The sequence below is a fragment of the Macaca mulatta genome, chromosome 2, assembly GCF_049350105.2.
Source record: "Macaca mulatta isolate MMU2019108-1 chromosome 2, T2T-MMU8v2.0, whole genome shotgun sequence".
In the NCBI taxonomy this organism is placed as follows: Eukaryota; Metazoa; Chordata; class Mammalia; order Primates; family Cercopithecidae; genus Macaca; species Macaca mulatta.
The window spans coordinates 100,968,379-101,256,736 of record NC_133407.1 but is presented as its reverse complement, the minus strand read 5'-3'; the positions used below and the strand labels follow the sequence as shown (position 1 = coordinate 101,256,736).

Below are 288,358 nucleotides of genomic sequence, written 5' to 3'. Positions count from 1 at the left end.
AACCTGTTTCTTTATTAATGATGCTTTCTGCAGAGTTAGATTAAGCACTGATTAAAGGCAGATGCTTCCAAAGTATAAATGTAAGTACCCTCTCAGTCACTTCTCCGGTTACAGGGTTTCCTACACAATTCTTTAGAATCACTTTGGCTCTCTTCCTATTTGCCTTCCTCCACACTCTCCACCCAGCTTCCAAGCCGCTCCTCCCAGAAGGGCTCCAGACAGCTGCCAGGAGCAGGAGCTCGAACTCTGCTGAGAGACTTGCTCTGGGGAGAGCTTCAAGAAGTATCGCTGGGATTGCTGTCTGGAGCCACCTTACCAAGAAGTCAGGTAAGTCCTCTGGGCTGGGTGCAGGCCTGTTCTGTTCTTTCAAGTCTGGGACCTGCCACCTGGAACTTGGTTGTTTTTCTCATCAGGATAGAGTACAGGACTTTTGTGATTATTTCCTGATCGAATTAGAAGCAGAGAGCGGGTATGAGATATATGGCTCAGCTGGTGGAGCCCATCGGGTTGTTTTTCCTGCTGTCAAATGCACTGAGAGGTCATGGGCTCACAGGGACAGGAGATGGCCAACTGGCCTAATAGGTGCTGGCAACCCTGGACTTTGTGTCAGCAATTGGACCTTGCTAGAAAAGGTCATCTCAAATCTTGTCTCCATCTGAGGCGATGGTAAAAATCCTCCAAATATTTTATGAATTCTCCGTGGCCAATTTATTTAATCAGAAATTGACATGCATGATTTCTTTACTGCAGAGCTAGCAAACTAATCTTGGGATTAACTTTGAATTGAGATCAATTTCATTAAACTCTGATCATGTTCGTTTGCTGTCTGATTTTCTTATGGGATCTATGAAAAGGGAAAGAGAGAAATTTTTTTGGTAACTATGTTAATAAATATGGATTATGTGTCACCAAAATTAAGAGCTTGTTCATGTTACACCTAAAATGAATGAGGAGGCTTTCTATAGGGCATGTCTACCATTAAGCTGTCTGAATTGGGTGGTGGGTGAGAGTGTCATGGTGGGGCCAGTGGAATTCCTGTAGGACTGACATGTGAATGAGGAGGTGGCAGCGGGCTGAGGTCCTGGGAGGCCATGTCACACATAGTGAGGCTGCCATAGATGCAGACCAGCCCAGTTAGAAGCTTGTGAGGCTTTCTCCTCTTGCCTCCTTTCTCCTATCTCCTTGGGGATATCTTAGTTTTAAGTATGAAGAACTAGGCACGTAGGTGGAATTGCATGGTGGCTAAGAGTACAAGGCCTGCAATGGGATTGTTTCAGCTTGAGATTTTCCAGCACTTATTTATGTGATCATAGGCAAGTTTTCTCAATTTCTGTAAGACCTAATGTCTTCTGCAAAATGGGGATGATGTAATCATGCCCACCTTGTAGATCTGGGGAAATTCTGAAAGATAATCCATTTAAAGCATTTGCCCCTTTGTTTAGCCCATAATTAATAGCTCTTATTAACCTCAGTGTGGACCTCTGGCATTCCAGATTGTGTGGACCACATCTATGCTGAAATGTTCCAGGTGAGCAGTTGCAAACGTCTTGCGATTTCCCTTACTGGTTAGGATAAAATATGAGAATCAGGGCGTCAGTTTGCTCTTTGCTAAAAGAGAAAGCTAGAAACATCAGGCAAGGAAGGTATAAGGTTAAAGACTCTGACCTTAAAGAGAAGGCCATAAATAATCCACCTTAATTCTAGATGAACATTTCTTTCAGAAATCCCCAAGAATAATATTTATCTCATAAAATTGTTTTGAGGGTTAAATGAGATAATGTATGTTAGCTAACACACCCCAAATTTCACCTGGAACAGCATAGACACTGAAATGGTAGCTTTCTTTATGAAAATGTTCTTGTTATAGGGTTTAGTGAAAAAGTCACCATTTAAAATTGTTATACAGGACAATGACAGTCATGTGAAATATATGGACAAAAAGACTACTGCAAAGAGATACACCAAAATGTTAAAACTTGCATGTATTAGATGGCTATGGCTTGTGAGTAATAATTTCCTTTTCTTGATTTCTAAATTGTATTTCGTGAATGACTCTATCAGCCAGAGCCCCAGCAGGAAACAGCACGTTCAAATTGGACATTGTGAGGATATTTTATTAAAGGGACTTTTTACAAAGGTGTGGGCAGAGTACCGTAACAGAAGCAGGTGATGGTGCATTTCTCAGGTTGGTGAGAGTGAGGTGCCATTACACCCCACAGCAGAAGAGGCCAGAGAAGGGAAGTATGAGTCCTGTAGATGGGCACCTCACAGCGTTGTGGCCCATGGCCACCATCAGGGGAAAGCTGGGGGAGAAATCCCTGCCCTCGCTTTCCTATCATATTCTGGGTCACTTGCTGGATGCCTCTCACCAACCAAACCCAGCCATAAGCCAGAGTGTGAGAGATCCCATGGGGGGCTACATGTGGGTCAGCTTTGCATCACTGAGCAGGGTGGGGAAGGATGGAGAGTGAGCTGGAGGGCACAGTGAGGCTACATGACTTTTATAACTACAGGCGAATTCATAAATAAGAGCCAGGAGCCGGTGTGCAACCCTCAGTGTTTTCACACTACGTTGCCTGTTGTCCAGGTCACCTCCCTCTCTCCTCCCAGCTAAATGACTTCTGATTCCTCATCACCATGCCCCACTCAGGGCTCCCACAGTCCCAGACAATTGCCTCTGGTGCAGCCGTACACATGGCTGGTTTCATCCTCCGTCATTTCTTCACCTGGTCCCCACAGATTGGAAGACCCTGGAAGGCTGGTGTTTTACATCCCTTTGCATCCCCAGTGCCCACCACATGAATGAATGAACCACGGGAGGTCAGGTCTAAATACTTCTTTTTTTTTTTTTTTTTTTTTTTTTTTTTGAGACAGAGTCTCGCTCTGTCGCCCAGGCTGGAATGCAGTGGCGGGATCTCAGCTCACTGCAAGCTCCGCCTCCCGAGTTTACGCCATTCTCCTGCCTCAGCCTCCCGAGTAGTTGGGATTACAGGCGCCCGCCACCTCGCCCGGCTAGTTTTTTGTATTTTTTAGTAGAGACGGGTTTCACTGTGTTAGCCAGGATGGTCTCGATCTCCTGACCTCGTGATTCGTCCGTCTCGGCCTCCCAAAGTGCTGGGATTAGGGTCTAAATACTTCTATAAAGCTTGCAGCTTTGGAAAGTGAGGTCTTAGTCTTCTCTCCTAGGTGAGTGTTTGCTTTCTGTCTATTCGGCGGGAGTAGGCCAGGCCTCAAGAAGAGCGGTTGCAGAGTTCCCTGTGACAGGCAGCCCTGGCCACCCTGCAAGACAGGCCCCTTGGCTCATCAAGGTCTTGCAGGGGCTCCTCACTGCTCTCCCAGGCTCTGTCATTCCCCACATCAAGTGGTAACCTACGTGTAGCCGGCCTCCCAGTTTAAGACTGCATGCAAGTTGAGATTCTGCTTGTTTCCTTCATGGCCCAAGGGGATTGGGAGTCTGTCGTTGTGCTTGATATCTCGTCTCTGTAGTTTGAATCAGAAGACTTTTTGATCCCCTGAAGGGTTTTCACAATCCTTTTGCAACCTATAAAAGTAACACAAGCACATAATTCAAATAGCTTAGAAGGAAAAAATGTTGAGAAGGATATAACGTGAAAAGTAAAATGTCTCCACTTTCACCTCTATGCTCAGTCCCACTTCTAACCATTTTAGTTTTTAATTCTGGTCATTGTCTCTCTTTCTTTATTTAACTTTTTTTTTTTTTTTTTTTTTTTTTTGAGACGGAGTCTCGCTGTGTCTCCCAGGCTGGAGTGCAGTGGCGTGATCTCGGCTCACTGCAAGCTCCGCCTCCCGGGTTCACGCCATTCTCCCGCCTCAGCCTCCCAAGTAGCTGAGACTACAGGCGTCCGCCACCACGCCCGGCTAGTTTTTTGTATTTTTAGTAGAGACGGGGTTTCACCATGTTAGCCAGGATAGTCTCGATCTCCTGACCTCGTGATCCACCCGCCTCGGCCTCCCAAAGTGCTGGGATTACAGGCTTGAGCCACCACGCCCGGCCTATTTAATTTTTTTAAAGTTTTATTTTATTTTTTTCTTTAGACTACTATGCCCAGGGACTATTTTATTTTCAACTGACAAAATAATCATCGTATATATTTGTGGAGGGTCTCTCTAACTTTAAATTAGCTTATACTGCTATTTCTTGATTTATCAAGTTTGAGTAGAAGTTTTTGAATTGTCCCTATAGGAGTTGGGGAATTTAGCTTATTGTTGGTAATTATTCTGGGCTCCCCATGATTCTTCCAGTTTTTGTTATTTGTATTTAAAATTTGGTTTTGTACTTATCTTTTTTTTTTTTTTTTTTGAGACAGAGTTTCACTCTTTTTGCCCAGGCTGGAGTGCAATGGCGCTATCTCGGCTCACCGCAACGTCTGCCTCCTGCGTTCAAGTGATTCTCCTGCCTCAGCCTCCCGAGTAGCTGGGATTACAGGCATGCACCACCATACCTGGCTAACTTTGTATTTTTAGTAGAGACGGGGTTTCTCCATGTTGGTCAGGCTGGTCTTGAACTCCCGACCTCAGGTGATCCACCCGCCTCGGCCTCCCAAAGTGCTGGGATTATAGGCGTGAGCTACCGCACCCGGCCGGTTTTGTACTTATCTGTGTAATTTTAAGGAATAAGCTTATTTTTGTATGGCTTGACCAACCTTTCATAGAGTGCCTTGACTCTCTAAATGTTTAAGATAAGAAAATTGGTATCCTTAATCTTCCCTTCACTTTTTCTCTCCAACTTCAGCTTGCAGTAAAATTTTATAACATTTATAGCATTTGTATTCTACTCTATAATTGTATTAATTCTGCTTTATCTTTATGATGATTGTGAAAATTAAAAACTAATAGATAACCTGAATTATATAATAATTTTGTAGTTACTATTCTCCAAAAGCAAGAACTGTACTATATTTGGACCCGTAATAAAGGTAAAAGGATGGACTCTGGTGTTACTGACTGTCTGCTGCACATTCAATGTCAAGGTCAAATGAATGCTCTCATTTTTCCTATTATACTGAAGGATGGTCCTTACTAAGGTTCCTGTCAAAATGGCAGGGTATAAGGGCTCAAATCATTTAGTTGGCTTTATCTGTAAACTATGACTTTTGAAGTATGTCTTATTTTGATGGAATTTCTCATTGCCTTTCTTTTAACATGTGGAAAAATCATTTTCTTAAACATATTCTTTGTTACTTAAAATTTTCTTTATAGTTTAAAGATTTTTCCCAGGATTCTCTGACTTTTCTATGCAGTTGGAGCAATTGCTTGTTCTTCTTCTTCTTCCTCTTCTTCTTCTTTTTTTTTTGAGACAGTCTCCCTCTGTCACCCAGGCTGGAGTGCAATGGCACAATCTTGGCTCATGGAAACCTCCACCTCCAGGGTTCAAGTGATTCTGCTGCCTCAGCCTCCTGAGTAGCTGGGATTACAGGCACACACTACCACACCCGGCTAATTTTTGTATTTTTAGTAAAGATGGGGTTTCACCATGTTGGCCAGGCTGGTCTCGAACTCCTGACCTCTTGATCTGTCCTCCTCGGCCTCCCAAAGTGCTGGGATTACAGGCGTGAGCCACCATGCCTGGCCAAGATCCCCAACTTACAGCTTTTTTTTTTTTTTTTAAATTAACTTTAAGTTCTGGGATACATGTGCAGAACGTGCAGGTTTGTTACATAGGTATACATGTGCCATGGTGGTTGAGCAATTACTTCTTAAGCCTATTGATGTGTGGTTGACCGGAAATATTTTATTGCACTCTTGGATTAAGGACACAATGTCTTGGATTCCATGCATCCTGTTTTCTGAATTCTCTTTTCATTGTTTGAAAGCATATACTCAAGTAACTTTTTTTTTGTAAAGAGTCATTCAATATCCGAAAATTTTACCTTCAAATTTGTTAGCAGGACTTGGAAAATAATTGCACCTACCTAATTTAATTCTTTGATCAATTTTCTAGTAACGCAATCTATTTTCTGTACAGAAAACTTTCAGAATTAAGTATTTCTGTACAAATTTCACCGTAAAGATTTGAGTCATTTCAAATATTACCAATTACAGCTCATGATTTTCTATTAATTTATCTATTTTATCTATTTTGTGGATGCAGCCTTGATTTTCACAGTCTAATTTTCTTGAGTTTACTTATTAAAGAATACTTGATTCTTCCATTAATTTTTTTTTTTTAGTAAATAAGGAAATTTTACTGCATACTACATGTGATTTTGTCAGACTTAATTTGAGTTGATGATTTTTATTCAGTTTTCCTTTTCCCGGGTCAATTTTTGCAGTTTTCAATGTTACTTTCTTTTTTTTGAGACAGAGTCTCATTCTGTGGCCCAAACTCAAGGGCAGTAGCGTGATCTCAGTTCACTGCAACCCCTACCTCCTGGTTCAAGTGATTCTGGTGCCTCAGCCTCCGGAGTAGGTGGGATTACAGGCACACGCCACTACACCCAACTAATTTTTGCATTTTTAGTAGAGATGGGGTTTCACCATGTTGGCCAGGCTGGTCTCGAACTCCTGGTCTCAAGCAATCTGTCTGACTTGGCATCTCAGTGTTGGGATTACAGGTGTAAGCCATTGCACCTGGCCTCAATGTTACTTTTTTCTTTTTTTCTTTCCTTTTTTTTTTTTTTTTTTTTTGAGACACAGTCTGACTGGGTTACCCAGGCTAAAGTGCAGTGGCATGACCTTGGCTCGCTGCAACCTCCGCCTCCTGGATTCAACCGATTCTCTTGCTCAGCCTCCTGAGTGGCTAGAATTACAGGCACACGCCACCGTGCCCAGCCAATTTTGGTATTTTTAGTAGAAACAGGATTTCACCATGTTGGCCAGGCTGGTCTCAAACTCCTGACCTCAGGCGATCCACTCGCCTTGGCCTCCCAAAGTGCTAGGATTACAGGCATGAGCCACCACGCCTGGCTAATGTTACTTTTAAGATGTGGTTCTTCAGGTGTGTGTGTGTGTGTGTGTGTGTGTGTGTGTGTGTGTTTTATCATCTATAACAAATTTTAATGTGTGCACTTTCAGGGGCTGTCAGTTTTATTTTGTGTTATTTATTTTTAGCAAGTTTCTCTTTCTTAAGAACCCAGGCAAAATATCTTCCAGGGTCAAAATGGCAGGGCGATAGTGTCCGGTTGCTTCTTTAATCGCCACATTAGAATGGCAGCACCCGCCACTGGACTCCTTGCTGTAACTGAGCATAGGGTCCAGGTTTTGCCATCCAGGGTCTTTCACAGAGCATCTGTTTTATAGGATTGACTAGCATCCATATGGTGTTCACTGCAAAAGACTTATGCTCTGAATAAAATTTATTTCTTGAGCTCTAGAATCAAATGCAGCAGAGTCTCATTATATGCCCACTTCATTCATACAAATTCAATTATACATGTTCATGAGGAGGGAGGAATTTAAATAGTGTGGGAAATTCAATCATCCAGACCTATCAGTAATGAACTTGACTCTGGATGAGTGTGAGATAGAATGTGATGAATCTACAGTCCTACATTCAGTTTCAGCTGATATATGGCTCTCACAGTATTATCATTGCTTGCCCTAATCATGCTTGATCTAATCATACTTGATTACTATGATAAGTAATTATCATACTTGCCCTTCAAGTATATTAATCATAGTATACTTGACGGGTCGTACATTGCTTTTATCACGGCCCTGAAACACAATCCAACTACTTTGTTTGGGGCTAACCTGAAGAAAGAGTGCCTGGTTCTGGCCCTGGAAGAAAAGCTGGTTGTATTGAACTCATTTAAGTAGTGAGTTGGGATGCCTCTTTAGTATGCTGCCTTCCTGAGGGAGTTTCAAGAGAAATTTTGACTACTTTTCTTTGCTTTCACACTGTTTTCAGAGCCTGGCATGCGTGAACTGTGATTTCCCTATATTTGAGAGCCTTTTAGTTCTCTCCACTTGCAGGTGCCTCAGGCAGCTTCAGCTTCATGTGTTGTAAATCAAATTTATTCCCTCGCAGCACCCTCCTTTTCTTGCACTTTCTGTCTCAGTGTGTGACCATGCTGTCCTCCAAGCTGCCCAAGCCAGGAATCTTGGTAAGGACCATCCCTCAAGTCTCTCTTCCCATTAATCACGTGTCAAGGCTATTTATTAACTCTCAAATCCGTCCATGTCATTGGATCATCCCCTGTGGTTTGATTTGCTGCAACAGTTTCCAAGCTCACTTCTCTGATTTTAGCCTCCCCTTTATCCTCCCATCTCAGGCCTTTTCAATCCCCAACAGTTAGAGGGACTTTTTTTTTTAACTTGTATTTTAAGTTCAGGGGTACACATGCAGGTTTGTTACACAGGTAAACTTGTGTCACGGAGGTTTGTGGTAGATTATTTCATCACCCAGATATTAAGCCTAGTATCCATTACTTATTTTTCCTGATCCTTTCCTTCCACCCTCCACCTTCCCATAGGCCTCAGTGTGTGTTGTCCCCCTCTATGTGTCCATGAGTTCCTATCATTTAGCTCCCACTTATAAGTGAGAACATGTGGTATTTGGTTTTCTGTTCCTGAGTTAGTTTGCTAAGGGCCTTCCAGCTCCATCCATATCCCTGCAATTCCCAATAGAGTGGCTTTTCTTTTTCTTTCTTTCTTTCTTTTTTTTTTTTTAAAAAAAACCAAATCTGATAGCGTTTCTCCTCTATAATAATAATAATAGTAATGAAAAGCCAAATCTTCAGTAATTCCCCATTATCCTCAGGGGAAGTCCATGATCTTTATCAAAGATTATAGGCCTGCCCACTCTCTCCCTCTGCTGAGTAAAGCCCTATTAGCCGTTCCACTCCATGAAATCCCCATTCCTGGCAAACAGAACCAGTTGCTGGACATCATGTTCTTTCTCAGCTGAGGGTTCCTGTACACACTATTTGCTCTCCCTGCAGCATCCTAATGCCCCCTTTTTCTCTTGTCCTAAGTCTTACATCTCCTTCAGGTCTCAATTTAGACATTAAAGCTTTGGACAACAATCCCTGATTCCCTGATGAGATGCCTATCCTATGTTGAGATACCTGTCCTATGCATAGACATAACCCCGCTACTTCTCCCTGTAGTAGCATTTGTTCTATTTTAATTTCCTGTCTTTGTCTTTTCTACTACTCCAGGACAGTGTAACTGTTGGACTAGGGACTGTGTTTCTTCACCATTAGTGCCTGGCACCATGCCTACATAGACACAGGGCACATAATTGTTGAACGAACAAATTGGTGATATGTTGGGTTTCTTACTATAATTTCCTGGAGTGGGTGTAAGAGTCAGCCCTAGATTAGCATTCAGTAAATAAGAAAGAAAGAGGATGCCTGGCATGGGGAATATAGGCATTCAACCTGAACACTACTGCTTCTTTTCAGTGTTTAGCTTGAACCTTAGGGCTGTAGAGAAAGTCCTCAAAGGAGCGATTATCCTGTGGTAGAGTAACCCTATTAACAAACCCTTTCCACTTTCTTAGGGTCAGAGTCCTAGAAGTGAGAGGGCTGGCACGGGGTCGCAGTTCATGCCTACGTTTATGGCTCTTTTGTTCCCGTTTTATCACATTGTAAGAACTTTACTGACTGGATGTGAGAAAAGACCCATGCACTTACAGCTTTGCTTTTGCAGCCCATACCTATGGCCCAGTCAATCCCCTATTCCTTTTCCTCTTGTTTGGGCCATGGTGGCCACTTGCTGCTACTTGTAGGTCCCATTTCAGCAGTTCAGCCAGCTCAGCCTTATTGTCTTGCTTAATGTCTGGGTTTCAGTTTTAGAGACGGGGCTTCTTCTGCTCACTTGTTCCTGAACTCAACTTTCCATCTCTTGCCAGGTCCTCCAGGAATGATGCCCTGCTTTGGTTTTGTCTATGCCAAAAGTTTCTGCTATACCCACAGTGGTGGTCATCTCTTCTGATCTTCACAGCCAATCAGCTCGCAAGGCCCCTGACCTCAGCTCAGCTCTTGTAGATCCTTATGACATCATCCTTTAAGAGTGGAGTCCTAGGGCAGGCTGTTTTATTCCTGCCTCCTGAGGCCTTTCTGAGGATCTGTGGCTTATCTCTGTCCTGAGGGTGAAGATGGATGACAGATGCTACCCAGTAATCTTTCCAGATGAGCGGAATTTCCGCCCCTTCACTTCTGACTCTCTGGCTGCAATTGAGAAGCGGATTGCCATCCAAAAGGAGAAAGATAAGTCTAAAGACAAGACAGGAGAAGTACCCCATCTTCGGCCTCAGCTTGACCTAAAGGCCTCCAGGAAGTTGCCCAATCTCTATGGCGACATTCCTCGTGAGCTCATAGGAAAGCCCCTGGAAGACCTAGACCCATTCTACAGAAATCATAAGGTACTTCATGAGGAGGTGGGGGTGTTCTAACCATGTAGTTATAACTGGTGTTATGGGTTCTCCAAACACCACTCTTGGAGTTTACAGCAGGCAGGCTGTGCCTCTTCTTTGCTGTCATCCCCTGGCATTGCCTTGCTAGTCCTGAAAACCCTTTTCAGTCCTCATTTTTTCTCTGCAATGCATGTATTAGAGGAGATGATGAGGATGAGGGACTGCAGAAGGATAAAAGGAAAACAGAGAAAACACAAAATGAAGTCTGGAAAGAGGACTGGACTAGTAGTCCCAGAAGTTAAGTACAGGCCATTTCAAGTGATTGGCTTTATGACTCTGGGCAAGTCACTTTACAAATCTTCACTTTGAAAATCTGTGTAACAGAAATAATGCCTGATGTTCCTACCTTAAAGCATAGACATGCTGGGAAAGCACTTTATCACTGTAATGCATTACACTGATACAAAGGATTAATATCATGGTCCAGAAATGCTCATTTTAGTGACAAGATTGTACCTTAAAAACTCTTGGATAATAGGCTTTCTAGGCTATTAAATGAGACTGATAGGGTTCAAACCAACACTTGATGCATAGTAGGAGCTCAGTAAATGAAACTTAAGAAAATGATAACCAAGTGGGCACATGCAGATTGTGTGTAAACTCAATGCAAATATGTGAAAGCCTTGCTATTTTATCTGCCTGGATGCAGTTCTTGCAGGGAAAGTCTAGTAAAGGTTTCTTGAAGGGGCTCCTGAGTGAGGAAATGTAAACTTTTAGCTCCCACATGACTGTTTTAGAGCCTGAGGCTGTGAGCACACTTGTCCCTTTCAGGAAAGTCTCAGAAGATTTTGCCATCATCACTTCGCAGTGTGATCCAGCAGAGGTTGGAAACACCACCTTGCCATACTGAGGTTAGAGGCCTAGGAGGCTGGGAGCTTTGGGGAAGCCCAAGAAAATATGGGATGCTGAGAGCATCTTTGGCTGGCATCCATAAGAAACTGATCTTTCAAAGAAAGATTGCCTGATTTGCATGTCCTTCAATTGGGACAGACTTAGGGTCATCAGGCCAAATGAGGACCACATGTACAGAGGAAAGCAGAGTATAAGTAGGAAGGACAAGCAAGGGGAAAGAAGTGAAGGAGCAAAAACACTCCAATATTTCTCCTTTTTCTGATGCCCCAAGATTCCAGGGTCTTCTTGGAGGTGTAGCTGTTGGAGGTGAGTTAACTGTAGAGGTCTCCTTCTGCCTCAATGCTGGAGAAGAGACCCATGAGTCAGGCAGCAGTTTGGTGTGCAGCTGACAGTCCTGGGAGAACAGGACTATTCCAGCCTGAGTGGTAATTCTAGGACCACCACTTCTCAGCCTGGGTCCTCCCTTTAAATCAGAAGACATGATATCTGTTTAGAGCTCTGCACACCCATGATCTCACATGACCAGTGCCCTCAGCAGTCATGTGAGGTATGTGTGATCATGATTAGCACTCTGCCTCACAGATGAGGAAACCAGAGCCCAGCTGGGAAAGCGGCTTAAGCCAGGTCAAGCAGCCAGTGAGTGGTGGAGCTAGGATGCAAACCCAAGGGTGCTTTTTATCGTCACAGGCTACTTCTCTTTAGAAGCCCCATTTTGAAGAGCAACAGGGGAAAGAAGTAGAGAAATGTCAGCAAGCAGGCAGGAGGAGCTAGTACCTATCATTTTAATCATTAAAACCCTGGCACATAGAGTTAAATACACCATTAGTTAAAGTATTTAAAGCAGTAAGAAGAGGCATCAATAAAACGTCAAAATCAAAGGGCACAGGAGAGCCATATTGTACCACTTATTAATGTGGGGTAACTTACCTCAAAGAGAGGTTTGTTTCTGCCCTAAAATTGTCTGTCTGTTCAAAGGAAAGGCACAGAATTTCCAAAGCAGGTCTTGGGGTCCTGGCTCATATTTAAAAAAAAAAAAAACCCTGTGGCTCATTTCATTATTATGGGGGCAAAGAAAAATATCCTAGCACAGTTTTCTCTGCAGCCAGATGACCATCAGACCAGTCAATCCCAGCAACTCATTAAAGGAAGGTTGATGGTTGGCAGTGGCTAACGTTCTGGCACCTGAGCCAAGGTAGCACTCACAGTGCTGACATTGGGCCTGGGTGCCGAGGTCTGTTTTTCTTGCCTGAGAACATGCTGTATTACATGGCCAAGTAGTACTTTTTTGCAAATCTGAAAGGAGTCACGAGTTGGAGAGAAATGAATGACTTACTTTCTGAAGGCTTTTGTAACTGACAGCCATGGGGACAGATATGGGGACAGCTAGATAACAGTTAAATGGAAAGAGGGAGGTCTGGAGGTGGATGTTAGAAGCCTGTTAGTGACAGGTTGTTGTCCAGGGGCTGCTTCATTCCCAGTGCCCAGGGAGTCATGCTAGGAGAAAATGGGCAGAGGTTCAGTGTTCTTCAGTGGGACTCCATTGGACACCTTGGGGGGGCATAGTGTACCACTGGCAACTCTGTCCTGTTTGGCATCCCTGAGTCTTCCCAATAAAGGCCAGTAGAGCCCACAGTCATTACAGCAGACAACCAAAAATACCCACACACATTTCCAAATGCCTTCTGTAGGGGCAATGCCCACCTCTCCTGCTGGTTAAGGACCATGGGCAGATTTGCCCCTATGTACATAGAGGTAAAGAAAGAGCAAATCCAGGAAACTTGGTGACTTTTTTCTTGAAGATCATCAAGGTTAGAATTGACTGCTTATTTCACACAGTGCTTCTCAGGCCTGAGGTAGCAAACATGCACCCTTTAGGTCACTTACTATTCTAAGATTCTTTACAAAGTTTTCATTAATAATCAAAATAATTTAAAATAATCTGCTGAATCTAAATGTCCAAGCTCAATTTCTGTCTCTTCAAGTTCTCTCCTAGTCCCTTTCCCCATTGATACATACCATGGAGTACAATATTAAGGATTTTGTTTTCCCCAGTTATTACTCTATACTCCTAATTTTGGTATTTTCAAGTGCCACGTTTTCCATCTCTGATTCCTCTGGAGTATCCCATTGGATAAATATTCCACAACCCAACAGTTACATTATAATTTTCTCTGAATGAATTCATGATAAATATTGCTTTGTCACTGCATTTAATTCCTGTTGTGTATGTGTGTGTTTTCTTGTTTTGTTTTGTTTTGCAGACATTTATGGTGTTAAACAAAAAGAGGACAATCTACCGCTTCAGTGCCAAGCGTGCCTTGTTCATTTTTGGGCCTTTCAATTCAATCAGAAGTTTAGCCATTAGAGTCTCAGTCCATTCATATCCTTTCATTGCACCTTTTACTAAGTCCAGATTATTTGAAAAGCACACGTGCCCCACGATGTTCATGTTATTGAATGGAAGCAAATAACTAATTCTTTCTACAAATACTGGCTGAATGCCTACTGCTCAGGCAGGGACTGTGCTGGATGTGAGCAAGACGTCATCTCCTTCTCTGGGGTGCTATGACCTCAGAAGGGCATGGACTAAAAGGCAGGCAATTTCTTTAGTGAGATTGGTAGTGTGAAAGTTCAGTGTTCTTCAGTGGGACTCCATTGGACACCTTGGGAGGGGTGTAGCAGGGAGGGGCACTGCTCTGCTTTAGAGGCATCAAGGATGGCTTCTTAGAGGAAGGCACATCTAAGCTGACACGTAAAGAGTTCTAAGCTGGCAACCTGTGCACCATATTGAGTTGATAATGTGTTGTGTTGGACCTACACAGTACTTAAAACTTTAAAAAACACTTTGTAATGTGAATACTCCAGATTTCCAGCTTTTCTTGAAAGATGGAAACTGGCAAGGGTAGGTTCACATTTCTGTTAATACCTGGCAAAAATCGGTAGAGTAAGAAATTGCTGCCTCTTTGGAGGGGGCATGTAAGCTCTGTCTCATCACCTCTGCACCCCTCTTGTGGCTGAACACCAGCCCATTTTACCCATTTATATGCCTTTTCAGGCTCTTAAAACTTAGGGTTTGCAATGTCAGTCTTAAAGCGTAAAGGCAGGTAGGAATTATGAAGCATTTCTGATGTATGCAAGGGTTGGGGGAGACACTAGGAAGTTTTAGACAGGGGAATGAGAAAAAGATATGGGTTGATAGATTTAGTAAAATGTTGAGGAGAATGGCAATGAATAACTATTTGGGTTTGGTTCCCTAGAAGCAGAACCTGATGTGGGCATTCTTATTTAAGTGATTTAACAGAGGAGTGCTTTCTGGAGAAGGAGAAAGGGAAGCAGAACGGGGGGAAACAAAGAGCCAAGCAAGGATATGGTCTCAGCTGAGTCAGCTTCATCCTGATCCCACGAGGAACTCTGGAGCATGAATTGCACCACAGAATTGTCCCACTTTGAAGCAAGGGCCTGTGTCAGTCAGACATGTGGAAGGGGGTGCGTAGCTCTCCAAGTGAGAAGGCTGCCATTCAGCAGGGGACAATTCTCCACAGGAGGGGACAGTTGTGAGTTGTTCTCAGTCAATACTCACAGTCAGAAGATAGATGCACCTGCAGAAAAGGGGACCAGCAGGGGTACTCCCAGTCTTACCCAATACCTAATGGCTCATGCCATCCTACAACATATCTGCCTTAATGGATGCTGGCCACATTGTTCAGCATGTTCATAATCGGCACTGTTATCATCAACTGCGTGTTCATGGCTAGAGGGCCTGCTGAAAACAGCAACAGCAACGATACTGACATCGCAGAGTAAGTATTTTTCCTTCACTCACCTATCCTAAGTTTTTAAACAACTATACCTAAGACAGTTAATGATTACACTGGAGGGAAAGAAAAAGTCGCTGATAATTCTAACACACATGTTGGCAGAATCAGTTTTATTTTTGTCCTTTGTTTTTTTACAATTTGTAATAAACAGCACACATATGTTCACATTTTAAGTGGTTTTCTTTGTGTTTACATAAGTTTTATAGGTGTCCATTTTGATGGTTATATAATATTTCATAGGTGAATAAACCATAATGTACTCAACCACTCTAGCATTTTAGTAGATTATAACATTGTCATAAAAATTTTTGAAGGGGAACATCACACACCGGGGCCTATCATGGGGAGGGCGGAGGGGGGAGGGATTGCATTGGGAGTTATACCTGATGTAAATGACGAGTTGATGGGTGCTGACGAGTTGATGGGTGCAGCACAGCAACATGGCACAAGTATACATATGTAACAAACCTGCACGTTATGCACATGTACCCTAGAACTTAAAGTATAATAATAAAAAATAATTAAAAAAAAAAAAAGAATAGCAGGTCCTAAAGATGAATTGTAGCTCAGCACTCTTATCAGGATCAATAAATAGAGACTTTCAAGATAATTCAATACAGTGAGTTGCTGTTGAAATAAAAAAAAAATTTTTTTTTGCATAAAGCTACATTTATGTATTTATTTATTCTTTGTTTTTGTTTGTAAAAAATTTTTATGCCAATTCACTCTGCCAAAAATAAAGCTATTCTTTTTTAATTTTAATTTTTTAAAAAATTTTTTGAGACAGGGTTTCGCTGTTGTTGCCCAGGCTGGAGTGCAATGGTGCTATCTCAGCTCACTGCAACATCTGCCTCCCAGGTTCAAGCGATTCTCCGACCTCACCCTCCCAAGTAGCTGGGATTACAGGCGCCTGCCTCCACACCCAGCTAATTCTTTTGTATTTTTAGTAGAGACAGGATTTCACCATATTGGCCAGGCTGGCCTCAAACTCCTACCTCAGGTGATCTGCTCACCTCAACCTTGCAAAGTGTTGGGATTACAGATGTGAGCCACTGCACCCAACCCTATTCTTAAATTATTATTTTCTTGAGATATTCTCTTAGAAATGGATTTTCTAGATAAAAAGGTACATTTTAATGCTTTTAATAATATATATAGACAAAATATTTTCCAAAAAGTTTGTATCAATTTTCTCTGCCATCAGCAGTGTATTTTAATAACCAATTATATATCACATTCTTGCTAGCATTAAATTTTTTCCTCTCTAATTTATGGAGTTAAAATATTTGCATTTCTTTAATTTCCAGATGAGTTAGACTTAAGAAAATTTTAATTGACACATAATAATTGTACACATTTATAGGGTACATGTGATATTTTGATACGTGCATACACTGTGTAATGATCGCTCACAGGGTAATTGGGATATCAATCCCAATTGGACATTAATTATTTCCTTGTATTGGAAACATTTCAAATCTTCTGTTCTAGCTATTTTGATATATGCAATAAATTATTGTTAACTAAATAGTCACCCTACTGTCCTATTGAGTACTAGAATTTATTCCTTTTATCTGTTTTTTGTACTCATTAATCAACTTCTTTTCATTACCCACCTCTTGCCCAATCTTTCCCCATCTCTGGTAACCACCATTCCACTCTCTACCTCCATGTGATCCACTTTTTCAGTTCCCATATGTGAATGACAATATGAAATATTTGATTTAGACTCTTTTGATGTTTTCGTTTCTGAATTGTGTTTCCATCTTTGTTTCTGTATCATTTTTATTTTCTAATCAGTTTGAATGAGTTCTCTGTATAACTGAAATGTTAATTTTTTTATCATTTGTATTGGCTTTTCAGACATGTAAATTAGTTTTTTAACTTAGAAGTTCTATATTTGTATAAATATTTTCTTATCAAAATTCCAGTTTTTCTAGTTTAACATATTTGCTGCTTTAATCTTTCAGGAACATATTGAATGCAAATTGAATAAATGAGACCATTTTTTCTAACTCCTATTTAATTATGCAATATAAACCACTGCAATCAATATATAGAACATTTCAATTACCCCCCAAAATGTCTCATGCCTCTTTGCAGTTTATCCCCAACCCCCACTCCCAACCCCAGGCAAACATTGATCTCATTTCTGTCATTCGAGACTTGTTTTGCCTTTTTAAAGAATTTCACATACTTTTCATATGGTATGTATGATACCATATTTTTGTATCTGGTTTCTTTCATTTAGCATAATGCTTTGAGATGCATCCATGTTGTTGTGTATATTTCTACATTTTTTCTTGTTTTTGTTGCTGAGTTGGATTCCATTGAATGGGTATACCACATTTTGTTTTCCCATTTATCTATTGCTGCACATTTGTGCTGTTGTCAGTTTAGGGCTATTATGAATAAAGTTGCTGCGAACATTTCTGTATAAAAATCTTTTGTGGATATATTTTTGCGTTTCTCTGGGATAAATACCTAGGTGTGTAATTGCTGGGCCCTGTGGTAAGTATATATGTAACTTTCTAAGAAACTGCTAAACCTTTTTCAAATTGACAGCATAATTTTACATTCATACCAGCAATATATGAAAGTCTCAAAGTCTTTATTAATTTTTTCACTCAATTTGCTTTGATTTTAATTTGCTGTTCTATTTCTAGCTTCTTAAGTTGGAAGTTTAAATAGTTGGTTTTAGATTTTTCTTCTTATACAATTGTATAAAGCTATACATTTCTGTCCAAGAACTGCTTTAGCTGCATTCCACAGATGTCAATACACTGTGTTTTCATTACCTTTTGGTTCAAAATATTCCCTACATTTTCTCATGATTTATTCTTTGTCCCATATGTCATTTAGAAGTGTGTTTTTTAATATTTCCAAATATTTTATGCTTTTCTAGTTATTTTCTGGTTGTCTGATTATTATCTAACTTCAGTTCAGTTATGGTCAGAGAATATACTCTGTAAAATTTCAATCTTTTGAAATAAAGAGAAACATCTTTTATAGTCTGTCTTGGGAAATGTTTCACATGCACTTGGAAAGAATGTGGATTCTGCCACATTCTTAAATACTCCTTAAAACGTCAGTTAAGTTAAGGTGGTTGATAGTGTCATTTAGATCTTTTGTACCTGTACTGAGTTTTACCTAGCATTTTTGTGACTTACTGAAAGAGAGGCTTGAAATCTCTATCTATTATTGTGGATTTGTCTATTCTTTCTCTCTTTTTGTCAAATTTGGCTTTGTGTATTTTGAAGCACTATTATCAGGTACATACATATTTATGATTATTATTATCCTCTGGATGTATTCATTCTTTTATTATTATGGAATGTCTTATTTGTCTCTAGTAATACTCATTTAAATATTTGTTTTGTCTAATATTAATATAGCTACTCCAGCTTTCTTATGCTCTTTGTTTGCATGGTATATCTTTTTCCATCCTTTTACTCTCAACCTTTTTGTGTCTTTGTATTTGTAGCATATATCTTGTAAACAACATATAGTTGGTTTTTGCTTTTTATGCAGTCTATCAATCCAGTTGCAGACTCTTGATGGACTAAAGTTCATTTACATTTAATATAGTTATATAATTGAATTTTGCTCTGCTATTTTTCTATTGGTTTTCTATTTATCTCATCTTTTTTTTTGTCATTGTTGTTATTCCTTTGCTACTCCATTATTTCCCCATTCCTGTTTCCTTTTGTGTTAATCAAGTATATTTAGTATTTCATTTTAATCCTCTATTGGCCTTTTAGCTTTACTTACTTGCATTTTTTAGTGGTTTCTTCAGAGATTAAATTAGGCATTTTTAAATGGGCAAAATAGAGTTAATGTTGAATTCCTTCAAGTAAAACAGAAACCATGCCACAGTTCAGTCCTGTTTGTTTTTTGTCATATATTTATATTAATGTACACAATAAACCCAACAATACGGTTTATCATTTTTGCTTTAAATGGGCACATGCCTTTTAAAGACATTTTTTTTTTCCTGTAGATCCAAGTTATCTTTTGGTATTATTTCTTTTTAGCCTGAACAACTTCCTTTAATATTTCTTGTGGTTCAGTTCTGTTGGCAACACATTCTCAGTTTATATTGATCTGAAAATGTCCTTATTTCATACTCATTTTTGAAGTAGAGTTTCATTGTATATAGATTTAGTGCTTGACAATTTGTTTTTCTAGCACTTTAAGTATGTCCTTTCCATGTTTTCTGCCCCTGTTGCTTAGCTCTCTCTTGCTTGCTTCCAGGATTTACTCCCTAAATTTCCAGCTGCTCTGCCAGCTCTGAACTCCACCCTCAGCCACCTTAAATCTTCAAGACTGCAGCTGTTTGCTAGTGTTGGGGTGGGAGTGGGGAAGTTGGAAAACACTCTCAGACCAAAACGTTAAACATTTTTATAATTCTTATGCATTGCAGGTACCTTCTTTTAAGAGGAACATCTGCCCCAGTTTCTGCCTCCTTTTGTTCATCTTGCAGGTCCTTCAAATAGTTGTCCTTATATATATATATTTCCAGTTTAATACTCATTATCTGTGGGAGGGTTTGCCCAACCACTTCATGTCTTCATCACAATTGAAGCAGGCATTAATGGTCTCTTAATTTTGCTTATTATTTTTTTCTTTTCCTGTATTAAATTTAACAAACTTTCCTCTATGCCTGTGGATTTTGATTTATAGTTAGAAATACTTTCTCTAGCCTTAAGTTATAAAAGGATTCTCTCATATTTTCTTATAGTGCTTTTATAGTTTCCTTTTTTAAAAATTTAAATCCTTGAATAATTTGGAATTCATTCAAGGGTAGAGTGTCATAAATAGATCTGACTTCATATTTCCATCCCAGATGTCTATCCATTTGTCCCAACACCATTTGTTAAATAGTCCACATCCTATCCTCTAATGTGAAATGTTACTTAGGTATTCAGATCTATTTCTGGACTTTCTTTTCTCTTCCATTGGTCTTCATTTTCATATGCCAGAACCACACTTTTTAACTATCAAGATTGTCTAATATTGTAATGTTCAGGAGTGCTAGAGGTTCCTTTTGAGAATTTTTATGGTTCTTGTTGGTTTATTTTTTCATGTAAATTTTATAGTCAACTTGGCTGGTTTTACTGACATGATGAAAGGATTTATAAATGAACCTGGAGGAAATTGACATCTTTATGAGGTTGGAATTCATTGAGAACATGACATATTTTTCATTTGTTAAAATCTTCTTTTGTGTTCCTCTAATTGCTTTAAAACTTTCTTCATACAGATCTTCCACAATTCTTGCTAAATTTGTGAATTTTACTGTTTTTTGTTGCCATTATGAATGTGGTCTTTTCTTTCATTATACCTTGTAACTAGTTGCCTTGTTATATAAAACTATATGTATATATATGTATGTACATCAGTATTATATTTTATATATATATACAATTTTGTGTTATCTTTGATAAAATTTGTTGTCAGCATTTGTTTACTCTCTTGATGACTCGTATGGCTCCCCATCTTTCCCATGTATTGAAATTTTTTTTGTTTGTTTGTTTTGAGATGGAGTTTTGCTCTTGTCACCCAGGCTGGAGTGCAATGGTGCGATCTCGGCTCACCGCAACCTTCTCCTCCCGGGTTCAAGCAATTCTCCTGACTCAGCCTCCGGAGTAGCTGGGATTACAGACATGCACTGCCATGTCTGGCTAATTTTTGTATTTTTAGTAGAGACGGGGTTTTGCCATGTTGCCCAGGTCTTGAACTCCAGGACTCAGGTGATCCGCCTGCCTCAGCCTCCCAAAGTGCTGCGATTACAGGTGTGAGCCACGGCACCTGGCCTTAAATTCTATTTTAAAATATAATATTTTTGGCCGGGCACCGTGGCTCACCATCTATAATCCCAGCGCTTTGGGAGGCCGAGGCAGGCAGATAACCTGAGGTTGGGAGTTCGAGACCAGCCTGACCAACATGGAGAAACCCTATCTCTACTAAAAATACAAAACTAGCCGGCCGTGGTGGCACATGCCTGTAATCCCAGCTACTCGGGAGGCTGAGGCAGGAGAATCACTTGAACCCGGGAGGCAGAGGTTGCGGAGAGCTGAATTTGTGCCATTGAGCTCCAGCCTGGGCAACAAGAGTGAAACTCCATCTCAAAAAATATATATATATATGTGTGTGTGTGTGTGTGTGTGTATAATATTTTTCCCTCTACCTTCTTTTATTTTCTTCCTTATACATTCAATAGGACATAACGTATTCTAAAATATGAATTTGAATGTTTAGTACATGTATTTTCCTTCTTGTTGTAAATAATAAAAATGTTTATGGGACAATGCTTGGGGTACAGGTTTGTCTCTGTCTTATAGGTTTTAATATGTGGCATTTCAATTTTTAATATCTTCTAAATGTCTTTTGTATTCTTATTTTCTCTTCCTCTTTGGTTCAGTTTCTTGCAGATTCTTCTTTAAGGATGTTTGTAGTAACATTTGTGGTATCTGACTTGGCAAGTTGCAAGTATTGTACTACATCTCTCACATTAGTTAATGTTTGGTTCAGTTTCTTGTAGATTCTTCTTTAAGGATGTTTGTAGTAACATTTGTGGTATCTGACTTGGCAAGTTGCAAGTATTGTACTACATCTCCCACATTAGTTACGCTTGAGCTGTACATTTCCTTTCAGATCCTCTAGTAATTCAAAGAGACTCACTCAGGTTCAGGCAAATATAAGAAGCTTCTTGTGAATGGAATGGCTTAGCTAATATTTCTAAAATGACTGGAGCAATGACTTACTGTTTCTAAGGCTTGAGGGACTTGGGCACACAGGCAAAAAATCACTCCTGCTAGAGGTATGACGGTGAAAGCTGACTAGCAGCTGTTTGTGCCTCTGGTGGGGAGTAGGACTGGGGACTTCCAGACCTTGCAGGCACTTATTAGGGAATACAACATCATCAGGAAAGGGGCTACGTGAGCAAGGTTGGATGCTCCAGGGAAAGATGGACTAATGACCCTGAGAGGCTTTCCTCCCAGAATCTGGGTGATGCTCATTCTCGTCATGCTTCTTTAGAACATGTTTTTATTTTCACATGTTTTCACAGATTTTAAACGGGAATTTGGGAAGGCAGTCTCCAGTCACTTCCACCCTACTTTTTTTCCTGGAAGTGTTCTCTAAATCATATTCACATCTATTCTCATTTACTTGGCTCTAGTGGTTTCTGGGACACTGGTTAGAGGTCAGACTTTGAAAACTGCCCTTTCTTTGACTTTAAGTTCTGATTTGGTCTATTTGTCTCTGGAGAACTCTTCTCTCTCCTAGGTGGTGTCTTTGTAGGGACCATCTGTCTCTGTTGCTGGGTGGAACCTGGAACCTGGTTAAGTCTGGCCGGCGGAGGGTCTATGCCTTGAGGAGGGCACAGGTAGCACCAGGAATAGATGCCATCCTGGCAGTGTCCCTGGGAAATGTGGTCTCCCCTTTGGAGATTTGGCTGTTGCATGAGGTGCTAACTTGAGTGCAGGTGCTGCTACTCGTTACTTACTGCAGCTTCCCTAGAAGCCTTTGTGATCAGGAGGGTAGGACCTATGGAGGAGACAGATCAGGAGAGTGCATTGTTTCCACAGCAGCAGTTTGCCCTGCCTAGCCTTTGTGGTGAGATGCAAGGAGACTTCTTTCTCTATTGGGGAAGGTAATTTGCTCTGAGGCCATTTTCACTATTAAAATACCCATAAGGCAGGGAGGAAAACCCCTTTTTAGGCCATAGAGAAGCAGAGAGGAAGGAAGCAAGGGTGGGGAAAGCTGCTGCTCTCCCCTGGCAGTTCTGAACAGTGGATACATGAATGTGGGGTGGAAGGAGGCTGTTAAAAATGTCTTCATACAAAGAGGCATGTAATTTCCTCCTGGTGGGCATGGCTTTATTCCGTATCAGATGTCATTTTGATCTGCCTGTCCCATCATTGGTCAGGCTTCCTCTGGAAAAGAGAGAATGATGGAAGTAAGAGGTGGGAGGCTAGAATGTCAGGCCGAAATAGCAGCGATGGTCTGCTGTCTCATTTGCTTGAGATCTGTATGAAGACTTGAAAAATCCCACAAATATGCAATTACAGATTTTTAGAAAAGCACCTATAACTTTATAATTTAAAGTTGATATTAAAATATATTGCCTTTTTAAACTCTTTTAATGCCTGTTTACATGAGGACATTTTTAACAGCCTCCTGCAACCCTACATTCACACACACATAGTTTAGGACAGACATTATTTAATCTGATATGCTCATTTGTCACACAAAAGGTGAGCAGCTCAGAAAAAGCCTGAAGCAAGGAGGAGCTCTTGCCTGTAGCAGCCTCATGACCATTTCTGCTCTTGGACTTGGCTACTTTGAGGTTTTTCAAGTCCTCAAGGCCTTTGTTCTTTAGTTTTCAGGGCTACTACGGCTGGATAGTTTACCAGAAAAGATCCACTTCTTCTACTTTTAACGGTCAAGTTGTTTAACTGAATTGCTTGTTTCTGTCCCAAGTGAGCGTGTCTATGTGTTTGCGCTTGCAGACCCAGTATTTTTGCAGCTTGGGATTATAACAAAAGATACAAGTTTTTTTTTTTTTGAGGCAGAAGAGAAAAAGGTAAATAAATTAGAGAATTGTCTTAGCCAATTTTATGTTGTGATAACAGAATACCACAGACTGGATAATTTGTAAAGAATACAGATGTATTTCTTACAGTTCTGGAGGCTGGGAAGTCCAAGATCAAAGGGTCTGCATCTGGTGAGGGTCTTCTTGCTGCATCATCCCATGGCAGAAGGCAGAAGGGCAAAAATGTGCACATGAGAGAGCAAGGGCAAAGAGGCCTGAACTCACCTTTTATCAGGAAAACATTCCTGAGATATTGGCATTAATACCTCACAAAGGCAGTATCTTCATGGCTTAATTACCTCCTAAGGGTCCCCCCTCTTAATACCATGATAATGCCAGTTAAATTTCAACATGACTTTTGGAGGGAACATTCAAACCATAGCAAGGATAGCATATGATGGAAGATTCAGGGAAGAAAAAGGAAGGGCCAGTTTTTATTAAAATTGTGATAAAATACATATCACATAAAAGATACCATCTTAACTATTTTAAGTTCAGTGGAATTAAGTATACTCACAGTGTTACACAACATTATCATTATTCATCTCCAGAACACTTTTCATCTTGCAAAACCGAAACTCTATATCCATGAAATACCAACTCCCCATTTCAGTCTTCCCCTCAGCCCCTGCCTCATAAAAGTGGATCACACAGTATTTGTCTTTTTATGACTGAATTGTTTCACCTTGCATAATGACTTCAAGGTTTATACATGTTGTAGAATGTGACAAAATTTTCTTCCTTTTTAAAGCTGATTAATATTCCATCACATGTAAATACCACATTTTACTCTGAACTGACAGGTTGTTTGACTGAATTACTTGTTTCAGTCCCAAACGTGTGTGTGTGTGTGTGTGTGTGTGTGTGTGTGTGCGTGTGTGTGTACAGACCCAGTATTTTTGACAGCATAGGAATATAAAAAAAGATATAAACTATTTTTTTTTAGAGATTGTCTACTTATCTGGCAAATGGCATTTGGGTTGCTTCCACCTCTTGGCTGTTGTGAATAGTGCTGCTATGAACATGGGTAGGCAAATATGTCCTTGAGAACCTGCTTTCAATTCTTTTATACATATACCTAGAAGTGGCTTTGTTGGATCATATGGCAGGTCTATTGTTAATTTTTGAGGAGTCTTCATACTGTTTTCCATAGGGATTGCACCATTTTACAATCTCATCAACAGTGCACAAGTGTTCCAATTTCTCCACATCTTCATCAACATTTGTTATTTTAGGTTTTTTTAAAAAATAGTAGCCATCCTAATGGGTGTGAGGTCATCTCTTTGTGGTTTTGATTTGCATTTTTCTAATGATAAGTGATGTTGAGCATCTTTTCATAGCTCATTGGCCATTTATATTTCATCTTTGGAGAAATATCTACTCAAATCCTTTGGTCATTTTTTAATTAGGTCATTTAATTTTTTATTATTGAGTTGTAGGAGTTCTATTTTATTTCATTTTATTTTATTGTAAGTTCTGGGATACATGCACAGAACATGCAGGTTTGTTACATAGCTGTATGTGTGCCATGGTGGTTTGCTGCTCCATCAACCCATTATCTAGGTTTTAAGCCCCACATGCATTAGGTATTTGTCCTAATCCTCCCACTCCCCTTGCCCCCCACCCCACAACAGGCCCCAGTGTGTGTTGTTCCCCTCCCTGTGTCCATGTGTTCTTACTGTTCAACTCGCACTTACGAGTGAGTGAGAACATGCAGTGTTTGGTTTTCTGTTGTAGGAGTTACTTACATATTCTGGATGTTAACCCCGTGTTAGATATATGACTTCCAAATTTTTCTTCTATGAGTTTTATGTTTTTCAGATCTTACATTTAGGACTTTAATCCATATTGAGTTAATTTTTTATATAGTGTAAGTAAAGATTCTAACTTCATTTTTTCAAGTGGAGATTTAGTTTTCCCATTACCATTTGTTGAAAAGACTGTCCTTTTCCAAGGACATTGCCAAGACTATTCCATAGTCTTGTCACCCTTGTGGAAAATAATTTGGCCATATATGCAAAAGTTTACTTCTGGGCTCTCTATTCTATTCCATTGGTCTATATGTGTCTTTATGCTAGTACCACCTTGATATGCTTTGTCTGTGTCCCACCCAAATCTCATCTTGAATTGTAGTTCCCACAATCCCAACATGTGGTGGGAGGGCCCTGGTGGGAGATAATTGAGTCATGGAGATGGTTTCCCCCATGCTGTTCTGGTAATAGTAAGTTCTCATGAGATCTGATGGTTTCATTAGGGGCTTTCCCCTTCGCTTCACTCTCATTCTTCTCCTTCCTGCTGCCATATGAAGAAGGACATGTTTGCTTCCCCTTCTACCATAATGGTAATTTTTCTGAGGCCTTCTCCAGCCATGCTGAACTGAACTGTGAATCAATTAAATCTATTTCCATGATAAATTACCAGTCTCAGGTATGTCTTTGTTAGCAGTGTGAGAATGGACTGATACACACCTATTTTGATTACTGTAGCTTTGTAATAAATGTCAATATCAGGAAGTATGAGACCTCACAATTTGTTTTTTTTTTTTTTAAGATTGTTTTGGCTATTTGGGGTCACTTGAAATTCCATCTGAATTTTAGAATGGATTTATATATTTTTGTAAAAAATGTCATTGGGAGTGTGATAAGGATTGCACTGAATCTGTAGATCACCCTGGGTAGTACGACATCTTAATAATATTAAACCTTTCAATCCCTGAACACAGGTATGAAAAAATTCAGCTATTTGCTTGTCATTTACTCTCTTCATTGTCCTGTTACCATTGTCTCCTTCTGTACATCAGAGTGACAGCTCTAGAATGGTGGTGACAAACTACAACCTCCAGTACTTGGGCCTCATGTTACCTGAAACTATTCTCAAGAATATGGACATAAAGCTGGGTCTTGAAATGTAGTTTCACAATTTATCTCTAGGCCTGTTTCTCTGAAACTCTAAATACCAGAACTTGCTTAAAAAGCTTGCGTTTTTGAACTCTGGTTTGCTGAAGACCAGAATGTTAAATGTCACATTGAAATGGAAAAAAAAAATCAAGGCCAGTAAGATAGAAGGGCTCTTTACTTTTCATATTGTTCATCATGTTTCTTCCTGTTGTAAATGGTTTGCTTTTTAGGTGTGTCTTCACTGGGATTTATATTTTTGAAGCTTTGATTAAAATATTGGCAAGAGGTTTCATTCTGGATGAGTTTTCTTTCCTTCGAGATCCATGGAACTGGCTGGACTCCATTGTCATTGGAATAGCGTAAGAATGTTAAAGATGTTTTTGAAGAGACTTGGGTGGGAAAGAAGCCCCTTTGCTTCCATCAGAGCTCTGTGTGGATTCATTTGAGTGGCTGAGTATGCCCTAGTAATGCCTAGAGCTCTGAGTGCTGTGTTGGTTGGCCCTGAACAGCACATGCAGCCAATTGACCAGATGCCTCCACACACAAACCCATTTCTAGGTCAACACTCAAGTTCTTGTTCCTTCAGCCATTTACTCACCAAAACTGGCCTGTTATGGGCCAGGCTTTATGCAAGATACAGAGTGTGCCAATGAAATACAAAAAAAAAAAAAAAAAAAGACATGTTTTTCTATCTTATGAAGCTCACAGTCCAGAGGGGAAGAGTGACAATTAATGACCCTTAAAATATAGTATGATGAGTACCAGGATAGGGGCTGTACATGTATTAAGCTGTCAGAGGATATAGGAAGAACAAAGCAAAGCAGTCTAAAAAATCTTTGACTACTACAAGGTTCCAAAGAGCTTTACTCCTGTTTACTTCTAGAAGTTCTGTAGTTTTGGCTTTTATGTTTCAGTCCATGGTCCATTTTGAGTTAATTATTATGTATGGTATAAGGTGTAAGGTGAAGGTTGAGGCTCTTCCTGCAGGAAAGACACTGATTTGGAATCTGAATGATGAAATGGAGTAAGCAAAAGAAAAAACGAGAAATGCAATGACACATTGCCAGCACAACAATAGTAAACCTAGCATCATTTAATCTGTACCAGGCATTATGTTAAGCACTTTGCATATTTTTTCCTATTTAATATTCACAAAAGCACTTGGAGGTAGGTGCTAGTAATTTCAGTTTGATATTTGAAGTTCAAAGGTTGTGTGCTCTTAGTTATTGAAAGGTGGTGAAGCACAGTGGTTTAGAGTGTGACTCTGGAGCTACACTGCCTGGCTGCACATTCAGGCTTGACCATGTAGTGGCTGGAGACTTTAGTGAAGTGCCTTGGGGCATGGAACTTGTCAGCCACTCAGTAAATATTTGAGAGGACTTCTATTATTCATTAGCCACAACTACATGGACTATTTCAAGGAGTCTTCATCTGTGTCCACATATGAAGGTAAACTGAGAACAGCCTCCTCTGCAGTTCATATCAAGAACAGTGGTATGCCAGATCCTAAGATAAAGGTGAGGCTGGAAAGGTGAGGCTGTCGATTTCACCTCGGAAGTTACAAGCCCCAGGCTGAGCTTACTTGTGGCTTTTGTGGAGATGTGCAGTGCAGCTGCAGGACTGAGCAAGCCCATGCTTTCCTTGTGCTTTCTCTTGTAGGATTGTGTCATGTATTCCAGGAATCACCATCAAACTGTTGTCCCTGCGTACCTTCCGTGTGTTCAGAGCTTTAAAAGCAATTTCAGTAGTTTCACGTAAGTCACTCTCACTTTCCACACTGGCTCCTATCTAGAAAGAATGTTAATTTGTATTTAAATTTTTTCAAAATGTCATCATGTAAACCAAAAACAAACAAACCCTGCTTTACAAATTTATCTGATGGCCCAACTGATAATTATTGAGCACCTAATATGTCCAGGCACTGTGCTAACTGCCTGAGATCTAGTAGTAAGCAAATGGATACAGACTCATGGAGTTTTACCTTCTAGGGTAGGGGGTGGGGACACAGACACGAAACAACAACTATAATAAATAAGTACATTATGTAGCATGTGAGCAAGTGCTATGTGCCAGGGAAAATATAAAGAAAAAGTAGACACCATAGAGGCTATGGGAAGTCACAGGGTATAGGGGAAGCAGGTTGCAGTTTTAAACAGAGTGATCAGGATAGTTGTCATTGAGGTGAGACGTGGCAGAGATTTGAAGATGGCAAGGGAGTGACACAAGCAGATATATGGGAAAGAGTATTCGGAGCAGGGGAAACAGCCAGCACAGAGGTTGAGTAGGAAGGATGAAGATGGGACTGGAGGGGAGACAGTGAGGGGCCAGGTAGAGGTGAGATCATAGAAGTGAAGGGGGGCCGGATGCAGTCACTCACGCCAGTAATCCTAGCACTTTGGGAGGCCAAGGCGGAGAGATAACTTGAGGCCAGGAGTTTGAGACCAGCCTGGCCAATATGGTAAAGCCTTCTCTCTACAAAAATACAAAAATTAAGGCCAGGCGCAGTGGCTCACGCCTGTAATCCCAACACTTTGGAAGGCTGAGGCAGGTGGATCACCTGAGGTTGGGAGTTTGGTACCAGCCTGATCAACATGGATAAACCCCATCTCTACTAAAAATACAAAAGTAACCAGGTGTAGTGGTGCATGCCTGTAATCCCAGCTACTTAGGAGGCTGAGGCGGGAGAATCACTTGAACCTGGGAGAGGGAGGTTGCGGTGAGCCTAGATTGCCCCATTGCACTCTGGCCTGGGGAACAAGAGCAAGACTCCGTCTCAGAAAAAAAAAAAAAAAATTAGTCAGGTGTGGTGGTGGGTACATTTAATCCCAGCTACTCGAGAGGCTGAGGCAGGAGAATTGCTTGAACCTGGGACGAAGAGGCTGCAGTGAGCTGAGATTGTGCCATTGCACTGCAGCCTAAGGTAAAAAAAAAAAAAAAAAAAAAAAAAAAAAGAACAAGAAGAAGAACTGAAGGGGAGTTTTGTAGGCACAGGGAGGATCTAGGCTTCACTCTGAAGAAATGAGAGCTGTGGTGTGGAGAATGGAATGTAGGGGAGAAGATGGGAGAAGCAGGAAGACCTCCTACTACAGGAAGCATGGTGGACTAAAGATCCCGGCTTCCACCTCTCTGGATTCCCTACTGCATCCATCCACATGCCAAGATCATGCCTGCCCTGCACAGTGTGTGTGGGTTCTAGTGCTGGCCTATTCCTGAAGTATATGGGATTCTTCTAATAGGAAACTTTGGCTCAGGGACTCTCCAGTGACCTGGCTGAGACTCCGACAGCTGAACTGCAGTCTGAGGTTCTTCCTATCCAGTCCTCCTCCCTTGTCTCTCTCTCGGACGTCAAACCTGAGCTGCAGTCTGAAGTCTCTCCCTGCCACTCCTGCTCCCCGCACTCATCTTTCACAGGCATCCTCCCAACCCCCACAAATCTCTTGCACATCTGATCTCAGAATATCTGCTCCTCAAAACCCAAACTGACACAAGAGACCGTAATCGAAGCAAGGGATGGCGGTGCTCTCTGATCAGGTAGTGGTAGTGGAGTTGGTAGACACTGGTCTGATTCTGTGTCAATCTGAAGGTAGAAACAATAGCATTTCCTGACTGATAAATTGTATACATGGTGTGAGCAAAAGAGAGGAGTCAAAAATGACTTTTATGTCTGATGTCACTGATTGAGACAGAGAAGGCTGTGAGAGGAGCAGGCCTTGGGGTCAGATTACAAGCTAGCTTTGAACATGTTGTGTTTGAGATGGCTGTGAGACCACCAAGGGAAAGGATTCAGTAAGCAATTAGGTGTATATGAGTCTGGGATCCCAGGGATGAGTCAGAGCTGGAGATACCATTTCAGGCATCAAGGGTCTATAGATGATATTTAAAGCCATGAGATCTGAAGAGATCACCAAGGAAATGAGCATTGATGGAGAATAGAAGAGGACCAAGGCCTGAGCCCCAGGGCATTGAAACATGAAAGGGAGAAGAGGAGAAAACAGGGAATGAGATGAGCAGCAGGCACCTGTGAAGTAGGAGGGAAACCAAAGGTGGTCTTCTGGAAACCAGGTGAGGAAGGCACTTTAGCCCTTCGGATCAGGATGAAGCCAAGGTTGGGTGTGAATATGAATTTCAGTTTATGAAAAATAAGGTTATTATACACACCTTTTTTCTCTCCTCCCCCTTTCCTCCCTTTTGTTTACTAAAACAAACAAACAAAACAGTTTGTTATCTTCCCTCTCTAGACTCCTTTCCCCCCACCTTCCCCCCTTCCCTTCTTTTCTGTTCTATCAGTGGCTTTGGCAAACTATAAAAAGACATGGGAACTATTTAGTTGTGCTGATGATATAGACATAAACTATACCATATGGCCCCAATACCTAAACTCCAGGCAATTAGAGTCCTTTCAAACAGAAGCAGTAGGTTATTTTTTGAAACTTCATGAAAGCAACTGAATAGTGATAAAGAAACTGGTAGTCAGAGGACACTTTATGTATAATTTATGTCTTTTCCTTCTCCTCCTTCTCCTTCTCCTTCTCCTTCTTCTTCATTTCAAGTAGGGCTTTGTTTTCCCAGGTAGATTTAGGAGCTTTCTGCATGAGCTGAGCCCCTTTTATTTTCACGTAAGTAAATACACATTCTGGCAGTCATTTAGCAGCTTTCGTGTCCCCTTCATTATCTCCACACAGGTGAATATGGTCTCTATTTTGGTCCATGAAATGCACTGAGATGCCTGGATGCTTTTTGGAAGTAAGGGTGCAAGGTACAATCTTTTATGAGACTATGAAAAAATGATCCAGGAATCACAATCATCACTCATCCACATTTCTTGCTTTGGAGAAGCCTCTTGTTATAGGTTAAAATCTGCCTTGGGTGATGCTGTAGTAACCTCTAGTTTACCTTCAATTGGTGATATAGTAAGTGTCCCAGCTTAGCCTCCAGGTTCCTGCTATCTGGTGTCATACTTTGTGGGAAGCTCATCCACTGAGGGCTTGGCCTCCCACTGTATGCTGCCATGGGCTCTCACCTCTACACTGATGAAATGAAATTTTGTCACTTAGTGTCATTCCATGCATTGCAATCACATCTGAGAGTTTATCTCTCCAGCTATCTTGAGAGCAAAGCCCATGACTCAGTGGATTGCTGAAGTTGACTCCTTCTTTTTCCAGCTCTGTTCCGTGACATCATGTTGGTAGCTTGAAATCTAGCATGGTAGTGAGTGGGGATCAGGATCTAGACCACAGAATTCAGAAAACAAGGAAACCTATACATGCCATAGATCAGGGCTCTCCTGCCTCCCGCTTGAAGAGCCAGTTTTAAACATCTACTAGCCTGCCACAAGATTATTTATTTTGTAACTTTGGCAGCTTAACAGTGTGCCATGGACATAGTAGGTGCTTAATAAATACTTCTTGAATGAATGAATAAATGAAAAGAAAACACCCTATTCTAACTGGTAATCTGAGTTTTCCCTCCCAGGATATCCTTATAATTTGGGTTTAGACAAAACTCCTTCTTCATCCCCTATACCCCACAATTTAGCTGTGTTTCATGGTACTCATGTACTTTGACAGTAGACAGTATCTACTAAATGTTAAATACAGGTCTTTCTCATTCTCTAGTGTGGCCCCAGCTTAGGTGGTGTCTTTGCAACTGTCCTCAACCTATGCCTTCTTGAGTCCGTGTGGCATGTTTCTACTCAAAGCCTCCTTGCTTGCTCCTCATAGCAGCACTGAGGCAGGCATAGGGCAGCAATAGAGAGATTGAGTCTCAAACTTGTTGACTACTTTGAAGACACTCAGCTTCCAAGGCACAGAGTTGGAGCGCACACTAAAGGTATCAGAATCATAGGCTAGGCTGGAGTCCAGTTCCAGCCCGCAATTTGACAGTTTCCGAGACCTCAGTTGCTCCTTCCTTGGCCTTTGTGAGTGTCTGGCTCAGGGGGATGGGCTTCTCCCCATGCCTGTCCTCTTTCTCAGGTCTGAAGGTCATCGTGGGGGCCTTGCTGCGCTCTGTGAAGAAGCTGGTCAATGTGATTATCCTCACCTTCTTTTGCCTCAGCATCTTTGCCCTGGTAGGTCAGCAGCTCTTCATGGGAAGCCTGAACCTGAAATGCATCTCGAGGGACTGTAAAAATATCAGTAACCTGGAAGCTTATGGTAAATACTCAACCTTTCACTCCTTAGTTTTTGCATGGTTAACTTTTCCTTATCCTCACTTGTCCTGCCTTCACACCTCCCTTACAGAGTCTCTTAGGAGCAAGGGAGGACTTCATCCATCCAGGGTGTTCCTGTGGGCAGATGTATTTCCTAGAGAATTGCCTTATTCTTTGGGTTGCCATGGAGAAGGAAAGTCTTGAAACTACATCCACAAGAGCAATTCTATGCTGTCCCATCCCTTTGCCATTTAGATCTCTGCTCACTTCTTTGTAATGATTTGCGGAAGTTTTCAGAATACTTGGATTTGGCCAACGATAATCAACAGCTTCCCAGCCCCGCTCCTCAAGTATTTCTTCAATGACTCTTTTTTTTTTTTTTTTTTTTTTTTAAGATGGAGTCTAGCTCTGTCACCAGGCTGGAGTGCAGTGGCACGATCTCACCTCACTGCAACCTCTGCCTCCCAGGTTCAAGTGATTCTCCTGCCTCAGCCTCTCGAGTAGCTGGGATTACAGGCCTGTGCCTCCACACCCAGCTAATTTTTGTATTTTTAGTAGAGATGGGGCTTCACCATGTTGGCCAGGATGATCTCTATCTCCTGACCTCGTGATCTGCCCACCTCAGCCTCCTAAAGCTCTGGGATTACAGGTGTGAGTCACCATGCCTGGCTAACAACACTTCTTTCAATGCCCACCCTCTCTATGCTGAGGTTGACCCTACACCTACTCCATCTACACTCTCTTGAGGTCTGTCACAGGATGGGTCTCTGTCCAGCTTCCCCCAGGGAGGATTTTCGGTTCAGTATTATTTACTGAGAGGCAAAGTGGTGGTGGTGATGTCACTGCTTCCTTCTCCAACTTCTCCTTCCTTCTTCTTTTCCCTCCCTTTTTCTTGCTCCTTCTAGAGGCCCCAGTTTCTCTCTGGACACACCCCCTTTAATCATTTTAGAAGATGTAGAAACATCCATTTTCAAGCATAGTCTGCATACTTACTATTCTCTTTCCTTTCGATTTTTTTTTTCAAATCTGAATTTATGATTTTTTCCTCTCTCAGACCATTGCTTTGAAAAGAAAGAAAATTCGACTGAATTCAAAATGTGTGGCATCTGGATGGTTAAGAGGTAAGAGGTTTATAATCTTCATTTTCATCCCAAGAAGAGTACCTCTAGACCTTTTAGAATGGTGTGGCAAATAGTCTTTATCTAATGACTGGTGGACACAGTGATGATAGTTCTCATATAATTATTTCATGTGTCTAAACAGGTTTAGACTTGTGTTATTAAATTAAAAAAACATTTCCTGGTGTTTAAGGCAGCTTTCCTCCCTAGTTATGTTAAATTGGAAGCTTGTAAGAAACCTACTGAAACAGTGATATTTCAACTTTATGGAGTAGGTATTCAAGACTTTCAAAGCTGAGAAGGGATGTTATGACTGAGAGCCCTGTGAAGCCCTTGTTTCCTGTTCAGTGGCATTCTCCTGCTGCAAGAGTATCTGAACATGCTTCTTCTCTTTGTTGACCTGTTGACAACTATTGCCTCTAATTACAAACACAGTTGAACATACATCCATGCACACTTGCCCCAACAGCTACTGGCCCTCTGGTCCTATGGGGAAACTCTTTTTCCTTTCAGGATAGCAGTGCTTTCTGTGGTGAAAGATTCAATTCAGTGAAGATTTATTGAGTGTATTTCAAATTAAGATAATATGCAAGGTACTCTGATGAAACAGATGACATTCATTCCTAAATTACAAATAGATAAAAGAATCTACAGAGTGTCAAGCCCTGAGTTAGCCTCAAAGAATGCAATTATGAACAAGGCAGCTCCACGCTTTTGGAATTGATGTCTTCTAGGGAAGACAGATGCACAGAAAATGCAGTTATATGTTGCATAATGACATTTAGGTTGATAATGGATGACACATGATACTGTCCCTATAGAATTATGATACTGTATTTTTACAGTGCCTTTTCTGTGTTTAGATACACAAATTCCTACCATTGTATTACAGTTGCTTACAGTATTCAGTCCAGTAACACACTGTACAGGTTTGTAGCCTAGGAACAATAGGCTATGCCACTTAGTCTAGGTGTATAGTAGGCTATACCATCTAGGCTTGTGTGTACACTCTATGGTGTTTACACAACAAAATTGCCTAACTACACATTTCTCAGAATGTGTTCCTGCTGTTAAGCAATGCATGACTACTAGAAAGTGTGATGAGTGTTATAAGGGTGATGTGCAGGTACTGAGAGGTATGATGGGGGTGTGACCTTGTCTGGAGAATTAGGGAAGGCTTCTCTCCATTTGCAAGACACAATAGGCTTTAATCTAATATGAGACTTACTGAGTTTTCTAGAATGATTCTCAACAGAACGCACTGCATTGAACTTGCTGAGGATCATTCTAGAAAGAAAAACTGTCTTCCACGAAACTGGTCCCTGTTGCCAGAAACGTTCCCAACATTTTGGCACCAGGGACCGATTTCATGGAAGATAATTTTTTCATGGGCAGGAAGCGGTGGTGGTTTTGGGATGAAACTGTTCTACCTCAGATCATCAGGCATTAGTTAGATTCTCATAAGGAGCATGCAACCTAGATCCCTCACATGCACAGTTCACAACAGGGTTCACACTCTTACGAGAATCTAATGCTCACCACTGATGTGACAGGAGGTGGAGCTCAGGCGGTAATGCTCACTCGCCCGCTGCTCACTTGCTGTACAGCCCAGTTCCTAACAGGCCATGAACCAGTACTGGTCTGGGGCCCGGAGTTGGGGACCCCTGTCTTAAAGGGAGCCCAACAGCTGCTGCGTATAGCACTTCTTTTACCCCTCACACAGGCAGACAGGTGTGGTTACCACAGGCAAAATCCAAGGTGGGGTGTATAACCTAGTCATGCAGAAGCAGCAGCCTTGTTTCCAACTAGTCCTTTTTTTTCCCCCAAGTCTTTTGCCTCCAAAGTCTCTTATTACAATACTATACTGCTATCAAAGGTCCAAAAAAACTATTTTAGCTGTTGAAAACTCAAACAACACCATGCACAAAATGAATCAAGTGTGATATGTATATGACAATAGAGAGTGGTGGGGAAAGTAGAGAGGCAGAGGACACATGCCATGCTTAACAGCAGTCAAACTTGAGGGTTTTTTTTTATTTCAATAGGTTTTGGGGGAACAGGTGGTACTTGGTTACATGAATAAGTTCTTTAGTGGTGATTTCTGAGATTTTGGTGCATGAACTGGTCTTTTTAGCTTTTATTTTAAGTTCAGGGCTACATGTGCAGGTTTGTTATATAGGTAAATTTGTGTACAGATTATTTCATCACCCAGGTATTAAATCTAGTACCCATTAGTTATTTTTCCTGATTCTCTTCCTTCTTTCAACCTCCACCATCCAGTAGGTCTCAGTATCTATCGTTCCCCACTGTGTGTCCATGTGTTCTCACCATTTATCTCCCATTTACAAGTAAGAACATGTAGTATTTGGTTTTTCTGTTCCTGCATTAGTTTGTTAAGGTTGATGGCCTCCAGCACATCCAGGTTCTCGCAAAGTAATAGAACTCTTTCTTTTTATGGCTGCATAGTATTTCACGGCATACATGTACCACATTACCTTTATCCAGTCTGTCACTGATGAGCATTCAGGTTGCCTCCATGTCTTTGCTATTGTGAGTAGTGTGGCAATGAACACTCACGTGCATATGTCTTTACAATATAATGGTTTATATTCCTTTGGGTATATACCCAGTAATGGGCTTGCCGGGTCAAATGGTAGTTCTGTTTTTAGGTCTTTGAGGAATTGCCACAGTTTTCCACAATGGTTGAGCTAATTTGCACTCCCAACAACAGTGGATAAATGTTCCTTTTTCTCCGCATCCATGCCAGCATATGTTATTTTTTGACTTTTTAATGTAGCCATTCTGACTGGTGTGAGATGGTATCTCATTGTGGTTTTGATTTGTATTTCTCTAATGATCAACGGTGTACAACTGATCTTTATAGGGCTCTTGTCTCTAAGTTTATATGCCAGGCACATCTCTCTCAGTCTAGGTACAATATAAATGCTCCAGAGTTTTATGGTAAACCAACTCCTAGTACACAGCATTCCACACTGATCACAACATGCTCGCTTCTGAGGAAATGGCACTCTGAGAAGGCAGGTCTGTGATGATCTTCCCAGGCAGGCTTTGGTCTGTTCAGGGCCCAGACTAGTCTTCACCCTCCGGTCACTGCTTCCTCCCCGGCTGACTAATTCATAGTGACTACAACTCAGATCTGAAGTCTAAGTAGGAGGTTCCAGTAGATAAAGAGAAAGAGTGAACAATTCCAGACAGTAGGCACAGCAAAGGTGAGCATAAGGTCTTGGAGCACAAGAGCATGTAGGGAATGATAAGAAGCCCAGCAGCTTTTTGGGCAGACAGGCAAGAGAGCAGGCAGGAACAGAGACAAGGGCCAACCATGAAGGACCTGATAGCTCATCAGTGCCAACGATTTTGGTCTTGATCACAAAGGAAGCAGGAGACATGGAAAGGTTTTAGGGCAGGCAGATGACCTGGGCAGATTAGACATATTTTAAATGCCACCATGGCTTCTGTGTAGAGAATGGATGCATAGAATAGATGAGGAAGCCAATTACAAGACTGTGGTAGAAAGAATAAGGAAATGGGCTAAATGCCCCACTTGAAAGGCACACAGTAGAAAGCTGGATAAAAAAGCAAGACCCAATGGTATGCTGTCTTCAAAAGACTCATCTTACATGTAATGACACCCATAGGCTCAAAATAAAAGAAATGGAGGAAAATATACCAAGCAAATGGAAATCAGATAAAAAGCAGGAGTTGCAATCTTAATTTCAGACAAAACAGACTTTAAACCAACAAAGATAAAAAAAATAGATAAAGAAGGGCATTACAAAATGGTAAAAGGTTCAATTCAACAAGAAGACTTAACTAATCGAAAGGTATATGCACCCAGGACAGGAGCACCTAGATTCATAAGGCAAGTTCTTAGAGACCTACAAAGAGGCTTAGACTCCCACACGAGAATAGTGGGAGACTTCAACACAGCACTGACAGTATTAGACAGATCACTGGGGCAGAAAATTAACAAAGATATTCAGGACCTGAATTCAACATTGGACCTCTACAGAATCTCCACCCCAAAACAACAGAATATACATTCTTCTCATCACCATATGGCACATACTCTAAAACTGACCACATAATGGAACATAAAACAAGCCTCAGCAAATGCAAAAGAACCAAAATCATACCAAACACACTCTCAGACCACAGCACAATAAAAATAGAAGAAAAAACTAAAATAATCACTCAAAACCATGCAATTACATGGAAATTAAACAACATGCCTCTGAATGACTTTTGAGTAAATAATCAAATTAAAGCAGAAATCAAGAAGTTTTTTGGAACTAATGAGAACAAAGATACAATGCCAGAATCTCTGGGACACAGCTGAGGCAGTGTTAAGAGAAAATTCATAGCACTAAATGCCCACATCAAAAACTTAGAAATAACTTAACAGTGTCACATCACAATGGAAAGAGTTAGATAAGCAAGAGCAAAGCTAGCAGAAGACAAAAAATAAGGAAATCCAAATAAACACAATTAGAAATGACAAAGGGGATGTTACCACTGACCCCACATAAATAAAAATAACCATCAAAAACTACTATAAACACCTCTAAGCACATAAACTAAGAATACCTGGACACAAACACCCTGCCAAGAATGAACCAGGAAGAAACTGATTCCCTGAATAGACCAATAACAAGCTCCAAAACTGAATCTATAGTAAATAGCCTACCAACCAAAAAACTCCCAAGACCAGGTGGATCCATACCCGAATTCTACTAGATGTAGAAAGAAGAGCAGGTACCATTCCTACAGAAACTATTCCAAAAATTGAGGAGCAGGGACTCCTCCCCAAATCATTCAATGAGACCAGCATCATCCTGATACCAAAACTTGGCAGAGGCACAACAAAAAAAGAAAACCTTAGGTCAATATCCTTGATGAACATTGATGCAAAAATCCTCAACAAAATACTTGCAAACCTAATCCAGCAGCACATTAAAAAGCTAATCCACCACAATCAAGTAGGCTTCATCCTTGGGATGCATAGTTATTTCAACATACGCAAATCAATAAATGTGATTCATCAGAACTAAAATCAAAAAACACATGATTATTTCAATAGTTGCAGAAAAGGCTTTTGATAAATTCAACATCCCTTCACGTTCAAAACTCTCAAAACACTAGATATTGAAGGAACGTACCTCAAAATAATAAGAGCCATCTATGACAAACCCACAGCCAACATCATACTGAATGGGGAAAAGCTGGAAGCATTCTCCTTGAAAAGTAGTACAAGACAGGATACCCTCTCTCACCACTCCTACTCAACATAGTATTGGGAGTCCTGGACAGAGTAATCAGGAAGAAAAGGAAAATGAAGGACATCCAAATAGGAAAAGAAGAAGTCAAACTATCCCTATTTGCAGGTAACATGACTCTATATCCAGAAAACCCCATAGTCTCAGCTCAAAAGCTCCTTCAGCTGATAAACAACTCCAGCAAAGTTTCAAGATACAAAATCAATGTACAAAAATCACTAACATTCCTGTATACCAACAGCCAAGCCGAGAGCCAAATCAGGAATGCAATCCTATTCATGATTGTGACAAAAGAATAAAATACATAGGAATACAGCCAACAGGGAGGTGAAAGATCTCTACAGTGAGAATTACTAAACACTGCTCAAAGAAATTAAAAATGACACAAACAAATGGAAAAACATCTCATGCTCATGGATAGGAAGAATCAATATCATTAAAATGGGCATACTGCCTAAAGCAATTTACAGATTCAATGCTATTCCTATCAAATTACCAATGACATTCTTGACAGAATTTTAAAAATGCTATTTTAAAATTTATATGGAATCAAGAAAGAGCCCAAATACCCAAGGCAATCCTAAGTAAAAAGTACAAAGCTGGAGCATCACATTTCCCAATTTCAAAATATACAACACGGCTACAGTAACCAAAACAGCATGGTACTGATACAAAAACAGTCATATACATCAATGTACAGAATAGAGAGCCCAGAAATAAGGCTGCACACCTACAACCACCTGATCTTGAACAAAGCTGACAAAACAAGCAATGGGGAAAACACCCTATTCAATAAACGGTGCTGGAATAACTGGCTAGCTATATGCAAAAGATTGAAACTGGACTCCTTTCTTACACCATATACAAAAAATCAACTCAAGATGGATTAAAGACTTAAATGTAAATCCCCAAACTATAAAAACTCTGGAAGACAACCTAGGCAATACCATTCTGGATATAGAAATGGGCAAAGATTTCATGATGAAGATGCCAAAAGCAATCAGATGCCAAAATTTGACAAATGGGATCTAACTAAACTTAAGAGCTTCTGCACAGAAAAACAAAAACAAAGAACTATTAGCAGAGTAAACAGATAACCTACAGAATGGGAGAAAATATTTGCAAACTATGCATCTGTTAAAGGTCTGATATTCAGCATCTATAAGGAACTTAAACAAATTTACAATAAGAAAACAACGCCATTGAAAAGTGGGCAAAGGACATGAATAGACCTTTTTTTTTTTTAAGAAGACTTACATGCAGCCAATAAGCATATGAAAAAAAGCTCCACATCACTCACCATTAGACAAATGCAAATCAAAACCAAAATAAGATACTATTTCACACCAGTCAGAATGGCTATCATTAGAAAGTCAAAAAATAACAGATGATGGCAATGTTGTGGAGAAAAGGGAACACATACACTGGTAGTAGAAGTATAAATTAGTTCAACCATTGTGGAAAGCGGTGTGGCAATTCCTCAAAGACCTAAAACAGAACTACTGTTTCTGGATTCATCCCAGCAATCGCATTACTGGGTAGGTACCCAGAGGAATATAAATCATTCTACTGTAAAGACACACACACGTGCATGTTCATTGCAGCACTATTCACAATAGCAAAGACATGGAAGCAACCTGAATGCCCATCAGTGACAAACTGGATAAAGAAAATGTGGTACACATACACCATGGAATACTATGCAGCCATAAAAAAGCGCGAGATTATGTCTTTTGCTGGAACATGGATGGAGTTAGAGGCCATTAGCCTTAGCAAACTAAAGCAGGAAACAGAAAACCAAATACTGCATGTTCTCACTTGTAAGTGGGAGCTAAATGATGAGAACTCATGGACATAGAGAAGAACAACAGCTACTGCAGCCGACTTGAGGATGAAGGGTAGGAGCAGCAAGAAGACCAGAAAAAATAACTGTTGGGTATTAGGCTTAGTACCTGGGTGATGAAATAATCTGTACAACAAACCCCTGTGACATGAGTTTACCTATATAACTAACCTGCACATGTACCCCAGAACCTAAAATAGTAGGTAAAAATAAATAAATAGAAAAAATTGTGGAGATTGAAGAGGGGGTGTTGGTGTGTATTTGTGTGTACAAAGCCATGTGTAAGAGAGTGGTGGGAAGCACAAAGGAGAGAAAACTGTTACAAATGTTTCTCATATCGGTGTGAGTGAGTGATAACGTCATTAGCTGAGATAGGGATGCTGGCAGAGAGGCTGAATCACCTGTATAAGTTGATGAGAAGGTGCCCCCAGAGAGGAGCAGATTGAAAAAAACAGGCTTATATTTTGAATGGTGACCAAGAAATGAGGGAGATTAAATACGATAGGTCCATCCTCAACAGACTCCTAGAAGTTAGAGGGCACTGGGACTTCACAGAATTTCCTCCAGGTCTGGTGAGAAAGAGGGCACAATGGATGCCCTCCTCCTCAGTCACCCTAAAGCAAAACTTACCACTCACAAAGTCCCACTCTGCCCACCAGGCAAATTCCAATCAGCTTGTCAGGTCCTCTGATTAAAACACATGAACAGCTCAGGCTCACCAGGCATCTGAAAAAAATCTTGGGTAAAAAGGAGGCCAAGATAAAGCCATAGAAAATGTGGCCATGAACAAAACAAAGGAACCAGAAAGGGCTCCGAAAACTTTGAATAGTGTCCTTGGTGAAATTAAAAGAGATAATACATACATAAAACAAAAAGCAGCTTGTTGTGAAAAAACAAAAACAAAAAGACAAGAAACTTATTAGAAATTAAACATTATTATACAAAAATCAACATTAGAACTAAAAGATGAAGTTGACAAAATAGCCTCCAAAGTAGGAAAAAGACAGAGAACAGAAAATCTGAGAGTAAATGTCAATCCAAAAGTTCCAATTTTTGACTAAGGGAATTCTAGAACGAGAGCACTGATTAAACTAAAGGGAGGAAATTAGTGAAGAAATGATGCAGAGAATTTACCTGGGACTAAAGATGCAAGTCCCTCAGTGCTCCAGAAAGTACCCAACACAGTGAATGAGAAAGGATCATGCCGAGGACATTATCATGGCATTTCAGAACTTTCTGGAAAAAGATTTTAAAACTAAAGGGCAAAAGAAGGTCACCCACAACGGAACAAAAATCAAACTGGCGTAAGAATTCTTTTTTTTTTTTTTTTTTTTTTGAGACGGAGTCTCGCTCTGTCGCCCAGGCTGGAATGCAGTGGCCGGATCTCAGCTCACTGCAAGCTCCGCCTCCCGGGTTTACGCCATTCTCCTGCCTCAGCCTCCCGAGTAGCTGGGACTACAGGCGCCCTCCACCTCGCCCAGCTAGTTTTTTTTGTTTTGTTTTGTATTTTTTTTAGTAGAGACCGGGTTTCACCGTGTTAGCCAGGATGGTCTCGATCTCCTGACCTCGTGATCCGTCCGTCTCGGCCTCCCAAAGTGCTGGGATTACAGGCTTGAGCCACCGCGCCCGGCCAAGAATTCTTAATAGCAACACAGGATAATAGCTGAGCAGCGCTTTCATATTGCTAAGGAAAAATTTGCAACTCAGAATTCTATTTCTGGCCAAACTACCAATTGATTGTGAAAATGGAATAAATATATATTCATATATGCAAAGATTACACAGTCTTCTTAAGAAGCTAATTGAGAGGTGCTCCAGAAGAATGAGGGAGTAAAACATGAAAAAGCAACATGAAAAAGCCAAGAAAAAATGTCTACCATAGCAAGAAGTTAATCAACACGAACTACAATTGATAAATCAAATATCAGTGTAAGCACTATTTAGACATACAGAGGTAGAAGAGTTAACAGTGGTTGAATTTGGGGTATATAAATGACAGTTAAAGAATGATACAATTGATTTCATTATAAACTTTTTGGTGCATGTAATTTTTAAGCCATGTGCATGTATTACTTTGATTAAAATACTATTCATAAAAAAACTAAGAAATATATACCCTTAGTACATTTTATAGATACACTCAATAATGTGTGTTTTGGTAATATGGGAAAAGACCTATATTCAAAGATATTCATTGCCCAAATGTTTGTAAGAATGAAGGACTGTCAATTACTGAAACCTAAATATTCATCATTAGCAGAGCAGTTAAATCATAGAACTATAGACATGAAAAGAAATAAGATATCTCCCTGTATGGTGATATGAAAAGAGCTGTAAACTATATTGTTCCACTAAAAAAAGCAAGATGCAGGAGAGTGTGCAAAGCATGTTTCCATTTTTGTGTATTATAAAAGTTGTGTATAGATATAGATGTGCTGTACAGCCATAGCAAACTTCTGGAAATTTACAAAAGTACCTGTTAACTATTGCCTCTAGGAAGTGGGATCAGGAGACAGGGAAGAGAGGAAGACTTAATATTCATTGTATGTGCTTTTTTACTGTTCATTGTTCACGTGTTACTGTACTCAATTTTTCAATGAAAAACTATCTTATATGAATTTATTGATCAGTTCATTAGCAAAAGAGTCTTGTCAGACAGGGCAATGACCACTTTACAAATACTGCCTCTAGGGCTCCTGGTGTGAGCCCATCAGAAAAACCAGTGTTGTTGGAAGGAAAGGGAAGCTTGGCTGTGGCATATATAATTATTTCTCTGTTTCTTTCCAATATCTAGTTCCTGTTCCAAACAATATGAATGTAACCACACCAAAAGTAATCCTGACTATAATTATACGAATTTTGACAACTTTGGCTGGTCTTTTCTTGCCATGTTCCGGCTTATGACCCAAGATTCCTGGGAGAAGCTTTATCAACAGGTTATCTATTTATAGTCTCTCTTTTTCCTCTCTCCCTCCATCCTTTTCCTTCCCCCTCTATCTATCACTTATCTGTTTATCTACCATTTATTTATAACTACCATTCATCCCCCACTTTTATCATCTGTCTCATATTTAACAGTCGTACTGTTAAATTCTGCCTTACTAATTCTGTTATAAACTTCAAGAAAATTGGCCGGGCACGCTGACTCAATGCCTGTAATCCCAGCACTTTGGGAAGTTGAGGCTTGAGGTCAGGAGTTCAAGACCAGCCTGGCCAATATGGTGAAACCTCATCTCTACTAAAAATGCAAAAATTAGCAGGGCGGGGTGGCAAGTGCCTGTAATCCCTGCTATTCAGAAAGCTGAGGCAGGAGAATCACTTGAACCTAGGAGGTGGAGTTTGCAGTGAGCCGAGATCATACTACTATACTCCAGCCTGGGTGATAGAGTGCAATTCCGTCTCAAAAAAAAAAAAAAAAAAAAAAAAAAAAAAAAGAAACTTCAAGAAAAATTTAAATGCAATATTTGGAAGAAGACTCCAAAAAACCCCTCCTCTTCCTAGAAATATTAGTCCCCTCCAGATTCCCTACTGCCTGAAGTTTTGCCACTAGCACTCTCTCTCTTGCCACTTTTATTTTTAAAATGCAGATACTCTTGAGAGAGTTATAGATAGTAAAGTCACTGAAACTTCCATATGAAGGTGTGGATAGTATCTCCCCACTGAGAGACAGGGCATCAGGAATTCCTGGGATATTAGGGAAGCTATGGATGATTCTGTGGTCAACTGAGCCCACCAGTGCTGGGGAAGATCAATTTTCTGCTACTGTGTGATCCTTGCTTGAGGTGATGGTCACCCTCCTGTGGAAGAAGGTTTGAGATGCAAGAACATGCTCTGTCCTTTGCAGACCCTGCGTACTGCTGGACTCTACTCAGTCTTCTTCTTCATTGTGGTCATTTTCCTGGGCTCCTTCTACCTGATTAACTTAACCCTGGCTGTTGTTACCATGGCATATGAGGAGCAGAACAAGAATGTAGCTGCAGAGATAGAGGCCAAGGAAAAGATGTTTCAGGAAGCCCAGCAGCTGTTAAAGGAGGAAAAGGAGGTAGGGACATGGGGTCAGACAGTGGGATCTGGTTTGGGGAGGGGAAGAGGTCCCCAGAGGCAATGTGACCTGAGACTCAAGGCTGCCACCCTTGGCCTGGTCTCAGCAGTTTCTCTCCTGGTGCTTTTCTGAGAATATAAGTCCCTTGCAGAATGACTGTGCAGCTATCTTTCACAAAATTGTCCAGGCACCAGGCCCTTGAAAACGGGGAACTCTTGGCCTTGATGCTTTTTGACCTTCTGAAGCCTAAGCCTTCTAAGACATGCCCCAAATTACTGACTAGACGATACAACATAAGTTTATGTAAATCCAGACTGTGATCCAGGCTTTCTTGTGGAAATCTGGAGATGTTTGTGTTCGGGGTCTTTGCTTGAAGTGGACTCTAGAACAATGATCACCTCTCCCTGTTTGAAATCCTTGTCATATTTATAGGCCATTCTAATAGTTTCCGTGGAATCTTTAGATTCTTCCAGCTCAAGTCTAGGATTTTCAGGACAGGGACCATGTTTTATACTTGCACCGATCCTCTCTAAGATTTGTCAGAAGGATGCCCATCATAAGTGCTTAACGTCTGCATTATCAGGCATAAGTATTTATTGAGTGCCTAGCACATACTGGACACTGTGGTAAGGGGCAGTGACACAGAGATATGAAAGAGTCAATGCTGCTTTTGGTGGCTGCAATTTCTGTGCAAAAACAGGACATGTTTCCCCAGATAAATAATAACAGAGCTAGCATAGTCCAGATAGATGATGAGCAATTTAAATGTTTCAGAGCTACCAGAAGAGAGATTTTCACCACTCTAAGGTCGGGGTCATTTGCAATGTTTCATGAGGAGGTGTAATCTATTCTTTAATTGCTTTTGTTCAATTTGAAGGCTCTGGTTGCCATGGGAATTGACAGAAGTTCACTTACTTCCCTCGAAACATCATATTTTACCCCCCAAAAGAGAAAGCTCTTTGGTAATAAGAAAAGGAAGTCCTTCTTTTTGAGAGAGTCTGGGAAAGGCCAGCCTCCAGGGTCAGATTCTGATGAAGATTCCCAAAAAAAGGTAAGTCTTATCCAGTGCATTAGTGATACCATAGTGCTGTCCCGGGGACAGGTCTAATTGCCAATCACATTGAAATAATTCATTTATTCATTTACTCATTTATTCATTCATCCATTTGCACATACTTTCATGCATCCATGTGTCTTTTCAATTATCCATTTATTTGTAAACATCAATTTAGAGTGTTTACAGTGTGTACTATCTTCTTGGCACTGGGATAGCTACTAGGGATACATGATTTATACTCCACAGAGTGTACGGCTAATGATGAAGACATACTGATAAGAAGGCAGTTACGAGTCAATGTGATGACTGATGTGCTGATCACTGTGGGAGAACAGAGGAGGAACTATGTGTCAGTGTGGGCACCCTTGGAAGCAAACCCAAAGACATTACAGTGCAAGTAGATTATTTGGGAAGTGATCCTAGGAAGCACTGGGAAAGGAGGGAAGAAACGCTATATGGAATGGAAGGTAACCAGTGAAGATGCATTATCAAGCCAGTTACCACTGAAGCCAGGTAGTTGGAGTTTAATCCTTTTGAAGTAAGGGCATCAGAGTGTGTAATATATATATGTGTGTGTGTGTGTGTGTGTGTGTGTGTGTGTGTGTGTTGGTATATATACCAACTTTCGTCCATCATAGATTAAAGATTGCTGAAGACTGAAGACAATAATTTCCCTCTAATTTCCTACTTGCCGTGCACTAAAGAAGCGGGGATTTGAGTCATCAGAGAAAGTCCTCAAGTAAGGACATATGGGTGGGAAAACCAAGAGCATCCAGAATTCATGGGGCCTGGGGGAAAAGCAGTAGATAAGAAAAGGGTCCCCAGAAGATGCAGGGATGTTGACTGGATGTATCAGTTGAAAGGATGAATTCACCAGCAAAAGGAAAAAGAAAGCATTACCTGCAGAGAGAACAGAATGTGCAAAAGCCTAGAAGCGAAGGCAAGCAGGAGAACATGACCCATTAGAAAATTTGCAAGTGCGTGTGTGTGTGTGCATGCGTGCTCATGTGTGCACATGTGTGATGAGGCTGGGGGACAGTGGGTGGCACGAGGCTATAGTGATCAGTTGGGGGAACACAAAAGAGTTTACCCTTTGCAAAGAGGGCAAGGGGTAAAGAGCATTGAAAGGTTTATATAAGAAAGAGATATGACTGGATTTATGAAATCTTGGATGCATTGAAGACAGGGGATTGGAGGAGGGCAAGACTGGAGGCAACCAGTTAAGAGGTTGTTGCGGTAACCAAATAAGAGGTACCTGTGGCTTAAACCAAGGTTAGGGAAGTGAGGATGAAGAGCAATTAACAGACGACTGTGATCTGCAGAAGATGAAATTTAGCAGTTCAGTTGATGGACAGCGTGGGGATAAGGCCTGGTTTCTGACATGATTAGCTAACTTGATGGAGGGTAATTTATGGAGACAGGAAAGGTACACATTTTGGGAGTGGAAAGATAGCTCGTTCAGTTTTGAATGTGCCAATTTTGAGATGCTTATAGGACCTCCAAGCAGGGATGTTGATTAGGCAGCGTGATGTGCAGAAATGAAGCTGGCAGGGGTGGTTGGGGGGCGGCGGGGAGGGATGGGCCGCAGAAAAAGTTATTCTTATCATTAAGGTGGGGGATGTTCAGACATATTTTAATTGTCCAGAGAAAAGTCAGAAGAGAGGAAGATGCTAAAGATATAGGTAAAGATGGCAAGAGCCACTTTCCTGAGATAGAGGGAGATGCAGTAGGTAGAAGGTGGATATGTATGCCTGATAATGCAGTGGGGAAAAGGAATCGAGGGGCCTTTGCAGAAGTAGGTAGAAGGATCCCATCCACTGCTATGATCAGTTCTCTGCTGTAGTAATAGAGAGAGAGCTCATAGAAAGACTATCTAGATTGACTTATCACAAAAGGATAGTTCCCTCTGGGGCCCTGGTCAGTCAGAACCCTTGGAAAATAAGCCATTAGGAAAACCCAAATTTTCTGGATAACTGGAGGTTTGCATTCTTTAATTCCAGTAACTTTAGAATGGAGGTGGATGTGAGACAGTCAGCTAACCCTTGGGCACAGCTTGAGAGTGTGCTTGAGGTTTGGGATATAGATTTTGTGATATTTAGTGGGATTGTTCTTTTTAGTTACTGATCGTTTTAAAAATCAGTGTAGGCAGTTGTTCACTTCACAACTGGAGCCAGCACTTCACAATCTGACTCCAGTCCACCTTTCTAAATTTATACTCCACTTCTGCCCCTTGAAACATTGTTTTCAAATTGGATTCTATATTGCTTTCACACCCTGAACCATTGCTTACTAGTTTTTGTAAAATTTTGTTTGCTCTTTGTTGGAAGTGAATAAAACACAGAGAAAGTAAAATCTCTGTAGATAGGACCCTAGAAATGTGCATGCATAGGAAATATGAATGATCAAACCAGATTTCTCTTATCTGTTAAAAATGAAATAAGAAAACTGAATATTTGGCATGCTGTAAAACAAGGTGAGTAGACCTATAGAAAATGTTGAGCACTTTTGTTATATGTAGCATTGGAACAAAGTAGTTAAGTTTTGAGGAGAGGCAGCCCCTGTCTTTAGAAGGTGCGCCATGCCTTCTCTTACAGCCACAGCTCCTAGAGCAAACCAAACGACTGTCCCAGAATCTATCACTGGACCACTTTGACGAGCATAGAGATCCTCTCCAAAGGCAGAGAGCACTGAGTGCTGTCAGCATCCTCACCATCACCATGAAGGGTAAGTTCCACCTTCCAATCCAAGGGAAAGCCTACTTCAATGACGTCCTTCCATTCTTCTTCTTCCCAATCCCCTAGAAGCCCTCTGCAAAGGAGGCTGTTTTGGAACCAACCCACTCTACTGTCCTGCAAAGAGTGACTTTCTTTGCTTCTTTGGAGCAAGTAAACAAAGTGACTCACAAGAAACAGACCTTTCTTGAGGGCCCACTCTAAACTGGCACTTGGATAGTGGTGGAAGCTGGCTAGACTTGGGATGGGACTTCAGACCAAATGCGTAAACAGGGCCTCACAACCAGGCCAGGGAGTCATAAGAGATCCAAGTGACAACAATAGTCAGTCAAAGAACAGAAGACCTTGGAGTCTCCAGAAGGTGGCAGTTGTTATTGAAGTTAGAGTCAGAAACCCCACTTGGGCAATTGAAGACCTGTGTAGATAGGCTGGAACCATCTGATGGACCAGATTAACAGCAGGTAACAGGACCCCACTCCAGAGGTTGGTGTTCAGGAGCAGAATCAAGTCCCTGAAAGGGGAGTGGGTGTCAAATAGGTCCTCTAGCACTTTTAAGCCTACTGCATCATTTCCTTTGCCCTGCATGTGTCCCTGCAGTGGTGCCAGGGAAATCAGTGGTGTCAGGGAAATCAGGGGTGGTCTGAACTCAACTAGTGGATAGAGCCCCTTTTACTGTTTCAGTGCTTACAGATGCCCCTTCCCTTGAGCCCTGGTTGCTCCTTTTGCCTCTGTTATAGCTGACCTTATGGTCTGTCTTGAGTGGACATAACTTGGGCCTGTATCTCTCTCTCTCTTGGATTCACAACCAGCCAATATTGACTTCCACATCTATATATCTAACAGCAAAGCCCAGTTCCTGGATGCTCAGTAAGAGTGTAAATATTTGATGGATTTGACTGTGCCACATGCTAGTTGTATGTGGAATATTGTCTCTTCTGCATTATGATTGGTGGAAAAACCTTTCTGGCTACACAAATCAAAGTCTTTCACAACTGATCATGTATCAGGAGGCCCTGGGGAAGAGGGAGGAAGGAATGCAGTCAGGCAAAGGGCATCTGGATTGCTTCAGAGCTAACTCCTCAACCTCTCGCTCATTCTCCTCCAGAACAAGAAAAATCACAAGAGCCTTGTCTCCCTTGCGGGGAAAACCTGGCATCCAAATACCTCGTGTGGAACTGCTGCCCCCCGTGGCTGTGCATTAAGAAGGTCCTGAGAACTGTGATGACTGATCCATTTACTGAGCTGGCCATCACCATCTGCATCATCATCAACACTGTCTTCTTGGCCATGGAGCATCACAAGATGGAGGCCAGTTTTGAGAAGATGTTGAATACAGGGAATTTGGTAACATTATGCTTTTTAAAAATAAAAAACAAATTCCAAACTTTAAAGTATAACTCTTCAAAGTCTAAACATTTTGTGAATGACCTAACCTAACCTAGGTTTTTGGTCCCCTTCAGTGGAGTATAGGGAAAAGATGGCTGTTGCGGTTTTACTTTTACCCAGTTCATTTCAGAAATTGTCCATGTGTCCTGAGTTGGCCCTCTGGTATGTTCAGGTATCTCTTTAGTCATTCAGTGGTAAGCCAGATGCAAGCAGACATCCGAAAAGGTCAGCTCTCTGAGATAATCAAGAAAATGTTAACCATATCCAGAGAACCATGGTAATGACTGCTGTGGTCCCAGTGATATTCATGCCATCATTTGTCACAAAATAATGTGACTACCATTACTAGGTGTTATTCTCCCTGGAAAGATGGATCAGGGCCTGGCAGCTGTGGGAGGTTCACTTTTCTGGGAGGGGTTGTTTAGGGGGTGGTCAGGGTGAGGTGGGGTGAATTTCTAGACTTGAGCCTGCTTCAATATGTTTCTCATTGGATAGATCTAGTCCCAGTTAAATTGGGAAAACTAAGGGGAGCAGACTTTTCAAGGACTGTTCACTTCAGTTTATGGTTCTTGTGGAGGGCATTTTTCTCAAAGAAAAGTTAGTCCCTCGAATATCAGAAACAATAAGTAATTGCCCACCAGATGATCTACCCTAATTAGCTGATGGGTTAATGAGCTAAAAACCTTACCAGAATATCTAGCCTTTTCTTCTTAAACTTTTGTTTTATTTTTCTAATTTAAAAAATAATAAATGCTGTTTTATTTTTTAAAAATAAAGAAAAATATAAATAAGGGAAATAGAATAAACTCATGTCCCATGTACCTACTGACAAAGATGATCATTTTTAGCATTGCAGAATATTTCCAAGCAATATGTAAGCATGTGTGTATGTATGTATTTTTATTTAGTTTTTTTCTCCTTTTTTGGTATATTTTTTGTTTGTGATGTCTTTTTACATGTCTTTAAAAAAATTGTTTTACATTGTTAAGAACCCACTGCGGCCAGGCACAGTGGCTCACGCCTGTTATCCCAGCACTTTGGGAGGCTGAGGCGGGCGGATCATGAGGTCAGGAGATCAAGACCATCCTGGCTAACATGGTGAAACCCCATCTCTACTAAAAATACAAAAAATTAGCCGGGCGTGGCGGTGGGCACCTGTAGTCCCAACTACTTGGGAGGCTGAGGCAGGAAAATGGCATGAACCCAGGAGGCGGATCTTGCAGTGAGCCGAGATCCTGCCACTGCACTCCAGCCTGGGTGACAGAGCAAGATTCCATCTCAAAAAAACAAAAAACAAAAAACAAAAAACAAAAAACAACCCACTACACCTATTGAATTATTGAATCAGGAGTTCATTCACAGAGCACTTTTATGCATCAAGTTTATGATGGTGTGGAACTAGAGGCAGGTCCTGTCATCCTCAGCTCCACATCCCTCCACAAGGAGCAGCAATACAGTGGAACTGTAGTATAAAACCAGGGTGGTTCTCCTCACAGGCAGTCTGCACATAACACATAAATTCCTTTCTCCATGCTGCCTTTGGGAATAAATGCCTTGTGGGTGTGAATGGGTTAGACTAGATTCTATGGTGCTTGACAAACCTAACACATAGTTCCTTTTCACAGATCAGGGTCTCCTGGCCATGTATTCAGCTATCCTCTGCTGAGGCATCCCAGAAATAAGCTGAAATTGTTTCAGTTGAAGGCAGAAAGCTGTGTCCACAGGGGTATGGTCAGCAGACTCCACCTTTCAGCACCTCCTGGTAGAATGGAGTTACTGAATAAGTTCTAGAGAATACTCAAAAATCCAGTCATCTCAGTGGACAGGGCTTCCCAATTGCGGAGGTGATTGTTTTCATCTGCTGGTCCAAATTTAGAAAACGAGAAATACCCCCGTCTCAGATTTCCCACTGACTAGACATCCTGAGTGTGGAGGTGAAGCTACATTTTGCAGTTGGAAACTGAGTGATTGACATTCTTCTTCATTTCCTCCAGAGCAGGAGGAGCCACAGGACCACAGGGACATTGTTGTTTTTCAAGTACACAAGCAACAGCTGCACCCTAGCTCCTAAAAACTGGCAGGAAATATGTAGAACCATATACATAGCTTGTGTTTCCATTCCATGTGCCTACTCCCTGGATATACAATACCAAAATGGCAGCCACACTATGTATTGCTCCCATGGTAGTAGTGGTGGTGAGAAGCCTTGGAGTCCTGAGTTCCAAGGAACATATCAAAACTTCCCTCCTCTGATATATGGGCCAGGATTAAGTCACTCTGTGGAGTTCTGCAGGACTGGACTAGAAAATTAACTCTCTAGGATAGAGATTGCTCTAATCGGAGGGATATACTGAATGCCAAGAAGACATAAAGAAAAATTGGATTGAATTGACAACACTAATGGTCCCAAGGTATCTGGGGATGCTGTAGAGCTTGATGCCTAAAGCCTAAAGAAGATACAAGAAGGAGGAGTGAGTCAAAAGAGGTGGGGATGACTACACAATTATCTAGGACAGGCATCACTGAATGCTTTTAGATACTGGTGGTGACATTGAGCAGGAGTAGATAGCAGTATTTAAAGGGGGAATATGAAAATAAACTTGAATTTTCTTTGTAACTCTTGATTTATTTTTATTTTTCTACCCTGTATTTATCTTTGCTATCCTTTTGTCTTTAACTTGTGCCATTTTATTTTAGGCATTTTAAAAAATAAATAGGAAATCATTGAATCATTTATAAAAACAGATAATCCATTATTTTTAATAATCGAATTTAGTCATTTATAGGTTCCCCCAGAATTGTAGTAGACAGTTTTATAAAAATCTTTGTAAAGACTTTAATCCTTTGAATATTACCTTATTATTTTTATATTCTTGCTTTTTTCATTTCTATTTATTTGTGTTTGTATGTGATAAGACTGTGCTATTTGCTGTGAAGAAATGATTTGGTTTATTTTCTGCAAAGATATGGAAGACAGATTTAGTTTTTAATTGGCTACTACATTCAACATTTTTACAAATTTCTTAAGCCTTATTTATCTGATTATTGAAGACAAAGACAAAACTGTTTTGCCCATGGAAAATACAAAGTTCAGTACTTTTTGTAATTCCTGCCTCTCCTTTTTATTATTTGATATTTTGTTCTGGAAGTGTGAGCCCTGCATTCTGAATGAGTTTTTAGGATTGTATTCTAAATCACTAATTCTTCTTTCAACCATAACCATAACCAATCTAAGGCTTATCCCATATATTGAGTTGCTCAAAGACAGTTTTTTTGTCCCTGGAAGTGTTTTCTAATTCTATGATCTGTGCCCCTTTTTTGTTTTTATTTTTAATTTTTTTGATCAAGGTGTTGAAATTAGGTGGTCAGGTGAACTCCTCCTGGATTCTAGTTTATGGGGGATAGTTACCCTTAGTTTTCAGGGCTAGTGTATACATTCCTTCTCTCCCTATTTTAATTGTTTTAATTGGTATTCTAAAGAGAATTCATAGGAGAAATTGCCTGACACTTTCTGTCACCCTGCCATCTACCAGTAATACCATTTTGCTTTATCTTCAACAGAATGAGGAGTAATATTCATTTTCCATTCTGGTGTCTTTGAGCTTGGTTACATTGCTCTGGGCACCATGGAGAGGGATGGAGAGAGGAGCAAAGTCACAGTGAGGTTCATGCTACAACAGTAAATGTTTCTATTGCATGAACTTTAGGGTATAGTGTATCAATCATTAGAATACTTTTCATTTCTTTGTAACCTCTGTACTTCCCTTGGGCCATTCTTAAAAGTGTGTCTCTGCAGCTTCCTTCTCTCATTCTTCTTTGTCCCACTCTAGGTTTTCGCTAGCATTTTTATAGCAGAAATGTGCCTAAAAATCATTGCTCTCGATCCCTACCACTACTTTCGCCGAGGCTGGAACATTTTTGACAGCATTGTTGCTCTTCTGAGTTTTGCAGATGTAATGAACATCTTTCAAAAGAGAAGCTGGCCATTCTTGCGTTCCTTCAGAGTGGTAAGGCACTTTCTTATTTTACTGCATAAACGTAGCCGACTAAGTGGAAAAAAAAAGCCTTGAGAGAATTCAATGGTTATCTTGGACTAAACTTTAATTTATCTTACTTTAACCCCAGAACCAAAACTGCACTCCTCTTCCTGCACAGATCTTTGATAGCCCTGCAAGTCCCTGGGGGTCTTTGCTTAACTGAACCCTTATACCCTCAGCCCCTTCCTGCCAGAGATGACCCTTTAGGCAACTGGGTACAAAATTGTGTCTCCCAGTGTGGGGACTCTGCTCCTTGCTCTGTGCACAACTCTTCCAACACTCTTTTTTCCCATGGAGCTCTGAGGCAATAAATAAATAAGGGAAAATATTCCTATCTCTCCGGTCATATTGGGCTCACCGAGGGGGGGTGAAGACTGTAGAATGCATGGGAGGAATGCAGGGGAGCTGACGGCAGGTGCTATCTCACAAGTTTCCTTCTCACTGCTGCCAGTGCCACATTCCTGTTCTGTAGTCTTTGCCCTCTATGCAGTTTGGAAGCATTCTGGAAACCTTTACAGAGGGCCTAATATAAACTGACATGAGGGAAGGAACAAAGATGAGGAAATCACTGTCTTTCAGAAGTTCGCAGCACAGGAGTGATACAAGACTGGGCTACATGCACAGTACAGTGTGACAGAGTCCAGGAAAGGTATAGACAGAGGACTACAGATAAATCCAATCTGAGAGGGGAAACTAGAAAACCTCCAACGTGGGATTTCGTCCCCTTTCAAAGATATTTACCTTTTCTTTTTTAGATAGGATTTCTAAGCCTATAGAGTAAGATACTTAATTCAGTTACCTAAGTGTACATTTTATTTTACTTTATTTTATTTTATTTTATTTTATTTTATTTTATTTTATTTTACTTTTTTGAGACGGAGTCTCGCTCTGACTCCCAGGCTGGAGTGCAGTGGCCGGATCTCAGCTCACTGCAAGCTCCGCCTCCCGGGTCCACGCCATTCTCCTGCCTCAGCCTCCCGAGTAGGTGGGACTACAGGCGCCCGCCACCTCGCCCGGCTAGTTTTTTTTTTTATTTTTATTTTTTTAGTAGAGACGGGGTTTCACCGTGTTCGCCAGGATGGTCTCGATCTGACCTCGTGATCCACCCGTCTCGGCCTCCCAAAGTGCTGGGATTACAGGCTTGAGTCACCGCGCCCGGCCATTTTATATTTTTTATACTTGGGATATAGTAAGAGGTTACACTGCTCAAAGTCAAGTGTTATTAAGCTTTTCTACTAATGTTTTATTAGCACTCAGGTAAGCAAAATTGCGTTTGCTTTATCATTGTTTAGGCTTATTACAGCCAGGCTCTAATGCACGGAAGTCTGTGGCATTGTCTCTGTATGAGAATGGAACCACAGTTTCTTCCTGGGATGCTCCTAGCTCCCCTTTGAGCAGACAATGACCGTCCTCTTCAAGCAGAAGCCTTACTGACCTGCAATATTTCCATCCCCAAATAGGGGATGTGCTTAACAAAATTGTACTTTGGAGTAAAACCGTCAGTTTACATCAAAAGTTAATATAAGAAACAACCTATAAAACAAGTTGCTATGTTTTCTCTAATGTTTGCTATAAAGTCTGTGAAGATCTAGGATAAAATTTATCTTTGGAAAAAGTATACAAGTCTTGAATAGCTGGTTGCCTTTTCTCTCCTGACTACAAATGTCATATTACTGTAATCATTCTTATGAGGCTTAGATTCAAACTCGTGGCCTGAATTATATAATGCAGAAGTTAGCAAACTTTCTCTGTAAAGGGCCAGATGGTAAATGTTTTCAGCCTTACAGGCTATGTGGTCTGTGTTGCAACCGTTAAGCTTTGCCATTGTAGCATAAAAGAAGCCATAGACGGCCGGGCGCGGTGGCTCAAGCCTGTAATCCCAGCACTTTGGGAGGCCGAGACGGGCGGATCACGAGGTCAGGAGATTGAGACCATCCTGGCTAACACGGTGAAACCCCGTCTCTACTAAAAAATACAAAAAATTAGCCGGGCGAGGTGGCGGGCGCCTGTAGTCCCAGCTACTTGGGAGGCTGAGGCAGGAGAATGGCGTGAACCCGGGAGGCGGAGCTTGCAGTGAGCCGAGATCGCACCACTGCACTCCAGCCTGGGGCACAGAGCAAGACTCTGTCTCAAAAAAAAAAAAAGAAGCCATAGACTTTCAAAAACCAATGAGCATGGCTATGTTCCAATAAACTTTATGGATACTGAAACTTGAACTTCACATGATTTTAATGCATCCTGAAATATCCTTTTGATTATTGTCATTTTCTTTTTTGAGACAGAGTTTGGCTCTGTCGCCCAAGCTGTAGTGCAGTGGCGTGATCTCAGCTCACTGCAACCTCCACCTCCCAAGCTCAAGCCATCCTCCCTCCTCAGCCTCCCGAGTAGCTGGGACTACAGATGCATGCCACCACACCTGGCTAATTTTTGTATTTTTTGTAGACATGGTGTTTCACCATGTTGCCCAGGCTGTTCTTGAACTCTCTGGTGCTCAAGTGATCACCCACCTCAACCTCCCAAAGTGATTATAGGTGTGAGCCACTGTGCCTGGCCTGATCATTTTTCAATCATTTAAATGTGGAAAAGTATTCTTGTCTCTGAGGTCATACAAAAATAGGCAATGGACTGGATTTGGCTCTCAGACCAGAGTTTGCTGACACTTGGTATATTATATAGAATTCCAAAACATTCATTTTATATAACAATTATGTAGCTCAGTTACCATGCTGATCCCAAAGTTCTTATGATTAAAAAACTGAGACAAAATATTTCTCTGTGTATGTGTGTGTGTGTGTGTGTGTGTGTGTGTGTGTGTGTGTGATGGAGTCTTGCTCAGTCTCCAGACTGGAATGCAACGGTGCAATCTCGGCTCACTGCAACCTCTGACTCCCAGGTTCAAGCGATTCCCCTGCCTCAGCCTCCCGAGTAGCTGGGACTACAGGCATGCACCACCATATCCGGCTATTTTTTTTGTATTTTAGTAGAGACGAGATTTCGCCATGTTGGCCAGGATGGTCTCAATCTCCTGACCTTGTGATCCACCTGCCTTGGCCTCCCAAAGTGCTGGGATTACAGGTGTGAACCACTGTGTCCAGCCAATATTTCCATTTTCAAATAAGAAAGTAGATACAGGTGAGCATTAGATTACGACAGAGAGTTGATGGCTATGTTCAGGATGGATTTAACTTTGAGAAGAGTTTTGGATGTCATAAGTTTGGGTATATGTCATTTGCTTTATAGATGAACAGATGGAATTTGTCCTTAACTGACTTTTCTTCCATTTTTGTTTGTTGTCTTTTTCTACAGCTCAGGGTCTTCAAGTTAGCCAAATCCTGGCCAACTTTGAACACACTAATTAAGATAATCGGCAACTCTGTCGGAGCCCTTGGAAGCCTGACTGTGGTCCTGGTCATTGTGATCTTTATTTTCTCAGTAGTTGGCATGCAGCTTTTTGGCCATAGCTTCAGTTCTCAAAAGAGTGCAAAACTCTGTAACCCGACAGGCCCGACAGTCTCATGTTTACGGCACTGGCACATGGGGGATTTCTGGCACTCCTTCCTAGTGGTGTTCCGCATCCTCTGCGGGGAATGGATCGAAAATATGTGGGAATGTATGCAGGAAGCGAATGCATCGTCATCATTGTGTGTTATTGTCTTCATATTGATCACGGTGATAGGAAAACTTGTGGTATGTTTCTTAGATTTTTTTTCAAAAAAATAAAAGACCCTACATGCCTCTCAAATGCATTACTTCATTTGCAAAACTTTACTAGTAAAAATTATTATTCTCAATATAATGCCAAATAAATATTTAAAATATTCATTCAAATTTTGCTTGAAAAAAGTATGATAAGCATGAAAAAAAACCTATTTGACACATACTACTCATTTGACTGATGCCCCAAAATTTATTTTATTCCCGATGATTCTTCTACGACAATAGTATTCTCTTCCCCAGTGATTGGCTGAAGTAGGAGTTTGTGAGTTTATATGGTCAATAGGATGTAAAGAGATGTCCACTGGAGAAACTTGGGAACAATCTTTTGTTCTTAAGAAATATATGTTTAAAAAAATGATCCTTTTACTTCCTCTGGACTTTTTAATGACTGTGACCCCTGGAAAAGCCAGATCATGAGCTTGGAACTGTGGTGGAATTGCCCACAGGAATTTGGATCTGACATCCAGGACTGCTGTGCAATCCTCTCCTGTTTGCACAAATTGAGAGACGGTGTACTTTGTGCAGTTTCCTTAGGTCCTGTTCCCCTAACTTCAATGAGGTAACGGTGCCTAGCCAGAGGGGTTTGAACCAAACCTGCAAGCATTATGCAACCATGAGAAGAGCCAGCCTAAAACAAAGCCAATACTGAGGCAGGTAGAGTGAAAAGAGAGAACAAACCTGTATTTGTGTCATAATTCGCCCCCTGTTCTATTTTCAAACTTCTTGTTATGCTAGAGTTTTTTGTTATATAAGCTGGCTTGAGTGTGTTACTTGCAGCTGGAAGCATAGATATTTATGAGGAGGCTAATTAAGTGCACTTCATTGCCTTACTGCACAAGATCTTCAGGATCAAGTTGGGGCTATAGTGCAATATAATTAACTCTCTACACATGATAGCTTTATCCTAAGTACCTAATAAATGGTGTACCTAGACAGTAAGTGATACATACAAAAGCTCAGAAGAACAGGGCATCACCAGTGGGAGTGGGAGGAGAGCACTGAGAAAGGATTTGTGGAAGATTACAGAACTTGAAAAGACCACTTACAAGGTAAGGAGAACTTAGACAGATAGAGGAGAGCTTAAGCAAAGATCCAGAGATGGGAATTCTCACAGTGCAGCTGAGGAACTGTGACTAGACCCATTCACACCCACCGGGCACTTCTCTCCAAAGGCTGTCTATTGCTGAGTTGAAGAGAGCCACAAACAAAGGAATTTGAGGAGGTAAAGACGATGAATTAGAGGGTGTGTAATTATGAGCAAAGAACCCAGGAAGAAGCTATTGGGATTACATGAATTTGAAGTGATATGTGGTTCAACAGAAGAGTTGCATATTTGGTCCAACCCCGTTGGCTTGGCCTCAATACATTACTAAGGTTAGGGCAACAGGACCTAAAGAAACTGTAAAGTACATCATCTCACAAATATGCAAATAAGAAAGGACTGTACATTGGGCTTGAATATCAGATTCATCTCCTTGTGGGAAATTCCAGGAAAAATCAAAGCTCACTATCCAGCTGTTCCTCAAGAAACGTACACTCTTAATTTTGCCATATGGTTATCCCATTCTGCTTTACCTTGGTGAGGGTCTACTCATCCATGTTCTTTATATGTAGGGAAAGTGGACTTGGCTATTTGTACCCTCTAATTTCAACTTTTATTCTGTCTTACTGTTTCCATTTCTTTCTCAATCTTTTATTTATTGGATAGATGAACTTTCTTAGGAGACAGTGGGACATAAAACTCTCATTTGATTCTGTTTTTAGTCTTGGGAAAAAGTTGTCCTGGAAACCTACTATATCTTTTCCTTTGCTAAACTTTCCTTTCTTCTTGCTACCCACCCCATTCCCAGGTGCTCAACCTCTTCATTGCCTTACTGCTCAATTCCTTTAGCAATGAGGAAAGAAATGGAAACTTAGAAGGACAGGCCAGGAAAACTAAAGTCCAGTTAGCACTGGATCGATTCCGCCGGGCTTTTTGTTTTGTGAGACACACTCTTGAGCATTTCTGTCACAAGTGGTGCAGGAAGCAAAAGTTACCGAAGCAAAAAGAGGTGACAGGAGGCTGTGCTGCACAAAGCAAAGATATCATTCCCCTGGTCACAGAGATGAAAAGGGGCTCAGAGACCCAGGAGGAGCTTGGTATACTAACCTCTGTACCAAAGACCTTGGGCATCAGGCATGACCGGACTTGGTTGGCGCCACTTGCAGAGGAGGAAGATGATGCTGAATTTTCTGGTGAAGATAATGCACAGCCCATCACACAACCTGAGGCAGAACAACAGGTATGAAGGTTCACACATTCACACATAGACTTAAAGGTCATACAAAGCTGGAGTTACCACAGGGCACTGGTTGCCTGCCCTTTTCTAGGCACTATGCAAGGATAATAAGGGTACAAAATGTGGCTGCCCTTTGATACCCATGTGCACATCTCAGGACAGGTTCTTTATTGTGGTCCTGCAAGTGTGGCACAGATAGGAGGCGTCAGAAGAGTTCAGAGGGGAACAAAATCAGAATGGGCTGGGATGACAGGGGGAGTTCCTTTGGTTGAACTCTACAAGAAATGTAGAATTTGGATTGGCTGAAAAGTGAGGAGAAGGGATTTGGGAAGTAAACTGAATCTCATGTTTTGTTTGTTGGTTGGTTTGTCTTTTTTTTAAAAAAAGGCAGTGCTGGGAACAACCTCAGTTTCTGCAGAGACCAATCTTGTGGGTGAGGAGTGGTGGGAGATGGGGGCTGTCAGGGAGTGTGAGGGCAATGGATACTGTATGAGTCTGTTCAGGCTGCTATAACAAAATATCATAGACTGGGTAACTTCTAAGCAACAGAAATTTATTTCTTGCAGCTCTGAAGCCTGGGAAGTTTCAGATCAAGGCAGCGACAGATTTGATGTCTGGGGAGGGCCCATTTACTGACTCATAGACAGCACCTTCTCGCTGTGCTCATATAATGGAGGAGTGAACAACTTCCCCTGGGCCTATTTTATGAGCACATTAATAGAAGTCCACACATCTTAATGCTATCATCTTGGGGGTTAGGATTTCAGTATACGAAAATTGTGAGGAGTGGGCAGAAACATTCCAACCTTAAAAAATACATAAAATAAACAAGGGACTTGTTTTGGATGCAGCAGGGGCTGTGTACTTGTTTCCTACCATGGTTGTGACATACTGCATTCCCACCAGCAACCTATGGGCATTCCATTGGCTCTGCATCCTGGCCAGTGTTTTTGTTGTCAGCCTTTTAAATTTTAACCATTCTAGTGGTTTTGTAGTGGTATCTAACTGTGGTTTTAATTCTAATTTCACCAACAAATAATGATATTGTATTGCTTTTTATTTACGTTTTGGTCATTTGTATACTTCATTGGTGAAGTGTCTATTGCCCATTTTTATTAAGGGATTTGTCTTCCCATTATCGAATTGTAAGGCAACTTTCCCCACCCTTTTTGGCACCAGGGACCAATTTCATAGAAGACAATTTTTCCATGGATCAGGGTGGAGGGAGAATGGTTTTGGGACGATTCAAGTGCATTACATTTATTGTGCACTTTATTTCTATTATTATTACATTGTAATATACAATGAAATAATTATACAACTCACCATAATGTAGAATCCGTGGGAGCTTGTTTTCCAGCAATTAGATAGTCCCATCTGGGGGTGATGGCAGACAGTGACAGATCATCAGCCATTAGATTCTCATATGGAGCATGCAACCTAGATCCCTTCCATGTGTAGTTCACAGTAGGGTTCATGCTCCTATAAGAATCTAATGCCACCACTGATCTGATGGGAGGCGAAGGTCAGGTAGTAATGCGAGCGATGGGGAGTGGCTGTAAATACAGATGAAGCTTTGCTCACAGCCCAAGACAAGTACTGGTCTCTGGCCTAGGGGTTGGGGACCCCTGTTGTAAAGAATAATTGTGTATTCTGAACACAAGTCCTTTTTCTGACATGTATATTTCACATATTTCCTACCAGTCTGTGGCTTGCATTTATTTTCTTAAGGGTATTTTTCAATGAGTATAAAGTTTTAATTTTGATAATATATGATTTAACAAAATTTCTCCTATGGTTCATGTGTTTTGTTTTCATTCTAAGAAATCTTTGCATAACCTAAACTCACAGAGGTTTTCTCGCATGTTTTCTTTTAGAGTTTTATAGGTTTAACTCTCAGGTTCAAGTCCATGATCCATTTCAATTTAATGTTTGTGTATGGTGTGAGTTGAGGTATTGTTTTTCCTCAACTCACACCATACACAAACATTAAATTGAATTTTAGCCATATATTGAAAAGACTTATATTTAGTCTTTTGTATCCAGTGATTTCAGCCATATATTGAAAAGACTACTCTTTCTCCATTGAATTAACTTGGTATCTTTGTAAAAAAAAAAAAAAAAGCAATTGACCATATATGCATAGGTCTATTTCTGAAATATTACTTCTGTTTCATTGATTTATATATGTGTCTTTATATGAATACCACACTGTCTTGATTGCTGTAGATTTATATTAGATTTTGAAAGCAAGGTGTGTAACTTTGTTCTTTATTAAATTTGTTTTGTGTAGGTTCTTTGCATTTTTGTATGCATTTTAGAATCAACTTATCAAATTTTCACAAAAAAATTGCTGGAATTTTGTTTGGGACTGCATTGAATATATGGATCATTTTGTAGATAATTGGCATCTTACCAAAAATGAGTGTCCTGATTCATGAACATGTCTACCTCTCTACTTATTTAGATGTTCTTTAATTTCTCTTAGCAATGTTTTATGATTTTCATTGTACAAGTCTTGACATATTTTGTTAAATTTGTACTGAAGTAGTTAATGTTTTTCATACTATTGTAAATGTAATTTTAAGATATTTTAATTTCCATATGTTTATAGCTAGTATAATGAAATTGTCTTTTGTCTATTGACCTTGTATCTTCAAACCTTGGAAAACTGACTTATTAATTCTAAATCATTTTGTGTAAATTGAGTAGAATTTTCTGTTTATACAGTTTTTTTTTTTACCTGAAGAGAAAAACCGTTTTACTTCTTCTTTAAAAAAAATCTATATATTTTTTCTTCCTTTATTATACTGGCTAGGATCTATAGTATAATCTTTAACAGGATTGGTGAGACAGGATATATTCCCTAGCTCTTAATCTTAGATAGAAAGCATAATCTTTCACTATTAAACAAGATTTTAGTTGAGGAAGTTCCTTTTATTCCTAGTTGTTGAGAGTTTTATTTTTAATTACAAAAATATGTTGAATTTCTGAAATGCATTTTTTGCATGTATTAAGATGATCATTGTGTTTTTTTCTTATTTATTTTGAATGTTAAATCACCTATGCATTCCTTAGATTATCCCTACTTGGTTACAGCATATTATCCTTTATATGTATCTAGATTCAATTTGCTAATATTTTGTTAAGCATTTTGCAGGCAGAGTTTCTCCTTTGTAATGTGTTTGGCTTTACAAAAATTAACATGGGCCTCATTAAATGAGTTGAGAAGTCTTCCTCCTTTTCTATTTCTGAGACACTGTGTGTATAACTGGTATTATTTCTTCTATTAATGTTTGATAGAATTTACCAAATATTCATTAAAGTGGGCATAAGTTGTCTTTTTTGGAATTTTTAAATTATGAATTCAATTTCTTTAATAAATATAGGACTATTCCAGCTTTCTACTTTTTTTGTTCCAATTTGGTTAATATGTATGTTTTAAAAATTAGATAAAGGAATTTATGGGTATAAAGTTGTTTATAGTATTTTCTTATTCTTTTAGTGTTTGTAGAATTTTTATAGTGTCTGTAGATTTCTAGTAGTGTCTGTAGTGATGTTTTTCCTCATGCATATTGATAATTTTTATCTTCCTTTCTATTCAATATAGTTAGAAGTTTATCAACTTCATTGATATTTTCAAAGAATCAGCTTTTGGTTTTATTTTTCCTTATTGTTTTTACATGTTTTTATTTTATAGATAGATTCTCTTTTTCTTATTTTTTTTCTTCCTTTTGCTTAGTATGGGTTTAATTTGCTCTTCTTTGTCTGGATTATTAGAGTGTACACTTAAACTAGGGTCTGGCAAACTACAACCTATGGGCCATTTCTGGCTCACCCCTTGTTTTCTTTTTTAAATAAAGATTTATTGACTCACAGCCACGCTAAATTGTTTACCTATTATCTCTGCTGCTTTAATGCCACAACAACAGAGTTAAATAGTCACAACAGAGACTTCATGGCCTGCAAAACCTAAGATATTTGCTAGTGGGCTCTTTAAGGGTAAAGTTTTTCAACCCCTGGCTTAGATTATTGATTTAAGTCTTTTTTTCTTTATTATTGCAAACATTTAAAACTACAAATTTCTCTTTAAGCACTGCTTTAGCTGCATTCTACTAATTTTGCGACGCTGTATTTTCCTCTTAACTTGTTTAAAAATATATTCTAATTTCTCTTGTGATTTCTGCTTTTGCTCATCAATTATTTATGAGTGTTGTTCAATTTTCAAATAATTAAAGATTCTCCTGATATACTTGTTATTCATTAAAGTTTTATTTTTTTTTTGTGGCCAAATAATGTATTTTATATGCTTTAAACCTTTTAAAATTTCTTGAGATATGTTTTATGATTTTTTTGTTTTTTATGTTCCAGCATATAGTCTGACTTGGTGAATGTTCAATATGCAATTGAAAGGAGTATGCACTTTAAAAGAATGATTGGGTGAAGTGCTGTATTTGTGTCAATTAGATCAAGTTGGTTGTTAGTGTTGTTCAAGTCTTCTATGTCCTTATTGATTTCCTCTTACCTTCAAATATTAGGACACCAGTGTTGCAATTTTTAACTGTAGTTGTGAATTTGTTTGTTTCTAATTTTAGTTTCATTAAGTTTTTTACTTCATGTATTTTGAAGCTCTGTTATAAGGAGAACACATACCTAGGATTGTTAGGTGTTTCCTTTATCCTTATTAAATGTTCCTTTTCATCTCTGATAACATTCTTTATTCTGGAGCCTACTTTGTCTGATATTAATATATCCACTCCAACTTTCTTATGTTTAGTATTTGTATGGTATCGTTTTTCTTCTTTTATTTTAATCTATGGGTGTTTTTATATTTAAAATGCATTTTGTATACACATCATATTGTTAAATCTTGCTTTTCTCTTGCAGGTAATCTTTTTATTTTAGAATAATTTTAGGTTTACATGAATATTGTATAGTAGAGAGAGTTCCCGTATACTCCACATCCAGTTTCCCTCTCATTAACATTTTACATTGGTATGGTACATTTTTTACAATTAATGAACCAAGATGAATAATTGTTAACTAAAGTCCCTAGTTGATTTATATTTCCTTAGTTTGTATCTAGCACACAGTTTTCCTACCCCAGGAGTCTACTCAGGATACCACATTACATTTAGTTGTCGTATCTTCTTAGGCTTCCTCAGTTTTTCAGACATTCCCTGTTTGTGATGACTTTGATATTTTAAAGTGACATTGGTCAGGTGTGTTGTAGAATGTACCCCAATTTGGATTTGCTCTAATTTTTCTCATAGATTGAGATTACAGGTTGTAGAGAGAAATACCACAGAGACAAAATGCTCTTCTCATCATATCATATCAAAAGTGCATGCTATTACTATTTATATTAACCTTGATCACTTGGCTGAGGTAGTGTTTGTCAGTCTCATCCTCTGTAAACTTACTCTTCTTTACCCCTTTTTCCTCACCATACTCTTTGAAAAGTAGTCACTATGTTTAGCACACACGTAATGAATGAAGAGAAATTTTATTTTCTTATCCAGTCTGATAATTGCTGCCTTTTAATTTGAATGCCTGGGTCATTTACATTTAATGTAATTCTTGATACATTTGAATTTAACTATTATTTGTTCCCTTACCTCACTTTTCCCTGCCTTATTTTGGATTGAGTATTTTTTCAGTATACTATTTTATCTCCCTTACTGGTTTATTCTGTAGAAACAGATACCAATGTGTGGAGTTTCTCCACACCAAGCAACACTCCAACACTCTGGACACTAACTGAATGTACAACAGTTCAACTCAATTCTTGTTTTGTTCTGGATCTTGGAGAAGAAGCATTCAGTCTGTAACCATTTAAATGTAGTGTTGAATATGCCCTTTAGCAAGTTACAGAAATTCCACTCCATTTGTAGTTTGCTGAGTGTTTTTATTACAGTGTTTTCTTTTGTCAAGTGCTTTCTCTAGATGTATTTAGATGATAATGCTTTTGTCCTTATTTCTATTCACTTTTCAGATGTTAAATCAACTTTTTATTCCCAGAATAAATCCCGCTTGGTCATGGCATATAATCATTTTTATATATTGTTGGGAATTCAGTTTGCTAGTGTTTTGTTAAGAATTTTTTCTTCTATATTTATAAGAGATATTGGTTTATAGTTTATTTTTCTTGTGATGTCATTGTCTAGTATTTATATCAGGGTAACACTGGCCTCAAATATTGCCCAAATGAGTTAAGTGTTCCTTCTTCTATCTTTTTCAAGTCTTAGTGAAAATTTGGTATTAATTTTTCTTTAAATGTTTAGTAGAATTGACCAGTAAGGCATTTGGGTCTGGGCTTTTCTTTGTGGGAATTTTGGTTTTCAAATATAACTTATTTTTTAGAGCAGTTAAAAATTGAGCAGAAGGTACAGAAATTTCCTACATACACCTTCACCCTACATATGAATAGCATCCCCCATTATCAACATTTCCCCCCAGAGTGGTACATTTGTCATAATTGACAAACCTACTTTGACATGTAATTATCACCCAAAGTCCATAGTTTACATCAGGGTTTAGTTTTGGTATTGTACAGTGTGTAGTTTTAGACAAACATATAATAAATATATCCACCATTATAGTATTATACAGAGTGGTTTTACTGCTCCAGAAATCCTCTGTGCTCCTCCTATTTATCTCTTCAACTCCCAACCTCTGGCAAACGCTGTCCTTTTTATTGTCTCCATAGTTTTGTCTTTTCCAGAACATGATATTATTGGAATCATATAGTATATAGTCTTTTCAGATTGGCTTTGTTCACTTAGGATTATGCATTTATGTTTCCCCTGTGTCTGTGCATTGCTTGATAATTCATTTCTTTTTGTTGCCCTTGTACTTTTTCCTATTTTTGTTTTCCACTTCTTTTCTGCATTTTGTGGTTTAAATCAAACATTTCATATGGTTCCATTTTCTCTTCTTTCTCAGTATATCAGTTTTACTTTTTCTTTTTACTTTTTTTAGTGGTTGTCCTAGAATTTTCAATATATATTTTCAACTGATCCAAGTCCACTTACAAATAACATTACTTCATGGGTAGTGTGCATAGCTTATAATAATAAAATAATCCCAGTTCCTCCCTTACATTCTTTGTATAATTGCAGTCATTTATTTTATTTATTCATTAGTAAAATAACATATTTGAAATATATATTTAAATACATTGTTGTTATTATTATTTTGAACAAAGTGTTCTCTGTTAGATAAATTAAGAATAAGAAAAATAAATGTGTTTGTCAGGTGCAGTGGCTCACACCTATAATCCCAGCACTCTGGGAGGCCAAGGCAGGTGAATCACCTGAGGTCAGGAGTTTGAGACCAGCCTGGCCAACATTGTGAAACCCCGTCTCTACTAAAAGTACAAAAACTAGTCAGGCATGGTGGCAGGTGCCTGTAATCCCAACTACTCAGGAGGCTGAGGCATAAGAATCTCTTGAACCCAGGAGGTGGAGGTTGCAGTGAGCTGAGATTGCTCCATTGCACTCCAGCCTGGGTGACAAGAGTAAAACTCCATCTCAAAAAAAAATGTGTTTTTATTTTGCTTCACTTATTATTTAGTCCTTATCTTTCTTTCTTTATGTAGATCTGAGTTTCTGACCTATATCATTTTCCTTACCTCTGAACAACTTCATTTAACATTTCTTACAAGATAGGTAAGGCAACAAATTTCCTCAACTTGTTTGTCTGAGGAAGTATTTATCCTTTACTTTTAAAGAATAATGTCACAGGGTACAGAGTTCTAGGTTGGTGGATTTTTTCTCTCAGTTCTTTAAATATTTAACTCTCTTGCTTCACTCTTCTTGCTTGCATGATTTCTGACAAGTCAGACATAATTTTTACCTTAGCTCCTGTGTAGGTAAAGTGTTTTCTTCCTCTATCTTCTTTCAGGATTTTTTATCTTTGATTTTCTGTAGTTTAAATATGATATGTCTGTCTAAGTGTAGTTTTTTGGATCTTTATCTTGCTTAGTCTCTCAGCTTCCTGGATGTGCAGTTTGGTTCTGATATTAAATAGAGGGAAACTCTTGGTCATTATTGTTTCAAATAATTCTTCGATTTCTTTCTTTCTTCTCCTTCTGGTATTGCCATTACATGTATCTTATACCTTTTGTAGTTGTCCCACAGTTCTTGAATATCTTGTTCTGGTTTTTAGAAATCTTTTTCTGTTTACTGAAAAGTTTCTGTTTACTGAAAAGTTTTTGATATTTTCATTGAGATATCCTCAAGCTCAGAGATTCTTTCCTTCAGCATGTCCAATATACTGATAAACCCATCAAAGGCATTCTTTATTTCTGTTAAATGTTTTTTATCTCTAGCATTTCTTTTTGGTTTTAGAACTTCCATTTCTCTGTTTACATTGTTAATCTGTTCTTGCATACTGTCTGCCTTATCCATTAGGGTCCTTAGCAGATTAATCATAGTTGTTTTAAATTCCCTGTCTGATAATTCTAACATCCCTGTTATATCCGAGTTTGGTTCTGATGCTTGCTCTGGCTCTTCAAACTGTGGTTTTTTTGTTTTTTTGTTTTGTTTTTGTTTTGTCTTTTGGTATACTTTTTAATTATAGCCAGACATGATACACAGAATGAAAGAAACTGCTATGAACAGACCTTCAGTAATGTGGTGAAAAGGAATGGGGGAAGGGGAAGTGTTCTATAGTCCTATGATTAGGTCTCAGTCTCTTGGTGAGCCTGTGCCTCTGGGCTGTGAACTTTGTAAATGCTTCTTAGTCTCCCTTAGGTGGGATAGGATGACTAGAGTGGGCTCGATAGGTACTTCTCTTCTTTCACAGGGATGGCTAGAACCAGCTGGAGTTGGGTATTTCCCTTCTCCTAAATCAGTCAGTCTATGATAAACCCCAGCAGGTTAGGCTCTAGTTAAATCATTTCTCTTGAAGGCAGAACTTGTTGGAAAGAATGTGATCCTGTACCAAACATTAAAATGGTTCCTTTTTCAGTCCCCCTTCAAGCCAGAAGCTTGAAGGGATGTTTCTCTGGTATTCTCAGTGAGAACCTGGGAGAGCTCCAAGAGGTAAACCTCACAAAAGTGTGGTGGCCTCCCTCATGACTGGGTACCCTTGGAGGTTTTTTTTTTTTTTAATCTCTTAGACATACTGAGCCTTTAGCAATTTGTCAGTTACAGTTCAGGTTTTCTTTACCCGGCACTGGTTCCCATTAAGGTTTTGGCTCCGTAAGTTGTGATTCTCTGTATTTGCCTGCATCTCCAGTTTTAGAGGCAGTGTTAGCTCCGTAACTTCACTTCTCTTACATATCTAGGAAGAGTTGTTGATTTTTCCATTGTTCATCTTTTTATTTGTTGTTAGGATAGAGTGGTGACTTTCAAGGTTCTTACTTGATGAACCAGAAACCAGAAGTATCTACACAAAGTTTTTATATTACAAAATCAAGCTCTTTACTTGTAGGGCTATTCAGATTTTCTGTTAATTCTGCTTGTTATTTTATATATTTCTATGAATATGTTAATTTCATTGAAGTTATTTAATTTGTTAACATACAATTATTCATAATATTTTCTTACAATCCTTTTGATTTCTGTAAGGTTAATACTAATCCCCTCCCCACCTTTTTTTTAGTAATTTAGATCTTTTGATTCATGGTTAGTCTAGTTCACATCTTGTCAATTTTGAAAATCTTTTCAAATAGCCAACTTTCAGTTTTGTTAATTTTCCTCTAATATTTTTGTACCCTCTATTCATTAATTTCTGTCAAATATTTATTATATCCTTTCTTCTGCTTCCTTTGATTTTACTTTTCTCTTCTTTTTTCTGTGTCCTAAATGAAAGATTAGGCTATTGATTTGAAATTTTTCTTGCCTTTTTATTGTAGGTTTTTTTATAGCTATAAATTTCTAATCAGTGTTTAGCTGTATCAAATACATTTTATTTTCATTTTTATTTTCTATATATTTAATTGTGTTTTTATTTTATCTTATTTTCTAATTCTTCTTATGATTTCTTCTTTGACCCACTGCTTATTAAAAAATGTGTTGTTTAATATTTATAAATTTCTCAAATTTCTAACTGTTATTAATTTCTAATTTCACTCCATTGTGATTAGAGAACATACTTCATACAATTTCAGCCCTTTTAAATTTTTGAGGCTTCTTTTGTGGTGTAGTGTATTGTCTATCCTGGAAATGTTCCATTTGTACCTGAGAAGAATGTGTACTCTGCCATTTGGAATTAAGCGTTCTATAGATGTCTGCTAGGTTTAACTGTTATATAGTTTTGTTCAAATCTTCCGTTTCCCTATGGATCTTCTATCTAGTCGTTATTCATTCATTTCTGAAAATGAGGTATTGAGGTCTCCAATGTTTACTGTTGAATTATCTGTTTCTCCCAACAATTATGTCAGTTTTTGCTTCATATATTTTGGGGCTCTTCTGTTAGGTGTATGTATGTTTATAAATGCTATATCTTCCCAATATTTTGACTCTTTTATCATTATAAAATGTCCCTCTTCATCTCTAGTAAGTTTTTTGTTTTTAAATCTATTTTATCTGATGTTAATAGAGTCATCCCAGCTTCTTTTATGGTTGCTGTTTGCGTAACATGTCTTTTTCCATTCTTTCATTTTCAATCTATTTATATCTTTGAATCTAAAATGTGTACTCTGCAGACAGTGTATAATTGGATCTTGTTTTCTTATCTATTCTGGCAATCTCTGCCTTCTGATGGGATTGGTTAACCCATTCATATTTAATGCTATTGTTAACACAGTTTATTCATCATATTTTCTTCTTTGTCTTCTATATGTCTTCCATGTTTTTTCCTTTATTATTTCTCTACTGCTTCATTTGCATTAAGTGAATATTTTCTAGTGTAACATTTTAATATCTTTAGTTTTTTTTCAAAATCTTTTTTAATTATTTCCTTATTTGAGTGCTCTAAAATTTGACACATACATCTAACTCATCAGAATCTGTCTCAGATTTATATTAATTCCAGTAAGCTATAGAAATATTACTCATATATAGCTCTATTTCCTCTCTCCTCTTTTTGTATTGTTTTTAATTCTACATATTATATTCATACATGTTAAAACCCAAGCAACATTTTTTTATTATTGCTTAATATAACTAGATGTCTACTAAAGGAGCTGAGAAAATAAAAAAAAAATAAGTGTATATTTATAAGATTTACTTTAATAATCTTCTTAGTTACTTTTGGCTCTCTTCATTTGTTCCTGTGAATGTGAGTTACCTGCAGGTGTGATTTTCTTACTCCAATGCAACTTTGCTCCCACCCATATCCTTTGTGCTTTTATTAGCAAATATATTTTTTTATTTCTATGTTACATATCCAGCAACACAATTTTAAACATAATGTTTTACACAATTGCTTTTGAAATCAGCTAAAAGAAGAAAGGAAAAGAAATATATATTTTTTACTATATTTGTGTGTGTGTGTTGGGGGTGCTGTATTACCATTTAGCGTTACTTGTTTTTAGTCTGGAAGATATCCTTTAGTATTCTTTATAAGGTAGGGCAACTACCAAAGAATTCTCTGTATTTATCTGGAAACACGATTATTTCATCTTCATTTTTGAAAGACAGCCTCACTGGATATAAAAATCTTGGTTCACTGTTGTTTTTTCTTTCAGCACTTTGAATATATCATATCACTGCCTTTGGCTTCCATTATTTCTAATGCAATGTCAATGTTAATTTTATCAATGTCACCTTGTACATGATGAACCACTTTTCTCTTGCTACTAAGATTTTCTCTTTTCTTTGTTTCAGCACTTTTACTATGATGTGTCTAGGTGTGGATCTCTTTGTGTTTTTTCTACTTGGGGTTTCATTGAGCTTCTTAGATGTGGAGTGCTAGGATTTCAATGTGTCCTCTAAAGTTTATGTGTTGGAGAATTAATTCCCAAAGTAACAATGTTGAGAGGTAAGACCTTTAATAGGTGATTAGATTATGAGGGCTCTGGTCTCATGAATGGATTAATGCTGTTATTGTGGGAGTGGTTTAGTTACTGTGGAAGTGGGTTCCTAATAAAAGACTGAGTTTGGCCCCCTTCCCTTCTTTCACTTTCTTGCCTTGTGATGCCTTCTGCCATGTTATGATGCAGCAAGAAGTCCTTCACAAGATGCTGGCCTGCTGATCTTGGTCTTCCTAGCCTCTAGAACTGTAGGAAATACATCTCTGTTCTTTATAAATTACTAATTTCAGGAATTCTATTATAGCAGCATAAATTGGACTAAGACGTGTAGATTAATGTTTTCAATTTTGAGGAGTCTTCAGCCATTATTTATTTAAGTATTTTTTCTGTTCATTTTTCTCTGTTTCCCTTCTGGTCTGTGTGCTTAATGGTGCACCACATTTCTCTGAGGCTCTTTTTATTTTTCTTTATTTTGTTTTCTCTGTGCTCTTTAGATTGCACAGTCTCCATTGATTCATCTTTAAATTCACTGGTTCTTTCTTCAAATGTACTGTTGGTCTCTCTAGTGACTTTTTCATTTCAGTTATGATACTTTTCAACTCCACAGTTTGTATTTGGCTCTGTTTAAAATATAATTTCTATTGATATTTTGCATTTGATTGTACCTTGTCATAGTATGTTTTATTTCCTTAAGCATTGTACCTTTTAATTCTTTAAATATATTTATAATGGCTTCTTTGCATTCTTTATCTTTTAGCTCTGACATCTTGACCCTTTCAAGTGCAGTTTCTATTACTGATTGTTTTCCCCTGTATGGGTCATGCTTTCTTGTTTTTTGCACATTTCATAATTTTTTGTATTGGACATTTTAAGTAACATATTGTGGAAACTCTATAACTGATTCACTTTTCTCCTCTCTGGGGCTTCTTTATTAAATGGTAATCTCACTAGACTATTTTAGTGGAGTCTACTCCCTCTCCAACCCATCCCCCTCCATTCACACACAATGTGAAACCTTTGGTGTCACTCCTAGGACAGTACGTCCCTGGATGTGCACACAGTCAGTCTAGGATGACTGTTGTTTCAGCAAGGCTATCTTTGACTGTCTCCTGTGATCTCTCTGTTAAGCTGTCTGCCTCTTTTGGTATTATATTTTGATTTTAGGCTCAACTAATTGCTAGATAATTGCTGTATTTTCCTTGACAATGCCATGGGGCATAAATTGCTCAACTGTCTGATTCAATTAAATTCTGGAAGTGATAGCTTTTAAGCGCAGTCTTTGAGATTTGCTTTGACCCCAGGGGGACTCTCCTTAGCTGTTTCTTTTCATAGTTCCTTGTGCTGAGCTTCCTAACCTATATTTTAGTTCGTTGCCTTTATTGAAGGAGAGCTACCAGTCTCTTCTTATTTGCTTACCAACAAAATACCCATTGTTTTCAAGAGCACTTTTAGACTTTTACTTCCCCACACCACTTTGTTTCAAATAAAGCCAGTTCTATGGAGAACTTCAAAGCTCTTTTTTCTTATGAATTGCCTCCCACTCTGGGCAAAATCTCTTAGGCACAATTCCAGGCACTTGGGCAGGGGCAGTAGCCTCTCAACTTCTCAGTTTCCTTCTTCCTTAATCCTCCCCACCCCCAGAGCTTTCGCCCTACAAGTAAGCTGGAATGAGGGTGATTCTAGTATTCTTGGGCTGCCGCTTCTGGGATAAAGTCTCTGCCCTATGAGTGGAGGGCTAGATGGAAAAAGGGAGCCGACATTTTGGCCACACTCACCAGAAATTTAGAGGCCTTAACTCAGAATTGGAAGAGATAAGAAATGCTGGTGGCCTGAAGCTGCTGCTGCTTCTTTTTTTTTTTTTTTCCCATAACTCATACATTTTTATTGGTAGACATTTCATGGTGTTGTAATCATTTATGTATTGGAAAATGGGATTATTTTTGATGATAACAGCATTTCTTTATTTCAAATGCATTGAATGACCACCATGTGACAGGCCTTGCACTAAGATAAAATAAATATGCAATAAGTAATTTTTTTTTGAGGCAGAGTTTTGCTCTTGCCACCCAGGCTGCAGTGCAATGGCACAATCTCATCTCACTGCAACCTCTGCTTGCCGAGTTCAAGTTATTCTACTGCCTCAGCCTCCCAAGTAGCTGGGATTACAGGAGTGTGCCACCATGCCTGGCTAATTTTGTATTTTTAGTAGAGATGGGGTTTCACCATGTTGGCCAGCCTGGTCTTGAACTCCTGACCCCAGATGATCCACCCACCTCAGCCTCCCAAAGTGGTAGAATTACAGGCATGAGCCACTGTGCCTGGCCTGCAATAGGTAATTTAACATGTAGGCAGTATTTTTTTTAAATAAAAGCATTTAAAAAGATTTTCCTTTTATGCAGATATCATTGATGTGCCTTTCCATTCAAAAGGCTCAATGTCTTTTTTTTCAATTTCATAAAAAAATTTGATTTCAATAGTGTTTGGGGAATAAGTGGTTTTTGGTTACATGGATATTTCTACTTGGGGTTTCATTGAGCTTCTTAGAGGTGGAGTGCTAGGATTTGAATGTTCTTTAGCAATGATTTGTGAGATTTTGGTGCACCCATCACCACATTCCTTGATTGGGAGCTAGGATAGAGGAAACCCTATCTTTTTGGCCACCTCTGTCTAAAGTGGAGCCTCCATAAAACTTGCTGGAAGGGCCTGGGGGAGACATCAGATCATGGCTTCAGTGTCATCAATTTCTACCATTCTTACTGAATTTTAGTAGATTTTCTTGAATGAATGTTTCTTCATTTGCTGTACACTCTCAGAATAATTTCCAGAGACTTCAAATTATTTTTAAAACAGTTTTCACCACTTACACTTATTTCCCTAGGGAGAACGTTCACAGAGATTCTCATGCTATCATCCACAGAAGTGAAACTCTATGTGACTTCTTTATTAAATTATAAATGTATTCATTTAAAGACATTTTCCGATTATTATGTTACTTTCATCTTTTTCTCAAGTGAATTCACCTCCTTGTTGTTAATTTTAGGAAATCTACTGATTTTATGTTTGTTTCCTCATACATTTTGGAATGTTAGCTTAAAAGCTCATCTTTAGTGGGAGGATCTGTCATTCTCTTTGCAGTCTAAGTTCTATGATTGTCTGTAATAAATCCTTCTGTGGCATCCATTTCAGATCCATGTCTTATATTGCCAACTTTGGATTGTGGTCTAATAGTGATACAAGTCATATTGCAGATCAAGTCACTGAACCAGTGGGTACCTTTGCCCAGGTCCTATTTCTGAGGTTGTACTTCTTCCTGTCTCACTAGGTATGCAGCTTTGTACAATTGTAATTATAAGCATTTGCTACAGCTTTTTTTTTTTTTTTTTTTTTTGGCTTTTTTTCTTAAGTGCAAGAACTTTACCTCAGCCCATAGTTTCAAGTCTTAAATATAGCTCTGGTTCCCTTCCTCGTCTTAGGGTACTTTTAGACACCATTACCTGCTATCTTATTTAAATTTTTACTACTTTATATTTCGTTTCTGTGTCTAGTCCATAGACAGGTTACCCCTTTTTGTATGCATATGCTTGTGAGGTATATTTGTGGCTATATTAGTGAGGTGACAATGCTAGTAGCCCTTGCTCACTCTCAGCACCTCCTCAGCTTCGGAGTCCACTCTGGCTGCACTTGAGGAGCCCTACGGTCTGCTGCTGCACTGTGGGAGCCCCTCTCTGGGCTGGCCATGTCTGGAGCCAGCTCCCTCTGTTTGCCGGGAGGTTTGGAGAGAGAGTCGTGGGCGGGAACCCAGGATGCGCTTGGCACTGGCAGGCCAGTGTGGGTTCTGGGTGGGTGCAGGTGCAGGCTCAGTGGGGCCTGAATCTCGGCACGGCGGACCCCTGCTGGGCTTGATGGAGGGATGAGCTCCCTCTGGGCTGAGCTCCCTCTGGGCTGCTGGAGTACCCAGGCTAGGTGCCACAAAGTCCCACCCTGAGTGCCATTGAAAGGTGAAGCAGGCTGGGCTTCTGGGTTGAGTGGGGACTTGGAAAACTTCTCTGTCTAGCTAAAGGATTGTTAATGCACCAATCAGCACTCTGTGTCTAGTTCAAGGTTTGTAAATGCACCAATCAGCGCTCTGTGTCTAGCTAATTGGGTAGGGGACTTGGAGAACTTTTGGGTCTAGTTAAAGGATTGTAAATGCACCAATATGCGCTCTGTGTCTAGCTAAAGGTTTGTAAATGCACCAATCAGCGCTCTGTCAAAATGGACCAATCAACTCTCAGTAAAATGGACCAATCAGCTCTCTGTAAAATGGACCAATCAGCAGGATGTGGGTGGGGTCAGATAAGGGAATAAAGGTAGGCTGCCCAAACTTGCAGCAGCAACCTGCTGGTCCACTTACATGCTATTGAAGGTTTGTGCTATTGCTCTTAGTGATAAATCTTGCTGATGGTCACTCTTTGGGTCCTCGTCGTTTTTAAGAGCTGTAACACTCACTGCGAAGGTCTGCACCTTCACCTCTGAGGCCAGGGACACCACAAACCCACCAGAAGAGAGAAATTCTGGACACATTTTCAGACACATCTGAAGATCTGAAGGAACAAACTCCGGACATGCCATGTTTAAGAACTGTAACACTCACTGTGAGGGTCTACAGCTTCATTCTTGAAGGCAGCAAGACCCAGAACCCACCAATTCTGGACACATTAGTATGTATGTGTATTTTTACATATGCTATTACATGAGTGGAGAAATGTTTCTGAATCATTACCTTATAATGTCACAGTTGCAGGAGTCTTCACATAGATGTTAGTGTAAAACATTCACCCAAGATGTAACTGTAACCTGCAAAAGGGTCTGGCTGCTAGCTGCTTATGAAAAGAATTTGAAATAATAACAAATTATGATAAGAGCAATATTCCCTTACTATCTGTGCCAGCAAGGGGAAGAGCAGAGACTCATTCTACTCTTCAATTTGTGGAAGGAGTGCGGGGGTTTTTTAATAAAGCATTTGAGATAGAGAAGAGGCAAGGGGGGATGAGGGGGTGCTCAGTGGTGTGACTTGCTCCAGTGGCCCTTCTTGAATTGTTGTCCCATTTGGTGAAGGGGCTGGCACCATCATGGATCATGGATCCTGCCAGGTTACACATTAGTTGCAGTCAATTTTGTAGTCAGTCTACAGCCGGGGATAGGTTCCATTCTTGAAGTAATCTTGTTAGAGAATTCTAGAGGTGTCTGGTCCCTATCAGGATCTGACTCTTGAAGCTTCTAAGAAAATTAATGATCACATAAAAGAGCATGGTGTGTGGTTAGAAAGCATTTAGGTAAATAAATGTGCAAAAGGTATGGGAATATAGTATGGGAAAGGAAAGGCAGTGGAGGTTCACAGCACATTCCGAGGCTGTATTTCAAGATAAGAGGTAACACGTAGGCAGTTTGTCTCAAAGTTGTATCTTTGACTTGGAGGAGAAAGAGGAACAGGAAGAGGGAAAAAAGAAAAAAAAGTTTAAAACACGGTTTGAGGCTCAGCTGCCAAGCTGCTCGGTTACATGACTTTACACATTCTTCTTAGATATCCCTGTAGGTCATCAGACCAAATTTATTTTTCAGTTTTATGTAGTGATATATTATTTTTCTTTATGCCTTTTAGTTTCCTATTTTGCTAAGGAAACTCTGTACCCCACATGATAGCAAGTTATTTTTCAAATTTTCCTTTTAAAATGCTTACCCATTTATTTTTACATCAGAATATCATATGATTATATATTTTATTTTTACTGTATAATGGAATTGTGTACCATTTATTAAATAATTTATCATTTAGTCATTGAATTGAAAGGGTATGTTTAAAATATATTAAATCCCCATATAAATTATATTAAATCCCCACATAAGTTTTATTTATGAATTACTTGTGGAGTTTTGTATCAGAACCATACTGTTTTGATTATGTATCTTTGCAACAAGTTCAATATCTGTTTCCTCTAGTAGTTTTCCCAGAATTATGTTGAGTTTTTCCAGGAGCAGTTTTTAAAGAGAAAAAAGAGTAATAATGTCAAAGGCTTATTCTCATGACGAAGAGAAAACGAAATAGCATTCAAACTTCTTTCATCTTAAGTGACATGTCCAGGAGGAATATTAATTCTATCCTGGGCTCTCTGTGTTAGGCCTATGAGCTCCATCAGGAGAACAAGAAGCCCACCAGCCAGGGAGTTCAAAATGTGGAAATTGACATGTTCCCTGAAGATGAGCCTCATCTGACCATACAGGATCCCCGAAAGGTAATTTTCCTAGGATGTCAGAGGAGCTTGTGGCTCATCCACACACCTTCTCCAGGATAGCTATTATGGAAAAATGGCACAGTTAATGCAGAGAAAATTGCAAGAATCGAGTTTTGAGCAAAAGTCTAGGCCAAGTTTCTCAACTTTACTTCTATGACATTTGAAGCAGGACAATTATTTGTTGCGGTGAGCTTTTCTGTGGATTATAAGATGTTTATCCATATCCTTGGCCTCTATGCATTCAGTGCCAGTAGCATCCCCTAGTTAAGAAAATGAAAAATGTCCTAGACACTGCCAAAATATCTCCTGGAGGGCCAAGGAAATAAGAACTTCTGGTCTAGGCCTATTATTCCAGTAGGTGAGACAGTGGAAAATTACAGTCTCAGTGAAGTAGTCGTCTTATCGCTTAGGCAGCATATCAGGGTTATGATCCATAGGGAGAAAAAGTAGAGGTACTATATCTGCATATGCCTTGCCATTCCTCAGCCATAGAGATGAGCTAGAGAGTTCTCTTCTGAAATCAGACTGCTCATAGCACTTAGAGAAGAGCCCAGCAGGAGGGGTGGTTCTTGACACACCTCATCCTAGAAACCTTTGTCTAGTTCATTTCATCCTTAAAAAATCAGACAGTGAGAAACTCCATACTACCATGGTGAAAGAAGGTCTTAGTAAATGGCTCCCCATTCCTTTTGTTCTGATGTGCAGAAGTCTGATGTTACCAGTATACTATCAGAATGTAGCACCATTGATCTTCAGGATGGCTTTGGATTGTTACCTGAGATGGTTCCCGAAAAGCAACCAGAGAGATGTTTGCCCAAAGGTAAGTGGCAGTATTTCTGCATCCAGTTCACATAATCTTTGGATGGGGTTTCTGTTCTTCTCTGAGGCTCTGTGGTTTTAGTAGACAGCATCTTTCTACTTCTATTGGAGACAAAAGCAATGAGAGGGCACCCATAGATTCTTGGGGCGATTGTCAGGTCTAGGCAGAGAAGATTTCAGGAAATTCTTGCTTTAATTGGGCTCCTCTCACATGGCCCAACATGCCAGGTAAACACTCTAGAAAACTTTCTTAGAAAGCCCACTGGGTCAATATGTCTGCCACTTTTTGTGGTTCCCAGGGCATTCAATGTCAGTGTATATTTGAGGTGAAAGACCAAGAAAAGAGTTCAGACATTGTAGTCAGGATCTTTAGCTTAGGAGCAAGACTGCCTGAGCTCAAATTTTGGCCTCGCCACTTATGAACTGTGCGACTTGTTCAATTTAGTTAACCTCTCTGTGCTTTATTTCTAAAATGAGGGTAATAATAGTACCCAAAGCAAAGAGCTGCTGTGAGTATTAAATGAGTTAGTATAAATCACTTAGAAGAGCATCTGGAACAAAAATAAGCAATCAATAAATGCAGCCTTTCCTAATTCCTTGAGTGGATGTAGTGGCTTTTTCCTATGGCTTTTACTATTTCTTATATTCATTGTAGTGAACTTATTTGCACTGGTTTCCCCCATGGGGTCCTTAAAAACAAAGGCAGTGACTTCATCAGCATTGTATCTCTTGTGTAAGAATAGAAGCCGGCCCAGAAATGGGTTCAACAAATGTCAATGAATATATAAGTGACAACAAATTAATGAATGAATCTAAAAAATTATCTATCAGATTAGGACTAAATTGGGTCCAGAAAGAACACAGATAACAGATTTCAAAGTCACATTCCAGGTTGTTTAACAGCTCCAAAGCTGGACAGAAGTTGGATTAAGGATTTCCAGTAGATTGCAGTTCTCCTGATTTACATTTGCACTGGCCCTTGAGGTGTGCATATGATGTCAACAGTGGAGATGAGAAAGAAGGGTGATTTTATCAAAGAAGGGAGGAGTGGGATAAAAGCCAGGAAAAAAGTGTAGTATTTTAGGAAGATGAACCTACTGACATTCTTGGAAGAAGAAAAGAGGCAGAGTGAAGAGAGCCCATAGTGGTTTAAGAAGATGAGGAAAGGAGCAAAATGTTATAATCATCATGAAGTAAGGATCAGCAGAATTTGTATAAGGGGAGGAGGAGAAAAGGTGGAAAGGGCAATGTGGTCTATGCTGAAGGCCTGTGTGTGTTGAGAACAAATGCTCAGCTCTTTGTAAACATCTCGACATTTGATGAAATTCTTTCGTGTATGACCTGAGAGGTTCACAAAGCCTGTGACCATTCTACCTAATTCCCTGGAGTCCTCCAGACATGATCTCTTTATGATTACCAAAAAAAATTACTGCATAACAAACAACCACAAAACCTCAGTGGCATAAAATAATAAACATGTGCCTGCAGGATTCTGCTGATCTTGGCTGGCTTCATTCATGCAAGTGTTATCTAGTCTGGGCTCAACAGGGCAACATGGATCTGCTCCACATGTCTATCAGCCTCCTTCCAGACCCAATGGGGTAGCCTGAATATGCCTTTTTTTATGGAGATGACACAAGAGAGCAAATGGAAACATGCAAGGCTTTTCAAGACCTGGGCTCAGAACTGGCACGGTGTGACTTCCATTCTACTCTATTGGCCAAAGCAAGTCACATGGCTGGGACCAGATTTAAGCGGTTAGAAAAAGATGCTGTACTTCTTTAATGGGAGCAACTGCAGGTCACGTGGCAAGGGATATGAACACAGGAGGGGGTGAAAAGTTGCATTTTAATGCAATTTATTACAGACACTAATGATAGTGCCTACCGTTAATTCCTTTCAGGCTTTGGTTGCTGCTTTCCATGCTGTAGCATGGACAAGAGAAAGCCTCACTGGGTCATTTGGTGGAACCTGCGGAAAACCTGCTACCAAATAGTGAAACACAGCTGGTTTGAGAGCTTTATTATCTTTGTGATTCTGCTGAGCAGTGGGGCACTGGTAAATCATCATGGTCTTGTGGAGACATTGGGCATCAGGGCAGCTGGGGAAGCTGCACTCTTACTTGGCTTCTTATGGGACTGTGAATATGGGAGACCAGGCAGAAGTGGTCTCTGGTGCTGCTGGTTCCCGCAGTGGGCAGGGTTTTGCACAACTTCTGAAGTCATGCTCAACTGGGATATCCCCAAGCAAAGATGCTTCGTCTGTGTGGAAGAGTAACTAAAACCAGCACTTTAAAGTGGCCACTAGAGTCTGGTCCTTGATCATCTACCTCTCAATTTTGGGGGATTTCTAGACATTTTCACTATATCCTCCATAGTTCCTCCTCTAGACAGCAATGCTTTTACTCTCCCTCTTACTGTAAACCAAAGTGCTGTTTTCTGAAAGGTAAAATATTATAGGAGGGAGTTACAGGGACCAGATTAGGATATAATAAGTTGCCTTGGTGTTTTCTGTCATTCATGATCCCTTGAAAGAAAGGACAAGGAGATGTTGCTTTATATGCATGATCAAAGTGTGGTATGAGTCCCAATGAAGTTTAGAAATAACTCTGAACCCATCAGCTTCCATAGCCATAAAGCCATCCACTCCTTTATGCTCTCTCTTCACACCTTCTGGTCCTTCTTGTCTCCCTTTCCCCTCTCTGCTAGGGGGATAGTATCTTTTCTCTTATCATCTGCATATTTCTCCCTCTCCTTTTCTATTTTCTGCTTTTTTCTATCATGTATATTCACTTAAAATGATTATACAGTAATGTGGAGCTAAATAATATGGAACCAAACTCTCTTACTGTTTGACATAACAAACAGTTATGAGTTTGTTATGAGAGTTTGGTTCCATATTACTAAACCCAGGAGTCTTGGGTTCTCCCCTACTAAGAGTGACAGAACATTTCACAGTGAGTCATTAGCAAGTGGAAAAGGCAAGGAAATATCTTGCTCCTACACCCCATAGCTTCTGATTAGTGTTTTACACTTGTGTGATCTCTGGTGAAAAGAGAGGAATACATACCAGAGGCCACCAGGGATTGTGATCAACATACATCTCCGTTTGTCTACTTATTACAGTGTAAATTATTCTTCAGACAGAAAAGCAGATTTCTCTAAAACCATCCCAGAGGATTCCCTTGATCAATTTTTATTGTTAATCTTGGGTCTAGTGTTACCTGTACACTTGCCGGTGACTACATTTTGACTGGCTGTCTACTCTTACTCAAGTGGTAGGGTTTTTTGTATTTATTCCACAAATGATACTTATGATAGGCAGTGGGAAAGCAGTGATGTTGCTAAAAGGCCACAGCAAAAATGCCCCATGGTGCCATAAAAAGAAAATTTATGATCAGAAATGTAGCAGAGGGCACACAGCCCCAGTTTTTACCTGCCTTCAGAAAGGCAGGTGCAGGCTGGGCAGAACAAAGCTGAATACACGATGCAGAGGGTGCCAGGAGAAGGACCCAGCCCGTATTTCTCTGTACGTATTTGTAGACAATGAGAACAAGAGACATCAAGTCGTTTGCCACTATATATATCTATCAGCAGCATCAGAATCACCTGGAAGCTTGTTAGAAATGTAGATTATTACATTGTAACAAGCAGTCCATTATAACAAGTTCCCTAGGTGATTTGGGGTCCATTAGAGTTTGAGAAACTCTGGTCTAGGCAACTATGTAGTAATAAGAGCTTCCTGTGTCAGAAAACGGCCTAGATAGAATGTGGAAGCCTCTGAAGCACAGTTGCAGATATAAGCCTGCTCATCCATTGAGCTAACTACTCAGGTCTGCTGAACCATCTTACCGTTAAGCTTCCCAAATAAGGGAGGAAATGAGCACCTAATACCATTCAGATTTGTTTATCCTCAAGAGGCAAACAAACAAAGTCCCTGACCTCCAGGAGCTTGAAGTCTAGTAGGAAAGACAGCTGGAGCGATTATAGACCAGAAAGTATAGATCAAGATAGATAGAGCAATTAAGTGGCCTACTCAGGGAAGCAGTGGGTGACATGGGAGCATGTAGGATGGGAACCTAACCCAATCCTGCTGGAACAGGACAGTTTCCTGTAGAAAATATCAGCTAGGTTGAAATCTTAAAGCCAAAGAAGAGCGGAAAGAGCAGAGGATGAGATAGAGGGCCTTCTCCAGCCAAAAACCCACTTGGCAATTGGAAGTGAGACTGTTTCACTCTTTTGCATTCTTTTTTTCACCCCAGGACTTTGGGGCTGTGGGCTTACCCTAGTCCCCAACAGGAAAGGTGATTTCCTTCCTGCCTTCAATGTTGGCGTAAATTTCATGGGCAGCTTTAGTAACAGGCCTTCTTCCTTTCTTTCATTCTCAGTAACTCTGTAAAGGCCAAAAGGACAGCTTATACCCTAGTTATATAGACCCTGTAGAATCACATACACTTTGGGTGAGGGAAGTGTTTGGATATAGCATTAAAAAGGGTTGCTCTGAAAGCCAGAATTTATTTTTTCATAGTTACACATAACAATGTTCAATACTCAAAGTAATTTACACTGGGAGCTTTAGCCCAGAGTGTTCCAAATTTTGTGTGTCATGGCACACATATGAAATGACACTATTTGTAGGGAATGGTAAGGTAAATGGATGAGGCTGTTTGTAGGGGGAGATGAGGGGCATCAGGGTTGGCAGGATTTAGAGGGTGGGCTAAAGCACTTGGACTTCATGTTATAAGCAACAAAGAGACACTGAATTAATTCACCAAGGCAATTGGGAGGATGAGAGATGGTCTGTGCCACTGGGTGGTCCTGGGAATGTTGACAAGACATATTTGGCAGCAGTTGAAAGTATGAGGAAGCCCAGGAAATAATGTGATCCATTAGGAAGAAGTTTTAATATTCAGGGGACCAGTAATAAGAAGTTGAGAAACTATTATGACAACAGAAGAAAGAGGATTTTCCTTCTTCCATTTTTACTTACTCAAGGAATGGATTCCATTGGAAAAGTTTAGCCTTAATATCTTTTGAGCAAAACCTCATTACCAAGAGAGATACCCGTTTTTATTCACATAAGGAAGAAAAACAAAAAGCAAAGTTACCAAGGAGTTCTTTGCAAATATTCAGTCTGGCCTATGGCTATGCTTTTTCGTTTCAGATATTTGAAGATGTTAACCTTAAGGACCGACCCAAAATCCAAGAATTACTAAATTGTACTGACATTATTTTTACACATGTTTTTATCCTGGAGATGGTACTAAAATGGGTAGCCTTTGGATTTGGAAAGTATTTCACCAGTGCCTGGTGCTGCCTTGATTTCATCATTGTGATTGTAAGTTTACCATCTCTGTGTCCCACACAGGCTGGGGTAGTGGTTAAGGCAGGGATCATATGGGGGCTGCTTTTCCTGTGTGCCTCATGTGGGATGTCTGTCTAAAATAGTTTTTCTTATTATCATTGCCTCTTCGCAGTACTTGGAAGTAGTTGTCATTTGTCTATCAGCAGTTTAGCCTTTTCTAGGTCTCACTCCTCATACACTGCACTTTATATGCTCACCACTCCAACCTTTCCCATGATGGGAAAGGTTTTTTCCTTTCCCATGATTCATTCACTTCTCTGCATAAGCACTGTTTATGTATGATATGTACCTAGAATAACTTTCAGTATCCTCGATTTTTTCTTCTTCCAACTGTATATTTCTTTTGAAGACTTCTCAAAGCTGGTCAGCAGCCAATAGACTAGGCTAATATCCATCTTAATTGTCAAGCAACATAAGAGGATTGTTCACATACAGTCTCTCGTTTAATATGCATGACAATGTTCTGAGTTAAGCAGCATCGTGTGACGCCTCCCACACTGTATACAAGGAAACCTGAAGCTCAGAGGATTAGCAGTTTGTTTCAGGTCATAGAGCTGATAAGTGGTGAAATTGGAATTCACATGTCTAGCTATATGACACAAAAGCTAATAATAGTATTAGTGGATCACATTTATTGAGTGCTTTCTCTGTATCAAGTACTCTTCCATATGTTCCAAATGCCTTCTGTCTTTTAGTTATCATAGCCACTCTGTGGCAGGTACTACTATTTTTGTATATTCAGAGAAAGAAAGTAAGTTATAGAGAGGCTAAGAAACATGTTCAAGATTGCCCAGCTAGAAGTGGTGGTGAGATACAAACCTAGTAAGCCTCACTCCAAAACTCTTGATTTAACATTACATCCTCTTTTTAAGATTAATTTTATGTTTACTGATATATAGTAGATGGACGCATTTTCAGGATACATGTGATTATGTAATACCTTTAAATAATTAGAAGTGGTGGAACCTAGTAAGTCTCACTCCAGGGCCCTTGATTTTAACATTACCTTCTTTCCATCATGATAAAATTAGTTAAACTTTGTCCCTGCTGTGCAAGGAAGTAGATAAGACAAATGCATGAGCATAAACCATGTGGTCAGCAAACCCCACTGGAGAACCATAATGTTGCTGGTTAGCACAAACAGACTATGTGTTCATTTAATGTGGACATCAATATCCTGAGTTCATCAGTATTACATGACATCTACCACATTGCAAACAAGAAAACCAGAAGCTCAGAGGCAAGGAAAGAGAAGCTCATTGCGGTTCAGGCATTTTAGAAAGGCATCAATGCCATAGAAGCTACAACAGGATTCAAAGATGAGAATAAAAACATCCACGTTTGTCAGTCCTGTTAATTTCTAGAGAACAAATAATTCTGTACCTATTATCTTAGTAGATTATAGTAAAAAGAAAGCCCTATAAACTATGTGATAAACAGAAGATTGGTATCTCAATTATAGGGACCTGTGTTTTACTGGATACAAGCCCTACACTTAGGAGCCTGGGTCCTAAAGCTAATTGGTCTACCCTCCTTTTGTGTAACCTTAAGCGAAACACTTCCCCTCTTTTGACAGTAATTTTCTCACAGGTAAAAATGAGGATGTGGACTATAAATTGCCCAAACTGACTGAATACAAAATAGAAAACTAGTGATAGTTTCACTAGAAATCTAGGATCACCATTAACGATATCAAAACAGTAGTCCAAAGCCACACTGTCAAAAGGTACCAGGCCCAGATGGGTGGGTGGGTTTGTTTATTTATTTATTTATTTATTATATTTCAATAGGTTTTCAGGGAACAGCTGGTGTTTGGTTACATGAATAACTTATTTAGTGGTGATTTCTGAGATTTTGGTGCCCCATCGCCTGATCAGTGTACACTGTACACAATGTAGTCTTTTATCCCTCACACCCTTCTTTCCCCTGAGTCCCCAAAGTCCATTGTATTATTCTTACGCCTTTGTGTCCTCTTAACTTAGGTCCCTCTTATGAGTGAGAACATACAATGTTTGGTTTTCCATTCCTGAGTTACTTCACTTAGAATAATAGTCTCCAATTCCATCCAGGTTGCTGTGAATTCCATTATTTTGGTTCTTTTTATGGCTAAGTAGTATTCCATGGTGTATGTGTATATATATGGCATATACTATATATATACCATATATATATATATATATGGTATATATATACTATATATATACCATATATATATATATCACATTTTCTTTATCCACGATTTGATTGATAGGCATTTGGGCCGATCAATATTTTTGCAGTTGCGAATCGTGCCTGCTATAAACGAGTGTGCAAGTGTCTTTTTCATATAATGATTTGTTTTCTTCTGGGTAGTTACACAATAGTGGGATTACTGGATCAAATGACAGATCTATTTTTAGTTCTTTAAGGAATCTCCACATTGTTTTCTATAGTGGTTGTACTAGTTTACATTCCCACCAGCATTGTAGAAGTGTTCTCTTTTCACCACATCCACTCCAACATCTATAATTTTTGATTAGGGCCATCCTTGCAGGAGTAAGGTGGTATTGCATTGTGGTTATGATTTGTATTTCCCTGATAATCAGTGAGGTTGAACATTTTTTCCTATGTTTGTTGGCCATTTGTAAATCTTCTTTTGAGAGTTGTCTATTCATGTCCTTTGCCCACTTTTGGATAGGATTATTTGTTTTTTTACTTGCTGATTTGATTGAGTTCTTTGTAGATTCTGGATATTAGTCCTTTGTCAGATGTATAGATTGCAAAGATTTTCACCCACTCCGTGGATGTCTGTTTACTGTGCTGATTGTTTCTTTTGCTGTGCAGGAGCTTTTTAGTTTAAGTTCCATCTATTCATCTTTGTTTCTGTTGCATTTGCTTTTGGGTTCTTGGTCATGAAGACTTTGCCTAAGCCAATGTCTAGAAGAGTTTTTCCCATGTTATCTTCTAGAATTTGTATGGTTTCAGGTCTTAGATTTAAATCTCTGATCCATCTTGAGTTGATTTTTCTATAAGGTGAGAGATGAGGATCCAGTTTCATTCTCTTACCTATAGCTAACCAGTTATCCCAGCACCATTTATTGAATAGGGTGCTCTTTTCCCAATTTATGTTTTTGTTTGCTTTGTTGAAGGTCAGTTGGCTGTAGGTATTTAGCTTTATTTCTGGGTTCTTTATTCTGTTCAATTGGTCTGTGTGCCTATTTTTATACCAGTACCATGCTGTTTTGGTACCTTTGGCCCTATAGTATAGTTTGAAGTCTGATAATGTGATACCTCCAGACTTGCTCTTTTTGGTGAGTCTTGCTTTGGGTATGCAGGCTCTTTTTTGGTTCCATGTAAATTTTAAGATTGTTTTTTCTAGTTCTGGGAAGAATGATAGTGGTATTTTGATGGGAATTGCATTGAATTTGTAGATTGCTTTTGGTAGTAGGGTCATTTTTCACAATGTTGATTCTACCCATCCATGAACATGAGATGTGTTTTCATTTGTTTGTGTCATTCATGATTTCTTTCAGCAGTGTTTTGTAGTTTTCTTTGTAGAGGTCTTTTACCTCCTTGGTTGGGTATATTCCTAAGTATTTTTGTAGTTTTCTTTATAGAGGTCTTTCACCTCCTTGGTTAGGTATATTCTTAAGTGTTTTATTTTATTTTATTTTGTTTTATTTTCAGCTATTGTAAAATGGGTTGAGTTCTTGACTTGTTTCTGAGCTTGGTCACTGTTGGTGTATCACAGTGCTACTGATTTTTGTACATTGATTATGTAACCTGAAACTTTGCTGAATTCATTTGCCAGTTCTAGAAGCTTTTTGAATGACTCTTTAGGGTTTTCTATGTATACAATCATATTATCACAAGACCCAGATGGTTTTGCAGGTAAGTTTCACCAAACTTACAAGGAGCAATTAATCTCATCTTACTCAAATTGTTACAAAGAATAGACAAAAAAGGGAAAGCTTGCAAACTTATTTAGTGAGACAAACATAATATTGATAATAAAATGAATAGAACAGAAATTAATCAAATAAGAAGAAAATAATATTACAATTGTATATCTTTATAAATCACAGATAAAGAACTCAACACATGTGGTTTACTATTATTATTATTAGCCTTGACAGCATGCAGACTGTGGTGTGGATCTGAAATTCACCACTTATCAGCTGTATGACCTGAAACAAGTTGCTGATCCATTTAGCTTCAGGTTTTCTCACCTATAATATGGTATATGTTGCAAAATGCTGCTTAGCTTGGGATATTGTTGTACAGATTAAATGAGAGAACGTATGTGAACAATTCTATAATATTTATTGTCAATCAAGATTATATAAAATTGCCATCATAATTTTTATTAGAAAAGTATAAATCACAAGAAGATACACAATTCAACTACATCAAAATGTAGTAAAACTTTTATTTTTGTATTCAACAATACTCTAATTACAGTTAAAAACCAACTAGAGCCTGAGAGACAGTATTTGCCACAACAGATCATTCATTATTATTCACAACATATAAAAATTTCCTACAGATTCACAGGAAAAAAACAACCCAAAGTAAGAATGGGATAAGTATACAAACAGCCAGTTCACAAAAGGAATAAATGTATGATGAAATATACACTAGTTCTATCACCAGTTAGCATAGAAGTGCATATTAAAATGAGAGGCCTCTTTTTACTCATTTGATTGGAAAACAAAATATATTGTTTTGAAACATGGTCTCACTCCGTCACCCAGGCTGGAGTGCAGTGGCAACCTCTGCCTCCCAGGCTCAATTGATCCTCTTGCCTCAGCCTCCTAAATAGGTGGGACTGCAGGCGCCTACCACCATGCCCAGCTAATTTTTGTAATTTTTGTGGAGACGGGTTTTACCATGTTGCCCAGGATGGTCTCAGACTCCTGAGCTCAAGCTATCCTCCTGCCTCGGCCTCCCAAAGTGCTGGGATTACAGGCTTGAGCCACTGTGCCCAGCCATGGCAAAAATTTTAAAGTTGGATAACATCGATATTTAGAAGGATACAGGAAAATGTGATCTCAAACCACTGCTAATAATTTAATTGGTACAGCCACTGTAGGGAACATTTTGCACTGTTAAGTAAAAATCACAAATGACCCAACTCACAATCCACAAATATCACTTGTTATAGATCCAAGGAGAACTCTTGCCTATGTACCCAAGAAAAATGCACACATCTGTCCAGTGTACAGTTGTGCATAATACTGTCCAGTGTACTGTTTTGCCTAATAGCAAAGAAATGGAAATAACCTAGGTATTCACCAAGGAGGAGTGGATCCATAAAATATGAAGATTTATATGCTGTACTATTCCTCAATAGTTACAAGGAGCAAACCATGAGAATATAATCAATATGATGATTTCAAAAACAGTGCAGAGTGATAAATGCAAGTTAGATTTAAAAAATAAGATAAAACTAGTAGATGACTTCTCACTTGAAGAGTGAGTACAGTAGGATGGGAAAGAATATGGGTGCTTCTCTGTGTCTCACTGATACCTGCAAGTCTGATGGAACAGAAACTGGGGTGAGATTTCAGGTAAAGAGGTGTGTAAGGTCCCTGTAGGAACATCTCTTCTCACCAACTATGACAATGATTTGGTAAAACAGAAGAATTGCTAAACTTTGCCATCTGTTTTCATCTGGCTAGGAACAAATGGAGTATTTACGCAAAAGCTACTTAAATAACTCTCTAAAAGTGGTGCCATTGTAAACAAAAAGCCCATTAAAAACATTATAAATACACTATAAATTGATTATAAATTTCAAAATCTTAATATTCTGTCATATTAACTCAATTTCTCTTCACTGCTACAATGAGGTTGGCAAGATTTGTGAGGAATGTTTTTAGTTAATAGTGAACTCTGACATCAGCTTAGTCAGGACTAGCCTGATTCACTTTCTATCCAGCTGAGCAACTCTTCTTCCAAGTTGAGCCTCTGAAAACTCTCCATAATAAGAATGGCTGAAGATCTGCAGCAAGCAGCCTCAACTCAAGCTCAGCATTGATTCCATTGTGATAATAGAAGCAAATCCTAATTCCTCATATGAAAGCCAATGCCTTCTGGAATTGTCCTCTACTGAGCATCTGTAAATATTGTTAAGATTTAATTTGGTATACTTAACAGAGCTTTCTAATACTCAATTCTGTCCTATTGAGGAGAAGTGTATTGGGAGAGAAAATAGCATTTAATTCCCCAATAAGGAGTGATTTGGGTTAGGGGAACTATTAGCAAATAATTAATTTTTTCCATGTAACTTTTTATTTTGATATCATTTCAAACTAAGAAAAATGTTGCAAGAAATAGCATAATGAAATCCACATATTCTTTCTTCAGGTTCACCAATTATTGTCACCCATCTGCTTTGTCATTTTTTCTCTTTTTTTCCCCCCTGAACTGCTTGAGATTAAGTTGCAAGCATCAAACCTGTTACCGCTAAACATGTCAATGTATATTTCCTAACAAGGACAATGTCTCACATGATTACAATACAGTGATCAAAGTTAGGAAATTTAACATTGATTGAATTAAAATCCACGTCCATTTTCAAATTTTTCAAATTCACCATAAAGAGCTTTTTTAGGGCAATTGACTGTCATAATAAATTTCAATTGACTGGCTGGGCGCGGTGGCTCACACATGTAATCCCAGCACTTTGGGAGGCCGAGGTGGGTGGATCACGAGGTCAGGAGATCGAGACCATCCTGGCTAACGTGGTGAAACCCCGTCTCTACTAAAAAATACAAAAAAATTAACTGGGCATGGTGGCGGGCACCTGTAGTCCCAGCTACAGGCTGAGGCAGGAGAATGGCGTTAAACTGGGAGGCGGAGCTTGCAGTGAGCCGAGATCGCATGGCTGCACTCCAGCCTGGGCGACAGAGCGAGATTCCATCTCAATAAATAAATAAATAAATAAATAAATAAATAAATATATTTATTTCAATTGACTGCCATAACAAGATTCTTTATGGTTAATTCCCTCTATGCATCCACCTCCTGCCCCCACTCCAATCCAGGATTCAATTCAGGACCCCATATTACATATGATTGTTATATCTCTTTGGTTTCCTTTAATTCACAACACTTTCTCAGATTTTCTTTGTCTTTCACTAAACAAATAATGTGAGTGCATTGTCCCCACCTTTATGGACTGTAGCTTTGGTAGATAAGGAGAAAAATGGACTTTTGAGCTGGACACCAAGTCAGGTGCATTACCTGTGGCTTCTCTTCCCATCAGGTCTCTGTGACCACCCTCATTAACTTAAAGGAATTGAAGTCCTTCCGAACTCTGCGAGCACTGAGGCCTCTTCGTGCGCTGTCCCAGTTTGAAGGAATGAAGGTACATTCTGCAGAGGAGTGGGTGGAAGTTCAGTTAACAGGGAAGGGTGGAAAGACCAACAGTTCTTTCTGGGCTGAGATTTCCTTAAATTGCCAAGCTTTCCCTGGGTTATTTCCCAGCCTGCCTACTGCTTAGAATTTGAGAGGTAGGGAAAAGCCTAAGATAGTACTTTCTACCCTAAAAGCTTCTGTGACAGCCAAGATGAGTTCTAGCTTCCCTTCAGAATCCTGGGGTAGGTGTCCATAAGTCTCTAACACTGTCATCACAGGGCACTTCTCAAGGTATCCTTAGTGGCAACAGAGAGGACCCATTATGTAGGTAGCTGAGAGCAGGGCTTGTCATGGGGGTGGGGCGCATGTATGTGGAGATTAAGGACAGAGCTCCAAGAGATCCAGCCCTGCGCATCAGGCCCATCCTGAGAATCGAAGAGCCTGGTGCATCCTACCAGTCTGTTATGGTTTTCTCTGGTTTTGTTTCCATAAGGTGGTGGTCAATGCTCTCATAGGTGCCATACCTGCCATTCTGAATGTTTTGCTTGTCTGCCTCATTTTCTGGCTCATATTTTGTATTCTGGGAGTACACTTCTTTTCTGGAAAATTTGGGAAATGCATTAATGGAACAGAGTCAGTTATAAATTATACCATCATTGCAAATAAAAGTCAATGTGAAAGTGGCAATTTCTCTTGGATCAACCAGAAAGTCAACTTTGACAATGTGGGAAATGCTTACCTCGCTCTGCTGCAAGTGGTGAGTACAATCAGTATGTTTTTCACTCTGAGGAGAAAATACTTCAAATAATCATGAATTGTTTCTCAGCTAAAAAATGCAGTGACTCCATTGTGATAATAGAAGCAAATCCTGATTCCTCATATGAAAGCCAATGTCTACTGGAATTGTCCTCTACTGAGCATCTGCAACTTCATTGACTGCTGAGCCTCAGCTTCCTAGTGATGCCCCTTTAAGGATCTGTACATTTCACCTTGTCCTGTATGGCACCTTTGCTGGCTCTCCACATCTCCAGGCAGAGAGGAGTGGAGCCTTGGGTGTAGGTCATGACACTTTGAACAGTTCCCTGTTTAAACCATAGTTGCCAGGTCTTGAACAGGCAGTGCAAATAAATATGGCATCAGAAAAGAACCCTTAGCCAGTCTCTTTTCAGCTGTTGGGCCACAGCTTCAGCTTCTCTGGTAACTTTTAAGGTGGAAATTTCTTGTTTTTAAACTTTGTATCTTGTACAAATGAAGAAGAAGAAAAAAAATCCAAGACACACATCCTTGAGTTCTCTTCTACTGTTCTTTTATTTGAGCATCCTGTCCTAGAAAGTTGGGGTATCATCTTATATATTCAGCCCACTGGACCTCACCTGCTTTTCCATGCCACGTGTCTGTTGATGGCAAGTCTACATTTGTATTATTCATGTTTTTCTGCTTTTGTTGCAGGCAACATTTAAGGGCTGGATGGATATTATATATGCAGCTGTTGATTCCAGAGAGGTGAGTCAGTGTTCTACCATGTTCTGGAGTGTTAGGGTCAAGTCAGAGATACCACGGCTACATGGACAGTCCAGAACTTATGGCATCATAGTTCCAGCAGCCAGGGTTCTCTGCCTTGTTTTCTTTGGAACAAAACACCATGAGATACCACTGCCTGATACAAAGGGTTCTTACGCATCCTCTAGTGAGTATCTGATACCCACCCAGTATTTTCTAAAATCCAATCCTCTTTCTCCATGGTGGCCAAGGAAAAACCACTCATATAGGAGATGGAGCCAAAAGTGGCCGAATCACAGGATGCCTTGATTTTCCTCTTACCTCTTCTCCAAATGGTTGTATAAGCAGAAACCAAATTTCAAAGAGTATCTGTCTTAGACTGTGGAAAACCTTAAGACTGCACTAAATTTGCAAGGGAGACCCTTCCATGGCTCCAGACTCCCTAGTGATGGCCAACTGGAATTTTAGTTAAAGAAAAAGATAATCACGGACTCCCAAAGTTGGAAGTGTACTCAGTAATCTAGCCTAGCTTCTATTTTCCAGCTTGGAAATTTGAGGGATAAAAAGAAAGAGTTTCCCAAAGCCATAGAGTGAGCAGATGGTTAGCTCAAGAATGGAGTCAATGGCAGAAATTACTGTTTTCTATTGCAGCACATGTGTGTGTTTTGACCTGTTTGGGAGTCAGCAGAGTTGATGCCTAACACCGTATTCAGTACCTGTGAGCTGGTACAGACTGAGTATCCCTTATCTGAAATGCTTGGGACCAGAAGGGTTTCAGATTTTGAATTTTGTAAGATTTGGGAATATTTGCATAATACTTACAGTTGAGCATCCCTGATCTGAAAATCCAAAATGCCACAGTGAACATTTCCTTTAAGCATGACCTTTGCATGTTATGTCAGCACTCAAAAAGTTTCAGATTCTGGAACACTTGAGACTTTGAATTTTCAGATTAAGGATGTTCAACCTGTAGTAGCAGTAGAGGTGGTTTGAGTAGTGTTATAGCAGCACCAAGAGATGAGAATGAATCTTTATGGTGATTCCAGTTGTCATTATAAATTCACAGATTGGCATTATAAGTTAATATACAGATGATGCATAGCAACAAATCTGAGTTTGCTTACTTCTGTGGGTGTGTTAATAAAATCAACTTTCTGGAAAGGCGGAGCTAACAGTAGATACTTAACTGTTTATAACAATTATAGTTTACATTGTAATGTTTATATATATTTATATGTAATTACAAATTAATTACATATAATTTTTATATGTAATTATAAAATTATGTTGTGTATATAATTATAAAATGTACTTTTATAATTTCATAATTTTAAAATGTAATTTTATAATTATATACACAACATAATTTTATAATTACAATTTATAGGAAAGGAAATATTTTAAAAATACTAATGTACTCATTTGTCTTTTTGAGTACATGACCTTCACTCTAGTTTGGCTTTGACATCCATCTTCGTGGAGGTGGAGATGGGGAGTGGGGAGGAAAGGTTTTGCAGATGTGTAGCAGACAAGGTGTGTGGCTTGCAAATGCTCCCAGAGTGAGTGACAGGTGGGTGGAAATGTGTGGAGGGGTGCCTGTTTTGGTGCTGGTCCTGCTATGTACTGGTTGTTGTATGCTGGCTTCTAGCCTGATGACTCTTGTCTATGTAGTCACCCAGCACCCTGCTGGCCTCAAATATTGAAGTTGTGATTGTTGAAACTGCGGGCATTCTCCCCATCATTTCCTCCTGGCCTTAAATGCTGGTTCTCTGCCATATCCTCCACAGGGTCCTTGGCAGTCTACTCCCATCCCTTGCTACAAGGCCCAACATGACAAGCCCATAGCTATGAACTCCATGTCCAAGCCACATGAGAACTGAGAGGTTCAAGAGACTTCTCTCTGTTCAATTATGTTACTCTAATCTCTTAAGTCAGCCTGCCTGCCTAATATATCTCAGGCCTTCCTACTAGTAATTCCTTCCAGAAAAATGCAGAAGTAAAGCGAGAATACCCTCTCTGCCTTCCATTTCCCTCAATTTACTGGATCCCAACCCCTCTTTCCAGACCCAAAGAGGGATAATCAGGACAGATATCTTGTAGCTCTGATTTTCTGTCTCTGTTTATTTTTCCTACATTTCCTATGGACAAATTGAGTAAGCTTTGATCATTTCATATTCTTGTCTAAACCTCCCTCCAATAAAACTCTCCACCTTCAAACCCTTGATCTAACAAAGAGGGACATGAAGGAGTGTAGACATTCCTATATCTCAAAGCAATAACCTAACTTGCAAGACTATTAGCCTGCTTGGCAATTTTATTTTAAATGTCCAATGCTGAATATTCTTTCCATTACATTGTTTCTGTACTAATGTCTACCTTTTGTTCAAATAAATGGATGCCTCAAGCAAACCTGGACTAAGTTCAGGTAGTCTTCGTAGCAAAAGAGAGAAATAATATTTTCAAATAATTAACTTCATTACACTAGTCTACATTGTGAGTGTTGAATAACAAATACCATAAATACATTCAACATTAGTCAGAGCTATCAGCACTTACGTCTTTGATGTGATAGAAGGGAAAAAAGTGAAATTCTTTTGCCACCTGCCTAAAAGTGCTTGAAGCCAATAACAATGCGAAGGACTTGAATGAAAGGGATCTCAGATGATTTGGGCGGTACCTCGAACTAGGAGAGCCTGGTTGAAGTCAATTTGTATCCATTTTAGAGCTTGATCATTCATTCATTCATTTAGATATTTATTCCATGTGTGTCAAAAATCTACATATCAGAAGGTATGCTAGGCACAAGGAATTTAAGAGTGAAAGGACATAACCACATATTAAATAAAGCAGTGGGCTCTATATGGGGGACATAGTAGTTTGACAACATTTAGTAGTTTAGTCACCTCTGCCCAAGGTGAATGTGCCCCTCCTCTGGTGGCCTCACTTCCAGTCAGGTTCCCTCCAGTTACATATCCATATGGACATTCCATATGGATGACTTTTTAAAAACACAAATGTGATCATACCACTCCTCTCCCTTACAATCCCTCAATGATTCTCCTTTGCTTAGAATAAAAAGCCCAATTTTCCACCACCCCAGGTCCCCACCACATGCCACCACTCAAGCTGAGCTGGGAAAACTGAGAGACAGGCTCCCAACAGGGTCCATGGCTGTTAGGAAGAGGCTATGTAGTCAATGCTGCTGTAAGAAACACCTTGGTCTTCTAGATAAGGCAGTTCGATGCTTATATTTTTCTCCAGTAATTGTTTTTTTCTCTTATTAAAAAAATTTCTAACAGAAAGAACAGCAGCCAGCGTTTGAGAGCAATTCACTCGGTTACATTTACTTCGTAGTTTTTATCGTCTTTGGCTCATTCTTCACTCTGAATCTCTTCATTGGTGTTATTATTGACAACTTCAACCAACAGCAGAAAAAGATAAGTATCCGAGTTGTCTTGATTTGGTAATTTTATCTCTGTCCTCCAAATGCATTGAAACATAATTCTGGCCTAGAATATTATACAAAGTAGCCTTTATGATCTGCACAATAACAAGGAGGGAGCCTCCCCTGTCTGCCTGGAGATGATCCTCAAAGATGAGGCTGAAAGAAGACTGAAAACATCTGGGTTTAGTTAAGTCATTGCTTTTATTCTCTTTTACCTTCTTAATCAATGGACATTGTTACTATTGAGATGAAACCCATTAATAATTGATCCCTAATAGAACAACCACCACCAGGATTAGTATTTATTAAATATGACAGGAGGGTCATATTTTAATAATCTTTCAAATGCACTTTATTACCACAATAAAAATAATATACTCTCCTTTTTCAGCCAATGTATCCTGGCCCCCAGCCCCCAGGCCTCAGCAGATCTATCCACCCTACTTGGAAAGAAGATGATTGGGGAAGAGGCAGGGCTAGGGAGGTTTCCTTCTCCATACACTATAATAAACACATATTTATTTTGCTTATTCTAAAATCCACAGGAGCTTTATAGTGAATGTGAAAATTAAGGAAGATAAAAAGAAATTTTAAATCACCCTAAAGTGGCCACCAAATGGTAATCACTTTAGACAATGCCTCTTATGATTTTGGTATAATCCATTTCAGTCACTTTGTATTACTTTTACACAGTTAGAATTACCTTATAATTTTAATTTTGTAGTTTTGACCTCATTAGTTATAAGCTTATGTCGTAAAAGTATCTTTGCTATAAGAATTCTCAGGGCCGCTGGCAGGGCGTGGTGGCTCATACCTGTAATCCCAGTACTTTCGGAGGCCGAGGCGCAGAGATCACTTGAGGTCAGGAGTTCGAGACCAGCCTGGCCAACATGGTAAAACCCAGTCTCTACAAAAAATACAAAAAAATTAGCCAGCTGTGGTGGTACAGGCCTGTAATCCCAGCTACCCGGGAGGCTGAGGTAGAAGAATTGCTTGAACCCGGGAGACGGAGGTTGCAGTAAGCCGAGATCGCTCCACTGCACTCCAACCTGGGCAACAGAGCGAGACTCCATCTCAAAAAAAAAAAAAAAAAGAAAAGAATTCTCAGGGCTGAATTACATTGCATATTATGGATAGATCATAATTTATCCTGATCATTCCCCTCTTTGGACATTTATAGGTTGTTTTTAAATTTCATGCTAGATATTTTGCCCTCAAATTTCCAGATGTGAGAATCCTAGCTCATTTTTCTGTTCTTTCTTGCTCAGTAGTGAAAATAGTTAGAACTTTTTTTTCCCTGAGAGTGGCTCTGAACAGATTTTATGCAGCTTTGTTAGTAGTGTTATGTGTATTCATTATTTAAGAGAAATCCAGTTGCCCTTTATGAGATTTTTGTCTAAATTTTGGTACTAATTTCTGTTTTTGTTGCATCGTGGTTTGATTTATGCAAGCTGAAATATATCAAATTTTTGTAAAGATTCTGTGTATATTTGCAAAGATTTATAACCTTTCTGTTCTAAAAAATGAAAAATAACTGATGAAACCTTATTTCTCTTGTATACCTTAACTTAAATCTTGTTTCTTTGCAGCATTTCCCTATAGTCCAGTCTCTTAAGCTTACTATTGGAATTTTAGGAACTGTTAATAGAAATGTAATGTAACTTTAAAATTGTGTCAAAAAATTCAGAACTAGATTCCAAAAAAAAAAAAGTGTTAAAGGTAATTAGCTCTTATCTTTTCCATATACTTAGGTGGCCAAGACATTTTTATGACGGAAGAACAGAAGAAATACTATAATGCAATGAAAAAATTAGGATCCAAAAAACCTCAAAAACCTATTCCACGGCCTCTGGTGAGAGCAATTGAATGACTGTAAATATGTAGAACTGTTGAGTTATTGTGAGGAACTCACATTTCTGCAGTGCCATCCTTCTTTATTTTTAAAATTTGCAGGCATTAAGGACTCAACAGAAGTCAAGACATATTCAAACACTTAGGAAAATTAGATACTCAGATTCAAAAGTAAGAGCCTGGACAACAACTTAAATTTATTTTTTAGTGAGCCAGGCAATATGTGCTTAAGTAAATACTTATTGCAACCATATGAACTTAGTGGTCTGTTTGAACTTAATTTTGACCAGTTTTATTTTATTTCATTTCAGTAGTTTTTGGGGAACAGGTGGTTTTTTTGTTCCATGCATTAAGTTCTTTAGTAGTGATTTCTGAGATTTTGGTGCACATGTCACCCAAGCAGTGCACACTGTATCCAGTGTGTAGTCTTGTATTCCTCACCCTCTTCTCACCCATCTCCTTGATTCCCCAAAGTCCATTGTATCATTCTCATGCCTTTATGTACTCACAGCTTAGGTCCCACTTATAAGTTAGAAAATACAATACTTGATTTTCAATTCCTGAGTTACTTCACTTAGAATAATGGTCTCCAATTCCATCCAGGTTGCTGCAATTGCCATTATTTCATTCCTTTTTATGGCTGACTAGTATTCCATGGTGTAGATATACCACATTTTCTCTATTTATTCTTTGGTTGGCAGGCATTTAGCTTGGTTTCACATTTTTTCCATTGAGAATTGTTCAGCTACAAACGTGGTGTAAGTGTATTTTTCATATAATAACGTATTTTCCTTTGGGTAGGTACGTAGTAGTGAGATTGCTTAATCGAATAGTAGTTCTCCTTTTGGATCTTTAAGAAATTTCCATACTGGTTTTTATGGTGGTTATACTTGTCTACATTCCCACTAACAGTGTGAAAGTGTTTCCTTTTCACCACATCCATGCCAACATCTATTTTTTTTTTTTTTTGATTTTTTAAATTATGATCATTCTTGCAGAAGTAAGGTGGCACCCCATTGTGGTTTAATTTACATTTGCCTAAGAATTAGTGATGTTGAGCATTTTTTTTCTGTGTTTTCCTGGCCATATGTAAATCTTTTTTTGAGAATTGTCTGATTATGTTCTTTGCCTACTTTTGGATAGAATTGTTTTTGTCTTGATGATTCCTTTGAGTTCCTCGTAGATCCTGAAAATTAGTCTTTTGTCAGATGCAAAGTGTGTGAATATTTTCTCCCACTTGGTGAGTTTTCTCTTTACTCTGCTGATTATTTCTTTTGCCATGCAGAAGATTTTTAGTTTAATTAGGTCTCATTTATTTATTTTTGTTTTTGTTGCATTTGCATTTGGGTTCTCGGTCATGAATTATTTGCCTAAGCCAATATCTGGAAGAGTTATATTCTAGAATTTGTATGGTTTCAGGTCTTAGAGTTAAGTCTGATCCATCTTGAGTTAATTTTTGTACCAGGTGAGAGATGAGGATCTAGCTTCATTCTTCTACATGTGAATTGCCAATTATCCCAACACAATTTGTGGAATAGGGTGCCCGTCCCCCAATTTATGTTTGTTTGCTTTGCCAAAGATCAATTGGCTGTAACTATTTGGCTTTTTTGGAGGGTTCTCTATTCTGTTCCACTGGTCTACATACTTGTTTTTATACCAGTACCATGCTGTTTCAGTAACTATGGCCTTGTAGTATAGTTTAAAGTCCAGTAATGTGATTCCTCCAGATTTGTTGTTTTTGCTTAGTCTTGCTTTGGCTATGCAGGCTCTTTTTTGGTTCCATATGAATTTCAAGAATTTTTTTCTAGTCCTGTGAAGGATGATGGTGGTATTTTGTTGGGAATTGCATTGAGTCTGTAGATTGCTTTTAACAGTATGGTCATTTTCACAATGTTAATTCTACCTATCCATGAGCAGGGGATGTGTTTCCATTTGTTTGTGTCATTAATGATTTTTTTCAGCAGTGTTTTGTAGTTTTCCCTGTAGAGATCTTTCATCTCCTTGGTTGGGTATGTTTGTAAGTATTTTATGTTTTTCTGCAGCTGTTGTAAAATACATTGAATTCTTGATTTGTTTCTCAGCTTGGTTGTTGTTGGTGTATAGCAGTGCTACTGATTTATGTACATTGAATTTGTATCCTGAAACTTTACTGAATTCATTTATTAGATCTAGGAGTTTTTTGGATGAGTCTTTAGGGTGTTCTAAATATACAGTCATATCCTTGGCAAACAGCAATAGTTTGACTTCCTCTTTTCCAATTTGAATGCTCTTTATTTCTTTCTCTTATCTGATTGCTCTGGCTAGGACTTCCAGTGCTATGTTGAATAGAAGTGGTGAAAGTGGGCATCCTTATCTTGTCCCATTTGTTATGGGGAATGCTTTCAACCATTATCTGTTCAGTATGATGTTGGCTGTGGGTTTGTCACAGATGGCTTTTACTACCTTGTGCTATGTTCCTTCTATGCCAATTTTGCTGAGGGTTTTTTATCATAAAGAGATGCTGATATTGTCAAATGTTTTTTCTGTGTCTATTGAGATGATCATATAATTTTTGTTTTTAATTCTGTTTATGTGATGTATCACACTTATTGGCTTGTGTATGTTAAACCATCCCTGCATTCCTGGTATAAAACCCACTTGATCATGGTGGATTTTCTTTTTGATATGCTGTTGGATTTAGTTAGCTAGTATTTTTTGAGTTGGATTTAGTTAGCTAGTATTTGTTGAGTATTTTGCACCTATCATCATCAGGGATGTTGGTCTGTAGTTTTCTTTTTTGTTGTGTCCTTTCCTGGTTTTGGTATTAGGGTGATACTGGCTTCATAGAATGATTTAGGGAGGAGTTCCTCTTTCTCTATCTTTTAGTGTCAGTGTAACCAGCCTTGCCCTCTGCCTAGTCAGAGCCAATTTATCAAGATGGAGGAATTGCAATGGAGAAAGAGTAATTCACACACAGCTGGCTGTGTGAGAGATGAGAGTTTTATTGTTACTCACATCAGTCTCCCCGAGCATTCAGGGATCAGAGTTTTTAAAGATAATTTGGTGGGTAGGGGCTAGGGAAATGGGGAGTGCTAATTGGTCAGGTTTGATATGGAATCATAGGGGGTCAAAGTGAGATTTTCTTGCTGTCTTCTGTTCCTGGGTGGAATGGCAGAGCCAGTTGAGCCAGATTATGGGTCTGGGTGGTGTCAGCTGATCCATCCAGTGCAGGGTCTGCAAAATATCTCCAGCACTGATCTTAGGTTTACAATACTGATGTTATCTCCAGGAGCAATTTGAGGAGGTTCAGACTCTTGGATCCCAGAGGCTGCACGACCCCTAAACCCTAATTTCTAATCTTGTAGCTAATTTGTTAGTCCTGCAAAGGCAGCCTGGTCCCCAGGCAAGAGGATGGGGTCTTTTTGGGAAATATCTATTATCAATTTTGTTTCAAAGTCAAGCCATGAATTGAATTCCTTCCCAAAGTTAGTTCAGCCTATACCCAGGAATGAACAAGGACAGCTTAAAGGTTAGAAGCAGATGGAGTCCGTTAGGTGTGATCTCTTTCACTATCATAATTTCCTCAGTTATAATTTTGCAAATGCAGTTCCATAAGTAGGATTGGTACCAATTCTTCTTTAAATGTCTGATAGATTTCAGCTGTTGATCCATCTGGTCCTGGACTTTTTTAGGTTGGTAACTTTTTTATTACTGTTTCAATCTTGCTACTTTTTATTGGTCTGTTTAGAGTTTCTACTTCTTCCTGATTTAATCTAGGGTGGTTGTATATTTCCAGGAATTTATCCATTTCCTCTGGATTTTCTAATTTGTGCATGTATGTGTTTGTAGTAGCCTTGAATGATCTTTTGTATTTCTGTGGTATCAGTTGTAATATCTCCTGTATCATTTTTAATTGAGCTTATTTTGATATTTCTTCTTTTCTTGGTTAATCTCACTAAAGGTCTATCATTTTTGTCTTTTCAAATAACCAGCTTTTTGTTTAATTTATCTTTTGTATTTTTTTGTTTGTTTCAGTTTCATTTAGTTCTGCTTGATCTTTGTTATTTATTTTCTTCTGCTGGGTTTGGATTTGCCTTTGGCTTGTTTTTCTTTCTCTGGTTCCTTGAGATCTGACCTTAGATTGTCTGTTAGTGCTTTTTCAGACATTGTGATGTAGGCATTTAATGCTATACACTTTCCTCTTAGCACCACTTTCACTGTATCTCAGTGGTTTTCATAAGTTGTGTCACTATTATCATTCAGTTCAAATAATTTTTATTTATTTATTTATTTATTATTATTATACTTTAAGTTCAAATAATTTTTAAATTTCCATCTTGATTTCGTTGTTAACCTAAAGATCATTCAAGAGGAGATTGTTTAATTTCCATGTATTTGTATAGTTTTGAAGGTTCCTTTTGGAGTTAATTTCCAGTTTTATTGCACTGTGGTCTGGAAAGATACTTGATATGATTTAGATTTTCTTAAATTTATTATGACTTGCTTTGTGATCTATTATATGTTCTATCTTGGAGAATGCTCCATGTGCTGATGAATAGAAAATATATTCTTCAGTTGTTGGGTAGAATATTCTGTAAATATCTGTTAATTTCGTTTGTTCTAGGGTATAGTTTAAGTCCATTGTTTCTTTGTTTAATTTCTGTCTTGATTATCTGTCTAGTGCTGTCAGTGAAGTACTGAAGTCTCCCACTATTATTGTGTTGCCTCATTACTTAGGTCTAATAGTGATTGTTTATGAATTTGGGAGCTCCAGTGTTAGGTGCATATATATTTAGGACTGTGATGTTTTCCTGTTGGACTAATCATTTTATCATTATATAATGTCCCTCTTTGTCTTTTTTAACTGTTGTTGCTTTAAAGTCTATTTTGTCTGATACAAGAATAGCTACTCTTGCTCACTTTTCATTTCCATTTGCATGGAATATCTTTTTTCACCCTTTACCTTAAGTGTATGAGTCCTTATGTGTTAGGTGAGTCTCTTGAAGACAGTAGATGCTTGCTTTGTGGATTTGTATCCATTCTACAATTCTGTATCTTTTAAAGGGAGCATTTAGGCCATTTACATTCTACATTAGTATTGAGATGTGAGTTACTGTTCTATTCATCATGTTAGTTGTTGCCTAAATACTTTGTTGAGTTTTTTGAAATTATGTTGCTGTTTTACAGGCCCCATGCTTTAAGGAGGCTTTGTTTGTTTGGTTTTGGTGTATTTCAAGGTTTTGTTTCATAATTTAGAATTCCTTTTTGCATTTCTTGTAGTGTTGGTTTGGTGGTGATGAATTCTCTCAGCATTTATTTGTCTGAAAAAGACTTTATCTTTCCCTCATTTATGAAGCTTAGTTTCACTGGATACAAAATTCTTGGCTGACAATTATGTTGTTTATGGAGGCTAAAGATAGGACCCCAGTTCCTTCCAGCTGGTAAGGTTTCTGCTGAGAAGTTAACTGTTAATCTGATAGGTTTTCCTTTATAGGTTATCTAATTCTTTTGTCTCACAGTTCTTGACTCTTTCCTTCATCTTGACTTTGGATAACTTGATGACTATGTTCCTAGGTGATAATCTTTTTCTGATGAACTTCCCAGAAGTTTTTTGAGCTTCCTATTTGGTTATCTAGATTTCTAATTAGGCCAGGAAAGTTTTCCTCAATTATTTCTTCAAGTAAGTTTTCTGAACTTTAGATATCTCTTCTTCATCAGGAAGACCAGTTATTCTTAGGTTTAGCCATTTAACATAATCCCAAATGTCTTGGAGGCTTCATTCATTTTTTAAACTTTGTCTTTGTCTGATTGGTTTTTAATTCAAAAGCCTTGTCTTTGAGCTCTAAAGTTCTTCTACTTGTCCTAGTCTATTGTTGAAACTTAGCATGGCATTTTGCATTTCCCTGGGTGTGTCTTTCACTTCCAGAAGTTGTGACTATTTTTTTCTTTATGATATCTATTTCTCTGGAAAAATTTTTTATCCATCTCTTGTATTGTTTTTTAAATTTCTTTAACTGGGTTTTCACCTTTCTTTGGTATCTCCTTGATTAGCTGAATAATCAATCTTCTGAATTCTTTATCTGGAAATTCAGAGATTTCTTCTTGGTTTAGATCCATTGCTGGGAAGCTAGTATGATCTTTTGGAGGTGTTATAGAACCCTGTCTTGTCATATTACCAGAATTACTTTTCTGGTTCCTTTTCACTTGGGTGAAAAATTGTTACTTATTTTATTACTTAAAATTGTTCTTGGATTTAATTTTAATTGAACTTTAAAAAAAATTTTTTTTTTAATTTAAAATATTTCCCTCTTTAACATCAGTGTGTATTTTAGCCTAATTTGATTATTGGTACTTGTAGGAGTAAAGACTGTATATGAGATCCTTAGTTATAGAGCGTCATTGTGAGAAGTGACAGTGTGCTGGCAGCCCTTCCTCGCTCTTGGCACCTCCTCAGCCTTGGTGCCCACTCTGGTCATGCTTGAGGAGCCCTTCAGCCTGCTGCTGCACTGTGGGAGCCCCTCTCTGGGCTGGCCAAGGCTGGAGCTGGCTCCCTCTGCTTGCGGGGAGGTGTGGAGGGAGAGGTGCGGATGGGAACCGAGGCTGCACAAGGTGCTTATGGGCCAGTGCGAGTTCCAGGTAGGCATGGGCTCGGTGGGCCCCACACTTGGAGTGGCCGGCTGGCGCTGCCGGCCCCAGGCAGTGAGGGGCTTAGCACCCCAGCCAGCAGCTGCAGAGGGTGTGCTGGGTCCCCAAGTAGTGCTGGCCTGCTGGTACTGCACTCGAATTCTCACCAGGCCTTAGCTGCCTCCCCATGGGGCAGGGCTCGGGACCCACAGCCCACCATGCCCGAGCCTCCCCCCCACCGTGGGCTCCTGCATGGAGGCTCCCAGCCTCCCCTATGAGCACTGCCCCCTGTTCCATGGTGTGGGGTCCCATCAACCGCCCAAGGGCTGAGGAGTGTGGGCACATGGCACAGGACTGGCAGGCAGCTCCACCTGTGGCCCTGGTGCAGGATCCACTAGGTGAAGCTGACTGGGCTCCTAGGTCTAGTGGGGACTTGGAGAACCTTTATGTCTAGCTAAGGGAGTGTAAATACACCAATCAGCACTCTGTGTCTAGCTCAAGATTTGTAAACATACCAATCAGCACCCTGTGTCTAGCTCAAGGTTTGCAAATGCACCAGTCAGTGCTCTGTATCTAGCTAATCTAGTGGGGACTTGGAGAACTTTTCTGTCTAGCACTGTGTCTAGCTAAAGGTTTGTAAACACACCAATCAGCACTGTGTGTCTAGCTCTGGGATTGTAAACACACCAATCAGCACCCTGTATCTAGCTCAAGGTTTGTAAATACACCAATCAGTATTCTGTATCTAGCTAATCTAGTGGGGACTTGGAGAACCTTTATGTCTGGCTAAAGGATTGTAAATGCACCAATCAGCACTCTGTGTCTAGCTCAAGGTTTGTAAACACACCAGTCAGCACCCTGTGTCTAGCTCAAGGTTTGTGAACACACCAATCAATACTCTGTGTTTAGTTAATTTGGTGAGGACTTGAAGAACTTTTATGTCTAGCTAGAAGATTGTAAATGCACCAATCAGCACTCTGTGTCTAGCTCAAAGTTTGTAAATGCACCAATCAGTGCTCTGTGTCTAGTTAATCTGGTGAAGACTTGGCTAACTTTTATGTCTAGCTAGAGTATTGTAAATGCACCAATCAGCACTCTGTGTCTAGCTCAGGGATTGTAAATGCACCAATCAACAACCTGTGAAAACGGACCAATCAGCTCTCTGTAAAATGGACCAATCAGCAGGATATGGGTGGGGCCAGAAAAGGGAATAAAAGCAGGCTGCCTGAGCCAATAGCGGAAACTTGCTGGGGTCCCCTTCCACGCTGTGGAAGCTTTGTTCTTTTGCTCTTTGCAGTAAATCTTGTTGCCGCTCACTCTTTGGGTCCACATTGCTTTTTTGAGCTGTAACACTCACCGGGAAGGTCTGCAGCTTCACTCCTAAGGCCAGCGAGACCACGAACCCACTGGGAGGAATGAACAACTCCTGACATGCTGCCTTAAGAGCTGTAACACTCACCACTAAGGTCTGCTGCTTCACTCCTGAAGCCAGCGAGACCACAAACACACCAGAAGGAAGAAACTCCAAACATGTCCGAACATCAGAAGGAACAAACTCCGGACACACCATCTTTAAGAACTGTAACACTCACCGCGAGGGTCTGCGGCTTCATTCTTGAAGTCGGTGAGACCAAGAACCCACCAATTCTGGACACAATTGTGCACTGGCTTTCCCTGATGCTGGTTGTAGTAGTAATAGTCTTAGTATGCTGGCAAGTTCACTGTCTCCTATGCGGTTGGAATGGCAGGGATCTCTTGCAGCTTATCTGGTTCTCTCATGGTGTACATTTTTATTTATTTATGTAATTTTCTCCCAGTGTTTTATTTACTGAGTTGATTCAGGCTTCAAGCCAATAGGGAAGGTATTTCTAGGTAGGCACTGGCTATGGCTAAGGCAGGTGGGTAAATGTAGTATCCAACAGTGGGCTGAGGTCCCAGCCATGATGAAGGTGGCTGTGAGAGCTCTCAGATGTGCTGTTTTATCAGGGTGAAGAGGAGAAGCTACCTCAGCTCCTCTGCCAGGTCAGCCAGAAAGCTATTCACCTTATAGCCTCACTCCTGTCCCAGTGTTTTGGCTCTTCAGATCAGACAACCACCTCTTTTCATCTGTAGGAATGTTGATGTTCCAAATAGGGAGGAATTGTGACTCTGCCTCTCACACAGACCTGAATCTGGAGTGCGCTGCTTCTGTGGGGCCACACTCACCCTGGATTGTTCCAGACAGGCTGTCTATTGATGCCTCCATACTGTGTTCCTGTGGGGGAAGCCCCAGCTGTGTCTCAGTGGAGTGCCAGGGGAAAACAAGGACCTCTTCTCCAAGGCCCTTCACAATCACAGAGGATACCTGCCCACTGGGGTAGGGGCGCAGACTTTCCCTACTGTGCCAGCACTGCAATTGTGTTTCTGCTGTGAGAAACTACTCACCAGCAGAAATATCTGGAACTCAAGGCCTGCTCTTCAGATTCTTTTGTCCCACAGGGTAATCCCCTGATGTGGTGCACTCCCCCTTCCCTAGGGATGGGGCTTCCTGAAAGCCAGACTGCAGTGATTGTTCCTGCTCTTTTGGGTCTAGCCACCTGGCAGGGCTACCAGGCTCTGGGGTGGTGCTGGGGAGTGTTTGCAAAGAGTCCTGTGATATGATCTGTTTTCAGGTCTCCCAGGTGTGGATACCAGCACCTGCTCTGGTGGAAGTGGCAGGAGAGTGAAGTAGACTCTGAGAGTCCTTGGTTGTAGATACAGTTAGTATGCTGGCTTTCTCGAATGCTGGTTATACTAGCAGTGAAGTTGTCACGTGGACAGACTCAGGACCTCTGGTTAGCCAGGATGTTGCAGGCAGTAGAATTAGCTGTCGTCTTCCCCTTCCTGGGATCAGGGCTATTCTGTCATGAATTGCAGTCACGTCCTGAGTTGGTTGACCTCCAGCCAGGAGGTGGTGCTTTCAAGAGAGCACCAGCCATACTATTAGCAGTGGGATATATGCTTGCCCTAAGTTGGCCAGGGGAAGTATTCTGACTTTTCAGGTGATGGGCAGAGTCGTAAGGGTTTATGTTTTTTGTGTGCAGCTACCAGGACAGGTAGAGAAAAACCGTCAGGTGGGGGCAGGGTTAGGCAGGTCCAAGTGCAGACTGTCCTTGAATGGGGCTTGCCATAACCACTGTGGGGGATGAGGAGGTGGTCCTCAGGCCAATGGGGTTATGTTCCAGAGGGGATTATGGCTACCTCTGCTGTGCAGTATAGTTCACCAGGGAAGTGGGGAATAGTGAGTAGTGAAAGGCCTTGCCCAGCTCCCACACAGTTAGTGAGGCTGGTCTTGCTCCTGCAGTGCCCTACTAACTGCATGAAGTTTAGATCCAGGCAGCCTATGCAGGGATCTCAGACCTGCCCCAGGCCATAAGTTTCCCTGCTGACAAAGCAAGAATGGCTTTCAGGCCACATCCCTCCCTGTCTGCCCACGATGTCAGCAGCTCGTGCACTTGTATCTGGAGCAATTCCCGTTAGCCCCCTGGATTCTGCTCAAGGAAGTTTGTGCCCAGTCGAAATTATCACAAAATATAATTGGAAGTTTCTTTCACCCTATGGTCCCTCCTTTATTTGTCTGTCTGCCTTCTCAGAAGGCCTCTGTGAGATACAGTCAGGAATGGCATTCCAGGGCTCAAGCTGGAGACTGGGAGTGCCTTCAAGGTTCCTGCTGCTGCTTCTACTTTTGCACTTCATGCAGCTCCCTGAATTCATTTCAGCTCTAGGTAAGGTTACATCCTTCTCTCGTGATCTGGATTTTCAGATTCCCCAGTGGGGATGTGTGTTCGGAGGCAGGTTTTCCCCCCTCTCACTCACACTTTGGGAACTCACTGCTTTTCACCTGTCCTGTGCAGTCTGCAGTCGCGTGTCGCTTCTTTCAAAGGATCTGTGAGTTCTTCTGGTTTTCTTGTTACGTTCCTGCGATGGTTCTTGAAGCAAAAGTCCACAGTGTGAGTCTCCACACACTGTTCTCTCCATCCAGGTGGGAGATGCACGTTAGCCTTGCCGCCTGTCTGCCCATCTTCCCGTTTTTGCTTTTTTCAATTTTGACCAGTTTAAAATGTACTTATAACACTTTTTACTAGTTTTTTTTAGTGTGAGGTTAAGGTCGTGTATACTTACTTCCACTTTACAAGTATTTATGACAAACTTTGTATATCAGGGATTGACAGACTTTTCCTTAAAGACACAGATAGTAAATATTTTAGTCTTTGCTGGCTACTTGTCTCTGTCATAGTACTCAACTCTGCCACTGTGGCACAGAAGCAGCCATAAACAATATAGAAGAAATGAACATGCCTGTATTACAACACAAGTTTTTATGTAGGTACATGGAAATTTGGATTTTATATAATTATCATATGTCACAAAATTTTATTCTTCTTTTGATTTTTGTTTCACCAAACATTTAAAAATGTAAAACCCATTCTGAGCTCATGGGCTGTACAATAACACATAGGTCACTGGATTTGTCCTATAGGCCATGGTTTGCTGATCCCTGCTCTCTATGAATCCTGCTTTGTCAGGTACTATGGGACAAGATAGAAGCAGCATCCAGGGCAGCTCTGTGCTTACAGTCTAATTGAGGAGCTGAGATGTTGTATACATACTTGAGAACATTGGATTATAAAGTAGTACAACAGGCACAACAAAGTTGGTAGCTCTGACAAGTAAGTTTGAAAGCTCCAAACCTGAGCAGGTCAGTGGAGGCTGAAAAGTCAGGGAAAGCAGTATAAAAGAGGGGCTTGCAATCTGAAGCATGTAGATAATTTGGAGATTCCCATTTGAACATGAGATCCCAAATAATGAATGCAGTTCACCCACTGTTATTCTCAGCACTCAGAATAGAACTTGGCATAAAATGTGTTCTCAGTAATTATTTATTGAATAAAAAATATGCTTTAAGGCACAAACAGAGTCCATCACACTAAAATGAAGTATTTGTGATGCACTAAAAATGTCAATGAATGTCAGGGCCAAGAATTTAGAATTTGTCTTTTACGTAGTGAGAGATTTTTGATCACAGGGTTAATGATAAAATTTTATTTGGGGAGGTTTAACCTGCCAACGGTGTATGGGACTTCAGTTTACCTAAATTGAATCTAGTTTTTAAATACCACCAACGGTTTATGGGACTTCAGTTTACCTAAATTGAATCTAGTTTTTAAATACCAATCTCACTTTCTAGTACTAATTTCACTTTAAAGTTCTTACTTGAACTTGAGCCAACAACAAGAAAAGAGAATTTTTCTTCACATATGCATGCTATACAACCACTGATTCATTACCAGTTGGTCTTGGGTTTGGCATTAACTAAAAGAGTCACAAGACACAATATGTTCCCACATATTTATCAGTGTATTTCAAGCAACGCAGCACACAGCCAAACAGGAGTTGTTACAACATAGATGCACTGCACGGAGTATGCTAGGCTGCAAAAGATGAACTGAAAGTGGGTGCAGACTATGTTAGCATAGGAAAGCTGTCACCTCCATTCCTTAACCATCTTTTATAGCATGTTTATCACATGGCTTATCTGGGAGTAGGTGCAAAGTCACAGCTCTCCCTGTGTAGCTGCAACTCATGAATCAAGCCTTCAATGAATGATTCTGGTAATAAAACACAATCTCACCACTTAACACTGCATGTTTATCTTGACTTTTACATTCCAGAGAGTAGTGCCGCGTGAGATAAATCCAACATCATATCACCAGAAGTCCCTGAGTCTGGGCTTAGACTTCAACAGTTAGCCATTGACCCACAACTTAATCTCCCCAGAGATTTTTTTTTCCATCTCTAAAATCCAAATATTAGCTTTTGACCCTTAAAACAAATGAATAGCAATTGCATAGGAGGAAAACATAGCTGTTTTAGCCTGAGCATTGATGCATTTCATTTCCAGTAATAGAACAAGGGGTTTGGAATCACTTTTGATTTCTCTTGAAACATCTTCACAGGGTGACTTTATTTCTTGGTTAAAAATTCATACTGAGGGCCGGGCGCGGTGGCTCAAGCCTGTAATCCCAGCACTTTGGGAGGCCGAGACGGGCGGATCACGAGGTCAGGAGATCGAGACCATCCTGGCTAACACGGTGAAACCCCGTCTCTACTAAAAAATACAAAAAACTAGCCGGGCGAGGTAGCGGGCGCCTGTAGTCCCAGCTACTCGGGAGGCTGAGGCAGGAGAATGGCGTAAACCCGGGAGGCGGAGCTTGCAGTGAGCCGAGATCGCGCCACTGCACTCCAGCCTGGGTGACAGAGCCAGACTCCGTCTCAAAAAAAAAAAAAAAAAAAAAATTCATACTGAGGTATAGGAGTCACTATACGTTCTGAAGTGATGTAGAATGCTTTTTCGATCATCCAACACTTTAGGTAGTCCAACACTTTAGGTAATTTATGCTCTTAATCTTCTCTATTTGTCTTGATGTTAGAGTTAACTATAAAACCAATACTTACCCTCCCTCATATTTCTTTTTGGCCTTCATTCCACTTCCCTGGAGTGCATCCTTGAAAGTGTCTTTTCTCCAGCTCCTTTCTGACTTCCAAATTCATGCTCAAATAGGAAAGGCACTTGACTTTCTAGTGTCTTCTGGCTCTTTGATAAAAGCTTTGGGGCTCCCAGCGCATGGCTTGAAAGTCGCAATGGAAATGTAGTGTCTTCCAGTGTTGTCCCTACCCTCCTTCCTCTCATTGCCCTTGCTCTCCCCGAATGATGTATAATTCACTCCTGTGGTTTTAATTCATATCAGTATTAATGCCATCTGTATTGTAGCTTCCAAACTCATACTTCTACCTGCCATTGCCCTTGAATCCCCCACTGGCACCTGAACTCAACATGCTCAGGTCAGATCTCACCATCTCCTTTTAATATTCCTCATCCTCTGCTCTCTGGCTGGTTAAATGGTTTCATCAACCAGAAACTATATTCTCAATCTTAACTTTCCCAAAGCCCCACTACATTTGAATTCTCTGACAGTTCTTGCTTCTACCTCACATTAGCTCTTAAACATACATGCTTTTATCTTTATCTGCTGTCACCACCACAAGCCAACATCATCTTTGCCTGGGTTACATAACAGATCCCTAGGGTGTCTAAAGATGTATTCTTAGGGGTATATGAGTTCTCTAAAGATAATAATGTAGCCACTTTGATTAAATGATAATATAATATAAAATAATATGTACACAGATTGTATGTGTACCAACGTATAGTCAAGAATGCTGTAAAATGTCAATTTCTGAGTTTGTAGTTAGGAATAGTTTTCCACTAAGTGAAGAACTAAGTAGTGCTTCACAGCAGTTGTATTAAAGAAAATCATGGAATAATTGAGTAATTTCACCACATATGGTAGACTTGGCATGCAAACTTGAGTTAGAACCTGTGCCAGACCAATCACCATATACACACTTTTTGGGCAGTATAGCCATCTATATACAAACCGCATGTAAATTCACCCTCCATTGTAATATAAATTAATAATTTTTTCTGTTTTCAGTTTTAGTAATTATTGGATTCTAATCTCATCTATTAGCTTTATCTTTAAGTGAACAAGAATTTTTAAATTGGCATTGAAGAATTATTTGAATACAGAATTTTGGTTAAGTTCTGATTATTGTGAATTGGTAAAAGGAGCATTGAAGATATTAATTCCATTTTTTCCAACATACTCATGTGAGCAGGTATTCTCTGCACTAATATTGTTGAAGTAAGAATACAGAAAGAGATAAAATATAGACCAAGATTCATCTTTTTATTATTAAATCCAACATGCACTGTTTTATTTCAGCAAAGCACATCATCAATCACATCAGTTATTTTGTTACTAAGACTTTTTAATATTTTTTGTTTTAAAAAATATTTTAATATTAAATGTTTTAATATTTTTTGTTTTAAAGCTATAAGCCTAAGCACTTAAAACCAGTTACTAATTACATTTGAATGAAAATATATAAGGCAACACTGGGGATATATAGGAATTTCTTGCCCTTTGAAAAGGGTCTGTATATTTTTCAAGGAAGTGCTTCAATTGTAAGGAAAAACAAATTCTGTTGTATTTATGTTGTTTTTTATTGTACATAATTTTATTCTTGCATTCAAAATGATTTATAATTTCTTTTTTTTTCTCAGAACAAATGTCAAGGTCTTGTGTTCGATGTAGTCACAAGCCAGATCTTTGACATCATCATCATAAGTCTCATTATCCTAAACATGATTAGCATGATGGCTGAATCATACGACCAATCCAAAGCTGTGAAATCCACCCTTGACCATCTCAACTGGGTCTTTGTGGTCATCTTTACATTAGAATGTCTCATCAAAATCTTCGCTTTGAGGCAATACTACTTCACCAATGGCTGGAATTTATTTGACTCTGTGGTCGTGCTTATTTCTATTGTTAGTAAGTAAAATCAGCAGTCAGAGGGGCTTTAAGAACCAGAAGTAAGTTTGTAAATCTTACTATTTTTTGAAGTTTGTTCAAACTATCCACAAAGCAGAAAACTGGGCCTAGTGTAGTTTCTGAAAGAATAGACAGGGTTACTAATGCCATTCTCTACTGGGAAGTTGCTAGAAGATAGAGAGTAATTTCCATTCCCTGAACTCGCTACACAACTGAGATAGAGTTAAATAATTATGCAGATAATGTATTCAATGGAAATAGACAAAATTAAAATGACTCAGAAGTTTTTGGGGTGGTAACCTAATTTATTCAGATAATTGAGTCAAAGTTCCACCTTTCCTGTGCAACTATAAGCCCTGTGAGCATTTTATAGTTTTAAGGATTTACTGCCCATGTTTTTCCTTTGTTTAAAATCCACATGGATGCCAGATCACAATTATTGTGCCCCTGTGGCACTGCTGTGCCCCCTTTCAACCCCTATTCAAGGCCCCATGGCCCACTCTAGATTGGGCTTCCAAGAGTATATCATTCAGACAATCAAAGCTTTTTTTTCTATTCTATATCCCGTGTTAACTTAAACCATAGTGTGAACTATGCTTGTCTCAGATTCTTTGATCCCATTTACTAACCAGCCTCATTCTCTAATCAGTATATTTTTCCTAATCACAGACAGGGTTAACTAAAAGGTTTATAAAAGAATACAAAAGAAAGAAGGTTATTGCCATACACCTTCTTATAAAACACACACATACACACATCATCTTTAAAATTAAATTATTCATGGCTAAATCATAAGTGCTTACTCTGGGTGTTTGAAGTTTGGTTTTAATTAAATTGTTAACTTTTTATAATTATGTAAAACTGTCCAGGAGGCCTTCTCATAGTTCAAAATGCAATGAAGACAAAGAAAACTGATTTTCCAAGTGGACGCTTTTGTGCGATCTCAGAAAGAATGCATCAAACAGATATATTGGATTACGATATTTTGGTTCCTAATGCGACTGCAGCAATGCAGATGTTTCAGAGAACAACAACAAATATGCTACAGTTCGTAGTGTTTTCTGGTTTTTAAGCCATGATGTTAATGTAGATAAAGCTTAGCAATAGATTATTCCATGAGTTTACAGTTAAGTAGACCTTTAATTTTTATTAGTCAGTTCCAATCACAAGTCCTGGTGAAACTGACAGCAGCAAAAAAAAAAAAAAAAAAAATGGTGGTCGGATGTCTGGGGCAGGCTCTCTAAGAACTCAGAGAGCCCTTCCTCTGATGAGTAAAGAGCAGCTCATTCATTCCAAAGTTCCTTCCATGCAATGCCAAGCATCATGCAGTTTGTTAAAATGTTTCTGACTTTTGTCCTTTGAACAACTGCTAAGCAATTGCAGTTATACATGCTGTCTGGCATTTGCTCCAGTGGATGAGAAAATCCACATATTAAGCCAGATAATACTCAGCAGTCGGATTAATCCATATATTAATCTTACTCACTAATGTGGACAGAGTTTTATATGCCTTTGCCAATGTTTCTGCTGTCCAACGCTTAGCCTCAATACTTTTCCAAGCTCTTTCCTAAGTTTTTGGAGAAATGCAAAATGAATGTGAGTTGAAATGAATCTCTCTCTAGGAGTTAACAATATAGTTGAGGTATTACGGCTTACTCATCTTAAAGTGCCAAAAAAAAGATAGGGAAATTAATTGAACACCATATCACATGGTGCAAAGCAGAAATGAGCTCAGAGAAAGAACAGATTACTATGAGCTTGATCAGCCCAAGAAATATTCATAGAGGAGGTAAATCTTAAATGATGGGCCTCCTCCAGTTGTTGCTGAATTGGCACTTAATAAATTTTACATATTTCCGGGTTGACTTCCCAATTAAGGTATGAATTAAACTTCTTTGGCACAATTGAGGAGTCAGTGAAGTATATAATCAACTAGCTCTCTTTAGTCATTAGGTGACAGCAGAGCGTTCTGCTGCCCATAACCCCTAATAGACCCCTAGTGACCTTAGAGGACACTCAAGGTCATTAGGGTCATCGGCACTCAAAGACTGCCCATGACCCCTAACGACCTTAGAAGACTCTCAAAGCAAGAACAAAGCCATGTCTACACAAGGCAAGTATGTTCCAACCATTCTATAATGTTTAGGCCAAAATGTGAGTTGTCTTAAATCCTTGCATCACTTGCCTGCAGAGCAGACAATGGAAGAACAGGGCAACATTTTAGGTCACATATTCAGCTGCTTGATCAAACCTTTGAAATGACATTTATGGGGTTTGCAGCAACAGAGAAAGTATCTCCAAATTGTGTTCCCTTGAGCTTTTTGAGTTTGGGTCTCAGAAGTCCTTGGAATGAGGATGACAAATAAGAACAATCCATAGGCAGCTTCAGCCTAAAGTTGGGCATTCCAATGCTACCATTTCCCTCGAGCCCTACATACACTGTGGCTCTTTCAGCAGATAAACTGTCCTCACCTGTAGTAGGGCTGTATTTAAATTCTTCTACACAAATAAGGACCTGTCCCTTTTAAGGAACTTTGGGATTGGGGATTCTACAATTTCCACTGGCAGCTCAGGCTCAAGGCAACCTTCTGTAGCAGAAATCTCTCCTTGCACTCTAGTCTAAAAGACTCAAGCTGTAGTTTATCTGTTTTACATTCTATATTCTATATATTCAATACATATGGAAACCTGTTGTATTTATTCTTCCTGAGTGGCTTTAAAAACCCAACATAGATAATACACTTCAAGTACATAACTCACAAAATAGGCTTTCATAAACTGCATTCCTTTCCTTAGTTGTCTCTAATATTTTAGACATCCGATCCCATCTAAAATTGTATGGCCCTTGGAAACTTATTTTCTGAATTAAGACACAGATAAGTATTTTCCCTGATAGTGGTAAAAGAAATTCTTAGTTTTGTACATGTGCTACGAAGTGTTGATAAAAAGTTGGCCCCCGTAGGATTCTGAGGCAGGAGACAGGCTGGAGCTGAAACCAGTGTGCCTTCTGGAAACTCATTGACTTTTCTCCTTCTTCTGAGGTACAATGATTTCTACCTTGGAAAGTCAGGAGTACATTCCTTTCCCTCCGACGCTCTTCAGAATTGTCCGCTTGGCTCGGATTGGCCGAATCCTGAGGCTTGTCCGGGCTGCACGAGGAATCAGGACTCTCCTCTTTGCTCTGATGATGTCGCTCCCTTCTCTGTTCAACATTGGTCTTCTACTCTTTCTGATTATGTTTATCTATGCCATTTTGGGTATGAACTGGTTTTCCAAAGTGAATCAAGAGTCTGGAATTGATGATATATTCAACTTCGAGACTTTTGCTGGAAGCATGCTCTGTCTCTTCCAGATAAGCACATCAGCAGGTTGGGATTCCCTGCTCAGCCCCATGCTGCGATCAAAAGAATCATGTAACTCCTCCTCAGAAAACTGCCACCTCCCTGGCATAGCCACATCCTACTTTGTCAGTTACATTATCATCTCCTTTCTCATTGTTGTCAACATGTACATTGCTGTGATTTTAGAGAACTTCAATACAGCCACTGAAGAAAGTGAGGACCCTTTGGGTGAAGATGACTTTGACATATTTTATGAAGTGTGGGAAAAGTTTGACCCAGAAGCAACACAATTTATCGAATATTCTGCCCTTTCTGACTTTGCTGATGCCTTGCCTGAGCCTTTGCGTGTGGCAAAGCCAAATAAATATCAATTTCTAGTAATGGACTTGCCCATGGTGAGTGGAGATCGCCTCCACTGCATGGATATTCTTTTCGCCTTCACCGCTAGGGTACTTGGTGGGTCTGATGGCCTGGATAGCATGAAAGCAATGATGGAAGAGAAGTTCATGGAAACCAATCCTCTCAAGAAGTTGTATGAACCCATAGTCACCACCACCAAGAGAAAGGAAGAGGAAAGATGTGCTGCAGTTATTCAAAAGGCCTTTCGAAAGTACATGATGAAGGTGACCAAGGGTGACCAAGGTGACCAAAGTGACTTGGAAAACAGGCCTCATTCACCACTCCAGACTCTTTGCAATGGAGACTTACCTAGCTTTGGGGTGGTCAAGGGCAAGGTCCACTATGACTGAGCCGTCACCTCCACGCTTACCTCACAGCTTCACAGCCTTGCCTCCAGCCTCTGAGCTCCAGGGGTTGGCAACTTAGTGTATGAACAGGTAGTGGATTCACCAAATTAGCCATTCCATTTTCTTTTCTGGCTAAAAGAAGTGATATTTCAATTTCATTTTAAATGATACAGAGATATAAGATAAAGCTGCCTGACAACCACTGGTACTATGTTAATAAGGAAGAAGACACCAGGAAGGACTGTAAAAGGACATACCAATGTTAGGATTGGAATAGTTCAGGCCGGGCGCAGTGTCTCATACCTGTAATCCCAGCACTTTGAGACGCTGAAGCGAGCAGATCATGAGGCCAAGAGATTGAGACCATCCTGGCCAACATGGTGAAACCCCATCTCTTCCAAAAAATACAAAAATTAGCTGGACATGGTGGCGTGCACCTGTACTCCCAGCTACTCGGGAGGCTGAGGCAGGAGAATCGTTTAGACCTGGGAGATGGAGGTTGCAGTGAGTCAAGATCGTGCTGCTGCATTCCAGCCTGGTGACAGAGTGAGACTCTGTCTCAAAAGAAAAACAAAAAAAAAAAAAAAGGAAAAAAAAAGAAACATGGTTGAAACATGGTTCAAATTATATCTAAATAAAAAAGAATAAGACACAAAAAAACACATTAAAATTTTAAGTTGTATTTTCTATGTTTCTAGGTACATCATTTTTGTTTGATATTTTCCTGATGCAAGTATGTGGTTTATCACCTGTAGCTCTTTTGCATGCTAAATGAAAATTCAAAACTTGCCAATAAATGAATAGCTTATTGCAGATTTTTTTACCAACATTAATTATTTTGGGTTTGTTTAAGACCTAGAGGCATAGGCCGGGCGCGGTGGCTCAAGCCTGTAATCCCAGCACTTTGGGAGGCAGAGGCGGGTGGATCACGAGGTCAGGAGATCGAGACCATCCTGGCTAACATGGTGAAACCCCGTCTCTACTAAAAATACAAAAAACTAGCCGGGTGTGGTGGCGGGCGCCTGTAGTCCCAGCTACTCGGAGGCTGAGGCAGGAGAATGGCGTGAACCTGGGAGGCGGAGCTTGCAGTGAGCCGAGATCACGCCACTGCACTCCAGCCTGGGTGACACAGCGCGAGACTCCGTCTCCAAAAAAAAAAAAAAAAAAAGACCTAGAGGCACAATCTTGACTTGTCAATTACTACCCTTTCACAAGTTACTGTCATACATATATATATTTTTTTCAATATAATTTTCTGTTTGTGTTTCTTTCAGATAGTACACTAATATTCCCCCTTTGTTCAGTGGTTGTGTGAGTAGTGGTTTAAATGTGGTGCTTTGCTTGCAATTAAAGACTAGAGCCAGTGGTGTATCCGACAAGTGTTTTAACAACTGGCTCTTCAGGAAAAAAGAAAGCCATGCTTTGTAGCATTCACTAATCTCTGTGGTGTGAGTACTCCCATTATGACTGATTTCGAGCTATTAACATAATATTACTGGACGTGGAGTTGAGAAGAGATGCTCGTAATAAGTTGAGAGCTGGCTCAAGCTGACTGCAGCACATCACTTGCTGAAACTGATAAGAGCCCCCCACTTGACGGGTTAAAATATTTGCAGTGGGCACCTGGGGGAGAGAGAGTACCCTCTTAGCAACACCTGGGGCACAGGGTGAGAGATCCATAGACATACTGCTTAACCAGTGATCTTAGCCATTTGATGAGCCCTACATACAGTTTTGGCTGAATGTCTGTTTCAAAGAAACACCCAGACCTATCAAAAGGGCTTGGGAGCAGGAGGAGCCCGGGAGTTCCCTAAAAACTGGAGATGCCAAGAGGTCAAACAGGCATTAGGCTTTCAGTCCCCCAAAAGACTGGGCGAGGACAAAGAACCTACATTGTGATCATTGAGGAGTGGAGGAAAACCTCATAGAAATAGCTCTGGGACCCTGGATCTCAGACAGGTGAGAAGAACTGATGTGTCTGTCGGCAGCCTGCAGTCTGAGGTCGGGGCCTCTGGCCTGCCCCACATTGCCCAGCAAAGGGAAGGGCAGCACTGGATCCTGTGGTGGGCTGAGAGGTGATTATTTTCAGTGTGTAAGATCTTACCATGACTTGATGTATTCATTTCAAGGACCTGAGTTTTGTAGGCAGCCTTGTGCTCTGAAGCATTGGTAAAAATAGTGATAATATCATTCTCTAATATTTATTTAGTGGTTGCTGTGCATCAGGCACTGGCTAAGCATTTGCCATGAATGATCTCATTTGTACCTCATACCAACTCAATGAGGAAGACATACCCCATTTAAAAAGGAGAAAACTGAGACTCAGAGAGGTTGAGTGACCTGCATACAATCATGCACCTGGTGGAGCCTGAGCCTGTGTGCCACGCTGGGAAGGGGAAGTGGGTGGGCTCAGGACCAGGGAAGGTTTGAGATGGGCTACCAGGGCTCCTGTGCAGGACTGGGAGGGCCTCATGGAAATCACTAGTTACAAAGTCATGGCTACATTCTCCTTAAGGTACTGGGAATAACCTATGGGTCCTTTTTAAAAAGCTCTGATTATGAACTTTAGGTGTTTTATAGATTCCCTATCAAGTTTTCAAAAAAAAAAAAAAGATGGCTGGTCATCATTTCAAGAAGGGTACCTTTTGGGTAGAGGTAGGGAGAGGATCTGGAAGGATATGGTCTTGCCCATTCCAGGCTACCATGCAGGAGCTTGAATGTGATCTGTTTTGTATATAAGCCTCACCCTCAGAACATGTGGAACAAAGTAAAAAAAATAATAAAACAAGCTTCACCCTCCTCCCTTTCATACACACCTGTATACCCTGACATGCTTCTGTTTAACCAGGGCTGGTTTCTTGGAGCCACCTCCTAGGGAGAGAACAAGATCTGCTTAGCTTTATCAAGAGGTTGGACCACTCTACCTTCACTAGATGGCAGCAAATGTCCAACATGATCTTTTCAGAGAGGGCTGCACATCATCTGTACGCAGGCCTGGCACTTAGAAAGCCACAGGGTTGAAGGGAGAAGAGCCCTTAGATAGACCTTAGATAATAGTGAATTATCTAAACGGTGATAGAAAGCTCATAGTAATATCCCTAGAAATATTGCTCGCTGTGAGAGGATCCAGGACACCCTCAGGAGGCAGAGATGTTGGTGTGAGCTCTGTTTCCCTGGGACATACTGATTTTCCACTGCAAGCAGCCCTCCAGGCACATGAATCCAGTCCCCTTACTCTCTGAGTTTTCTTTTCTCCAGGTAGATCAGCCCCCTGCAATTCAATGGGCAGACATGTTCCAAGGATGAATGCAGTGTTTTGTGTAAACTGCTTCTAACCAAATAGACTATAGGACTATAATCTCAAGAGCATATTTGCTGTTTGGCAGGAGAATTAGATGAGTGTCCACGCAATAATAATGCAATACAACATAACAAGTGCCATAAACAAGAAACATGCCTCTGCTCTGAGGACGTGAATGAAGCAAGCTCACAGAAAGGCTTCCTGAGAGAGGAGCATCTGAGATGGATGCACTTAACTGGGGTGTAGGATTTTGAAAGGCAAACCTGGGTTTGGAGGGCATTTAAAGTTGGGGAGACAGCACAGGCAGCTTGATGGCAATTAGGAAGTGTGAGGAAGTATGAATTACCCAGTTGACTGGACATGGAGTATAGGGAGTGAAGCAGCAGCTACTGAATCTTAGACACAGACATTTGTGGAGAGCCTCAAATGCCAGAGTGAGGAATTCTAGTGTATTTAGAAAATAAGAAGGCATTAAAGGTATTTTAGCAGGGAAGAAAAATAACTGGATAGAATGTGCAAGGTGGAATGGAGGAAAACAAGATCTGATCCTGGTGGGGGAGAGGCACTGAGACAGGAAGGAGGTAAGAGCAATGTGGTGTGATTCCAAGATGCTTGTGCCAGCAGCCTGACCATCAGGGAAGACAAGATAGATGGCAGTAAAGGGTACGAAGTTAATAGCATAGGAGGAACAAGGGTTTGAGTTTTTTTGTTTGTTTGTTTTAATGGCTAATGAGGAAGAAAATCTAAAACGTAATTCAATTTTAAATATTTTGGAAGTTTAAGATCTCAGGTCTAACTGACAATGCCCAGCCAAGACTTGAACTTGAGGACAAGGTGTGGACGAGAGTCTTCGGTGCAAAGGTGATGTCTGAAACCCCAGGAGCAGATGACATCATGGGAGAGAGAGTATACCCAGCTCTAGAAGCAGGCAGGGTACTTGCCCTGAGGGTATGTTTTCAGGGAATGACGGTGAAGAGGAGTGAGACAGTCCAGAGAAGAATGTGGGATAGCAGGTGACAGTAAATACCGTGACTTGTATTGGGGGAAGAGAGCAGGCTTCATTGGAGAAATTCAGTCAACAAGGTGAGATACACAGTCCCACCTTTTCATCCCTTCTACCAAACAGCATGCAGGATCCAGGAAACAATCCCACCACTTACTGCTCTACCTTTTTGTAGGGCGAAGATGAGAGCTTGCCTTATAAATGACTGGGCCAGGGAGCCAGCTATTCCAGGGAGCAGTCTTGGAATGTCAGTTACTAACACCCAATGCCCTTGGGGAACTGAAATTCTGTATAGCTCCTCCTGCTCAAGGAGGGGAAGCCACTGATCCCAGATTGCTAGTTGCCTGGCAACCCAGATAGAACCTCCAGGGTCATTGAATGGGCAATCTTGTCCCTTGATACACAAGGAGTAATCAAAGTGGCACTGAGAAAACAAGAGCTAACATTTATTGAGTGCTTACTCTGGGCCAGGTAGTCACTTTACCAGCATTACTTCTTCACAACATCTCTATTAGGTAGAAACTATTTGTAATCTTCATTATATAGACGAAGAAACTGAGGCATGTAGAGGAAATAAGAGGCTTCTTTGAGAGCCAGTAGGAGGTTTTTTCAGGATTCAAACCCAAGCATTCTGGCTCTAGGTCTCAAGCTATCAATGCTATACTGCACTGCCTCTCAGACAAAAAGAGACAACGTGCTTGATGTTAAACAGAAGGTACGGAGTTTTCTTGGTAGTGTCTGTGAACCTTTTGCATTTATTTCTTTTTCTCTCAAGATAATGCATGTTTTTAAAGTTATCTTTACAATGTGGAAACTCACACTGGGGAGATGCTGTGCTCCCTCTCCAAATTTAATATACTCAGTTCTGTCGATGTATTTGGTCCCCTAATATTTTGACAGAGCTTCCATCCTTTTTCCATTCTCTCCCTTCTTCTCCAGGCAAACTATGGTTAATCTATCTCTTCTAAAACCGGGTGCCCAGGGGGCAATGGAACATCTTTTCCTTTTGGCCAGTAGACTTCTATTAATATAGACTACAATTATACTAGTCAGACTGTAGTGCTACCAAGAGGTATCCCGGGGGTACTAATTTAGCTTCCGTTAATCCGCACCAATCCCCCAATTTAAGACACTCTGAATGAGCATACAGGCTAAGTAAAAACACTGTGTCAGTGGTGCCAATGCAGCTTCAAGTTCCCCTGCCCCATTTCCGTACTCTAAGTTCTTCCTATATTTTAAGTATAGGAGATATATTGGAGCTATAGGACTACAGGAAATATACCTGGAGCCAAATCACACCGATGGCTCATATTCTATTGATTCATGAGTCCTAGTTAGACTTCTAAAGAGTTTTTCTCCTAAATTAATGTTTTAAAGAGCAATACTTGAAAAACATTGCTTTGTATCTAAATGAAGGTCTCAGTAAGGTTCTGTATCATCCATTTTCACATTGAAGTTTGAAAAGAGAGGTTTCTACTATTCCATGGGAGGGCAGCAGAGCCTCAAGGGATGGACCACCAATCAGGGGAGACATCAAGTGAGGGAAATGCCCGGGCTGGAGTTGAGAGTGACCACTCTAGGACTGAGTGAAAATATAAAAAGGTACAGGAGACTTGAACAAAACTATCAGCCAACTTGCTCTAATTGATTTTTATAGAACTCAGTAAGAATAAAAAATACACATTATTTTTAAGTACTTATAGAATATTTACCAAGATAGGACCATCAAATGTCTCAATAAATTTAAAATATTCAAATCATAAAAATATGCTGTCAGATTACAATGGAATTGAATTATAAATCTATAACAGAAAGATACCTGAAAAATCCCTAAAACTGGAAACTAAAAACATGCTCCTAAATAGAAGATATTGAATAATAAAGAGAGAAATTAATGAAATGGAATGCAGAAAAATCAGAGAGAGAGTCAATAAAACCAAAAGCTACAGAGCGAGACTCCGTCTCAAAAAAAAAAAAAAAAAAAAAAAACCAAAAGCTGGCTCTTTGGGCTGATCAATAAAACTGAAAAATTTCTAGCTAAAAAGGGAAGAGATATAAATGACCAATACCAGGAATGAGAATAGAATGAATCCCTCATTATTGTGTTATTGTCTATAGAATCACCCACTGATTCTATAGACAGTAAATTCTACAGACAATAACACGGTAAGGGATTATCACAAAGAATTTTATTCTGATAAACTGATTCTATAGACAGTAAATTCTACAGACAATAACACGGTAAGGGATTATCACAAAGAATTTTATTCTGATAAACTGAACAACTTAGATGAAGTGAATAACTTCCACAAAAGACATAAACTAGCCTCATTCAAGAAGAAATAATTTGAATAGTACTATATCTAGGTTAAAAATTGAATTTTTAGTTAAAATTCTTTCCACAAAGAAAACTCCAAGAAAGCAAAAAGTAATTCCATTTCTACACAAACTCTTCCAAAAAATTGAAGAAGTAGAAATATTTCCAATTCACCCTATGAGGCCCTGATATAAAAACCAGACAAAGATGTATCAAGAAAAGAAAACTACAAGCCAATAAGCTTCATGAACATAGATCCAAAGATCTTTTACAAAATTTAGCAAATCAAATCCAGAAATATGTTTTTAAAAATACATTACAACAAATGGGATTTATCTCAGAAATATATGAATGGTCTGATGTTGAAAATCAATCAGTGTAATGCATCATACTGATAAACTAACAAAGAAAAACCATATGACTATCTCAAAGATGAAAAAAACTCATTTATCAAAATTTAACATTCATTCCTGATTTTTTTAAAAAATGCTCTAAGATTCCAGCAAATTAGGCATAAAAGAGAATTTCCTCAATCTGATGAAGAGCATAAAATAAAGGAGAGCTAACTATGTAATGATGTAATTTCCCCCGAAGATCTGAAACAAAGCAAGGAAGGCGGCTCATGAAGCTTCTACTCAACATTGTATAGAAAATTCTAACCAGGAAAATAAGGCAAGAAGAAGTAAAAGGCATCCAGATACATTGAAAAATAAGTAGGACTGTCTTTGTTGGCAAATGACATAATTGACTATGTAGACTTTCCTATGGAATCTACAAAAAAGGTGAGGTTAGGGAGGCAGCAGGATACAAAATCATTATTTTAAAATCAACTGTATTTCTATATGCTAGCAAGGAACAACTGTAAGTTAAAACTTAAAATACTATTTACAACAGCATGGGGAAATATGAAATACTTAGAAATAAATTTGACAACTAAGATGCAAGACCTGTGTACTGAAAACTACAAAACATTGTTGTGAGAAATTTAAACAGATCTAAATAATTAAAGGAAATAATACTATGGTCATGGATCAGAAGACTCAATATTTGTTAAGACATAACTTTTTCCCAAAGCAATCCTAAAGTCCCTGCAAGTTTTTTGTAGAAATGAATAAGCTGATTCTAAAATTTGTATGAAAATACAAAAGACCTAGAATAGCAAAAATAACTTAGAAAAAGAAGAAAAAAGTTGGAGAGGTCAACACTACCTGATTTCAAGAAATATTATATAGCTATAGTAATCAAGATAGTGTATTAGTGGCATAAATATAGACAAATAGCTCAAAGGAAGAGAACAGAACAGAATCCAGAAAAGAAATAGAACCACACATATATGTTCAATTGATATGTAACAAAGATGTCAAGGAGATTCAATGAGGAAACCATTTCCAAAAAATGATTCCAGAATAACTGGATACTCATATACAAAAACAACAACAACAACAAAAAAGTACATTGATTCTTACTGCATGCCATATATAAAAATTAACCAAAATAGATCACAGACATAAATGTGAGTTAAACTAAAAATTTCTATTAGAAAACACAGGAGAATGATCTTGGGTTCGCAAAGATTTCTTAAGTCCAACATATGAAGTACTAGTTTTTGAAGAGGAAAAACAATAAAGTGGACTTTAGTGAAAAGAAAAGAAAAAATTTGACACTATCAAGTTTTGTTAAGGATGTTGAGTAACTAGAACTGTCATATATTGCTGGTAGAATCATAAAATAGCTCAGTCACTTTGGGAAACAGTTTCCTTATTTCTTGTGAAGTAAAACGTACACCTACCAACCATACAACTCAGTCATTCCACTCCCAAGTATTTACCCAATAGAAATGAAACATGCCTACACAAAGACTTGTGCACAAACACTAATGGTAGCTTTGTTTTTAATGACCCAAACTGCAAACAACCCAAATATCCATCAACAGGTGAATGAATAAATAAATGGTGATATATCCATCCAATACTATACTACCTAGTAAACATGAAGGAATGAACTATTGATAGTTGATAGCAATGACAGGAATGATTCTCAAAAGAATGATGCTGAATGAAAGAAACTAGACAAAAACAATTATATACTGAATAACTGCATTTATCTAAAATTCTAAACAACGTAAACTAAACAGTAGTGACGAGTAAATCTGTGGTAAGCTGCGGGATGAGAATTGGATTGATAAGAAAGAAAGATAGAGATGCAGGAAGAAGCTTTTGAGGATGTTGATATGTTTGCTATCTTGATCATGGTAATGGTTTCTAAAGTGAATAATATAGGTCACAATTTATCAAGTTGTATTCTTTAAATGTGTGCAGTTCTCAGTATGTCAGCTTCAACAAACTTGTAACAAAACGCCTGCCCTTGAGGTTTGGGGGGTTTAAATGGAAGTCTCAGTAAACCTCAGCATCCCTCATTTTAGCTCTGAAGTCAAACTGAGGGGCTGCAGCTGTTCCAGGGATGGCTGCTGCATCTTGGCACCTGCCCACCTAAGAATGAAGATAACACCCTCATTAGGGAATAGCAACACTCAGAAAACTTCAAGACATCATCTGGCTCAGCTCATTACACAGATGAGAACACTGATGTCCAGAGATTGGTAGTGATTGAAGCAAGGTTCATAATTGATGGCAGGACAGATTTAGGGATAAACCAGTGAGTGAGATTGGTCAGGAGAGAAGAGGGCTATGTCCTATGAGCAGGGACTGAGTTCTCTGTCTCCTCTTCCCTACCCCTGCAGTAGTCTCTCACTGCACAGAGCATGACTGCTTGATGGCTGTTGGGTGGGTGGTCTAAACCCCTGTCCTCTTTCCGCCTGGTGTTGGAGAGGACAAGGTGGGCACTGAACACTCTGCTTCCTAGCCTGCACCATCTCCTGGGACCTTACCCCTCTTCTCCCTCCCAGGAGAGGGCCACATCCTGTAGCCAGGAGGAGGGGCTTTCCATACAGACGCTGCCCCACGAGGCAGGAAACGCCAGGCACTTTCCCTCTCCCTACAGACCTTGTGTGAGCTCATTCTGGTAAAAGTTTAATGCCTAAACGTCAATTACACTTAAGAATGCTGCGATGAGCCCAAGAGCAGCCTCTTCTCAGAGCCACTGGGGCCTGAAGCTACTTTCCTGCTCCCTCCCTTCGATGCTGAGAAAACCTCCCTGCCTTCCTCACAGTCCGTACTTTCCCACCAACTTGCTATGTGACCTTGATCAAGACTCATCCCCTCTTTGGGCCCGATTTTGAATTAATAAAACAGAAGGACTGACTCAAATGCTCTCTGAGGTGTGTGCTTTGCTTGTTCCTCCTCAAGAGCCTGTACCTCTGGGTGAGCAGAGCAAGAAGAGGGGACATGCACCACGTTGGAGGTCTGTAAAGGAATGGCTAAGGGCAGAAATGCCAAAAACCAGAGGTATTGGAAAAGATGGAGAAATACTTGATGTGTTTATGCTCATTTAGGCAGTAAACATGTTACAATCAATGTGCAAATAATTATGCAAAAGTACAGGACAGGTTTAGTGATCTGGCCACCTTTCCTGTATGGCATCCAACTCCACATGCCATCATGGACTTTTCATCAGCTGGCCCAGATGTGCCACAGCTGGCCTTGGGCATAGAATAAATGGCTCAGGCAGCCTCCAGGGAGAGAAAGAAAGAGGCCACTTGTGCCTTCTTTTGCAGGCCATGATGGACATTTTCCCTCTAATCCACCAAACTCATTACTTCCCATTCAGGCTCTGCCAGCCCCCAGGCTGTTCTTTGCATAATCCCTGTGTTTCCTGCCTCCACATCCTCCTCACAACAATCCCTTCCACTGGAATGTCCTCTGCTTCTTGTTTCCTTCTCATTGAATCCCAGTGCAGCTCTGGACTCAATCTGGGGAAGCCTCTCTGCCTAACTTCATTCCAAGCTGACTGAGTACCACTCTTGTCATCCCTCAAGTTCTCCATAGCTTTTTGCTATGCAGAGAACAGCTTTCAGACAAAGGTGTGGAGGATGTTCTGTCTGGGAACATGGGCTTCGTGTGCTAATCTGTCCCCTGCCCCCCACCCCACCACTGGGACCCAACAAAGCATGCCAAACCACAGATAAAATGCTGGTGGTGCTGAGAGATTTGTTCCTAATCCAAAATGGCAGCTCTTTTTAGCCAGGGGAACCCTTCCCTATGGGACATAGAGCCTGTTTCTGCCCTGGTTCAGGCTGCTTTAGTGTGTGAAACATGGGTTCTCCCTGTTTCAAGACCGAACTCCCTCATTTGACTCTCGTTAGGCCATCCTTCTCTGCTTTAGTTAAAATTATTTCCTTTGCTGTCTGTTCTAGCCAGAGGTGATATTTAAAAATACTTAATCTCTGGTGAGGCTTGGGCACTGACGAAACAGAATGGAATGTCACTGAGTGCTGGAGAGGGTCCTTGAGACTGGCCAAAAGGAAGGCAGTGGGTGGCTGGATTAGAGATGTGGCTGGGTGTGGCCCTTTAGAGGTTGGATCCCAGGACATATTGGGGGTGGGGGCATTAGGAGAGGAGCCAGGGCAGCTCCAGCAGCCAGGGAACACTTAGGGGTGCTGGTTAGAATCCATTTACCTACACTCCCACCTCAAATCCATTATCTGTTTTTCTCTTCCTTGACCTGTGTCCAGAGAGACAGATCCTTTCAGGCTGCATCAGTTGGACTCCCTTGCTGACTGACTTCCAGTTGGGCTAAGTCAATGGCAGGCACCAGCGAGAGACAGAAGGGAAGGAAGAGAAGAAGTCAGGGTTTTTCTTTCCTGCTTCCTCCCTGCTTCAGGCTGTGTTTCTAGCAGTGGCTATATTCCTCCAACACTACAAATCCTGTCCTGCACTCCTTTTCCATTGTTCCAGCTTTCCTGGCCTCCAGCAATGCTGTCTTCCCTTTTCCCCTTCCAGTCTAAGGATGGAAATGGTTTCCTGCTATTGCTAGTCTCTGAGTGCCTAACATCCTTAACTCCTGGGTGGCCAGCCTTTGGGATGGCCCCTACTGGTCTTTGCCTCCTGCTATTCATCCCTTTGAATAGTCTCTCCCACATCGTCCCTGGTTTGTTTTGTATGACTTGGTTTGAGGCAGACAGCAGTAGTGATGGGGGTGTCAGACTGAGACTTCTGTCTTGACTACCCTATGACTTGCTTTCTCTTGGATCATTCACTGTGGGGAAGGCAGGCCACCAGGTTGTGAGTAGCCCTATGGAGAGGCCCCCATGGCAAAAAAAAAAAAAAAAAAAAAAAAAGAATTCTAACTAATAGCCAGCAAGGAACTGCAATTTGTCAATAATTCCCTAAATGAACTTGGAAACAGCTCCTGCAGCCCCTGGGCAAGTCTTGAGATGACGTGAGATGACTGTAGCCCCTGCAGACAAGTTGACGACAACCTTGTGAGAGACTCTGTGTCAGAACCACCCAGCTAAGTCACTCTCAAATTCTCACTTCTTGGAAACTGCAAGAGATAATAAATATTGGTTTCTTTAAGCTGCAATGTATTGGGGATGATTTGTTACATAGCATAGATAATTAATGTAACTCCATCTGTACTTCTGGAAGTATTCACTTGACTAAAGTTTCCTGAACCATCTGAGACAGATTCTGCTTTTTGATTAATACTAAGGCTCACTGTGGCTGCCACTTAACCAGTACTACAGAAAAAGTTCTATATTTTAACAATGCTATGGTTGCACTGGTATGTTCCCTCTGAATATCTTCTGACCCATCACTTGAAGATCAGGGAAGTCCAGGGTGGAGCCCCCAAGCTCAATGAGAGTCTTGGATGGGACAGAGCCCAGGGGTTGAGGAGGGAATAGGAAAAAAGGGTTAGAGGAGAAAAGGAAGAAGGGAAGTGAAAGAGAGGCAGATAGGGAGCTAGATGGCAGAATAAAAGATTCAGGCCTGAGTTAGTCCACAAGAAATTAGGAGAGGCATCTTCCAGAACTCCACCTGCTCTGCAATAAACCCTACCTAACTCGTCCCGTGGAATGGAGATGAGAGCTAGACAGAGTCCAGTACAGATAATAGTGCCTAGACTGATAGTTCTGTGTGGGTAATTTAGCATTATTTCTAGATGAGTTTTCCTTGAAGCACCAAATCCTGACTCTCCTCAGCTCTCAGCCTCACGGTGTTGTTCATCTCTACAAGCCAGCATGCCAGCAGTCCCTGAGGCCCCACCGAGAAGCCCCTGCCTGGAGGAGATGGGCAACATCCTCCATCGTAGGCGGGGCACTTTCCTCTCTGCAGTTGGCCGGCGCCAGCAGCCAGGCATTACTGCGCAGGGGGCCCCTTTCTATGGCTGTGTGGCCTCAGGGTGCCCTCTGTGAGTCATTTCCTGTTATTCTCATCGAAGAAGTCCTGCCATTCTTTAGAGCAACATTTGACATTTTTACAGGACTTACTTCTGCGGCCTTTTGGTCAAGAGAAAAGGCAGGGATCCTTTCATTTATATTTACAAAGCCATTAATTGGCTTCTTTATAAAATTAGACTCCATTATAAGCTCAATTGGAGTGGGAGCATAGCTTTATTTAGTCCAAAACATCAAACGGTTTTAAAGGATTCTTTTTTAACAACCAAGTGTTCAGTGGCAAGTAGACTGGAGAAGCAGGCTCAACTTCCTTCTGCTGCTGAAAATGCAGGTGTGCCCACCGCTCACGGATACACCTCAGGTGTGCCCACCTACCCTGGAGAGAGAGAAGGGAAGATGGAAGGCACGATCGAGAGCCATTCCCAGGGCCCTGCCTGCAGCTCCTGCTTCTGTCTTCAGGTACCCGTCTAGCTCCAGAAAAGTGCCAGAGGAGGAATCTCCCAAACCTGATCCCCTCTCCAGACCAAGCCCAGGCATGGGCAGTACCAGCGGTGTGGCTCACCACACTTGCTGCTCCCTGATCCTGTGGTCGGCCAGGCACTGTGCCTTTACAGAGAGTTTATCTCCACTCAACCCATGTCACGAAGCTGCAAGAATCAGTCATTTCCTATCACCCACATCATAGTCTGGGAACTTGGAACCAGTCGCCTAAGTTACTTTGATTTCTCTCACTCCAGGGCACACAGAGCATTGAATGCAGGGCTTTTCAAGTTTTAATATATAGATGCATCACCAGGGAGCCTGCAAAAATGCAGACTCTTACTCAGTCACTCTGGGTGGGGCCTGAGTGCATTTCTAACAAGGTGATGCTGATGCTGCTGGTCCAACACCATAATTTATGGAGCAGGAATCTGAGTCAGACCCCTCATGTTACAGGTGGGAAGACTGAGCCAAGAGCAGGAGAGTGGCTTTCTCATGATACTTAAATCAGGCTGGAGGAAGTGTTTCAGGGAGGCTCACCTACCTCCTGTCACCTCACTTATGATACAGACCCCCAGCTATTTAGGGAAGTGCTTCTCAAACTTTAATGTGCACATGAATTACCCAGGATATTGTAAAAACACAGAGTCTGATTCAGTAGATCTGTGGTGAGTCCAGAATCTTAATTTTGTCACAGCTCTCAGGTGGTGCCAATGCTGTTGATACATGGATCTCACTTGAGTAATAAGATCCCGGACAATGGCAGTGCTATGGTTTGAATGTTTGTCCCCTCCAAAGCTTGTGTTGAAATTTAGTTACTATTGTAACAGTTTTAAAAGGCATACCTTTGAGAGGTGGTTGGGCCCTGAGGGCTCTGCCCTCATAGGTGGGATTAATGCCCTTACAAAAGGGTGAATTCAGCACCCTTTCGCCTTTCTCTCTCTTTGCCTTCTCACCATGTGATGTCACAGAAAGCCCTCACCGGATGACAGTATTTTAATCTTGGATTTCCCAGCCTCCAGAGCTGTGGTGAAATAAATTTGTTCTTTATAAATTACCCATTCTTGGGTATTCTGTTATAGCGGCACAAAACAGATTAAGATAGACAGTAAGAGCATTGACTTGGTGACATCAGGAAGCATCAATAGTTTATAACTGGCTGTTACATGCATTCACTTCCCTGAGGTTCACAGCTGCCATGGGGCACAGCCAAGCCAAGGGTATTTATTTCCCCCATACCTAGTTGGTTTCCTACCTGAGGTCAGCCCAGAGAGGAGTTGTGCTGTTAAGGCAGCTGTTGAAAAGAGAAAAAAGTTTAGAATAGTGACAGACTTTAAGATTTCTGATGGTGGAAGTTACTTACAGCTTAGTTTCTGTGGAAATGCTTCCCAGGGTTGTCTTTAGCTACAGAGACCAAAGCTAGAGCAAGGTAAAGTAGAGCTATAGCAAAGATGGGGGTGAGTGTGCTTAATATACATTCCCCCCTTTTTCTTATTAAAAGAAATCTGATTTTACTGGAGGCATCAAAGTACCCAGCTTTTAAAAACTGCCATTTCTATTCTCCCTTGAAGCTAGGAATAGACTTTCACTAAGTTCTGGCCAATGAATTATGAATTATAAGTAGACATTGCTGGATGAGGCTTCCAGAAAAGATCCTTAAAAGCAGAAGAAAAAATCAGTTCGTACATGCCTTTTTATCCTTCAGTATCTCTTCCTTCTTGCTGCCTGGAATGCAGATGTGAAGTTGGGGCTCCAATAGCCATCTTGTGTCTATGAGGCACTCCGAAGAACAGAAGCTATATCTTAAAGATGACAGAGTCAAAAGATAGAAACAACATGAGGACAGATGGAATCATGGATCTTCTGCATTATCCCTGAACCAACTAATTCTGCATATCATATTATGTTACAGTAAAAGAGACCCACATATTCTTTAAGCCACTCTTCTGTGAGTCTCTGTTTCAAACAGTTGTGGGGAATTTCTGATTCTGTCATCAATCCTGAAAAGAGGTGCAACAATATATTTATGTATTCCATTCCCAGAATGAAATAATGGAATTGAAATTGGATTTAAAATGACCCAAAGTGGACAAATTTGTGTGGAATGAGCTAGAGAGAGTGCCACTGTGTCTATGGGTGGGTGTGTGCAGCCTGCTTCCAGGCCTACAGCATCCTCATTGCAAGGACTCTTTGTTGCCCCCTTTGTGTGCAAACTGTGGCAGACAGAGGCTGCTTGGCTCTCACATCCATTCTACCGAATAGCAGCAGGGTGTCCGTGGACCCAGTCGTCAATCTCTCTGAGGCTCTAGTTATCTAAAAAAATGGAGAGGTCAGGCTCAGTGGCTCACACCTGTAATCCCAGCACTTTGGGAGGCCGAGGCAGGCGGATCACAAGGTCAGGAGATTGAGACCATCCTGGCCAACATGGTGAAACCCCGTCTCTACTAAAAATATGAAAAATTAGCAGGACACAATGGCGGACGTCTGTAATCCCAACTACTCGGGAGGCTGAGGCAGGAGAGTTGCTTGAACCTAGGAGGTGGAGGTTGCAGTGAGCCGAGATTGCACCACTGTACTCCAGCCTGGTGACAGAGTAAGACTCATTTCAAAAAAAAAAAAAAAGAGGAGACTGTAATTAAAATGCTTACTTCTTAGGGTTGCTGTGATCCTTAAATGGGACACATCTCAATTAGCATTAATTACTATTACTTAAATATTTATTGTACGTATATTTACTAAATTTTGAAGAGCCAAGATGGGGACACAAAGATGACAAAAGAGTAGCCCTATTCCCTCAAGGACCTTCCAATTTCATTCCTTGAAGAGAGTTGTTCCATGCCTTTGTCAGGAAGACGTTTAAATGCTACCAAAGAAACAATCCCGAAGATGAGGTTGTATCCTAGGACTCAGCCTCTGCAAGGCTGTAGGCGGACATTCTACCAGGAGTAAGTTCAAAATGGATTTCTCCAGGACACTCAACAGTGTGCAGAGACCTGGCTGCCTCAGCATCCTGCTTGATCTTTCTCTTGAAAAGTATGTCCCTAACTCAATTTTCTCAGCATTAAAATATAAAGATAAAGCCACTTATCTCCCAGGGCTTCAGGGAGAACTCAGTGAGGGCTTGCAGGTCAAGGGGTCAGGTGTGCTGGCAGCCATCGGGTCTGTGACTGTCCTTCCCTTATGGGGTCCTGCTGGTCCCATCCTCATTCAGATCCCTTCTCTACACCTCTATGCTGAGGAGTTCAGCTGCCAGCCCCATGTGCTGCTTTGCAGAGGACTGCTCATGTGGGACTGGAATATCCTTCCTTGTGCTGGGTGTGGAGTTGTGGGAGGAGGAGGAGTCCCACGGATAATTACAGCAAACCTCCACTTATCCAAATAAATTAGTCAGGACTCTGCAAGGCAGGGAGGGCAGCAGCTGCCTCCGAGGTCTGCCTGTTTGAGGCCTGTCCGTGCTCAGCCCAGGACTTGCCTCAGAGAAAGAACTAGAGGAAATGAACCTTTCTTCCCCTCTCTCTTTTGAGAGCTGACTCATCTACCCTCAACTCCTGGCAGCTGCCCCTCTGCCACCAGCCTGGATCAGGAAGGTGGGGAGGGGAGAATGTGGCTTAGGGGCCAGAGTCAGGCAGGAAAGGGGTCCTGACAACAGACTCCTTCACACTCTCCTTCTCGTCTCACTTCAGAACTGAGGCCCAGAGGACACAGACATACTTGCTTTTTACCAAACCGACTGGCTCCCAGCTGATGGCCTAAGTGTTCACGGATAAGTTCAGGGGAAGGCCTGGACCTCATTTAGAAAATTTTATCAGAGGAACCTGGGAGCCACCATTGCCCCTCCCTCCCCCTGCACCATCCATTGATCTATGGGTAAACACTGTCAATCCCAGCTCCCAACACGCCACACATTGAGCCCCTCCTGTGCACCCCCAGCCCAGCCATCCTCATTCTGGGAATTAATAAGATGATCCTGTAAGGCTCTTTACCCATGGCAAGAACCAGTGTCAGCTGGCATCATTCTTACCATTAGTGTGATTCTCCCTGGCTCTCACCATCCTTTGTGGCCTCACCCTTCCTCCATAGCCCAGAACAGCTTATTGCGGAAGGTCATTGCTGATGAAGGAACCCAGCGCCACATCCAGATGCCCTGCCCTCTCTGCCTGTGCTGCAGCATGCCCAGGTCAGGATGCACAGCTCCCGTGTCTCAGAGAAATGCACTAAGTGCCTTTTCTAATGGTTCATAGACTCTCCCCAGAGCATAGTAGTTTTAGTGCTTCTGACGTAGTCTCTGGATCTTCTCCCTTCACTCTGTGGTCTGCCAGCATTCCCTTTGTGGACACCCACTACCATTCCAAGCTCGGTGGGAGAATGCTTAGGCTGGGAGGTGAGAAAGCTGCTTCCCCAAGATGCATGCCAGAGCTCCGAATTGAGTTTTTTTCCCTCCATGTCCTGGAAGAATATGCCCCACAAAGTTAGCAGCAGTTATCTTGGAGTGGTGGTGGTAGTGGGCTGTGTGTGGTGTGTGTGTGTGTGTGTGTGTGTGTGTGTGTGTGTGTGTGTGTGGTTTTCCTAGGGTTTCTAGATGTTCCAGATGTCATGTTAGTTTTCTGATATCTGATAATTTTTAAGGTTAGCAAAACCAAATGAATTACAAGATTTGGTTAAAGCAGAGGAGCCAGACCACCCCAGATGAGAATGAGAGGAGCAGCACCAGAATGGGAGGCCTGGGTCTCAGAATCTGCTCCTGCCCTGGCATGGACTTACTGTGTGACCTTAGGCTAGGCAAGTCTTTTCCCCTTTCTGACCCTCTGATTCTCATCTGTGAAACATGGAAGCCAATGAGATGAGCTCTGTGGTCTCGCCCAGTGCTGACATTCTTTGATCTACTCACCCTGTGGAGACACTCTAGATCTCTTTTGGCCCTGCTACTTTGCAGACGGTTAAGAAATATGCTCAGTAGCTCTTTCCTGCCTTCCAGGGCTGAGTGATGCCACATATCACACACTGAGTCCCTAAGGCCAAAACACTGCAAGGAATTTGATAAGGGTAAACCATTAAATTCCATAGGGTAGTGGTTCTGAAACTTCAGTAGGCATCAAAACACCCAGCTTTCATACTCTGTTCTTCCCCAAGCCCACCCCCAGGGAGGGACAATGTTGCTCTGTTACAGGCCTACTGGACACAGACTGTGTGGATACTCCCAGAGCAGGAAGGTGTGGAGTGGGCCAGCTTGGACTTTCTTGGATCAAGGATAAAGTGGACATTGCCTGGAACAAGAAAGGGGAGCTTCTTGATTGGCAGAGGCCTCAATATTTTGTGCATCCTGTTAAATTTGGCTGGGGAGAAATTCTGAGCTAGGAGTAGTGGGAAAATCCAAGGAAAATTGCAGAACCAGAGCAACATGGCCTCTTGATATAAAAGGGAAGCTGGGTTGCAGGTCCCAAGTATCCCAGCCCAGAAAAAAAGATGTCTTGCCAAGCAGAGTGCCAAGCAGTAACCTTGAAACAGTATTTCAAGAAACCATGCAGTCTTGGGCAATGGACATGGCCACTGTGACTGGGATACCAGAGCACCTTCCCCAGGTATTTCAGAACTAGTAAGGCCGGCCTGGAAAGGTTCATTTGCTTCTGAGAGGAGGTGGAGAGAGGAAGAACTCCAGGGATGACTGAGATGTTCTCATCCCCTGGAGGAATGAGGGCTCAGAGAAACATTTAGTTTAATTTTATAAAAATAAAGTAATGTAGCATTTCTAGCACCAGAGCATTGTGGTGAAGTAAAATCCCTACTTTCTACACACAGATCTTCAGATGATCTGAGGTAGGCTGGCAGCATGGTATCCAATCATCTCCTTGCACAAGATCCTTCACCAGGGTTTTGGTCCCTGTCACTGAACATCCCCTACCACCCTCAGCCAGTTGTACAGGCCCCACTTTCCTAAAGGAGTGATACCACTAAGGACTGAATTGTGCCCTGCCAAAATTTACAGATGGAAGCCTAAACCCCAATGTAACAGGACTTGGAAATGAGGCCTTCAGGAGGTAGGTAAGGTTAAATGAGGTCTTAAGGTTGAGGTCCTAACCTGATAGGATTGGTTACCTTAGAAGAGGAAGAGAGATCTCTCTTCTACACACTCTGTGGTATTTCGTTTGGGCAGTACCCAAACTGCAATGCTCGATCCTCTTTATCAGAATTACCCAGAGTACTTGTAAAAAATATAGAATCAACTTGGAATCAACTTCAAACTTACCAAAAAAGCAAAAAGAAAAAAAATAAGATCTTAGGAATGGGGCTCTGGAATATGCATTTTAGGACCACCCCAGGCAATTTCTGAAGTTTGACAGGCACTCATTTCTAGGTCTCACTATCTCCCTTCCCCACCCTCCATACCCCAAGGAGTCCAGACACAACTCTGCCCCTTCCAGGAAAGTTCCAGCCCACCCTGATCCCCTTCAGGAAGATCCCTGGATGGATGTTCTGCTCTGAGTGCCAGAAAGTGCACCCAGGGAGAGCAGAGATGTTTGCTGCGTGCAGTCATCTCTGACAGTGACAGGGGTCATGGGCAGGTGCACACTTCCATGCCACCACAGTGGTTTCTCAAAAGACACCTTTCCACATAGCTGCCATCTTCCTTCCAGCACTCTGTCCTTTATTGGCCACTGTCACAGACAGATTGTTCTGGAGTTACAGGTGTCAAGTGCATGAGCCTTCCCAGCCAAACTGTGAGTTATTTGAGAGGGAGGCCATCTGACTGCCCTCCCCTGGAATGCCAGTTCCACATACAACTTCTGATACGGAGGTTCACTGCCGGTTCCAGTGAACTTCCCAGCCGGTTCACTGCCCTAGCCTTGTTGCCAGCACCTGCCTTCATCTCTCCGGTGGTTGATTCGTGGGTCAGGAGAGTACCATCTCTGGCCTAGGGGAATAGGCACCTCAGGGGTCCCCTCAGGAAACTCTCCTCCAAGAGAAAAGACTCCTAACCAGTCCCCCCTCCCAGTTTTTCATCTTATTCTACTTATCAAAGTAATATATTTCACTGTAGAAAACCTGGAAAGTACAGGAAATTAACTGCATTATTAAAAGTACATTTTTGAAACTCTCCTCTGCCAATTTCAACTTCATTCATTCATTGAATCATTCATCCAGCAAATATTTGAGCTAACCGTTCTCTACCCAAATAAGCATTAGAGAGGGAGAAAATACAGGTCGCAGAGCAATTCTCACCCTGTGTGGAAATGCTAACATCATTTTTGATTTAAGATATGTAGTTCATTTCAATTAAATATATATTGTATTGAAATGCTCCTTGGACTCGTATTTCATCTTGAATTGAAATATCCATTAACATCCATTCCGTATTTCCTCTGTCCATTTAGATTAATTCCGAGCTCCTGATTCTCTTGGGCATGGCATAGCTCTTAGAACACACCCCACTTCTTTCAGCCCATCTCTCAGTTTTTCCTCCAGCTGAGGGCTAAGAGGTTTGCGATCTCAAATGTTTTCTCTTCTTCTAAAAACCTTTCCGTTCAGCTTGTGCTGATCTACGTCAGGCAAGGCATTTTACTTTGAACATCTCTCTGTAAATGAAATGCTATTGTCTAAGAACGGTGCCTACAGATTTCACTGCCATTGCTGATTTAAGCGTCTGTTCTTTTACCTATTTTTTTCTTACTTTGAAATTATGAAAACAGGTATCAATTATGACTGTGAAACAATTGTCATTTTAATGAATGTGAATCCATTTGGAAGATAATGTGAGCAACAGCGCCTCTCTCACACCGGCACCACCCCTATCCAATCCTATTAGAACTAGGAGCCTGGGGTACAAAACAAAATCACATCTTTTAGTATTCAGATCAGTATAATTTCAAGCTCTGTTCTGTTCACTGCAAGGGTGTCACTCTTCCCCAGAGCCACCTGCTCTACAAAGTTCACAAATCTTGATGATTCGCTGAACTTGGTCCATCCGTGTGATGGTAATTTGGAACCCCAGAGGTCAAGGTATCAATTTGCTGTGTTATTACTCTGTTAAACTCTTTCCTCCCAAACGACTTCATGACCCATATACAGAGTGTCCCTCTTTCATTCTAGAAACTTTCCTGTCTCAGGAGTTTGGGGTGGGAGGTGGTTCAATGAATCTCATGCCTACAGAACCCTAGTCCTTCCAAACAAATATCGTATTACACTTTCTTCCAGAACAATGGTGATTCAAGATCCTGAAGGGTCTCAGGACCCTTTGCAACTGTGCCTCCAATGAGTGCCCGTTCGCAACTATGCCTCTTCCCCCTTAAATCAGTGGATGCTCTGATAGCATCCACGAAGACCTTTCTAAATCATGAATCCAGCCCCACTGCTCCCTTCCCTTCATAGAATGAACCCCTCTTTCCCTATGGATAGAACCCCAGCTTCACAATTTCCGCAGTTTGGATCTCCTGCCCATCCCCCAACCGTGCATCCCCCTTCCCCCCTTTCCACTTCACCTCATACTCTGTGACTTCACAGAGGATGTTCTTTCATCCAGTGTTTGCAGAAGCCCCTTCCTCTGCGTGGAGCGAAGCTTCCTCTTATTCTGGAACTTTCCCAGAGCTGAAGGATCCCTCCTCTGTTTCTTACCCTGAGTTCCACTGTTGCCAGGCCATACTGTGTTGGAATTTTCAGCTCTATGGCCTGTCTTTCTCGCCTCTCCCTAAGGATGTTGACTGCACTTCAGTCATCTTGGTGTCTGTAGGCTCTGGCACAGAGAGAATGCTCCATTCGTGAAATAGAAAGCCCCATAGTCCCAAGTTCTCAAATCTACCTTTGGTTGGGGTGGGGAAGGTTTGAGAGGCTAGTGCACCCAAAACTCAGTCTTTCTTCCAAAGGCCCTGAGCCAAAGAGGAGCTACCAGAATTACAGAGCAGTTTTAATTCGGGTATCTGATCACAGGCAGCATGTGCCCACAGCCGTCCCCATAGGAACCGTGTCAGGCGAAGCTCTGAATCCGAGTGAGCAGCCTGCCTCAGGCCTGCACTCCTTCCTGCCTACTGCGGCCCCAGGGCCCAGTAGGGCACCCACAGCCCCCACCTCAGGGGCCCACAGGTGCTGCAGCTGCAGGGATCTGGGTGGGCAGGTTGCCATGGAAACCAAGCTGCTCATCTCTCCCTGGTGTCTGGAATTCTGACAAAGAGGCCAGGCTCCACCAACGCATCCTTATTCCTGGACTCCTCCTCAACCTCTCAGCCTGTGTCCAGGGCACATCATCAACACAGAGATGGATCAAGAGGCTGAGAGGTGCCGGGAAAACAGAGGAACCGAGAAACTGGCCATGATTCTCTCCCTTCCACCTCATCTGGCCACTGCCACAGTTCCCGGTGCAGGTTACCACCTGAAAGGAGTTGACCCACCCGAGGGGTAGTAACCAAAGAAGTCCAGAGTCACATTTGGGAAATTTTGGTGTCAGGAACCTTGGACCAGGAAATCTTGTTCTGACCTCATTCTGATGTTTCATAGCCTGGTGTCAATGGTGAAGCCTCTCAACCTCTCTAAGCCCAGTTTCTCCACATATAAAATAGGGACCATTTTATCCACCAGATTTTCATCGGGTTTTTTACTCAAAGATAAATTGTAAGCTATAAAGACTGTATGTATAAGGGGTTGTTACTATCCAGGTTAAAACATAACTTGTATTCAAAAGAATTCGATCAATGCACATGTGACAAAAGCTGATGAAATATTAAAAGGATCAATTCCTTGACTTCTCTCCTAAGTCTTACTTAGCTCAAAACCTTTCTACCTAGCTAGGCCTGGTGCTAAGGGCTGGAGATCTAGAAACAAGCCATGAGCCCTGCTCTGGAGGAACTCCTGGCCTCACAGAAGTGTTGTTTGTTGACCTACTGGGTGCCTAACACTGTGAAGCATGCCAGAATAGACACGGTCACACTTTTCTTAAGGAACACAAATAAAACTTTTCAAGGAGATGAACACAAGACATACACCTGTGAAACAGACTTATTATGAAATTAACTTATTTGGGAAGAAAGCTCTAATGCATGTCTCCAGTGGATACAGGAAGGTTCCTGGGATATAGTGTGGAAAGAGGAGATTGAGTCAAAGGGGCAAACACTAGTCTGCATTATAAAATTCTCTGGTTGGCAAGGGAAGAAAAAATTTTTGCAAAATATGTTGCCCTCTGAGGAATAATTATTGTCTTTTAATATGCATTTGTTAATTCATTTAATTGCACATTTTGTCTCTCCCTCCCTCCAGAATGTAAGCTCCATGAGTGCAGAACTTCATCTTTTCATTTTGGTATCTGTAGCCCTGAGCATAGATTTTCATTAAGCAGATTTTCATTAAGCACTACTTAAATAATTACATAGTAGGGACAATAGGCATTCAACAAGCTGCTTGAGGAAGTGCTTTCTATCCACAGTGACATAAGCACTTCTCTTTTATTTTTCCTCCAAAACTCCTATTGCAGTTGGTAGCACGGTAAAATCCTGCCATGATGCCCTATGTGAGGGCCAAAAAGTTCATTTGCAGAGAATATGTGTTGCATTGTCATGAGGTCCGTGGAGTGACTAGGCTGTGCCAGCCACCAAGGATGAGAGCTAATTGCCAACTGCTGATTGTGTGAGTTTGTGTTATTCTAGGAAATGTCACCACAAGACACATTAACGTGGTCATTTTCAGAATTAGTTGTTCTGTCTTTGTTTCCCCACTAGACTGTGAGCTCCTCACACGTGGGCAGTGCTCAATAAATATGTATTGAATTAATGAATAAGTGAATTCATAGGAGAGTAGAACATGAGTATTCCACCTTGCTTTGGAGGGTCAGGGAATGTTTAGTTTGAGGAGAGAAGGATGACTCAAAGTTGGTAAGTGAAGGGAAGGGAACAAATGGGATGTGAGAAAACAAGCAAGAACATTTACAAAGATTCTGAATTGGAAGAGTGTAGTGTGTTCAAGCATTTCACAGCAGCCCAGTATCACTGCGGTATGAAAGAGAGGGCAGGGTGGGGCATTGTTAAAGAGAGATCATGGAGAACTCATAAACTACTTCTGGAATTGGGGACTTCATTGTAACAGCAGTGGGCAGGCACTTAAAGGTTCTCAGTAGAGGTGTCTTCTGACAAGATATTCATTTTCATAAAGAACATCTCTGGAGAATGTGCTGCCGAGTAGTGAAATGATAGTGGGGAAACCTGCTGGGAGCTCACCAATGTCATCTAGGAGAGAAGACAGTGATGTATCATGTTGGTGGCCAGGGAGGTAGAATCAGGGAGTTTCTAGGAGTTCAAGTTAAAGGACTTGGTAGGGAATGGAGGTAGGGGTGAGGAATAGGAGGGATTCCTGCATAACCTCTAGACTTCTGGCTTGAGTGTCCAGGTAGACGGTGACTGAGGAGGAGCTCTGAAGGAGAACCATTTTGAAGTGGGGCATGAGAACAGAAATATCTAGCTTAGTTTTAAACACACTCAACCGGAGATGCTTATGAGATACTCATAAATGGAGATTTGAGACTTTGCTACATTCACGGATATATGGGTCCAGAATGTAGGGAAAAGATTTGTATTGGAGATAAGGGCTTAGATGCCATTTAGGTGTGAGGTAATTGAAGTTATACGAGAGAATGAAATCACCAAAAGGAGGGCCTAGGACAATACCTTAAGCAATGTCATGGTTCAATAGTCAGAGGATGGAGAACCAGCTATGGAGGCAGAAGAGGATCCTCTGCCAATAAAAGCCAAGGGAAGGGATTGCTTCTGCAAGGTGAATGTGGCCAATTATGCTGAACACCCATGATAAGGACCAACTGAAAAGATTCATAAGTCTACAGATAAAAAATGGAAATCCCTCAGGATTCCGGGGGGCTCTCATCTTGGTCCCCCATGAAAGCTTCTTGCTTCCTTGGATATACCCATTTCTCTCCTTCTTCCGGCTTGCTCTCTCTGGATAGGAATTCAAGAGTCAGCCTATTTCCCCCTATAACTGGAGTTTGGAGGGGGTGAGAGGAGTAAGTAGCTTGTGGCACTAAGAGGTCCCTTGGAATAATTTTCACCATCGTACATCATCACTGCTATAGACACTTCCTGTTGTTTCCTGAAACAGGAAGCTGGGCCCTTCAGAAATGGGCCTCCTTCCACCTCTGACAGGCTCACTAGAGTGGACCAAATACACCCCAGCCCAGATATCATCAGAATGTTAAAAACCCACCTCCTTTGCTCTTTTGTACCTTAAACGAATCGCTTCTGGATAGCTTAAAGAGATTCATCATTTAAGATTTGGCCTCCTATCCAGCAGTAGGTCATTGGGAAAGCAGGTTTAATTGGGGCTGCCTATGGCATTTTACAGATACAGCCTTGGAACCTACGACAGAACGCTAGATATCACCATGAATAACTGGCACTAAAGGAATTAGGCCACTTGCATGGGTGCTCGATGAATACAGAGCTTCCCTACCCTCCGTGTATGCCACCACTCTTCCACCCGCTATCAGGCTTACTTTAATATTTTAAAAAATATATAACATTTTTGGCTGGGGACAGGGGTTCATGCCTATAATTCCAGCACTTTGGGAGGCCGAGGCAGGCAGATCACCTGAGGTCAGGAATTTGAGACCAGCCTGGCCAACATGGCAAAACCCCATCTCTACTAAAAATACAAAAATTAGCCAGGCATGGCGGTGTGTGCCTGTAATCCCAACTACTCGGGAGGCTGAGGCACAAGAATCGCTTGAACCCGGGAGGCGGAGGTTTCAGTGAGCCGAGATCGCACCACTGCACTCCAGCCTGGGCGACAGAGTGAGACTCCATCTCTAAATAAATACATATAAAAAATATATAACATTTTATTTTGAAATAGCTTGAAAGACTTGAAAGACTCTCAAAAGGTTGCAAAAATAGTATTGTTTCCATGTACTCTTTTATCCAACTTTCCCCAATTATACTATCTTCTATAATCATAGTACATTGTATAAACCAGGAAATTGATGTGACTACAATATTTTTAACTCAGGTATAAGCTTTATTTGGAGTGCACCAGCTTTTACATGTACTTTCTTCTTATTAGTCTTATTCTTATTTTGGAGGGTCTAGAGTTCCATATAATTTTTACACAGTTTTTTTTTGTAATTAAGATGTAATTCCCACACCACAAAATTTACCATTTTAAGGTGCACAGTTCAGTGGTTTTTAATATATTCACAAACTAGTGCAACCATCACCACTATCTAATTCCAGACATTTTTATCACTCTAAAAAGAAACCCCATACTCATTAGCACTCACTTCTTTTCCTTCTCTTCCTTGGCAACCACTAGTCTATTTTCTGTCTATGAATGGACATTTCATATAAATGGAATCATAAAATATGTGACCTTTGTGTTTGATTTATTTTACTTAACATACTACTTTTTAAATTTTATTTCTTTATTTATTTGTATTATTCTTTAAGTTCTAGGGTACATGTGCACAACATGCAGGTTTGTTACATATGTATACATGTGCCTTACTTAACATGTTATTTTAAGCTTTGTCCAGGTTGTAGCACTTATCAGTACTTTCTTTCTTTTTCTTTATTTCTTTTTTCATTTTTCTTTTTCTTTTTCTTTTTTTTTGGTTTTTTTTTTTTTGGTTTTTTTTTTTTTGGTTTTTTTTTGAGGGAAAGTCTTGCTCTGTTGCCCAGGCTGGAGTGCAGAGGCCCAATCTCGGCTCACTGCAACCTCCACCTCCAGTGTTCAAACAATCCTCCTGCCTCAGCCTCCCGAGTAGCTGGGGCTACAGGGGCACAGCACTATGCCCGGCTAATTTTTTTGTGTTTTAGCAGAGATGGGGTTTCACCATGTTGCCCAGGCTGATCTTGAACTCCCGACCTCAGGCAATCCACCTGCCTCAGCCTCCCAAAGTGCTAGGATTACAGGCATGAGCCATGGCCCCCGGCCAGTACTTTATTTCTTTTTATGGCTGAACAATATTCCATCAACATATTTTTGAATGGGTATCCAGCGCAGTGCTGAGATCCTCCAATGAGACATCTAAAGTTCCCTGGAATGGCTCTTTTTACTCTCTCAGCTGCACCCACACAACTATGACCAGCATCCATAAGTGGTCCAAGAATAAGGAGGGGAGTTGTGGCGGTTGAAATGAAGTTCCAGTAGGCAACTTTCCCCACGTGCCTTCCCTCTCTTTGCCCTCAGCTTCCACTCTGCCTCAAATGGTGAAGGCATTTGGCGTAGACCTTGCATACCAAAGAGCAAAAGTATTTCCATCCAAAGGGAACCACCATAAAAACAGCCATATTGCAGTGGCTCACCCTTGTAATTCCAACACTTTGGGAGACTGAGGTGAGAGGATCACTCGAAGTCAGGAGTTCAAGTCCAGCCTGGGCAACAAATCTAGACCCCTATCTCTACAAAAAAAAAAAAAAAAAACCTTGAGAAATTAGCTGGGCATGTCGGTGCACGCCTGTAGTCCCAGCTGCTTAGGAGACTGAGAAGGGGTATCACTTGAGCCCAGGGATTTGAGGCTTCAGTGAGCTATGATAATGCCACTGCACTCCAGCCTGGGAGACAGAGCAAAACAACAACAACAGCAACAACAAAACAACAAACAAACAAACAAGCAAAAAAACAAAAAACACCAACAACAAAATTGGCAGCTTCTCCTGAACCATCAATCTGCAAGTATATTGAGATGAACCCTGATTGTGGTAATTAGTTACAGGAGGGGAAAGATCACATCATACCAATAGTGTGGTAAGACTTCTGAACATCTGCGAGGAAAGAGATGGTTAATGATTTTTATGACATTTCTAAGTTCAAACCCAACTGCAAAACCAGAAGGCAGCTAAGAGTTCTCCTTGAAAAATGTGTTTATTTTGCAGGTGGAGAAAATGAGATCCAGAGAAATTAAGACACAAAACTTACCAGTGGCAGCACTGACCCTCCATGACAAACTCCACAGCTATTTCCCCTAACAATGCCCCTTCTGAGAACCCTGAAGCCCTGGTTCTAGGATGGGAGGAAGAGAGAGAGCAAGCGGAAAGGGTGGTTCCAAAAACCGAAGAGAAGCCCTTTTCTAGCCGTGCAGATTCATTTGAGGGAAGACGACAGGGCTTAATGTATGTGCAGGGGCACTCAGGGGATACCCTCTGAAGGAAGGATTCCCTTCTCCCAGTCGACACTCCCAGCAGTTGCTCCTTCTTACTCACCAGACAAAGGGGGGCAGAAATCCTGACAGAGCCCTCACCATGCTCTTTAATTTTTCTGAAATTAGCAAGTTTAATATGGAGAGAAGTTTAAAAAAAGGGAGAAGAAGAAAAAAATATATTACCCATAATTCTACTACACACATACAAACACTCAAACTTTGAGTGTCTTTCGTTCCAGACAGTATTCTCTGTATATAGCTAGAATTTTGTTTTCATAAAGTTAGAATCAACAGTGTCACAATTCAGTTTTCATGTAACAGCCTAGTGTTAATGCCTTTGCATGAGCATCACAATTTACAAACATTTTGTTACAGAAATTTTCAAGAATATACCAAAGTAGAAAAAAATAACATAATAAAATTATTACTGACTCCAATTCTACAATTATCTACTCAGAGTCAATAAATTATTTTGCAGCAAATTCCAGACCTCAAGTCATTCCACCCATAAATATTTCAGAACCACCATCTTTCGAGGCAGTTCAGTTTTCATTGCCTGGATAGACTGACAGCAGAAGCACCTTAAAAAGCTTGCTGGGGTTGAGGAACCACCCTCCTCCTCCTCTTCCTCCTCGTCTCTACCCTCCATGGAGCTCTCTGATGCCCATACCCTCTGACCTCTATCCTTTCTGTAGATCTGTGCCTTGGAGCAGGGATGTGGCTGTCCTTGGCTGGTCCCCTTACAAATTGCAGTCCCTTCAGGAAAAGGCCAAGGCTTCACAAGAAAGGAACCCTGGCCCAAAGAAACTGTTTTTTGCTTGACTTAAGAGGTTTTGAGTAAACAGAGTTGTAATGTAATAAAGCACCGAGCCAGTTTCCTCCTCTATTAACTGGCACTGAGAGACAAGATGAATCAAGCAGCTGCAGGGGAGCTGGCTTGGCCTGGGACCCCGCTGCAGCACCTCCTCTACCTCCCCCTCCCTTTTGGTCCTGTGGCCCTGTGGACAGGTTATTTTCTCCTGCTCTTTGTTTTGTTTAATCTCATTGGAGGTTTCAGATCTTTTTTTTTTTTTCGTAATTTCATTTCAAACTATTATTTTGTAAGACCTGGCCTATTACTTAGTATGCATGCAGAATATGAAAATTACTCCAGAACTTTTTTAAATGAAATTTTCAAGATGCAAAAAGTGAAACTTTAAAATTTCAATGGAAGAAGGGGAGCAAAAACATTTTAATAAATGAGAGTGTTTATTCTGGAATGGGAATATAGAGACAAGGAAGGTACCATGTGAATGGGTGCACCTGTGCTCTCTCGGGTCAATGGTAGGAAACAGCCTGTCCCACAGTCAAGGCAGGCTTGCGCAGGCTATGAGTCTATTGTGGATGCTGGAGGCATTGTTATCTAAGTGCAGCCTCTTTGCTTCCTCAGGTTTCAGCATTTCCCATGAGATCATTTAAAACCACATTTGCTATTTTACCATCTAATCACACATAAGCCTCTCCCCACACTCCCCCCGCCCTGTTTCCATCCAAAGAGTGCACTTTCTGGAGCACCAGCAACCAGGGTGGAACTCGTGACGGGAAATGGGAATGACACCCAAGAAAGCATGATTCCTGTAGTTTCGTGAATGACAGCAAGGCTCCCATCAGACAAGCTGAGCCACTGTCACTGAGGAGGACAAACAAGTGCAAGTCTTTGCAAAGCTTGGCATTTCAGACTTGCTTCTCCTACCTTGCTTCACACACTAGCCTCTTGGCTAGAGAACAGACATCAGATGGAGTTTCTTCTTCTTGCTATGCCTGGATGTTAAGCTGAATGTATGTTCCAGGAGCTCGTGGTCTCCAGTAGAGGCAATCTGGGATAGAAGGGAAGATATTTCTTACGTAGAAGACAAGCAAGATTGAGCAGCAAAGGTTTGGCTGTGCGACTTTGTTAGTCTGTGGCTAACAGTGTAAAGATATTTGCCTGGGGTATTTTGAGGGGGATTACATATTTTATTCATAAACCAAAAACAAAACATGTTTGGTGGGACGTTTTAATATATGACCTTCCTCAAATAGTATTTTCTTGGAAAAATACTATTAATCTATATGCCTAAAAGACTCCCACTGCATCTCTTCCTCCGAAGGATAAGAGTGAAAATATAGCTAAATCCAAAAGCTATCAATTTCTACACACTACATCAATGTCAAGTTTATACTCTTCAAAGAGTTGTGTTGATATAAAAAGACGGTTTATCAGCAAATGTGATTTCAGACATTTAACAAAAACTGTGATCACAGAGCTCAAATGTCCTGGTAGTATTGATGAAGTTGTTAAAACTAAACAAAAAGGGGCACAGAAACAGAGAATGCATGGTCTCCGGGTCAGTGGTGATACACATCTTCAGCAAGAAGTTTTGCCTCAAACTCAAGGCAACAAGTTATCTTGTTAGAGAAGTAAGAATCAGGGTCAGAGCAGTGGTTTTCATTCTTAGTACACATCAGAATAAAGTGGAGAACTTTTTAGAAACACAGACTCTTGGACCCCACTCCAGGCCTATTGGCTCTGAATGTCTAGGGAGTGAGAGTCAGAAATCTGCATTTTTCCAATACTCTCCAGAAAATTCAGATGGACAACAAGATTGAGGAACTTTTGTTTTCAAATATTGTGATGAAAAAAGACAAGACCAGGTAGCCAAGGGTATTATTCAACCTTCAGTGTAGCATTTATACGTGTTCAGAGAGGTGACAACAGGCACGACCAAAGTCACCTAATCTTTGTTTGTCACCCCAAATCTGTAATCCAGAATGCTTCATTCAGAAGTTTCTGTGGTTCTGGCTTTGTTTGTTTTTTTTCCCCATACCTCTAGCACACTTAGTGTAAATTTGATTCTTGATCATGATTTTGCTCTTCGAGATTACCTGATTAGATTTGTGCCAGAAAAGAGAAATATTTGCTATGATTTTAAAACATAGTTTGAATCAGCTTTACTGGACTTGTAAAATAAAGCAGAGAGAAGCAACCACATGTATATGTTTTAAGTAACAGAAGCCAAAGGTTGGACTTTCTAGCCACATGTTGTGGGAGGAAGTTTGAAATGACACAGATAAATGAATTGCTTTTAAACTGGTGGAAATTTTTGGTTTGAAATGGCATGAAGTTGGTTTGAAACATTAGGAAGGTTTTAGAGTGGCCTTAAAAAGTAATTTCCTAGTTCCCTGTCCACTCAGTCAAGTAATGGTAGTAATAATATTAATAATAAACAAGCATATAAATTGAAACATCAGCATGTTTTTGCCCCAAGCATATGAAAGAGCATATACCTACAATGATGATTTTGAGATAATCATCAGAAGGAAATGAAAAAGAAACCTGAGAATGGTCTGTAATGGTAAATGGTGGTAAAGGGTCTTTTACAACTAAATATTTCCAAGAAAATGTTATTCCAGGAGGAGAAACCCACTAATTACTGACTCTGGGCATGTGCAGTCATGTATTCCCTTCTGTCAGCACCCAATCAAGTCAAGAAGACTCTTAAGATTTTCAGCTTTTTTTGTGAGTGTTAGCCCCAAGATTCCCCTTAGCTCCCCCACTCTCAGAATACAGACCAGCCCTATGGTCCCCAGATACAAAGTGATACTGTGAGTTTAGGGTCCACAACTCCTGAGCCCATGAGTGAAACACTGTCCCTGCCCCCTCTTCAATTGCTGTATTCTTTCTCATTCGGCAATTGAATGAGAGCATCCGCCGGGCTCTCCCTTTCTGCACAATCACTTTCTGCCCAAATCTTACCTGCCTTTCCAACTCCGGAATAGACCTCATTCTCCCACAAGGCATAGTGCCTTCTCTCTCTTCCTCTGCTCCCACCTCACCTCTTAATTTGTATTTATTTACATGGTGCATGTCTCATTTTAGAGTGATGCTTGTATGTGTCTCTCTCCCCACCAGAGTGTGAGTTTATGAGGATCTCCCTCTCCTTGATTTCTATACCCCATCAAAACTTTGCACATATTAGCAGCCCAGTAAGTGCTTACTGAATAAAAAGCATGGCCTGGTGTCCTGGATCATAGAGGAATAAGATTCAAATGTGACAGCACCTTCTCTCACCCTCCTCACTCAAGCAAATATGTTCTGTCCCTTGCCTGCCAGCATCAATTCTGAGAGGCTTAGAACTACTAATATTTGTCCTTAGAATGTCACTTTGGTCCGTCTTGCTCATTAGATCCCATGGTCACTCTTCTTACCTTGGTATTTATATATTGCGCTTTTCTCTGTTCTCCAAAGAAATCTAGAGCCATGTTTTATGAACTAGTTCATGAGGGTAGGAAGGGGTCAGAGTGCCCATGGCCAGTTATAGAGTACAGTGGCTAAGAGCATAGGCCTTGTGAACTCAGCTAGACCTTGGTTAGGGTCCGTTTCGTCAATTGTGACATGGCCATAATAATACGTATGTCACAAGATGACTGTAAATATTAAACAGGGGATGCACAAAAAGGTTAGCCTAGTCTATTATCTCCTATTCCTATTATCATTTAGTCTGATACACTCATTTTATAGATAAAGAAACTGAGACTCAGTTTCAGTTTTAGTGACTTATTCAAGGCCATGTAGCTGGTTACTGGCACAAGGAACAGGAACCCCACTCCCTTGCCTGCAACGTGAGGTGACAAGAGGGGAGTCCTGTTGGAGACACTTTGTTCACACTTTGTTCATACACTGTAGGCAGGAGCCAAGGCACTCAAAGCCCCGCATGAATTCATCAGCAGGTGTGAGCTTGACTTGCATTTGGCACAGTCCTTTGGGAGATAAGGTGGAATGGTAATTATTGTTGTGATTATTTTGAGGTACTCACAGAGCTGACCAGCAGCACAAATCAGAGGATGCTTCAGAAAAAGGGGAATTGAGGGGGGTTGTGAATAACAGGTAGACTTATTTATTTATTTACTTATTTATTTGAGACAGGGTCTCACTCCAACACCCAGGCTGGAGTGCAGTGGTACAATCTCAACTCACTGTGGCCTTGATCTCCAGGGCTCAGGTGATCCCCTTACCTCATCTTCTGAGTGGCCTCTACCACACTTGGAAAATTTTTATGGTTTTGATAGAGACAGGGTCTCGCCATGTTGCCCAGACTGGTCTCGAACTCCTAGGCTCAAGTCATCCTCCTGCTGAAGCCTCCCAAAGTGACGGGATTATAGGTGTGAGTTACCATGCCCAGCCATGGGTAGACTTTAGATAAATGGAAGAGAGGGGAGATTTCTGTGCCCAGAGTGCAGTGACAGGAAGAGAATCAGAAACATCTAGCAAGTGCTGACTCTGACAACAGAAGATGAACGGTAGTTCCCTCCAGGCAGAAGAGGGGTAGCCACTGGGAAGGGGCGCAGGAGAGTCTTCTCATTTTCTACATCTTGGTCTTGGGGGTAGTTACACAGGTGTTTGCATATGTTTTTTAAAAAGCATCAAACTGTAAACTTAAGATGAATGAACTTGGTGTACTTTGTGTATGTATACTCCTCAATTAAAAAAAAAATCACCAGTACTACCACTCCCCAAGAATGATGTGTTAATATTTGTATTCATTACCTACTGAGCGAAGAGATAAGATCATTGCCCATCTCCGATAGGCTATGACCTTCACTAAGTTAACCTCAAGGCTTTAGTGGCTTCTCTGCAGAAATGGGTTAATTATAGGATATTCTCCTATGATTGTGTGAGGATCAAATGAGTGTTCATAAAATACTTAGCACTATGCCCAAAATTTAGAAAGCAAATAAGAAGACACATTTGTTAGTAAGACAATCATCTTTTTTGTTCAATTTTTAAACACATAAAGCTGTGGTCACACTTTTAAAAACACTGGCTGCCTTGGTGGATGATCATAGGCCAAGCATGGGTCAGTGGCACTCAGGCTGCCAGCTGCCCTAGAGCTTGCTGGCAGTCACCATGGATCAAGGTGCTCAGGAAGTATTGATTGGTTGCCTGGCTCATTGCTCCACCATAAACCAAGTGAGGGGCAGGGGGTTCAGGACATCCTGGTTGGCCTGCTGGTTCAGTGGCTGGCCAGAGGCTGGTCAGACACCTCACTGTTTCCCCTGCTCCAATATATTCCAGTTCTAGCTTTGTGAGAAATCAGTATGAGAGGAGGAAAAAGGGAATCCTGGGGAAATTGGTAGCCTTGGCCCTGGACAGTAGAAAGTCCTGGAAAATCTGGGTTGTTGTCCAGCTCTGCCTCTTATTGCTGGAGTCCCAGGCAAGATCCACTACCTAGTCTCAGATTCTGCAACTGTTGGCTGGAAGAGTTGCACATTAGGAAGACTGTATGTTTTGATGTAAAATCAGACAAAGTGGGTAGCACTTCTGAGTCAACTACTTAATTATGTTACCTTGGGAGATAATAGTATTAATAGCAAGATTAATATATTTTTTCCTTAGTTCTTGAGCAGTACATATCTTTTTTACGCTCATTTAATTTAATTTTCATGACTACTTCATAGTTCAATTTTTTTTTTTTTTTTTTTTTTTGAGACAGAGTCTCACTCTGCTGCCCAGGCTGGAGTGCAGTGGCACAATGTCGGCTCACTGCAACCTTCACCTCTCATTAAGCAATTCTCCTACTTCAGCCTCCTGAGTAGCTGGGATTACAGGTGCATGCCACCACGCCTGGCTAGTTTTTGTATTTTTATTAGAAATGGGGTTTCACCATGTTAGCTAGGCTGGTCTTGAACTTCTGACCTCAAGTAAGCCAGCTGCCTCAGCCTCCCAAAGTGCTGGGATTACAGGCGTGAACCACCGTGCCTGACCTGTAGTTCTATTATTATGATTATTTTGTAGATGAGAAAACTAAGGCACAGAGAAGTTAAGTAGTCTTCTGATAGTCCCACAACTGGTAATTGTAGAGTGGGGATTTAAGCCGGGAAAGTAAGGCTCCGGTATCCAAGATTATAATCATTACCCTAACTTCTTGAAACATTAGTTTCTTAACCAATGGAAAATACGTTGCTCTGTTGAAGAAAAGATATGACAAGTGTAAAAAATGTGTAGAAAAAAAGTTGAGAGGATTCAAACTTTACATGCAATCAAATGCATTTTGAAAAATCTGAAACAGTAAGCATATGCTACAATGTTTGCAAAATGCGACTATTTCACTGAGATCTCATTTTTACCTAATGAGACTATTTCATGCAAACATTCAACAAACCTACTTGGGGTATGTGCTAATGTGCTGTTTGCTGCCAGGCACTAGGGGCACAGAGCTGTGGACAGAATGATTTTTATGTCTGCTCTCATAGAACTTACAGTCTAGTGGGGCAGACAGATATTATACAAATACACAAATAAATATAATTTTAAAGTGTGGTAAGTGCCAGGAAAGAAATAAACTAGATTCTTTGGGAGATCTCGGGGCCACCTAATTTAGACAGACAAGACCAAGGAAGGCCTCCGTGAGGAAGTGACATTTAAGCTTTAGCCTAAAAGGAGATACACTATTTTTGTCCTAGTTTGCCATTTATAAGCAGAATTTGAGAACCAAATCAAAATGCGACTTGTGAACAAAAGACAGATTCCTTCAGTGTCAGAACTGCACAGCAACACTGGATTTCCTGTGTATCCTTTGCTTCCCTGGAATAAACTGAAGGGCTGCATTATACTGGTTGGCATTTACATAATGTTCACAGTGTTTTTGTCTTAGAACCTTGCCCAAAACCCATTTCTACCTGTCAATTTTTATTAGAATTTGCATATTTTTTCTTTAGAAACTTAGAAGAGAAAAAGGGGGATTGTTGTTCATGAGAAACACTTTGGCTTTGAAATAATTAATGTTTAAGAAGATTAACAACCACGGAGTTGCTTAACGAGCAGGGGCTCATGCTTTTGGCAGGTGTTCAACCAAGGCCATGCACAGAGAGAAAGTGCCCAGTGGGGGCTTCAGTCTGGGCATGTATTTGTGTATTTTTCAGTGTATGAAAGCCCAGAGTGTATGTGGCATTGTGTATGTGGCATTCACATTGTGACAAACACAGTCATAAAAGTACTCTACCAACAGCTTCCTAGGAAGCCTTCACCAGCTTCTCTCATCTATATTGATCCATCCCTTCTTTAGTACCTTGAGTCACTTACCTTTATTACTTAAAATTCCATGGTCAGAACCATATAATATAGCCCTTATTTGTTTTTCTTGTGATTTCCTCGTTATAAGGGCTTCTTTTCTCCCTGAGTAGACTCAGAGGCCTCGAAAATAAGGAACACGGCTTCTTGTCAAGATAGAAGGGCCTCATTATACACCTAGACCAATCCTCTCATTGTACAAATGAGAAAACAGATCCAGAGAGAGAAGATGCCCAAAGACTGAACATGGTTTATTACAGACCTGCTGGGACTCAAGACTCCTAACCGCTAGCCCATTGCTTTTCCCACTACACCACATCATCTTCCACAGCACCTAATTGTGCTACTACTGATAATGAAAGCATTTTAAAATATTCAACAGAATGAGAAAGAGCTGTCTTGCCGGCTCACCCCATAACCTCCAGCAGCTCAGCTGGCACTTTCAGGCTCTGACAGTTTCAAGAGATAAGCCCCTGAACCTTAAAAACTCAAGGCCACGTCCACATTTGATTGAAGTCAGGAACACACAGATCTGTTGTTTCTCATTTTCTAGGAAGTCAAGAACAAAGTGTCTATGAAGAGCAGTCTTCTAATTCTTCCAAAAGTTGCATTCAGAAAGCAACTAAACAGACCAATCACATTTGGGAGAAATACTTCTGCCAGGTGTGTGATCAAACCCAGTTCTGTTGTTTGCTACTGCAAAGTCAACCTGTCTGCATGGAACCTGACTGGCTTCTAATATGACAAAGCCTTAGTTTCCTCACAAGATCATAATCAGAATGAATCAGAGCCATAACATTACTTCCAGGTCCCTAAAGCACCAGAGTTTGCAGAGGTCACCTCAGAGCACTTCTTCATCTTCCTGCGTAGTAACTGCCTCTCAAAGACAAAAGCAACAACAACAAAAGCATGTCCAACATCAGAAAGCAAGTCAGCAGAAGGTCCAGGGTTACCTAACCCCAGAACCCCTCATTTCTGAATCACAGTTCTTTTCACTGCGTTACAATGACTCCTTCTTAAAAAATGTCACTGAGCTCCCCTTCAGTCATTGTCCCCATTTTAGTTTTCTTGCCTTGATATTTCAGCTTCAAGCTCCTCTTTCTTCACAAGACAAGGTCAGTCGTGCTTAGCATCTTTGGGACATAGGAACAATGTCTTTAATTCTAAGGTCAAACTAGGCACACTGACAGCAGAAATTCTAAACTTAACAGTCACAGGGCACATTCATGATGATTCTCTAAAATAGTCTGTCTCTGAGAAAGCCATCATCGTTCATTCATTTGTTCTTTCACTTCACAAATATTTCTCAAACACTTACATGTGTCACATTGTCTTAGATGCTGAGGATACAGCAGAGGAAGATATGAACATTGTCTGTGGCTCAGGAAGCTTACTTTCTAACATAGGAACAGAGACATTGAACAGATAATCATCAAATAAATGGCCACCAGGAAATACTGGCTGCTATGCAACTGAATAACAAAGAAAACGTGTCTAGTTCAGAGAGTCAAGAATGGTTGTTCTGAAAAAGTGACTCTTAACTAAATTGAAAGAAGAAAGAAGTCACCTGGGGGAAAGAAGAACAAAAACGTTGCTGAGAAAGAGAGAAAAGTATGTGCGAAAAGATAAATTTCACCAGCAGAAAGCAAGCTGGTGAAAGTTAGTAAGTGAAAGAAGACCAGGGTAACTACCAGGGGAAAAACAAGGAAAAAGGTGATGTACAAGCAGGTGATGGGCAGGGACCAGATCATGCCAGGCCTTAAGTGCCATGTGAATGAATTCAGACATTCACAAGGGTTGAATGTGAATGTCTAAACCCAAAGAGGTTGAGAAGTCTTTGAAAAGTATCATCAGAGAAGTGATATGATCAGATTTGCAGTTTTAAAAGATTATGTTGGTTGCTATGAAAGTAGGCAAAAAAGAATATGGGGAGATACCAGTTAATAAGCAAGTCTCTGGTAATAGACCAGATAAGAGATGGTTGTGACTTAGTGGTTGGGGCACACGTGAAGAGGTGGTGAGAGGAGAGTCTACGTGTTTATGATGTGAGAAACTGGGTGCTTTATAGTGCTGTTTAACCAAATAGTGAATATGAAAGAAGCAACCAATTTATAGGGGGGAGATATCAAAAAAGAACAGGTGGATAGTCAGGTCTGGAACAGAAAAGAGGTTTGAGTGGGAGTTAAAACCATGAGAGGAGATTAGATTTTGATGCAAGGGAATATAAAAGAGGACTAGGACAGAATGCCAAGAAGCTCTGATATTTAATGACCTCCAGTACGCAGAAGACTTCAGTGAAGCCTCATATGGAACAGAGAGAGGATTTCAAGAAAAATAGAGTGGTCAGTCATGTCAAATTCTGCTGGGAAATCAAGTCAGTAGAAGTATAAAAGTTTATCTGGAATTGTCAGCCTGGAGGCCATTTGCATCTTAGCAAAAGCTTTGGTAAAGGAAGCTGGGAGAGACATATTGCAGTGCTTTGAGGTGCAAAAGCACGCATTGATGTACTTTTCATGTATGAGCTTTGTGATATTATATCACTTAATTAAACCTGTGACCTCATCATCCCTAGAAAAAATTGTTTACACAAATTCTACTGTCCACCAAAACTTTATAAATGGCAAATAATTATCTACATTAGTGATTTTAATATTCTTCTTGAATTAAGCCTATACTTCATCCTTACAAAATCTTTGGCTTACTTAAATGTAACTGGTAATGTTAAGCCACAGTTTTAAAAATTGTAAGAACTCACACTGTTTTCCAGGCCTCCTCCTCCAAGAATTATGAAGGAATCCTATGATATCTGTTAAGGATATCATAGGATGAAAATTTGGGGGAGAGGGGGAATTAGAAATAGGAGAAAGGAACACGGCTTCTTGTCAAGATAGAGGGGTCTCATTATACACCCAGACCACTTCCCTCATTGTACAAATGAGAAAACTTTTTTTTTCAGTCAGCTGAACCATATTCAAAAGCATTTGCAAACTAAAGGTGGGATATGGAGAAATAAAGTGGAACATTGTAAATTCTTTATATTTAATATAATTGCAAATGATCCCACATGTTTGTTTTGTTTATACACGGAGAGCTAGTGGTGTGGAATTGAAATAGGCTAAGTGGTTATTGGCTATTAAATCACATACGTAATGGAAATATTAAGGTCTATATTATGCATTTGTCTATAATTTATCTTACACAGTGCTTTCATATATGTTATTTGATTTTCCCAGCAACAGTGTCAGATGAGTAGGGCAGAGGCAATCATCTGCAGTTTGCAAATCACAGAAATGAGGGTCAAATAATTCAAAAGATCCAGTCAATGTCAGAACTCATGCTTCCTGTCTTTGAGTCCAATGGCTATTTCAACAAAACCACACTATCTCTCTGGGTTTTTTTTTTTGAATGATTATAACTCAAGGTTTCTATAGCTGACTGAATCCACCATCCTGAGTTTTTTGGTTCACAACACTTTCAGATCACGTGATGAGGAACTTCTTTTCTTCCTTAGACACAAAAATCTATTTCTTCTTTCTGATCCCATTCTCAATGGGTTGGAAGAGATGATACAGAGGTAAAGACTCATTAGAAGTTAACATTTCTCCTCTTCAACTTCGTTTGGATCTCCATTCTGGTGGGCAGATCTGTTTAAAGTGGCTTATTAGGCACTTTCTTCTCTAAACTCCAGCTTTCTTTTTTGAATTACGCTCTTCTTCCCCTTTAGCACCCATATAAATGCACCTATTCTCAGCACTTCAGCCTGACACACTCATTCAGCAATACCACCATATCAGTCATTTACCAAGCCCCACAAAAAGCCAGTCCCATCCAGCTCTCACCCATTCCTTCCTCTCTTGTTCAGTACCACGGTCAGCTCAAATCCAGACTAGGCACCCACTAGCTATTTCAGGACCATGGATAGCGCACGCACTTTTCTCCGCCCTGCAAATTACTTTGGTCCTGCTCCAACAACAGGTTACCTAGCTATTATCTCTGAGATCATTCAGAGGTGATTCAGTTAAGTAAGGATTTCCCTAACCCCATTTTTTGATATCAGAGGCAACTTAGGATTATTCAACTTCAAAGACAGCTAAGTGCTATTTTTCCAGTGTCACAGATTATTGAGACTCGGTCTTGAACGACTGGGCAGGATCACGTAGAGTGTGGTCTTACTTTCGTCACCACAAACAGCTTATTACACCGTCTCAGTGGCTTATCTATTTCAAATGCTATCTCTTTCCTGGACAGCTTACTCGTATGTTCGGTGTCCTGTTGCTCCCATCAGATGTCTAAAGATTAAAATTTTTCGAGGCAGTGGACTGCTTAGCTTGGCACATATCAGTGTCACTGGCTATATGAAATGCTTACATCTTGGAGACAATCTTTTTAAAGTCTTGACCAGTCTGGCCACATCTGCAAAACCAGGGACATTTAATCTCATGCTCGCGTTGCCATGGAGAGCCCAGCAATATCTTCAGTGCTAAAGCTAGTGTGGTTATTTGTTCCATGTATTAAAGAACCTAATCACTCTCAGCACCGTGCATAACACAGTTTCACTCAGACACAACAATAGTTCAGTTAGTATTTCTTAGCACCAGCTCAGTCACACTTTCACCCAGTGCTATGAAAGGTCCAACCACATTCTCAGTCCTAATAACATTCTTACAGCACACTCCTTATTCCGCCAAGCAGCTAAGTCATACCGGGCAGATAATGAACCTGAAACAGTTCATTATCATGGCCTGCTCTTTTGGTATCTCTTATGATTAGCTTAGTCATGTTTGCAGTCACACCAATATCTCAAACACCCTCTTCCAGCAACTCGAGAAATCTAGTCACATCCTCTCCACTCCACGGTACTTATTCACACTGCCTCTGAGTCTTCATGACTAAAATCATTCCCACAACTAGAACAAGACTCAGCAGTTCTTGAAACTTTTCTTCCTGCTGTTTTTATGACACTGACATATCCTTTTTCTTCTCTTTCATTTTTGGCTACCGCATCTTTGTAATATTCAATGCCATTCCGCCCCCACAACCCTCCTGGTTTCAGCCTTTATTGTTCCCCTCTCATTTTGGAGTATAACTTTTATCCAGATCTTGATGGATTTTAGTAAGTCGTTATTGAACATAAGATACTTGTCTTTTCAGTAACATGGAATATGGTCAGTTTCTATCCACACTGGACTCGCAGTTCAGCTACAGGTGCCTCCTCTTCCCTGTGTTCCCTAAACTCAATTTTGGTGTCAGGTGAAAGGCTCTTTTTATAAATATCTGATACATGCCCATCCAGATCTCTTGAATATTTATTTATTTATTCAACAAATATCTGTTGATTACCTACAATGTACTAAACATTATTCTCAGTGTTTGGGGTTCAACAGTTAAGCAAATAGACAAAATCTATACTTTCATGGGGCAAACATTCTAGCTGAAGGAGATAAATAATGAAAAAGAATGTAAACTATTGGTGGAAAAAAGTGTTATGAAGAAAAATGAAGAGAGAGCTAAAGGAGTACAAAGTGGCCAGAGGCTGCTGTTTGGGAAAGGATGGTCGGGGAGTCTTCTTTAGTAAGGTAATAGTTGAATGAGGTATGTAATTATAAACATGAAGAGAATATGGGCAGAGAGAAGGGCAAGTTGAAAAACACAGGCAATATTGTGCTTGGTGTGTTCAAGAAACAGCCAGGAAGTCTGTGGGACTCAGTTCCAATGAACAAGCAGGAGAATGATATGAAGTGAGTTCAGAGATGAAGTTTATGGGAACACACTATAGGGTATATTTCAAAAGTGCCATTCTGATTGCTACAGAAAGTATAGTCTTCAAGTGGTTGGGTGAATGCTAGCAGTGAGACAAGTTAAGAAGATATAATCGCAGTCCAATCAAGAGCTGATGGAGGATTGGACTGTGGCAGCAGCAACGGAAGTGGGTGATAGTAGCTTGGACTACATGGTTAGCAGCGGCTGTGATGAGAATTAGACAGCTGTACTTCAGAATCAGAGTTTTCTGAGACCGGATATGAGATTTGAGAGAGAGAAATAATGGGTAATTAAAAAGTTTTAAGGCTTTGGACCTAAGTTACCAGAATAATGAAGTTACAATGTGTTAAAATGGGAGAAGGCTAAGGAAACAGTATATTGGGAGTAAAATATTATAATTTGACTTTATACTTCTGTCAGACATCTGGGTGGGTGGTGATGAATAGATGGCTGAATACAAGGATTTGGAATGTAAGTGAAAGACTTGGGCTAGAGATATAAATTTAATGTTTCAAATGTGGCCACGGACTACTTAGGTTGTCATCATAACTTCAGCCTTTTTCTCCTTTGAACAGTAAGGGTCTGGGAAGCTGGCCAGATTAGTCGACTGAGGCCCAGAGCTACATTTAAGCTCCCAAAGGTTATGGACCTATAGTTTGTGTACTGCTGTATCCCCAGAATGTAAAAAAGTGTCTGGGATAAGGGAGGAAGATTTGAGGAAGCCTAAAGGAAGACTCCTAAGTTTCCATCTTGGAAAAATGGCTATGCAGTTTATTGAGATAGGGAACACAGAGGGGAGAGAAGCTTGATTTTGGTGGAGGAAGATGATGAGATCATGGAAGACAATGATTTTGAGGTGTTTATGGAGCATTAAAGGGGATATGTCCAAAGGCAGTGGGTTAGCGTGACTGGAACTCAGAAGAAAAGGTCAAGAGTTTGGAGTCACCTACATGAAAATGTTAACTGTAGTTGTATATAAGTAGATGAGAGCAACCATGGGAAGTATGAGAAGGTACAATCCTACACAGGTAAAATCTTACAATTTTGCTTACTAATTAAGTTCTGGAAAAACTATCGTTACCTGTTTATCCATATCATATCTGCTATACAGAGTCATATGTTACATTAGTAGAGAAAGTCCTCTACTGGGTTCTTAAGACCTCAGTGAGTTACAGGAAAAAAAGGCTGTTCTCAGAGGCCCCTTGAAATATCACCAAATCTGAACACATTCAGATCAGTTGCTGCCTCTCTCAAGTCCCAGAACTCTCCAATGGTGCCCCAATCAGTAGGATTCCAGACCTGCCCCAGAGATGGTAAAGCTCTGAGTCTGGAATCAAAAGACTCAGAGATAAGCTTGTTCAGTCCAATTAACATCTTTATATCACAATAAGCACAGACCCTCATTGGTTCTTAGTTTTCTCTTAAGAAAATACCTTTGACCTACTCTACAGGATTTCTCTGGAGATGAAAAGGGATAATTACGCAGAAGTACTTTGTAAACTCACTGTACATAAATGAGGTGCTGTTGATATTGCTGTGGATCAAGGATTTGAGTAGTTCACCTCATGAGGCTTAGTCATTTCTGTGATCAGACTCAATTAGTAAACACTCAGGAGATAGAGAATTTATGATTGCTGTGTAATCAGAGAAACATCCTGATAAGATCTACAAAATCTGGTCGGAAGAACCTTCTCTCCTTCCCTGCCCACTGTAATCTCAGGGAGACCCTCATTGTCACCCTTATTCGCACCAGCCTCTGCCAAGAAGCTCTGAGTCAGCTAGCTCTCCCAAACCATAGGTCTTAATCAAAGACCAACCACAGCTATTTTAATCACCATCGAAATGGCAAATGTGAAACACCTGTTATCTGTTCAATTACATTTAGTCTCCTTCTTAGAAACTGCTCATTCATCAGATCTCAGAAATGCAAGTCAAGATGCTACTATGGCCCATGAAGAAGAGACCCAGTGGGTCCTCTTGTATCCCAGAAATCCCCAAAACAGGATAAATATCTATATAAACTTGATCCTCAGAAATAACCAAATTCCACTCTGTTCTCATTCCCTGGGTGTAAGTTTCCTGAAGTTCCTGGCCAGGAGTTGCCCTGATTCTGACAACAGAAGGAAGTCCTAAGGACTGCCCCAACAAAACCTCTGGGGAGTCAGAGTTTCCTAGAACGAATAGGAATACCTGCCACTTGGTGCCAGGTCTCTTTTTCCAAAACTCTCTAATACTGGCTTCTGACCTACCTCCAAAATCCAGAAAGATTTTCATCCAGGCCCTAAGACTGTGGGAGTAGATCGTGGCTTCATCAGATTCTATAACCTTGTCCTGTTTCATCTCACAGTTGCAAAGAACTTCAGTGCTTCTCAAAGGGACAACACCTTTGGCAGCTTCAGTTATGAGTCTGTTAAAAATTGGGCTCCCTGGGCCTCACCTCAGACTTACTGAATGAGAGTCTTTGCAGGTGGAGTCCAGGAATCTGCAACTTAGCCCACTTCCCCGCTGTGATGGGGATACAGCTAGCTCAGCACCAGACTGCGGACTGGCATGTGAAGTTCACTGTACTAGAGAAGGTGGAAGAGCTGTTTTCCATAACACTAGTGGTTACTGCAGAGAACTAAGACGATCAATGCCTGTTGTAGGAGCTTTTGTTCTAGCTTCCCTAAAGCAAGCAACAAAAAATTCCACATAGATACTGCTTTACCCATCTGTGATGGCAAACCATCCTGTTTACCTCCAGACTAGCCCTAGGGCTGATGAGCTTTCTGAGAATATTGTAACGCATAAAGAACTTAGAAAGTCAGTGAACTGCCTGGACCATGATGGACCAGGGATCCCAGAGACCCTTTCTGGAAGCATTAGAGAACATATCTTAGGACAAGATTTCACAAGCTTATAGGACCAGCAAACAACTTTAAAATCATCATGCACTGTTAAGTCATCAGTTGGCCCTCAGGAGATGCAAGATATACTTGAAGTAAAATAACACAGCAAACATGGTTTCATGAATAAATCACCTGAAGAAATTATCAAAACCTTAATCAAATGATTTTTTTTAAGAAAAACTTTATATGAGAAGGAAAAGTAACCAATTAGGGAAATTAAATAATTTGTTTTATTAAGAATAAAAAACTGCAATTATGCTGCCAAACTGGAGAGTGTCAGGCAGAAGCACATTCTCAATTAGCAAGTACATCCATGTATTCAAGGAGCTGGGCCTTCTCCTCTATCTCCCTGCCACGTTCGAGATTGGCTGTCACTTCTTAAAAGCATACCATTACATAATAAAAAGAACAATAAAACATGTTAGTGTCTTCTATACTTTTCAACAAATGCATTATAAAGGGGAAAATTTTACCCACATTGTTTTCCCTATAGGACTCTTATTTACAAATTCCGCAGAACACATTGGGGAAAATGCAAGGTTAGACAGTCCTCTCTGAAGGCTCTGAGTCAATACCCTTATAATTGATTAGTCGATGTGAGTGATGGGGGACTGCCTGTGAAAGGAATTTCTGTAGGCCTGGATCTGGCCCTCAGGATCTGGGGCAGAGAGGGTCACCACTGCATAAAGGAAAGTATTGGCCCTATACCTAATCCGTTCTGCCATCACTCAGGTTAGTGTCAGGAAACTCAACCTTCCCCCGGAGATCCTACAGTTTCTGGGAGACATGGAGCTTTAGAGAACGGCAATAGAGAAAGAACCTCTCCCACCTGATATTAAGAAGGCAAAAGGGGCTGGGTACAGTGGCTCATGCCTGTAATCCTAGCACTTTGGGAGGCTGAGGTGGGAAGATTGCTTGAGCCCAGGAGTTCGAGACCAGCCTGGGCAACATGGAAAAACTCTGTCAAAAATACAAAAAGTAGCCAGGCATGGTGGCACATACCTGGAGTCCCAGCTACTTGGGAGGCTGAGGTGGAAGGATCACTCAAACCTGGGAAGTCAAGGCTGCAGTGAGCTATGATTGTGCCACTGCACTCCAGCCTGGACAACAGAGTGAGACCTTGTCTCAAAAAAAAAAAAAAAAAAAAAAAGGAGGCAAGGGGAACCAAATATCACTGTTGGTTCATCTTGGGAGAGCTGAATGCCCACCAAAAAGAGAGGCTCGCTTAGCAGGAACAGCTATTAAACTTAGGGGAATATAACTGCAAAAACTTATGCGGACTATTTGAAAACTAGGGCTGAGCTTGGAGCCAAACTAGAATAGATATTTCTTGATTTCTTGGATTGTCTCCTCCTCAACCACCAATTCAAGAGTGAATTATCGGGCCCAGACTAACTCTATAACACATACATTTGATATTGCTACCTCACAAAGGATGTGCCTTCCCCACTGCATTCAACTGGACCCTAAAATAGAGATTCCCAATTAAGGTTGCAAGGACTGTAGCAGTCACTATCTGCATCTTGCTCATTTCCCATGGATCTAGCCCAGAGGTAATCAGCAGACACTTCCTACATGTGACTTCCTGCCTCTCTCTGCCCAGGACTTTCTCTGGCCACTGAAGTAAGTTCTGTAGAGTTAAGATCCCAGGGCGACCCTCAACCAGTAAGGGACAGGACCGGTAGATAAAACCCTAGTATCCTTACCCCTAAGTGAAACAATTCTGAGCCCAGTTTGCCCATAAGAGTAAATGGCTCGTAAAAATACTGCTTTCTTCTTCTTATCTTACTTTTCCACTCTTCTATGACATTCCTAGAAATAGCTCTCAGATAAACTACTTGCACTCCAATATTTTTCTCAGGATGTCATGTAAAGACACTGGGTAATAGATGGGAATATAGAGAACCACTTCAATCAAGAGATCCCAGGTCCAGAGCTATCACCTCTAATGGGAAAGTCTTAAAAGAAGGACTGGTCCCTCATACCCACATCACATCACTACAAATTCCCACCCCAATGTTGAAAACAACTTTATCCTTAGTCAGAGGGATTTATGGTAGCCCAGAAGAACTACGGACTTTTGGCATCAAGTCAGTCTCATGACTGCGTTTGCTTTGACCTCAAGCCCCAGCTCCAGGACCTGGAATTATGGCTTAGTCCTGTTCTCAATCCTCAACATTGCATTCCAGTGTTACTGAGAGAACTCCTGCATTGTTACTAAACAACTGAGTCCTGGGATTCAAATTTGGTTCCAAACTATAAGTATCTCTTCTCCCCTAGATGAGGAAGAGAAAGTTAACTTAATCCTTGTTTCTCAGAAGGGAAGAATTAAAGACACTGAAGTCAACAGTGTTTGAATGGTCATTGCATAAATACACCATGTTAATCAGAATTTGGGCACACAATGCACAGAATTTCTAGGTTAGAAGAAAATAGAAGACAGATGTTCAATTATGTAATGTAGGTTGACTTTGAAAAGTTCCCTAAGAGACAGATCAACTACAAATAGGCAGGAAGAGAGGAAGGGGGTGAGGGAAAGTTCTCAGAAGAAAGTAATGGAGGACATTAAGGAAGAGGAATGGTGTCAGAGCAGTGAGAGCTCCTCCCAGGATTTCAATGCATGGAAGGACTGGTGACAACCAACGGAGCCTCCCACATATGGGTATTGGGTACCAGAGCTGCCTCTAGGGCTGGTGACAATAAGTAGTGTCTGTATCACAGGGGTGTTGGATTCAAGAGACACCTGTAGGTATGGTGGGAGCAAGCAGGATAGCCATCATAGGGGTATTTGATTTAAGCAGTGCCTCTGCCGCCATCTGCTTGACTTTGGGGTGTGTGAGCTTTAAAATGTCAATAGACTCAATCATCTCTTTGGTTCCTTATATTCCTATTATTGGATCTGTGATTTTTGCTGTATTTTTCTGAACAAAATGTTCTTTAGTTTTTCCGCTATTATGCTTTGTCATTACCTCTATTCATGCAACAACTATCTATTCTGTATCTACTAAGTACCAGACACTATACTAGGTTCTGGAAAATCTATGCTGAACAAAATAGATGTGAGTCCAGCCCTCACTGAGCTTATAATTTGGTGGAAACAATAGAAAGGCAAACAAAAATTACAAATCAGAGGTTTATAGAGAAAGAGCAGAGAGTTATGGAAACATGAAACAGGAATCCTAACATAGACTTCATATAGATCAGAAATGGAAGAAATTGTCTCAAAGCCAAGAGTACAAGAATGAGAGAGGATTAACCAGGCAAAACAAAGTGGAAAGATAATTTTAGGCAAAGTAAGTGGAATATGGAAAAGCCTTAACATAAAAAAGAAAGCATCAAATTCAAGGAGAAACTTATAAAAGTAGTGTGGCTGGGAACTACCATGCTGGAGAGGTCAGCACACAGTTTGGGTTATCTTGAGTGCTATGGAGAGCCTTAGAATGATTTTAAATAAAGATATCATATAACCAGATTTGCATTTTGGAAATATCATTTGGTCACTGTTGGTGAATAGGTTAGAAAGGACTAAAGGGTAATCAAAATGACACCTATGAGGCCATTGGGATGGCAGTGATTGGACCAACAGTATGATGGAGAGGTTAGAGAGACATGAAGAGAAGATACTAAGGAGGCAGAAGCAACAGCACTAGATGTCTGATTGCATGTGGGAATGAAATAGAAAGGGCATAATTATGGTACCCAGGTTGTGGGCAGACACAGAAACAGGCTATCTGGGGCTAATGGCAGCAAAAAGACATGGAGGAGAGGCATGTATTCAAAAGAAGTGAGGAGATAACAATGAGTAGTTTGGGGCATGCTGAGTTTTAGGTGCTCAGGAGACACTCAAGTGGAGAGGTCAAATGAAGATCTGAGCCCCATGGACTTCTGAGAGCTACAGATTAAGACTCAGTCATCTGCATATAAATGAGAAGTGAAGACATGGGAATGATGAGATGTTCCCAAGAGATTGTGGCAAACATACGTGAGTTTAAGTACCATTCTGCCACTCATTAGTAATGTGATCTTGGAAAATTTAACTTTGATGCTCTGGTATCTTATTTATATATTAGATATAATACTTCACAGGTACAGTGATAGTTAATGTAATAATGCATGAAAATTGCTTGATCCAGAGTCTGAAATACAGTGGAATCTCAGTAAATGCTAGTGCTGTTGAAGTTGTTACTATTGTTATTATTCTGAAAACAAAAGATAGAGTGCCAATATTCACAATCATGTATGGGAGAAGCTGAGAAAGGAGAGACTGAGAAGAAGACAGAAAGTTAGGAAAACCAAGAGAGTGTCATGGTAGCCAAAGAGAGACAGTATTTTAAGGAGGAAGTTGTCAAAACAGCCAATAGGACCATCAAGATGAGAACTGATATGGGCCTGGACAATATAGTGGTACATCGTCTCTACAAAAATTTTTTTTCAAAACCAGTCGAGTGTGGTGACATGTGACTGTAGCCCAGCTAGTAGGGAGGCTGAGGTGGGAGAATTGCTTGAGCTCAGGAGACAGAGGTTGCAGTGAGCAGAGATTACACCATTGCACTCTAGTCTGGGTGACAGTGATACCCTTTCTCATAAAAGAAAAAGAAAAAGAAAAAAGAGATAAGAACTGAGAAGGGCCCCCTGACTTTAGCCACAAGGTGATCTCTTGTATCCCTGCAAGGAAGCATTTTAGTGAGATAGGAGGGCAAAATCCAAGCTTCAAAGACTGAAGAGTGACTAGAAACAGTGAGCAGAAGTAAGTCCTTTTTTAAAAGCCAGCAGAGAACAGAAGGAGAGAGGAGGGAAGACCTGGATGGGCTCCGCATCAAGGGAGAGTTTTTAAAGTTGAAGGAAAGTTAAGCATCTTTAAATGCTGATAGGAAAGAGCTGGCAGACAAGGAGAGAGAGAAAAATGAGGTAGCTATGAGATAAGACCCTAAGCAGAGGGAAAGGACTGGTCCTTAGAATGTGGGATGATACCTCTCATGTTGTAACAGAAGGGACAGAGGAAAAAAGGCTACAGACGCAGGTGAGTTGGAGGTTTGATGGCATGAAGTTGACAGAGTTCTGTTTTTCTCCATGAACTAGGAAATGTGGTCATTGGCTCACTGCAAAAGAAGACAGGGAATAGTGAGAAAAAGAGTGTATTTGAAACCTCAGACCAGAAGAAACTTCTGACTAGGGATACCATATGATTCCCAGGCAATACTGAGTTTTCCCATCACCCCTCAGCAGTTCAGGGGAACGGTTCTAGATTGACTTAGGCTTGGGATTTAGGATAAGGGTGAGGAGTGGCTAAAATTGTGGACCACAGGTCTGATATGGACAGAAGTGTTCAGCCATAGACTGAACCTGGAGGTCCCAATGAAATTGGAGGTTCCAGTGAAATTCTCCAACAATCTGGAGCTCTCCAGTAACTTGGAGGTCCAAATGGAATTCAAACAGGGGGAGAAATGTTGACAATGTCGATAAATAAAAGTTGTGATAAGAAAGTAGCATGAGACTTAAGATAAAATAGACTATGAACCAAAGTCTTTGATGAATATGGGAGAGTGCCTGGAGCTCAGTGGTCCTGGAAATGAGGAGAGAGGGCAGCATGGCTAAATCTGGTGGTAGTGGTAGGATGGTACAAAGTGATGAAGAAGCAATGACATAGAAGCACATGGGGGGCAAAGACATAGCCACCTGGAGGAGGGTGGAATAAACAGCCTCCCCTGAGAGCATTGCAGGGGAATGGGTTCCTGGGAGGAGCCAAGCGTGAGTTCAGGGAAAAGCCAGATATGAGGGTGGGAGGGGGGCTGTTCTGACAATCAAAATGGGACAGATGAGAGGGACAGGACCAGTGGGCAAGCTGTCACCTCTCTGTGGTTATGTCCACTCTCATAAGAGTATAAATACTTCCTGAAGAAGAATGAGAAGATGGAATTCCCCATTGGATCCCTCGGAACTAACAACTTTCGTCGCTTTACTCCGGAGTCACTGGTGGAGATAGAGAAGCAAATTGCTGCCAAGCAGGCAGCAAAGAAAGCCAGAGAGAAGCACAGGGAGCAGAAGGACCAAGAAGAGAAGACTCGGCCACAGCTAGACTTGAAAGCCTGCAACCAGCTGCCCAAGTTCTATGGTGAGCTCCCAGCAGAACTGATCGGGGAGCCCCTGGAGGATCTAGACACCTTCTACAGCACACACCGGGTAAGAGCTACCAGTAGGAATGTCTGCTCTCAGCTCTTGGAGAGGAAGTCGTGGTCCCACCCAGTCCAGGAAGTCCTCCTGAACCCTGGGTGATGTAGTCTATTAAAGATTCCGTTAACAACAAAAAAACCATATCTAACTTCTTTGATGATCTCTTTGAATTTTTATGACATTTATGATAGAAACTAACTAAACCTAGATCTTCAAAAGCAGATAACTGCTGCAGAGCTTTCAGAGAAAGTTGGCTGTTCCTTTGGATGAGCTCTGGCCTGGGGCCTCCAGATGAGTTGGCTCTCTTTGCAGGTGGAGAGCACACATCTTGAGGTTGGGGGAGGAGTATGGGGATGAGGACAGAAAGCAGGATGATTTAAGCCAGTGGTCCTCAACTATGATCTTGGAACCCCTGGTGTACCCAAAACTCTTTTAGTGGGTTTATAAAATCAAAACTATTTTATAACAATACTTGGATATAATTTGTCTTTTTCACACACATTCTCTTATCATCATACATTGGTGAATATAGAGGCTCTTGATGGGGGATGATGTCATCACTCTAACAGCTACTGGAATGTGTGCTTGTATATTCCCGTGTTTTAAAATTTCCTGAGTTTTAAATTTCTAATATGAGGTATATATACACACATATGATATGTATGTATGTGTGTATAAGCATATATACATATATATTAATTTCTAATATGATATACCTATATATGGCATAAACAAAAAGGTATTAACATAAACAAAATTATTTGGGGTCCTCAATAAGGTTTGAGAATAATAATCCCTGAAATCAAAAAGTTTGAGAATCACTAAACAAGAGCTTCTTCATGGCGATTATCTCACCTATGTTGTATTTGAGATGTTCTATAGAACCAAAAAATGGTGAATGCATGTTTGGGATTTAGGAGAACAGGAACCAGCCATCTCAAATATGGCTAGCAGAGTAAATAAAAAGGCACTGAATATCTTTCTTCCTCCTCTCCCATGCCAAGAGTTCATATACTCCTAAATGCTCAGAGGGAGAAGACAGGAGAGGGTTTAAGAGGCAAAGACATAGGAGGTGGAGACAGAAGAAACATTATAAAACAAGGATGGTTCTCTAGTCAGAAGAGAAATTAAATGCAACCAGAACTTCACCATCCTGCTGCCAGAATCCTCCCCTGGGCATAATACATCTTACCAGCCTGAGGATCGGCTGTCTGTCCATGAAGCACCCTCAGTGGGCTCATCTTGGTGCACTGTCAGTCCCAGAGACCAGGATCTTGCTGAGAGGGTGAGGATATGGCTTTTAGTCCTTGATCCTCTCTATCTCTCTGTACCTCCATTTGGCTGTCATTGACCGGTGGTTCCGAGAGCCCTTCTTGCTCATGAGCCTGAGATAATGCCACTCATGTTTAAAAATATGGTTGTATAAGGAGTCTTGTTTCTCATTGGAGGTCCACTTTCTGTTTTGTTTTGTTTTAGACATTTATGGTGCTGAACAAAGGGAGGACCATTTCCCGGTTTAGTGCCACTCGGGCCCTGTGGCTATTCAGTCCTTTCAACCTGATCAGAAGAACGGCCATCAAAGTGTCTGTCCACTCATATCCTTTGCACAATTGCCTCTTCCACGTGTTAGAATCAGACTTTGCCCACCGTGTCCAGTACCTTCTTTAGAGGTTAACAACAGGGCCCTTATCCAATTGAATCCCAAAAGGACAATGAGGTTATTAGATTGAAAAAATGGCCTGTGCCTTTAATATGTCCCACACCCCAAAGCAGTCCCAAGACACAGAGGAAGTGTTCATGCAACACACAGGTGGTTTGGATCCACCTGAGACTAATCTAGACACACCTGTGGATGCACAATTTGAAAAAAGCCCTCTTTATGAGGGGAGGTTTGCTGATGTCCCCAGACACATTCTCACCACAGTGTGTGGTCCGTTCTCCCCACAACACAACAGGCAGTAAGAGGGCCCAAACCTTCTTTGGGCAGATGAGATAGGCGTGAGTTGTTACTCTGTGCCATAACCATGGCAAAAGGGCAGCACCTCCTAGAGGGCAAGGAAAGCAGACCATGATGGGAAGCGCACACACAGTCTCAATGAGACTTCGTTGGTCATGGGGCACTGTTAACATCACAAGTTACTCAAAAACTCCTAGCAGATTTAAAATGTCAATAATCCGCGCTTCATGCCGTACAAGACTGTAATGATTAGAGACACATTGGTCAAATGTCTACTATATGAATTGTTTTAGGTAGTGTCAGAAGCTGCCTTCAGGGGATTTTGCAAGGCAAGCCAAACTAGTAGAGAAAAGAAACTTTGGTTTGTTTTCCTAAGATCTTCCTGGGTAGTCCTAATGGAAAGATCCTAATGACCTAAGATCCTTGATCATTGGAAGGACTGGAAGTTCCTTATGACAAATTTAGCCCTGGCTTGCAGGAGATTGATGTGCAAGAATACACCTGCCTCGGTTGCCTGACAAATGGTAACCAGCCTTTTCTTAGAAGGCATCAGTAAAAAAGAGCTCTACCCTGCTCCCTAACTCTGAGGCAGATTGTTGGATTTCTGGACAGTTCTCATTGAGCTAGTAACCTTGGCACAGTCATCTAGCTGTACACTCAACATGAAGCTGCACGGTTGATGAAGTTGCATTACGTTTTCTCTTTTTACATTTTTGTCTTTATGGCTAGCCAGCAAGAATTACGTTTTCTGAGCTGAATCTTGAATTTTCAGATTCTACAGAAGGATATTTAATGACAATAGCAGTCTCCCACTTGCTAAATACTTCCTAAGTGTCAACACCATCATCAGTTCAAAGTAGAGATTACCATCCCCATTCTACAGATAATGAAACTGACACACAGAGGCATTAAGTAAATTATCCAAGACTACGTACCTAGTTAAGAAGTCCAGCCTGCATCCTGCATAGAGCAGTATCTGCAGTGAGGAAGTAGGCAGTTAATGGAAAGTAATCAGGATAATTATTCTCTCAATGTGTCATCTCTGCTTGGGTAGTTATTGCTTTTTCAAAATATATACAATTACATGGAAATTACAAATAAAGAGAAATCACAAACGTACAAACTCCTCTATATGGATTCTGGTTGAATTACATCTGGATAAGTAAAAAACAGCTAATTAGAAATAAAATCCCCTTAAAAGAACCAAGTGACCAGTGAATATTCTCTTCATCTTGAGATTTGATGAGTAAAATAATTGCTTGGTAGAGTCACAGCTGAACAGAAAAGCTGTTGAGGGGGTCTCTTCCTCACAAAAGTCTGCATTTAAATCTCATAAATTTGGTAACTCCAGCCCCAAAAGATACTAGAATTCTCAGGGCCCTATTATTAATATTTCACCAAAAATATAATTCTAATCACATTTGCTATGAATGTTTTCATAGTTAATATTATACATAAGATATATTACTTTTAAAGGTTTGTAGAATTGGAGACATGATTTTAGTTTAATCCATGGATTAACATTTCCCCCCTGTGAGCATACTTCCTAATTTAATTGTAAGTCAGCAGGAAAATGTGGTTTAATTAACAGAATTTTTCTTTTCAAAATAGATGTGTTCCTAAGTAACTAAAACCGGACACATCAAGGCATTTACAGAAAACGAAAATACATTTAAATACTTGCGCTCAAATTGAAAAATGAGTGTTGTACTCTCTCTGTAGGTCAAGCTTATCTTCAAGCTTTGTTTTTCCTTAGGAAGTACTGTTAGGAGCCCAGCTATTCCTAAGAAAAATGTCCAAGTGGGAACAATTTACCTTTAAATTCTCCCCACTAACGTTTCTTCCCTTCTATTTACCCCATTTACCCACCTTCCTTTCAATGTCTCCCTCCCTTTCTGGTGATCCCTTTGCCCATAGTCAGCTGTCAATATTTTCCACTCTGGCTATTCAGAGTTCTCCACTCCAGCCTAATTCTACTTGGGGTTTTCTTCCGGAGCCAGTATTTCACTTCCCTGTGCCTGCCTCCACCGTTCCTATCTGGAAGACCATTTCCTTGGTGGAACTGATCTCAACTAGGTTATGCAAACAATCTGATGAAACTAATTCCCATGAAAGTTTGTACCTCTTCACTTATCTCCAAGTTTCTAACTTCTCTTTGTCTTTTAGAATAAAAAAAACATTTGCCAGATGAAATTTCAGAACATTTTGTGTAGTGAAATGAAGACTTCGGGGCAGAAGGACATTTTGAAAAAGGGAGTCAGTTTCCTTCTATCTTGCTCAGAGTTTATCAGACAGATAGAGTTCACATCTCTGCAGCATGGTTGACTAGCTGCATGACCTGAGAAAAGTTATTTAACTTTTATTTTCTGTCAGCCTGCTTCTCAGCTTCAAAATGTAGATAATAATACCCACCTGTAGATTAGCTGTATTAGAAGTAACATGGGCAAAGTACTCAGCCTAGCTTAGGCACACTCAGTAAATGTTAGTGGTCATTATGTGACAAGATCATAAAGCTAATACTAGCTAAGATTTATAAATGTAATTATTCAGCATCAAGGTGATCCTAGATGACATCACAGAGACTTGGTGATCTCAGATTTTCCTTAACACAGGCTTTTCAGGTGGTTCAGTTTATTTATTACGGTCACTATTTTGGTTAATTGTGTGTGCATGACCCGAACTGACCTTCCAGAGAAAATTGAGTGAGTAGATTTGCTATCATTATTGTACCTTCTCTTTTTGCTTTCTTTTCTTCCTTCACTTGGCAGTCTTTGTCTTTTATTTATCTTGCCATGACTCATGTGGGTAGTGCTGAATCTTATTGTCTATTTGTCTTTGTAATAACTAGGTCTCTCCTTCTATGAGCTTTGTTTCATAAACATACACGATTTTCAGTTTCAAGGAGAAACAGATTAGTGGTTCTCAACTTTGGCTGCATATTGCAATTTTTGGGGAGATTTTTTAAATGCCTGAGTCCCAGCCCCAGAAAGTCTAATTTCTAATTTCATTAGTCTAAGGTGGCCTGGTAAGATGAGTCCCCTCGCCCCCGACACACACACACACACACACACACACACACACACACTTGTTAGATGCACACATAAATTTATGCCTTAGAGAAGGTATGCTTTTGAGAAGGCCTACTGTGAAAGAGAGACAGGAGCAAAGCTGAGACAGAACTAAGAACAAATGGCTCTGGAGTATATTTAGAAAATAATTCATAAATGAAGCTGTTTAAGTTATCAAGCTTCATATGGCTCAAAGGAATCTTAGTATTCCTGAGGTTATTCTATTTCCCTAGGTTAGTGGATGAAACCGCTGTAGTTTCTGAATGTGGAAACTTTCCAAAACCACTCCATATCCACACATCTGGGAGGGATACTCTCACTCCAGCTTGAACCTAACATACCTTTGGGTATAATAACAGGTGCTTTGCAGAGCTTTCTTTTCTTTTCTTTTCTTTTCTTTTTTTTTTTTTTTTTTTTGCTAACCATAACAGTAATGCATGCCACAACAGAAAATATGTTATATTTTTATTAATAGATTAAAGGAAAACAATCACATAGTCTTCTTAATTGATGCTAAAAGTCATTTGATAAAATTTAATTTCCATTTATAATTTTAAATTCTTAGAAAAGTTGGAATAGAAAGGAATAAATGTGGCACATATACGACATGGAATACTATGCAGCCATAAAAAAGGATGAGTTCATGTCCTTTGCAGGGACATGGATGAAGCTGGAAACCATCATTCTCAGCAAACTAACACAAGAACAGAAAACCAAACACTGCATTTTCTCACTCGTAAGTGGGAGTTGAACAATGAGAACACATGAACACAGGGAGGAGAACATCACACACCGGGGCCTATTGAGGGGTAGGGGGGCTAGGGGAGGGATAGCATTAGGAGAAATACCTAGTGTAGATGACGGGTTAATGGGTGCAGCAAACCACCATGGCATGTGTATACCTATGTAACAAACCTACACATTCTGCACATGTACCCCAGAACTTAAAGTATAATAATTTTTAAAAAGGGAATTGCATCACCCTGAGAAAGGATATTCATTGTTTTAAAGTATCAAGCATCATACTTAATTGTGAACATGGAACGCTTTCCCTTTGAGATCAAAAGAAAAAAAAAAACCAAAGATGTCTGTTCTTCTCATTTCCACTTTGTAACAGAAGTCTCAGCCAGCATAGTAAAGAAAAGGAAAAAAAGTGCAAGAAGAAGAAAAGTACCAAAGATGTAATTTACAGATAATAAGATTGTATACATAAAATATCCAACATAACATACAAGAATTAATAAAAGAGTATAGTAAGGTAGCTGGGTACAAATTAACATACATAAATCAATTGTATATATACACTAGCAACAAATAGAAAATAGTACCATTTCATTTACACTGGCATTTTAAAATGTCAAGTATCTAGGAATAAGATTATCAAAGTATGAGTAAGATGTCTATAAGGAAAATTATAATAAGTGTTGTGCAAAATTTTTAAAGAAAACCAAATCAGTGGGGAGACATGTTCTCAGATTCAAAGTCTCAATATTGTAGACTCCCCAAAATTACTAATAAATTTAATATGATCCTCAAATCAATATTTCAACAGGCTTCTTTTGGTATTACTTGACAAACTTTAAACTTTAAATTTTCTTCCTCAAAAGTTTACATGAAATTTTAAAGAGCAAATTATAGCCAAGAAACTTTTGAGGAAGAAATACAAAGTGGGAGAACTCATTCTACTGGATGTCAAGATTTACTATAAAGCTCTAATTGAAACAGTGTGCCATTGGTGTAAGATTGGTCAGAACAATGTAACAGAATAGACAGTCCATAAACAGACCAACACATATATAAACATCTAATGTGTGAAAAGGTGGCACCCCAGAACAGTAGGGAAAAGGCGGTCTTCAAAAAGTGATGCTGAAGAATTAGGAATCCCACTGGAAAAACTACATTAAACATGCAACTTTGCGCCACACACAATAATCAATTCTAGGTAGATCAACATCTCACTTTCTTTGTGAAATATAAATACATAAAGCTCTTTTTTTTTATTATACTTGAAGTTCTGGAGTACATGTGCAGAAAGTGCAGGTTTGTTACATAGATATACACATGCCATGGTGGTTTGCTGCACCCATCAACCCATCATCTGCATTAGGTATTTCTCCTAATGCTCTCTCTCCCCTAGCCCCCCATCCCTCAACAGGCCCTGGTGTGTGATGCTCCCCTCCCTGTGTCCATGTGTTCTCATTGTTCAACTCCCACTTACGAGTGAGAAAATGCAGTGTTTGGTTTTCTGTTCTCGTGTTAGTTTGCTGAGAATGATGGTTTCCAGCTTCATCCATGTCCCTGCAAAGGACATGAACTCATCCTTTTTTATGGCTGCATAGTATTCTATGGTGTATATGTGCCACATTTTCTTTATTATTATTATTATTATTATTATTATTATTATTATTATACTTTAAGTTCTAGGGATGTGCCACATTTTCTTTATCCAGTCTATCACTGATGGACATTTGGTTGGTTCCAAGTGTTTGCTATTGTGAACAGTGCCCCGATAAACATATGTGTGCATGTGTCTTTATAGTAGAATAATTTGTAATCCTTTGGGTATATACCCAGTAATGGGATTGCTGGGTCAAATGGTATTTGTGGTTCTAGATCCTTGAGGAATCACCACACTGTCTTCCACAATGGTTGAACTAATTTCACTCCCACCAACAGCGTAAAAGCATTCCTATTTCTCCACATCCTCTCCAGCATCTGACTTTTTAATGATTGCCATTCTAACTGGTATGAGATGCCATCTCATTGTGGTTTTGATTTGCATTTCTCTAATGACCAGTGATGATGAGCTTTTTATCATATGCTTGTTGTCTGCATAAAAGTCTTCTTTTGAGAAGTGTCTGTTCATATCCTTTGCCCACTTTTGGTGGGGTTGTTTGGTTTTTCTCTTGAAAATTTGTTTAAGTTCTTTGTAGATTCTGGATATTAGCCCTTTGTCAGATGAGTAGATTGCAAAAATTGTCTTCCATTCTGTAGGTTGCCTGTTCACTTTGATGATAGCTTCTTTTGCTGTGCAGAAGCTCTTTAGTTTAATTCGATTCCATTTGTCCATTTTGGCTTTTGTTGCCATTGCTTTTGATGTATTAGTCATGAAGCCTTTGCCCATGCCTATGTCCTGAATGGTATTGCCTAGGTTTTCTTCTAGGGTTTTTATGGTTTTAGGTCTTATGTTTAAGTATTTAATCTACCTTGAGTTAACTTTTATACAAGGTGTAAGGAAGGGGTCCAGTTTTCTGCATAAGGCTAGCCATTTTTCCCCACACCATTTATTAAATAACGAATCCTTTCCCCATTGCTTGTTTTTGTCAGGTTTGTCAAAGATCAGATGGTTGTAGTGGGTGGTGTTACTTCTGAGGCCTATGTTCTGTTCCATTGGTCTATATATCTGTTTTGGTACCAGTACCATGCTATTTTGGTTACTGTAGCTTTGTAGTACAATTTGAAGTCAGGCAGCATGATGCCTCCAACTTTGTTCTTTTTGCTTAGGATTGTCTTGGCTATGTGGGCTCTTTTTTGGTTCCATATGAAATTTAAAGTAGATTTTTCTAATCCTATGAAGAAAATCAGTGGCAGCTTGATGGGGATAGCATTGAATCTATAAATTACTTTGGGCAGTATGATCATTTTCATGATATTGATTCTTCCTATCCATGAGCATGGAATATTTTTCCATTTATTTGTGTCCTCTCTTATTTCCTTGAGCAGTTGTTTTTAGTTCTCCTTGAAGAAGTCCTTCACATTCCTTGTAAGTTGTATTCCTAGGTATTTTATTCTCTTTGTAGCAACTGTGAATGGGAGTTCACTCATGATTTGGCTGTTTGTCTGTTACTGTTATATAGGAATGCTTGTGATTTTTGCACACTGATTTTGTATCCTGAGACTTTGCTGAAGTTGCTTATCAGCTTAAGGAGATTTTGGGCTGAGATGATGGGGTTTTCTAAATATACAATAATGCTATCTGCGAACAGAGACAATTTGACTTCCTCTTTTCCTATTTGAATATTCCTTTTTTCTTTCTCTTGCCTGATTGCCCTGGCCAGAACTTCCAATACTATGTTGAATAGGAGTGGTGAGACAGGGCATCCTTGTCTTGTGCTGGTTTTCAAAGGAAATGCTTCCAGTTTTTGCCCATTCAGTATGATATTGGCTAGGTGTTTGTCATAAATAGCTCTTATTATTTTGAGATATATTCCATCATACCCAGTTTATTGAGAGTTTTTAGTATGAAGGGGTGTTGAATTTTGTCGAAGGCCTTTTCTGCATCTATTGAGATAATCATGTGGGTTTTGTTTTTGTGATGGATTACACTTATTGACTTGCATATGTTGAACCAGCTTTGATCCCAGGTATGAAGCCAACTTGATCATAGTGGATAAGCTTTTTGAAAGGAAAAAACAAAGAGGAATATCTTTATGACCTTAGATTAAGGAAAACTTTATTACATATGACACAAGAAGCACTAACTATAGAGGGAAAAACTGATACATTTTAGTATACTACAATTAAGAATGTTCATCAGAAGACAACTTTAAGAGCGTGAAAAAGCAAGTGCTTATATTCAGAGTAATGAACCCTACAAATCAATTAGAAAAATGTCAGAACAACCACTTGTAAAATAGCACAAAATTTGAATAGGCACTTTACAAAAGTGGAAATCCAAATGGCCATAAACATATGAAAGTATTCTTAACCTTTTTTTAAATCAAAGAGATGCAAATTAAAATCATACTGAAATATTATTACATGTTCATCATAGAAGGGAAATTTTTTAAAGTGTCACAATACCAAGTATTGGGAATGACATGGAGCAACAGAAACTCACACACTGCTAGTGGGAGTGTTAATTTGGACAACCTCTTTGGAAAGCACTGGGCATTATCTGTTAAAGGTGAAAGCACACATATACCGTATTCCTTTATTACACTCTTAACATACCTGTGTTTAACAGAAATATGTAATTGTGGCCACCAGAATACAGTTACAAGAAAGTTTATGAACATTTGCCCATAAAAACTCCAAACCAGAAACCACTCAAATGTCCATAAACTTTGAGTACGTTAACTATTTCTGTTACATTCTAAAATGAGAAAATGTACAGCAATAAAAATGAATGAACTTTAGTCCTGCACAACAATAAGGATGAGTCTTAAGAATGTAATATTGAACAAAAAAGGCCAAATGCAAAGGATTATATAAACATGATTCATTTATATAAAATTTGAAATCAGGCAAAACTAAACTATTTTGTTTAGGAATGCATACTTGTGAAGTAAAAAACATCAATAAAGTAAGGCAAGAAAAAGTACCAAAAATTAGGAGAATAGTAGCCTCCAGGGCAGAAGAAGGAGGACGTAATTGGAAAGGGGCTGGTAAAGTGTTGGTCATATTCCATTTTATGGCATGGGTAGTTGTCACACAAGCTACTATGGAGTGAATTGTGTCCCCTCAAAATTCAAATGTTGAAACTAACCCCCTATGTTGCTGTGTTGGAGATTGGGCCTTTAAGGAGGTGACTGAGGTTAAATGAAGTCACAAGAGTAGAGCCCTTAAGTGGTAGAACGGGTGTCCTTATAAGAGAAAGAGACAGAGTCTTCTCCCCTTCGTGTGAGAACACAAGGACAAAGCAGTAATCTATAAGCTAGAAAGAGAGTCTTTCCCAGACCCAACTATGCTGACATCCCAATCTCAGGCTTTAACCTCCAGATTTTTGAGAAAATAAATTTCTGTTGCATAAGCCACCCATCTATGATAGTTTGTTACGGCATCAAGGGCTGATTAATACATAAGCATTTGTTTTAAAACAATTAATTTATGTTTTATGTACATTTTTATTATACATGTTACATATCATAATAAAAACTTAATAATTTTTAAAATAAATGACCATTGCATTAATGCTGAACACTGAAAATATAAATCAGAAGATGGTAACTAGGTAGAGAAATCACAAAATCATAAAATTATATTGAATATAGTTGAGATTATATAGCACGTAAAATGTCTATGCTTCTTCCGAACTTTTAATGCAAAACACTTTTTTCAAAATGAGTTATTTGGGAGTTATCCGGAGATTCTGGTTAAATATGGAAGATAGAATGCATATGTTTTACCCCACCCTCTCAAAATGCCAATAGAATGACAGCATGGGGAAAAGAACAGTATAAATATACAAGAACAAAGAGAAAGAGAATGGAAAACACAGAGAACAAATGATGTCAAAACAACTGGAAGACCAGAAGTGGGCGGAGAAGTGCTAAATCACTTAGCAGATCAGGGCTAGTTAAACCACGGTGCCTCCAGAGGGGGATAAAAATGAGAATAAAGGCATTTTACCCCCTACAAGCCCCAGAGGCCCTGCAAGTGTTGACATGATACAAATAGCAAGAAATGGAAGCAGAAAGAGGAAAGAACCTGGGAGCAGAGTATGTTTACTTATTGCTGTTTCTATAATAACAAAAAGTTAAAGAGTATTATTTAAAGTTGACAGATCAAGAAATGGACAAAATAATTATATTTGACAGTACAAAGGTAAGCACAAAAAAAGATATTATTGAATACAGTCAGATGATGGATAAAACAGAGAGGAAAGGAAAGAGAATCACCAAACTGAAATAAGAGATTTTGTTTCAAGAACTAGCACACTAAGGACAATGTATTACATGGTTTTAATTATAATTAAAAATTTATAATAAGTTTTTACTTACAAAGATAACCACTAGGATAAAAATACAAACTCTTTAGTAATCTATATATTTGTAACAAATAATATGACAAACTCTAAATACTGGAAGAATTGTACATCAAAAAATAAAAAGCAAACAAGATACGCCAAATAATGAAAAGGTGCAAAAGTGATTGGGGTTTCAGACCGTGAATATTAAATCATTATAACTAGGCTCAAACACATATTTATTAATCAAAGTAGGAACCATTACAATCAACACATTTTTGCCAATAAGAAATGAGTTTGTTTATTCCTGTAGCATAAAAGTCCATGCTTCGGGATTCAACAAACTCTTGGAAAGCATTTTCTGCATCCTGCTGGTTGTGGAAGTGTTTCACCTGCAAAAAATTGTCGAGATGCTTGAACAAGTGGTAGTTGGTTGGTGAGAGGTAAAGTGAATATGGCAGATGAGGCAAAACTTCATAGCCCAATTTGCTCAACTTTTGAAGTAAGTGTTGATTGTGTGACATGCAGTCGGTTGTTGTGGAGAAGAATTGGGCCCTTTCTTTCTTTTTTTTTTTTTATACTTTAAGTTCTAGGGTACATGTGCATGACGTGCAGGTTTGTTACATATGTATACTTGTGCCATGTTGGTGTGCTGCACCCATCAACTCGTCAGCACCCATCAACTCGTCTTTTACATCCAGTATAACTCCCAATGCCATCCTTCCCCCCTCCCCCCTCCCCCCTCCCCATAACAGGCCCCGGTGTGTGATGTTCCCCTTCCCGAGTCCAAGTGATCTCATTGTTCAGTTCCCACCTATGAGTGAGAACATGCGGTGTTTGGTTTTCTGTTCTTGCAATAGTTTGCCGAGAATGATGGTTTCCAGCTGCATCCATGTCCCTACAAAGGACACAAATTCATCCTTTTTTATGGCTGCATAGTATTCCATGGTGTATATGTGCCACGTTTTCTTAATCCAGTCTGTCACTGATGGACATTTGGGTTGATTCCAAGTCTTTGCTATTGTGAATAGTGCCGCAATAAACATACGTGTGTGTGTGTCTTTATAGCAGCATGATTTATAATCCTTTGGGTATATACCCAGTAACGGGATGGCTGGGTCATATGGTACTTCTAGTTCTAGATCCTTGAGGAATCGCTATGCTGTTTTCCATAATGGTTGAACTAGTTTACAATCCCACCAACAGTGTAAAAGTGTTCCTATTTCTCCACATCCTCTCCAGCACCTGTTGTTTCCTGACATTTTAATGATTGCCACTCTAACTGGTGTGAGATGGTATCTCATTGTGTTTTGATTTGCATTTCTCTGATGGCCAGTGATTACAAGCATTTTTTCATGTGTCTGTAGGCTGTATGCATGTCTTCTTTTGAGAAATGTCTGTTCATATCCCTTGCCCACTTTTTGATGGGGTTGTTTGTTTTTTTCTTGTAAATTTATTTGAGTTCTTTGTAGGTTCTTGATATTAGCCCTTTGTCAGATGACTAGATTGCAAAAATTTTCTCCCATTCTGTAGGGAATGGGGAAAGGATTCCCTATTTAATAAATGGTGCTGGGAAAATTGGCCAGCCATAAGTAGAAAGCTGAAACTGGATCCTTTCCTTACTCCTTATACAAAAATTAATTCAAGATGGATTAGAGACTTAAATGTTAGACCTAATACCATAAAAACCCTAGAAGAAAACCTAGGTAATACCATTCAGGACATAGGCATGGGCAAAGACTTCATGTCTAAAACACCAAAAGCAATGGCAACAAAAGCCAAAATTGACAAATGGGATCTCATTAAACTAAAGAGCTTCTGCACAGCGAAAGAAACTACCATCAGAGTGAACAGGCCCTTTCTATTGACCAGTGCTGGCTTCGGGCCTTGCAGTTTTCTGTGCATCTCATCGATTTGCTGAGCATACTTCTCAGATGTAATGGCTTTGCTGGGATTCAGAAAGCTGTAGTGGATCAGACCGGCAGCAGACCACCAAGCAGTGACTATGACTTTTTTTGGTGCAAGTTGGGTTTTGGGAAGTGCTTTGGAGCTTCTTCTCAATCCAACCAGCAAGCTGGTCATTGCCGGTTGTCATGTAAAATTCACTTTTCATCGCACATCACAATCTGGTTAAGAAATAGTTCATTTTTGTTGCATAGAATAAGAGAAGACAACACTTCAAAATGATGATTTTTTAAGCATTTTTCCTTAGCTTATGAGGCACCCACTTATGGAGCTTTTTCACCTTTCCAATTTGCTTCAAATGACGAATGACCGTAGAACGGTCATGTTGCTTTCTTCGGCAACTTCTTGTGTAGTTGTAAGAGGATCAGCTTCGATGATTGCTCTCAACTGGTCATTGTCAACTTCCAATGGCCAGCCACTACTCTCCTCATCTTCAAGGCTCTCTCCTTTGCAAAACTTCTTAAACCACCACTGCACTGTACCTTTGTTAGCAGTTCCTGGGCCAAATGCATTGCTGATGTTGAGTTGTCTCTGCTGCTTTACAACCCATTTTGAACTCAAATAAGAAAATTGCTAGAATTTGCTTTTTCTGTAACATAATTTCCATAGTCTAAAATAAATATAAAATAAACAGCAAGTAGTCATTAGCAAAAAAACATAAAATGAGAAATGAACATTAAAATGATGTATAACATAGCCACATTTATTTAAGAATGTATTCCAATATCAAATGGAAAATTTCAACAATGCAAAAACCACAATTACTTTTGTACCAACCTAATATTTTAAAAACTAAATACATCATATAGAATAATATAAACAAGCTAAGACTAAGCAAATCTGTCATGTCAATAAATATAAATGGATTTGACTCACCTATTTTTAAAAATGCCTATTAAATTACAAAGCAATACCCAACTCCATGTTGAATAAAAGAGATACTCCTCATGGTGACACAGAAAGGCTAAAATTATAGAATTCGAAAGACATAAGCAAAGGCAAACAAAGAAAGCAGTATCCATGATCTTAATATTATAGCAAGTGGAATTTAGGTCAAAAAGCATGAAATAGGACAAAAATTGCACAGACATATTAATATTAAAGACATAATAGTAATCTATATCTTTGCAACAAATAAGATGGCAACAATATTTATAAATCAGAAATTATTAGAGTAGGAAGATAAATAAAAACATTGTAGGAATAGAAATTTTCAAATAATTTTAGCCAATAACAGATCAAATGTATTCAAAAGTAAACATAATCCAGCATATAAACAGAACCAAAGACAAGAACCACATGATTATCTCAATTGATGCAGAAAAGGCTTTTGACAAAATTCAACAGCCCTTCATGCTAAAAACGCTCAATAAATTCGGTATTGATGGAACGTACCTCAAAATAATAAGAGCTATTTATGACAAACCCACAGCCAATATCATACTGAATGGGCAAAAACTGGAAAAATTCCCTTTGAAAACTGGCACAAGACAGGGATGCCCTCTCTCACCACTCCTATTCAACATAGTGTTGGAAGTTCTGGCTAGGGCAATCAGGCAAGAGAAAGAAATCAAGGGTATTCAGTTAGGAAAAGAAGAAGTCAAATTGTCCCTGTTTGCAGATGACATGATTGTATATTTAGAAAACCCCATTGTCTCAGCCCAAAATCTCCTTAAGCTGATAAGCAACTTCAGCAAAGTCTCAGGATACAAAATTAATGTGCAAAAATCACAAGCATTCTTATACACCAGTAACAGACAAACAGAGAGCCAAATCAGGAATGAACTTCCATTCACAATTGCTTCAAAGAGAATCAAATACCTAGGAATCCAACTTACAAGGGATGTAAAGGACCTCCTCAAGGAGAACTACAAACCACTGCTCAGTGAAATGAAAGAGGACACAAACAAATGGAAGAACATACCATGCTCATGGATAGGAAGAATCAATATCGTGAAAATGGCCATACTGCCCAAGGTAATTTATAGATTCAATGCCATCCCCATCAAGCTACCAATGAGTTTCTTCACAGAATTGGAAAAAACTGCTTTAAAGTTCATATGGAACCAAAAAAGAGCCCGCATCTCCAAGACAATCCTAAGTCAAAAGAACAAAGCTGGAGGCATCACGCTACCTGACTTCAAACTATACTACAAGGCTACAGTAACCAAAACAGCATGGTACTGGTACCAAAACAGAGATATAGACCAATGGAACAGAACAGAGTCCTCAGAAATAATACCACACATCTACAGCCATTTGATCTTTGACAAACCTGAGAGAAACAAGAAATGGGGAAAGGATTCCCTATTTAATAAATGGTGCTGGGAAAATTGGCTAGCCATAAGTAGAAAGCTGAAACTGGATCTTTTCCTTACTCCTTATACGAAAATTAATTCAAGATGGATTAGAGACTTAAATGTTAGACCTAATACCATAAAAATCCTAGAGGAAAACCTAGGTAGTACCATTCAGGACATAGGCATGGGCAAAGACTTCATGTCTAAAACACCAAAAGCAATGGCAGCAAAAGCCAAAATTGACAAATGGGATCTCATTAAACTAAAGAGCTTCTGCACAGCAAAAGAAACTACCATCAGAGTGAACAGGCAACCTACAGAATGGGAGAAAATTCTTGCAATCTACTCATCTGACAAAGGGCTAATATCCAGAACCTACAAAGAACTCAAACAAATTTTTTTTTTTTTTTTTTTTTGAGACGGGGTCTCGCTCTGTCACCCAGGCTGGAGTGCAGTGGCCGGATCTCAGCTCACTGCAAGCTCCGCCTCCCGGGTTCACGCCATTCTCCTGCCTCAGCCTCCCGAGTAGCTGGGACTACAGGCGCCCGCCACCTCGCCCGGCTAGTTTTTTGTATTTTTTAGTAGAGACGGGGTTTCACCGGGTTAGCCAGGATGGTCTTGATCTCCTGACCTTGTGATCCACCCATCTCGGCCTCCCAAAGTGCTGGGATTACAGGCTTGAGCCACCGCGCCCGGCCAGAACTCAAACAAATTTACAAGAAAAAAACAAACAACCCCATCAAAAAGTGGGCAAAGGATATGAACAGACAGTTCTCAAAAGAAGACATTCATACAGCCAACAGACACATGAAAAAATGCTCATCATCACTGGCCATCAGAGAAATGCAAATCAAAACCACAATGAGATACCATCTCACACCAGTTAGAATGGCAATCATTAAAAAGTCAGGAAACAACAGGTGCTGGAGAGGATGTGGAGAAATAGGAACACTTTTACACTGTTGGTGGGATTGTAAACTAGTTCAACCATTATGGAAAACAGTATGGCGATTCCTCAAGGATCTAGAACTAGATGTACCATATGACCCAGCCATCCCGTTACTGGGTATATACCCAAAGGATTATAAATTATGCTGCTATAAAGACACATGCACACGTATGTTTATTGCAGCACTATTCACAATAGCAAAGACTTGGAATCAACCCAAATGTCCATCAGTGACAGATTGGATTAAGAAAATGTGGCACATATACACCATGGAATACTATGCAGCCATAAAAAAGGATGAGTTTGAGTCCTTTGTAGGGACTTGGATGCAGCTGGAATCCATCATTCTTAGCAAACTATCACAAGAACAGAAAACCAAACACCACATGTTCTCACTCATAGGTGGGAACTGAACAATGAGATCACTCGGACTTAGGAAGGGGAACATCACACACCGGGGCCTATCATGGGGAGGGGGGAGGGGGGAGGGATTGCATTGGGAGTTATACCTGATGTAAATGACGAGTTGATGGGTGCAGCACAGCAACATGGCACAAGTATACATATGTAACAAACCTGCACGTTATGCACATGTACCCTACAACTTAAAGTATAATAATAATAAATAAATTTAAAAAAAATAAAAAAATAAAGCCTGCATTGACGTTAAAAAAAATGTATTCAAAAGTATGTAAAGTTATAGATGACCTAGTAATATAATTAATATAATGTATCTGATTAATATATAGCAAACTACCTTCCCTACCAATAGAAAATGCACATCCTTTTCAAAAACACAAACAAATCAAACCAAATATTAAGCCATGACAAAAACCTCAATAAGCTCCAGAAAGTGGAAATAATATAGAAAACATTCTCTGACCACATTGCAATAAAGTTAAAAAATAATAACCAAACTTAATAAAATGAGAGGATTTTCCACTTGATAATTTTTAAAAAATCTCTCTTAAAGAACTCTTGGACAAAAGACAAACTACAAACTAAAATTATATAATTTCTAGGGAAGAAAAGATAAAAAAAACAGTTTAATAAAAACCTAGAGAGTGCAGTTAAAGACATACATATTCAGGGAATAATTCACAGCACTAAAGCATAGAATATTTATATCAGTAAAAGCTGAAAAGAAATTATTTAAAGACCTAACATAAAACTAGAAAAAGGATAACAAATGAAAGAAAGAAGTTAATAATTATAAAAAGCAATAAATTAGAAAATAGAAAAACAGCAGATCTAATAAATCCAAATGCTGTTTTAAAAATATGCACAAGACCTTTATACTAAAAAAAAAAAAGTATTATTGAGAGAAATTTTAAAGTACCTAAATGAATTAAAGGATGTCTCATGTGACTGGATTAGAAGATTCACAATTGTTAAAGTGTGAGTGCTGCCCAAATTAGTCTATAAATTCAATGACATCCCCAAAAAAATCCCAGCAGCAGCTGTTTTGTAGAAATTAACTGAACAGATTTCATTTGCATGGATGAAGCAAAGTTTATTTAACTGTTTTACTATTGATAGACATTCATGCTTATCATAATTAACATAATCCTCATATTTTGCCACCACATATTAATTTTTTGGTGAATATTCTTACACATGTATCTTCGTACACATAATATAAGTAAAATTAAGGGATGAATTTCTAGAAGTAGAATTGCCAGGTCAAAAGGGTGTACATTTTAATTTTTGAGATGTTGCCAAATTGTCTTCCAAAGTTGGATCCTTTCCATTCCCACTAATTATCAAATCCATTCTTTAAGAGATTTTGTATTAACTGAATTATTGACATAATTCCCTTTATACGCACACTATGAAAAATATAACATATACAAATCTACCTATATGGTCTCCAGCCTAGGGATTTGTGTGACAGGTATTGGATGATGTTCAGCATCCTTGGCCTCGTGGAAATAATCAGACTAGATTTTCTTTTTGAAATGCAAATTGATAATAGCCATTAGTTGTTTCCTATGTTGCTGAGAGCCCAGAGGAAGAGAATAAATGTCCTTGGGATAGACTGGGGGTTCTGAAGATCATGCTGGATATTTGTGAAAAAGCATTAAATTGTAGCCAGTAAGGAATCAGAAATCAATCTTTTTTTTTTTTTTTTTTTTTTTTGGAGACGGAGTCTCGCTCTGTCGCCCAGGCTGGAGTGCAGTGGCCGGATCTCAGCTCACTGCAAGCTCCGCCTCCCGGGTCTACGCCATTCTCCTGCCTCAGCCTCCCGAGTAGCTGGGACTACAGGCGCCCGCCACCTCGCCCGGCTAGTTTTTTGTATTTTTTAGTAGAGACGGGGTTTCACTGTGTTAGCCAGGATGGTCTCGATCTCCTGACCTCGTGATCCGCCCGTCTCGGCCTCTCAAAGTGCTGGGATTACAGGCTTGAGCCACCGCGCCCGGCCAGAAACCAATCTTATTGCCATGTTCTTAACAGAATCTTTTTCCTTGTCTTCCCTCTCTTCTATTATTCCTTGCTGAAACATTAGCTTTGCATACTTACCTGCTGATAATGGTAGGTCTATGCCTTTCTGTATGCCTGCCTATCTGTCTGCTTGTGGAAAGATAAAGATATATGTTCCATTTTCTAATCCCTTTTTTTGCCTAGGAGGAAACTAAAGGTTATTCCTCAGATTGGGCACCAGAAGGTGAAGAGAGCAGAGGGTCAAAAATTGTTAAGAAGGGCAAGACCAGAACTTTCCTACTCTCCCCATGCCCTGGTTTAAGAGAGTCATTGAAGGGGCTCTTTGATGACCCTAGGACACTCATCACTAACCATATCAAAATTCTGGAAAACTTTGACAAATTATAGCAATTTGGTTGTAGGGAAGATAAATGTTTTCTTACCTGGAAAAGAACATGTGAAATGAAGCTGCATCTACTGCAGACAGGGAAGTGGGTGTTTAACACTGCATGCGTAAAGTATTGATTTGTATCTTTTGAAATTTATGGAACTGTTATCATATTGTATGTGTGCTTTATCTGATGTTTTAAAATTATGTTTTTGAGATTTGCCCAAATGGATACATGAAGACCTAATTCATTCATTTTTTATTGCCATATAGTATTCCATAAAGGTATTACTCTGTGTTTTCTCCTCAAAGTCAGTTTTCCTTTCTACATTTAGGTATTTCGATCTCCTAGAATTTATTTTTGTATGTGTGTGGTATGAGATAGGCTTCCAATACTTTTCCATATGGATTATTCCAACATTATTTTCAATACATCATTTCCCAAGTGGTTTCTACCACTGCTTCTGCCATGCACCAGATTCCCATGTCGACGGAATCTGTTTCTCCCAGTAATCTCATTGTCACATCCTGAGTCAACACCACATGGATTAAAACGCTCTATAGTAAGACTTAACCTGGTTGATTCACATGCCCCTCCTTATTTGTCTTCTTGAAAATTATTTTGGTTCTTCTTGTTTCTTTACTTTTCCATGTCAGTTTAAGGGTTATATTTTCCAGCTCTTTTCTTACAAGTCTGTGGAAACTTTGTTTGGTAATGCGCTGAATTTATTTATCACCACAAGAGGAGTCACCACATTTACAATACGAAGCCTTCCCACACATCAGTATGGCAGATCTCTTAATTTATACAGGTCTTCTTTAATATTTTTCTACAACATTTTATAATGTCTTTTTCCTAGGTACATTGCAATTTTGGTTGCCCTGTTGAATATTTATTATTGCTAAACTATCTTAATATTATTAATTTTTATATTTTGATTTTGCATCCAGCAACCCTGCTGAGCTCCTTAAAGTTAAATTTTTCTCTAGATTCCCTTGGACTTTCTATTTAGACAGTTATATTATCTGCAAATAATGACAAACTTGTTTCTTCCTTTATGATTCTTATACCATTTGTTTATTTTTCCTGTCTTACTGAATTGGCCAGGACCTGCAACATGATTCTGATTCAAAGCTATGACAGTGAGCATATTTATTTTGCTCCAGATTTTAAAGTGTGTGCTTCTAATGTTTCACTATTATGGTGTTTCTGAGAGTCTCATAATTACTCTTTATATCAAATTTTTCCATTTCTTGTTTGTTGAGATTTTCATCATTAATGGGTGTTGGCTTCTATCAGTATTTTTATGTTTATTGAGGTTATCATATAGTCTTTCATCTGTTAATATAGTAAATCTGTAAACTAACAGATTTGCTAGTCTATTTTTAATGGTTCCAGCTGATCATTTTGCTGGATTCAATTTGCCGCATTTCATTTTATCTATTTTGCTAAATGAGGCTGGCCTGTAATCTTCTTTCATAAACTGTCCCTTTGGGATGTTCCAGCTCCCTCCTGAATTGTCCCTGGGAACTCCAACTTATTCTTACTTTGTTTAGCAGGGCAATTCATCTCTCTCCATCTCCTACAATGTTTCTCAACAAGTGATCTAAGGATCTCTATGCACATATAATTTTAAAATCTAACATGTAAGATTAATTATGATATTCACAGAATTTCTAACTTTTTGTGTTTTCAAAAACAGTGCATGTGCTTCAAAAACTGATTTCATTCATAATGGTTAACATGGAGTTAATTATAGGCAGTTTATCTTGACTAATGTATTTTATTGTCACCTGACGGTTGTTTACACTAGTCAGACTTGCATTTGCCATTGTTACTGTCGCATTGCATAACATCACAATTCAAAAAAAAGGAGCCATCACTTCGAAAGTGGTTTTCTGAAGCCTAACAATAATGATAAAAATAGAAATACAAATCCTACAATGTGAAATAAGGTCACAATATAAGTAACGAATGGCCTCCATTGTAAAAATATAAAGCATGAATATGTTTGTCATGAGACAACTGGACAATGGATGTGGATAATCTCCCCAAAACAGACAAAAATATATAAGAAAATGGGAGTCATGACAATGAATAATGATAATTGAATTTTATTGGACCAATGATCCTTTTGTCCTAGCACCCAGTTTATTATCTGCTAACATTTTTGTCAAGTAATGATATAAAGCTATCAAAACTTCCATATTATTTTCCAATAAAGCTTATCAACCCCACTTTTAAACCAATTGATTGTCTCTACTACAAGTACAAAATAAGGCTTTCCAGTATAAAACTGTGAAAATTTTATGTTAAAGGTTGAGAAGACAACAAAACTGTAGAGTCATCATTCATCCTCATATCAAAAACAAGCACAATTGCTCTCTTGCTGGTAAGATACGAAACCAGTTTCCAAATCAATTACAAATATTGCAGTTGGAAAAGAAACAAGAAAAACAATTGGTATAATTCCTTAATCAGAAGTATTGCATTCGTTATAATGTGACTGGCATTTAAAGGCAATGACTGTTATGTATAAGAGCAGACATTTTGTTTTATAGTTGAACAAAACTATGAATAAATAAGTTGTCAGCATATGTTCACTATATATATGGGAAAGACTCAGTGACTTTTTGTTCTATTTATCATGAAGCTAATTTTAAAAGGAGAGCTTTCTGGTATAATTAAAAATTAGTTTGAACCTATGAAACAGACTTTAAAAGGTATGTTGGCTTATGCACTAATGTTTGTAGCAGCATTATTCACAATAGCCAAATATGTCCATCAACAGATGAATGGATAAAAAATGTAGTATATATGTAAACCATGGAATATCATTCAGTTTTAAAAATGAATGAGATTCTGATACATGCCACAACATTGACGAAGCATTGTGCTAAGTAAAATAACTCAAACGCAAAAGAACAAATGTTGCATGATTCCACCTTTAGTAGGTACCTAGAATAGGCAAATTCATGGAGACAGAGAGTAGAGTGAAAGTTGCCAGAGAGGAGGAATGGGGAGTTATCGTTTAATGGGTACATTTCTGTTTGGGATTATAAAAAAGTTTGGAAACAGATAGCGGTGACGGTTCCACAACACTGAATGTACTCAATGCCACTAAATTGTGTACTTAAAAATGGTGAAAGTGGTAAATGTTATGTTATGTATATTATACATAGTTTACCAAAACTTTTTTTTTAAAGAGGAAAGGTATTAAATTGCCATTGAAGAAATCCAGCCGCAAAGTCAGCAAGGAAAGGTATCACTATCTAGATAGAAGATGCTGCTTCCAAATTCCAATGCTAGCTCATACCTTATTCACAGAACGCAGCTGGGGGTCTGTAATATGCCTCCAGATTCTGATTTGCTGTTGAGGTACACAGTGGAAATTGTGAATACAAACTGATTGTGGTCAGTTAGTGTACATCTCTTTGACCTACTGGGCTGAAATGAAAAGTGAGTAAGAGAGGCTGCTCTCCCACATTGAATTGCTTTGGCTGGCAAATAGGAAAGGCTTACACAGAGTTTTAAAAATAAGGCATGAAATTTTTTAATTACGATTTTTATGAATACAAGTTAGGTATCTCAGTGATCCATTCAGAATTTGAATATTATGAATCTTTGCTTTCAGAGCCTGAATATCGGGATTCGTAACAATCAGACATCAGTGGTGCAAGTGCCTCAATGGCTGAAAGCTTGACTTTTTCCCAATACCCAATGATTTTCTTCATTCACCAGAAAAAGCACTTAGGAAATAACACACTGGGCTTATTAAAAATTACATCCGAATGCTGTAACCGAACATCAAGAAATAACTTGGAGAGCCAAATACCACCAAAGAGAGGATGCAACTCCATTAGCTGCTGTTGAGCTGGGGCACTTGCCTTCTGGTGAAACACTGAAAATAGTCTTTAGAGAGCACTCTCTCCATAATTTCTGGGTCTGTGTTTGATTTGACAAACCAGAAATATCCGTCAAAGCTTCGCAACAACCTATAATTCTGAGTTAAGATTTTCTAATTTAGAAAACATAAAGAGCGTGTGGGGGAAACCAACAAGATATGGAAGCTGACAGCTCAAGCAGCTATGCAGCCAGATATAGATTTCTTCATGATTTCAAACATGATTTCTCCTCTCACAGATGTGAAAAAAAATTATTCACTTTTTAATTTGACTTTTACTTTTATTTAAGACATATATGTTCATGATTTAAAAGGTCACAGAGTTTTATAAAGATTCTGACCAAAAAAAGCAGCAATTTCATTTTTCTCATCTCTTCTTTCCAGAGGCCATCATTTTTAGCTTTTTTTACCTGTGTCTTCTGATACCTCCCTATCTCCAATAAGATACTCATACTACTAATTTTTAATTTTTCAATTTCTGATGTTATTTATTGGCTTCCTATTATGAGAACAAACTTAAGGCCACATACACAAACTCATTTCCTCTCACCCTCGTCTTTCTGTTACAGTCATATTATAATCTTCACTTAGATCATCAGATAATATATCCATTGTCTGACTACATATATAATTACATTACATTGCTAAGTAAACACTGTTTACAGCTGTGTCAGGCAGTGTACTTTGACTATATTTCCTTTTTGCACAATGTTTTTACTTTCCCTGAAGTTAATAAGGATTTGTTTCTTTGTTTGCTCAGTTTTCTATTTATCCCTAATTTGTTCCCAAACTCTTCTCCAGATGTTTAATTGTTGCTTCAATTTATTTGCACACATTAGGTGCATGTGTATCATTTTTTTCCTATGGAAATCACTGCTGGAGTACTTCATCTTCTGCCTCATTCTGACCTAGATGTTTTCTAGGCCTGATGCACAGCTGTTTTCTAGATATTTTTTCTTCTTCATCCTTTTTTTGGATTCCTTTTGCCTCTTCCCTGGATCGCATATATGCTTCTTGTTTGGATGGAGAATATCCTCTAGTAACTTTTTTTTTTAAGACAATGTCTCTCTATGTTGCCCAGGCTGTTGGCCTCAAACTCCTGAGTTCAAGTGATCCTCCTGCCTCAACCTCCCAAGTATTTAGGACTACAGGTACACAGCACTATGCCCAGTTTCTAGTAACTTTATTATAAGGGTAACTAAGAAGTAAATTTCCCAAGACTTCATATATTCTACCTTCTTTGACAGTTTGGCTAGGGAAAGACTTCTGTATTAGAAGTTATTTTCCTCTTAATTTTGAAGGCCTTGCTCATTGTCTTCTAATTTCTTTCTAGCCCTCCTATTAGTCAAACAATACACCTCCTAGTCTGATTCTCTAATTTTCAAACTTTTTATCGTTCTTATCCATTTTTGCTTTTTTGTTCCACTTTCTCTGAGATTTCCAAAACTTTATTTACAAGCCCTCCTATTCCATTTTTTCTTTGAAGTTACTTTTTACGGCCTTCTGTTCTTGTTCTATATGTGGAACCTCTTCTTACCTCTTAACTCTCTAAAAATATAAGTACCTTTGTTTGTTTGTTTGTTGGTTTGTTTGGAGACGGAGTCTTGCTCTGTCGCCCAGGCTGGAGCTCAGTGGCGCGACATCTCTGCTCACTGCAAGCTCTGCCTCCCGGGTTCGCGCCATTCTCCTGCCTCAGCCTCCCGAGTAGCTGGGACTACAGGGGCCCGCCACTCTGCCTGGCTAATTTTTTTGTATTTTTAGTAGAGATGGGGTTTCACCGTGTTAGCCAGGATGGTCTCGATCTCCTGACCTTGTGATCCGCCAGCCTAGGCCTCCCAAAGTGCTGGGATTACAGGTGTGAGCCACTGTGCCTGGCCAATACAGTTCTATTTCTCTAACTTTTCTTCTGCCCTCTGTATTGTCTCTTTTTCTTTTCTTTCTTTCTTTCTTCTTTTTTTTTTTGTTTTGTTTTGTTTTGTTTTGTTTTGTTTTTTCAGTTGTTTGGTTGCTTTGGTTTCTGGTGTTAGAAGCATCCTTCAAATTCCTGTTGCTCCCTGGCTGGCTGCTCATGTTAAAAGTGTAGCATCTTCATGGACTCTAAACCTGACTATCTTCTGGAAACTTAATGAGGGACAGAAGTGAATAGGGAGGGGAGTTGTTTGCCTTTCAGTATGTAAACTTTTCTTTATGTGCATTTTTCAGTATGCAACTCTTTCCCTTTTCTTCGACTCTTAAGAAAATGAGCATCTAATCTGTTGCTGGAGCAGAAGCAGTTTCTCACTGAATGGATGGTATAAAGCAGCATCTAGAAAACCCAACTGGTTCTTGTAAAAACTTTCAAACAGTTCTTTCAGCCCTACTTATCACCCTCCCCTAAACCTTGCTTTCAGAGATACTTAGCATCTCTACATTCCAAGCAGTTCTGGGGCTCTGCGGTACAGCTTGGCTTGCTTCTAGGTATTCCCTGCTTCAGCCAGTTTTCAGCTTTCTTAGGTCTGCTCTGTCAGTTACCTCTCATCAGTCTGCCCTCCAGTCCCTAAAAACTGGGAGTTTTTAGATGAGCCCCCAGCTTCCTGCAGGGTAGAGAGGCCCTGGCAGACATAGAACAGGAGTATCCTTGCTCTTCACCCACTACTGCCCTCTGCCTAACCCCGGAACAGCAGAAGCTGCTGGCTGTCCCAGTCACACACATCCCTCCCCACTGCATCTATTTGTGTGGCCCTTCTTTTTTCCTCAGTCTGTGTCTTGTTTCCTTGCCTTACCTTCTTCCCCCTCATCACCTTGGTGATATTCTTTGCATGTTTTTTCTTGGAGCAATCACAGAAGCTCATCCCTCCCTCCTGGAAGGAGAAGGAACCCCCTGAGTACTCTCCATGGCACAGTTGATGCTCCTTTTCTACCCTCCTTCCCAGGTATGTCTTCACCGTCATTTACACCTTTGAAGCCTTGATAAAGATACTGGCAAGAGGATTTTGTCTAAATGAGTTCACGTACCTGAGAGATCCTTGGAACTGGCTGGATTTTAGCGTCATTACCCTGGCGTGAGTAATTCTCTATGCAGATCTGCATGTGTGAGAGAAGAGGGAACAAAATGGTGGGTAGGAGACAGGGCTAACATGCAGGTCCCACTTGGACAGTGTGTGGATACTTACCCATGAACGTTTGCTCCAAGAACCACTGCAGGAATATACCAGGAGAACTGAAAGAATTCACAGATCCTTTTAAATAAGTGGCATGCTGCTGCAAATTCTGCAAGACAGGTGAAAAACTGTGAGCTCCCAAAGTGTGAGGGGGGGGGGGGGAACCTGCCTCCAAACACACATCCCGACTGGGGAATCTGAAAATCCAGATGACAGGAGAAGAATTTACCCTTATCTGGAACGTAAATAAATTTAGGGAGCCCACAAAATATAAAAGTAGAAGCAGCAGAGGGAAGTGCCTTGTAGGCACTCCCAGTCTCCAGCTTGAGACCAGGGAATCCATCCCTGACTATATCTCACAGGGGCCCTTGGGGAAGGCAGCCAGTGGAATCAGGGAGGGGGTCGCAGGGTGAAAGAAACTTCAACTAAAATTAGCAATAATTTCAACTGGTTACAAATTTTCTTGAGCAGAATCCAGGGGGCAAATGGGAACTGCAAGCAGACAGGGAGGGATGAGGTACAAAAGTCATGCTTTCTTTCTCAGTGGGGAAGCTCACAGCCTGGGGCAAGGTCTGAGTGGGGCGCTGCAGGAGCAAGACCAGCCTCACCAACTACATGACAGCTAGGCGAGGCCTCTCACTACCAGCTATCCCCCACTTCCCTGGAGAACTCTGTGGCACAGCAGAGGCAGCCAAAATTCCCTCTGGAGCACAACCCCATTGGCTTGAGAACCAGCCCCCTTCCCCCACAGTGGCCACAGCAACCCCCACCCAAGAAGAGTCTGAGTCCAGACTCCCCTACCCCTGCCCCCACCTGATGGTATTTCCCTACCTGCCCTGGTAGCTGAACACAAAACACAGAAACTCTTGGAAGCTTTATGGCCGTGCTCATCACCTGAGAAACTAAAACATTTACCCTGGCCAACTTAGGGCAAGCTCAGATCCCCCTTCTACTAATGTGCTAGTGCTCTATTGAAAGCATCACCTACCGACTGGAGGCCAACCGACTCAGGCCATTAAAGCAACTCATGACAGCATAACTTTGATCCCAGGAAGAAGAAAACAATAGCCAATTGCACTGCCTGCAACATCCTGGCTAACCAGATGTCCTGAGTCTGTCCATGTGACAACTTCACAGCTAACATAGCTAGCATTCAAGAAAGCCAGCACACTAAACCTATCTACAACCAAGGACTCTCACAGACTCTACTTCATTCCTCTGCCACCTTCACCAGAACAGATGCTGATATCCATGACTGGGAGATTTCAAGATCAATCACATCACAGGACTCTTTGCAGACATTTCCCAGCACCACCCCAGAGCCTCGCAGCCCCACTGTGTGGCTAGGCCCAGAAGAGCAATAACGATCACTGCAGTCCAGCTCTCAGGAAGCCCCATCCCCAGGGGAATGGGGAGAGCACCACATCAAGAGATCACCCATGAAACAAAAGAATCTGAACAACAGCCCTTCAGTTCCAGATCTTTTCACTGAAATAGTCTACTCAAATGAGAAGGAACCAGAAAAGCAATTATGACAAGAAAGGGTTTAATAACACCCCTCAAAAGATCAAAGTAGCTCCCCAACAATGGATCCAAACCAATAAGAAATATCTGAATTGCCAGATAAAGAATTCAGGGCTGGGCACAGTGGCTCACGCTTGTAATCCCAGCACTTTGGGAGGCCGAGGTGGGCAGATCACCTGAGGTCAGGAGTTCGAGACCAGCCTGGAGCCAACATGGAAAAACCCAGTCTCTACTAAAAAATACAAAATTAGCTGGGTGTGGTGGTGCATGCCTGTAATCCCAGCTACTCAGGAGACTGAGGCAGGAGAATCACTTGAACCTGGGAGGCAGAGGTTGCTGTGAGCCGAGATTGTGTCATTGCACTCCAGCCTGGGCAACAAGAGCGAAACTCCATCTTCGTCTCAAAAAAAAAGAATATTAAGTGATTCAAGGAGATACCAGATAAAAATAAAAACTAACTTAAAGAAAATTTTAAAACAACAGGATATGGATGGAAAATCCTCCAGAGAAATAGATATAAAGAATAAATAATCACAATTTCTGGAAATGGAAGACACAGAGAAATACAAAATGCAGTGGAAAGTTTCAACAATAGACTAGAACAAGTAGAAGAAAGAACTTCAGAGCTCAAAGACAAAGCTTTTAAATTGACCCAAACTGAGACACACAAAAAAAAGAATTAAAAAAAGTGACAAAGCAGCCAAGAAATTTGGGATTATGTGAAACAACCAAACCTAACAATAATGGGTGTTTCCAAGGAAGAAGGAAATCTAAAAGTTTGGAAAACTTATTTGAGGGAATAATTGAGGAAAACTTCTTTGGCCTTGTTAGAAATATAGACATCCAAATACAAGAAAGTCAAAGAATACCTCGGAAATGCATCTCAAAAAAGATCATCGCCTAGGCAAATAAACATCAGGTTATCTAAAGTCAAGACAAAGAATCTTAAGAGCTGTGACACAAAAGCCTCAGATAACCTATAAAGGAAAACCCATTAGATTATCAGCAGATTTCTCAACAGAAACATTGAAAGCCAGAAGAGATTAGGGTCCCATTTTTAGCCTCCTGAAATAAAATAAGTGCCAGCCAAGAATATTGTATCCAGTTAAACTAAGCTTCATAAGTGAAGAAAAGATAAAGTTTTTTTTTTTTCAGACAAACAAATGGTGAGGGAATTTGCCACTACCAAGCCAGCACTACAAGAAATGCTAAAAGGAATTCTAAATCTTGAAATAAAACCTTAAAATACATCAAAATAGAACCTCCTTAAAACATAAATATCACAGGACCTATAAAACAATAACACAATAAAAAAAAGAAATTAAGCCAACAACTAGCATAATGAATAGAACAGTACCTCACATCTCAATATTAATGTTGAATGTAAATGCCCTAAATGATCCACTTAAAAGACACAGAAGGGCAGAAAGGATAAAAATCCACTAACCAAGTATCTGCTGTCTTCAAGAGACTCACCTAACACATAAGAAGCCACATAAACTTAAGGTAAAGAGAGGGGGAAAGATATTCCATGCATTTAAAAAGACAAATAGGGACATTATATAATGATAAAATAATTGGTCCAATGGAAAAAGATCATAATTCTAAATACATATGCACCTAACATTGAGCTCCCAAATTTATAAAACAATTACTATTAGACCTAAGAAATGAGATAGATAGCAATACAATAATAGTGGTGGATCAATACTCCACTGACAGCACTAGACAGGTCATCAAGACAGAAAGTCAACAAAGAAACAATGAACTTAAACTATAACCTAGAATAAATGGACTTAACAGATATTTGCAGAGCATTCTACCCCACAACTGCAGAATATACATTCTATTCATCAGCACATGGAATATTCTCTAAGATAGACCACATGAGAGATAGAAAAACAAATTTCAATAAATTTAAGAAAGTAGAAATTATGTCAAGTATCCTCTCAGAGCACAGTCAAATAAACCTGGGAGTTAACTCCAAAAGAAACCCACAAAACTATACAAATACATGAAAACTAAACAATCTGCTCTTGAAAGATCTTTGGGTCAACAATGAAATCAAGATGGAAGTTTGAAAATTTTTTGAACTGAATGATAATAATTACACAACTTATCAAAACCTCTGGGATACAGCAAAAGCAGTGCTAAGAGGAAAGCTCATAGCATTAAATACCTACACCAAAAAGTGTGAAAGAGGACAAATAGATAATCTAAGGTCACACCTCAAGGAATTAGAGAAACAAGAACAAAACAGACCCAAACCCAGCAGAAGAAAAGGAATAACAAAGATCAGGGCAGAACTAAATGAAATTCAAACAAAAAATAATAATTATACAAAATATAAGTGAAACAAAAGGCTGGTTCTTTAAAAAGATATACAAAATTGATTGACCATTAACAAGGTTAACCAAGAAAGGAAGAGAGAAGATCCAAATAAGCTCAATTAGAAATGAAATGGGAGACATTACAACTGATACCACAGAAATAAAAAAAAAAAAAAATTCAAGGCTACTATGAACACCTTTATTTGCACAAACTAGAAAATCTAGAGGGGATGGATAAATTCCTGGAAATATACAACCCTCTTAGATTAAATCAGAAAGTAATAGAAACTCTAAACAGACCAATAACAAGTAGCAAGATTGAAACAGTAATTCAAAACTTGCCAAGAAAAAAAAGTCCAGGAGCAGACAGGATTCACAGCTGAATTCTATCAGACATTCAAAGAAAAATTGGTACCAATTTTACTGAAACTATTCCAAAAGATACAGAAAGAGGGAATCCTCCTAAATCACTCTATGAAGCCAGTATCACCCTGATACCAACACCAAAAAAGGACATTTAAAAAAGAACTACAGACAGTATCCTTGATGAACAAAGATGCAGAAATCCTCAACAAAATGCTAGCTAATTGAATCCAACACATATCAAAAAGATAATACACCATGGTCAAGGGGATTTCATACCAAGGAGGTAGGGATGATTTAACCTACACAAGTCAATAAATGCCGTACGTCACATAAACAGAATTAAAACAAAAAAATCACATGATCTTCTCAATAGATGCAGGAAAAGCATTTGACAAAATCCAGCATCCAATTATGATTAAAACCCTCAACAAAATTGGCATAGAAGGGACATACTTCAAGGTAATAAAAGCCATCTATGACAAACCCACAGCCAACATTATTCCGAACAGGGAAAAGTTGAAAGCATTCCCCCTGAGAATGGGAACAAGCCAAGGATGCCCACTTTCACCATTTCTATCCCACATAGTACTGGAAGTCCTAGCCAGAGCAATCAGACAAGAGAAATAAATAAAGGGAATCCAAATCACTAAAGGGGAAGTCAAACTGTTGCTGTTCAACAATGATACGATCGTATGCCTAGGAAACCCTAAAGACTCATCCAAAAAGCTCCTCGATCTAATAAATGAATTCAGTAAACTTTTGGGATACAAAAACAATGTATACAAATCAGTAGCACTACTGTACACCACCAGCAACCAAGCAGAGAAACAAATCAAGAACTCAATCCCTTTTACAACAGCTGCAAAAAAAAAAAAAAAAAAAAAAAAAAAAAAAAAAAAAATCTTAGGACTATACCTAACCAAAAAGGTGAAAACTTTCTACAAGGAAAACTACAAAACACTGCTGAAATAAATCATAGAAGACACAAACAAATGGAAACATATTCCATGCTCATGGATGGATAAAATCAATATTGTGAAAATGACCATACTGCCAAAAGCAATCTACAGATTCAATGCAATTCCCATTGAAGTACCATCATCATTCTTCACAGAAATAGAAATAACAACCCTAAAATTCATATGGAACCGAAAAAGAATCCACATAGCCAAAGCAAGACTAAGCAAGAAGAACAAAATCTGGAGGTATCACATTAGCTGATTTCAAACTATACTACAAGGCTATAGTTATCAAAACAGCATGATACTGGTATAAAAATAGGCGCATAGACCCATGGAATAGAACAGAGAACTCAGAAATAAAGCCAAATACTTACAGCCAACTGATCTTTGAAAAAGCAAACAAAAACATAAAGTGGGGAAAGGACACCTTATTCAACAAATGGTGCTGGGATAATTAGCAAGGCACATGTAGAAGAAAGAGACTGAATCTTCATCTCTCACCTTATACAAAAATCAATTCAAGATGGATAAAAGACTTAAATCTAAGACCTGAAATTATAAAATTTCTAGAAGATAATATTCGAAAAACTCTTCTAGACATTGGCTTAGGCAAACAGTTCATGATCAAGGTCCCAAAGCAAATCCAACAAAAACAAAAATAAATAGATGGGACCTAACTAAACTAAAAAGCTGTTGCACAGCAAGAGAAATAACCATCCAAGTAAACAGACAACCCATAGGATGGGAGAAAATCTTTGCAATCTATGCATCCAACAAAAAACGATTATCCAGAATCTACAAGAAACACAAATAAATCAGAAAAAAAAAAAAAAAAATCCCATCCAAAAGTGGGCAAAGGACAAGAATCCACAATTCTCAAAAGAAGATATACAAATGGCCAACAAACAGGAAAAAAATGCTCAGCATCATTAATTATCAGGGAAATGCAAATTAAAACCACAATGAGACAACCTTACTCCTTCAAGAATGGCCATAATCAAAAAATGATAGATGTTGGCATGGATATAATGAAAAGGGAACACTTTTACACTCTGCTGGTGGGAATGTATACTAGTACAACCACTAAGGAAAACATTATGGAGATTCCTTAAAGAACTAAAAGTAGAACTACCATTTGATCCAGCAATCCCACTACTGGGTATCTACCCAGAGGAAAATAAGCCATTATATGAAAACATATGTATGTTTACAGCAGCACAGTTTGCAACTGCAAAAATATGGAACCAGCCTAAATGCCCATCAACCAACAAGTGGATAAAGAAAATGTTGTGTATGCACACCATGGAATACTACTCAGTAGTAAAAAGGAATGAAAGAATGGCATTGGCAGCAAACTGGATGGAGTTGGAGACCATTATTCTAAGTGAAGTAACTCAGGAATGGAAAGCCAAACATCGTATGTTCTTACTTACAAGAAAGAGCTAAGCTATGAGGATGCAACGGCATAACAATGACATAATGGATTTTGGGGACTTGTGGGGAAGGGTGAGAGGAAGGTAAGGGATAAGAGACTACACACTGGGTACAGCATACACTGCTCGGGTGATGGGTGCACCAAAATCTCAGAAATCAGCATTAAAGAATTTTCAGTGCAACCAAACACCACCTGTTCCCCCAAAAGTGTTGAAATACAGATAAAGAATGTATTCATGTAACCAAACACCACCTGTTCCCTCAAAACCATTGAAATAAAATAAAATAAAATAAAAAGCTTTGCATGTGTGTCCATGTGGGGCTTATGGGTGTATCCACGCTCACACTCTGAAGATGGTTTTTCATATCAGTTCAGCTTCCTCATTTGGAATTGTATGGCCTGGGATTTTCTTGCCACGGAGTACCGCTTTGGGCATTGCTTTCCAAGATTAGTCCCGGCCCATGAGGAGATGTCAAAGACCTCAAATCTGAGATGATAGTTAGCCTGTCACAGTGGATCAGACAAGGTTAGCCTTGTACCCCTCGGACATGGAGGTCTCCTCCTGAGAAATCAGTGTCTGAGGAGACTGGTTAGTCAAACCCCCGTGTTTGAAGATCCATCTACATGCAGTGTTGCCTAGATCGCAATGCATCTTCTCAAAGGGTCCACTCTGAAAGATGTTACAATAATGAAATCAGTGTCAGTGTCAGTCTATAGATGGCAGTGTCACTAGATTCTAAGTGTCCGTTCTGCATGCTCTCTAGGCTAATGATACCCCAAGTTGTCCTTATTTATGCTGCATGCATCCCCAGGACCCTTGGTTGCAGAGATGCTGACTAACTTCTGGTCCTACAGATATGTTGGCACAGCAATAGATCTCCGTGGGATCTCAGGCCTCCGGACATTCAGAGTTCTTAGAGCATTAAAAACAGTTTCTGTGATCCCAGGTGAGTTGCTTGAACCAGCACATTTATTCACAGAGCATATGTTAGTTTTCACAGCCTAACTCCCTTCTTTAATTTTCACAAGAGCCCTGTAAGGTTCCAGGGCAAGGACTATTGCCCCCATTTACAAGACAAAGGAACTGAGGCCTGGAATATAGGAAATATGAACCCAAGGCCTAATCACTAGTAAGAGACAGTGTGACCTGGAGAGCCTATTGTCCCAACTCCTAGGCCAGTGCTCTTCCCACATACCACATGGCCTCATAATCAACACATAACAGGAGGGGCATGTCTTCACTTTCTATTCTGGTTGAGGGATTCAGGCAAGACCCCCCCCAGTTGAATTTTTATTTATACCTTAAACTAAATGATTAAACTTGGAAATGGGGAGGAAGGGAGAAAGCAGTCCCAGTATCTTCACTATTTCCGGAGGTCTAAAATCCTGTCTTTAGACACCCAGAGGAAAAAAGAATTAGGCAATTCTTGATTACTGAGAATTCAGAAACAAAAGTAGTCCATCAAAGCTCATTGTATGGGACCTCTAAGATCTCCACTGTCACCAGTAGCCCAGCGACTACTCTTCATCCCCCACGAGGTTGATGGTGAGGATGGGGAGGCCAGAGACAAGGCAAACTTTCTGAAATGGGACTCAGCCCTTCCCCTTTGTGGCCTGATGGGTTCTCTCCTCTCACCCCGAGCATTCGTTCTCTCATCTGTAAACAGAAACACCCATTCTAGAGTGGAAGTCGTTTCTACCATTTCTTGTCTGGCTCTGCAGGGAAAGATTGGAAACTCTCTGCCAGCTTCCACTGGACACACTTCTTCATGAAGAGAGGCCTGGTCCTGCCCCTTCATATCTCTCTCACTTACTCTCAACTGGGAAGACCCTGAGTCTTATTTGCAAGACCTGGTCTGTCCATACTCCCTCTTCTGCCTCATCTCTCACCTCTCCTCACCTCGCACCATGCTCTGGAATCCACCTATGGTTCCGCAAATACTCCACACCGTTGCTCACCTCCTAGCCTTCGACTGTGCTGCCCCTTCTTCCGGGATATCCTTCCTCCTCTCTTTACTCAACTCACACTCGTTCCTCAGGGCTCTGCCAAGGTTTTACCTCCTCCCTTGTTTTTTTCCACCTTTCTCACACTCCACCCACCCCATTCCTACCCCTGGAACTTCAGTTAATGGCTGCTCCCCTGTGTGCCCATCTGCTCAGTAATGCTATGGACTTGCCCCTCAATTATCAGACATCAGCACTCGACATGCTGCTGCCTTAGCCATCACTCAGCTCCCAGCCCAGGGACTGACACATGTAGTGCTCAGTGGATTATTTGCTGACCAAAATGACTAACCAAAAATAAATCCTAAATTGCTTCCCTGGTTAGAGTTCTTTCTGCTACCTGTGAAGCTGCTCTCCCAAAGAAGTTGATTTTACTTACCAGAGCAACAAATCATCCCTCCTTAAACAAGAAGGTGTATCCTTCTTTGCTGCCAGCTGTGCTTGGCACAAGTTCTATTTATGCCCCAGTGACTGTCTCAGTGTTTCTTACAGTCTCTCTCTATTGCGAAACTCACCTCTCTGTTTCTCTGTGTCTCTGTCTTTTTCTTTCTCTTGGTCTATTTTTGTTTCACTCTATCTCTCTTGCATGTCTCTCTCTCTCTCTCTCACACACACACACACACACACACACACACACACACAGACACACACAGAGTGAGGTTCATGTGTCCTGAGTCTCAAGTTGCCTCCCAGAACTGAGAGATGCATGCAGAAAGACAGATGCCAAATTACCGGGGTGAAGTTAGTAGCTTCATGCCTAGCACAGTGCCTGAAAAAGTAGGTACTCAGCATAAATTATTTAAATTGAGTTGCTAGTGTCAGGAATTTTATTAGCTTCAAGATGATAAAAATTTATTGCCTGGGTCTCAGTTGCATCATCTTTATAATGAGAATAGCCCCTGCCTAACTGCCTGCCTCTCAGGTAAATGTAAGCTTCGGATGGGAAAGGTCTTGGAACTGCCCTGGAGTGTGTATATACTTCACTCCTGTATGTAGAGACGAGGGAGGATGGCTAAGATGAAGATGTGTGCTCTGTGTGTGCTCCCTCATCCATGTAGTCATACCACTGTCATCTTCCCACAGGCCTGAAAGTCATTGTAGGGGCCCTGATTAACTCAGTGAAGAAACTGGCTGATGTGACCATCCTCACCATCTTCTGCCTAAGTGTTTTTGCCTTGGTGGGGCTGCAACTCTTCAAGGGCAACCTCAAGAATAAATGTGTCAAGAATGATATGGCTGTCAATGAGACAACCAACTACTCATCTCACAGAAAACGTGAGTGGAGTTTTCCATAGGGATCAAGGTCTGGTTGGAACCTTGGTACCATATAGGGACAGGGGATATGGAGCCCCTGTGTGTGTGTATAGATGTATATTTTGATTCCCCTTTCCTGCCAAAATGCTTCTCTTGAGTTGTGTTTTACTTCTGGGTATTCTATTTCCTGTTGCTCAGCATCCCTCTTGCAAGGAAATGAGCCATAAATCTAGAGACAAGTCATTCTACCTCTGCTGGGGGAGACAGAGAGCCGAAGTCACTGCTCAGCTCTTCTCTTTTCAGATGTGACTTTACACCTTCTATGTGGCCCAGTATGCCCACTGAGTACCTGTAGCCAAAGGAGCTTACTTTGGAAGACTTGGGAGTGTTGCATTCACCACACAAGGCTTGGGTTGGAGGGTTCAGAACCATCTGTGAGGCTTTCTTTTCTTCCTTTCTTCAGCAGATATCTACATAAACAAGCGAGGCACTTCTGATCCCTTACTGTGTGGCAATGGATCTGACTCAGGGTGAGTTTCCAACTTATGACAAAGCAACAATTCCCAACAATTCTTTCTCTTTCTCCATCTTGTCCTTGGCATATTATGGGCACAGATGGGGTTGCAGGTCCTGGGAAAGATGTATAAATAAATAAATCATGCTCTTTGCCAACCCAGAGCTCATGGGGAGGGAATTATGAGTTAGTTTTTGCTGTATAACAAATGACCTCAAAATTTTGTGAGTTAAAGCAACAAATTTATTTAATTCTTGATTCTGTGCATCAGCATTATGAACTGGGATCAGATGGGCATTGGCTGACATTGACTAGGCTCATTCATGCATATGCAGACAGCAGATTAACTTGGAGATGGCTGGTCTAGGATGTCCTGTCTCTGCTCATGTGGCCTCTCACCTCCAAGCAGGTTAGCCTGGGCCTGTTCTCATGGCAGAGTTCCCAGAGAAACAGTGGAAGTTTGCAAAGTTTCCTCAGGCCTAGGCTTAGAACCAACACAGTGTACCTTTTGTACATTATATTGACCAAAGCAAGTCCCAGTACAGTCCAGATCCAAGAAGTAGAGAAATAGACTTCATCACTCAATGGAAGGAGCTCAAAAGTCACATTGGAAAGGATGTGGGTACACAGGGAGAAGAATTATAGCCATTTTAATAAACAATCTACCCCAGGAAGGAATCAATACGTATTTGTGTCAAATTCTCTACACTTAATCATCACAGCTAACTCCATTCTATAGCCACGTTACCCTCACAAATAGAGGAATAAACACATGTATCAGACTTTACAATTTCAAATTCTTACAGAGGCCAGATTCATAATAACAAATGAGTGGAATGGGCCAGGAGGGAACCTAGGGGCTGAGAGTTCATGCCTCCTCTAAAGGGGACAACCCCACTGCTCGGTCCAGGTTTTGGTTGCCATGTGGAAATGTGGGTTCACTGTTTCCAGCTCTTCCAACTTTTAAAATAGAAATAGGAAATTTAGATTTTTATATAAAATGTCCCAACTATAAATATTGGCTACCTATTCCCAAAAATGTCTACCTATTGTTGGGCCAAACAAAATATTTCTGCCGGCCAAATCCAACCTATAAGCTGCTAGTTTGCAATTTCTCATGCATAGACATAAAGATGCTACTCTGTGGAGAACAAGTTCTTTACTAGAGGCTTCAAGGGCTGGGGAAACACAGTGAGATGGCGGTGTGAGGCAAGAGAGAAAGTCGGAAAGGTTTCTTGGAGGTGGTATTTGAGGTAAGCTTTCAAGGGCAGGTAGGATGTCTCCAGACTGGGTGAATACAAGACAGTTTGAGTGAAGGCCATTCCAGGTCGCAGAACAGAATGTGAGACAAAGCTAAGGGATGAGGACCCCTCAGCTCTGCCTGCTGCTTTGGCCACTGGAGGAAAGCATGAGCAGAAAGAGTTTAGGCAAAAGATCAAAAAGGCCATCTCACCCACCTCCACGGCTGAGAGCTTGGAAGAGCAGAGCTCAGAACGCCCCCACTCCCTGAGAGGCTGACGGCTCCATATTGCCCAGGTGGACCTGTATGGAGCCTGCATGAGGCTCCACCTTCATCAGCTCACTAGGAAAACAATCTCAGTTAGAGCTGAGGACTGGAAACAAGCAGGAGCATTTGGTCAACATCAGGTTCCTTGGACTCTTCTTTCACAAATGCACTTGGCATTTGGTTCTTTGGCTCATGGGACGGTTGTTCTGACATCAGTTTTCATTTGCCTTTGACTTAAATGTAAACTACAAGCCCCTCAGCATCCTTTTTCTGTCTAGATAATGCCATTTCTCAAGGCAATGGCTCCAGAGCAGCTCAAGTCCTTTTTGTGGTAAAGTTGTGGAGTCCATCTACACATCTCCACAGCTCAGCTCCCCAAGAGGCCAGGCCCGCTACTGAGCAGGTCGCAGCCAGGCAGTTGGGGAGTGGACCAGGCTGGGATGTCAGAGAGAGGCCAGCTCAGGATAATGGACAGAATGAGCCCTGGAGGGTCATGCCATGAAAGCTAAACCTGGGTCCTCTGTGGGGCTGCAGAGAAGCCAGAGCCCTGAGGAAAGGCCCACATTGACCAATGGCACTGTGGGAGGAAGGTCAGGGGTCTCAAGGCAGAAAATGAATACCAGAAAATAGCTGATAATTTTCAGTGTTCTTCCACATATATTATATATTATTCCAGTTTATCTTTTCAGCAGCTTCCAAGGTTAAAAACAATAGGAATTTTCCTTCGCAGTTTATTTACAATATTTACTATGCAGAAGTGCAAGATACTGTGCAGTGATCTCATTTAATCCTAAGAGCAGTGAACTGTTGATATGTAGTGACTACAGTGGGTTTCTAGAGAAGACATAGAAATAAGGCTGCCCTCAGGGTTAATTAAGAAACCTACAGGTAATGGGTTGCCTAGCCCCTTGGGAGAGCAAACCGAGAGCCTGCCTTTAAATGTGGGTCTACAAAGCTAGGGAACTTGCAATCTTCAGTCGAAGTGGAGATAGAATTGGAACTGATTAGATTTAAGTTGTCAGAGCTCTAATCCATGGTATGCATTGTTCACATGGATGTCTGGGATAAGGAGAGCCCCAGAGATTGGAGTTCATGGAGAAATCCTGGGAGTAAAAGAATTCCATGTATTCACAAGGAATGCAGGTAAATAAAAAAGGAAAATAAAGAAAAAATATTAAAAAATAATAATTTGGGACTTCAAACGAGGCATTCCTGTTTCATTGATCAGGCAATCTCCACTAGGATAGATGAGAGCCCTTTATGCTCCCTGAGCTGACAGACGCTTCCTGACATCAACTCATCCTACTATTATGAGAGAGAGGAAGGAGTTGAGCACTCCCACCCCAATACTCACCAGGCAGTCATTTTCAATTTGTCCTTCCTTCACAGGCCATCTTCAGGAGGAGACTAGGCTGACTCAAGTATTAGGCTACTTGACAGTTATATTTCTCCTTTTAATAAATATATTGACACCTGCATAGTTTTAGGCAACTGATTTCTTTCTGACCCCCAGCTTCCTTATCTGTAAAGAAAGAACATTGAGTGATTAAATTATAGTGTTTGTAAAGCACTTAAGGGGAGAGAGAGGAACACAGAAAGTGCTCAGTAAGTGGAAAGTGTTATTTCCACTGTTATGTATAATTAATCAGTGAACTTGGCTAATGTGAGACCTCCCTTGATAGACAACTCTGCAGGTGATGCCAACAGGCTCAGGTTTTAAGTCTGCATTATTGCTACTGACTCTCCTTTCCCTGGTGTGAACTGGCAAAGAGCTCACGGTATCATGTCTGGGCAGTCGGCTGCCTTCCCCAGACAACTCCCCTGTGCATGAAATTCTGACGTGAAAGTATTAGCATCTCCATTTTATGGATAACAGAAACCAAGACCTAAACAGACCAAGTGTCCAAAATCATCCTGCTAATAAGATGAAGACTAGGTCTTGAACTCTGATCTCTGACATAAAACTCTGTGGTTGTCTCACAGCCCTGGGCTGCCTTGTGTGCAATAAGCAGGGGATGACCTTCTTTGTTCTTGCTGCAGCCACTGTCCTGATGGTTATATCTGCCTTAAAACTTCTGACAACCCGGATTTTAACTACACCAGCTTTGATTCCTTTGCTTGGGCTTTCCTCTCACTGTTCCGCCTCATGACACAGGATTCCTGGGAACGCCTCTACCAGCAGGTACTGAGCTGCATTCTCCCACACAGACTTGGTTGGAGGCTGGTGGGTCACCTGCATGGCTGTGCTTTTCCTGGAGGAGCCTGACTTAAATTCAGGGGTCCATGTGCTATGGGTACAGGTTTATCTTCTTTCCCTTGAATCTGCAGACCCTGAGGGCTTCTGGGAAAATCTATATGATCTTTTTTGTGCTCGTAATCTTCCTGGGATCTTTCTACCTGGTCAACTTGATCTTGGCTGTAGTCACCATGGCATATGAGGAGCAGAACAAGGCAACCATTGATGAAATTGAAGCAAAGGAGAAGTTGTTCCAGGAGACCCTCGAAAAGCTCCGGAAGGAGCAGGAGGTTTGTAAGGAGTGGAAGCTTTGGGAAGAAAGTTGCAGACTTCCATTCTTGGATAGAGTTCTGGAGTAGCCACTTTAATTAGGGCTGCCATTTAGGGAGCTATAGGAGGAATCATCTTGCCTCAGGGACCATATTAGCTCAGGTTTTCTCAAAGAAGAACCTAAGTGAGGATTCTTGTGCAAGTGACCTATTGAGGGAGTGCTCTCAGGAGAAAGTGAGTTAAAGAAAACAGAATGAGGCAGAGGGTGGAACTAAACAAGGAGTGTTCTCAGCTAGAGACCAGCTTCAGCTTGATGCCATGGGGAACTCTGGGGCATGACCTGTACCACAGTTAGCCCTACCTTGAGGCAAGGGAGCCAGCTGTCTGTACCCTCCCCATACCTATCCTAGAAGCAGGCAGCCAAAAGAGCTTTTTTTTTTTTTTTTTGCAGAATCTGCAAGTATGAGTCATTAACTGCTGCCACTCAAGCAGCTCAGGATAGGTGTGCTGATCTGGTGAAAGGGATCTGGGTAGGGCACCAACAGAGTGCCCCATGAATGAGTAGGGGGTGACCCAGAGGTGTCTGTTCCTGCCATGACCTAATCCCACCACCACGCAGGTCCTAACCCTTGAGCTTCTCTGTTTCAGATATCTCACCCACCTGGCACCCCATGTCTGAGGAACACATTTATTCTAAGTCCAAGCAAATACTATTGGCTACACCTGTTGTTCTCTCTTCACAGGTGCTGGCAGCGCTGGGGATTGACACAACCTCTCTCCACTCCCACAACGGATCACCTTTAACCTCCAAAAATGCCAGCGAGAGAAGGCACAGAATAAAGTCAAGAGTGTCAGAGGGCTCCACAGAAGACAACAAATCACCCCGTTCTGATCCTTACAACCAGCGCAGGATGGTAAGAGGCTCAGGTTTGTGCTCTAAAGATTACCCACCATTGCAGCTGCCATGGACAATGGGTTGGAGTGGGAAGAGGTGTGTGTGGCAGAGAAAGAGCTGGAGGCACAGAGCTTAGAAGGATCCAGACACCCCTCCAAAATGCTGTCTTAAACTAGGAAAGTGTAATTATAGATGGGGAAAAGGGGTGAATTATAAGGACACTTTAGGCGAGGGGGATCCACAAGATTGGGATTGTGGACTGTAGAAAAAGGAAAGGGGAGTCCAATTTGACTCCCAGGTTTCAGGATTGGGCAATGAAATGGATGGTGATTCCAAGATGAGGACACTGGAAGAAGAACCCAGGTTTGTAGGAAAGGGAAGCCCATATTGAACATGCCAATCTTAAGGTGTCTGTGGACATCAAAGGTCAGCTTCCTTCTGACGCTCTGGTCTGCAGTTCTACAGCCCAAGGTTCCCTGTCTGTGGTGTTAAGATCCTTCACACACCTTTTTTTTTTTTTTTTTTCTGATGTGTCGAGATGGTTTTTATTTTTTACTTAGTTTATTTAAAACTGACGCATCAGAATTTTACATAATTATTGGGTATAATTTCTGACCTCCTTCCTAAGGCCCTGCAATTCAAGCTGTCACCTGTTTTTAGCAGAAAAGTTCCCAGCACCCATCTCTGTGACACAATCCAGCCTGGAAATGGCTTTAGCACCTCACCTCAGACCCTGTAGCAATTCTGTTCCCGCCATAATAACTTTCTGCCTCCCACTCTAAAATTTGCACTGCAACTTTCCTTGCTATGCTTCCTCCCACCACCTTCCTGCCCCTTGAAAGTCCTTTTACCCCAAATATGCCCTTTCTGTAGGTCTGACACATAATATCGGCTGTGTGGGAGGGTGGCTCCACACTAACAGTGTGGAAAAGGGGATCAACATGGCTATTTTTATGTTTTATGCCTCTCACTTCCCTCTCAATCTCTTTTCCTGTGCTAAGCCAAAGGATGTTTTACTTTTTTGCAATACCATCTCTCCAACCCTCAGATTTATGTGTGCATATACAGACACACTCGCATGCACACCAACCTCATGACACACCCACACTTCAGCATCTATCTGCATCTGTGCCCTCCTCTTTCTTGCTTTGCCTCTTTTGAGAAGCACCTGGCATACATGGGGCACAGTTCAGACAATCACAGAACAGGATGAATCACAGCTTCCATGGAAATGTCAATGACACTGAATTGGGCTTTAATTACCCCCATTCTGTCAGCCCCACGCAGATTAGCACTTGGATGTCCAATAATTGGTATGTGTGCTTGTCTCTCCAGTGATGCTTATTTTCAAAGGGAAAAAAGAAGAGCTGCAACTTGTTCATTCAACAGTACTAGGTGCTTGGTATAAAGAGATGACTAGAACATGTTCTTCTCCCCAAGGATTTCCATTTGGGTGGAGGAGGCAGATATAAACACAGCTATGCATTAAATAGTGTATTAGAGACACATATGTGGTGTTTTGACAATCACGGAAGAAACATCCACTCTCATGGGGCTGGATAGGTATCAGAAAAGGCCTCCTGGAGGAGGGGATAATTGGGGTCAACAATAAATAGCATGTAGGGATTCTTCCAGTAATTGAAGACTTGGGAGAATGTGAGGAGTATTTTCCTGGCAGAAAGAACAACATGTATGTGCAAAGATGGGGAGGTACCATTTGAGTACTGCTTTAATGCTGACTGATTGATTGGAGCCCATCCAGGAAGGCATCTTCTCCCTCTTTTCCCAGGTACATTCATCTGCTAAATAGACCTAACGCAGTTTTTATATAAAGCCATTTTATAACCCACAGGAATGAAATACAGGAATATATAGGAGAGACCCAGGAGGGTTTTTGTGGAAAATCACAGACCAGTTGGTTTCCTCAGAGGATGCCTTTTAAAGCAATTCTAATGTTTTTACTCAGAAGACATTGCCCACCATTTGTCAAAAAGCTTAATTCTAAAATAACTCGTGGCCAAGGAGACACTGCTGTCAAATATGCAACCAAAATTTTCTTCTCAGTTTCTTCATTGGTTTGCTTGGTGCTCAAGTGCAAATAATGTAGTATTCCCTTCTTTAATATGGATGTGTCAATTTTTCTCATTTCCTTCAAAAATGGGAAGGATTTTTGCATTATATGAGTTCTATAGTCCTTGGGCATGTATTACAGGCAGAGAGTACTCTACTTTTTATAATACTGGGCTTTTAGTAATGGTTGCTAAACAGGATCGGGCTTCAAATTATCAAGAGAGGAAACTTCGGTTCTGTGAGATAAGAGGATTAGTAAGGAGAACCCCAGTTGGCAAGATTCTCCACTTTAGTAGTTTGGTAAATAAAAGGAATTAAGGAAGGTGAGTAGAATAAGTCAGTATGATCAGAGTTTGGTATGAGGTCAATGTTTAGATTTTGGACATACTATAGACCACCTGAGGACAGAAATGATGGTTTGCTATGATCAAGTTTCACTATGGTCATGGGAACTACCTAACCCAGCACACTAATTCTCTGAGGGCTCTGGGCTTATGAATTAGCTCTTTTCTCTGGCAACTTTAAGCCACACAGTTCCCTCAATGGAAGATGTTGATGGGAAATGTTTATTGATTTGGAGGAATGACATTATTCTTCCAGGAAATTAGGCTGCAACCCTTCCTTCAATCTCTCCATTGTTGACTGTTCAAGCCTCGAGGGATCCTAGAAGCTCATTACACTGTACAGTTCTTGTCTCCTCCTGTGCAACACAAACTCTCACACTCATACAGACAGGATCTAATGAATTGCACAACCTAATTTTCAGACAATGAAGTGCACTCGTTCATTCAACAACCACTTACCAAGTATGTTCCAGTACTGGTATGTGTAGTAGCCTCCTTAGGTCACAACTTTGCATGTGGAAAAGGGAACTTAAGACAGCTTTGTCTAGCCCTGTGGCCAAAGGTTGGCAAACAGTTGACCTATCCAGGTGACAAGGTTTCCTCTGACATGTTCCTGTCCATGATAACCTATTTGCTGAGCATCGGCACCCTGTGATCTCTCCTCTCTCCTGGTCTTTCCCCGAGTCTGTCTAGAATCTCCTTTTTTCCTTTTCCCTCACCATGCATACCTAGAATACCCCTTAGATTTGTGCCTTTACTTAGCTACTGAAAGGTCATAAAAATAGGGGCAGGGAAATGGGAGTAGGTAGAGGGAAGTGTTGGGCTCTAGACTTTCCAGAAGACCAGTTTCCAGCCTTCTGCTCCTTTGGGGCAATGCCCAGTCTTTTCTAGGCCTCGCCTCTGGAAAACGCCGGGCTAGCCATGGCAGTGTGTTCCATTTCCGGTCCCCCGGCCGAGATATCTCACTCCCTGAGGTAGTCACAGATGATGGAGTCTTTCCTGGAGACCATGAAAGCCATCGGGGCTCCCTGCTGCTGGGTGGGAGTGCTGGCCAGCAAGGCCCCCTCCCTAGAAGCCCTCTTCCTCAACCCAGCAACCCTGACTCCAGGCATGGAGAAGATGAACACCCACTGCCACCCACTAGTGAGCTTGCCCCTGGAGCTGTCGAAGTCTCGGTGAGTTTGTGAATGCTTCAGACTCCCCCAGGCTGTCTTCCAGCTAGAAACCTTGGGCCAAAAAGCCTGAGTGTCACCAATGGAAGGGATCTTTAGCCATCATCCTGTCCAATGCCTCCCCATTCTACTCCTTTTTTACAGACATAGAAGATGAGACCCAGAAAAAGAGATTGAGTTGGCCTGAGGTCAAACAGGTTTCCTGGTTTATTCTGCCGTACAGTGATGCAAATTATATTCCATTTGACCCCATATTTCTTATCAGTGTTTCTCAGTCCCCACTCAACATCACTGCCTCAGTGATAGGCCTCCTTTCTTCCTGGACAGGTATGAGAAAAACTGAAGGACCCTTCTCTTCCTGCTTATGGCTCTATGCAAACTCCTCTAGGCTGGGCAAATGGAACCCAGATACATTCTGGGAGTTTCTTAAGACAGATCTGAATAGAAGCACAGTATTCCTTGCTTTACTCACCGAAGAAATAATTTGCCAAAATGAACAAATTAGGCAACAGTGACTAACTGGCCAGCACTCTTTAATAGAATAATAGCAGAGTGTAATGGCAAGTCAGGGATTCCTCATTGGATTGGGAGCTGTGAGTTAATTTGAGCTCTCCCCTCCAGTTTCAGTAATGATGTTTCTAGTGTTTTTCATTTGCCCTCTCTGGTTAGCCAGGGATACAGAGCAATTTGCAGACAGAATTGTAAAGAGACCAATATATGGTTCCACTGATACAGGTAAGTCTTACAGAGTTGCCTTAGCTCGGTCTCTAATTTGATGCCATGTGATTCAGGGTCTCAGCAAGAAACAGATGGACCACTCCAATGGGCTAATAGAGTTTAGTAAAGTATTTACAGAGGTGTGGGCTGGGCTTAGGGAATGAATAAGGGACGGCGAGGCACCTAGAAACTAGTAACAGGGGGAAGTTGTTACATGCCTAGGCTGAAGGGATGAAGGAAAGGACCAGAATTAGACTAAAGCAGCAGCTGCCCTCATGTGTCAGAGAGACTGTGTGGCAGAACTTGTGATCTTAGTAGAGGATCACAGCTCTGCTACTCAGTCATAGCACAGAAGAGAAGCAGCCAGGGGAAAGTACCTGACTTGTCTCTCCTTCTATCCTTGAATGTCTTGCCTATGCCTCCCATTAACCAAACCTGGCCAGAACCAGAGGGCAAGGGTAATGCATTTTGTACAGGTCTCCCTCCCCAGGCACAGAGAGCGCAGAGAAGGTATAGTGTACATCTCCGAGGCAAATGGAATCACCAAAACAGAGCCTTAAAGTCAAAGGTAGCCTGCAGGGCTCGCTGGAAGTGCATTAGCACTCTAGAAAATGCCTCATTGAAGGCATTTATGCCTCTCTTGTGATGGGCCCTCAGCCTCTTTTCTCTGTTTCTGAGATTATTATGTGTTTAGATATTCTGACGTTGATTCAGTCTAGTTAAATTACCAGGCTAGTGAAAGATTGACTCTTTAGGCCCTTCTGTTTAGTATGGACCTGTATCTTAGTCCCAACTGTGCCAGTTACCACTGAGTCACCTTTAGCAAGTCCTTTAAATTATCCAAGCCTACTCGTCTCCCCTTGTAAAAAGATTTCTAAATAGCTGGAGGGTTAAATGAAATAATAAAGTGCCAACATTTTTATATATGTCTGACAGATAACAATAAATAGTGACTACTAGTATCATTTGCTTAGTCCTCATGGTTGGAAACTTTATAAACTTTCTTTATGTTTATTAACTATTTATACTTACAGTATTCAGCAATAACATGCTGAACAGATTTGTAGCTTAGGAGAAATAGGCCACACTATTTAGCTTAGATGTATAGAAGGCTATAGCATTTGTTTGTGTAAATACAATGTAGGATGTTCACAGAATGGTGAAATCACCTAATGATGTATTTGTTGGAACATATCTCTATCATTAAGTGACATATGACTATATATGAGACTGGCCAATAGGAGGCTGAATGATCCAACTTTGCCATGAAGATGTCAGGTTAAGGGAGTGTCCTGACTCTGTTTGTGTCTCAGCAGGCATTCGATGCAGGACAAAAGAAGACTTTCTTGTCAGCAGAATACTTAGATGAACCTTTCCGAGCCCAAAGGGCAATGAGTGTTGTCAGTATCATAACCTCCGTCCTTGAGGGTAAGTGCTGCTCATTGCATTGTTCGTCCGCTGTGCCATGATGAATTCCCATATCAGCAGCAGAAGCAATGTCTCTAACTCGTGTCAAAGCGTCCATCTCTGTGTACTGGAATTCTTAATACTCCTCCTTCTTGTGTCTTAGGCCCCATCATCTTTTATCAATGTGATTTTTTTATATGCATAATTTTTCAAAAAAAAATAATTTGATGAATAAAATATCCCAGTTCATCTCTTGTTCAAATTAGTATCTGCTTTGCATGCATCACAAAACTAGATTTTAAAAAGTGATCTGGCAGGCATCAGAGAATTTCAGGCCAGCTCTCAGGTGTGCAAGAAATTTAACCATCTTTAATTTTCCAATATGGCAAAATTATCCTTTCCATGATTTCAAAATTGTATCTTTCATGGTTGTAACTTACACAGTTGTAACTTAATTTCTTGTTCAAGCCCCCATTATGCTGAATATTGGAAGACAATTTAAGTCCATTAATCAGTCAATTTAACTAAGTCCTTGTTAATTCAGAATTCTACCAATCAAGTGGGAATCCACTCAGTCTCCCCAGTCGTGTGTCTAGGTTTCAAGCCAAGGGCTAGTAGAAGAAGAGAGTGGCAATAGTCATGGCCACCTATCCATACATGTTGCCATAGAGGGTGATTGCATCCCCCTAAGCCTGAGCAGGAGGTCTGTTCTATTCCAGCCTTTTTTTGCCTCATGGTATGGAGAATGCAACCTTAGTCATTTCCAGTTATCTTACTCCCCTAGACAAATTAAACTGACCTGGGCTGGAGGAGCTGTAAGGGAGCTTGAGTGCCAGTGTGCTCCTGAGAAGGAGTCCTGTGTGTTTTCCTCCCAGCCCTAGGCTGAATCCTAATTTGAGGGGAAGAAATGGTGAGCAACCAAAACGGAAAAAACGTTTGAGGGATTTCAAAACAGAGCCAATGTGTGCCTTACTTTCTAGGTGAAGCCAAAGGTGGCAAGCCTTAGAGAGAGATTCACATGCATGGCAATTGTAGAGTAGAACTGGCCAGTAATGTACCAGATATGCAGAGATGTATCTGTTTTGCTCACAGCTGGATCTCCATTACCTAGAAGAGCAGTGCATGCACAAAGGTGATATCTGGGTGGTGATACTAATTTATAGTGATGTAAACTGATAAAAAGGAAGAAAATAAGGAATAGTCAGAGATCTTGGGGTAGGATAGACTTCCACTCAAGGAAGATACTGTGAGAGTGGAGTAAGAAAGGCAGGAGAAACAATGTTTTCAAGAAAATCTGGGGAAAGGTAACCTTAGCTTAGGTCAACCTTAGGTTAGAGAAGGCCTGAAGCAGCCTCAGAGAGGGTCCTGTGGCTCTAGAATGGCAGAGAGGAACTGGGTGATGACTTAGACCCCAATGAAGGCTGTGGAAAAAGATGAGTGAGACCCACAGAGGGAATCTAGAAAAAGAAGAGCTATCTTCATGGATTCTCCCACCAGGGACCAGATGGGAACTACAACTCAGGCAAAATACGCTTTGCAATGACAAAGGACCTGTTCAACTCTCCACCAGGTTTGGGCCCTATAAAACTCAGACACAGACTCAGATATTGAAATAGTACCCAACATTGACTTAATAAAAGACAATTCCCATGGTGAGGACTTGAAGCATAAATTGAATTCAACTAAGTTACATTTCTTGCATACCTGAGTTTGTGCTTTGAGAAATGTGCACCCATTTCTCAACAACAATGTGTACAGACTCCCTTATATTATTTTTTCTCATTGATAATTATTTAATATCACTGTTCATTGTAATACAATCTGCACTTCTAACATTTTTCATGGCATGGAATTTGACCAAGTTGCTATTCCCACAATTTTTTCTTAACCAGATAGGTTTCTTTGTTTTTGTTTGTTTGTTTTGGTTTTTGTTTTGCTATTAGTCATCAAACAGCAAACATTGAATACAAACAAACAGTTTGTTTTTTCATTTATTCTCAAAAACTGTTAAGCTTCCTCCTTCTCTCTTCTTTCATTTATTCTCTTATCAACAAGCATTTGTTGAGCCCCTTTTGTGTGTGGCATTGCTCCAGGTGCTGGGATTCAGCGGTGAACTGATACAAGCTTGAGCTCATGGAATCTACATCCTAGCAGGGAAGGGGACACGAAAGATGAACATGAATATTCAGATACAAGAAGTAGGAGAAAACATAAAGTAGGGAAGGAGATGGAGAGTTCTCTCCAAGAAGAACATAAATTTGAATTAAATAAAGGAATCAGCTATGTAAGAAACTGAGGAGAAAGTTCGCAGACGTGAACAGCAAGTACAATGCATTTTGCAAGAATGAGATAGGAATGAGCAAAATGCATATCCCAAACACATCCCAATGTAGGTAAGACCAAAGAAGGTCATGGAATGAATGAGAGGCAACAGAGGGTAGTAGTTAGAACACTGCTCTGGAGCCCAGCTGCCTGGGTTTGCATCGTACCTCTGCCACTTATGGTACACAGTGTGACCTTGGAGCTTCAGTAACTTTTCTGTGTCTCAGATTTTTAGCCTGTAAAATAGTGAGACTATACTTATCTTGTAGAGTTTTGTGAGGATTAAATGAATCAGGTCAAGCAAAATGCTTAGAACCATGACTGGCATGTAGTAAGTACTCATCACATTTGGCTATCATTATTCACTAGGTTGTAAAATCTATGAGGGCAGAGATGTGCCTGTTTTGCTCACAGCCTGATCTCCGTTACCTAGAAGACAAGTGCATGCACAAAGGTGATATTTGGGTGGTGTGGGCAGGGAGGGGAGTGATGCTAATTTATAACAGTGTGAACTGATAAAAAGGAAGAAAATAAGTAATAGTCAAATATGTTGGGGTAGGGCAGACTTCCCCTTAAGGAAGATGCCGTGAGAATAGAGAGAAAGCCAGAGAAACAATGACTCTTTAAAGGAAATCTGGGGAGAGGAAACCTTAGGTTAAATCAAAGAAGTCAAAGTTTTCTGAGCATAGGGCATATCGTCTTCTCTGGTTGGATGTTATATTCATTACACACATGAGATACTTGAAGGATGCTTCATGCTGCCAGAGTCGTAATAGGATTTACAAAGGCCACCTCTTTGTAAGAGAGGGATTGTGCTTAAGAAAGTTTGACCCAAACCAATAGGAGCTTGACAACTCACTGAACTCAAAGCATGTGAACCATCTATGCTTGGCATGCAAGCTGAGATTTCACAGTTGTCCAAACCAGAATTCAATAAGCTGGGTCACAGCAGTGAGCACACCTGAGTCTCTGCCCTCATGTTTAGTGGGGGGTACGAGGATATGAAACAAGTTGTTACTGGAGTGGTGAGTGCCTTAAAGAGGAAGTGCAGGATACTGAGTGAAATATGGTAAGGTTAGCCTGGAGTCAGGGAATTATTCCAGGCTGAAAGGACTGCAAAGCAGAAGAGAGAATAACATTTGAAGGAATGAAAAAGCCTAGTGTAGCTGTAACCTAGAGAACCGGGAGAACTCAAAATCAGGCTAGAGGGATGAGTTGGGACCAGATCCCAAGAACCTCCCAGACCACATTAAGGATATGGGACTTCATGCTAAGAGAAGTGAGGTGCTATTAGAGGACTGGAGGCAGGGAAGTTACCTTTGCATTTTATAAAAGTTACTCTGGATACGTGTAGATAATGAAATTAAGAGGTGAAGTATGTTGGCAGGGAAACCAGTTAGGAGGAAACCAAGTACAAGATGGCAGTGCTTGAACTCTGTGGTAGTGACAGTGGGGCTGATGGGAAATGGAAGGATACGAGCGCTATCTAAGGGGCATAAGATTCAGGACTTGATGATGCATATGGTTCTGGTATAAGCACCTTAAGATATGCTGATACAACAACTCATAACAGGAGCATTTTAGGGGGAGAAGGGGCTTCACTGGGGAAAGATGAAAGGAGAAGATCATGAGTTGAGTCTGGGATATATTGGGTTTCAGGTGCCCTTGGAACATCTTCATCCCCAGTGAAGCCCCCTTCTCCCCCTAAAATGCTCCCGTTATGAGTTATTGTATCAGCATATCTTAAGGTGCTTATACCAGAACCATATGCATCATCAAGTCCTGAATCTTATGCCCCTTAGATAGCGCTCGTATCCTTCCATTTCCCATCAGCCCCACTGTCACTACCCCAGAGTTCAAGTACTGCCATCTTGTACTTGGTTTCCTCCTAACTGGTTTCTCTGCCAACATACTTCACCTTTCATATATATGTACACATATGAAAGCAGTTTGAATATAGGTGGTAATTTTAAGAAGATGCAAGTGGATGAGTTAACACAGAAGGGTTGAAGTAAGAAGAGAAGAAGGACTAAGACACAGTTCTAACAAACTAAGTGTTTAATGGTTAAGCAGAAGGGACAGACCCAGCAAAGGAGACTGAGAAGGAAGGTACAGAAATAAGAGACAACCTAGAAGAATACAATGCAGAGCCAAGAGTAAAATTTCTTCAGGAAGAGTAGAAAGGCCAACAGAGGCAATGCTGTGGAAAGGTCAGGTAAGATGAAATATGAAAAGGTGCAGGGGTTTTAGTCACATGGATGTCTTTGGTGATTTAAGCAAAAGAGGATTAATGGAGTAAAAGGGTAGGCAGAGGCCACATTGAAGGGGCTTAAAGAACAAGTGAGAGGTGAAGAAATGGAGATATGGTGTACAGACAATTTTTTTCCAGAATTTTGCCTGTGAGAGAGAGGAGACAGTAAGATGACACTAGAGAGTAAGTAGAATTGAAAGAAGACTCTTTGGTTTTTGTGTTTGGGGGAGTGTTTGTTTGTTTATTTGCATGCTAATGGGAAGGATCTGGGACAGTAGGAGAGACTGAAGAGTAAGGGAAGAGAAGGAATATTCAACAGACTCCTGCAGTGGCAGGAGAGGAGGCACAGTGGAGACATTGGTGTTACAGGAGCAGGGGGACCTCTTTAAGCGTAACAGGATGAAGGGAGAAAAGTTCTTTCTGTATCAGTTTTACATAGCAGATCCTTTTGAGGGGGGCCATGGTCATGTTTTAAGCCGCCAAGTAGGTACTTTTAGCTTCTCTGTCTCCGCAATCAATCAAGTTCAGCAATGTCAAGGCTGTTTACAAAGCTGCTTCTCTTTTCCCATCATGCCTCACAGGTGGCTGCTTCCTGCCAAAATGGCACATCTAAAGTGTCCTCATTCATCACTACTTCCTATGCTTCATCTTAGTGCCAAAATAGGTCCAGGGAAGTTCTTGCTTTTGTTCCAAACGGAGATTGTTGATTTTGGTCCCAGGATGTGCCAGCTTCTTTAGAGAACTATGCTTTGCCAGTTTTGACATCTGTAGTTTCTAAAATCCACGGTCAGTGATTAAAACAGCATGATGGTGAAAATAAATAGTCTGATCTGTGAAAGAGAAATGGACATGTGTATATGAAAACACATGAACATAAATGTTAATAACATGACAAAAATGAAATTTCAAATCTTAGGAAAGTGAAAAATTATTCAATAAGTAATGTTATTATAAATAACCAGAGACAGGAAAAAAAAAACCACATCAATATCTTACTCTTTACCCAAATAAACTTCAAATGCTCCAAAGTTTTAAGTGGAAAAAGTGAAACTACAAAAGAAAGAAAAAAACATGGAGAAGGTGTTTTCCAAGCCTTGCAGTGAGAAAAGCTTCATATGCAAGGCATACAAGCAAGAAAACAAATAAAAATACTACTGATAAATCTTGACTACATACACATTTTTAAATTATCTATCAGGAAAAAGCACTGTTATCAAAATTTAGGGGCACACAATTATTTCTCCAAACTCATTTTTCAAGTGCATATAGTAAAAAAAAAAAAAATGTAAACACTGCAAATGTATATGCAATAACAGTTATGTCTCCTTCCCACTATAGACCCTTCTTGCTCCCCAGACTCCTGGTGCACCCCCCACCCCCACCACAATCCAGTTTATCTTATGTTCTTCAAGCAATGTTCTATGCATATATAAGCACATGCATGCACATACACACATCAAACATATATATTTTTCTACATCACTACAAATAAATCTGCTCATCCTTTTTCATAATGTATTATACTTTATCAGTTGTTGTTTTCTATTATGATTATAAACAATGGACATCATCTTTCTTTGCCCACATAGGCTGATATCTGTTTAAGATGCATGTCTTGCCACAGAATTTATAGATAAACCTAAAGGTAAGAAATTGCGCTCCATCAAGGTGGCCACAGTTACAGATCCACATGGAGATTTAATGGAGGCAGGTAGAGAGATGAGCCTAGTGTTCAGGAAGGGATCAGAAATTGGACGCATAATTTCATGGAAATCAGCAAAGAGATGGTTTTTTAGGGCTATGAGGTTCAAAAACACAGAGAGGCTAAAGTGAGAATGCTTAAGTTCTCCAACATTTACAAGCAGGAAAGGAAGATGGAGACAAAAACAGAAAGTAAAAAGAAGTAGAGAAATATAGGAGAAAAAGCAAGAGATAGTGCAGTCCCCAGAGCCAAATGAACACTGGTTTCAAAGAGAACAATATAAATTCTGTCAAATGCTGTAAGAGTAAGATGAGAACTGGAAATCGATTATTTGAATTTGGAAGCAGCAAAAGTTGGATTCCAGGGGCTGCAGAGAAAAAAAGAGGTAAGGAGGTGTAGAAGGTTAAGTGTAGAAAACTCTTAGGAGGAATTTTGCTGTTAAGGAAGCAGTAATGAAAGAGAGCATGGGGTCCAGGGAGACTTTTTCAAAGCTGCAAGGTAATTAAAGCATGTTTACCTACTCATGGGAATGGTCTGGAAGGAAAAGGACTGTGGATGATGAAGGCCTTGAATAGGTAGAAGAAGAAAGGGCCTGGCACAAGTGGGAGGGGTAGAGCGACCCACGCATTATGTGGGCCATGAAGACAGAATACCAGGTGGACTTGCAGATATGCCAGATATTTAGTGGTAGGAAAAAGGGGAAGTTCTTTTGTGAGCTATTCTACATTCTGAGTGAAATAAAAGGGAGCTCGTCAACAGAGAGTGAGGAGCAGAAAGAAGGCTGGAGGTTAGAGGGGGAAGAGGAAGTGAGAAACAGTCATCTGGAAGACTGAGCGGAATATAACATAGAAACACAGCCAGATTTCTGGGCAGGGCAAGGCTGGGGCTCACAGATCTTTAGGAGGGCCAGTAAGCATAGTTATGTATTTTTTTTCCAGCCAGGTCCAGCTGGTTGGGTGCAAGTACAGAGTAGTCTACAAATTAGGTCTATTCAGAGTTCAGGTTTTGCCAGGCAAGTACAATGAAGGAGGAGAGGGGCAAAGGAATTGAGGGTATCTACAAGGGAGGAGTTAGAGAGATGGATGTGAAATCTAAGCTGGGTAAATTGAGAAGTAAGGACATGATATAGGTGATGGGCAGTAAAAATGTGTATTGTCAGTGGTTTGAAGGACTGGATGGGGCAGAGATTAATTGGAGTTGCAGGACTAAAGGAGTTCAAAATATAGGAAATGAACACCAGAGACAGAGAGACGACTGAAGTCAAACTGTTGGAGGTGGTAGTTATTAGAAACAACAAGGCCTAGAGGATGACCGCAGAATTGGGGTCCAAGGTGACACATGGCTGACAGCTGTCATTGACCACACCTGTAATGCAGAGCTCGAGGAGTCTGAACAGAAGTGCCCACCCTGCTTGACCAGCTTGGCTCAGAAGTATCTGATCTGGGATTGCTGCCCTATGTGGGTGAAGCTCAAGACAATTCTCTTTGGGCTTGTGACGGACCCCTTTGCAGAGCTCACCATCACCTTGTGCATCGTGGTGAACACCATCTTCATGGCCATGGAGCATCATGGCATGAGCCCTACCTTCGAAGCCATGCTTCAGATAGGCAACATTGTGAGTGCTCTGGCTGGTACTGCCCTCACTGGCATGGCCGGGGCGGGGGTGGGGGGGGTGACAGGATGCGGTTCAGGTGGGGTGGGGCATGCCCTTATTGGTTAGTGTGTTGAGCCCATTAGCTGAAAGCAGAGCAGCAGTGCAGGAGACATGTGGACACTGGGTGGGTTCAGGAGGTCTAGTATGGGAGGACCCAGGCTGAGCCAGTGGGAATGGCTTTGGGATGAAAAAGCACAGGAAAGTGAACCAAGAGAGCCTGGAGCCAGAGGCAGCTAGTTGCCCTTTATAAAACACAGGACAACCACTTGAATTCTCTGAATCTCAGTTGCCTCTACCTTGAAATGAGGATAAATGTCACTTTTTTATCTAAAGACAATCTTTGGACTTGTCCATTTCCTTCCAATGTAATTACTTTTATGACTGCAATTAGCAGTAGCCACGATTTTCAATGCTGTCACTTAAGGAGAAAAAGAGTTAGGGAGGGAAGGGGGAGACCGTGGAAGGGAGGAAACATGGAAACACGGTTGCTGTTGTAGCAAAAGCATCAGGAAGTCGGAACTTTTCTTTGGCGTCTAGTTTAGATATGATGCTACTTTAAATTTTCCTCCATCATTTGTTAGTGTTATTTACTCTTAACAAGATACAGTCCTTACTGGATTTCACTATATACTGAATCAAGTATCTGACTCAGAGGGAGAACAACTGCTCCAACCTTGCCCCACCCACAGGAATAGTAATAATACTCAGATGCTTCTCACGGATTATCTCATTTTATTTTCACAACAACCCTATATGGTAGGTATTATTATTATTCCCTTTCCCAGATGGAAAATGGAGATACAGAAGGTTAAATAATCTTCCCAAGATCATAAAGTTAAGTTAGTGGCCACATCAGAATTTGAACCCAGATAGACCAGCTCCCAAGCCCACACTTTTCTTAACCCCTGAATTAAGCCACCTCACAGGACTTGCTAGTGTGTGTGTGTTCAAACACATGCACACATGATAGGCAGAAACTAGAAAGGGTCGGTGTCCTGCCTTCATGTCCGCAGCAGGGTCCACCACTCTGGACGTGACCTACTGGATTCACCAGAACTGTCCAGCTTTGGGATCCAGCTTCTTACAGGCTGCAGACTTAGGTGGAGGGGGAAGGCCCAGAGGTAATGTAACTACTCGTCCCTAGAAACCACTCCCTCCCGCATAATCCAGGGCTGTGAAAGGGGCTGCAGTAGGTTCTGGAACATGGTGGAATCAACATGACTCATGTTTTGGCAGCACCTAGGCTGAGGTCACATCCTAAAGTTGACATGAAAAGGAAAAATGGAAAGAGAAGAGAATGCTTATTCCCAAGAAGTCAGCCTAGGACCACAGAGGGCCTTATGGAATAGACATTTGAGCCCACACCCTCATTCTACAGTTAGAAAAGTGGACGCAAGAGAGAGAAAAGGCCTTTTCCACAGTGTCAGAGCAAAGTGCCATTTTTTTAAAAGCAAGAAAGTCATGTGTTTGGTGCCTACAATGAGTCAGGTGCTTTATGAATGTTATCTCAGTGTCACAACAACATTATAAGGTTATCATCACCCTCACATGACAAAAGGAAGCATTAAGACTCAGAGAGGTTAAGTATCTTGCCCAAGATTGTATAGCTGGTGAGGGTGGAGCCAGGGTGGACCCACGTCTCTGGAAGACACAAGACCTCAACCCCACCCCCCACCATACCACACTGACTTGCCTACAAGGGGCACTCAATAGATGCTCTTTGAATTACACAGGGACAGTCTTGTGGCATGAGATAGTCACTTAAACTCTCCTGTTTTCTTCTCCATAAGAGGGATGCATTGTCCGTTTTTCAGGCTGGTGAGGGGCTCACATGAAAAGATATGAAGGCAAAGCACCTGACCCTGGTCTTTGCTTTCCTCCTTCTCTGTCTCCCTTCCCTGCTGGTTGTTGTGTGACCCGAGCCTGGTTCTGACCTCTCTCGGCGTCCGAATTCTGTCCTATTTAAGACAATTAGAGACACATAGAGCCTAAAAGAATCTTAGAGACAATGAATCATTGTTCTCACTAGTCACTATTATTTATGAATGAATTACTATCTGCCAGGCCCTTTGCTAAAAATTGCACATGCATTGGCTCATTTTATGCCCATTATACAGATGAGGAAATTGAGGTACAGGAAGGATGTGTTATTTGTCCAAGCTTACATAAGCTAGAAAATGTCTGAGTTGGGATTTTAATCCAGGTCTGTGATGTCCCACAACCCACACTTTTTAACTACTGAACCAGACTGACTCTTCACTGACATATTTACATTATAATAATGATCTTAAAGACTATCCACTTACTCCACTCCCACCACCATTCACATGGAAAAACTGCAGCATGCACAGCCCCTGAGAATGGTGCAGAAATGTCTCCATTCTGTCCCGTTGACTGTTCCCCTGGCCAATACTCAGGAGCCCACAGATAACATAGCAACTGAACAAAACAAGAGGATTTTCTATTTTGTAAATAAGACATTTTCTTGCTGCCATTTTTGTCATTGCCTCCGACCCCACAGATCCCACTGTGATAAAACTTGTTTCCACTCCTAGGTCTTTACCATATTTTTTACTGCTGAAATGGTCTTCAAAATCATTGCCTTCGACCCATACTATTATTTCCAGAAGAAGTGGAATATCTTTGACTGCATCATCGTTACTGTGAGTCTGCTAGAGCTGGGCGTGGCCAAGAAGGGAAGCCTGTCTGTGCTGCGGAGCTTCCGCTTGGTAATGTTTTTCTCTTGATGGCTTGGGGGAACTCCCACCCAGACTCAGGGAAGACACTGTGCTCTGGGGACTGCACCAGCCAGCTCCCCCTTCCTCTCCTGTCCTTGTGGGAGGGAGCAGGGTATGACTCCTGGGCGACTGGAGACTTAGGTCTGTGGTCCCAGCTTTTCGGTGACTCAGAGTGGGGACGTACCTTCTCCTCTCTGGGCCTTGGCTCCCTCATCTGCACCAAGAGGGGACTTCCAAGCACTGTCCTCATCTCTTATCAAATAACAATAACAGCGATAATCATAGCAGCTAATACTTACTGAGCACTTCCAATGTGTCAGGCATAGCACTGGACACTTGATAAAACGTACCTCATTTTATGCTCAGGACAACCCTGAAAGATAGTTGTTTTTAAGATCCTCATGAGTGGAGGAGGAAAAAGAATGGTTCCATGATGACCCCAAAGTCTCCCATCTGCCAAGCAAGGGAATATGCCACAGACCTGGATCTCAAATCCAGGTTGTCTGACTCCAGAGCCCCAGCTCCTTCCAGCCTCAAGGAGGTCATTCTCCAATTCCCTGGTGCCCGAAGTCACAGCCCCAATGTGTCAAGCACCCTCAAACTGCCTCCTATTAGCCTCACTCACATGCAGTGACGACTCTTCTCCAAACTCAGCTCCAGGACGCCCTCTACAGGAGAAGTGCCACAAGTCACCCACTTTTATCAGAGCCACGTTTGTCAGCCAAACTTGTCAGATTCCCAGGAGAGTCAGGTCACTAGGTTCTTCCAAGTCTCCAGGCCATCTGGAGGAAGCTTGGCATCTCGTTGACTCTTGGGAATAGGAAAGAGGCCTGAAGAAATGTCATGGCTTGTTAGCGCAGGCCACTTGCTCTCAGGAATCTCTCAGTGTTAACTGAGAGCCCTGCATCTAGCCTTGGAGAGAGGTGACGAAACAAAGGGGAGTGTCCAGCAATCTCCCCAAGGTCCTGACAAGTGTTGGGCATCCAGAGATTGAAGGGGTGCATGGTTCAGGAGGCAGCGAGACACTAGGACAGATCTGCCTGGGACCCTATCACGGAGGCCAGTGAGACAGTGTTGAGCCCCTGAACTTGGTGTACCTGGATTAGGGGTGGCAAACTCAAATGCCCATGTGTAGTGACATAGAGCCAGCCATGGAAGAGATTTGGGCACTGGATATTTGCCTCAGGTAGACAGGCAAAGATGACTTCATTTCACCTAGGCAGACCCAAAGCAGTGCACAACTCCAGGGAGGGAGGTTTACATAGAAATCAACGTGACCATCTCAGGCCGGGTGCAGTGGCTCACACCTGTAATCCTAGCACTTTGGGAGGCCAAGGCAGACAGATCGCTTGAACCCAGGAGTTCAAGAGCAACGTGGTGAAACCCTGTCTCTACAAAAAAATGAAAAAATTAGCCAGGCATGGTGGTGCGCATCTGTTGTCCCAGCTACTCAGAAGGCTGAGGTGGGAGGATCACCTGAGACCAGGGAGGTGGAGGCTGCCGTGCGCCATGATCATGCCACCGCACTCCAGCCTGGGTGACAGAAGGAGACCCTGTCTCAAAAAAGAAAGGAGACAGAGAGAGAGAGAGAAATAAAGATAGAAAAAGAGACAGAAAGACAGATGAAAGAAAGAGAGAAAAAAAGAAAGAAAAGAGAGAAAAAAAGAAAGAAAAAGAAAAAGAGAAAGAAAGAAGAAAGGAAGAAAGAAAGAAAGAAAGAAAGAAAGAAAGAAAGAAAGAAAGAAAGAAAGAAAGAAAGAAAGAAAGAAAGAAAGAAAGAAGGAAAGAAGGAAAGAAAGAAAAGAAAGAAGAAATCGAGAGAGGAAGGAAGGAAGGGAGGGAGGGACTATGGCCTGGAAGGAAAGAGGAAGGAAGGAAGGAAGGAAGGAGGGAAGGAAGGAAGGAAGGAGGAAGGAAGGAAGGAAGGAAGGAAGGGAGGGAGGGAGGGAGGGAGGGAGGGACGGACTATGGCCTGTCCATTATTGTCAGAGTTACTAATTTTCCATAAAAAGTCAGAAATTCAGATTTTTGTGCAAATGTCTTTAATACTGGCCACTAAACCAATTTTTAAAAACACTCTAAAGACCAAATAAAGCATGTCCTGAGACACAGCTGTGCCATGAAACGCTGGTTGATGGCATCTGCCTAAGCTGATGGTGCTGTCACCATCCCAGGGAGGAAAAGGGTAGAGTAGGCCTGTAGGACTCTTTATCCACAATCCAGAAATCTTAGAAGGTCAGAATTAAATCACATTTGTAGAAGGACAGATTTCTCTCGGTATCTAGAAATTGATGACAAGAGGCAGGCCCCTAAGCTGATGGTCAATATAAGGCACCTATGCACAATCATTAAGAGAGCAAGATATCATACCCCCATGCCCTGGCAGGCCCACAGTGAGTTTTCTAATAAAATACGAACGTTTCTATACATTTGGGGAAGCAGAAGCTTAGTGTTTTAAGGTCTATGTGCTACTTTTGTTGTGATCCCACAGTCTAAAGTCTCAAACAACCCAAAATAGGCAAGTTTACTTCACAATCTGCCCCTACAGGATTCTCCAGGGGAATGCCACCCTGTCCCCACCTTGCTGATTTTAACATGCTGATCAAGGCACAATTCCCTAACCACACCCACCAACTACACACTTTCTTGGGGTCTATTCCACCTCCCTCATGACCTGCCTTAGATTTCACGGCCCACCAATATTATTATGCCCTTGAAAATAAACTCAGTCACCTTTCCCCTCTGCCTCTTTGCATTTTTGTGTTTGGCAAAACCTCACTGGAGAGTCTAAGTCAAATATTTCTCTCCACCTTGCCTGCACCTGAGCTGTGAGAAATGCTGGAGAAAAATCACTGCCAGCTGGTCAGCTTCATGGTTTTAATTAATAGACTTTATTTTCAGGACAATTCTCAGTTTTCAGAAAACTGGAGCATATTGAACAGAGAGCTTTCATATACCATCAATCCCACCACACACACACACACACACACACACACACACACACACACACAGAGTTTCCCTATTACCAACATTTTATGTTGGTAATACATTTGTTACAAGTAACTTCACTGGTTTCCCATTGCTCTGAGAATAAAATCCAGACTCCTCATGATGGTGTACAAAGTTCTACATAATCAGGACCTGCCAGTTCACCAGTCTCTGTCTTGCCCACTTTACTTCAGGCAGAAAGGCCTCTTCTCTCTTCTTCACACATAACAGAGATCTTCTTGGCTTTGGGCCTTCGAAGTTGTTTTCACTGTGCCTGGAATGCTTTCCTTTAGTCTTCACTTAGCTCACTTATTCTCAACCTCTGAGTTCCATGCACTTGTCACCTCCTTAGAAGGGACCTCCCCAACCACGCTATCTAAAATTGGATTCCCTCATCAAATTAACCCGGCATTTACAATTGTCCTGGTATCCCATGAGGCAAAAACCAGAGTTTCTTGTCTACCATTTTACCCCAAGGGCCTAGCACAAGGCACAGCACATACATAGGAACTCAATAAACATCTGTTGATTGATTGAAGGAAGGAAAGAAAAGAGAAGGGAGGAGGGGGAAAGGAAGAAATAAAAATTCTGTCTTCCGTCTCTCCCAAAATAGTATTGCTTCTCCTCCCATCATTTAAAGCCTTGCTCCATTTGCTCCATTAGTCCATTGGTCTATCCTGGTACCAATATCAGTCTTAATTATGGCAGCTTTAAATATATCTGTGTCTGTAAATCAAGTAATCCACCTAATTTACTGCAAGAATATCTTGGCCTGCACACTTTCATATTCATTTTAGAATTAGCTTGCCAAGTTGCACACCCCTACACACACAAAGCTGTTATTGTTTTTCCCATTAGGGACTGCTATAATTGATAGGTCAATATGGGAAGACATATAATCTTTACAAAATGCAGTCTTCTGATCTATGAAGATAGTATACTCTCTACACCAGTCTTTCAATATAGTTTAAAAATGTTTCCATGATGTTTTTGCAATTTTCTCCATAGGATCTTGCATATCTTTTTAAATGTTCTTTTCTAGCATTTTTGGCTAGCATTTTGACATTTAACATTTTTGTATCCAGAAACGTCTCTTATTAATTCTAATGATTTATCTATACAATGTTTTAAATTTTCTAACACAATCACATCATGTGAAAATAATGAGTTTAATTTTTTCTTTTCTAATCATTATGCCGTTAGGTTCTTTTTACTAGATCACTGTGCTAGTTAGGACATCCAGTACACTGTTGAAAACAAGTGTTAATAACAGGCATCTTTGTCAACTTCCTGATCCCAAAGAGAATCCTTTCAACATTTCACCACCCGTAACAGTTGTGGGAGGCTTTTTTAAAGATAAGAAACCTTTATCAGTTCAGAAAGTTCTCTTTTATCAAGGATATTTATCATGAATGGATGTTTAATTTTATCGGACAATTATTCTACATGTATTGAGATAATCATGTATTTTCTCCTTTAATCTGTTAAAGTGGTGAATTATATTAATTGGCTTTCTAATGTTAAATCAACTTTACATTCCCAGCTTAAACCTAGCTTGATCATGATGCATTTTTTAATACATTGGAAGATTTAGTTTGCTAAAAATTTGCTTAAGATTTTTTTATCCATATCAATGAGTAATATTTGATCTATAATTTTCCTGACTTTCATTGTCCTTGCCAGGTTTCGGTATCAGGGTTCCAAAGTTATGCCAATTTTTTTTTTAAAGCCAAGGGAGTCGGTGGGGTGGCTCACACCTGTAATCCCAGAATTTTGGGAGGCCGAGGTGGGAGGACTGCTTGAGGACAGGAGTTGGAGACCAGCCTGGCCAACAGGAGGAAACCCCATCTCTACTAAAAATACAAAAATTAGCTGGGTGTGGTGGCGCATGCCTGTAATCCCAGTTATTCAGGAGGGTGAGGCACGAGAATTACTTGAATCCCAGAGGCAGAGGTTGCAGTTAGCCAAGATCATGCCACTGCACTCCAGCTTGGGCAACAGAGTGAGACTCCATCTCATTAAAAAAAATAAAAAGAAGGCCAGGTGCATTGGCTAATGTCTGTAATCCCAGCAGTTTGGGAGGCGCAGACAGGTGGATCACCTGAGGTCGGGAGTTTGAGACCAGCCTGACCAACATGGAGAAGTCCCATCTCTAGCAAAAATACAAAATTAGCCGGGTGTGGTGGTGCATGCCTGTGATCCCAGCTACTTGGGAGGCTGAGGCGTGAGAATTGCTTGAACCTGGGAGGTGGAGGTTGCGGTGAGCCGAGATCACACCATTGCACTCCAGCCTGGGCGACAAGAGCAAAACTCGGTCTCAAAAGTAAATTAATTAATTAATTAAATTAAAATTTAAAAAAAAGAAATGTAAAAAAAGTAGCTGGACATGATAGCGCACGTCTGTAGTCTCAGCTATTTGGTAGGATAAGGTGGGAGGATGACTTGAGCCCAGGAGGTTGAGGCTGCAGACATTACACCATAAATTAACTCTCCATTAGTTAATTTAATCAAAGCCAAAAGTTAGCTAAAATCTGTAACCTTCCTCCCAATTTTTCATTCCAGATACCATTCCCCAATTTATTGTAATGATAAGTATTTTAATTTTATCTTGTTTATAAAAAGTTTTATTAATCAATGAAAAAAAAGCTATTATACAGACAATCCCTAAAACTGAGTAACTTACCCCAATAAAGGTTTATTTCTCACTCATATCATAGCCTAAATCAAGCCAGACAGCTCTAGGTGGAACTCCAAGAAGTGACATTGCCATACCTGTAGGAGGCCAGTATAACCTTCAAAGTTTGCCTCCTGCTTGTGGAAAAACGGAAAACCAAGGTTTGTTTTAAGGTTTAAATAGTGAAAGGCTTTTTCAGTCAGGGATTATGGTTTATTTCACACTACCATTACTTCAAAAACTTAGATGGCTTCAGACCTCTCATTTGCCACACAAAATGCTTTCTTTGACAAAGTTCTCAATTGTTCTTCATTTCTTTGCTCTCCTTTCCCCATGCCTTTCTCTTGCATGAGAAACAGTGGCTACACCATTACTACATGTTTTGTTAAGACTTGTTTCATTTCATTGGAAAATTTAACTAGTCTTCAACATTGGAAGACGTAATCCCATTGCTCACTGCCTGGAATCTAGAAGCAGTACAGTTCCCTAAATTGTCAAGGCTCTAAATTTCTGGATTATATTTCCTTTTATTTCTTATAAACCAGCTAAATCTTTCCTAAGCTGATCTCTTTCTTGTACTGTCCTGACCAACATAGCCAGTTACAACTGACCCACAATACTAAGGTTTAATAAACCCTTCCCCTAGGGTTGCTGGTTCATGAGGCTTATGATCTGCCTCAAAGTTTTTGCAGGCATTATTTTGTCACTGAATAGCATGGATTGACTTTCCAAGCCTTCTCCTATCAGCTTCCTTGTTGCTCACCACATGATCATTAAGCCAGTGCCACAGATTGATGCTTTTGAAAAGGCAATACCTTTTTTCAATGAACCAATTTCTCCATTACTCAAGATAAGTACAACTAATTGCAGAGATACCCTCTAAATCTGTAAGTTAACATAATAGAGATGTATCTCTCACAGCACGTTCAGTGCTTGTTGGGAAGCTCTCCTGGGAGTTTCTACTTCAAGTAGCGACTCGAGGATCTAGGATTATCCCATATTATGATGTCACCATCTTCAATTAGTGACCTTTATGGTGAACATGAAAGGGAAAGAAAAAGTGCAGGGGGTTTAAGGCTATGCCTAAAAGCCATGTATATTACTTCTGTCTCCATCTCCATTCCACCAGACAGAACCCACTAATGTGACCCCAACTATTTGCAAGCAAAACTGGAAAACAGTCTTCCGTTGTGTCTGGGAGCAGAAAAGTGAATGGAGACCATATGACCAGTCTCTTCCACATCTCACAAGACATTGCTGTTGCGTCCACTCAATGTTTATTTAGATTCACTCTCATACTTAGCACTTTCCTACTCTTTATGCCTTTGTTATAGAGCCAGTGGGGGCTCGCTGCCCAATGCACTAGAAACCAATACTATGACGTTGGAAGCCAAGACTATGACACCAGGTTTTTGAGAAAAGAAAAGCTTAATATTGCAAGCTGGCTGGCAAGAAGACAGGAAGTCAAGCCTCAGATCTGTCTCCCCACTGCGCTGTCTTCAAGGCAGTATTTTTATTAGAAAATATTTAGTGAGTGGATACCGAGATTTGCAGGTGATTGGTGGAAGGAAAGGGGAGGTTTGGAGAGTCCAAACTGGGCCTGCACAGTTATCTCTTCATGCTAACTTGTGAGTTGCATATGCAAATCTTGGGGGAGTTAGTATCCAATATGAAGTGGAAATTCAGTCCATGACGTCAATAAGTTCATTCTGCACAAACTCCAGTCGGCCATCCTGGTTCCAACTGATTTCAGCTACTTTTTTCTTCATCTGACAAGAGGAGGGAGTTTCAGTGTCACAGCAAGTTGTTTCTTTACCTATCTGCTGTCCTAAAAACGCAAGAATTTTTGTAAGTTACTGATTTCTTACTCTTTGGAACACAGTTTGAGTTTCGGATTTTCAGTGAGTAGTTTCTTATTTGGTATCCTGTAAGCCTAAAAATTTAGTTATTGATTTATTTAACCCTTTGGGGTACAGTTTCACATTCTTGTATATTACACATTACATGTTACTTCTGGGATCACTTTCTATCTACCTGAAGTACCTCCTTTCGGATTTCTTTTAGTAAGTGCCTTCTGGCAATAACCTCTCTGTTTATCTGAAATTTGCTCTTCAGTTTGCCCCTGTCTTTGAGAGACATTTCTTATGAATGTAAAATTCTAGTTGATACTTATTTTATCTTCCTTCAGTTAAGATATTATTCCAACAATTGGCCTCCATTGTTGCTAATGAGCAGTCAGCTTTCAATTTAACTGTTATTCCTTTCTTTCTGGATGCTTTTTAAATCTTCTCTCTGTCTTTGCTGTTCTGCAATTTCACTGTAATATGTCTAGGTGTGGATTTCTTTTCATTTATAATGCTTAAGATTCATTGACTTCTTGAATCTTTAGATTTGTAATTTTCTTCAATTCTGGAAAGTTCCCAGACATTATGTGGGCAATTATAGCCTCCACTCCATTCTATTTTTTCTCCTTCTGGACTTTGGTTAGATAGATATTAAACTATCTCGTTCTATCCTCTGTGTCTCTTACACTATTTTGATATTTTTCATCTTATGTCTCTCTGGGTTACATTCTGAATAATTTGTTCTGACATATCCTCAGTTCACTAATTCTCTCCCAAATTGTGTCAAATCTGATGCAAACCTTCTTCATAGTATTTTTAATTTTAAGTATTATACTTCTCATGTCTAAGAGTGTATTTGTTTTTCACAAGTTGTTATCTATAGTTTTTTTATTCTCTACACATTGTTTCAAGTTATTATTTTATTTCTTTAACATATTATTCCTAATTATACCATTATCTCTGACTAATAATTATATCATCTGAAGAAATGGAATGACTGTTTCCACATCTGTGGTTTCTCCTGGATCTCATTCACTCCTGGTGACTCATTCCTTCTGTTTTTGTTTGTTTTTTTACTGCAACTCTTAAACAGTTTTTGAGGGAATACTATGAAACCTGGGATGAAGGCAGGTTCTTCCAGAGAGTATTTGCATTTAATTCTGCAGAGCACTTTGTAGAATTGCTCTAAATTAAATTCTCAACTTAAAATACCTAGGTAGTGTGAATTCTAGCTAAAATCCTATATGAGCACCACCACTTTGTTGTTCCAAGTGCTCAGAGTCAATTTTCCTCCTGTAGCTGGTACCTAGCACCAGCCATTCAATTTTTCTTGCATTCTCCTGGGCTTGTTTATGGTTCAACCTTCCATGAAGGGTAAAGCTCTTTGGGATCTTGTCTTAAAGCGGGGAGAAATTCCTGCTAGGCTCACAACCTTTGGCAGGCCATGGACTACGTTTCCTGCTGCCCATACTAGGTACTAATGCTCAATTTTTATTTGTGTTCATCAGCTGCCTCTGTGACCAGTCCACAGAGTTGTTGTTTTAAGCTCCGCTTCCCATATGAGGAGAGTAATTTCCAGATTAGGTCTAAGGTGAATGTGGACCCCCTCTCCCCTATCACATGAAGAGGTGTATACAGTACTTACTGTGTAAGAGGATGAAACCTCCTCCTATGAGATTTACTCACTGATATGAGTGATAAAATTGTTGCTGCACTGTTCTGTTCAGCATTGCATCCTAGCACCTAAGCCACAGGCTGGCTCCTAGTAGGTGCTCCATAAACACACCTTGACTGACAGACTGACAGACTGACAGTTGATCGCGGTTGTTTTTTTCTGAACAAATTAGAGAACCACACAAATATATTTTAAAACATTTACACATTTTTATGCTTGTTGCTTTTGCTGTCTGTGGGACTTAGCATATTTGAGTTTACAATGAAGACTTTTTGAGACTTCATCTTTTCTCAGTAACTAAACAATTAGTTCCATGAGAGCAAGGGCCTACACACCTCTCTTCATATACCTCATAGGCTAGCACAGTGCCATGCACCTGCATGGCTGGTGCTCCGGGGGGCAGGTTGGTTGGTCAATTAAATGAACATATGAATGCTGAGTCCATGAAATCATAGACATTTGTAGTTTCAAAGCTGGTGGGAGCAACAGATGTTGTCCACTTCCCCAAGATGAGAAATGCCCTAAGAGATGTTTTGCCAATACCTATCGAATGCAGTGGGTCATCCCCTACCCGAAGGAGGCTGGTCTCTCTTCAGGTCAAAATAAGCTTGTTCTCACTTATTTGTGAGCCCCATCACACCCACCCCACCTCCACAGAAGAGGCCCATATTCAGGAGGGATCAGGCCTGTGGCTATAGAACAGAGTACAGATCACAAGGCCACCACCCCAGTACAAGACCCTGACTCAGCCACAGTCAATGAAACACATTGATACTTAGGAACCATAGAAGGCTGGTCATATTTTTGAGTAATTTATAGCATAGGAAGAAAGGTCTCTGAAAGCAGCTTCCAGAAAATGCCCTGGTTTAATGGGATGAGAGGCTTTGTGTTTTTCCCAGATCTTTGGTTTCTAGCCAAAACTTTAGATGAAAGGTAATGAGCACAGCTACCAACACCTGACAGTCTCTGTTTCTCTGCAGCTGCGCGTCTTCAAGCTGGCCAAGTCCTGGCCCACCTTAAACACGCTCATCAAGATCATCGGAAACTCAGTGGGGGCACTGGGGAACCTCACCATCATCCTGGCCATCATTGTCTTTGTCTTTGCTCTGGTTGGCAAGCAGCTCCTAGGGGAAAACTACCGTAATAACCGAAAAAATATCTCCGCGCCCCATGAAGACTGGCCCCGCTGGCACATGCACGACTTCTTCCACTCTTTCCTCATTGTCTTCCGTATTCTCTGTGGAGAGTGGATTGAGAACATGTGGGCCTGCATGGAAGTCGGCCAGAAATCCATATGCCTCATCCTTTTCTTGACGGTGATGGTGCTGGGGAACCTGGTGGTGAGTGGTGAGCCCTGCTGGGGGCACTGTCTTCTGGGGAAAGGAGGAGGCTTCTGGGTTATCTGAAAAAGCTTTGATCTGCATTTTTATGCCCAGATTGTACTTCTCTGGTTGAAAAGTCTTCAAACTTTTCAAATTCATCTTGGATTCATTACAAAAAGTGTGCCTTGGGAGGCAGCCTGACTTGCAGGAATGAGAACACATGATTAAAAAAGAGAGACCTGGTGTAGAATCCCAGCTCCACCATTTACTAGGTGGGTGACCCCAGGCAAGAGACTTAATCTTCTCAAGCTCTAATTTCCTTAAAATCAAGAAAATAGTGCTTACTCATGGGTTTACTGGGAGAATTAAATGACAGGAGATGACATATGCAAATTGCCTAATGCAATGTCTGGGCCGAGGCAGGAACTCAATAAATGGTGGCTATTAGCTGTTAAAGGAAAAATGTGTTTCCCCACTCTAAGGGGGCTCAGAAACCATTTTTATTCAGGGAAGTAAGAGCTGACTGATTTCTCCAAGCTGCACAGGTCCTAGCTAGGAGCAGGGGGAGAGGCCGCAGGGAGAAGGCACAACAGGTCACAGACAACATCCAAGGCCATGGAGATAATAACAAAATCGACTCCATGTTTGGAGGAAGCCCCTCTGGAGACTTAATTGCCAATGAGCACCAGTACCCCTTCTCTGCCCCAGCCTGGCCCCCTGCCCTCAGCTTGTCTCCACCCAGTCTGGTCATGGGGGGTCGTTGCCCTCCTGGGACTGGCTGGTTGTGTGGGACGATGCAGTCTTCCAGAAGCCCCTTTCTTATTGCCCTGGACATCAACCAACTTGGGTTCTTTCCTCATGAGAGTTTTATAGGCAGAAGAAAGCTAAACCAAGAGAAGGGAAGCAACAACAAATCCAGACTCTTTAGTCTTTTCCACCCTGGCTTCTGAGCCAGAGATGCCTCTGCCTGCATCCCAGAAGCTCTGTTCTTCCGGGCTGAGCCCACCATCTCTGCAGAGCCACAGACGCCCCTCACCCTCAGACAGGAAGTTTACCCCTCTGAGCACTTTTACATTTCTCGTATCATTTTGTCTTCACATCCACTCTTCACCTGCTCTCAAGTGAAGAACAGGAAGCAGCAAGATGTGCCCTGGATTCCAGAGTTGGGAATAGAACCCAGGGCTTTGGCACATGAGGGTGGTCGCAGGAAGGGCCAGTGCCTTCTCTCTGTTGTCCCTAAACGTCCCTTTGCTCAGCAGGGGGCTCCTCCTTTATGGCAGAAAATATGCTTCCACGCCTCATCCACTAAGGCAGGTCACTCCAGGACATCCCCAAACCTTCCCTCAACTGCTCTCAGAATGTCTATTCCCCTAAAAGAGACAGAATCCCAGGTGGACAGGAAGAGGCCCAGGCCATGGCTGTCCTGCCAGCCAGCTGCTAACCCAGTAGGCCAATGTGGGGCTCAGCTTGGAGATTGATCAGTCTTCCCTTCCATTCCCTCTCTTCAGGTGCTTAACCTGTTCATCGCCCTGCTATTGAACTCTTTCAGTGCTGACAACCTCACAGCTCCGGAGGATGATGGGGAGGTGAACAACCTGCAGGTGGCCCTGGCACGGATCCAGGTCTTTGGCCATCGTATCAAGCAGGTTCTTTGCAGCTTCTTCAGCAGGCCCTGCCCATTCCCCCGGCCCAAGGCAGAGCCGGAGCTGGTGGTGAAACTCCCACTCTCCAGCTCCAAAGCTGAGAACCACATTGCTGCCAACACTGCCGAGGGAAGCTCTGGAGGGCTCCAAGCTCCCAGAGGCCCCAGGGATGAGCACAGTGACTTCATCGCTAATCCTACTGTGTGGGTCTCTGTGCCCATTGCTGAGGGCGAATCCGATCTTGATGACTTGGAGGATGATGGTGAGGAAGATGCTCAGAGCGCCCAACAAGAAGTGATCCCCAAAGGACAGGTAAGAGTTATCCCCATAGGACAGCCACAGGCAGTGGGGAGGGGCCTCAGGGCTTGAGTGACAAAGGGCAAAAGGGAAATGCAGAGGAGACCTTGACATAAAGAAATGTAAACCATGCCAAGCTTTCCAGGGGAGGTGGCGTTTGAGCAGGGGCCTGGAAGAAAAAGTCAGAATTCCCCAGGCAGGCAAACAGGGAGTGGGGGGCAGCAGGTGAGCAACAGGCCACCTTGAGGTGCTTAGGGATTGTCTTTCACACAGTTGTCCCATGCGCTCTGCCCAACCCAGGCTCTGTGCATGAGATGCTAATGAGATTTCTCTAAGAACAGGATGTTGTCCAAGAGCAAGGCTCATCTAATCTTCACCAGCATCCTCAGAAGTCCTGATTCTTATGTGACTCATTTAGCCAGCTTTTCCCCACGAGTGATATAATAGAGAAATGACACACTCCTTTTGGCACCAACAAATTTAAAGCACATTTAAGCCATTTGATAATATGTATTTTTAAATACTTGGCACTATTCCTTACTACCTTAAGCTGGTATATCAACCCTCGCTAACCTCTTCTCAGTAACTCAGGGCATTCACCTCTGCCCAACGTGGGAAGGCAGGGATCCCTGTGGGGCCTCAGGAACATGCAGGGCTGCTGGTCAGGTCACTAAGTGGTCCAGAAAAATTGTGCTTTGAGTCTGTAGCTTTCCCATAGCCTTCTTCCCTGCAGTCGTCACTTGTGTTCCAGCAGCTGCTGTTATCAGCTGCCATATTTTACATGCCTTTGTCTGGGTGACAGCAGAGGGCAGGGCATCACCATCCCCAGAGTAAAGGACATGAACTCCGTAACAGCTGTCTGCCACTCAGAAGCATTTTCAGTTACTTTGGGGCTCTTAGGGAGCTCCAGATGGCCAAGTTCCCTACAATTTTGACCTCTGCACAAATAACAATTGTCATGGCTGACATCTACTGAGCCAAGCACTTCGTGCAAAGTGTTCTACAAGCACTAACATATTTAGTCACCAAAACAGCTGAATGATGCAGATCTAGCCTTTTGAATTTTGAAGATGGGAAAAACAAAGATTAGAGAGGTTAAACAATTTGCCTAAGGTCACACATCTTATAATTAGTGGAACCCAAGGATAAAACACAGGTCTAGCTAGCTATAGTCTTCATGCTCACTTCACACTGTGTATGTATGTATATGTATGTACGTGAGTTGCATATATGAAACCCTTGGCTCTGGCAGCCTGTGATGTGCAAGATCCCTTCAAATTTAGAACTGGTCATCTAAAGGTGGGGCCAGGCACCCAGCTGGGACCCTCTCTCACTAGCAGGAGCAGCTGCAGCAAGTTGAGAGGTGTGAGGACCACCTGACACTCAGGAGCCCAGGCACTGGAACATCTTCTGAGGACCTGGCTCCATACCTGGGTGAGACGTGGAAAGATGAGTCTGTTCCTCAGGCCCCTGCAGAGGTAGGTATGTGAGCTTCCTGGAGAGGTTGGACAGCCAGCCAGACACTGACCAGTGGGCTGGTAGAGGCTGGAGGGTGGGGGTGAGGGTGAGGTATTCCAGACTGCGTTCAACCACATAACCTCATTTCTCATCCTGGGAATTTTTGAAGTCCCTCCCAACCTCCGGCTAATCTGCACAATTTCAACTTTCATCATATACCATTGCTGCAATGGTATCTCACTCCAGGGTGGCTGTAGGGAAACAAAGAAAGAGTGAGACTCTGCAAGCTGTGGGACCTAAGATCGGTTCCTAAACCTCTCTGAGCCTCCATTTCTTCACCTATGAAACTGCATGGTAATGCCTACTTGGTAGGATGATTTTGAGGCTTAAATGATATGCTCTTGTCAAATGTGTAGCTCCTGCCCGAGACAAAATAAGCACCCAGAAAACGGCAGCCAAGAAAAAAGGAAACAAAAGACAATGCACAAAGAAAGTCAAATGTCTTTCAGAGCCAGCAAGTAAGAGTCGGAGGTGCTCACAAATGAGGAAGTTTTCCCTTGATTCTCCCCCGCTTGCTTTTGTCCACGTCATTTTCTTTAGACAAAAACAGCCTGGGGCTGGGGAGGGGCTCTCTATAGGTGAGTAGTGAAGTGACAGCCTCGCAGAGACTGAGCTGGAAGGCCTGAGGTTTAGGATTGCCTTATACAAGGTAAAAATAAATGTTGTGGTTTCACTCACAAATCTTGAAGAAAACAAGCTATAGGGAAAGAGGCGTCTATGAAAGTTTAGCATCTTTAATAACACTGCCTTCAATTCAAGAATTTAATTTGACACCTAGCCGGTGAGTGCTGACTATGTGACAGGCACTGGGCTCAATAGAGATAAGGAAGACATAATTCATCCCCAAAGTTATCAAGCCCTTCAGCTTGAAGAATGTCAGCTACTGGCTGTGTGCCCTAGGCAAGGCTGACCACAGCAGGGTAAGATAAGAGGGAGGGCTGAGACGGCATTTGGGGGCTGTGGGTGAACAGAAGCCGCTTGGTTCCCACTGGGTGAGGGCTGTCACATTGTGCACGTGGATGTCATGCTTCTTCCCAAATGTTCCAAGGACACCCCTGGCTAGTTGTCCCTGCTCAGTGTCTTCAGTACACAACTTCTGGGTGTTGGTTTTTTGTTTTTGTTTTCTTGTCCATGACCCTGGCTAGGCAGGAGGGGCCTGACAGGGACAGATGGGGACCCGCCCCACCATTTGGGTCCATTAGCCAAGCTATCAGGTTTACTAATATGAGAGCAGCTTCAACTCCTAATTGAATTCATCTGGAGACATTATAGGGCTGGAGCTGCCAGGAGGGCAGCAGGCCCCTGCAGCATCACTCCATGATTAAATATTCAAGCCCAGTGAACGCTGAGAGTCGTTATGGGTGTAATTACGGTGTCTCGGGCCATTGCCAGCACTCTATCAGGGGCCCAAAGGTTTACAGTCTCACACAGCTAAGCCTCTGGGGCTCCAGGGAGAACAGCAGTGTTCCAGGCCTCAGCTGGCGAGGCACCAAACACGGGTGCAGTTGAAACTGCAGTGACCGTGTTCAATTCCCCGGGCCCCGCGGAGAGACAAGTTCACTGCCCTGGGCTTCTCCCCTGCAGGGAGTGGATGACACAAGCTCCTCCGAGGGCAGCACGGTGGACTGCCCAGATCCTGAGGAGATCCTGAGGAAGATCCCTGAGCTGGCGGATGACCTAGAAGAGCCGGATGACTGCTTCACAGAAGGTAAAGGGACAGCCACAGGCCCCCTCACACTGATGTTAATTAGGGCCAGAATCCAGTTGAGCAAACACTCACCTGGGCACCTCTGGGTCCAGGGCCCTGGCCTGATGTCCACAGAAGACAAACACGCTGTGCCCACTTGCTGCCTCACTCCCAGGCCTGAGGGCGCCAGCATCAGACACACATGCCCCAGCTGGCAGCAGCCTGGCCATGGTATCTGCATCTCATGCACTATCAGACACCACGTTGAGATGTGGGCCTTCCTCGTTACCCTCAAAAACCGCCCCCTCAGTTCTAAACCAGCCCTCTTGAGTTGAAAGGGGGAAAGGTAGTCACCACCATAAACACCAGCGAAAACTCTTGATTTGGATGATGAAGGACCCAGAAGCGGGCCGTGATGTATCTGCTTCCCTCAATCTTTTGTTTAGCTCTCAAAAGCAGAACCAGTGTCTTAGTCATCTTTCTTCTCAGTGTTTAGAACAGTGAGACACGTTACATTCTCAATAAACATTTGTGCAATGAATGAATCAAGAGTCCATTCTATGAAGGGAATTGTGGCCTCAATGCTTTCTAAAAATACATAGAAAAAATGTCTTAAACACTTGAGTTTCTATTAATAGTTTTATTTGACCCTGGGCTGGGCTGGGCTGGACTGGACCTAATTCCCATCCCAGCCATGTTGTGGCCCTCAGTTCAGCTTGGGCTCGGAGCATATCCCCCTCAGGCACCCCCAGGCTCATATCCTGTAGCTTGTCTGTTTTCCAGGTATAGGTGGGCAGAAGAACAGGGACCACTGGTGCCATCTGTAAGAAGGATATGGCTAGGAAAAATACCAGAGTGGGCAAGACTGATGATGGAGAGGAACACCTGCAGGACTGGATTGTGGGACTGCCTGGAAGGGACCCCTCTTCTCCCATATTCCAGGAAATAATTCTTTTCCAAGGGGATGACAAGTGGGTTTCCTAGCAGAAAGCTTTCTCTGCAGCAGGAGCAGAAATTATCCCCTTTGCCCAGTGGCCATCACCCACCATCAGTCACCTCTCCCCACAGGATGCATTCGCCACTGTCCCTGCTGCAAAGTGGATACCACCAAGAGTCCATGGGACATGGGCTGGCAGGTGCGCAAGACTTGCTACCGTATTGTGGAGCACAGCTGGTTTGAAAGCTTCATCATCTTCATGATCCTGCTCAGCAGTGGATCTCTGGTAAGGGGAGGCACACTCCCTGCCTCCAAATCCTCCAGATAGGAATCTCGTACAATCCAAAGGCCCTGGAGCTGCATCGGTGGGTTCTCCTGACTACTGAGCTGAAAGTCCCCAGCCTGTCACTAGAAGGAGAGCTGCAGCCCAGGGCGAGGGTCCCTCTTAGCAGCAGGGCATGGGAGGTGTTCAAGGTGCCCATGCCATGGCCTGTCACACCTGGCTGCAAGCATTTGAGTGAGTGAGTGTATGCATCCCACTGCATAGTGGGGAAACTGACACTCAAAAGGTTTAAGACTTGTCCAAGGTCACCCAACTCGTCAGCAGCAAACCCCAGCTTTTCCCTTACTTAATCCCAAAGCCCCTGGCTTCTCACCCTCTGATCTCCCCAACCCACGGCCTTCTCTGAAGGCCTACAGTACAAAAAGGACTATATTTCCTTATCAAACCACTTTCAAATGCTACTAATTACTCCTTTAAAGCTCACAGAAAATCATTACAATAGCAATTCTCAAAATTTAATCTCCCAGGAGCTTGTTCAAATGCAGATTCTCATTCCATAGATCTGTGGCAGGGCCTAAGAATTTGCATTTCCAACAAGCTGCCAAGTGATGCTTGTACTGCCCTCAGTGACCCACGCTTTGAATAACGAGACCTTATGGGAATAGAGATTCAGAGTTGGGACACATCTCTAAGGCCCTGGCTGAATACTGGGCTTTGTAGAGCAAAGAAGGAAGGTTCTCTCTGTACTGTGGCTTAGGCTCCTTATACAATCTCAACTACTCGGCCAATAGACCAAGGTAGACATAGACACAGGAAGAGACAACATCCTCAGTTGTTTGCATTTTCTAGATGAGGAAGTTGAAGCCCAAAGGCATGAGGGGCTTCAGGTAATGAGTTGAAGGGCTGGGAATAGAGTCCAGGGTCGCAGCTAATTCGTTGAAGGGCTAGGACTACAGCCCCACTCTTCTGATTCACGGCTGTGTGTTTTCGCTCATCTTGCGCCTCGTGTCATTTACTCTCTAAAAACAACCTACTAAATATCTGGGCCTCAATCTAAATGTCAGATTGCCCAGGAAGGGTGACAAAACTGCTCGGTGCATGGCCTCAGCCTTAGGGAGGAGCACAGGTGTGGGTCAAGGCAGGATCTGAGAGGTGGGAGGAAAACTAGGGTGGCAATGACGCAAAGCCAAGGGAGAAGAGAGTTTTGGGGCAGGGACTGGTCTGCCATCTTGGGTGCAGGGGGGAGGGTGTGACAGCAGCTGCAGGTGCCCAGTGCCCTGGCACAGGGTGGTGATTGTCCACACGGACCTCAGCACAGTGTAGAGGCCAAATTGTAGGGGCAAGAGGGGGCTGGGCAGTGCTTTCTCCACACCTACGCTCCTTTCCTTCCAGTCCTCCTGGATTAAAATAATAACCACATGTGCTGTTGGCCAGGTGCTCTCCTCACTACCTCATTGGCTTGTGGGCCTTCTCTCCTCATTTCACTTCTCTGCTCTCCCTTGCTCCCTCCCTTCTCTCTCTAACCCCCTTCTCCTCACACCTCGGTCCACCCCCCACATTCCCAGGAGGAAGCTCAGACCTGCAACATTGCTCCAGCCCAGCCCGCCCCCCTGCAGCTCTCCCTTCCCTCCCATCTTCTTCCCCATAGGACTGAACAGGCTGGCACCAAATTTAGCCCTCTTTAGGCTTTCACTTTGAGTACCTTTTAAAAATAACATGCATTTTCATCTGACAAAGTAAAGTACCAAAAAAATACTTGGAAATTATAGAAAAAGGTAAAGAAAAAAAAAATCATCCATTTCCCCATCACTCAAAGAGAAGCTCACTTTGAAGACATGCTGGTATACCTCCTTCTCATCTTGCTTATGCATAAAATATACACATATCACAAAAATAAAACCACATGTATGCATGCTAAAACCTCAGTAAATTTTCTCAGTAAATATTCTCATATTATCTCATTTAATTGGCTACAACATATTCCTTTATAATTTATTCAATCAATCCCTATGTTTCCTTCTAATACACATTGAATGTTCCCTATGTGTACTCCCTCAGAGACATTGGATAATCTCCTGTCTTAGTCCTGGTCCTAGACACAGAATCAGAAGCTAAGAAAAGATACGGGTTCAGTTGAAATCCAGCTTCAGCTGATGCCACGGAAAGCGCTGAAGCACAAAGGGCACCACAGAGCTGTCCCACCTTGAGGCAAAGGAGACAGCCTTGTAAACCCCCCTGTCAGTGTCCCTGGCTGAGGGCTGCCCCAGCAGGGAGGATAAGCATTTCCCAAGGTGGACAGTTCCCTCCAGCTCAGCGAAGCCATCAGGAAAAGGGGGTGTCTGCATCCATGAACTATTAGCAGCCGACATTCCCAGCAGATGAAGGATGGGGCACTGGCCCCTTAAAGAGGACCTGGGTGGGCGCCAACAGCCTCCAGTGTCCTTAGGATTAGTGCTTGAAGGAGGAATTGCTGGGTTCCTGAAACCTTTGAGTCACATTGCCTATTTGGCTTCACACAGAACTGGTCAGGTTTTCACTCCCGCCAGTCACTTGTAAGAGTGGCAGCTCCCCACAGCCACAGCATCCTAGGCTTTCCCCCATTCTTTTCCATCTCCACCAGTCTGATAAAAGAAAAACAGCATCTTCTTTTAATTTGAATTTCCTTGATTACCAGTGAGATAGAACATTCTTTTTCAGAGGTGTGTTGGCGATTCTTACTTTCATTTTGTAAACTGCCTGTGAACATCCGTTGATGCTTTTATTTTTAAACAAAGTCACTGTTAGCATCCCTTTGGTTCACTTCCAAAATCCAATTTGAGAAGGTTTTCTTTCTCCCTTGCATTCAGCATCCCTGCAAGTATCAGCAGGGCTGTGTGTCCCCGTTGGCCCTGAAGAAGTCATGCTTTGTATCTCACAGTACCTCCTCCACTATCCCACTTTACCTCCCCACAGCAAATAAAATGCTACCAGCAAGCTGACTACCAAATCCCCTTCCAGGGACTGTGGTCAGGGCTGGCTGGGTCCTTCCCTATCAGTCTGGGTGCCAGTTCTGTGGGTTCAGGCAGACTGCCATTCTGCATCCTTTCTTCCTTCCAGGCCTTTGAAGACTATTACCTGGACCAGAAGCCCACGGTGAAAGCTTTGCTGGAATACACTGACAGGGTCTTCACCTTTATCTTTGTGTTCGAGATGCTGCTTAAGTGGGTGGCCTATGGCTTCAAAAAGTACTTCACCAATGCCTGGTGCTGGCTGGACTTCCTCATTGTGAATGTGAGTGGTTCAGTGGGAACACGTGGGGTTTGGGGTCCTGCCCTCTGACTCCTGGCTATAGCTAGTGCAAAGGAAGCTCAGAGACTTGGCCCTCAAGGGATACTCCAAAGAAAAGCTTTGAGCAATCTAGTGAGGAGTCTGAGAATAGCCCCGACACCCATGAGTGGTAAAGTCCAGGCAATACATGACTGTGACACAATAGTGACTGTTAGGTGAGTTATTAGGTCTCCATTCAGAAAGATCCCTGCAATCCTCTGCATTTTTACATCCAAAGTGAGATGACATATGCAGCTTTCAGAGGTCTTATGGCCCTGCATCCACAGATGGGGCTTCTGGACCTCGGGGAGCCATGAACTGTGAGCACAGAGGATCTTCCCACCTGCTGCTCTGTGGTCCTCACACCTGGCTGCTCTTTAGAATCCCTGAGGAGGTCTGAAATATGCAGTGACCAAACACCACTACCCCAGAGATTCTGATCTTATTGGTCTTGGGTGGGGCCCAGGCATCTGTATTTTATAAATGCTCCCAGGCATTTCCAAGGTGTAGCCATGGCTAAGAACCACTGAGCTTATACTGCTGCCTCCTCCCCAGTGGCACTGAAAAGAACAGAGGGCCCTTTTGGAGAGGTAATGAGCTAGAGTTCATGTGTTCACACTCATAGTAACCTGTGGCCAGTAGCCCGTGCATTAGGGAATTGACTGTGTGCTTCTCACACATCACACATTTGATTCCTCAACATCATCTCTTCCTCATCTTAACCACTTCATTGCTGTATCACTGTCTAGGCCCCTACCTTCTTTGCTTTGCTGCATGGTTACCTAAGTTATGTGTTCACTGCCGCATAGCTGAGGGTTTCTGCAAGCAGGGTGAGGCATGTGCTGTGTTGGTCTCTGCCTGCCCCACTCCAGCAGCTGCCAGCAGCAAGGTCTGCCCAGCAGAGGTGTCAGGAAATGTGTCTGTATTTGGTGCTTGCCTCCTGAAGCTGGATGAGGTCCAGCACGGAACATTCTGTCCAGCCTCCTGTGCTGGCAGGTCCTCCACAGCAGGCCTGTGCATTCAGTTCTCTTCTTCCCTGATGCACTAGCAGCTTCAGGCCACTGTACTACAAGGATTAGTTGTGAGACCTGAAATCGCAGTCATGGATGATAATTCTGTGCATATAAAATAATTATTCATAAATGAAAGGAAAATTATTTATTCCTGTGTCCCACCCCTTTAGGAGCACAGTCACTCCTGCTTATGTTGATGTCACCAGTCTCAGTCCTAATCACCTTAAATGGTCATGCACTCATTTTATCCATCTTCCTACTGATTCTTCCTTCCAACCATCCATCCTTCCTTCCATACATTTCTCCTTTCGTATCCAACCATTCAGTCTTCCTTTTTCCTTCCTCCCAAACATCCATCCATCTTTTTTTTTTTTTTTTTTTTTTTGAGATGGAGTCTCGCTCTATCGCCTGGGCTGGAGTGCAGTGGCCGGATCTCAGCTCACTGCAAGCTCAACCTCCCGGGTTTACGCCATTCTCCTGCCTCAGCCTCCTGAGTATCTGGGACTACAGGCGCCCGCCACCTCGCCCGGCTAGTTTTTTGTATTTTTTAGTAGAGATGGGGTTTCACCGTGTTAGCCAGGATGGTCTCGATCTCCTGACCTCGTGATCTACCCGTCTTGGCTTCCCAAAGTGCTAGGATTACAGGCTTGAGCCACCGCGCCCGGCCATCCATCCATCTTTATTCCTTCCAGCTGTACATCTCCATCAGTCCTCCCCTTCCATCCATCCATTCCCATTCTTCTTTCCCTCTTCTCTTCTGCCCATTTATTCTAAACTTCCGTCCATCTATTCATCATCCTTAACCCTTATATCTTTCTATCTTTTGATTAATTCTTCTATACAACTGTCCAATCATCTAACATTCTGTTCACTCATTCACGCATCTTCCATCCAAGCTTCCTTCTACTCACTCATCCTTCTATCCACTCATTCTTCCATCTTTCCATTCTTGCTTCAACCTATCCATCTATTCTTCCTTTCTTCCACTTATCTGTTCATTCATCCCTTTCACTTTCATTCATCATCCATTCGTCCATCCTATCAACCTTCCAGTCATTCACTAATTTATTTCATTCATCTATTCTGTCCAAATCCCCATCTTTCCATTTATGCATCAGTCATTTTACCCAACCATCCATCCTTCTCTTATCCACCTATCTCATCTATCCATTACTATTCCCTGCTTTCATAATTTTTCCTTTCTTCTTTGTTTCTTCCATCCTTCCATTCAACTATCCTATCCATCTTTTTGTATCTGTTATCTTTTAAAAAATTTTAAATACATTTTACCGTATGTATTTGTATTAGTCTATTTTCATGCTGCTGATAAAGACATATCTAAGACTGGGCAATTTATAAAAGAAAGAGGTTTAATTGGACTTACAGCTTCATGTGGCTGGAGAAGCCTCACAATCATGGTGGAAGGCAAGGAGGTGCAAGTCACGTCTTACATGGATGGCAGCAGGCAAAGAGAGAGGTTGGGCAGGGAAACTCCCCCTTACAATACCATCACATCTCATGAAACTTACTCGCTATCATGAGAACAGCATGGGAAAGACCTGCTCCCATGATTCACTTACCTCCCACTGAGTCCCTCCCCTCCCACAACACGTGGGAATTCAAGATAAGATTTGGGTCGGGACACAGCCAAACCATATCAATATTTAAGGGATACAAAATGATGTTATAAGATATATATATAGTAAAATGGTTACTCTAGTGGAACATATTAACATATCCATCATCTCACATAGTTACCCATTTCTCCCCCTGTGGCAAGAGCAGCTATAATTACTCAGTAAGAAAAATACTTAAAACAATATGCTATTATTAACTATAGTATTCATGTTATACATTAAATTTATCCTATTTATCATTGTATCCTTTAATTCATCCCTCTGTGAAATTACCCTTCAACTTTTCATCCAGCGGTACTTCCTTCTTTCCTTCCTTCTAGCCATCCCAATGCTCCTATTTTTCTTCCATTTGTCAAACGTCTATTTATAACTATTGAATACAGGATTGCCTTATGAAGTGCTCTGGAAGAAACCGAAGCACAGAATAAGTACTCACTATCTCCAGGATCTTACACTTTAGTCTTTCAGCAGACAAGACACACACACGGAAATAAATGTATTGTAAGGGTGAATGTGTTGAGCACTGCTGGGGGCAATTGGTATCTTGGAGACAAAGAGACATGAGCCTTCTTCCACTCTTGGGGTGGGGTGGTTGAGAAGGCTTCCTATGGGAGGTGGCATTAGATGTGGGGCATAGAAACAAGCAGGAGCAAGAAGCTGCGAGACGACTGGGGAAGGCCTGTCTTAGCTAAAATCTGACCCTGAACAAAGGCACAGACACAAGTATGCTCAGGGAACAATTTGATTTGAGTAGAATGTGTGGGTGAAATATGACTGGAAAAGTAGGTTGTGACCATATAACACAGGCTACAGAGTATGGAGCTTATCCTGAGGGTGATAAAGTACCAGTGAAGTTTGAGAGTTAGAGAAAGACATGATCATAATCAGATTTGCAATGGAGAATAGATGCATGGATGCAGTACTAGGGCCTGGAGACCACTTGGGAGGCTAGTGGGTTGAGCAGTGAGAATGAAGGTGGGCTTGGGTGGACAGACTTTGCTGGAGAGGCACCAGCACCTGTCTGCCCCAGCTGCAAATTATCCATGTGAGGCAGACTTCCCAAGGGGCTGAGCAAAAGACTGAATAGGGTTCAGCATGGAACTGGCCCCAAACCTCCCTGCCCTCAGGCACCCAGGCAGCTGGGTTTCACCTGCTGGTGTCTGGAGCCTTACATGAATGAAGGAAGGAGGTCCCTTCCATTCCAGTTGTTTGTCCTGGTAGAATAAGCCATTCATCCAAAGAATGGGCATTGCTTGGGGCCCTGTCACTCAAGTATAAAGCCCTTCTTTTCTGAAGCCCCTGTGTGCATCCCGCCTAACTGCCAGGATAAGCTGAGTCTGAATTCAGCCCACCATCCGTGGCGTAGCTAAGATCTCACAGCACAGGGTCATAGCCCGTATCTATGACATCTCCCTGGAACCTTCAAAGTTCCTAGCAGGGGAACTTTTTTCATGTAATTTTCTGTCCTTTGCAGTCTTTGGACCACCACTTAAAGAAAACTGACAGACCAAAAGGGGTTCACAAGTCAGTCATTATTTCTCAGATATCTATTGAAGCTAGATCTCATGGACCCATACCAGAAACTTTTTGAAGAACTACAGAGCTATCAGAACTTTGGAATTCTCTTAGTCTGACTTTTTCATTTTACAAAGGATGAAAGTATCCTGGACTAGCCGGGCACTAACCCAAGGTCACAAAAAATCAGGGGTCAAGAGGGAATTAGACCCCACCCAAGCCACTATTCTTTCCACCCCACTTCTCTGAGCAAATATAATTGAGACTACTATATTCCTTAGAGTAGACTCTCAGCATAGCCCCTAGGAGGGAACATCATGTCTCCAAGTCTCTGAAAATCAATTTCAAGGTTGTTGAGGCCTGACTGCTGCCCCTAGAGGGAAAAGGAAGAGTTGATTTAATACACTGGAAGCTTGGCCACCTATATACCAGAGGTTGGTGATGTTAGAGACTGAGTTTTTCCTGCCCAGATTGTTTAAGAGAGTGGTGAATAAAATTTTTAATAAAAGGGAAGAGACAGAACTCTTTCCAGACCTCTCATTGGAGTTCCAAATAAGGTGGGAGCTAGGATGATGGCTTAGATGTGTAGGGATGGGAGGCTGGGCAGGGAGTTCCTGTCTTCTTCCACCAGGACTGCCCTTCTGCAAACCTAGAGTGATGTTTCTGCCCTCTGCTGCACTTAGATCTCACTGACAAGTCTCACAGCAAAGATTCTGGAATATTCTGAAGTGGCTCCCATCAAAGCCCTACGAACCCTTCGTGCTCTGCGGCCACTGCGGGCTCTGTCTCGATTTGAAGGCATGCGGGTAAGTCTGATCTCAAAACTGCTCTCATCTGGCCAGGCGCGGTGGCTCATGCCTGTAATCCCAGCACTTTGGGAGGCTGAGGCGGACGGATCACCTGAGGTTAGGAGTTCAAAACCACCCTGGCCAACATGGTGAAACCCCGTCTCTACTAAAAGTACAAAAATTAGCCGGGCATGGTAGTGTGTGCCTGTAATCCCAGCTACTCAGGAGGCTGAGGCGGGAGAATGGCTTGAACCCAGGAGGCAGAGGTTGCAGTGAGCTGAGATTGTGCCATTGCACTCCAGCCTAGGTGACAGAGTGAGACGCCATCTCAAAAAACAAACAAACAACAAACAAACAAACAAAAAACTTCTCTGATCTGCAGCTTTTGGTAACCCTTAACCCTTTATGCCCTCCATCCCACCAACCCTGAGCTCCGGGGCCCCACGTCCAAAGGTAGGCTCTGAGTCTTCACTTCCTGCTCTGACTTTGGTGGTGCTGCATGTCCTAACTCTCTTAGTTCTCTTTCAAGTCCTTTTGTGGGCCCCTCTTCCCTTGTCACCCATAAATATCACAGCCACCAGGACCCAGAACTCACCCCCTTTCCTCTTAGTGAAATGATCCTGAATCATTGCTCCACAAGCATCTATTCTCTCAGTCACTCAACTCTGCCTCTTATTGCCAACATCTCCAGAACATCCCAAGTTATCCGTCTTTCCATGATAAATGAGTCTTTCCTCTAATACTCCATTTAAACGTAGTGACATCATCAGCTCAGTACCTCAGCTGCCACCCACTGGAATGCTTCTTCTCTCCAACTTGATGCAATCATCAGGTCCTGTGGATTTTCCCCTTCCATCCACCCCTTTCTTTATCCACCTGTGTCAGCCTCCACTTTGCCCTAATTGCCTCCATCAGGACGGAATGCTCACAGCCCAAGCCTTGTTTTAGAGACTGCTGATTGACAGCCACCTCTTCCTCATAATTACAAAAGGCTCCCCAGCAGAAAGTAAGGTTTTGCTTTGCTCCACTATCATTGGCTGGAAGTAGTCATCATAGCTTCAAAAACAAAAGTGGGCTTTTGAAATTAACTTGTGCCTTTACAAACAGTAGGACCTGAAGATTGAAATAGTTTGAAATTTATTTTATTTTGTATCTAATAGATCCTCGTTTGCTTATTTACAAATGAGCTATTTTGTGACTATGGATTTAGGTTTTCATTAGTTCTTGACCAAAGCATACTTTAAATTGTATTTAAATTGTGTTTCTGTTTTATGTGTGGTATTTAAAGAGAATAAGTCAAGGTTCTAGAAGTCTGTATGTGCAGGTACAATACACACATTCTCACACTTCTAAACGAGTGGAGTATGCTTGTAAACTCATCCATCTTCTCACTGCAACCCACCCTGAATGAGGTTAAGGGAAGAAGGTCTAAATCCATCTTCAGCTGCCCAGTGTCTCTCAGTCTTCTGAGTCTGGATTATTGCACTAATTAACCCACTTCTCTTGCTGCTTCCACAGGCCACTGGCTCATGAAGCAGCCTGAATGAGAATAGAAAGAGATAGAATCCAGCAGAGGGGGTGGGGCATTGGGGGTTCCAGATCCGTCTCTATCTCCCACCAGGTGGTGGTGGATGCCCTGGTGGGCGCCATCCCATCCATCATGAACGTCCTCCTCGTCTGCCTCATCTTCTGGCTAATCTTCAGCATCATGGGTGTGAACCTCTTCGCAGGGAAGTTTTGGAGGTGCATCAACTACACCGATGGAGAGTTTTCTCTTGTACCTTTGTCGATTGTGAATAACAAGTCTGACTGCAAGATTCAAAACTCCACCGGCAGCTTCTTCTGGGTCAATGTGAAAGTCAACTTTGATAATGTTGCAATGGGTTACCTTGCACTTCTGCAGGTGGTGAGTCAACCATGAGATCAACCATATCTCTTGCTTTGGCTGCTCAATAAAATGGAGAGTCTGAGTTCCCAGAAGATGCTATGTGGGGACTTTGCAAGGAGTAGAACTCAGGGTGAACTGAGGTCATTCTCTATTCCTACAGACTACACCATGAGACTAGAGGGCCTTCCTAGTGAATGTGATCTCACAGTGGTGCAATTACACAAGTGTGGGCTGGTAGAATAGTATAAAGGGATGGGCCTGCCATGGGATTGTATCAGGTGGTGACTTAAAACACAGTACCTGTAAAAAATAGACAGGGCATAGCCATATGTTTGGTCTTCACATCATTTCCTAAATGGTAATAAATTATGTCTAATTAGGTCTATCGTAATGATAGATAATGTCGGTGATAATGACAATCAAACACATTCACCGTGTCTTTCTTTCTTTCATCATCCATTCAGTCGTTCATTTCTTGCCTTCATCCACCTGTTTATTCAGTCCTCTGTTCATTCAAGTGTTAATACAGTTACTCATACATTTGTCATGCAGTTACTCTTGAGTGTCTACATTCCACCATTGGTTCTTGCATTTATTCAAAAAATAATCTCTGAGTATCTCTGGTATGCCAGGCATGGTACTACTCAGCCCTGGGAGATACAGTCAGAACTGGCCTTGGACACTGATGCTGTATGAGAGAAACAGACTAATAAGTGAATCAAAACAGCTCATCAAGTGCTGTAACAGGCCTAGGAGTGTAAGACCTAAGATGTCTTGCACGCTCTGAACATGCTGGAAGGCACACCCAGTTTCTCAACCTCAAGAATGCTAAAGCTGAAGGCAGGAATGTGGAGGTCTTCTATTCTCAACCTCTCCATCTGAAAGATACACCATTCTTACATCATGTGCATATGGTGGGAAAGTGGTTGAGAAAATGGCAGCCCTGAGAGGGGAAACCTTAGGCAAGTGCACAAAGCAGCATTGTAGCAGTTGGCACTAGAACCAGACACCTAGACACTCAGTCCTCAGTCTATACTACATTCTGAAAGGCTCTGTGTCTTTAATGCTACTCTATTCTTAAACAGCCACATGTGGAATTACTTTAAATCATCGTATGAGATTAGTCAAGTAACCCAAAGGAACCTTTCCTTTCATTCTTTCTGCCCAAGCCCTTTCCATCTCAGGAATCTGCCCCTCTCTCACTGGGCCACCATGGCTTGGGAAAGGTCCAGTGTAAATGGATGGGCAGACACTGAGTGGCCTCTGCTCCTTGTCTCCAGGCAACCTTTAAAGGCTGGATGGACATTATGTATGCAGCTGTCGATTCCCGGGAGGTGAGTCTCAGCCCACTGTCCCTACAGCCTTCCCCTCTGTGAGTCCTACCCATATCAGTTCAGTCTGCTTTTGAAATGAAATGAAGATGACCCTGGTACTGGAAGAGGTGATCACCAAGCAACCTCACACTGTCCCTCCTTGAGCAGTGTCCAGCTGGCTCTCTGTTGGGTGTTTCAGCCACTGAGCCTATCCCCTTTACATCTACACTCCTGAGGCTTCTCAAGGTCTTCCTCTGCTCACCTTTGAGGAAAGCATCAGATAACCTCTAAGAGAGAGTTCATGTGAGCCACTCCCTGGACAGGGGTGGGAGCAAAGCAAGGGTAGTGGCTATAATCAAGGGACATTGGGAGGAATGAGGTAGAATCTCAGAAACTATCATAAAATCCAGGCTGGGTTGGGCGCAATGGCGCATGCCTGTAATCCTAGCACTTTGGGAGGCCGAGGTGGGCAGATTGGCTGAGCTCAGGGGACCAGCCTGGGCAACACGGTGAAACCCCGTCTCTACTAAAATATGAAAGAAATTAACTGGGCACCCAACTGCTTGGGAGGCTGAGGCAGGAGAATCTCTTGAACCCAGGAGGCAGAGGTTGCAGTGAACCAAGATCGCTTCACTGCACTCCAGCCTGGGTGAGAGAGCGAGACTCCATCTCAAAAAAATAAATAAATAAAACCAGGCTGGGGAGACACTGTTGGGGAATGACCCCGTCCTGCTATGGCAGGTACTGTCAATTCCCTGCCACCTTTTCCTTTGGCCCACTTCTGATTTCACCTGCAGGCTGCACTTCTGATTCTCTGTTTGAAGACTTCAGGGCTTAGGAGCTTGTTCAGCAACTCCTCCCCCAAGGACCAGGGATTTAATGTTCCCAGGGGCAACACTTACCAATAAGTTTTGGGAGTCTCAGGATAAATACTCCAGCTTCCCTGTCACTTGGTGATACAATCCTGCATGTGCTCTACACAGTTACTCAGAGGACCCCAGTAGGATTGTGCTCCAGTTGCCCACAATGATGCCCTGCTTAACAATATCCTCTTCACAGGCTCTTCTCCTGTTCCCACTTATTCTCCCCCACTCCCTCATTCCTGCTTCCTTGGATCACCTCCCAGATAAATCACCTGTACCCAGGTCCCTGTCTCAGGCTTGGCTTTCAGACTGAACCTGAACTAAGACACCCACCCTCCTTCCCACTCTCCCTTGTCTGGTCACAGGTCAACATGCAACCCAAGTGGGAGGACAACGTGTACATGTATTTGTACTTCGTCATCTTCATCATTTTCGGAGGCTTCTTCACACTGAATCTCTTTGTTGGGGTCATAATTGACAACTTCAATCAACAGAAAAAAAAGATAAGTGGGGCTCAGGGGTTTCTGGTTTCTGCTGTAGTGGTAAGCTTTGTATTTCCTGTTCCCTGGCCAGCTCTGGCCTCCTGACAAAAGCCACACTACTCACAGCCCATCACTTTAATATCAGTGCTAACCCTTGCCCTGTGATTGCTGTTGCTGGAAGAGCTGCATTTCTCTCTGTCAGCAATGCCCCCCTGACATCCTCATTCAGGGTTCACATCCCAAAGGGACCTTGGTCTTCCCAACTGGAACCGGATGTATTAGATGTCTTCCAGGTGAGCCCTGGGAGAATACAAGCAGGGAAAGAAAGGGATTCAGAACTTGCTGACCTGTTGGGGGATCTGATCCCCACAAAGGACTGAGTCAGGGCATCTCAGGAAAGGCCATGGCCAAGCACTGGCAGAATCCCAACCCTCCTTGGGATGGGGAGGAAGGCTTGTGCCTCCAAGGGTACTGACTCTGATTAATAAGAATCAAATCTCAGATAACCTCTGATGTTTATAAGAAAATATCAGGGCAATAAAGGTATAAAGTACTTTCCTATTATCCTTTCATTTAATGCCCTCCATACCCCTGAGGTAGATAGGCACTGTCCTAGATTTGCATGACTGAGATCCAGAGAGAAAAGGGGCTACATAGATAAGTCACAGAGCACATACAAACCTGGGTTTGCATTCCTGACTCAACTACTTGTGGATGGCTCATGCTGGCAATATTTTAAACCTCTCTGAGTCTCAGTTTTTTTCATTCATTCAATGGGGCTGATAATACCTACTCTCTGGATTGTGGTGAGGGGTAAACAAAACCCTGAACAAAGAGCACTGAGGTTAGGACTGAGCATAAGACATCTTTAGTGGTGCAGTTTCCAGCACTGTAACAGCAGAGGGCACTGTGACTGGCAGGGCCTCAAGAGCACCAGATGCTCTTACTATTAACAATTTAAAATATATACATAGTGGGGCAGGCACCCCACTTACAGGAAATCCTTGCTCAGGGTTCTGGGCATAAGAAGAGGGTAGGATAGGTCTGGGACAAGACAGTGTTGATCAGTGTGATCAGCACCCTGGGGAGGTTTGAGATTATTCAGCAGTCGTTTCTCCCATTTTACAGATGAGAAAACTGAAGCCAAGAGACAGATTACAGAGGGAGACATTGGGTAATGGAGGGAGATGAGCCAGTGATCAGGCTGGGGTCACTGAGAAACTGCATCTACTGAATCCGTGGTCAGAGTTCTCAGCATGACTTCACCCAGAGCTCACCTACCCACTGCTCTTGCCCTTTCCTTCTCTTACCCCATAAAGATGGTCCTCCCAGGAAGCCCTTTGTGTCCACAGATCTTCTCAGATCTCCTCTCAAATTCCACGGATCTCAGCCCACTTTCCCAGCATTTGCAGGGACTGACTTCCATAAACATGTTATTAAAATGGGTGGCTTTCAAATTATGTCAGGAAGTTAAAGGTGAGAACTTGAATGAAGGAAATCCAAGGGCCACTAAAGAAAAACTAATACCCAATTCTAAGCATGGAAGACATCTTTGGTGGTACAGTTTCTGGCACTATAACAGCAGAGGGCAGTGTGACTGGCAGGGCCTCAAGAGAACCACAGGTCCCTCTGAGACCAAGGACCCAAGGATAAGGCAGTAATTGTCCTCATCTCCTCCTCTTCAGAAAAGATTTGAGGGCTTCTGTCCCAGAGTCTTTGCTTCAAGGTCCTCAGGAAATCTCTTGCCCACTGGGAGAGACTGTGACTCTAGAAGACCAAAGAATTTTACTGGAATGAACAGGCTAGATCCAAGACTCAGATTTGAACCAACATGTACTGTCTCATTGAGTCCTGTTTCCCAACCCTCCCCACCCTCTATCCAGGCAGTATCTCTGGATCCCTCAAGAACAGAAACTGGCTTTGCTTTAGAGACCCAGGCAGGGAGTCGGCAATGGAACTGACTCCCACTGTTCTGACACTGGTTGTGGCAAGACACTCCTTGATGCTGAGCTTGGTGTGTCTATTTGTAGAGGAGGGAAGAAGGTTGATATGATCCTTTCTCGCCTGCCTGTTCTGATTTTGGTATCCGTCGGGAGTTCCTCTTGCTTTAGTAACAGTGTGGCCCTCTCTGCACTTAGGGGGCCAGGACATCTTCATGACAGAGGAGCAGAAGAAGTACTACAATGCCATGAAGAAGCTGGGCTCCAAGAAGCCCCAGAAGCCCATCCCACGGCCCCTGGTAAGCCCCAGAGTTTTCCTGTAGCACAGCCTGTCTGTGAATCCAACATGACAGTCTATGCCTGTGTCAGGCAGGGGCTTGAGGGAGTGCTATTTATGGAGGAGAAGATCTGGGTTGACGTTGGGATGAGGGTGATGAGGGTTCCTAGGCCCAAGGAATGAGAAGTCCAAAAGAAGCAACTCTGGTCTTCTGAAGTAAACGTACCTTTTATAGCTATTTGAAATGAATCTGTTTGGGGGAGCACTGAGTTTCTCCAACAGTTTTAGAGTTCAAGCATAGGATTGGAGGCAGATTAAGCTAAGTGACAGTAAGGGTAGTTAGAACCCAGGGATTAAACTTGTGTGGTTATGTATCATGGTCTAGGTCACAGTGGATCTCCAGTATCACCCTATATTCTACCCCATGCCTACAGGTATAGAGAGGAAATGACCACAACTCAACTCCCCCGCCAGGATCCAAGATGCAGACATGGTCATGGTCGAGTGGCCCAATAGGAACCAAAAGTTATCCGACTTGAGTTAAGGGCCAGACTCTAGTTTCACTCCTTTTTTCATAAAGATCTCAAGATCTCCATTAAACACACTACCCATACCACACATGATATCACCTAAGTTCTTCTCAGCCCTCTACCAGAAGATAGAAAACATCAAGCCTCTGAGAGGCCCCAAGATAGCACTTTTTTGGGAATGGATGATCAGGTTTGTGGGTGAAGATGTTGATGTGTCAGAAATTTTTGCTGATCCTCTTCAAAGAATTTCCAAGCCATCCACTCCAGTGAATGGAATTGGCCCCGTGTCCCTTTACGTAAACTTTCTGTGGCTAAGATGCAGCATTGGTGAAGAAAATCACAGGTACTGCTCATGGCACAATTTCATTAGCCCTTCCCCACACAATGGCAAAGTCCAAAGGACCTTTAACAAAGGAACAAGCCTTTCCCTAAATGAATTATAGAGACTTGCATTCTGTTAGCCAAGGTATTAGATTTTTTAAAATCAAGGTATAGGATTTGCATAATTTGCTTCAAATTTTGTCAGAACAAAGTCAAAAACATTTACAAGAGAAAAAAAATGATGACTTTTGACACTTTATTTTGAAATAGTGGTCATGAATTTATTACTAGTCTAGATTCTGATAAGAAGTGTTCCAGTGGGGAATGGGGAGTGATAGGAGGTTCAGACCTCTGTAGGGACAGAGCTGTCTTCCTAAACCCCCCATATGATCAAGATAACTGGATCTGAGTGAGCCTAAGCAAAAGTCCTTAGGTTCATTGAGTATCCCTCCATCAACAAGTTCAATGGGGAGGAGCAGGCTCAAAATTAAAATTAGGTGAAAGGCTGAGTCCCAACTACATTCAAGTCATGGGTAATGGGAGGAGGACCCTAAGACTTGCTGAGAAGCAAGCAGCTGAGTCCACACTGGCCTTTACTGGTGGCTGGAGTAAGGTTGAATCCACATTTGAACCAGATGCCAAGGAAGTGTATGCTAGGGGCAACCCTTGGCAAAATCATAAAGGTTTTTGGCACCTTCCCCCACATACTACTCAATCTCTCTGACATCCCTGCTTCTTCCCTGTCATCACCCAACCCCATAGGCTGCCAAAGAAAGCTTTCTCCCCTCAAGGAAGACAACATTCTTAGGACAAGATAAATCATATTTTAAAAAGGGACCCTGGAGAGGCATCTACCTACAAAGGCAGGACTCTAATGTTGAAATTCCAGGCAGTAAATAAGAGTGGGAGATGGAGTTGATGGTCAGCCAGGAATACCTGCAACAAAATCACCATTTCTGCTAATTAAACTGCAACTAGGATCCTCCCAGGATGGCAATGGGGGAGTTCTCCACATGTGGAGGGAAAGTGAAACCTCATAACCAACTCTGTTCCTGAGATTCTCCATCCTTTGAATGGAAGGGGAGTAGATTACTAATTCACTCTCAACCTTATGCTAGCCTTAGTGGAGGAACGTGGCTCTCCCCTTAATATTCTGGCCCAAGCAAGGTAAACACTCCTTCCTTTGTTCCCTAATTTAGCATAGCTGAGGCAAGGTTAGAACATTTAAACAAAACTTTGAAGTCACAGGGATGCCAACAGAGAAACCAGCATGAAGCAGAGTCCAAGCACCAACTGCAGATGGCTGCTCTCCAGGACCCATATGTCTTGGACAATCCTAGCTCCTGATCAGCATCCATATGACAGGCAACATCTTTGACACCCACATGCCCAGTGGCACAAGCCTGATCATCTTCCCTCTTCAAAGTCTAGAACCAAGAAAGAAATCCAAGGAAAAAGGAAATTCCCACTCCCAACTAAGACCCTTCTTCCCAGGCCCAGCTTGCTTTTGGCCAGATTATTGGCCCTGGAATGTCCACCTTCTCCCCTTAGGAGCTCCAAAGCTCAAGCTGGTCATACCAGCAAAGCACTGACACAGGACTTTTTCCCCATCAGTGCATGGGTGCCATTTCATGACAGAGCTTACCTGGGACCACACAGGAGCCCCACACACCTCCTCTCACCTCTGATGATGCTCAGGCTCTAAATCTTGTTTCTTCCATGGCAAAAGCTAAGGATTCAACAAGACTGGAAAATTTTATTCTTTAACATTCCCTGCTACAGAAATCAATAAAAGCAAGTCTCACATACTCCGCTTTATAGAAATATAATAGGTTCTAGAGATTATCACATCATCAATCACCCACTTCATCATCTCTGAGAGCACCAAGGGTTGCAAAGGTATGATCCCTGACTATGGGCTAAGCCAAGAGCAGCTAGCAAGTCACAATATCCAGGGCAAACTTCACACCCAGCCACTTAGCGATGCTGTTGCCTGCTGTGTTTAATTAGAAGTCATGTGACCATGAATGGGCCTGTATTTTTTCACCATTTTCAGTGATGAAATGGAAGGGATTAGTGGCTCAGCAATCCCCCTCCCACCCCGGGAAAGATGTGAGCCAGCAGTTCTGCGCTGAGCCAACGCCACTTGGGTCTGGTACTTTGCTCTAACCCAACAGGAAAGGAACCCATCCCCACCGTGAAGCAGAAGGCAAGGATCAGCCTCATCACAGCACTTCCCCCTCTGCCTGCTGTGCAGCTCCCGTGGGCTCCCTGGCAGGGATCAGACAGGTTCTTCTTTTCCTCCCTCATAGCCACTCATGCAGAGGCCACATATCCCATACATTCAGTATGTACCCTTGGTACAGAATTGAATTTAGTCAAATAAAGGGTGACTTTAAATTTTTATTTGAGCTATGGTTAACTCAGAGCTGCCCATTCTGTCTTCCACTCATTTACCAAATTTGTAGAGCATCTATTGCAGCCAGGCACTATGGAGACACCAGGGTTAGAGCAGTGAGCAAGACAGACAAAGTTCCTACTCTTATGGAGATTACAGTCCGGTGACAGAGGCAAACAATTGACCAAATTTGCACATATATATTAACTCCTGGCTGGAGAAATTGTCAAGGGAGAAAAAATGGGGTGAAGAGCAAAGGATGCTCAAGACTGAGCCTTGAAGAGCTCTGATGTCTAAAAGTTGGGTCAAGTAGACTATAAAAGAGCATCACAAATGGCAAGAAAAGAAGCAGAAATGTAAGCCATGGTGGAAACCAAGAAAGCAACATTTCAAGGTAGAGAGTGTACTAGGCAATGTCAGACAAGTGTCCTTGGATCTAATATTATGGGAAGTCATTCATGATCTTAGTGAGAACCATCTCAATGTCAGGATAGAGGCAAAAGTTCTGTTGACGTGGGCTGAGGAGTAAATGAGGGACAGTGATTGTCACAACTCTTTCAAGAAATTTTGCTTTGAAGGTGGGCAGAGATCTAAGATGGTAGCTGGAGGGAGATGTAAGTTTCTGGAAGATTCTGCTTTAAGTTAGGAGAAACTAGGTAATTAGAGATTTGTGCAATAAACTAAGAGACAAACAGTAATGCACATGGATATTAATGTTGCCTAGGATAATAGCCAAGAGTGGGCAAATGTGGCCAAGAGCGGGCAAATATGGCCAAGAGCCTCCTCACCCATCAGTAATGAGGCAGAGAGACCAAGAGGTTGGTAAGTGGCAATAATGAGGAGGTGACAAAGCTAGGTGGCAAAGCTACAAAGCAAGAAGGGGTTTTACAAGACACAGGAAGAACAATGGTATGGAAGGGTCAGTGGTGAACAAGGAGAACCCCAGACCCAACCCCTGAGGTACATGGGGTAGGGGAGAATGGCAGCCTTTGAATAGGGGGAGATACGTGCAGATCAAGGCAGGTGAGCTCCATAGAGGTCAGGGGAAGGTTTGGGAGGTCAAAAAGAGTGGGGAATGGGGTTGAGATCAAGGACTCACAGAGCAGTAAGATGTTCACAGCACTAAAAAAAGAGAGGATCACACTAAGAACTTTTTAAAGACACCATAAAAATAACCAGATGTAAATGATCTCTTGGTTTTCCAGGCCACTCTGGATATTCCTTCCAAGATGCAAACAACCAACACTTGACCCCATGCCCTATACCTGTATTTGCTTAGGCATTTGCATAGCACCAGAAGTAGAGGGAACATTTCCAAGAATAAGTTTCCCCTTTGCACTTGACTTTACTCTCAGCAAAGTAGCTCAAACTAATATTTCAAGCAGCTCTTGAACTCTTGCAATGTACAGGGCACTACAGGGAAACAAAGTTAAGGAAGGTATAGCCCTTGTCCTCAAAGAGCTCATTGTCTAGTAAAGAAGAAGAGACGCAGATATGAAATACTAGAACTCAAGGCTGACTGAAAAGTGGGAGCCCCAAAGGGACAGGGCAGTGTGGTGTCACGTGACTAAGGGAAGCTCCATGCAGTAAATAGAGCTTAAAACAGATGAATTACTCAAGACTGTTGGAATTTAGACAGCCAAGAGAGGGGACTGGGAGGGCATTGCAAATAGAGGCAAGGGCACAGACCAGGACAAAGGAAGGGCCTGGTGACATCAAAGGGCCAGGAGAGGTATTAAGGACTTGAACTGGGGCAATGAGGTAGAGTCAACTAAAAGTGAAATTTTGGAAGAGGTAAGGATAGTATTTGGCTTCTGTTCAGATGTGGAGTGTGATGGAGACAAAACTCATCTATGGATAATACAGATGCCTGGTTTGTGTTGGCCCATAGGCTCTGATGCCACTATCTCCTGTTTTCTCAGAACAAGTTCCAGGGTTTTGTCTTTGACATCGTGACCAGACAAGCTTTTGACATCACCATCATGGTCCTCATCTGCCTCAACATGATCACCATGATGGTGGAGACTGATGACCAGAGTGAAGAAAAGACGAAAATTCTGGGCAAAATCAACCAGTTCTTTGTGGCCGTCTTCACGGGCGAATGTGTCATGAAGATGTTCGCTTTGAGGCAGTACTACTTCACCAATGGCTGGAATGTGTTTGACTTCATTGTCGTGGTTCTCTCCATTTCGAGTAAGTGGGCAGTCAGGTGGTGGGGAAGCCCCACCTCTGCTTAGGGGTCTTTGGGATACTCTTCTAAAACCAAGGAAATAACCAATGAACTTTTTGAAATACATGTTTATGTTAGAACAACCCTGTATTTGCGGCTTTCCAAGAGCCGAAAGTTTTAAATGCCTTGGGCTACTGTCTCAGTGAAATGAAGAGGCTCTGTTGGTCTTCTCCATGCTCACATGAAGTGTTTTCAATTGCCTACTGTGTGCACAGCCCATGGCCAGAACCTCAGGGGCTGACAGAGAATAATCATTCCTCCTGAGAACCTCAGACTGTAAGATGATGGAGCCTCCAGCAGACCTTGCTTTTATGGTCTTGAAAGCAGGGGGCGGGTGGTGTAATGTGAGGTGAGTCTTAAAATACGTTCTGGAAAAGGAGGTGGGTTGCCATCAAAGTGAGGAAAGACTGGGAGGAGATTGTTCAAAGCAGATTCTCAAGTCTAGGGTCTGGAATTAAGTCTCTACACAACTGTTCTATTAGGGAACATCAGTGATAGAAAAGTCAAGATATCAATGCCAAGAAATTAAAACCCTTAAGGCCCAGTCTGGGTGTTGTTGAATGACAGGTCCAGTATTTTGGGCCCAATGGTGTTCAGAGAATATTACTAGAGTTAGAGGCTAACATGGGGAATGGAACTGCCATGATTGAATACTTACTAAGTTCTGAACGCTGAGCTGGGCTCCATGAATGTTCGCAGCCTCCCTGTTAAGCAGGTGTTATTATCCTCATTTTATACATTTAAAATTGAGATTCAGAGATCAAGAATATTATGCAGGGTCACAGAGTTTCCAAGGGGTGAAGCTGAATTTAGACTAGGCTCTGATCTTCTAATGAACTTGCTGCCTGTCACCAACAGCCAAGAGACTGTCCCTGGACTTATGGTTTAGGTGAAGTTTGACCCTATAAAGGCCAAATCACAGCTCACCAGCTTCACCTGGCATTATCAATGTATATTGATTGGTTATATCCTGACCTGCTTACTTTTCATGTTGGGGCATAGCTGTAGATTTAATTTCCCACTGATTTACTACCAAGAGCTGAGAGTATCTAAATACAACTTGGCAGCATTCATCAACCTCCCCACCTTGGTGCTGAAACACAGCCTTTGGTTGCATGTATTTCTGGGGATTTCAGTTTGTTTTTGTTCCTGTTTTATTCTGATATTGCTGCTCTGTTTTCTAATACTTTATTGAGGCATGATCCACATGTAAAAAGCTGTACATGTTTAATGTACACAACTTTATGAGTTTGGATATAAGTATACACCCATGAAACCATCACCACCATCAATGCCAGAAACATGTCCATAACCTCCAAATATGTCCTCCTGCCTATTTATTTATTCATTGAGTGCTAGGAACACTTAAGATTTATTCTCTCAGCAAATTTTTAAGTAGACAACACGGTATTGCTAACTACAGGCACTATGCTATAAGTAGAGCTCTAGGATTTATTCATGTCACATAACTGAAAGTTTGTACACTTTGACAAGCACCTCCCCAATTTCCCCTCCTCCCAGCTCCTGGAAACCACCATTCTATTCTCTGCTCCCATGAGTTTGACTATTTTAGATTCCTTATATAAATGCAATCATGTCGTTTTTGTCCTTCTGTGTCTGCCTTATCTCACTTAGCATAATAGGAGTTTTTGTTGGTTGGTTGGTTAGTTGTTTTCATTTTTGTTTTGTTTTGTTTGTCTTCCAAAGTGAAAGATTCCAAAGGCTATTTTGATTTTATATTAAAGAAGGGAGCTTGTTTATGTATCAGAAATATAGAAATAAAACATAGCCAAGTACTTAGTTCTGTGATGGGGATATCTGAACTACCAGTTCCTGTGACTTACAGGGTAGCACCATCCACTGGGGCAGGAATCCCTTATAGAGCTGGGAAATAAGCAGAAAAACCCACTATATCAATCTTTCTGCCTTCTCTCCTTACCTCCCTTTCTTCCTTCTCACCAGCAAGAGGCAATTGGATATCTAACTGTTACAAGTACGAGCACTCATTCTCCCTTAAAATAAGATTCTGGAGCAAATTAAAATATGCTGTAGACCAGTTGTCTGGCAGAAAATTTTACCAGAGTATATAGACAAATAATGTACCCTACACTATGGGAACATGTCCTAATTAAACTGGAATTTCACAAAAGGTCTTCCACAAAGATTTTATAATCCAAAATTATAATTATTTCCCAAGTCCCATTATACTTTCTTCCTCTTTCCAACACAATATTGTGACCCATGTGCACAACCACAAAGGGCAGGTTAGGGGAGAGGGCCCAAGGAACCCGGCAAGGAGTGAGAGCTTGCTGCTACATCCCTCACCATTTTTCCTGTGAGATGTTGAACTTCTCTTACCTAAAGGCCTTGCCTCATCTTTGGTGGAGGCCTTTGGTACAAATAGGGTTCCCCAGGTCCCCAAGACTAAGCTTCAAACATCTTCAAATTAGACATCACATAGAGGCACATATACATTCTTTATATTTCCAACTTTGTTCTTAGTTGGAGTTGGGGGCAGTAACTGACCCCCAAAAAAAACCTATCTCCAGGCCCTAACATAAAGTTCAAACACAGCTGGAACCAAAAACAAAAACAAAAACAAAAACAAATTAAGCCATTGTGCAGACAGCTGGCCATTCAAAGCCATTCTACTTTAGCTGTCAGCCAGTTGTCCGACTCCTCAGGCCCCCTTGTAATTAACACCAGACTCCATACAATTAGCCATGGGACCAGGTGCCAGAAACAGAGTCAATCTTCACAGTAGGAGGTAGGGAGAGGAATCACAGGGGGTCATGGCCTTCACAGAGCACAGGACCAGAGAGGAGGAAAGGGCATGACCCAAAGGCTGCAGTATCAGGGAGGAGCAGAGTCTGTGTCATAGGCAAAAACAGGCCAAAGACTGTGGGCCTGTGGAATAAACTGCAATCACTTCCGGCTGAACTTGGCTGCAGAAGATAAGTTTTTGACTGTGGAGGATGTTCTGGGTGGAGGCAAGATAACATGGTAGGAAGGGTAAGACTGATGAGGAAGAGAGGACTTATGCAATGGGCGTTTACTGAGCCCCTACTTTGTGCTACCTACCGTGCCAGGCTCCGAGGGCCCAGAGTCCTCAAATATGGATGCCCAAGTGGTGGTCCATGCCAAGCAAAGCAGAGTGCCATCACAGCCAACTTTGTCAGGTCTCACAGCTGGAGATACTAATTAGATAATTTCCCCCTTCTTTTAAAGGCCTGGTTTTTTCTGCAATTCTTAAGTCGCTTCAAAATTACTTCTCCCCGACGCTCTTCCGAGTCATCCGCCTGGCCCGAATCGGCCGCATCCTCAGACTGATCCGAGCGGCCAAGGGGATCCGCACACTACTCTTTGCCCTCATGATGTCCCTGCCTGCCCTCTTCAACATCGGGCTACTGCTCTTCCTTGTCATGTTCATCTACTCCATCTTCGGCATGTCCAGCTTTCCCCATGTGAGGTGGGAGGCTGGCATCGACGACATGTTCAACTTCCAGACCTTCGCCAACAGCATGCTGTGCCTCTTCCAGATCACCACGTCAGCCGGCTGGGATGGCCTCCTCAGCCCCATCCTCAACACGGGGCCCCCCTACTGTGACCCCAATCTGCCCAACAGCAATGGCACCAGAGGGGACTGTGGGAGCCCAGCTGTGGGCATCATCTTCTTCACCACTTACATCATTATCTCCTTCCTCATCGTGGTCAACATGTACATTGCAGTGATTCTGGAGAACTTCAACGTGGCCACGGAGGAGAGCACCGAGCCCCTGAGTGAGGATGACTTTGACATGTTCTATGAGACTTGGGAGAAGTTTGACCCAGAGGCTACTCAGTTTATTACCTTTTCTGCTCTCTCAGACTTTGCAGACACTCTCTCTGGTCCCCTGAGAATCCCAAAACCCAATCGAAATATACTGATCCAGATGGACCTGCCTTTGGTCCCTGGAGACAAGATCCACTGCTTGGACATCCTTTTTGCTTTCACCAAGAATGTCCTAGGAGAGTCCGGGGAGTTGGATTCTCTGAAGGCAAATATGGAGGAGAAATTTATGGCAACTAATCTTTCAAAGTCATCCTATGAACCAATAGCAACCACTCTCCGATGGAAGCAAGAAGACATTTCAGCCACTGTCATTCAAAAGGCCTATCGGAGCTATGTGCTGCACCGCTCCATGGCACTCTCCAACACCCTACATGTGCCCAGAGCTGAGGAGGAGGCTGCATCACTCCCAGATGAAGCCTTTGTTGCATTCACAGCAAATGAAAATTGTGTACTGCCAGACAAATCTGAAACTGCATCTGCCACATCTTTCCCACCATCCTATGAGAGTGTCACTAGAGGCCTTAGTGATAGAGTCAACATGAGGACATCTAGCTCAATACAAAATGAAGATGAAGCCACCAGTACAGAGGTGACTGCCCCTGGGCCCTAGTGAGGACACTCCAGCCTGAATATGTTCAGTTATGATGTGTCCTTCTGCTCTGTGTTAACTCTTTCCCGCTACAGATCACACCCAGCTACAGCCTCGGCAATGCATGCCACTGGTCACAATGTCAGAACTGGGCAGGGAATGCAGCTGGTAACCACCTTTGAAAAAGCCCTCATACACAAAAAGGAGTCAGAAGCCAAGAGTACTTCCACTGTGATTTCCCTTCTGAATTTCAATATCAGATCATGGGTTCTCTTACTCTCCGGAAAATATCGCTGGTCCTTTTATTTTGATTGTAATCAGATTATACTTACTGAGACAAACTTCTCAGGACCAGAACTTCCAAAGATATAGAACAAGAACGTTACTTAAGGTGCAAGGTAGTCCTCTGTGAAGCACCACATAGAGATTGGCAATGTTATTTAGGATTTTGCATGACTGCATGTGAGAGCTGTTGGACAACTGCTCTGACCCAGGGTAACACCTGTGGCCCATGTCTTGAAAAACCTTTGCGATCTCCATTAAAATTATTATTTTTAAAGGTATGTCCACACCAGTGTTATATCTTAAAGCATCATTTTATTTTTCTTTTATTTCTGTGATACTGACATGTATCATGAGTCACTTACCCCTCACTTTCTGGGATCTTGGTATTTTTCAGTTTGAGATTGAGGCTGGGTGGAGCAGGAAAGAGCGCTGTCCTGGGATCTGGAAATGCCAGTTGGAATCCTAACTTTTCCACTGATTGCCTGGCTGACCAGGGCTAAAGACTTTCCCCTCTTAACTTCAATTTCCTCACTTGTAAAATTGGTGGGAAGGGAAGACAATGAATGCTGTCTATAGCCTTCACGTCTCATGTTGTAGAACTCAATGGTGCCTGCCCCATTTATATGGGAAAAACACTCTTCTCTGAGGCTGAAATGGCTGGACCTTTCTGTTGTGTAGCTAAAGAGGCAGCTTCTGAATACATTCCAGAGTCTGTTCACATCTCATAATCAGACATTAAGGAGGAGAGTTTTTACATTACCCGGCGGCCAGGACTCCATAGTTAGTATAATCAGAAGAAAAAGTATAATCATGAGAATGATGATCCAGTATATAAAAGGTATGGCCAGTAGTTTCTTTCATTCATCCTGCAAATATTATTAATTACCTAGTATATGATGGGCACTGCTCCAAGAACAAGAGATAAAATAGGAGTTAAGCCCCCAAAAGATTAATTGTATGAACTGAATGGAGTGAGAATTGTCAGAGGAGTTTATTTAGGCCAAAGGCGCGTTGCAGATTTTGAGATGAAGGAAAGCAGACTCCCTATGACAACAGAAGACATAGGGATTGTAATGACAATCATGATCTTCATTAACTCTTGGGCCATTCCCAGCCACAATCACAAAGTTCAGGCCAATTCATTGGATATATATTTGATCATTTCATAAGATTTTCCATTTGCATAATTACAAAGCACAGTGGCTGATACATATCACATGCCTCAAGGATACAGATTTGCTGAGGCCTTGCTGTGCCTTCTCTGTCATTATTAGCCCATCAGAAGTCAAAGAGGCTTTCAAGGTGCTTATTGGGAGTTGGCAGCATCCACAGATGCAGGTTAATAAGATGATGATGGGATAGCAGAGGGCCCAAGGCATCTCACCACAAATCAGCTATTCTCTGAATGCCTAATTTATTCTAAAAGATGAGTTCAACCAAATAGCTCTTCTTTTCTTGTAACACTGAACCAGGGAGCACAGAGACTGACTGTGCAGCTTCTTCAACATCTAAATCCCATGTGGATTTACTAGCCCAAGTGTTTATAAGACAGCTAAGTGGACAGAGAGTTTGGGCACAGGTTTATTTTTACAATGATATGTGAAAGAATTAAGTGTGCCCAACCATCAGACTGATTCTGTTAAAGTAGACGATACTATTCTCAGAAGTATTCTTACTTTGAGTTGAATTATGTTCCCTAAACATAGGAACATAATTCAACTTTATGTTGAATTATGCTTCGGGTTGAATAATGTTCCCTAAAAGGGTATGTTGAAATCCTAATCCATAGTACCTGTGATTGTGACCTTATTTGACATTTAGGTCTTTGCAGACATAAACAAATTCAGATGAAGGTGAGCCCCAACCCAATGACTGGTGTCATTAAAATATGAGGGAAATTTGAACGGAGACACACAGAGAGGAGAATACCATGGGAAGATGCAGAAAAAGCACACACAGAGAAAAGACAGCTGTATGAAGACACAGGAAGAAATCGGAGAGATACATCTGCAGGCCAAGGAGTGGGAAGGATTGCTGAAGCTAGAAGGAGGCACGGAAGGCAAGGGTTCTCCCTTGCAGGCTTCAGAGGGAACACGGCCCTGCCAATTCCTTGATTTTAGACATCTAGCCTCAGAAATGTAAGAGAATAAATTTCTATTATTGTGATCTACCTAGTTTCTGGTAATTTGTTACAGCATCCCAGGGAAACTAATACATTTCTCATTTTTTCTACACAAATGCATTTCCCAAATTGTAATGGGAACCATTGGAAAAGGGATGCAATATATACATCTTGCATGACACGGAGTTTTTGGAAATGTATCCAAATGCAAGATTATCTTTTGAAAATTTCGCTAGATCCAGTTTCCAAGTTCACCTGGTGGTACAACTGCAAGGTAGGAACTAGATTTCTATGCGAGCCAACCTGAGAGCCAGAGCTACCTTCTGAACCCCACCCACAAGAGATAATACTAGAATCTCTCTGGACCAGAATATGTGAGGATACCTTAGCGCTGAAGGGAGATAAGAGACAGGACAATGATGCTGGCTATACAAATATCTGAAACCTGCAAGTTCTCAAAAATATGCCTCCACCATAAACACCACCCTAACTTTTTATACCATTAAACTGCATAACACGTAGACACAGATGGCAAATTCAGAACATCCAGTTAACACAGAATAGTAGGTATAGGCAGAGCCCTGGTGTGCTGGAGCATTTGCCTAAGACAGAAGTGAAGTCACTTCTCTAAGTGCTAGGGATGCAAAATAAGATAGAGCTTCAGTCTGGAGTTGAAGACAGGCTGAAGGCTTACAAATACATTAAGAAGACAATTCTTTTGTTTTTTTCTTTTTTTAAAATTACACTTTAAGTTCTAGGGTACATGTCACAATGTGCAGGTTTGTTACATAGGTACACATGTGCCATATTGGTTTGCTGCACCCATCAACGTCATCTACATTAGGTATTTCTCCTAATGCTATCCCTCCCCCATCTCCCCACCCCCGGCAGGCCCCAGTGTGTGATGTTCCCTGCAGTGTGTCCATGTGTTCTCGTTGTTCAACTCCCACCTGTGAGTGAGAACATGCGGTGTTTGGTTTTCTGTCCTTGTTATAGTTTGCTTAGAATGATGGCTTCCAGCTTCATCCATGTCCCTGCAAAGGACATGAACTCATCCTTTTTTATGGCTGCGTAGCATTCCATGGTCCATTTTCTTAATCTAGTCTATCATTGATGGACATTTGGGTTGGTTCCAAATCTTTGCTATTGTGAATAGTGCTGTAACAGACATATGTGTGCATGTGTCTTTATAGTAGCATGGTTTATAATCCTTTGGGTATATACCCAGCAATGGGATCACTGGGCCAAATGGTATTTCTAGTTCTAGGTCAGAAAACCGCTTAAATTTACCCATGACTCAGGTTTTTCATTCTTGGGTATGAAATCTAGAGAAATCCATGCATGCATATTCCAGGAGATATTTACAAGATGATTTCTTATCAATATTGTTCGTGATGGACCCAAATTAGAAACAACCCAATGTCCTTCAATAGTAGGATAATTTAATAAATTGTGGTATTTTTAAATGTAATTTTATGTAGTAATGAAAATGGATGATATACAGCCTCAAACAAGTCTGAAAAGGAACCTTATTAAATGAAAGAAGCCAGACACAAAACTATATCTACTCTATGATTGTATGAGTGCCAAAAACAGGCAACATTAAACTATATCGTTTAGGAACGTATAAAGAAAAGCAAGGGCTGGTGACCACAAAAGTCAAGGTTACTGGTAGATGGACGATAGTGCTTGTGACAGATTGGCAATGTTCTAATTACTCATGTAGGCCGGGCACAGTGGTTCACGCCTGTAATCCCAACACTTTGGGAGGCCGAGGCGGGTGGATCATGAGGTCAGAAGATTGAGACCATCCTGACCAACATGGTGAAATCCTGTCTTTACTAAAAAATACAAAAATTGGCTGGGCATGGTGGCACGTGCTTGTAGTCCCAGCTACTCAGAAGGCTGAGGCAGGAGAATCACTTAACCTCAGGAGGCAGAGGTTGCAGTGAGCCGAGATTGCGCCACTGCACTCCCGCCTGGTGACAGAGACTCTGTCTCAAAAAAAAAAAAAAAAAAATTACTCACCTACATGATTCTCTTAACGAGTATTATCTTTATGTCTATGCATTAAGCTAAATGTATTTGTCTCATGCATTTTCTGTGTATGCTCTATCCCATGATTTTAAGAAGAAAAGAGAAATTTTAAATGGTTCAGCTTTGATACTCCTACCTTTTCACAGAAGTAGTTACTATTTGCTACTCTCAGTGGTGACATTTTATGTCTTGGACTTGAATTATCAAAGCTGAGTTGTAAAAGGTGGCGTAGGAGTCCAATAGTGGGTAATAAAAAATAAAATTCTTGGAAAAAGGAATAAAAACTGCAAAAGACACTGAAGATGTGCATGTGGATGAAGAGTTTGAGGAAAGGTAACCAAGCTATTGTAATACAAGCATATCAAGGAGTGTGAGAGTGAGGAGAATATGCTCACAACAGGCACAAAGTTTTGTATCCCCTGAATTATTTCGGATGGTACTATGGATGACATTAAAACTTTTCACAATCTGCCTGGCACTAACCAATTAGCAGGAACTGACCATATTGTTGAAGCAGGCCCGCTGCTATGTCAGTTATTAACCCTTTCATTGTTGGATTGTGGGGAGGTCCAGAGAGAGAGGTCCCAAAGAAGGGATCAGGATAGCTGGCGGGGTAGGGAGCCCTTGGAAGACTTGAGGCAGCCGCTATTTCCGAGTCAATATAGAAATATCTCATTATACCTCTGTATACTGACCAGATATTATCCCATGTTGCAAGTGATAGAAATCCCACCTAGATTAGTTCCCGGGAAAAAGGAGAAAGAAAAGAAGACATTTTCATCTAAACAGAAAACGCTGAGATGCAGCTGAATCTGGGCTTAGCTGGATTCAGGAGCTCACACAATGCCATCAGGATATCATCTCTCCCTCTTGACTCTGGTTTCTTCTGTGTTGGCTCCATTATCAGGCAGACTCTTTCCATGGGGTAGCCAAGATCACCTGCAAATTGCATATCTGTGATCGCAGAGGGGAAGCTCAACTCCTACCCAGTGATTCCAGCAAAAATCCAGGAAGGCATGGCATTGGCCCTGATTGTATTACAGCCCTTTTCCTAAGCAAACATTGTGTCCAGAACATGCAGCCTGCGGGCCATTCCTGGATCATGTGCTCAGTCAGAATCAGAAGCTGGGTGGAGAGTAGTTCCCATATAGAGGAGCTCTGTGGCCATAATAAGAAGCAAGAGATGATGAACAACAGCTGCTCACGACGTTCCACCTCATGGCTGCCCAGTGTCGGCAAACTTCCTTCTTTCCAGACATGCAATAACAAGAATAACTTCCTAACATGATGTAACTTTCTCACATAAAACCATACACTCCCAAGCCTTGTCCAATTATTGCATTCAGCTTCAAGTCAAGCATGTTTCAATAATAGATATCAGCAACTACTGTCAACTCTGCTTTCAAAATTCCAGCAGGTTCTGTGTCCAGGATTTGACCATTTCTTTTTTTCTTTCTTTTTTTTTGAGACGGAGTCTTGCTCTGTCACCCAGGGTGGAGTGCAGTGGCGCAATCTCAGCTCACTGTAAGCTCCACCTCCCAGGTTCACGCCATTCTCCTGCCTCAGCTTCCCAAGTAGCTGGGACTACAGGCGCCTGCCACCATGCCTGGCTAATTTTTTTTTTTTTTTTTTTTGTATTTTTAGTACAGATGGGGTTTCACCATGTTAGCCAGGATGGTCTTGATCTCCTGACCTCATGATCCACGCGCCTCGGCCTCCCAAAGTGCTGGGATTACAGGCGTGAGCCATCGCGCCTGGCCGATTTGACCATTTCTTACCACCTTAACTTACAACTTTATCCAAGTAGCCATCATTTTTCACAAGTTTTATTTCAATTTCTACTCTTACCCTCAACAGTCAATTCTCAAACCACAACCAGAGCTCAAATCCACCCATGCTCCAGGGTGCTCTGAGTAGATGTCATTACAACCGTTTCACATCATCGGGCCCTCACTCCTCCCTGACCTCATCTCCCCTCCACTCACTCCCTGTGCTTCGGCCCTGCTGTCCTCCTTGCTGTTCCTTAAACACACCAGGCATGCTCTTGCCTCAATGTCAAGTCCATGGAACTTGCTTTCCCTCAGTCAGTATAACCATAACACTCAGCCCTGCGCTTTCTTCAGTTCTTCTCCCACCAGCCTATCTAATCACGAGCCACATCCATAGCACTTAACACCCTCTGTCTCATACATGAACTTGGCTATGGCCTGTCTTCTCCACTAGAATGTAAGCTCTGTGGCAGCAAAGACTCTACTTTACTCATTGATGTATTCCTAGCCACCAGAACAGTATCAAAGTAAATTCAAAGATATTTGTCAAATGAGTGAAATGCTTTCTTCCTGATCAGTTTAGAGGTAGCTCCTCATGGCCCAGTACCCAAATGCTAACCATGTGATCGATAGTATAGGATAAACATGTTAGCTTCCATTTAGAAAGCACTATTTAGAAAAAGAGAAACCACATCCCAAAGTACCAATCCACAGTGTACCCTGAAGCATGTACTCCTTGACCTGAGAGTGGAGAGTTTTCTTGGTCTTGATCACTGGAAGAATTCCTCATCCACTGTCCTACTTCCTCATGAGACAAGAGCACTGGGAAGAGATTCCCTCTTGGGAATAGGCAGCTTATTGCACTTTATGTTGGCACCAATGGGCCCTAGAAATTGCCTTCAGGTTTGAGCAATCACAGGCCATTTCTTATCTGGACTGAAGTTTCTCTGGCAATGCAACTCACTCAAAACCCCAGTCTCAAAATATAAGAGATTTTTTCTGTTATATTTTACCAACTTGTGAGATCTAGTGGGTTATGCCCCTTCAATCTAGACTTAGACCTGTGTGTTACTGTCTTTTAACAATAGACCTCTTGCCCTCTCTCCCTCCAGCTCTCAGCTGAGTAGCCTTCATCATGGTTTTAGCCAGCCACTATATAAAGATACTGCTGAAAAAACATAGGCTTGGGTTTGGGGGCACAGTTTACTTCCCCATTACCCCAGTCTGTATCCCACTGGACAGCTCTTTAAATTGGGGTAAAGTCTCCCTTGCCTTACAGAGAGTGCAGGAGAGGGAAGGAGGTGTCAGGCTTCTCCCAGCTCCTATTCTTACCCCATCTCAATGTATCCAACCAGTGGTGTGCTAGTGTTTAAAAAATTAGCTCTTTAGGAGAAGAAAAAAACTGATACGTAGCATTTTCTGCCTTGTCTAGCGTAAACACTTCCACCATGGCCCATGTGAAACTACTAATGTGACCACCCTGAAGATAGAATTGGGAAGAGATGTCCAGAGTCAACTTGAGCCAATATGAGCCGGCTCTGGCACACTACCATTTCCAACCCCACTGCCTTCTCTCCACCATTATTAGCCTGGGACAGAAATTTGTTTTCTCTACTTTTCAATGCATAAGCCTATAAGATCTAGGGTTCTTGCCATAAAGAGAAAAGGCTTCCCCTTCTGCTTTAATATGGGCCAACTTAGGCAAAGTAAGTTTGTCTTTATTTGTATGACTTTGCTAAGGCTACAGAAAGTAGCCCACACCCTTCCAGATCCTAGAATTTTTCCATCAAGGCCCTAAAACTCCTACTGCAAGAGGCAGGTGGCCTGAGTCTCCAGATACAACAGGCTACAGCTAATGGTATAATAGAGATTTCCAGATTTGGATCTGGGGACAGGAAAGTCTCAGTGCTCTACGTTCAAACCTCAGTTTGGCCAATGACACATTTTAGAATCTGTTAACAGTAACAGTCATTTCCAGGTATCAATTTCTGCATCAGAATTATTCAGTTGCAAGCATAGAAAGAATCTACTAGAAGGCTATGGGAAGCTCAAAGAATGAAAGAAAATGCTGAAGAACCAGGGAGGATGGCATCCCAGGCTAGGTAAGTTTCTGGGCAGTAGGCACTGATAAAAAGTCTCTTCAGAGGCCAAGACCAAGGAGTTTCAGTTTTTTTCCCTTGTGAATCTCCCAGTTAGGATTCAAATTTCAGCTAGAGAGCACCTGATCGGCCCAGCTCCAGTGGAGGAAGACAGGGGCGTTTAGACTGATAGTTCCAACAAGACCACATGCAATTACCTCCTCTCTCCAACCCCTCCCCCCCCCAAAAAAAGTGAAGGTACTGTTACCGAAAGGACGAAGGAGGCTGGTGTGCAAAAATTCCCCATGAGTATTACAAGTTACAGGCTGTATTCATGTTTTGTAAAGACCCGTCTGGCCACAATTACAAATTACATAAAAGCTGAGCTTAGGTGCAGGGAGATTAGGTAGGAGGTTGTGTCCAGTGCTGACCTGATTTAGGGACTTTTGAGTCTCTCAACCAAACTAACTAAAAGCCACTAAGCCTGCTCAGATAGGATGCCAAGGACACGGACTAGGCTCCCCTTTCCCATCTTCATCTAAGGGGAGATGGCCAAGTACTTTTCGTCTGGATAAATGCTCCCTAGGCCCCAAACATTGGCAGTGAACTCTGGCTCCAGAAAGTCATTCAAAGACTCCTTGAAATGGAAATATGTTTGAAATGTGTCCTCCTGAGGAGACCCAGATAAATCATCATTCACCTGAGTTCGGGTAGAAAAAGGCAGGATCTGCTGGGGGCATCAAATATACACCAAGGAAATTCCTGTCTACTGCTGACCCTTTAAATACCAGTTCTGACAACAGAACCAACAACAAAACCTGGTCCATATGCACACCGCACAAAGATAAATTCTGAAGGGGGGTACATGAGGAAGACTCATTTTTTTTCCTTACCAGAGCTGAGTTAATTGATTGTTAGAAATGTAGCTGTTCCTACTTCCAGCTTACAGATTTAATTGCATTATAAGGCAATATAAAGATGTGTGTGTGTGTGTGTGTGTGTACGTACTTGTTGAATAATTGTTTCTTGAAGCTAGAACAAGGAGCCTCAGAAAAACTTGGAGGCCGAAGATATCTGGAAATGATCCACGCAGATGCATTCAAACTCATCTGCTAAGCGGTATGGCGCTCCAGACAGAGCTCTGCGTGAGAGGGCAGATGGTCCCAGTTTGATTCTAGGCCTTCTGTTGCTCATGTCACAAATTCCTTGAGCAAATTTTCTCATCTACACAACTAGAGGGAAGATTACTGCCCTACCAAACCCAGCAAAGAAGTTCAATGGGGATGAAAATGCTTTGCAAGGTTTGAAAGAGAAAAAACAGCTTTGGGAGGGGTTGTTATGGCGAGACCATTGTGAAATTCTGCAGCAGATAAGGAACATGCAAGGGAGTGCTTAACTCCCAGAGCTTCCTCCTAATGAAGTAGAATGGCAGAGCCTCCAAAACACCGGGCCCTTAAGAGGAAAACGGGCTTGAGTCCTTCCTACAACACTCCCTCCTCTGAAAACATTCTCTTTCTTTCACTTTCTTTCCCTCTCCCTCTTTGAACACCTCTTCCTCTGGCCATCTTTAAATATCAGTGCTGGCCAGGTGTAGTGGCTCATGCTTATAATCCTAGCACTTTGTGTAGGCCAAGGCAGGAGGATCACCAGGAGCTCAAGAACAGCCTGGACAATATAGCAAGATGCCCATCTCTACAAAAAATTTTTTTAATTAGCTGGGTGTGGTGGTTTGCACCTATAGTTCCAACACTTTGGGAGGCTAACGTGAGAGGATCACTAGAGCCCAGGAGTTTGAGGATACAGCAGATATGGAATGTGCAAGGGAGTGCTTAACTCCCAGAGCTTCCTCCTAATGAAGTAGAGCTATGATTGCACCACTGCACTCCAGCCTGGGTGTCAGAGTGAGGCACTGTCTCTAAAGAAGAAAAATGTGAGTGCTCCCTAGAGTTCAAAGTCACCCCTCCTCAACTGGCTCCAGCACCTCCTGGTCATGTCCACCTGAATGTTCTCAGATCACTCCAACTCACACCTCTTTTCTCATAACAAGTCTCCAGTGCCCCCTGCCCTTTTCAAGATACCACTCACCTCCCAATCCACCCAGTTTGGACACTCAGAGCTAGCCATGCTTGCTGCCTTTCCACACACTCTGTCAGCTAAGTCCTGGGGTCTCTACGTCAAATCTCTACCTCTCACCATCCGTTATTTTTACTCCTCTAACTCAGGGTCTTGCCTTCTCTCTAGAACAGTGTGATTACTTCCCCCAAACTCTTTGAAATATTAAATTTATTGCCTAGAAATGTATTGAGCCTCAAAACCTTCACCTCAGTCCAGTGCTGTAACTCCCATCATTCTGGCCCCGACCCACAGTGACTGAAAAGTCATGCCCACTCCACCCATGACCAAGTTTGCTTCTAGCTGACCCTAAACTGCTCTGAAGCAGAGGATGATGCTGGCGCTTCTTTGCTGCCCACTTAGGGTTGCCTTGCAGCCAGCCATAGCCCCGTTTTGCCCTCCCATTTTATGTTAAGTCGCTAAGTCCCATTGACCCCTACCCTGTATTCTTTAGGGAGGAGCACCTACAGGCCAACCATTTATTGACGTTGGCATAACTTCGAAACATTCTCATGCTAAGAGATGCCTTCCACTCCTGCCCAGAAGAAAGAAGCAGAAAGACAAAAGGGGGGGAAATTAGAGAGTCCATCCTGCCACACTGTGCCCCTCCCCAGGGGCAATGCTGCTGTCCCTGCCGCATTGAGTAGAGGGATGTTGGGTGGGACACTGTGCTCACACACAAAGGAGCATCTCACCACATTGCAGGGTCCTCCTTGAACATGCCCAGCACTTGGGTCATCAAAATAGAGGGCAGCTCCTCTAGAGCCCACTGTGGGAGGCTGTGCTCAAATTCCACCATGTCAACCCTGTAGCATACACTACTGGGGCTCTGTGCCACATCCCTTGCCTCATCTGACTTGGGATGCAACTCTGCAGCTCTTCTGCCTCGGGGCCTTCTCCAAAGTCATTGGGCTTTTCTCCACTGCTATTTTCCAGGCACATGCAGCCCAGATGCACGAGGGTGGAGAGGCGAGTACATGGGGATGTTGACACTCTTGAGGCTGACCCTCTACCCATGGAGGACAAGAGTTAGAAGATAAATATCCTAATCTCCTTGGAGAGACAGTTCTGAGCCAAACTCCTCAGAGAATCCACAGCAAGCCTAGGCTCTAGTGTAGGGCTAGGTTTTCATGAACCTGAGAGTGAGTGCCTCCTTAACTTCTGCACCCCAGGCCACTTTCTCAACTCGCCTTAGTCCCTGCCCTGCCCTCTTACCCAGGGCATTAACCAGCTTTTCTTGGAATTTCTTCCTTCATGGCTAACTCTCCCTGCTCCTTTACTTTTACTTCCTGGAATAGCCACCCAAATAAACTATCTGTCCCCAGATTCCTGTCTCAGCTCCTGTTTGGGGGAAAGCACAAATTAACACAAACCCTCAGACATCCTGCTGCTCAGAATTGGGAAGTCACTCTCCCATGCCATCCACATGCCCTTGCGCCCATCTCCAGGCTTGCTACAGATGGCTCCTGGAGAAAGGAAATCACTTCCTCTAGCTTATGTGAGGTGTTGAAGGGTCCTACCCAGAAATAACAATGTCATCTCCAGCTCCCCACCCATCACCCATCACCCATCACCCATCGCCCATCTGCTTCTGACCAAGGAGGCGGGTGAAACTCCTCTCTACACCTTCTCAAAGCACTATTGAAAGCTTTGATTTCGATGGTAACTGCTTTGGGACCAAGTAGATCCTCACCTCCCTTCTCAACTGTTCTGTGAGAAAGAAAAGGTTAATTATAAGCCCAAGTTCTAGCTTCTCACTGCCTCCTGTAAACCGACAAGACTCCCAACAAGTCTATAACCACCTATGGCCCCTTTTTCCATGAGTTTATTGTACTGAACTACTTTGGAAGTCACAGTTTGCAACAAGACTCTCCAAACTGGGACTGTACCCAGAAGCTGTCACGGTTCCTTTTCCTGGCACACAACATCAGGCTAAGTTGCTGTGGCTTACTGTTTATAAGCAGCTTAGCTATTGCTGCTCAGAGCAACAGAAGACTGTGGGAGAAACTCTTTGGCTTCCCCTTGTTGTTCACTTCATAAAAGAAGTCAGGGGGCAGCCAAGGCTCTCTCCTAAACATGGAGAAATAAGGGCTCCAACTGGTGGCTTCACTCCAGTGGCATCATATGTATGGACCATGAGGTCCACCTACCCCACTCACTGTCCCTGTTTTGGGCAGAGCCTCTACGGTATCTTACTAAGCTCTAAAGTCTTTCTAAATAGGGATCGCCTTGAGGATGATGGAGCACATTTCAGATATATTTATCCTGCCAGCTTGAACACTTCCTATAGTTCTCAAAATCCCTCCCTGAATCTCTTCCATACGGAGTCTATAGGACTAAGATGAACTGCTCCCGCAATGTGTTGCCATGGTGGGAAGAGCACCTCTGTGTCAATCTTGGTCCTCCAAGAGCCAGTCTCTCAAGTCAGAATTATATTGCAAGAGATTCATGGAGGGGGACATTTATAAATAATAAAAGGGAGGGGAGCAGGAATCAGCAGGAAAAACCTCCGATGTGATGCAGGTCTGATGTCTATAAAAGGAGAGAAGGAAGGAAGTAGGATTAGATTGGAAAAGCCTCGGTCTGCAGTGCAGCCAGCAGTGGAAAGGTCTCTAACAGGCTGGTGAGGAGTCTTAGAATAAAGAGTGGCCAGCAGAGGGGTCTTCAATGGGCAAGAATGGCCTAGTTCTAGAACCCCCACTCTCTTTAGTCATTGATGGAGGCAGCACGGGAAGAACATGGCTTCTGCATGAACATTATACAGTAGAGTAGATTCTGAAGGTATCACAGATGGAGGCCTTCAGAGCAGATGTTCAGCAGTATGTCATCTGAGCATCCGTAGTCATCTTGGACCAGAAAAGCTGCTTTCCAATTAGATCTAGCAACAACCCTTCCCCTCCCTGAGTGCCCACAGTCATCATGGATTGCCCTCAGCACTGTGAAGCAATGTTTCTGAAGCAGAGCCCCCATTCAAGAAACTCCCATCCAGTAATTTTGACATCCTCAAATCCGTACCTCGGGTCTAGGCTTCCCCTTACCACCTGCAGGGATTGTGCTTTCTCCTCTAGTACTGCCCGTCAAGGTGGGGACCAGAGTGAGGCAAGCATGGTGCCCTGGACGCAGGATTGAAGGAGGCACTCACTCTCAAGTGCTGATCCTGCAGTTGCATGAGCCTGAGAGTTGGTGTCTCCTTAAATTTTGCTCCCTGGCACATTGCTTGCCTCTTACTTCTGTATTCAACGATGCAACTTCATTTTTGTCACTCATTGCCCCCTTAAATTTCATTCAGAATGGAAGTTGTAACACTTCTGAATTGAATCTTGATTGTCCCTTGCCTCTTCTGATTACGTTTATGTAACAAGAAGTCCACTGATCACTTTTGGTCACAAAATAAAGTCCCAATTTGGTACTTAGAATGCCAGTCCTATGTAATAACCAAGCTTTCAACCTCGTTCAAAGTTCCAGTTCCTGGAAAGGGGTGTTGCTTGTTTCCTCTCACTTGCCTTCTCCATCTTCTAGCTGCTGTCTCTGACCCTTATGAGGTTTGGGTGTTAGAAAGGAAAGGGAACTGGAAAATTCTTTCCAGCTGTCACTGTTGTGAGTTGACCTCCAGCTCTCTGAGCCTCACCAATGTTTAAATATGACTCTGTGGGAGATTTTATGGGTTTACCTCAAGCTGTCATTCCTGGAGCTCTCCCACCTGTAGTTTCTTCCTTTGGAGTAAGATGCTGTCCTCTAGCTCATCTGTCCCCTCCCCCTACTTCCATCCACAGCCCTGAGAAGCCCTGAGGTAGTCCCCTACAGATTTTTTTCTGCTGAGATCCCTTGGTTCTTCTGGGCATCCTGTTAGATGACAAATTGTAGGAAGGCTTATCTATCCCAACACAGCCACCCTGCATTCGGCCTCTATGCCAACAGTTAGCTAGCCCGTCTTCAGATGCATCACATACCAGGCATGAGAAACACCAGCCACTGCCCATCCTCAAATCAGTGCTTCAGGAATAGGTTGGTGATCAGCACTAGAGGGGAGGGAAAGCACCCTCAGGGGTCACAAAGTTGGCCTGTTGAAATGCTCCTCACAAGGCTCAGATACAAGCCAGGCAGTCCACCCACAAACGCCACACATCCAGGTTCTACCCACTGTGAGACCTTGGATAAGTTACCTAGCCTCTTGGTGCCTTACCTTCCTCTTCTGCAAAAAGGGATAGTGTATTGTTATGAATATTAAGTGACTGAATCCAAGACTTGAATCTGTGCCTGGAGTATTGTAACTTCTTAAGAAATGCTGTCAATCACATTTGTTTCAGATATCTTCCTTTATTCTTGAAAGAATTCAAACATTAAAGAGTTGAGATATCCCTTGTATCCCTTCCCAGTCTGATCTCTTTCCTTCCATCCTAGAGACAACCACTGTCATGAATTTAGAGCACATTTTTTTGCAAGATTTTTATCTTTATATTATATAAAAAATGTTTTGTGTTTATATTATGCAAATTTGTTTAATGAGTAATATATGATATTTTGGGTATTTTATACACTTTTCATAAACAGCATAATATTTCCTGTATCTTTCAATAATTTACTTTTTTACTCAACATTTTTTAGCTCATCATTCATTTTAAGTTTTAATTATTTTTCATTTTTTGAACACACCACAATTAAACCATTTCCAACTGATGAATATTTACATTGTTTGAAATTTTTGCTACTCAAAACAGTGCTGATCAGAGCAATCTTATAAGCAATTACTTGTGCATATTTGTAAAAATTGCTCTAGGGTACCTACTTCAAGGTTTTCTGGGGTACATTCTGCACCTCAAGGACTGTATGTTCTCCAAAGTGGTCAAACCAAATTATGCCAATAGTGTGGAAAGCTCCCACTTGCCCATGTCATTATCCGTACTAGATGTCAGAAACTTTTATTTTAAATTAATTTTAATTAAATTTCATCAATTTTAAATATGATGAAACGACAAATCGTTGGCATTTTAGTGATACTTTCCTGGTTCCTTTTTTTCTCTTATCACTTAGAATTTTTATTTTGTATTTATTGAAATAGCTCTGGGCCGGGCACGGTGGCTCAAGGCCTGTAATCCCAGGACTTTGGGAGGCCAAGGCAGGTGGATCATGAGGTCAGGAGATCGAGACCATCCTGGCTAACGTGGTGAAACCCCGTCTCTACTTAAAATACAAAAAAAAAAAGCTGGGCGTAGTGGAGGGCGCCTGTAGTCCCAGCTACTAGGGAGGCTGAGGCAGGAGAACGGCGTGAACCCAGGAAGTGGAGCTTGCAGTGAGCCGAGATCGCGCCACTGCACTCCAGCCTGGGCGACAGAGCGAGACTCAGTCTCAAAAAAAAAAAAAAAAAGAAAAGAAAAAGAAAAAAAGAAATCGTTCTTTTATATTATTTAGAGATAGATTATATATTATTTCTATGTGTATATGTGAAAGAGTATATAAGCAAAACTAAAAATTTAAGGGATTCCTAAAACTTCTTCACAGAGTCTCAGTAACTTAAAAACAAACAAAAAAACACCCTTGCACTCATTTGTGTGAGTGTGCCTGTGGGTATATTTTGTTCTATGAAGTTTTGTCACATATAGATTCATGTCACCAACACAGTGAAGATACAGAACAAAGATCCCTGTGCTACCCTTTTACAGGCACAGTCACCCCACCTCCTTTTTCCACCCCTAACCTCTGGCAATCACTAATCTGTTCTCCATTTCTATAATTTTGCCATCTCAGTAATATCAAATAAATAGAATCATACAGTATGTAAGCTTTGAGATTGGATTTTTTTTCACTCAGCATAATTCCCTAAAGATCCCTCCAAGTGGTTGTGTGTATTCATAGTTCATTCTTTTTTCATTGCTGAATAACATCTCATGGTATAGATGTATCACAGTTTGTTTAACCATTTACCCATTGAAAGACATCTTGGTTATTTTAAATCTTCATTAAGCATAATGCTACTATGAGTGTTCATGTACAGATTTTGTGTGAACATAAGTTTTCATTCCTTTGAAATAAATGCCCAGGAGTGCCATTACTGGTTCATACAGTAAGTGCATGTTTACTTTTGTAAGAAATTGCCAAGCTATCCTCAAGTGGCCGTACTATTTTACGTTCCCACCAGCAATGTATGGTTTCTGTACATCCTACTCAGCATTTGGTGTTATCACTATTTTGTATTTTAGACATTCTGATAGGTGCATAGTGATATCTCATTATGGTTTTAATTTGCACTTCCCTAATAGTTAATGATGTTGAACATCTTTTCATGTGTTTGTTTGCAACCTATAAATCCTCTTCAGCCAAATGTCTGTTTATGTATTTTGCTCATTTTCCCATTTGATTGTTTGAGACTTTTTTATTGTTGAGATTTGAAAATTCTGTATATATTCTAGATAATAGTTTTCCATTGTATATGTGATTTTCTCCCTATCTGTAGCTCATCTTTTCAACCCCTTAATGGTCTTTCACAGAACAAAAGATTTTAATTTTGATGAGGTGCAATTTATCAACTTTTTCGTTATGGATAATCTTTTTGGCATCAAGTCTAAGTCCAAATGTCTTGAAAGTTTTTACGTAAATATTTTTCTTAAAGTTCTTTTAGTTTTACATTTTACACTTAAATGTGTGATCTATTAGAGTTTATTTTGAGGTTGCGGTTCATGCTTGTTTTTTGTTTGGTTTGGTTTGGTTGTTTTTTTTTTTGAGACGGAGTCTTGCTCTGTCACCCAGGCTGGAGTGCAGTGGCCGGATCTCAGCTCACTGCAAGCTCCGCCTCCCGGGTTTACGCCATTCTCCTGCCTCAGCCTCCCGAGTAGCTGGGACTACAGGCGCCCGCCACCTCGCCCGGCTAGTTTTTTTTTTATATTTTTTAGTAGAGACGGGGTTTCACCGTGTTAGCCGGGATCGTCTCTCGATCTCCTGACCTCGTGATCCGCCCGTCTCGGCCTCCCAAAGTGCTGGGATTACAGGCTTGAGCCACCGCGCCCGGCCTGGTTTGGTTTTTTAGACAAAGTCACATTCTTGTCCCCCAGGCTGGAGTGCAATGGCACAATCGTAGCTCACTGCAACCTCTGCCTCCTGGGTTCAAGCAATTCTCCTGCCTCAGCCTCCCAAGTAACTGGGATTACAGGTGCCTGCCACCAGACCTGGCTAATTTTTGTATTTTAAGTAGAGACGGGGTTTCACCATGTTGGCTAGTCTCGAACTCCTGACCTCAGGTGATCTGGCCTCCCAAAGTGCTGGGATTACAGGTTTGAGCTACTGCACCCGGCCATGGTTCATGTTTTTGCCCGTGGATGTCTAATCACTCCAGCACCATTTGTTTAAAAGGATATCTTTCTCTATCGAATTGTTTTGACGCTTTTGTCAAAAATCAGCATGTCATAAGGCTGGGCACAGTGGCTCACGCCGATAATCCCAGCACTTTAGGAGGCCAAGGCAGGTGGATCACCTGAGGCCAGGGGTTCAAGACCAGCCTGGCCAACATGGTGAAACCTCATCTCTACTAAAAATACAACAGTTAGCCAGGCATGGTGATGGACGTCTGTAATCCCAGCTACTCAGGAGGCTGAGGCAGGAGAATCACTTGAGCCTAGGAGACAGAGGTTGCAGTAAGCTGAAATCATGCCACTGCACTCCAGCCTGGGCAACACAGCAAGATCTTGTCTAGAAAAAAAAATCAGTTGGACATATATGTATATCCTATTTCTGAATTCTCTATTCCACTCCATTGACATATATGTTTATCTCTCCACCAGTGCTACACTATCTTAATTACTGTAACTGTGTAATAAACTTTAACATCGAACAGAGTGATTTCTTCCACTTTTTCTATTTTTCAAAATTATTTTAGCTATTCTACATCCTGTGTATTTTTATGTACTATTTAGAATAAGCTTGTCAGTGTCTACAAAAACTGCTGCTGATATTTTTATAGAAGTCACATTAAATCTATAGATTAATTTGAAGAGAACTGACATCGTTACTATATTAAATTTTCCAATCCATGAATATGGTATATCTCCCCGTTTATTAAGCTCTTCTTTGTGCACCCACATTTTGTAATTTTCAGAATGTAGAACCTACACATGTTTCATTACAGTATTTCATTTTCTTTTAAATGAATACAATAATGATATTGTGGGGTTTTTTTTCACCAATTGGTATTGTGTTTTTAATTTCAGTTTTTATACACTCATTGTTAGTATATAGAATGTGATGAAATTTTGTGTGTTGATCGTGTATCCTGCATCTTGCTAAACTCACGTATTAGTTCTAGGAGTTTTCTTGTTTGTTTTTGTAGTTATTTTCTTTTTTTTTTTTTTTTTTTTTTTTGAGACGGAGTCTTGCTCTGTCACCCAGGCTGGAGTGCAGTGGCCGGATCTCAGCTCACTGCAAGCTCCGCCTCCCGGGTTTACGCCATTCTCCTGCCTCAGCCTCCCGAGTAGC

At 41.3% G+C, this 288,358-nt stretch overlaps 2 protein-coding genes across 4 annotated transcripts; both read left to right on the top strand.

Moving 5' to 3' along the window:
* The first annotated feature begins 9,828 nt into the window (after positions 1-9,828).
* Positions 9,829-118,513, top strand: SCN11A (sodium voltage-gated channel alpha subunit 11). The gene is made up of 26 exons (XM_077994190.1): positions 9,829-10,330; positions 13,495-13,613; positions 14,932-15,033; positions 26,778-26,906; positions 28,207-28,301; positions 32,520-32,699; positions 33,750-33,816; positions 43,745-43,886; positions 44,795-44,992; positions 45,870-46,043; positions 48,644-48,773; positions 49,887-50,125; positions 53,998-54,174; positions 57,511-57,891; positions 59,772-60,203; positions 78,282-78,395; positions 79,101-79,215; positions 81,118-81,272; positions 84,378-84,551; positions 91,828-91,929; positions 92,413-92,676; positions 93,369-93,422; positions 96,719-96,860; positions 98,616-98,716; positions 113,465-113,735; positions 116,777-118,513. Exons 1-26 carry the CDS (start codon positions 10,064-10,066, stop codon positions 117,823-117,825), a joined length of 5,373 nt encoding a protein of 1,790 aa, XP_077850316.1. The 5' UTR covers positions 9,829-10,063; the 3' UTR covers positions 117,826-118,513.
* A 50,473-nt stretch (positions 118,514-168,986) lies between these two features.
* On the top strand, positions 168,987-269,513 carry SCN10A (sodium voltage-gated channel alpha subunit 10). 3 transcript variants are annotated; one of them, XM_015131316.3, is made up of 27 exons: positions 168,987-169,256; positions 170,724-170,851; positions 173,826-173,906; positions 195,801-195,929; positions 203,501-203,592; positions 205,733-205,924; positions 206,367-206,433; positions 209,965-210,106; positions 210,253-210,450; positions 211,174-211,344; positions 214,621-214,914; positions 216,945-217,056; positions 224,687-224,925; positions 227,520-227,693; positions 237,864-238,223; positions 239,714-240,160; positions 241,486-241,623; positions 243,248-243,371; positions 244,419-244,573; positions 247,667-247,840; positions 252,725-252,847; positions 254,451-254,735; positions 255,998-256,051; positions 257,259-257,396; positions 259,510-259,614; positions 264,764-265,034; positions 268,300-269,513. In XM_015131316.3, the coding sequence occupies exons 1-27, from the start codon at positions 168,987-168,989 to the stop codon at positions 269,511-269,513; spliced, it is 5,877 nt and encodes a 1,958-aa protein (XP_014986802.3). The 3 variants fall into 3 exon arrangements, with proteins under 3 accessions (XP_014986802.3, XP_014986800.3, XP_014986803.3); XM_015131314.3 differs by having other exon boundaries at positions 241,483-241,623; XM_015131317.3 differs by lacking the exon at positions 214,621-214,914 and having other exon boundaries at positions 241,483-241,623.
* The last annotated feature ends 18,845 nt before the right edge of the window (positions 269,514-288,358 follow it).

Excerpts from the sequence above, each read along its gene's own strand:
- SCN11A (XM_077994190.1), top strand. The coding sequence starts at position 10,064 with ATGGATGACAGATGCTACCCAGTAATCTTTCCAGATGAGCGGAATTTC. Across the intron at positions 33,817-43,744 it reads GGCATCTGGATGGTTAAGAG|TTCCTGTTCCAAACAATATG; the intron begins GTAAGAGGTTTA and ends TCCAATATCTAG. Across the intron at positions 93,423-96,718 it reads CAGCTGTTGATTCCAGAGAG|AAAGAACAGCAGCCAGCGTT; the intron begins GTGAGTCAGTGT and ends AATTTCTAACAG.
- SCN10A (XM_015131314.3), top strand. The coding sequence starts at position 168,987 with ATGGAATTCCCCATTGGATCCCTCGGAACTAACAACTTTCGTCGCTTT. Across the intron at positions 241,624-243,247 it reads TTCCTCAGGCCCCTGCAGAG|GGAGTGGATGACACAAGCTC; the intron begins GTAGGTATGTGA and ends TCTCCCCTGCAG. Across the intron at positions 247,841-252,724 it reads TGGACTTCCTCATTGTGAAT|ATCTCACTGACAAGTCTCAC; the intron begins GTGAGTGGTTCA and ends TGCTGCACTTAG.